Below are 288,358 nucleotides of genomic sequence, written 5' to 3' on the forward strand. Positions count from 1 at the left end.
CGCCTTCGCCGCATCTGCTCCCAACGATAAGACATTCCACTCACACACATCCCAGATGTCCAAGTTCTTTCAAGGACCGCAACTTTCCCCACAGTGATCGAGAACGCCCTTGACCGCGTCTCCCGTATTTCCCGCAACACATCCCTCACACCCCGCCCCCGCCACAAACCGCCCAAAGAGGATCCCCCTCGTTCTCACACACCACCCCACCAACCTCCGGATACAACGCATCATCCTCCGACACTTCTGCCATCTACAATCCGACCCCACCACCCAAGGACATTTTTCCATCCCCACCCCTGTCTGGCTTCCGGAGAGACCACTCTCTCCGTGACTCCCTTGTTCGCTCCACACTGCCCTCCAACCCCACCACACCCGGCACCTTCCCCTGCAACCGCAGGAAATGCTACACTTGCCCCCACCCCTCCTCCCTCACCCCTATCCCAGGCCCCAAGATGACATTCCACATTAAGCAGAGGTTCACCTGCACATCTGCCAATGTGGTATACTGCATCCACTGTACCCGGTGTGGCTTCCTCTACATTGGGGAAATCAAGCGGAGGCTTGGGGACCGCTTTGCAGAACACCTCCGCTCAGTTCGCAACAAACAACTGCACCTCCCAGTCGCAAACCATTTCCACTCCCCCTCCCCTTCTTTAGATGACATGTCCATCATGGGCCTCCTGCAGTGCCACAATGATACCAGCCACCCAAAGGTTGCAGGAACAGCAACTCATATTCCTCCTGGGAACCCTGCAGCCTAATGGTATCAATGTGGACTTGACCATTTTCAAAATCTCCCCTTCCCCCACCGCATCCCAAAACGAGCCCAGTTCGTCCCCTCCCCCCACTGCACCGCACAACCAGCCCAGCTCTTCCCCGCCACCCACTGCATCCCAAAACCAGTCCAACCTGTCTCTGTCTCCCTAATCTGTTCTTCCTCTCACCCATCCCTTCCTCCCACCCCAAGCCGCACCCCCATCTACCTACTAACATCATCCCACCTCCTTGACCTGTCCGTCTTCCCTGGATTGACCTCTCCCCTCCCTACCTCCCAACCTACACTCTCTCCACCTATCTTCTTTTCTCTCCATCTTCGGTCCGCCTCCCCCTCTCTCCCTATTTATTCCAGAACCCTCACCCCATCCCCGTCTCTGATGAAGGGTCTCGGCCCGAAACGTCAGCTTTTGTGCTCCTCAGATGCTGCTGGGCCTGCTGTGTTCATCCAGCCTCACATTTTATTATCTTGGATTCTCCAGCATCTGCAGTTCCCATCATCTCTGACATCAGCTTCCCTGCGTCTCTGATGCTGCTTGTCCTGCTGTGTTCATCCACATCAACACCTTGTTACCCCCCATTCTCCTTTGTTTGTGTTTTCTTGCTCTTCCTCCCTCCCTCTGATTCTCACCCCCTCTCTCACCTCTGCTGGCTCTAATTTCACTCCCTTGTCATGTTCCCTTATTTCCATCTTTCTGTCCCTTCTCTCTCTCTCCGCCCACAAACTCACTCTGGCTTTATTCACAGAGAGTACAAGAGGAAAGGAAACCAAAGCACGCAGTGCCTTCGGCTGAGAGAGAAATGAAGAACTGCCGGAGATTTTCCAAACCCTGACGCAGGGGTTGCCTCTCTCTCTCTCGACAGTCTCTGTGACTGCCCCATCAAACCCCACACCCATTCCCGTCCCATGGTGTCTCTCCACAAACCCACCTCCGGTTGGAAATGCAAACACAAGTTGCTGGAAATGCTCAGCATCTGTGAAGAAAAAGTCCCGAGGTAGCGTTTTGGGTGCGATGACCCTTTCCCTCCGAGCTCCGGCTGGAAATGCTCCAGCCTCTGAGACAGGGTCCCCTTGAGGTCGGAGAGCTGCGGCTCCATCTCGGCTGTTCGCTTGGCATCAGGAGCTCCCCTCAGCCCCAGGAAGGGGTATGATCACCCCCTAACCTTATACTGACAGTGGTTGTGTCCTTCCCTCATCCCCGGGAGCCCCTCCTGCCTTCTCACCTTGTCGCCGGGGTGCTATTTGACTACGGAGGGCTGTGCGATAAAGAACCTACTTCCCACAGCGGCAGGGGGAGGGGGCATCCCATCGCTCCTAAAACACCTCCTCCCATCCAATCTTGTGGCAATGGCTGTTCGGCTGCAGAAAGCGGCGCTGCCCGTGACCCCAAACATCCCTACAACACCCCTCTCCTAATCCGACCCTTTTGCAGTAGCTGTCGGCCACTCAGTCACTGGGCTGCACACTAGTGACTCTCCCCAGGTCCACTCACTTCCAGGACGGCTATCCTCCAACCCCGACCCCATCCCATCCGCCTCCTTCCCTTTACCATGTGGTACGAGAGCTGCAGGCTGGTCGGCTACGGAAACCCGCGCAAGGCTGGATAATAGACACCCTCCCGATGTCCGCAGCCTTCCCCTCACCCGGGGAGGGGAATTCTCACCCCCAAAACATCCATTCCCAACACCTCGCTTTGGGATAGGAGCGGCGCACGATGTGAAACAGGGACCGTGCTCATGTCCCCAATCCTCCCTTCACCCCAAACCACCACCCCGCAGCTTACCTTGCAGTAGGACATAGTTGTAGGCTGCTCAGCTACGGAAGGCGTCGTGGACCCGTGGCCGGATGCTCGGGGAGCGCGGGCTCGGTGCCAGGCAGCTGTGCCCAGGCGCCGGATGAAGAGGCCTTCTCCCACCTTGGATCCCCGCTCCCGACGCAGGGCCGAGCCACTGAGCAGCGAGCGCTCCAGCAGCCCGGGTGCCTGCTCCCAGCCCGGTGGTCATGCTGGAGGCCGCTGGAGAACATGAGGTTGTAGGGGTCCGGGAGCGTGGTGCGATGATCCCCGCTGCCGAACAGCTGGGTCCTCAGAACCCTCCCGGGAAAAGGGATCCAGACAGCGGACTCGTCGCCGAGGGAGTGGGGGGGGGAAAGGCGTGAGTCGGAACAGGAGAGGAAGGGGATTGACTGAGAGGGAGAAAGAGAGTGTGTGTGTGTGTGTGTGTGTGTGTGTGTGTGAGAGAGAGAGAGAGAGAGAGGATTAGAAATGCAGTCTGATTGCGGATGGGTTGGGTTTAAATAGAGATTTTTAAACTTCGTTCAAAAAACTCACAACGCTCCCTGCTGAGCGGGTGGAGAGGCTCGGATAGAGAGGAAGAGAGACACAGGGGGGCGGGGGAGAGGGGACAGAGAGAGGTTCACAGGGAGAGACGGAGAGACAGGGAGACAGGGGAGAGAGAACGGCAGAAGCACACACAGACGGAGCCAGATACAAGACGAGAGATAGAGAGGGGCGCACACAGAGACCAAAGAGACAGAGTGAAAGCGGAGAGAGGAGAGAGACAGAAGTGCACAGCGAGGTGGCAGAGACAAGACGACAGAGAGAGACAGAGACACAGACACAGAGTGAGGCACACACAGAGAGATGAGGAGACAGAGATTGTGTGTGTGGCGGGGGGTGGGTTTGGAGAAAATGGGGGAGAGAGAGAGAGAGACAGAGTCGTCGAGTTGCACAGCAGGGAAACAGACTCTTCAGTCCAACTCCTCCAGGCCGACCAGATACCGTAACTGACTAGTTCTGTTTGCCAGCCTGTAGCCCATATCCCTCCAGCCCCTTCCTATTCATGTGTCCCTGCAGATGACTTCTAAATACTGTGAGTATAACAGCCTCTGTCACTCCTCTGGCAGTTCATGCCACACACAAACTACACTCGGGAGAACACGTTGGCGCCAAATCCATCTCCCATCCTCTGAGAAAAGGAACCGGAAATGACATCACCAACCCAAGGAAACCGGAACACTGAAAGAGAAGGCGGGACCTAACTCCAGCGCTTCCCCGGATGCTCACTGATGATTTTACCTGGAATGGTGCCGAAACGTCTGCAAACTAACCTTCCAGCTCAGTGAGCAATCTTACATCCAGAACCTCAACCCTGAGCTACAAATCTTCTCAAAACTCGATAATGCTTTGCCACTTGATTAACAGATGCATCCGATTTTTTGAAAAAAATAAACGTTTTTTGCTGGATGTATGACTGACTGACCAGTGTTTATTGTCCTTCCTGAACTGAGCCTTGGGAGCTCTGCAGACCAATGGTATCAACGTGGATTTCACAAGCTCCAAAATCTGCCCTCCCACCACTGCATCCCAAAACCAGCCCAGCTCGTCCCCTCATCTGTTCTTCCTCTTACCGATTCCCCTCCTCCCAGCTCAAGCCAAACCCCCATTCCCGACCTCCAAACCTCTTCCCGCCCCCTTGACCTGTCCGTCCTCCCCAGACTGACCTAACCCCTCCCTACCTCCACACACACACTCACCTCCACGGGCTTCATGTCCGCCCCTTTTACTTAAGACCAGAAGACATCGGAGTGGAAGTAGGGCCATTCGGCCCATCAAGTCCACTCCACCATTTAAATCATGGCTCAGGGGCATTTCAACTCCACTTCCCTGAACTCTCCCCGTTGCCCTTGATTCCTCGTGGCCCTTGATTCCTCGTGAGATCAAGAATTTGTCAATCTCTGCCTTGAAGGCATCCAACGTCCTGGCCCCGACTGCACTCCATGGCAATGATTTCCACAAGGCCCGCCACTCTCTGGCTTTACAAATGTCATCTCATTTCCATTTGAAATTTACCCCCTCTAATTTTAAAGCTGTGCCCATGGGTCCTCGTCTCCCGGCCTCACGGAAACAACTTCCTAGCGTCCACCCCTTCCGAGGCAGACATTATGTTGTAAGTTTCTATTAGATCTCCCCTCAACCTTCTAAACTCTGATGAGTACAATCCCAGGATCCTTAGCCGTTCATCGTATGTCCAACCTACCACTCCAGGGATATTCCGTGTGAATCTCCGCTGGACACGCTCCAGGGCTAGTATGTCCTTTCTGAGGTGTGCGGCTCAAAATTGGACACGGTATTCTAAATGGAGCTTAACTAGAGCTTTATAAAGCCTCAGAAGCACATCGCTGCTTTTATATTCCAACCCTCTTGCGATAAAGGACAACATGACATTCACTTTCTTAATTACGGACTCTACCTGCAAGTTAACCTTTAGAGAATCCTGGACCAACACTTCTAGATTCCTTTGTACTTGAGCTTTACGAATTTTCTCACCATTTAGAAAATAGTCCACGCCTGTATTCTTCTTACCAAAGTGCAAAACCCCACATTTACTCACATTGCATTTCATCAGCCATTTCCTGGACCACTCTCCTAAACTGTCTAACTCTTTCTGCCGCCTCTCCACCTCCTCAGTACTACCTGCCTGTCCACCTATCTTCGTATCATCGGAAAACTTCGCCAGAATGACCCCGGTCCCTTCATCCAGATCATCAATACGTAAGGTGAACAGCTGCGGCCCCGACACCGAAACCTGCGACACCAATCGTCACCGGTTGCCATTCCGAAAAACAGCCTTTTATCCCAACTCTCTGCCTTCTATCAGACAGCCAATCCTCAATCCAAGCCAGTAGCTCATCTCAAACACCATGGGCCCTCACCTTGCTCAGCAGCCTTCCGTGAGACACTTATGAAAGGCCTTTTGGAAGTCTAGATAAACAACATTTACTGGGTTTCCCCGGTCTAACATACTTGTTACCTCTTCAAAGAATTCTAACAGGTTTGGCAGGCACGACCTCCCCATACTACATCCATGCTGACTTGTTCTAATCTGACCCTGCACTTCCAGGAATTTCAAAATCTCATCCTTGACAACGATTCAAGAATTTTATCAACTACCGAGGTCAGGTTAATCGGCCTGTAATTTTCCATCTTTTGCCCTGATCCTTTCTTAAACAAGGGGGTTACAACAGCAATTTTCTAATCATCTGGGACTTTTGAAAGATCACATCCAAAGCCTCTGCTATTTCCTCAGCCACCTTCCTCAGAACTCTACAATGTAGCCCATCGGGGCCAGGAGATTTAGCAATTTTTAGACCTTTTAGCTTTTCTAGCACTTTCTCTTTTGTAATGCCTACCATACTCAACTTTGCCCCCTGACTCTCCCTAATTGTTGGCATACTACTCATGTCTTCCACTGTGAAGACTGACACAAAGTACTTATTAAGTCCTTCAGCTACTTCCTTATCTCCCATCACCAGCCTTCCAGCATCAATTTGGAGCGGCCCAGTGTCTACTTTTGCCTCATGTTTGTTTCTTATGTATTGAAAGAAGTTTTCACTGTGATTTCTAATATGACTAGCTAGCCTTCCTTCATATTTGATCCTCTCCTTCCTTATTGCTCGTCTGTCTCCTCTGCACCTATCTTCCCCTCTGTCCATCTTCAATCTGCCTTCCCCCTCTCCCTGAAAATTGATGTTCAGGGAGATCTGGGTGTTAAGGTCCATTGTTCCATGAAGTTGGCAATGCAGGTCAACAGAGTGGTTAAGAAGGCATATGGTGTGCTTTCCTTCATCGGACGGGGTATCGAGTACAAGTGTTGGCAGGTCATTTTGCAGTTGTATAAGACTTTGGTTCGGCCACACTTGGAGTACTCCGTCCAGTTCTGGCCGCCTCATTACCAAAAGAATGTGGATGCTTTGGAGAGGGTGCAGAGGAGGTTAACCAGGATGTTGCCTGGTATGGAGGGTGCTAGCTATGAAGAGAGGTTGAGTAGATTAGGATTATTTTCATGAGAAAGACGGAGATTGAGGGGGGAACCTGATTGAGGGCTACAAAATCATGAGGGATACAGACAAGGTGGATAGCAAGAAGCTTTTTCCCCCAGAGTTATTGACTCAATTACAAGGGGTCATGAGTTCAAACCGAGAGGAGGAAAGTTTCAAGGAGATATGCAAGGGAAGTTCTTTAGGAAGAGGGTGGTGGGTGCCTGGAATGCGTTGCCAGCAGAGCTTGAAGACGCAGACACGATAGGGTCTTTTAAGATGTACCTGGACAGGTACATGGATGGGCAGGGAGCAAAGACCCTGACAAAATAGACGACAGGTTTAGACAGAGGATCTCGATTGGCGTAGGATTCGAGGGCCGAAGGGCCTGTTCCTGTGCTGTAATTTTCTTTGTTCTTGGATCAGATAAGAAGGAAAAGGGAGGTGTATAACAGTTATCAAGGGAATAAATCAACAGAGTCCCTGTAGACACACTGACATCAACCAGGCCAACATCCCCAGCACTGAGGCACTGACCATCCTCGATCAGCCACAATGGGCTGGACACTTCATCTGTATGACTGACACGAGACTCCCCGCATGTTCTAATCCCAGCTTCAAAACAGTAGGCGAGACCCAGATGTGCAGAGGAAGCACTCGGTGATAAACTCAAGGCCTCAACGGTCAAGTGCAACATTCCTGCAGACACCGAGAATCACCGGCCGAAGACGGTCCGATGCCTGAGGAGCACCTGGGAAGGCATCAACACCTCGAGGCTTGATTTGGAAGCAGCGGAAGCCATGCAGCTACATCAACAACGCCCTCACCCCTTCCCACGACCGCCTTCTGCCCCAAGTGCAACAGAGCCTACGGTAGCTGCATCGGTCTGTACAGCCACCCGTAGATTCAGCCTGAGAGTGGGAGATGTCATCCACATCTGCGAGAAACCACCATGATGATGATGTATAGTGTGCAGGGGGATCTTGTCATAGCAATTAAGAGAACAAATAGAGGGCAACAGAACGCTGGTGACCAGGATTAGGATCAGGGAGAATCTCAAAATCTTCTACAAGTGTCTCAGAGCGAAAGAGAAAATCCAGGGAAAACCAGGTCTCATGAGGGATGAAGAGGCAAATGTATGGTTTGAACTGGACAGCAATTGTCAGGTGTTAAACGAGAAATTCACATCACCTTTTACATGTGAGAAGGAGCATTTTGGCACACAATTCCTGAGCAGAATTAACAGAGACTGGGGACATGTAAGGTGATCCGGTGAATTTAAAATCAGAAGAATTACCTGGAGAACAAGTAACATAGTTCCACTTATCAAAATGCATGACAAACATCAAGCAGAGTATTACAGTCTGGTGAGTATCACATCAGTAGATAGGAAAATATTGGAGAATATTCTGAACGGCAGGCTTAATTTCCTTGGAAAGAAGCGGGGTTTGATCAGCAACGGTCAGCATAGCTTTGTCAGAGGGAGGTCATGCCTCACAAACCTAGATGATCCTTTCAAAGAGGTGACGGAGTGTGTAGATGGGAATTGATGCAGTGAAAACAGATTTCAGCAAAGACTTGGACAGGGTCTCACATGGGAGCCTGGCAAAGAAGGTAAAAGCTCGTGGGGTCCAGGAAAATACAGCAAGTTCAATCCAAAGTTATACATTGGTCAAATGGGCAGGTCAGTGGTAGATGGAGTGTTAACACTACTAAGTGCATGGTAATGCAATTTGGAAGAACTGACATGGCAAGGAATCTTTCAATGGATGCCAGGACACCAGGAAGGTCAGAGCAATGGTGTGATCTTGGGGTGCTTGTGCACAGATTGCTGAACATGGCATGGCAGCTTAAAGGGACAGTTAGGAAAGCAAATGGCTGAAGAGCTGTGCAGGAGTTTGGTTAGGCCCCAGCTGAAGGACTGAGTGCAGTTCTGCTCTCGCTTTAAATTGAAGGGTGAAAGAATAGCTTTAAATTGAGGGGTGAAAGATATAGGACAGATGTCAGAGGTGGTTTCTTTACTCAGAGTAGTCAGGGAATGGAACGCTTTGCCTGCAACGGTAGTAGATTCGCCAACTTTCGGTACATTTAAGTCGTCATTGGATAAGCATATGGACGTACATGGAATAGCGTAGGTTAGATGGGCTTCAGATCGGTACGACGGGTCGGCACAACATCGAGGGCCTAACGGCCTGTACTGCGCTGTACTGTTCGATGTTCTAATGGTCTCTTCATTATACAAAACAGGTGATTGCATTTGAGCATGTGTGGAGGACATTCATCAGGATGTTCTGAGGGGATGAAGCATTTTAACTCGATGGAGAGTCTGGATAAGTTTGAGATAACAAGAACTGTCAATGCTGGAGTCTGAGATAACACAGCGTGGAGTTGGAGGAACAGTGCAGGCCAGGCAGCATCACTGTTTTATCTGGATAAGGTTGGCTTGTTTTCTTCCAAAGAGAGAAGGTTGAAGAAGGTCCTGAAAAAATGGTCTGCATTCTAATGGGTCTAGGTGAGGGAAGCAGAACGACCATTCATGGGGTGGGAGGTCGGGGAGCCAGGGGGAAGAGATACATACATTTAAGCTAAAAGGCTCAGAAGGAATTTCAGGAAAGAAAAGACACCCAGAAGGTGCTGGGGGTTTGGAATTCATTGTCTGGGACTTTAGTTGAGGTGGTGGATAATCTTTTCACATTAAAGAAAAAGGGTTGGTACAGCACTTAAAATGAAATAACATTCAAGGCAACAGGCCTATTGCTAAAACATGAGCCGAATGTGAACTTAGTGTGGCTTCAGTGGTTACAGACACAATGGAATGAAGTGCTTGTCCAATTCACACGGATGATCCCTGGAATGGTAGGCTTAACCTATGATGAATGGCTAAGGATCCTGGGATTGTACTCACTACAGTTTAGAAGGTTGAGGGGAGAACTAATAAAAACTTACAAGATAATGTATGGTTTAGAAGAGGTGGACGCTAGGAGGTTGTTTCCGTTAGGAGGGGAGACGAGGACCCGTGGGCACAGCCTTAAAATTCGAGGGGGTCAATTTAAAACTGAAATCAGACGACATTTCTTCAGGCAGAAAGTGGTGGGCTTGTGGAATTCATTGCTGCAGAGTGCAGTGGAGGCCGGGATGTTGGACGCCTTCAAGGCAGAGATCGACAAATTCTTGATCTCAAAAGGAATCAAGGGCTACGCGGAGAGTGCAGGGAAGTGGTGTTGAAATGCCCATCAGCCATGATTTAAATGGCGGAGTGGACTTGATGGGCCGAATGGCCTTACCTCCACTCCTATGTCTCATGGCCTTATGGTCTAATTCTGGAGAATTCTCTTATTCTATGATTCTGGAGCAGGGGACAGTAAGTGGACAGCACAGGACAATTCACCTAACTTCTCCTTTACCAATCTTCTGTCTGCCTCCCCACTTCTCCCTATTTTTTTCAGAATCCCCTTCTCCCCCCACCATTTTTGAAGAAGGGTGTCGACCCGAAACATCAGCTTTCTTGCTTCTCTGATGCTGCTCGGCCCGCTGTGTTCATCCAGTTCTACTCCTTGTTCTCTCAGATTCTCCAGAATTGGCAAGTTCCTACTATCTCTCGAGGAAACTGACTTGTTTTTGCACCCAAACTGTGGTGAGAATGTGGAACGCACCGACTGTGTGGATGGTAGAGGCAGAAACCATGATAACACTTAACAAGTCTTTGATTGGTCATTTGCGATACCAAGGCATACAAGGCTCTGGGTCGAGTGCTGGGAAATGTGATGAGAATAGTTCGGGACTCGCATCTTGTGAGGGCACATACAATTTGCTGAAGGGTCTGTTCCATTGCCATAGCACTCTATTATGCTGTCCCTCAATGATCCTATGACAAGTAAGTGAAGGTTTGCACAAACAGGTACTTTTCAAGGACAATGCCAAAAGGAAAACTGATGCACAGACAAAGTGCATGTAAGAATTTAACCAAGGATTAACACCATTGAAGAGCTGGAATTTGTGCCAATGCACCAAACGTGCAGATGAAAATGCAGTGTCCAGTTTGATTGCAAACTGCAACAACCACCAGTTAGTAACATGATCAATGGAAATATCTGAATGCCTGCTGTTGTGATCTCAAGCATTTACCTGCGTCGAGTGAAACCCACCACCATAGTTCTGTTGCATCGTGAGCCACCTCGCAATCGGTGTTGCATAGTCAATATCATTCCTTGACAATGCTTGAAGCAAGGCATAAGCAGTGGTTTCCACAGTCATCGCAAAAGCCTGTGCTGCTTCAATTGGATACGGCTTCTCGTCCTCCAACAATGGAGGCTTTCCAGGAACCGACATCACAATCTGTCATTTGAGAAAGGGATTAGCTGAGAATAAAGTTTACATCATATAGATTTTTGTTTGCATTTCAACAACACAACAATGGTTTTGCTGGTCAAGATCCAGCATTGTCTCACCACTGATGTCGAGAACATTCTCCATACTTCCCGCTCAGTGATGGGTCCTTTTGTTTGGGAAAAATAGGCACCTTCGAATGCAAATGAATCAAGATGAGCTTTAGTTTCTCATCAGGCTACATGGCAGTTATTACAAGATGTTACGAACAAAAGGTGAAGGAGCAGATGAAACCATTCATAGCATCAGTCTGGATGATCTTCTTGCGCTCATCCTGAGGAGGCATCACAGATCTTAACTTACACGCAATTCAAATTATTTCACGCAATGACAAGACTGAATGTTCTGGATACTGCAAATGCCATAGCACCTGGCAGCATCCCACAAACTGTATTGGAACAATGTGCCCCAAGGTCAGCACACCAACAGTAAATGTTTTCCAGTACATTTTTAAACACTTGCGACACTCACATTTCAGAGAAAGATGACCTATCACGCAATCGGCAGACAAATTGTCCTGACCAATTATGACCTCAATGTATTCTCAATCATCAGCAAAGTAATGAGGCCGACGAGGGGAGAGGCCATTCTAGACTTGGTGCTCGGAAACGAGCCGGGGCAGGTATCAGATCTTGTGGTGGGAGAGCATTTTGGTGATAGTGACCATAACACTCTCTCATTCTACATAGCTATGGAGAAGGAGAGGATTAGGCAGAATGGGAGGATATTTAATTGGGGAAGAGGAAACTATGATGCGATTAGACACGAGTTAGGAAGCATGGACTGGGAGCAGTTGTTCCATGGTAAGGGAACTATAGACATGTGGAGATTGTTTAAGGAACAGTTGTTGGGAGTGATGAGTAAATATGTCCCTCTGAGACAGGCAAGACGGGGTAAGATAAAGGAACCTTGGATGACGAGAGCGGTGGAGCTTCTAGTGAAAAGGAAGAAGGTAGCTTACATAAGGTGGAGGAAGCTAGGGTCAAGTTCAGCTAGAGAGGATTACATGCAGGCAAGGAAGGAGCTCAAAAATGGTCTGAGGAGAGCCAGGAGGGGGCACGAGAAAGGCTTGGCAGAAGGAATCCGGGAAAACACAAAGGCATTTTACACTTACGTGAGGAATAAGAGAATGGTCAAAGAAAGAGTAGGGCCGATCAGGGATAGCATAGGGAACTTGTGTGTGGAGCCTGAGGAGGTAGGGGAAGCCCTAAATGAGTTTTTTGCTTCTGTCTTTACGAAAGAAACGACCTGTGTAGTGAATGAAACCTTTGAAGAGCAGGTGTGCATGCTGGAATGGATAGAGATAGAGGAAGCTGATGTACTGAAAATTTTGTCAAACATTAAGATTGACAAGTCGCCAGGCCCGGATCAGATTTGTCCTCGGCTGCTTTGGGAAGCGAGAAATGCAATTGCTTCGCCACTTGCGAAGATCTTTGCATCCTCGCTCTCCACTGGAGTCGTACCTGAGGACTGGAGAGAGGCAAATGTAATTCCTCTCTTCAAGAAAGGAAATAGGGAAATCCCCGGCAATTATAGACCGGTAAGTCTCACGTCTGTCGTCTGCAAGGTGTTAGAAAGGATTCTGAGGGATAAGATTTATGACCATCTGGAAGAGCATGGCTTGATCAAATACAGTCAACACGGCTTTGTGAGGGGTAGGTCATGCCTTACAAACCTTATCGAGTTTTTTGAGGATGTGACTAGTAAGGTTGATGAGGGTCAAGCTGTGGATGTGGTGTATATGGACTTCAGTAAGGCATTTGATAAGGTTCCCCATGGAAGGCTCATTCAGAAGGTCAGGAGGAATGGGATACAGGGGAACTTAGCTGCTTGGATACAGAATTGGCTGGCCAACAGAAGACAGCGAGTGGTAGTAGAAGGAAAATATTCTGCCTGGAAGTCAGTGGTGAGTGGGGTTCCACAGGGCTCTGTCCTTGGGCCTCTACTGTTTGTAATTTTTATTAATGACTTGGACGAGGGAATTGAAGGATGGGTCAGCAAGTTTGCAGACGACACAAAGGTCGGAGGTGTCGTTGACAGTGTAGAGGGCTGTTGTAGGCTGCAGCGGGACATTGACAGGATGCAGAGATGGGCTGAGAGGTGGCAGATGGAGTTCAACCTGGATAAATGCGAGGTGATGCATTTTGGAAGGTCGAATTTGAAAGCTGAGTACAGGATTAAGGATAGGATTCTTGGCAGCGTGGAGGAACAGAGGGATCTTGGTGTGCAGATACATAGATCCCTTAAAATGGCCACCCAAGTGGACAGGGTTGTTAAGAAAGCATATGGTGTTTTGGCTTTCATTAACAGGGGGATTGAGTTTAAGAGTCGTGAGATCTTGTTGCAGCTCTATAAAACTTTGGTTAGACCGCACTTGGAATACTGCGTCCAGTTCTGGGCGCCCTATTATAGGAAAGATGTGGATGCTTTGGAGAGGGTTCAGAGGAGGTTTACCAGGATGCTGCCTGGACTGGAGGGCTTATCTTATGAAGAGAGGTTGACTGAGCTCGGTCTCTTTTCATTGGAGAAAAGGAGGAGGAGAGGGGACCTAATTGAGGTATACAAGATAATGAGAGGCATAGATAGAGTCGATAGCCAGAGACTATTTCCCAGGGCAGAAATGGCTAGCACGAGGGGTCATAGTTTTAAGCTGGTTGGTGGAAAGTATAGAGGGGATGTCAGAGGCAGGTTCTTTACGCAGAGAGTTGTGAGAGCATGGAATGCGTTGCCAGCAGCAGTTGTGGAAGCAAGGTCATTGGGGTCATTTAAGAGACTGCTGGACATGCATATGGTCACAGAAATTTGAGGGTGCATCCATGAGGATCAATGGTCGGCACAACATTGTGGGCTGAAGGGCCTGTTCTGTGCTGTACTGTTCTATGTTCTATGTTCTATGTTCTAATGCAACATCTGGATGACAGTGCTGTCAAACAGTTGCACACTGAGGCTCAGTTTACTTTTCGTCATGCCACACTTCTCGCAACCTCATTCAGGATTTACCACAAATATGATCAGAGATCCTGAGCTTGAAAAGGAAGGAAACTGCAATCTGTCATTTCCACCCTGGCAACTTCTGATTGAATGTGGTGTTCAGCAGAGGAATAGGAAGTTGAGTCAGTGGCATTCACTGGATACCTGCACTGGTTGAAGTCATGTCTTCACTTGAACCAAAGTGGAGACATGAATGTTCATTGAATATTGTCCAGGTGTCCAGCAGAATTCATGACTTTTCCAACAGTGAAGTCAACGATGAGAAAATACAGTGAGACTTGGACAATTATCAGGCTTGGCCTGACAAAGGATAAGTAACATTTGCACCACACAAGTGCTAAGCAGCAATCAGCTCCAACAAGAGAGAATATGACCATATCACAAAATTCCATGTCCTTACCATCATCCTTACATTTGGTTTAAATGTGCAAGTGTTATCCAAGCCATGCAGGGCGATGGGCCAGGTGTTGGAAATGAGGTTAGAAAAATTCAGTGCTTGTCTTTGACTCTCACAGAATCCGTGAGCTTAAGAATTTATTTCTCCTGTACTGTAGACCACTGAGGTGCTTGGCTATCCACTTCATCAAGGTTAACACTGATCTAAAACTAAACTGGAACGGTTATATAATCAGCAGTAGCCAGGTCCGTTGTACAAACCGCCCTGCTGTGGGACAGGGTCAGGTAAATCCAAGTGAGTGATCGTGGTTGGAGACTCATTCGTTGGGGGCATAGTTTCTGTAGCCACATTTGAGATACCAGGGCTGTGTGTTGCCTCCCTGGTGCCAAGGTCAAGGAAATCTCTGAGTGGTTGCAACAAATTCTTAACGGGGAGGGTGAGCAGCCAGAGGCCATTGTGCACATTGGTACCAATGACGTAGGTAGAAAGAGGGATGTGATCCTGCGGACTGTGTACAAGGAGTTGGCAAAGAGGCTGAAAGGCAGGACCTAGAGGGTAATAATTTATGGGTTGCCACGAGTGCCACATGTTAGTGAGTTAAGTCAGAGAAAGATAGGTGAGATGAATGCATTGGTTAAGGAGCTGGTACTGGGGGCAGGCTTTCAGCTTCATGGATAATTGCGACCGCTTCTTGGGCAAGGGGTGACCTGTGTAAGAGGGATGGGTTGCACCTAAACTGAACGGGAACAAATACCCTCAACAGGGAGGTTTGCTAGTGCTACTTGGGAGGATTTAAAGACTGGCAGGCAGCTGGGAACCAGAGCAGCAGGTCAGCAAGTAGATGAATTGATGGCAGGTACATGCTAGGACCAATAAATCAGAAAAGAATGGCAGCCAGAGACAGGTACATGAACATGGTGGCATGAACAAGCTGAAATATGTTTATTTCAGTGCAAGGAGTATTATAGGTAAGGCAGATGAGCTTAGAGCCTGGATCAGTACATGGGACTCTGATGTTGAGGCCATTACAGAGGCTTGGTTGAGACAGAGACAGGACTGGCTGCTCAATGTTCCAGGGTTTCATTGCTTTAGACAAGATAGAGGGGAAGGTAAAAGAAGGAGGTGCACTCCGAACCTGTGGGAAATGTTACATCTGCACCTCGAAAGGACATTCTGGAGGGCTTGCCCACTGAGGCAATAGAGGGAGCATTGAAAAATAAGATAGACACAATCACTCTGATCAGATTAAACTAATAGCCTGCTCCCCTGTAGCCACTGACACACTGAGGAACAAATATGTAGGCAGCTTTTGAAACGATGCAATAACTCAGAGTTGTCACAGTCAGTGAATTTCACCTCCCCGGTATTGACTGGGACTCCCTAACAACAAGAGTTTAAATGAGGCTGAATTTGTTAAGACTATCCAAGAGAGTTTCTTGACACAGTATGTGGATAGAAGATGGGCCATACTGGACTTTGTCCTGGTCAGGTAACTGGTGAGAAGGGTGGGAAAGCATTTTGGAAATAGTGATCACAACTCCTTCAATTTTAAGATTGCTATGAAGAAGGACAAGTCAGGACCTTGGGGGAGAGTAAATTATATCAGTTTTAGGTAGGAGCTGGGGAGTGTTAATTGGGAGGAGCTGTCACATTTGCCATTTGGGAATTGTTTAAAGGCCTGCTTATGAGTTTAGGATCAGGAAGGAGGAAGGACAAGGATGGCAAGGTAAAAGACCCTTGGATAATTGGGGAGGTTGTGAAGTTCGTCAAAAGGGAAAAACAAAAATATGTCAGGTTTACGAAGCTAAAATCGAACAGGGCCGACATAAAGAAAGCAGAGAAAGAAAGGCTATGAAATGACCTTGGCAAGGAGGGTTGAAGGAAATCCCAAGGCATTCTGTGCATACATCTAAAACAAGGGGATAAATAGCAAGAAGGTACGACCATTCAGGATAAAGGAGAGAACTTGTGTTTGGAAGCAGAGGATGTGGGCAAGATCCTAAATGAGTACTGTGCATCACTATTCACTCAGGCGAAGGGTATGGAGGATAGTGGGATTTGTGTGGAGCATGCGAATATGATAACAGCATTTTGAAATCAAGAAAGAGCATTAAGGTGGATAAGTCCTCAGGACCCAATGGTATCTACTCAAGGTTTTTGAGCGAGGTGAGAGAGGAGATTGTCGGGGCAGTCAGCAATATCTTTGTATCCTTGGTAGCCACTGGAGGGGTACTGGAGGATTAGCAAGTTGCTAAATGTTCTTCTTCTGTTCAAGAAGGGAAATAGGGTCAATCCAGGAAACTCTCGACTAGCGAGTTTCTCATCGTTCATTGGGAAGCTATTGGAGAGAATTCTTAGGGATTGTATTTATCTGTATTTGGAACAGCATGGCCTAATTAGGGACAGTCAGCATGGCTTTGTGCAGGGCAGGTCATGTCTTCCTAACTTGACTGAATTTTTTGAGGAGGTGACGAATGTGATCAATGAAGGTAGAGCAGTGGATATTGTTTTCATGGATTTCAGCAATACTTTCAACAAGGTGCCTCATGGTAGGATCATCCAGAAAATTAAGATGCACCGAGTCCATGGTGGCTTGGATGCTTGGATTCACAACTGGCTTGCCCAGAGAAGACAGAGGCAAGTGGTGGAAAGGTGCTTTTCAGGCTGTAGATCCAGGACGATTGGTGTTCCGCAGGGATCTGTGCTGGGACCTCTGCTGTTTGTGGTCTATACAAAATGACTGAGGTGAAAATATAGATGGATGGGTTAGCAAGTTTGCAGACAATAGAATGATTGGTAGAATCGTGATGAGTGTAGACGTCATAAAAGGATACAGATCAGTTGCAGAAACTGCAAGTGGATTTTAATCCATTAAATGTGAGATGCTCCACTTTGGGAAATCAACTATTACGGAAAAATATACAGTTAATGGCACCCCTCAGTGCAGACCCCCTCAGTGCAGAATTGTTAAGGTGGGAATGCAGGTGCACTCAATCTGTTCATTGAGAACTGTCGACGTGATATCACCTCAATTTCTCTGTTCCCCGCACCAAACCCAACCTACGTCCTGCCCAACTGACTGCCCTCCACGCACTCATATCTCACCCTGACTTTGTTATTAAGCCTGCCGATAAGGTGGTGCTGCTGTGGTCTGGTGAGCTGAAGTCTATCTTGCAGAGGCTGAGCGCCAGCTCTCAGATACCTCCTCCAACTTCTCCTGGATCATGACCGCACCGGGCCATTGTATCTACTACAGTAACTGATCTTGGTCTGTCCGGTGATCTTCCCCCTCTGCTTCCAAGCTGAAAGGCCACAGCTCCCCACAGGTTGCTCCTACGCCCCCTAAAAATCCACAAATGAGACTGTCCTGGCAGACCCATTGTTTCAGCCTGTTCCTGCCCCACAGAACTCATCTCTTCCTACCTTGACTCAATCTTCTGTCCCCTGGTCCAAGCCCTGCCCACGTACATCCAGAAATACTCTGACATCTTACGCAGGTTTAAAAACATCAGTTTGCCGGTTCCAGCTGCGTCCTCTTTACCATGAACATGTAATTCCTTTACACATCCATTCCCCACCGGGAGGTTCTTCGGGCTGTCCTCTTCTACCTGGAGCAAAGAACTGAACATTCCCCTCACACCACCACCCTCCTCCACTTGGTCGACCTCATCCTCACCCTCAACAACTTCTTGTTTAACTCCTCTCATTTTCTTCGGGTAAGAGGAGCAGCTCCGGGCACCTGCATGGGCCCGAGTTATACCTGTCTCTTCACGGGGTACGTGGAACATTCCCACCCACAACACTTTCTCCGATACATCAATGATATCATCCGGCTGCTTCTCTCTCTTGTCTGAAATTGGAAAACTTCATCAACTTCGCCTCCAATTTCCGTCCTGCCCTCACTTTCACCTGCTCTATCTCTGACTCCACCCTTCCCTTCCTCAACATTTCTGCTTCCATTCCTGGGGGTAGGCTTCGCACTAATATCCATTACAAACTCTCTGACTCTCACAGCTACCTGGTCTATATATCCTCACACCCCACTTTCTGTGAAGACTCCAACCTCTTCTTTCACTTCCTCCATCTCCATCGAATATGTTCTCATGAGGCCAACATCAACAAGGGAGCCTGCAAAATGTCCACCTTCTTCCTCAACTGAGGATTCCCCGGCTCCGCAGTCAACAAGGCCCTCAACTGTGTCCAACCCAGCTCCCGCACTTTTGCCCTCACCTTTTCTCTTCCCTCCCAAGACAGCAATAAGCTTCCACTTGATCTTACCTATCAACCCACATGCCCACATCCATACAAACATCAGGCACCATTTCCACCACCACCAGCAGGATGCCGCCACCAGACACATATTCCCCTCCTCTCCCTTATCCGCCTTTACCGGAGGACACGGAGGAAATGCAAGCAGACACGGGGAGAACGTGCAAACTTCGCACAGACGATTGCCCGAGGCTGCAATGCGAACCACTGAGCCACCGTGCTGCCCAGAATCTTGGTGGTGTGGATGAGCAGAGAGATCTCGGTGTCCATGTGTGTAGATCCCTGAAAATTGCCACGCAGATTGATAGGCTTGTTCAAAAGGCGTACGGCGTGTTAGGTTTTATTGGTACAGAGATTGAGTTTCGGAGCCATGAGGTCATGTTGCAGCTGTACAAAACACTGGTGCAGCCGCGCTTGGAGTATTGCGTACAGTTCTGATCGCCACATTATCGGAAGGATTTAGAGGGGGTTTGTTAGGATCTTGTCTGGTGTGGAAGGAAGGTCTTATGAGGAAAAGCTTCGAGACTTGAGGCTGTTTTTGTCAGAAGAAGGTGAAGAGGCAACTTAATGGAGACATACAAGATAATCAGAGGATTAGATAGGGTGGACAGCGACAGCCTTTTTCCTCGATGGTGATGGCGAGCACGAGTGGAGATAGGTTTAAATTGAGGTGAGATAGATATGGGACACATGTCAGAGGGAGGTTCTTTATTCAGAGAGTAGTATGGGTGCGGAATGCCCTGCCTGCAACAGGAGTAGATTGCCAAGTTTAAGGGCATTTAAATGAACATTGCTAAATATATGGATGGTAATGGAATAGTGTCGGTTAGATGGGCTTCAGGTTGGATTCACAGGTCGGCGCAACATCGAGGGCCGAAGGGCCTGTACTGCGCTGTAATGTTCTATGTTCTATGTCATAATACTTCAGTGAATTCTGGTTACCCTGCCGTAGGAAGAATGCTGTTAAACTATACAGAGTGCAAAAATAATTACAAAAGGTCATTGCCGGGACTGGAGGGTTTACGAGGAGTGGTGGATAGGCTCGGACTTTTTCCCTGGCATATCGGAGACGAAGGGGTGACTTTCCAGAGGTGTAAAAAATCATGATGGGCATTGATAAGGGGAATAGCCAAGGTCGGGGAGTCCAAAGCTAGAAGGGAGGAGGTTCAAATGTGAAAGGGGAAAGATTTAAAAGTGACCCGAGAGGCAACTTGTCGCACACAGAGGGTGGTGCGTGAATGCAATGAGCTGCCAACAGACGTGGTAGAGGCAGATAATATTACAGTATTTAAAAGACATTTGGACAGGTACACAATGAGGAAAGGTTTAGACGGATACCAAACGCAGGCAAATGGGACCGGTTAAGTTTGGGACACCTGGTCAGTACAGATGATTGGGGCTGAAGGTCCTGATTCTGTGCTGTATGACTCTATGAATCTATGACTGAAGAGCTAACTAGGTGTGTGGATGAGGGCAATGCATTTGATACAGTCTACTTGGGCATCAGCAAAGCTTTTGACAAGATCCCCCATTTGAAGACTGTTAGAACAGGAAACAGTCCATGGGATCCGAGGACACATGTGCACAGGAAATCATAACTCATGTAATTTGAATGAGTTTTTTAAAGTAGTAATGAAGAGCATTGATTAAGGCAGAAAGATGGACGTATATGGGCTTCAGTAAGGCGTTCAAGAAGGTTCCTCACAGAGGTCCAGTAGGGAAGTTAAATCACACGGAGTACAGGGAGAGCTAGCCATAGAACATAGAACGTAGAACATTACAGCACAGTACAGGCCCTTCGGCCCTCGATCTTGTGCCGACCTGTCATGTCGATCTCAAGCCCATCTAACCTGCACTGTTCCATGTACGTCCATATGCTTGTCCAATGACCACTTAAATGTACCGAAAGTTGGCGAATCTACTACCGTTGCAGGCAAAGCGTTCCAATCCCTTACTACTCTAATGACTTGGACGAGGGGATTGAAGGATGGGTCAGCAACTTTGCAGACGACACAAAGGTCGGAGGTGTCGTTGACAGTGTAGAGGGCTGTTGTAGGCTGCAGCGGGACATTGACAGGATGCAGAGATGGGCTGAGAGGTGGCAGATGGAGTTCAACCTGGATAAATGCGAGGTGATGCATTTTGGAAGGTCGAATTTGAAAACTGAGTACAGGATTAAGGATAGGATTCTTGGCAGCGTGGAGGAACAGAGGGATCTTGGTGTGCAGATACATAGATCCCTTAAAATGGCCACCCAAGTGGACAGGGTTGTTAAGAAAGCATATGGTGTTTTGGCTTTCATTAACAGGGGGATTGAGTTTAAGAGTCGTGAGATCTTGTTGCAGCTCTATAAAACTTTGGTTAGACCGCACTTGGAATACTGCGTCCAGTTCTGGGCGCCCTATTATAGGAAAGATGTGGATGCTTTGGAGAGGGTTCAGAGGAGGTTTACCAGGATGCTGCCTGGACTGGAGGGCTTATCTTATGAAGAGAGGTTGACTGAGCTCGGTCTCTTTTCATTGGAGAAAAGGAGGAGGAGAGGGGACCTAATTGAGGTATACAAGATAATGAGAGGCATAGATAGAGTTGATAGCCAGAGACTATTTCCCAGGGCAGAAATGGCTAGCACGAGGGGTCATAGTTTTAAGCTGGTTGGTGGAAAGTATAGAGGGGATGTCAGAGGCAGGTTCTTTACGCAGAGAGTTGTGAGAGCATGGAATGCGTTGCCAGCAGCAGTTGTGGAAGCAAGGTCATTGGGGTCATTTAAGAGACTGCTGGACATGCATATGGTCACAGAAATTTGAGGGTGCATCCATGAGGATCAATGGTCGGCACAACATTGTGGGCTGAAGGGCCTGTTCTGTGCTGTACTGTTCTATGTTCTATGTTCTACTCTCTGAGTAAAGAAACTACCTCTGACATCTGTCCTATATCTTTCACCCCTCAATTTAAAGCTATGCCCCCTCATGCTCACCGTCACCATCCTAAGAAAAAGGCTCTCCCTATCCACCCTATCTCACCCTCTGATTATTTTATATGTTTCAATTAAGTCACCTCTCAACCTTCTTCTCTCAAATGAAAACACCCTCAAGTCCCTCAGCCATTCCTCGTAAGACCTTCCCTCCATACCAGGCAACATCCTAGTAAATCTCCTCTGCACCCTTTCCAAAGCTTCCACATCCTTCTTATAATGCGGTGACCAGAACTGTATACAATACTCCAAGTGCGGCCGCACCAGAGTTTTGTACAGCTTCACCATAACCTCTCGGTTCCGGAACTCGATCCCTCTATTAATCAAAGCTAAAACACTGTAGGCCTTCTTAACAGCCCTGTCAACCTGGGTGGCAACTTTCAAGGATCTGTGTTCATGGACACCGAGATCTCTCTGCTCATCTATACTACTAAGAATCTTACCATTAGCCCTGTACTTTGCCTTCTGGTTACTCCTGCCGATGTGCATCACCTCACACTTGTCTGCATTAAACTCCATTTGCCACCTCTCAGCCCAGCTCTGCAGCTTATCTATGTCTCTCTGCAACCAATCCTTTGTCACTCTCCACAACTCCACCTATCTTAGTGTCGTCTGCAAATTTACTAACCCATCCTTCTACGCCCTCATCCAGGTCATTTATAAAAATGACAAACAGCAGTGGACCCAACACCCACCCTTGCGGTACACCACCAGTAACTGGTCTCCAGGATGAACGTTTCCCATCAACTACCACACTCTGTCTTCTTTCAGCAGGCCAATTTCCGATCCAAGCTGCTGTATCTCCCACAATTCCATTCCTCTGCATTTTGGACAATAGTCTGTTTTGGGGAACCTTATCGAACGCCTTGCTGAAATCCATATACTCCACATCAACCGGTTTACTCTCATCTACCTGTTTGATCACCTTCTCAAAGAACTCAATAAGGTTTGTGAGGCACGACCTACCCTTCACAAAACTGTGCTGACTATCCCTAATCAATTTATTCTTTTCTAGATGATTGTAAATCCTATCCCTCAGAACCTTTTCCAACACTTTACCAACAACTGAGGTAAGGCTCACTGGCCGATAATTACCAGGGTTGTCTCTACTCCCCTTCTTGAACAGAAGAACCACAATTGCTATCCTCCAGTCATCGGGCACTATTCCTGCAGACAATGATGAGTTAAAGATCAATACCAAAGGCTCGGCAATCTCCTCCCCGGATTCCCCGAGGATAAATCCCATCCGGCCCAGGGGTCATAGCTATCTTCACCCTCTGTAGGATTTCAAATACCTCTTCCTTGTGAACCTCAATCCCACCTAGTCCAGTAGCCTGTATCTCTGTATTCTCCTCGACAACATTGTTGTTTTCTAGAGTGAATACTGTTGAAAAATATTCATTTAGCGCTTCCCCTATCTCATCTGACTCCACACACAACTTACCACTACTATCCTTAATTGGACCTAATCTTACTTTTGTCATTCTTGTATTCCTTAAATACCGACAGAAAAGTTTACGGTTTACCCTGATCCTATCCGCCAACAACTTCTCATGTCTCCTCCTGGCTCTTCTGAGATCTCTCTTTCGGTCTTTCCTGGCTACCTTGTAACCTTCAAGCACCCCAACTGAGCATTCACATCTTATAGTAACAGAAGCCTTCTGCCTCCTCTTGACCAGAGATTCCACTTCCTTCGTAAACCATGGCTTCCGTGCTCTACAGCTTCCTCCCTGCCTGACAGGTACATACTTATCTAGGAAGCACAGGAGCTTTTCATTGAATAAGCTCCACATTTCTACTGGGCCCATCCCCTGCAGTTTCCTTCCCAATCCTATGCTGTCTAAATCTTGCCTAATCTCATCGTAATTGCCTTTCACGCAGATATAACTCTTGCCCAGTGGTGTACACCTATCCCTTTCCATCACTAAAGTAAACATAACAGAATTCTGATCGCTATCACCAAGGTGATCACCAACTTTGAAATCTAACACCTGGCCGGGCTCATGACCCAGTACCAAATCTGATGTGGTCACTGCACTCCAACTCCATGAGTCACTGCATCCCATTTCGCTAAGTCACTGCATCCCATTTCAGTCAGTCACTGCATCCCATTTCCCACAGTGACTGCATCTCCATTCCCCGAGTCACTGCACTTCATTTCCCTTGGTCACTGCATCCCATTTCACTCAGTCACTGCATCCCATTTCTCACGGACGCTGCATCCAATATCCGTCAGGTACTGCATCCCATTTCCAGAGTCACTGCATCCCATTTCCCTCAGTCAGTGAATCCCATTTCCATCAGTCACTGCATCCCATTTCACTCTGTCACTGCATTCAATTTCCATCAGTTGCTGCATTCAATTTCCATCAGTCACTGCATCCCATTTCACTCAGTCACTGCATCCCATTTCAGTCAGTCACTGCATCCCATTTCAGTCAGTCACTGCATCCTATTTCACGCAGTCACTGCAACCCATTTCACGCAGTCACTGCAACCCATTTCACGCAGTCACTGCATCCCATTCAAATGAGACAGTGCATCCATTTCCCTTCGTCACTGCACCCTATTCCCCACAGTCACCGCATACCATTTCCCTCAGTCACCGCTTCCCATGACCCTCACTCACTGCATCCCATTGCCCTCAGTCACTGCATCCCATTACCCTCAGTCACTGCATCCCATTACCCTCAGTCACTGCATCCCATTACCCTCAGTCACTGCATCCCCTTTCCATCAGTCACTGCATCCCCTTTCACTCAGTCACTGCATCCCATTTGACTCAGTCACTGCCTCCTACGTCACTCAGTCACTGCATCCCATTTCACTCAGTCACTCCCTCCCATTTCACTCAGTCACTCCCTCCCATTTCACTCAGTCACTCCCTCCCATTTCACTCAGTCACTCCCTCCCATTTCCCTCAGTCACTGCATCCCATTTCAATCAGCCAATGCATCCCATTTCAATCAGCCACTCCGTCATATTCACTCAGTCATTGCATCCCATTTCACGCAGTCACAGCATCCCATTTGACTCAGTCACGACATCCTATTTAACGGAGACAGTGAATCCTATTCAACTGATACAGTGCATCCATTTCCCTCAGTCACCGCACCCTATTCCCCACAGTCACCGCATTCCATTTCCCTCAGTCATCGCATCCCATTTCCCTCAGTCACCGTGTACCATTTCCCTCAGTCACTGCATCCCATTTCACTCAGTCACTGCATCCCATTACTATCAGTCACTGCATCCCATTACCATCAGTCACTGCATCCCATTTCACTCAGTCACTGCATCGCATTTCACTCAGTCACTGCATCACTTTTCACTCAGTCACTGCATCACTTTTCACTCAGTCACAGCCTCCCACTTCACGCAGTCACAGCCACCCACTTCACTCAGTCACTGCCTCCCAATTCACTCAGTCACTCTGTCCCATTTCTGTCAGTCACGACCTCCAATTTCAGTCAGTCACGACCTCCAATTTCAGTCAGTCACGACCTCCAATTTCAGTCAGTCACTGCATCCTATTTTACTCGGTCACTGCATCCTATTTTACTCGGTCACTGCCTCCCATTTCACTCAGTCACTGCCTCCCATTTCACTCAGTCACTGCATCCCATTTCACTCAGTCACTGCATCCCATTTCACTCAGTCACTGCATCCCATTTCACTCAGTCACTGCCTCCCATTTCACTCAGTCACTGCCTCCCATTTCACTCAGTCACTCCCTCCCATTTCACTCAGTCACTCCCTCCCATTTCCCTCAGTCACTGCATCCCATTTCAATCAGCCAATGCATCCCATTTCAATCAGCCACTCCGTCATATTCACTCAGTCATTGCATCCCATTTCACGCAGTCACAGCATCCCATTTGACTCAGTCACGACATCCTATTTAACGGAGACAGTGAATCCTATTCAACTGATACAGTGCATCCATTTCCCTCAGTCACCGCACCCTATTCCCCACAGTCACCGCATTCCATTCCCCTCAGTCGCCGCATCCCATTTCACTCAGACACCGCATCCCATTTCCGTCAGTCACCGCATCCCATGGCCCTCACTCACAGCATCCAATTTCCATCAGTCACAGCTTCCCATTTCACTCAGTGACTGCATCCCATTTCACTCAGTGACTGCATCCCATTACCCTCAGTGACTGCATCAGATTACCCTCAGTCACTGCATCCCGTTTCACTCAGTCACTGACACCCCCTTCACTCAGTCACTGACTCCCCCTTCACTCAGTCACTGACTCCCCCTTCACTCAGTCACTGACTCCCCCTTCACTCAGTCACTGACTCCCCCTTCACTCAGTCACTGACTCCCACTTCACTCAGTCACTGACTCCCACTTCACTCAGTCACTGACTCCCACTTCACTCAGTCACTGACTCCCACTTCACTCAGTCACTCCCATTTTAGTCAGTCACCGCACCCCATTCCACACAGTCACCGCATTCCATTTCCCTCAGTCATCGCATCCCATTTCCCTCAGTCACCGTGTACCATTTCCCTCAGTCACTGCATCCCATTTCACTATTTCACTGCATCCCATTACTATCAGTCACTGCATCCCATTTCACTCAGTCACTGCATCGCATTTCACTCAGTCACTGCATCACTTTTCACTCAGTCACAGCCTCCCACTTCACGCAGTCACAGCCACCCACTTCACTCAGTCACTGCCTCCCAATTCACTCAGTCACTCTGTCCCATTTCAGTCAGTCACGACCTCCAATTTCAGTCAGTCACTGCATCCTATTTTACTCGGTCACTGCATCCTATTTTACTCGGTCACTGCCTCCCATTTCACTCAGTCACTGCCTCCCATTTCACTCAGTCACTGCATCCCATTTCACTCAGTCACTGCATCCCATTTCACTCAGTCACTGCATCCCATTTCACTCAGTCACTGCCTCCCATTTCACTCAGTCACTGCCTCCCATTTCACTCAGTCACTGCATCCCATTTCACTCAGTCACTGCATCCCATTTCACTCAGTCACTGCCTCCCATTTCACTCAGTCACTGCCTCCCACTTCGTTCAGTCACTCCCTCCCATTTCAGTAAGTCACTGCATCCCATTTCCCTCAGTCACGGCATCCCATTTCCCACATTCACTGCATCTCCTTTCCCTCAGTCACCACATCCCATTTCACTCAGTCACAGCATCCCATTTCACTCAGTCACGGCATCCCATTTCACTCAGTCACGGCATCCCATTTCACTCAGTCACGGCATCCCATTTCACTCAGTCACTGCATCCCATTTCCCATAGTCACTGCATCTCCTTCCGCCATTAACTGCATCGCATTGAACTCAGTCACTGCATCACATTACCCTCAGTCACTCCATCCCATTTCACGCAGTCACTGCAACCCATTTCACGCAGTCACTGCAACCCATTTCCCACAGTCACTGCATCTCCTTTCCCTCAGTCACAGCATCCCATTTCACTCAGTCAGAGCATCCCATTTCACTCAGTCACTGCATCCCATTTAACTGAGACAGTGAATCTCATTGAACTGAGACGCTGCATCCCATTACCCTCAGTCACAGCATTCCATTTCCCACAGTCACTGCATCTAGTTACCCTCAGTAACTGCATCTACTTTCCTTCAGTCACTGCATCTCATTTCCTTCAGTCACTGCATCCCATTTGACTCAGTCACTACATCCTATTTAACTGAGACAGTGAATCCTATTCAACTGAGACAGTGCATCCATTTCCCTATTCACCGCACCCTATTCCCCACTGTCACTGCATACCATTTCCCTCAGTCACCGCTTCCCATGGCCCTCACTCACTGCATCACATGACGCTCAGTCACTGCTTCCCATGAACCTCAGTCACTGCATCACACTACCCTCGGTCACAGCATCCCATTTCCATCAGTCACAGCATCCCATTTCCATCAGTCACAGCATCCCATTTCACTTAGTGACTGCATCCCATTTCACTTAGTGACTGCATCCCATTTCACTCAGTGACTGCATCCCATTTTACTCAGTCACTGCATCCCATTTCACCTAGTCACTTCCTCCGACTTCGCTCAGTCACTGACTCCCATTTCACTCAGTCACTCCCTACCATTTCAGTCAGTCACTCCCTGCCATTTCAGTCAGTCACTCCCTACCATTTCAGTCAGTCACTCCCTACCATTTCAGTCAGTCCCTACCATTTCACTCAGTCACTGCATCCCATTTCCCACATTCACTGCATCTCATTTCCCTCAGTCACTGCATACCATTTCCCCACTGTCACTGTATCACATTTCTGTCAGTCACTGCATCGCATTTCACTCAGTCACTGCATCCCATTTCACACAGTGACTGCACCCATTTCACACAGTGACTGCACCCATTTCACACAGTGACTGCACCCATTTCACACAGTGACTGCACCCATTTCACACAGTGACTGCACCCATTTCACACAGTCACTGCATCTCCTTTTCCTCAGACACTGCATCCCATTTCACTCAGTCACTGCATCCTATTTCCCTCAGTCACTGCGTCACATTTCCGACAGTAACTGCATCACATTTCACTCAGTCTCAGCACCCCATTTCACTCAGTCACTGCGTCACATTTCCGACAGTAACTGCATCACATTTCACTCAGTCTCAGCACCCCATTTCACTCAGTCACTGCCTCCCAATTCATGCAGTCACTCCGTCCCATTTCACTCACTCAGTGCGTACCATTTCCCTCAGTCACTGCATCCCATTTGTATCAGTCGCGACATCCCATTTCCCTCAGTCACTGCATCCCATTACCATCAGTCACTGCATCCCATTACCATCAGTCACTGCATCCCATTACCATCAGTCACTGCATCCCATTACCATCAGTCACTGCATCCCATTACCATCAGTCACTGCATCCCATGACCATCAGTCACTGCATCCCATTACCCTGAGTCACAGCATCCCATTTCACTCAGTGACTGCATCACATTTCACTCAGTGACTGCATCCCATTTCACTCAGTGACTGCCTCCCATTTCCCACAGTCACTGCAACCCATTTCCCACAGTCACCGCAACCCATTTCCCACAGTCACTGCGTCTCCTTTCCATCAGTCACAGCATCCCATTTCCCTCAGTCAGAGCATCCCATTTCACTCAGTCACTGCATCCCATTTAACTGAGACAGTGAATCTCATTGAACTGAGACGCTGCATCCCATTACCCTCAGTCACAGCATTCCATTTCCCACAGTCACTGCATCTCATTTCCCTCAGTCAATACATCTCATTTCCCTCAGTCAATGCATCTCATTTCCCTCAGTCAATGCATCTCATTTCCCTCAGTCAATGCATCTCATTTCCCTCAGTCACTGCATCCCATTTCACTCAGCCACTGCATCCCATTTCACTCAGCCACTGCATCCCATTTCACTCAGCCACTGCATCCCATTTCACTCAGCCACTGCATCCCATTTCACTCAGCCACTGCATCCCATTTCACTCAGCCACTGCATCCCATTTCACTCAGCCACTGCATCCCATTTCACTCAGCCACTGCATCCCATTTCACACAGTCACTGCATCCCATTTCACTGAGCCACTTCATCATATTCACTCAGTCATTGCATCTCATTTAACTGAGACAGTGAATCTCATTGAACTGAGACGGTGCATCCCATCACCCTCAGTCACAGCATTCCATTTGACTCAGTCACTACATGCTATTTAACGGAGACAGTGAATCCTATTCAACTGAGACAGTGCATCCATTTCCCTCAGTCACCGCACCCTATTCCCCTCAGTCACCGCATCCCATTTCACTCAGTCACGGCATCCCATTTCACTCAGTCACGGCATCCCATTTCACTCAGTCACTCCCTCACATTTCAGTCAGTCACTCCCTCACATTTCAGTCAGTCACTCCCTCCCATTTCACTCAGTCACTCCCTCCCATTTCACTCAGTCACTCCCTCCCATTTCACTCAGTCACTCCCTCCCATTTCACTCAGTCACTCGCTCCCATTTCACTCAGTCACTCCCTCTCATTTCAGTCACTGCATCCCATTACCCTCAGTCACTGCATCACATTTCACTCAGCCAATGCATCCCATTTCACTCAGCCAATGCATCCATTTTCACTCAGTCATTGCATCCCATTTCACTCAGTCACAGCATCCCATTTGACTCAGTCACGACATCTTATTTAACAGAGACATTGAATCCTATTCAACTGAGACAGTGCATCCCAGGAACCTCAGTCACCGCACCCTATACCACACAGACAGCGCATCCCATTTCCTACAGTTACCGAATCCCATTTCACTCAGTCACTGCATCACATTTCACTCAGTCTCTGCATCCCATTTCACTCAGTCACTGCATCCCAATTCACTCAGTCACTGCATCCCAATTCACTCAGTCACTGCATCCCAATTCACTCAGTCACTGCATCCCAATTCACTCAGTCACTGCATCCCAATTCACTCAGTCACTGCATCCCAATTCACTCAGTCACTGCATCCCAATTCACTCAGTCACTGCATCCCATTTCACTCAGTCACTGCATCCCATTTCAGTGACTCCCTCCCATTTCTCTCAGTCACTACATTACATTTCACGCAGTCAGTGCATCACATGTCTTTCAGTCTCTGCACCCCATTTCACTCAGTCACTGCATTCCATTTCCCATAGTCACTGGGTCTCCTTTCCTCAGTCACTGCATCCCATTACACTCAGTCACTGCATCCCATTTCACTCAGTCACTGCATCCCATTTCCCACATTCACTGCAACACATTTCCCACAGTCCCTGCATCTCCTTTCGCTCAGTCACCGCACCCTATTCCCCACAGTCACTGCATCCCATGACCCTCACTCACTGCATCCCATGACCCTCAGTCACTGCATCCCATTTCACTCAGTCACGGCATCCCATTTCCCTCTGTCACGGCATCCCATTTCCCTCTGTCACGGCATCCCATTTCCCTCAGTCACTGCCTCCCACTTCACTCAGTCACTGCGTCCCACTTCACTCAGTCACTGCGTCCCACTTCACTCAGTCACTGCGTCCCACTTCACTCAGTCACTGCCTCCCACTTCACTCACCGCACCCTATTCCACACAGACACCGCATCCCATTTCCTACAGTTACCGAATCCCATTTCACTCAGTCACTGCATCCCATTTCACTCAGTCACGGCATCCCATTTCCCTCTGTCACGGCATCCCATTTCCCTCTGTCACGGCATCCCATTTCCCTCTGTCACGGCATCCCACTTCACTCAGTCACTGCCTCCCACTTCACTCACCGCACCCTATTCCACACAGACACCGCATCCCATTTCCTACAGTTACCGAATCCCATTTCACTCAGTCACTGCATCACATTTCACTCAGTCACTGCATCACTTTTCACTCAGTCACTGCATCACTTTTCACTCAGTCACAGCCTCCCACTTCACGCAGTCACAGCCACCCACTTCACTCAGTCACTGCCTCCCAATTCACTCAGTCACTCTGTCCCATTTCAGTCAGTCACGACCTCCAATTTCAGTCAGTCACGACCTCCAATTTCAGTCAGTCACGACCTCCAATTTCAGTCAGTCACTGCATCCTATTTTACTCGGTCACTGCATCCTATTTTACTCGGTCACTGCCTCCCATTTCACTCAGTCACTGCCTCCCATTTCACTCAGTCACTGCATCCCATTTCACTCAGTCACTGCATCCCATTTCACTCAGTCACTGCATCCCATTTCACTCAGTCACTGCCTCCCATTTCACTCAGTCACTCCCTCCCATTTCACTCAGTCACTCCCTCCCATTTCCCTCAGTCACTGCATCCCATTTCAATCAGCCAATGCATCCCATTTCAATCAGCCACTCCGTCATATTCACTCAGTCATTGCATCCCATTTCACGCAGTCACAGCATCCCATTTGACTCAGTCACGACATCCTATTTAACGGAGACAGTGAATCCTATTCAACTGATACAGTGCATCCATTTCCCTCAGTCACCGCACCCTATTCCCCACAGTCACCGCATTCCATTCCCCTCAGTCGCCGCATCCCATTTCACTCAGACACCGCATCCCATTTCCGTCAGTCACCGCATCCCATGGCCCTCACTCACAGCATCCAATTTCCATCAGTCACAGCTTCCCATTTCACTCAGTGACTGCATCCCATTTCACTCAGTGACTGCATCCCATTACCCTCAGTGACTGCATCAGATTACCCTCAGTCACTGCATCCCGTTTCACTCAGTCACTGACACCCCCTTCACTCAGTCACTGACTCCCCCTTCACTCAGTCACTGACTCCCCCTTCACTCAGTCACTGACTCCCCCTTCACTCAGTCACTGACTCCCCCTTCACTCAGTCACTGACTCCCCCTTCACTCAGTCACTGACTCCCCCTTCACTCAGTCACTGACTCCCACTTCACTCAGTCACTGACTCCCACTTCACTCAGTCACTGACTCCCACTTCACTCAGTCACCGCACCCCATTCCACACAGTCACCGCATTCCATTTCCCTCAGTCATCGCATCCCATTTCCCTCAGTCACCGTGTACCATTTCCCTCAGTCACTGCATCCCATTTCACTATTTCACTGCATCCCATTACTATCAGTCACTGCATCCCATTTCACTCAGTCACTGCATCGCATTTCACTCAGTCACTGCATCACTTTTCACTCAGTCACAGCCTCCCACTTCACGCAGTCACAGCCACCCACTTCACTCAGTCACTGCCTCCCAATTCACTCAGTCACTCTGTCCCATTTCAGTCAGTCACGACCTCCAATTTCAGTCAGTCACTGCATCCTATTTTACTCGGTCACTGCATCCTATTTTACTCGGTCACTGCCTCCCATTTCACTCAGTCACTGCCTCCCATTTCACTCAGTCACTGCCTCCCATTTCACTCAGTCACTGCATCCCATTTCACTCAGTCACTGCATCCCATTTCACTCAGTCACTGCATCCCATTTCACTCAGTCACTGCCTCCCATTTCACTCAGTCACTGCCTCCCATTTCACTCAGTCACTGCATCCCATTTCACTCAGTCACTGCATCCCATTTCACTCAGTCACTGCCTCCCATTTCACTCAGTCACTGCCTCCCACTTCGTTCAGTCACTCCCTCCCATTTCAGTAAGTCACTGCATCCCATTTCCCTCAGTCACGGCATCCCATTTCCCACATTCACTGCATCTCCTTTCCCTCAGTCACCACATCCCATTTCACTCAGTCACAGCATCCCATTTCACTCAGTCACGGCATCCCATTTCACTCAGTCACGGCATCCCATTTCACTCAGTCACGGCATCCCATTTCACTCAGTCACTGCATCCCATTTCCCATAGTCACTGCATCTCCTTCCGCCATTAACTGCATCGCATTGAACTCAGTCACTGCATCACATTACCCTCAGTCACTCCATCCCATTTCACGCAGTCACTGCAACCCATTTCACGCAGTCACTGCAACCCATTTCCCACAGTCACTGCATCTCCTTTCCCTCAGTCACAGCATCCCATTTCACTCAGTCAGAGCATCCCATTTCACTCAGTCACTGCATCCCATTTAACTGAGACAGTGAATCTCATTGAACTGAGACGGTGCATCCCATTACCCTCAGTCACAGCATTCCATTTCCCACAGTCACTGCATCTAGTTACCCTCAGTAACTGCATCTACTTTCCTTCAGTCACTGCATCTCATTTCCTTCAGTCACTGCATCCCATTTGACTCAGTCACTACATCCTATTTAACTGAGACAGTGAATCCTATTCAACTGAGACAGTGCATCCATTTCCCTATTCACCGCACCCTATTCCCCACTGTCACTGCATACCATTTCCCTCAGTCACCGCTTCCCATGGCCCTCACTCACTGCATCACATGACGCTCAGTCACTGCTTCCCATGAACCTCAGTCACTGCATCACACTACCCTCGGTCACAGCATCCCATTTCCATCAGTCACAGCATCCCATTTCCATCAGTCACAGCATCCCATTTCACTTAGTGACTGCATCCCATTTCACTTAGTGACTGCATCCCATTTCACTCAGTGACTGCATCCCATTTTACTCAGTCACTGCATCCCATTTCACCTAGTCACTTCCTCCGACTTCGCTCAGTCACTGACTCCCATTTCACTCAGTCACTCCCTACCATTTCAGTCAGTCACTCCCTGCCATTTCAGTCAGTCACTCCCTACCATTTCAGTCAGTCACTCCCTACCATTTCAGTCAGTCCCTACCATTTCACTCAGTCACTGCATCCCATTTCCCACATTCACTGCATCTCATTTCCCTCAGTCACTGCATACCATTTCCCCACTGTCACTGTATCACATTTCTGTCAGTCACTGCATCGCATTTCACTCAGTCACTGCATCCCATTTCACACAGTGACTGCACCCATTTCACACAGTGACTGCACCCATTTCACACAGTGACTGCACCCATTTCACACAGTGACTGCACCCATTTCACACAGTCACTGCATCTCCTTTTCCTCAGACACTGCATCCCATTTCACTCAGTCACTGCATCCTATTTCCCTCAGTCACTGCGTCACATTTCCGACAGTAACTGCATCACATTTCACTCAGTCTCAGCACCCCATTTCACTCAGTCACTGCGTCACATTTCCGACAGTAACTGCATCACATTTCACTCAGTCTCAGCACCCCATTTCACTCAGTCACTGCCTCCCAATTCATGCAGTCACTCCGTCCCATTTCACTCACTCAGTGCGTACCATTTCCCTCAGTCACTGCATCCCATTTGTATCAGTCGCGACATCCCATTTCCCTCAGTCACTGCATCCCATTACCATCAGTCACTGCATCCCATTACCATCAGTCACTGCATCCCATTACCATCAGTCACTGCATCCCATTACCATCAGTCACTGCATCCCATTACCATCAGTCACTGCATCCCATTACCATCAGTCACTGCATCCCATTACCCTGAGTCACAGCATCCCATTTCACTCAGTGACTGCATCACATTTCACTCAGTGACTGCATCCCATTTCACTCAGTGACTGCCTCCCATTTCCCACAGTCACTGCAACCCATTTCCCACAGTCACCGCAACCCATTTCCCACAGTCACTGCGTCTCCTTTCCATCAGTCACAGCATCCCATTTCCCTCAGTCAGAGCATCCCATTTCACTCAGTCACTGCATCCCATTTAACTGAGACAGTGAATCTCATTGAACTGAGACGCTGCATCCCATTACCCTCAGTCACAGCATTCCATTTCCCACAGTCACTGCATCTCATTTCCCTCAGTCAATGCATCTCATTTCCCTCAGTCAATGCATCTCATTTCCCTCAGTCAATGCATCTCATTTCCCTCAGTCACTGCATCCCATTTCACTCAGCCACTGCATCCCATTTCACTCAGCCACTGCATCCCATTTCACTCAGCCACTGCATCCCATTTCACTCAGCCACTGCATCCCATTTCACTCAGCCACTGCATCCCATTTCACTCAGCCACTGCATCCCATTTCACTCAGCCACTGCATCCCATTTCACTCAGCCACTGCATCCCATTTCACACAGTCACTGCATCCCATTTCACTGAGCCACTTCATCATATTCACTCAGTCATTGCATCTCATTTAACTGAGACAGTGAATCTCATTGAACTGAGACGGTGCATCCCATCACCCTCAGTCACAGCATTCCATTTGACTCAGTCACTACATGCTATTTAACGGAGACAGTGAATCCTATTCAACTGAGACAGTGCATCCATTTCCCTCAGTCACCGCACCCTATTCCCCTCAGTCACCGCATCCCATTTCACTCAGTCACGGCATCCCATTTCACTCAGTCACTCCCTCACATTTCAGTCAGTCACTCCCTCACATTTCAGTCAGTCACTCCCTCACATTTCACTCAGTCACTCCCTCACATTTCACTCAGTCACTCCCTCCCATTTCACTCAGTCACTCCCTCCCATTTCACTCAGTCACTCCCTCCCATTTCACTCAGTCACTCCCTCCCATTTCACTCAGTCACTCCCTCCCATTTCACTCAGTCACTCGCTCCCATTTCACTCAGTCACTCCCTCTCATTTCACTCAGTCACTCCCTCTCATTTCAGTCACTGCATCCCATTACCCTCAGTCACTGCATCACATTTCACTCAGCCAATGCATCCCATTTCACTCAGCCAATGCATCCATTTTCACTCAGTCATTGCATCCCATTTCACTCAGTCACAGCATCCCATTTGACTCAGTCACGACATCTTATTTAACAGAGACATTGAATCCTATTCAACTGAGACAGTGCATCCCAGGAACCTCAGTCACCGCACCCTATACCACACAGACAGCGCATCCCATTTCCTACAGTTACCGAATCCCATTTCACTCAGTCACTGCATCACATTTCACTCAGTCTCTGCATCCCATTTCACTCAGTCACTGCATCCCAATTCACTCAGTCACTGCATCCCAATTCACTCAGTCACTGCATCCCAATTCACTCAGTCACTGCATCCCAATTCACTCAGTCACTGCATCCCAATTCACTCAGTCACTGCATCCCAATTCACTCAGTCACTGCATCCCATTTCACTCAGTCACTGCATCCCATTTCAGTGACTCCCTCCCATTTCTCTCAGTCACTACATTACATTTCACGCAGTCAGTGCATCACATGTCTTTCAGTCTCTGCACCCCATTTCACTCAGTCACTGCATTCCATTTCCCATAGTCACTGGGTCTCCTTTCCTCAGTCACTGCATCCCATTACACTCAGTCACTGCATCCCATTTCACTCAGTCACTGCATCCCATTTCCCACATTCACTGCAACACATTTCCCACAGTCCCTGCATCTCCTTTCGCTCAGTCACCGCACCCTATTCCCCACAGTCACTGCATCCCATGACCCTCACTCACTGCATCCCATGACCCTCAGTCACTGCGTCCCACTTCACTCAGTCACTGCGTCCCACTTCACTCAGTCACTGCCTCCCACTTCACTCACCGCACCCTATTCCACACAGACACCGCATCCCATTTCCTACAGTTACCGAATCCCATTTCACTCAGTCACTGCATCCCATTTCACTCAGTCACGGCATCCCATTTCCCTCTGTCACGGCATCCCATTTCCCTCTGTCACGGCATCCCATTTCCCTCTGTCACGGCATCCCACTTCACTCAGTCACTGCCTCCCACTTCACTCACCGCACCCTATTCCACACAGACACCGCATCCCATTTCCTACAGTTACCGAATCCCATTTCACTCAGTCACTGCATCACATTTCACTCAGTCTCTGCATCCCATTTCAGTCAGTCACTCCCTCCCATTTCAGTCAGTCACTCACTCCCATTTCCCTCAGTCACTGCATCCCATTTCAGTCTCTCCCTCCCATTTCCCTCAGTCACTGCATTGCATTTCCCTCAGTCAATGCATCACATTTCAATCAGTTACTGCATCACATTTCACTCAGTCACTGTATCACATTTCCCTCAGTCACTGTATCACATTTCCCTCAGTCAGAGCAGACCACTTCCCTCAGTCACTGCATCCCATTTCCCACATTCACTGCATCTCCTTTCCCTCAGTCACTGTATCCCATTACCCTCAGTCACTCCAACCCATTTCCCATAGTCACAGCATCTCCTTTCCTCATTCACTGCATCCCATTTCACTCAGTCACTGCGTCCCATTTCCCTCAGTCAGTGCAACCCAATTCCGAAAATCACTGCATCTCCTTTCCCTCAGTTACTGCAGCCCATTTCACTCAGTCGCTGCCTCACATTACCCTCAGTCACTGCACCCCATTACACTCAGTCACTGCGTCCTATTTGCCTCAGTCACTGAGTCCTATCCTCAGTCACTGCATTGCATTTCCCTCAGTCACTGCGTCCCAGTTCACTCAGTCAGTGCATGCCATTACCCTCACTCACTGCATCCCATTTCACTCTGTCACTGCATCTCCATTCCCCGAGTTACTACATCTCCTTTCCCACAGTCACTGCACAACATTTCACACAGTCAAGGCACCCCATTTCCATCAGTCACTGCATCGCATCTCACTCAGTCACTGTATCGCATTTCACACAGTCACTGCATCGCATTTCACACAGTCACTGCATCGCATTTCATACAGTCACTGCATCGCATTTCACACAGTCACTGCATCGCATTTCACACAGTCACTGCATCTCCTTTCCCTCAGGCACAGCATCTCATTTCACTCAGTCACTGCATCCCATTTCAGTCAGTCACTGCATCCCATTTCAGTCAGTCACTGCATCCCATTTCACGCAGTCACTGCAACCCATTTCACGCAGTCACTGCAACCCATTTCACGCAGTCACTGCATCCCATTTCATGCAGTCACTGCATCCCATTTAACTGAGACAGTGAATCCCATTCAAATGAGACAGTGCATCCATTTCCCTTAGTCACTGCACCCTATTCCCCACAGTCACCGCATACCATTTCCCTCAGTCACCGCTTCCCATGACCCTCACTCACTGCATCCCATTGCCCTCAGTCACTGCATCCCATTACCCTCAGTCACTGCATCCCCTTTCCATCAGTCACTCCCTCCCATTTCACTCAGTCACTCCCTCCCATTTCACTCAGTCACTCCCTCCCATTTCAGTCACTGCATCCCATTTCCCTCAGTCACTGCATCCCATTTCCCACATTCACTGCATCACATTTCACTCGGTCACTGCATCCCATTACCCTCAGTCACTGCATCCCATTTCAATCAGCCAATGCATCCCATTTCAATCAGCCACTCCGTCATATTCACTCAGTCATTGCATCCCATTTCACGCAGTCACAGCATCCTATTTGACTCAGTCACGACATCCCATTTAACGGAGACAGTGAATCCTATTCAACTGATACAGTGCATCCATTTCCCTCAGTCACCGCACCCTATTCCCCACAGTCACCGCATTCCATTCCCCTCAGTCGCCGCATCCCATTTCACTCAGACACCGCATCCCATTTCCGTCAGTCACCGCATCCCATGGCCCTCACTCACAGCATCCAATTTCCATCAGTCACAGCTTCCCATTTCACTCAGTGACTGCATCCCATTTCACTCAGTGACTGCATCCCATTACCCTCAGTCACTGCATCAGATTACCCTCAGTCACTGCATCCCGTTTCACTCAGTCACTGACACCCCCTTCACTCAGTCACTGACTCCCCCTTCACTCAGTCACTGACTCCCCCTTCACTCAGTCACTGACTCCCCCTTCACTCAGTCACTGACTCCCACTTCACTCAGTCACTGACTCCCACTTCACTCAGTCACTGACTCCCACTTCACTCAGTCACTCCCATTTTAGTCAGTCACCGCACCCCATTCCACACAGTCACCGCATTCCATTTCCCTCAGTCATCGCATCCCATTTCCCTCAGTCACCGTGTACCATTTCCCTCAGTCACCGTGTACCATTTCCCTCAGTCACTGCATCCCATTTCACTCAGTCACTGCATCCCATTTCACTCAGTCACTGCATCCCATTTCACTCAGTCACTGCATCCCATTTCACTCAGTCACTGCATCCCATTTCACTCAGTCACTGCATCCCATTTCACTCAGTCACTGCATCCCATTACTATCAGTCACTGCATCCCATTACCATCAGTCACTGCATCCCATTACCATCAGTCACTGCATCCCATTTCACTCAGTCACTGCATCCCATTACTATCAGTCACTGCATCCCATTACCATCAGTCACTGCATCCCATTACCATCAGTCACTGCATCCCATTACCATCAGTCACTGCATCACATTTCACTCAGTGACTGCATCCCATTTCACTCAGTGACTGCCTCCCATTTCCCACAGTCACTGCAACCCATTTCCCACAGTCACCGCAACCCATTTCCCACAGTCACTGCGTCTCCTTTCCATCAGTCACAGCATCCCATTTCCCTCAGTCAGAGCATCCCATTTCACTCAGTCACTGCATCCCATTTAACTGAGACAGTGAATCTCATTGAACTGAGACGCTGCATCCCATTACCCTCAGTCACAGCATTCCATTTCCCACAGTCACTGCATCTCATTTCCCTCAGTCAATACATCTCATTTCCCTCAGTCAATGCATCTCATTTCCCTCAGTCAATGCATCTCATTTCCCTCAGTCAATGCATCTCATTTCCCTCAGTCACTGCATCCCATTTCACTCAGCCACTGCATCCCATTTCACTCAGCCACTGCATCCCATTTCACTCAGCCACTGCATCCCATTTCACTCAGCCACTGCATCCCATTTCACTCAGCCACTGCATCCCATTTCACTCAGCCACTGCATCCCATTTCACTCAGCCACTGCATCCCATTTCACTCAGCCACTGCATCCCATTTCACACAGTCACTGCATCCCATTTCACTGAGCCACTTCATCATATTCACTCAGTCATTGCATCTCATTTAACTGAGACAGTGAATCTCATTGAACTGAGACGGTGCATCCCATCACCCTCAGTCACAGCATTCCATTTGACTCAGTCACTACATGCTATTTAACGGAGACAGTGAATCCTATTCAACTGAGACAGTGCATCCATTTCCCTCAGTCACCGCACCCTATTCCCCTCAGTCACCGCATCCCATTTCACTCAGTCACGGCATCCCATTTCACTCAGTCACGGCATCCCATTTCACTCAGTCACTCCCTCACATTTCAGTCAGTCACTCCCTCACATTTCAGTCAGTCACTCCCTCACATTTCACTCAGTCACTCCCTCACATTTCACTCAGTCACTCCCTCCCATTTCACTCAGTCACTCCCTCCCATTTCACTCAGTCACTCCCTCCCATTTCACTCAGTCACTCCCTCCCATTTCACTCAGTCACTCGCTCCCATTTCACTCAGTCACTCGCTCCCATTTCACTCAGTCACTCCCTCTCATTTCAGTCACTGCATCCCATTACCCTCAGTCACTGCATCACATTTCACTCAGCCAATGCATCCCATTTCACTCAGCCAATGCATCCATTTTCACTCAGTCATTGCATCCCATTTCACTCAGTCACAGCATCCCATTTGACTCAGTCACGACATCTTATTTAACAGAGACATTGAATCCTATTCAACTGAGACAGTGCATCCCAGGAACCTCAGTCACCGCACCCTATACCACACAGACAGCGCATCCCATTTCCTACAGTTACCGAATCCCATTTCACTCAGTCACTGCATCACATTTCACTCAGTCTCTGCATCCCATTTCACTCAGTCACTGCATCCCAATTCACTCAGTCACTGCATCCCAATTCACTCAGTCACTGCATCCCAATTCACTCAGTCACTGCATCCCAATTCACTCAGTCACTGCATCCCAATTCACTCAGTCACTGCATCCCAATTCACTCAGTCACTGCATCCCATTTCACTCAGTCACTGCATCCCATTTCAGTGACTCCCTCCCATTTCTCTCAGTCACTACATTACATTTCACGCAGTCAGTGCATCACATGTCTTTCAGTCTCTGCACCCCATTTCACTCAGTCACTGCATTCCATTTCCCATAGTCACTGGGTCTCCTTTCCTCAGTCACTGCATCCCATTACACTCAGTCACTGCATCCCATTTCACTCAGTCACTGCATCCCATTTCCCACATTCACTGCAACACATTTCCCACAGTCCCTGCATCTCCTTTCGCTCAGTCACCGCACCCTATTCCCCACAGTCACTGCATCCCATGACCCTCACTCACTGCATCCCATGACCCTCAGTCACTGCATCCCATTTCACTCAGTCACGGCATCCCATTTCCCTCTGTCACGGCATCCCATTTCCCTCTGTCACGGCATCCCATTTCCCTCAGTCACTGCCTCCCACTTCACTCAGTCACTGCGTCCCACTTCACTCAGTCACTGCCTCCCACTTCACTCACCGCACCCTATTCCACACAGACACCGCATCCCATTTCCTACAGTTACCGAATCCCATTTCACTCAGTCACTGCATCCCATTTCACTCAGTCACGGCATCCCATTTCCCTCTGTCACGGCATCCCATTTCCCTCTGTCACGGCATCCCACTTCACTCAGTCACTGCCTCCCACTTCACTCACCGCACCCTATTCCACACAGACACCGCATCCCATTTCCTACAGTTACCGAATCCCATTTCACTCAGTCACTGCATCACATTTCACTCAGTCTCTGCATCCCATTTCAGTCAGTCACTCCCTCCCATTTCAGTCAGTCACTCACTCCCATTTCCCTCAGTCACTGCATCCCATTTCAGTCTCTCCCTCCCATTTCCCTCAGTCACTGCATTGCATTTCCCTCAGTCAATGCATCACATTTCAATCAGTTACTGCATCACATTTCACTCAGTCACTGTATCACATTTCCCTCAGTCACTGTATCACATTTCCCTCAGTCAGAGCAGACCACTTCCCTCAGTCACTGCATCCCATTTCCCACATTCACTGCATCTCCTTTCCCTCAGTCACTGTATCCCATTACCCTCAGTCACTCCAACCCATTTCCCATAGTCACAGCATCTCCTTTCCTCATTCACTGCATCCCATTTCACTCAGTCACTGCGTCCCATTTCCCTCAGTCAGTGCAACCCAATTCCGAAAATCACTGCAACACATTTCCCACAGTCACTGCATCTCCTTTCCCTCAGTTACTGCAGCCCATTTCACTCAGTCGCTGCCTCACATTACCCTCAGTCACTGCACCCCATTACACTCAGTCACTGCGTCCTATTTGCCTCAGTCACTGAGTCCTATCCTCAGTCACTGCATTGCATTTCCCTCAGTCACTGCGTCCCAGTTCACTCAGTCAGTGCATGCCATTACCCTCACTCACTGCATCCCATTTCACTCTGTCACTGCATCTCCATTCCCCGAGTTACTACATCTCCTTTCCCACAGTCACTGCACAACATTTCACACAGTCAAGGCACCCCATTTCCATCAGTCACTGCATCGCATTTCACTCAGTCACTGTATCGCATTTCACACAGTCACTGCATCGCATTTCACACAGTCACTGCATCGCATTTCACACAGTCACTGCATCGCATTTCACACAGTCACTGCATCTCCTTTCCCTCAGGCACAGCATCTCATTTCACTCAGTCACTGCATCCCATTTCAGTCAGTCACTGCATCCCATTTCAGTCAGTCACTGCATCCCATTTCACGCAGTCATTGCAACCCATTTCACGCAGTCACTGCAACCCATTTCACGCAGTCACTGCATCCCATTTCATGCAGTCACTGCATCCCATTTAACTGAGACAGTGAATCCCATTCAAATGAGACAGTGCATCCATTTCCCTTAGTCACTGCACCCTATTCCCCACAGTCACCGCATACCATTTCCCTCAGTCACCGCTTCCCATGACCCTCACTCACTGCATCCCATTGCCCTCAGTCACTGCATCCCATTACCCTCAGTCACTGCATCCCATTACCCTCAGTCACTGCATCCCCTTTCCATCAGTCACTCCCTCCCATTTCACTCAGTCACTCCCTCCCATTTCACTCAGTCACTCCCTCCCATTTCAGTCACTGCATCCCATTTCCCTCAGTCACTGCATCCCATTTCCCACATTCACTGCATCACATTTCACTCGGTCACTGCATCCCATTACCCTCAGTCACTGCATCCCATTTCAATCAGCCAATGCATCCCATTTCAATCAGCCACTCCGTCATATTCACTCAGTCATTGCATCCCATTTCACGCAGTCACAGCATCCTATTTGACTCAGTCACGACATCCCATTTAACGGAGACAGTGAATCCTATTCAACTGATACAGTGCATCCATTTCCCTCAGTCACTGCACCCTATTCCCCACAGTCACCGCATTCCATTCCCCTCAGTCGCCGCATCCCATTTCACTCAGACACCGCATCCCATTTCCGTCAGTCACCGCATCCCATGGCCCTCACTCACAGCATCCAATTTCCATCAGTCACAGCTTCCCATTTCACTCAGTGACTGCATCCCATTTCACTCAGTGACTGCATCCCATTACCCTCAGTCACTGCATCAGATTACCCTCAGTCACTGCATCCCGTTTCACTCAGTCACTGACACCCCCTTCACTCAGTCACTGACTCCCCCTTCACTCAGTCACTGACTCCCCCTTCACTCAGTCACTGACTCCCCCTTCACTCAGTCACTGACTCCCCCTTCACTCAGTCACTGACTCCCACTTCACTCAGTCACTGACTCCCACTTCACTCAGTCACTGACTCCCACTTCACTCAGTCACTGACTCCCACTTCACTCAGTCACTCCCATTTTAGTCAGTCACCGCACCCCATTCCACACAGTCACCGCATTCCATTTCCCTCAGTCATCGCATCCCATTTCCCTCAGTCACCGTGTACCATTTCCCTCAGTCACTGCATCCCATTTCACTCAGTCACTGCATCCCATTTCACTCAGTCACTGCATCCCATTTCACTCAGTCACTGCATCCCATTTCACTCAGTCACTGCATCCCATTTCACTCAGTCACTGCATCCCATTACTATCAGTCACTGCATCCCATTACCATCAGTCACTGCATCCCATTACCATCAGTCACTGCATCCCATTTCACTCAGTCACTGCATCGCATTTCACTCAGTCACTGCATCACTTTTCACTCAGTCACTGCATCACTTTTCACTCAGTCACAGCCTCCCACTTCACGCAGTCACAGCCACCCACTTCACGCAGTCACAGCCACCCACTTCACTCAGTCACTGCCTCCCAATTCACTCAGTCACTCTGTCCCATTTCAGTCAGTCACGACCTCCAATTTCAGTCAGTCACGACCTCCAATTTCAGTCAGTCACGACCTCCAATTTCAGTCAGTCACTGCATCCTATTTTACTCAGTCACTGCCTCCCATTTCACTCAGTCACTGCCTCCCACTTCGTTCAGTCACTCCCTCCCATTTCAGTAAGTCACTGCATCCCATTTCCCTAAGTCACGGCATCCCATTTCCCACATTCACTGCATCTCCTTTCCCTCAGTCACCACATCCCATTTCACTCAGTCACAGCATCCCATTTCACTCAGTCACGGCATCCCATTTCACTCAGTCACGGCATCCCATTTCACTCAGTCACTGCATCCCATTTCACTCAGTCACTGCATCCCATTTCCCATAGTCACTGCATCTCCTTCCGCCATTAACTGCATCGCATTGAACTCAGTCACTGCATCACATTACCCTCAGTCACTCCATCCCATTTCACGCAGTCACTGCAACCCATTTCCCACAGTCACTGCATCTCCTTTCCCTCAGTCACAGCATCCCATTTCACTCAGTCAGAGCATCCCATTTCACTCAGTCACTGCATCCCATTTAACTGAGACAGTGAATCTCATTGAACTGAGACGGTGCATCCCATTACCCTCAGTCACAGCATTCCATTTCCCACAGTCACTGCATCTAGTTACCCTCAGTAACTGCATCTACTTTCCTTCAGTCACTGCATCCCATTTGACTCAGTCACTGCATCCTATTTAACTGAGACAGTGAATCCTATTCAACTGAGACAGTGCATCCATTTCCCTTAGTCACCGCACCCTATTCCCCACTGTCACTGCATACCATTTCCCTCAGTCACCGCTTCCCATGGCCCTCACTCACTGCATCACATGACGCTCAGTCACTGCTTCCCATGAACCTCAGTCACTGCATCACACTACCCTCGGTCACAGCATCCCATTTCCATCAGTCACAGCATCCCATTTCCATCAGTCACAGCATCCCATTTCACTTAGTGACTGCATCCCATTTCACTCAGTGACTGCATCCCATTTTACTCAGTCACTGCATCCCATTTCACCTAGTCACTTCCTCCGACTTCGCTCAGTCACTGACTCCCATTTCACTCAGTCACTCCCTCGCATTTCAGTCAGTCACTCCCTGCCATTTCAGTCAGTCACTCCCTGCCATTTCAGTCAGTCACTCCCTACCATTTCAGTCAGTCACTCCCTACCATTTCAGTCAGTCACTCCCTACCATTTCAGTCAGTCACTCCCTACCATTTCAGTCAGTCCCTACCATTTCACTCAGTCACTGCATCCCATTTCCCACATTCACTGCATCTCATTTCCCTCAGTCACTGCATACCATTTCCCCACTGTCACTGTATCACATTTCTGTCAGTCACTGCATCGCATTTCACTCAGTCACTGCATCCCATTTCACACAGTGACTGCACCCATTTCACAGTGACTGCACCCATTTCACACAGTGACTGCACCCATTACACACAGTGACTGCACCCATTACACACAGTGACTGCACCCATTACACACAGTGACTGCACCCATTTCACTCAGTCACTGCATCCCATTTCACACAGTGACTGCACCCATTTCACACAGTGACTGCACCCATTTCACACAGTGACTGCACCCATTACACACAGTGACTGCACCCATTACACACAGTGACTGCACCCATTTCACTCAGTCACTGCATCCCATTTCACACAGTGACTGCACCCATTTCACACAGTGACTGCACCCATTTCACACAGTGACTGCACCCATTTCACACAGTGACTGCACCCATTTCACTCAGTCACTGCATCTCCTTTTCCTCAGACACTGCATCCCATTTCACTCAGTCACTGCATCCTGTTTCCCTCAGTCACTGCGTCACATTTCCGACAGTAACTGCATCACATTTCACTCAGTCTCAGCACCCCATTTCACTCAGTCACTGCGTCACATTTCCGACAGTAACTGCATCACATTTCACTCAGTCTCAGCACCCCATTTCACTCAGTCACTGCCTCCCAATTCATGCAGTCACTCCGTCCCATTTCACTCACTCAGTGCGTACCATTTCCCTCAGTCACTGCATCCCATTTGTATCAGTTGCGACATCCCATTTCCCTCAGTCACTGCATCCCATTTCACTCAGTCACTGCATCCCATTACCATCAGTCACTGCATCCCATTACCATCAGTCACTGCATCACATTACCCTGAGTCACAGCATCCCATTTCACTCAGTGACTGCATCCCATTTCACTCAGTGACTGCATCCCATTTCCCTCAGTCACTGCAACCCATTTTCCACAGTCACTGCGTCTCCTTTCCATCAGTCACAGCATCCCATTTCCCTCAGTCAGAGCATCCCATTTCACTTAGTCACTGCATCCCATTTAACTGAGACAGTGAATCTCATTGAACTGAGACGCTGCATCCCATTACCCTCAGTCACAGCATTCCATTTCCCACAGTCACTGCATCTCCTTTCCCTCAGTTACTGCATCTCATTTCCCTCAGTCAATGCATCTCATTTCCCTCAGTCACTGCATCCCATTTCACTCAGCCACTGCATCCCATTTCACTCAGCCACTGCATCCCATTTCACTCAGCCACTGCATCCCATTACCCTCAGTCACTGCATCCCCTTTCCATCAGTCACTCCCTCCCATTTCACTCAGTCACTCCCTCCCATTTCACTCAGTCACTCCCTCCCATTTCAGTCACTGCATCCCATTTCCCTCAGTCACTGCATCCCATTTCCCACATTCACTGCATCACATTTCACTCGGTCACTGCATCCCATTACCCTCAGTCACTGCATCCCATTTCAATCAGCCAATGCATCCCATTTCAATCAGCCACTCCGTCATATTCACTCAGTCATTGCATCCCATTTCACGCAGTCACAGCATCCTATTTGACTCAGTCACGACATCCCATTTAACGGAGACAGTGAATCCTATTCAACTGATACAGTGCATCCATTTCCCTCAGTCACTGCACCCTATTCCCCACAGTCACCGCATTCCATTCCCCTCAGTCGCCGCATCCCATTTCACTCAGACACCGCATCCCATTTCCGTCAGTCACCGCATCCCATGGCCCTCACTCACAGCATCCAATTTCCATCAGTCACAGCTTCCCATTTCACTCAGTGACTGCATCCCATTTCACTCAGTGACTGCATCCCATTACCCTCAGTCACTGCATCAGATTACCCTCAGTCACTGCATCCCGTTTCACTCAGTCACTGACACCCCCTTCACTCAGTCACTGACTCCCCCTTCACTCAGTCACTGACTCCCCCTTCACTCAGTCACTGACTCCCCCTTCACTCAGTCACTGACTCCCACTTCACTCAGTCACTGACTCCCACTTCACTCAGTCACTGACTCCCACTTCACTCAGTCACTGACTCCCACTTCACTCAGTCACTGACTCCCACTTCACTCAGTCACTCCCATTTTAGTCAGTCACCGCACCCCATTCCACACAGTCACCGCATTCCATTTCCCTCAGTCACTGCATCCCATTTCACTCAGTCACTGCATCCCATTTCACTCAGTCACTGCATCCCATTTCACTCAGTCACTGCATCCCATTTCACTCAGTCACTGCATCCCATTTCACTCAGTCACTGCATCCCATTACTATCAGTCACTGCATCCCATTACCATCAGTCACTGCATCCCATTACCATCAGTCACTGCATCCCATTTCACTCAGTCACTGCATCGCATTTCACTCAGTCACTGCATCACTTTTCACTCAGTCACTGCATCACTTTTCACTCAGTCACAGCCTCCCACTTCACGCAGTCACAGCCACCCACTTCACGCAGTCACAGCCACCCACTTCACTCAGTCACTGCCTCCCAATTCACTCAGTCACTCTGTCCCATTTCAGTCAGTCACGACCTCCAATTTCAGTCAGTCACGACCTCCAATTTCAGTCAGTCACGACCTCCAATTTCAGTCAGTCACTGCATCCTATTTTACTCAGTCACTGCCTCCCATTTCACTCAGTCACTGCCTCCCACTTCGTTCAGTCACTCCCTCCCATTTCAGTAAGTCACTGCATCCCATTTCCCTAAGTCACGGCATCCCATTTCCCACATTCACTGCATCTCCTTTCCCTCAGTCACCACATCCCATTTCACTCAGTCACAGCATCCCATTTCACTCAGTCACGGCATCCCATTTCACTCAGTCACGGCATCCCATTTCACTCAGTCACTGCATCCCATTTCACTCAGTCACTGCATCCCATTTCCCATAGTCACTGCATCTCCTTCCGCCATTAACTGCATCGCATTGAACTCAGTCACTGCATCACATTACCCTCAGTCACTCCATCCCATTTCACGCAGTCACTGCAACCCATTTCCCACAGTCACTGCATCTCCTTTCCCTCAGTCACAGCATCCCATTTCACTCAGTCAGAGCATCCCATTTCACTCAGTCACTGCATCCCATTTAACTGAGACAGTGAATCTCATTGAACTGAGACGGTGCATCCCATTACCCTCAGTCACAGCATTCCATTTCCCACAGTCACTGCATCTAGCTACCCTCAGTAACTGCATCTACTTTCCTTCAGTCACTGCATCCCATTTGACTCAGACACTGCATCCTATTTAACTGAGACAGTGAATCCTATTCAACTGAGACAGTGCATCCATTTCCCTTAGTCACCGCACCCTATTCCCCACTGTCACTGCATACCATTTCCCTCAGTCACCGCTTCCCATGGCCCTCACTCACTGCATCACATGACGCTCAGTCACTGCTTCCCATGAACCTCAGTCACTGCATCACACTACCCTCGGTCACAGCATCCCATTTCCATCAGTCACAGCATCCCATTTCCATCAGTCACAGCATCCCATTTCACTTAGTGACTGCATCCCATTTCACTCAGTGACTGCATCCCATTTTACTCAGTCACTGCATCCCATTTCACCTAGTCACTTCCTCCGACTTCGCTCAGTCACTGACTCCCATTTCACTCAGTCACTCCCTCGCATTTCAGTCAGTCACTCCCTGCCATTTCAGTCAGTCACTCCCTGCCATTTCAGTCAGTCACTCCCTACCATTTCAGTCAGTCACTCCCTACCATTTCAGTCAGTCACTCCCTACCATTTCAGTCAGTCACTCCCTACCATTTCAGTCAGTCCCTACCATTTCACTCAGTCACTGCATCCCATTTCCCACATTCACTGCATCTCATTTCCCTCAGTCACTGCATACCATTTCCCCACTGTCACTGTATCACATTTCTGTCAGTCACTGCATCGCATTTCACTCAGTCACTGCATCCCATTTCACACAGTGACTGCACCCATTTCACAGTGACTGCACCCATTTCACACAGTGACTGCACCCATTACACACAGTGACTGCACCCATTACACACAGTGACTGCACCCATTACACACAGTGACTGCACCCATTTCACTCAGTCACTGCATCCCATTTCACACAGTGACTGCACCCATTTCACACAGTGACTGCACCCATTTCACACAGTGACTGCACCCATTACACACAGTGACTGCACCCATTACACACAGTGACTGCACCCATTTCACTCAGTCACTGCATCCCATTTCACACAGTGACTGCACCCATTTCACACAGTGACTGCACCCATTTCACACAGTGACTGCACCCATTTCACACAGTGACTGCACCCATTTCACTCAGTCACTGCATCTCCTTTTCCTCAGACACTGCATCCCATTTCACTCAGTCACTGCATCCTGTTTCCCTCAGTCACTGCGTCACATTTCCGACAGTAACTGCATCACATTTCACTCAGTCTCAGCACCCCATTTCACTCAGTCACTGCGTCACATTTCCGACAGTAACTGCATCACATTTCACTCAGTCTCAGCACCCCATTTCACTCAGTCACTGCCTCCCAATTCATGCAGTCACTCCGTCCCATTTCACTCACTCAGTGCGTACCATTTCCCTCAGTCACTGCATCCCATTTGTATCAGTTGCGACATCCCATTTCCCTCAGTCACTGCATCCCATTTCACTCAGTCACTGCATCCCATTACCATCAGTCACTGCATCACATTACCCTGAGTCACAGCATCCCATTTCACTCAGTGACTGCATCCCATTTCACTCAGTGACTGCATCCCATTTCCCTCAGTCACTGCAACCCATTTTCCACAGTCACTGCGTCTCCTTTCCATCAGTCACAGCATCCCATTTCCCTCAGTCAGAGCATCCCATTTCACTTAGTCACTGCATCCCATTTAACTGAGACAGTGAATCTCATTGAACTGAGACGCTGCATCCCATTACCCTCAGTCACAGCATTCCATTTCCCACAGTCACTGCATCTCCTTTCCCTCAGTTACTGCATCTCATTTCCCTCAGTCAATGCATCTCATTTCCCTCAGTCACTGCATCCCATTTCACTCAGCCACTGCATCCCATTTCACTCAGCCACTGCATCCCATTTCACTCAGCCACTGCATCCCATTTCACTCAGCCACTGCATCCCATTTCACTCAGCCACTGCATCCCATTTCACTCAGCCACTGCATCCCATTTCACTCAGCCACTGCATCCCATTTCACTCAGCCACTGCATCCCATTTCACTCAGCCACTGCATCCCATTTCACTCAGCCACTGCATCCCATTTCACTCAGCCACTGCATCCCATTTCACTCAGCCACTGCATCCCATTTCACTCAGCCACTGCATCCCATTTCACACAGTCACTGCATCCCATTTCACTGAGCCACTTCATCATATTCACTCAGTCATTGCATCTCATTTAACTGAGACAGTGAATCTCATTGAACTGAGACGGTGCATCCCATCACCCTCAGTCACAGCATTCCATTTGACTCAGTCACTACATGCTATTTAACGGAGACAGTGAATCCTATTCAACTGAGACAGTGCATCCATTTCCCTCAGTCACCGCACCCTATTCCCCTCAGTCACCGCATCCCATTTCACTCAGTCACGGCATCCCATTTCACTCAGTCACGGCATCCCATTTCACTCAGTCACTCCCTCCCATTTCACTCAGTCACTCCCTCACATTTCAGTCAGTCACTCCCTCACATTTCACTCAGTCACTCCCTCACATTTCACTCAGTCACTCCCTCCCATTTCACTCAGTCACTCCCTCCCATTTCACTCAGTCACTCCCTCCCATTTCACTCAGTCACTCCCTCCCATTTCACTCAGTCACTCCCTCCCATTTCACTCAGTCACTCGCTCCCATTTCACTCAGTCACTCCCTCTCATTTCAGTCACTGCATCCCATTACCCTCAGTCACTGCATCACATTTCACTCAGCCAATGCATCCCATTTCACTCAGCCAATGCATCCATTTTCACTCAGTCATTGCATCCCATTTCACTCAGTCACAGCATCCCATTTGACTCAGTCACGACATCTTATTTAACAGAGACATTGAATCCTATTCAACTGAGACAGTGCATCCCAGGAACCTCAGTCACCGCACCCTATTCCACACAGACAGCGCATCCCATTTCCTACAGTTACCGAATCCCATTTCACTCAGTCACTGCATCACATTTCACTCAGTCTCTGCATCCCATTTCACTCAGTCACTGCATCCCAATTCACTCAGTCACTGCATCCCAATTCACTCAGTCACTGCATCCCAATTCACTCAGTCACTGCATCCCAATTCACTCAGTCACTGCATCCCAATTCACTCAGTCACTGCATCCCAATTCACTCAGTCACTGCATCCCATTTCACTCAGTCACTGCATCCCATTTCAGTGACTCCCTCCCATTTCTCTCAGTCACTACATTACATTTCACGCAGTCAGTGCATCACATGTCTTTCAGTCTCTGCACCCCATTTCACTCAGTCACTGCATTCCATTTCCCATAGTCACTGGGTCTCCTTTCCTCAGTCACTGCATCCCATTACACTCAGTCACTGCATCCCATTTCACTCAGTCACTGCATCCCATTTCCCACATTCACTGCAACACATTTCCCACAGTCCCTGCATCTCCTTTCGCTCAGTCACCGCACCCTATTCCCCACAGTCACTGCATCCCATGACCCTCACTCACTGCATCCCATGACCCTCAGTCACTGCATCCCATTTCACTCAGTCACGGCATCCCATTTCCCTCTGTCACGGCATCCCATTTCCCTCTGTCACGGCATCCCATTTCCCTCAGTCACTGCCTCCCACTTCACTCAGTCACTGCGTCCCACTTCACTCAGTCACTGCCTCCCACTTCACTCACCGCACCCTATTCCACACAGACACCGCATCCCATTTCCTACAGTTACCGAATCCCATTTCACTCAGTCACTGCATCCCATTTCACTCAGTCACGGCATCCCATTTCCCTCTGTCACGGCATCCCATTTCCCTCTGTCACGGCATCCCATTTCCCTCTGTCACGGCATCCCATTTCCCTCTGTCACGGCATCCCACTTCACTCAGTCACTGCCTCCCACTTCACTCACCGCACCCTATTCCACACAGACACCGCATCCCATTTCCTACAGTTACCGAATCCCATTTCACTCAGTCACTGCATCACATTTCACTCAGTCTCTGCATCCCATTTCAGTCAGTCACTCCCTCCCATTTCAGTCAGTCACTCACTCCCATTTCCCTCAGTCACTGCATCCCATTTCAGTCTCTCCCTCCCATTTCCCTCAGTCACTGCATTGCATTTCCCTCAGTCAATGCATCACATTTCAATCAGTTACTGCATCACATTTCACTCAGTCACTGTATCACATTTCCCTCAGTCACTGTATCACATTTCCCTCAGTCAGAGCAGACCACTTCCCTCAGTCACTGCATCCCATTTCCCACATTCACTGCATCTCCTTTCCCTCAGTCACTGTATCCCATTACCCTCAGTCACTCCAACCCATTTCCCATAGTCACAGCATCTCCTTTCCTCATTCACTGCATCCCATTTCACTCAGTCACTGCGTCCCATTTCCCTCAGTCAGTGCAACCCAATTCCGAAAATCACTGCAACACATTTCCCACAGTCACTGCATCTCCTTTCCCTCAGTTACTGCAGCCCATTTCACTCAGTCGCTGCCTCACATTACCCTCAGTCACTGCACCCCATTACACTCAGTCACTGCGTCCTATTTGCCTCAGTCACTGAGTCCTATCCTCAGTCACTGCATTGCATTTCCCTCAGTCACTGCGTCCCAGTTCACTCAGTCAGTGCATGCCATTACCCTCACTCACTGCATCCCATTTCACTCTGTCACTGCATCTCCATTCCCCGAGTTACTACATCTCCTTTCCCACAGTCACTGCACAACATTTCACACAGTCAAGGCACCCCATTTCCATCAGTCACTGCATCGCATTTCACTCAGTCACTGTATCGCATTTCACACAGTCACTGCATCGCATTTCACACAGTCACTGCATCGCATTTCACACAGTCACTGCATCGCATTTCACACAGTCACTGCATCGCATTTCACACAGTCACTGCATCTCCTTTCCCTCAGGCACAGCATCTCATTTCACTCAGTCACTGCATCCCATTTCAGTCAGTCACTGCATCCCATTTCAGTCAGTCACTGCATCCCATTTCACGCAGTCACTGCAACCCATTTCACGCAGTCACTGCAACCCATTTCACGCAGTCACTGCAACCCATTTCACGCAGTCACTGCATCCCATTTCATGCAGTCACTGCATCCCATTTAACTGAGACAGTGAATCCCATTCAAATGAGACAGTGCATCCATTTCCCTTAGTCACTGCACCCTATTCCCCACAGTCACCGCATACCATTTCCCTCAGTCACCGCTTCCCATGACCCTCACTCACTGCATCCCATTGCCCTCAGTCACTGCATCCCATTACCCTCAGTCACTGCATCCCATTACCCTCAGTCACTGCATCCCCTTTCCATCAGTCACTCCCTCCCATTTCACTCAGTCACTCCCTCCCATTTCACTCAGTCACTCCCTCCCATTTCAGTCACTGCATCCCATTTCCCTCAGTCACTGCATCCCATTTCCCACATTCACTGCATCACATTTCACTCGGTCACTGCATCCCATTACCCTCAGTCACTGCATCCCATTTCAATCAGCCAATGCATCCCATTTCAATCAGCCACTCCGTCATATTCACTCAGTCATTGCATCCCATTTCACGCAGTCACAGCATCCTATTTGACTCAGTCACGACATCCCATTTAACGGAGACAGTGAATCCTATTCAACTGATACAGTGCATCCATTTCCCTCAGTCACCGCACCCTATTCCCCACAGTCACCGCATTCCATTCCCCTCAGTCGCCGCATCCCATTTCACTCAGACACCGCATCCCATTTCCGTCATCACCGCATCCCATGGCCCTCACTCACAGCATCCAATTTCCATCAGTCACAGCTTCCCATTTCACTCAGTGACTGCATCCCATTTCACTCAGTGACTGCATCCCATTACCCTCAGTCACTGCATCAGATTACCCTCAGTCACTGCATCCCGTTTCACTCAGTCACTGACACCCCCTTCACTCAGTCACTGACTCCCCCTTCACTCAGTCACTGACTCCCCCTTCACTCAGTCACTGACTCCCCCTTCACTCAGTCACTGACTCCCACTTCACTCAGTCACTGACTCCCACTTCACTCAGTCACTGACTCCCACTTCACTCAGTCACTGACTCCCACTTCACTCAGTCACTGACTCCCACTTCACTCAGTCACTGACTCCCACTTCACTCAGTCACTGACTCCCACTTCACTCAGTCACTCCCATTTTAGTCAGTCACCGCACCCCATTCCACACAGTCACCGCATTCCATTTCCCTCAGTCATCGCATCCCATTTCCCTCAGTCACCGTGTACCATTTCCCTCAGTCACTGCATCCCATTTCACTCAGTCACTGCATCCCATTTCACTCAGTCACTGCATCCCATTTCACTCAGTCACTGCATCCCATTACTATCAGTCACTGCATCCCATTACCATCAGTCACTGCATCCCATTACCATCAGTCACTGCATCCCATTTCACTCAGTCACTGCATCGCATTTCACTCAGTCACTGCATCACTTTTCACTCAGTCACTGCATCACTTTTCACTCAGTCACAGCCTCCCACTTCACGCAGTCACAGCCACCCACTTCACTCAGTCACTGCCTCCCAATTCACTCAGTCACTCTGTCCCATTTCAGTCAGTCACGACCTCCAATTTCAGTCAGTCACGACCTCCAATTTCAGTCAGTCACGACCTCCAATTTCAGTCAGTCACTGCATCCTATTTTACTCAGTCACTGCCTCCCATTTCACTCAGTCACTGCCTCCCACTTCGTTCAGTCACTCCCTCCCATTTCAGTAAGTCACTGCATCCCATTTCCCTAAGTCACGGCATCCCATTTCCCACATTCACTGCATCTCCTTTCCCTCAGTCACCACATCCCATTTCACTCAGTCACAGCATCCCATTTCACTCAGTCACGGCATCCCATTTCACTCAGTCACGGCATCCCATTTCACTCAGTCACTGCATCCCATTTCACTCAGTCACTGCATCCCATTTCCCATAGTCACTGCATCTCCTTCCGCCATTAACTGCATCGCATTGAACTCAGTCACTGCATCACATTACCCTCAGTCACTCCATCCCATTTCACGCAGTCACTGCAACCCATTTCCCACAGTCACTGCATCTCCTTTCCCTCAGTCACAGCATCCCATTTCACTCAGTCAGAGCATCCCATTTCACTCAGTCACTGCATCCCATTTAACTGAGACAGTGAATCTCATTGAACTGAGACGGTGCATCCCATTACCCTCAGTCACAGCATTCCATTTCCCACAGTCACTGCATCTAGTTACCCTCAGTAACTGCATCTACTTTCCTTCAGTCACTGCATCCCATTTGACTCAGTCACTGCATCCTATTTAACTGAGACAGTGAATCCTATTCAACTGAGACAGTGCATCCATTTCCCTTAGTCACCGCACCCTATTCCCCACTGTCACTGCATACCATTTCCCTCAGTCACCGCTTCCCATGGCCCTCACTCACTGCATCACATGACGCTGTCACTGCTTCCCATGAACCTCAGTCACTGCATCACACTACCCTCGGTCACAGCATCCCATTTCCATCAGTCACAGCATCCCATTTCCATCAGTCACAGCATCCCATTTCCATCAGTCACAGCATCCCATTTCACTTAGTGACTGCATCCCATTTCACTCAGTGACTGCATCCCATTTTACTCAGTCACTGCATCCCATTTCACCTAGTCACTTCCTCCGACTTCGCTCAGTCACTGACTCCCATTTCAGTCAGTCACTCCCTGCCATTTCAGTCAGTCACTCCCTGCCATTTCAGTCAGTCACTCCCTGCCATTTCAGTCAGTCACTCCCTACCATTTCAGTCAGTCACTCCCTACCATTTCAGTCAGTCACTCCCTACCATTTCAGTCAGTCACTCCCTACCATTTCAGTCAGTCCCTACCATTTCACTCAGTCACTGCATCCCATTTCCCACATTCACTGCATCTCATTTCCCTCAGTCACTGCATACCATTTCCCCACTGTCACTGTATCACATTTCTGTCAGTCACTGCATCGCATTTCACTCAGTCACTGCATCCCATTTCACACAGTGACTGCACCCATTTCACACAGTGACTGCACCCATTTCACACAGTGACTGCACCCATTACACACAGTGACTGCACCCATTACACACAGTGACTGCACCCATTACACACAGTGACTGCACCCATTTCACTCAGTCACTGCATCCCATTTCACACAGTGACTGCACCCATTTCACACAGTGACTGCACCCATTTCACACAGTGACTGCACCCATTACACACAGTGACTGCACCCATTTCACTCAGTCACTGCATCCCATTTCACACAGTGACTGCACCCATTTCACACAGTGACTGCACCCATTTCACACAGTGACTGCACCCATTTCACACAGTGACTGCACCCATTTCACTCAGTCACTGCATCTCCTTTTCCTCAGACACTGCATCCCATTTCACTCAGTCACTGCATCCTGTTTCCCTCAGTCACTGCGTCACATTTCCGACAGTAACTGCATCACATTTCACTCAGTCTCAGCACCCCATTTCACTCAGTCACTGCGTCACATTTCCGACAGTAACTGCATCACATTTCACTCAGTCTCAGCACCCCATTTCACTCAGTCACTGCCTCCCAATTCATGCAGTCACTCCGTCCCATTTCACTCACTCAGTGCGTACCATTTCCCTCAGTCACTGCATCCCATTTGTATCAGTCGCGACATCCCATTTCCCTCAGTCACTGCATCCCATTTCACTCAGTCACTGCATCCCATTACCATCAGTCACTGCATCCCATTACCATCAGTCACTGCATCACATTACCCTGAGTCACAGCATCCCATTTCACTCAGTGACTGCATCCCATTTCACTCAGTGACTGCATCCCATTTCCCTCAGTCACTGCAACCCATTTTCCACAGTCACTGCGTCTCCTTTCCATCAGTCACAGCATCCCATTTCCCTCAGTCAGAGCATCCCATTTCACTTAGTCACTGCATCCCATTTAACTGAGACAGTGAATCTCATTGAACTGAGACGCTGCATCCCATTACCCTCAGTCACAGCATTCCATTTCCCACAGTCACTGCATCTCCTTTCCCTCAGTTACTGCATCTCATTTCCCTCAGTCAATGCATCTCATTTCCCTCAGTCACTGCATCCCATTTCACTCAGCCACTGCATCCCATTTCACTCAGCCACTGCATCTCATTTCCCTCAGCCACTGCATCTCATTTCCCTCAGTCACTGCATCCCATTTCACTCAGCCACTGCATCCCATTTCACTCAGCCACTGCATCCCATTTCACTCAGCCACTGCATCCCATTTCACTCAGCCACTGCATCCCATTTCACTCAGCCACTGCATCCCATTTCACTCAGCCACTGCATCCCATTTCACTCAGCCACTGCATCCCATTTCACTCAGCCACTGCATCCCATTTCACTCAGCCACTGCATCCCATTTCACTCAGCCACTGCATCCCATTTCACACAGTCACTGCATCCCATTTCACTGAGCCACTTCATCATATTCACTCAGTCATTGCATCTCATTTAACTGAGACAGTGAATCTCATTGAACTGAGACGGTGCATCCCATCACCCTCAGTCACAGCATTCCATTTGACTCAGTCACTACATGCTATTTAACGGAGACAGTGAATCCTATTCAACTGAGACAGTGCATCCATTTCCCTCAGTCACTGCACCCTATTCCCCTCAGTCACCGCATCCCATTTCACTCAGTCACTCCCTCACATTTCACTCAGTCACTCCCTCCCATTTCACTCAGTCACTCCCTCCCATTTCACTCAGTCACTCCCTCCCATTTCACTCAGTCACTCCCTCCCATTTCACTCAGTCACTCCCTCTCATTTCAGTCACTGCATCCATTTACCCTCAGTCACTGCATCACATTTCACTCAGCCAATGCATCCCATTTCACTCAGCCAATGCATCCATTTTCACTCAGTCATTGCATCCCATTTCACTCAGTCACAGCATCCCATTTGACTCAGTCACGACATCTTATTTAACAGAGACATTGAATCCTATTCAACTGAGACAGTGCATCCCAGGAACCTCAGTCTCCGCACCCTATTCCACACAGACAGCGCATCCCATTTCCTACAGTTACCGAATCCCATTTCACTCAGTCACTGCATCCCATTTCACTCAGTCACTGCATCCCATTTCACTCAGTCACTGCATCCCATTTCACTCAGTCACTGCCTCCCATTTCAGTGACTCCCTCCCATTTCTCTCAGTCACTACATCACATTTCACGCAGTCAGTGCATCACATGTCTTTCAGTCTCTGCACCCCATTTCACTCAGTCACTGCATCCCATTTCCCATAGTCACTGGATCTCCTTTCCTCAGTCACGGCATCCCATTTCATGCAGTCACTGCATCCCATTTAACTGAGACAGTGAATCCCATTCAAATGAGACAGTGCATCCATTTCCCTTAGTCACTGCACCCTATTCCCCACAGTCACCGCATACCATTTCCCTCAGTCACCGCTTCCCATGACCCTCACTCACTGCATCCCATTGCCCTCAGTCAATTCATCCCATTACCCTCAGTCACTGGATCCCATTACCCTCAGTCACTGCATCCCATTACCCTCAGTCACTGCATCCCATTACCCTCAGTCACTGCATCCCATTACCCTCAGTCACTGCATCCCCTTTCCATCAGTCACTGCATCCCATTTCACTCAGTCACTGCATCCCATTTGACTCAGTCACTGCCTCCTACGTCACTCAGTCACTCCCTCCCATTTCACTCAGTCACTCCCTCCCATTTCACTCAATCACTCCCTCCCATTTCAGTCACTGCATCCCATTACCCTCAGTCACTGCATCCCATTACCCTCAGTCACTGCATCCCATTTCAATCAGCCAATGCATCCCATTTCAATCAGCCACTCCGTCATATTCACTCAGTCATTGCATCCCATTTCACGCAGTCACTGCCTCCCACTTCACGCAGTCACTGCCTCCCACTTCACTCAGTCACTGCCTCCCACTTCACTCAGTCACTGCCTCCCACTTCACTCAGTCACTGCCTCCCACTTCACTCAGTCACTGCCTCCCACTTCACTCAGTCACTGCCTCCCACTTCACTCAGTCACTGCCTCCCATTTCAGTCAGTCACTCACTCCCATTTCCCTCAGTCACTGCATCCCATTTCAGTCTCTCCCTCCCATTTCCCTCAGTCACTGCATCGCATTTCCCTCAGTCAATGCATCACATTTCAATCAGTTACTACATCACATGTCCCTCAGTCACTGTATCACATTTCCCTCAGTCAGAGCAGACCACTTCCCTCAGTCACTGCATCCCATTTCCCACATTCACTGCATCTCCTTTCCCTCAGTCACTGTATCCCATTACCCTCAGTCACTCCAACCCATTTCCCATAGTCACAGCATCTCCTTTCCTCATTCACTGCATCCCATTTCACTCAGTCACTGCGTCCCATTTCCCTCAGTCAGTGCAACCCAATTCCGAAAATCACTGCAACACATTTCCCACAGTCACTGCATCTCCTTTCCCTCAGTTACTGCAGCCCATTTCACTCAGTCGCTGCCTCACATTACCCTCAGTCACTGCATACCATTACACTCAGTCACTGCACCCCATTTCACTCAGTCACTGCGTCCTATTTGCCTCAGTCACTGAGTCCTATCCTCAGTCACTGCATTGCATTTCCCTCAGTCACTGCGTCCCAGTTCACTCAGTCAGTGCATGCCATTACCCTCACTCACTGCATCCCATTTCCCTCTGTCACTGCATCCCATTTCACTCAGTCACTGCATCCCATTTCACTCAGCCACTGCATCCCATTTCACTCAGCCACTGCATCCCATTTCACTCAGCCACTGCATCCCATTTCACTCAGCCACTGCATCCCATTTCACTCAGCCACTGCATCCCATTTAATGGAGACAGTGAATCCTATTCAACTGAGAGAGTGCATCCATTTCCCTCAGTCACCGCACCCTATTTCCCACAGTCACCGTATTCCATTCCCCTCAGTCACCGCATGCCATTTCGCTCAGTCACCGCATCCCATTGCCCTCAGTCACTGCATCCCATTTTCCACAGTCACTGCATCTCCTATCCCTCATTCACTGCATCTCCTATCCCTCATTCACTGCATCCCATTACCCACAGTCACTGCATCGCGTTACCCTCAGTCACTGTATCACATTACCCTCAGTCACTGTATCACATTACCCTCAGTCACTGTATCACATTACCCTCAGTCACTGCACCCATTTCCCACAGTCACTGCACCCATTTCCCACAGTCACTATATCCCATTTCCCACAGTCACTATATCCCATTTCCCACAGTCACTGCATCCCATTTCCCACAGTCACTGCATCCCATTGCCCTCAGTCACTGCATCCCATTGCCCTCAGTCACTGCATCCCATTGCCCTCAGTCACTGCATCCCATTGCCCTCAGTCACTGCATCCCATTGCCCTCAGTCACTGCAGCCCATTGCCCTCAGTCACTGCAGCCCATTGCCCTCAGTCACTGCAGCCCATTGCCCTCAGTCACTGCAGCCCATTGCCCTCAGTCACTGCAGCCCATTGCCCTCAGTCACTGCAGCCCATTGCCCTCAGTCACTGCAGCCCATTTCAAACAGACACTGCATCTCCTTTCCCGCGGTCACTGCATCTCAGTTCACAAAGCCACTGCATCCCATTGCCCTCAGTCACTGCATCCCATTGCCCTCAGTCACTGCATCCCATTTCACTCAGTCACTGCATCCCATTTAACGGACACAGTGAATCCCATTTAACTCAGACAGTGCATCCATTTCACTCAGTCATTGCATCCCATTACCCTCAGTCACTGCATCCCATTACCCTGTCACTGCATCCCATGAACTGCAGTCACAGGATCCCATTTCAAACAGACACTGCATCTCCTTTCCCTCAGTCACTGCATCCCATTTCACACAGCCACTGCATCCCATTTCGCACAGCCACTGCATCCCATTTCACTCATTCACTGCAGCTCATTTCACTCAGTCACTGCATCCCATTTCACTCAGTCACTGCATCCCATTTCACTCAGTCACTGCATCCCATTTCCCACATTCACTGCAACTCCTTTCCCTCAGTCAGAGCATCCCATTTCAGTCAGTCACTGCATCCCATTTCCCTCAGTCACTGAAACCCATTTCGCACTGTCAATGCATCTCCCTTCCCTCAATCACTGCATCACATTCCACTCAGTCACTGCATCCCATGACCCTCAGTCACTGCATCCCATGAGGCTCAGTCACTGCATCCCATGACGCTCAGTCACAGCATCCCATTTCACTCAGTCACAGCATCCCATTTCACTCAGTCACTGCATGCCATTACCCTCAGTCACTGCATCCCATTACCCTCAGTCACTGCATCCCATTACCCTCAGTCACTGCATCACATTACCCTCAGTCACTGCATCACATTTCACTCAGTCACTGCAACCCATTTCCCATGGTCACTGCATCTCCTTTCCTCAGTCACTGCATCACATTACCCTCAGTCACTGCATCACATTACCCTCAGCCCCAGCATCCCATTTCACTCAGTGCCTGCATGCCATTTCACTCAGTCACTGCATCCCATTTCACTCAGTCACTGCATCCCATTTCACTCAGTCACTCCCTCCCATTACACTCTGTCACTCCCTCCCATTTAGGTCAGTCACTCCCTCCCATTTCAGTCTCTCCTTCCAATTTCAGTCAGTCACTGCATCTCATTTCCCTCAGTCACTGCATCTTATTTCCATCAGTCACTGCATCCCATTTCACTCAGCCACTGCATCCCATTTCACTCAGTCACTGCATCCCGTTTTACACAGCCACTGCATCCCATTTCACACAGCCACTGCATCCCATTTCACACAGCCACTGCATCCCATTGCCCTCAGTCACTGCATCCCATTTCCCACAGTCACTGCATCTCCTATCCCTCATTCACTGCATCCCATTTCCCACAGTCACTGCATCGCGTTACCCTCAGTCACTGTATCACATTACCCTCAGTCACTGCACCCATTTCCCACAGTCACTGCATCCCATTGCCCTCAGTCACTGCAGCCCATTTCAAACAGACACTGCATCTCCTTTCCCGCAGTCACTGCATCTCAGTTCACAAAGCCACTGCATCCCATTGCCCTCAGTCACTGCATCCCATTGCCCTCAGTCACTGCATCCCATTTCACTCAGTCACTGCATCCCTTTTAACGGACACAGTGAATCCCATTTAACTCAGACAGTGCATCCATTTCACTCAGTCATTGCATCTCATTACCCTCAATCACTGCATCCCATTACCCTGTCACTGCATCCCATGAACTTCAGTCACAGGATCCCATTTCAAACAGACACTGCATCTCCTTTCCCTCAGTCACTGCATCCCATTTCACACAGCCACTGCATCCCATTTCGCACAGCCACTGCATCCCATTTCACTCATTCACTGCAGCTCATTTCACTCAGTCACTGCAGCTCATTTCACTCAGTCACTGCAGCTCATTTCACTCAGTCACTGCAGCTCATTTCACTCAGTCACTGCAGCTCATTTCACTCAGTCACTGCAGCTCATTTCACTCAGTCACAGCATCCCATTTCACTCAGTCACAGCATCCCATTTCACTCAGTCACAGCATCCCATTTCACTCAGTGGCTGCAACCCATTACTCTCAGTCACAGCATCCCATTTCACTCATTCACTGCATCGCATTTCACTCATTCACTGCATCCCATATCACTCAGTCACTGCATCCCATTTCCCTCAGTCACTGCAACCCATTTCCCATGGTCATTGCATCTCCTTTCCTCAGTCACTGCATCACATTACCCTCAGTCACTGCATCACATTACCCTCAGCCCCAGCATCCCATTTCACTCAGTGCCTGCATGCCATTTCACTCAGTCACTGCATCCCATTTCACTCAGTCACTCCCTCCCATTACACTCAGTCACTCCCTCCCATTTAGGTCAGTCACTCCCTCCCATTTAGGTCAGTCACTCCCTCCCATTTAGGTCAGTCACTCCCTCCCATTTAGGTCAGTGACTCCTTCCAATTTCAGTCAGTCACTGCATCTCATTTCCCTCAGTCACTGCATCTTATTTCCATCAGTCACTGCATCCCATTTCACTCAGTCACTGCATCCCATTTCACTCAGTCACTGCATCCCATTTCACTCAGTCACTGCATCCCATTTCACTCAGTCACTGCATCCCATTACCCTCAGTCACTGCATCCCATTACCCTCAGTCACTGCATCCCATTGCCCTCAGTCACTGCATCCCATTGCCCTCAGTCACTGCATCCTATTTTACTCGGTCACTGCATCCCCTTTCACTCAGTCACTGCGTCTCATTTCACTCACTCAGTGCGTCCCATTTCACTCAGTCACTACCTCCCATTTCAGACAGTCACTGCATCCCATTTCCCTCAGTCACTGCGTCCCATTTCTCTCAGTCACTGCGTCCCATTTCACGCAGTCACTGCATCCCATTTCACGCAGTCACTGCATCCCATTTCACGCAGTCACTGCATCCCATTTCCCACAGTCACTGCTTCTCCTTTCCCTCAGTCTCAGCATCCCATTTCACTCAGTCACAGCATCCCATTTCACTCAGTCACTGCATCCCATTTAACTGAGACAGTGAATCTCATTTAACTGAGACAGTGAATCTCATTGAACTGAGACGGTGCATCCCATTACCCTCAGTCACAGCATTCCATTTCCCACAGTCACTGCATCTAGTTACCCTCAGTAACTGCATCTACTTTCCTTCAGTCACTGCATCTCATTTCCCTCAGTCACCGCATCCCATTTCACTCAGTCACCGCATCCCATTTCCCTCAGTCACCGCATCCCATTTCCCTCAGTCACCGCATCCCATTTCCCTCAGTCACCGCATCGCATTTCCCTCAGTCACTGCATCGCATTTCCCTCAGTCACTGCATCCCATTTCCCTCAGTCACTGCATCCCATTTCCCTCAGTCACTGCATCCCATTTCCCTCAGCCACTGCATCCCATTTCACTCAGCCACTGCATCCCATTGCCCTCAGTCACTGCATCCCATTTCACTCAGTCACTGCATCCCTTTTAACGGACACAGTGAATCCCATTTAACTCAGACAGTGCATCCATTTCACTCTGTCATTGCATCTCCTTTCCCTCAGTCACTGCATCCCATTTCGCACTGCCACTGCATCCCATTTCACTCATTCACTGCAGCTCATTTCACTCAGTCACTGCAGCTCATTTCACTCAGTCACTGCATCCCATTTCAGTCAGTGACTGCAACCCATTACTCTCAGTCACAGCATCCCATTTCCATCAGTCACTGCATCCCATTTCCCACATTCACTGCATCTCCTTTCCCTCAGTCACTGCATCCCATTTCAGTCAGTCACTGCATCCCATTTCCCTCAGTCACTGAAACGCATTTCGCACTGTCACTGCATCTCCCTTCCCTCAGTCACTGCATCCCATGACCCTCAGTCACTGCATCCCATGACGCTCAGTCACTGCATCCCATTACCCTCAGTCACTGCATCCCATTACCCTCAGTCACTGCATCCCATTACCCTCAGTCACTGCATCCCATTACCCTCAGTCACTGCATCCCATTACCCTCAGTCACTGCATCCCATTACCCTCAGTCACTGCATCCCATTTCAATCAGTCGCTGCATCCCAGTTCACTCAGTCGCTGCATCCCATATCACTCAGTCGCTGCATCCCATATCACTCAGTCACTGCATCACATTTCACGCAGTCACTGCATCACATTTCCCTCAGTCACTGCATCGCACGCCCCTCAGTCACTGCATCGCACGCCCCTCAGTCACTGCATCGCACGCCCCTCAGTCACTGCATCGCACGACCCTCAGTCACTGCATCGCACGCCCCTCAGTCACTGCATCGCACGCCCCTCAGTCACTGCATCGCACGACCCTCAGTCACTGCATCGCACGACCCTCAGTCACTGCATCGCACGACCCTCAGTCACTGCATCGCACGACCCTCAGTCACTGCATCGCACGACCCTCAGTCACTGCATCCCATTTCCCATAGTCACTGCATCTCCTTTTGTCAGTCACTGCATCCCATTTCACTCAGTCACTGCATCCCATGACCCTCAGTTACTGCATCCCATGACCCTCAGTCACTGCATCCCATGACCCTCAGTCACTGCATCCCATGACCCTCAGTCACTGCATCCCATGACCCTCAGTCACTGCATCCCATGACCCTCAGTCACTGCAACCCATTTCCCACGGTCACTGCATCTCCTTTCCTCAGTCACTGCATCGCATTTCCCTCAGTCACTGCATCACATTTCACTCAGTCACTGCATCACATTTCACTCAGTCACTGCATCCCATTTCACTCAGTCACTGCATCCCATTTCACTCAGTCACTGCATCCCATTTAACTGAGACAGTGAATCCTATTCAACTGAGACAGTGCATCCATTTCCCTCAGTCACCGCACCCTATTCCCCTCAGTCACCGCATCCCATTTCACTCAGTCACGGCATCCCATTTCACTCAGTCACTCCCTCACATTTCAGTCAGTCACTCCCTCACATTTCACTCAGTCACTCCCTCACATTTCAGTCTCTCCCCCTCATTTCAGTCACTGCATCCCATTACCCTCAGCCACTGCATCCATTTTCACTCAGCCAATTCATCCCATTTCAGTCAGTCACAGCATCCGATTTGACTCAGTCACGACATCCTATTTAACGGAGACATTGAATCCTATTCAACTGAGACAGTGCATCCCATGACCCTCAGTCACGGCACCCTATTCCACACAGACACCGCATTCCAATTCCCTCAGTCACCGCATCCCATTTCCTACAGTCACCGCATCCCATTTCACTCAGTCACCGCATCCCATTTCACTCAGTCACCGCATCCCATTTCACTCAGTCACCGCTTCACATTTCACTCAGTCACCGCTTCACATTTCACTCAGTCACCGCTTCACATTTCACTCAGTCACCGCTTCACATTTCACTCAGTCACTGCACCCCATTTCACTCAGTCACTGCACCCCATTTCACTCAGTCACTGCCTCCCATTTCAGTCAGTCACTCAGTCCCATTTCAGTGACTCCCTCCCATTTCCCTCAGTCACTGCGTCCCATTTCTCTCAGTCACTACATCACATTTCACGCAGTCAGTGCATCACATGTCTTTCAGTCTCTGCACCCCAGTACACTCAGTCACTGCATCCCAATTTCCCATCGTCACAGCATCTCCTTTCCTCAGTCACTGCATCCCATTTCACTCAGTCACTGCATCCCATTTCACTCAGTCACTGCATCCCATTTCACTCAGTCACTGCATCCCATTTCACTCAGTCACTGCATCCCATTTCACTGAGTCACTGCATCCCATTTCACTGAGTCACTGCATCCCATTACATTCAGTCACTGCATCCCATTTCACTCAGTCACTCCTTCCCATTTCACTCAGTCACTCCCTCCCATTTCACTCAGTCACTCCCTCCCATTTCACTCAGTCACTCCCTCCCATTTCACTCAGTCACTCCCTCCCATTTCACTCAGTCACTCCCTCCCATTTCAGTCAGTCACTGCATCTCATTTCCCTCTGTCACTGCATCTTATTTCCATCAGTCACTGCATCCCATTGCCCTCAGTCACTGCATCCCATTACTCTCAGTCACTGCACCACTTTTCACTCAGTCACAGCCTCCCACTTCACGCAGTCACAGCCACCCACTTCACGCAGTCACTGCCTCCCAATTCACTCAGTCACGCCGTCCCATTTCACTCACTCAGTGCGTCCCATTTCAGTCAGTCACTGCATCCTATTTCCCTCAGTCACTGCGTCCCATTTCTCTCAGTCACTGCGTCCCATTTCACGCAGTCACTTCATCCCATTTCCCTCTGTCACTGCATCCCATTTCAATCAGTCACGGCCTCCCATTTCAATCAGTCACGGCATCCCATTTCCCTCTTTCACTGCATCCCATTTCCCCTCTGTCACTGCATCCCATTTCAGTCAGTCACCCCCTCCCATTTCAGTCAGTCACTCCCTCCCATTTCACTCAGTCACTGCATCGCATTTCCCTCAGTCACTGCATCGCATTTCCCTCAGTCAATGCATCACATTTCCCTCAGTCAATGCATCACATTTCCCTCAGTCAATGCATCACATTACCCTCAGTCAGAGCATACCACTTCCCTCTGTCACTGCATCCCATTTCCCACATTCACTGCATCTCCTTTCCCTCAGTCACTGCATCCCATTATCCTCAGTCACTGCATCACATTTCCCTCAGTCACTGCATCACATTTCGCTGAGGCACTGCATCCCATTTCACTCAGTCACTGCATCCCAGGTCCCATAGTCACTGCATCTCCTTTCCTCAGTCACTGCATCCCATTACATTCAGTCACTGCATTCCATTACACTCAGCCACTGCACCCCATTTCACTCAATCACTGCAACCCATTTCCCAGAGTCACTGCATCCCATTACACTCAGTCACTGCATCCCATTTCATGCAGTCACTGCGTCCCATTTGACTCAGTCTGAGCATCCCATTGAACTGAGACAGTATATCCCATTACCCTCAGTCACTGCATCCCATTACCCTCAGTCACTGCATCTCATTGGCCTCAGTCACTGCATCTCATTTGCCTCAGTCACTGCATCTCATTTGCCTCCGTCACTGCATCTCATTTGCCTCCGTCACTGCATCTCATTTGCCTCCGTCACTGCATCTCATTTGCCTCCGTCACTGCATCTCATTTGCCTCCGTCACTGCATCTCATTTGCCTCCGTCACTGCATCTCATTTGCCTCCGTCACTGCATCTCATTTGCCTCCGTCACTGCATCTCATTTGCCTCCGTCACTGCATCTCATTTGCCTCCGTCACTGCATCTCATTTGCCTCCGTCACTGCATCTCATTTGCCTCCGTCACTGCATCTCATTTGCCTCCGTCACTGCATCTCATTTCCCTCCGTCACTGCATCTCATTTCCCTCCGTCACTGCATCTCATTTCCCTCCGTCACTGCATCTCATTTTACTCAGCCACTGCATCCCATTTGACTCAGTCACAGCATCCCATTTGACTCAGTCACTACGTCCGATTTAACGGAGACAGTGAATCCTATTGAACTGAGACAGTGCGTCCATTTCCCTCAGTCACCGCACCCTATTTCCCACAGTCACCGCATTCCATTCCCCTCAGTCACCGCATCCCATTTCAGTCAGTCACCGCATCCCATTACCCTGTCACTGCATCCCATGAACTTCAGTGAAACGATGCCATTTCAAACAGACACTGCATCTCCTTTCCCTCAGTCAGAGCATCCCATTTCACTCAGTCAGAGCATCCCATTTCACTCAGTCAGAGCATCCCATTTCACTGAGACACTGCATCACATTACCCTCAGTCACAGCATTCCATTTCCCTCAGTCACGGCATCTCATTTCCCTCCGTCACTGCATCTCATTTCCCTCAGTCACTGCATCCCATTGCCATCAGTCACTGCATCCCATTGCCCTCAGTCACTGCATCCCATTGCCCTCAGTCACTGCATCCCATTGCCCTCAGTCACTGCATCCCATTGCCCTCATTCACTGCATCCCATTACCCACAGTCACCGCATCGTGTTACCCTCAGTCACTGTATCACATTACCCTCAGTCACTGCACCCATTTCCCACAGTCACTGCATCCCATTGCCCTCAGTCACTGCAGCCCATTTCAAACAGACACTGCATCTCCTTTCCCGCAGCCACTGCATCTCAGTTCACAAAGCCACTGCATCCCATTGCCCTCAGTCACTGCATCCCATTTCACTCAGTCACTGCATCCCATTTAACGGACACAGTGAATCCCATTTAACCCAGACAGTGCATCCATTTCACTCAGTCATTGCATCCCATTACCCTCACTCACTGCATCCCATTATCCTGTCACTGCATCCCATGAACTTCAGTCACAGGATCCCATTTCAAACAGACACTGCATCTCCTTTCCCTCAGTCACTGCATCCCATTTCGCAAAGCCACTGCATCCCATTTCGCACAGCCACTGCATCCCATTTCACTCATTCACTGCAGCTCATTTCACTCAGTCACTGCAGCTCATTTCACTCAGTCACTGCAGCTCATTACCCTCAGTCACAGCATCCCATTACCCTCAGTCACTGCATCCCATTCATCTCAGTCACTGCATCCCATTTCCCACATTCACTGCATCTCCTTTCCCTCAGTCACTGCATCCCATTTCCCACATTCACTGCATCTCCTTTCCCTCAGTCACTGCATCCCATTTCCCTCAGTCACTGCATCCCATTACCCTCAGTCACTGAGTCCCATTACCCTCAGTCACTGAGTCCCATTACCCTCAGTCACTGCATCACATTTCACCCAGTCACTGCAACCCATTTCCCATAGTCACTGCATCTCCTTTCCTCAGTCACTGCATCCCATTTCACTCAGTCACTGCATCCCATATCACTCAGTCACTGCATCCCATATCACTCAGTCACTGCATCCCATATCACTCAGTCACTGCATCCCATATCACTCAGTCACTGCATCACATTTCATTCAGTCACTGCAACCCATTTCATTCAGTCACTGCAACCCATTTCATTCAGTCACTGCAACCCATTTCCCATGGGCACTGCATCTCCTTTCCTCAGTCACTGCATCACATTACCCTCAGTCACTGCATCACATTACCCTCAGTCACTGCATCACATTACCCTCAGTCCCAGCATCCCATTTCACTCAGTGCCTGCATGCCATTTCACTGAGTCACTGCATGCCATTTCACCGAGTCACTCCTTCCCATCACACTCAGTCACTCCCTCCCATTTCACTCAGTCACTCCCTCCCATTTAGGTCAGTCACTCCCTCCCATTTCACTCAGTCACTCCCTCCCATTTAGGTCACTCCTTCCAATTTCAGTCAGTCACTGCATCTCATTTCCCTCAGTCACTGCATCTCATTTCCCTCAGTCACTGCATCTCATTTCCCTCAGTCAGTGCATCTCATTTCCCTCAGTCAGTGCATCTCATTTCCCTCAGTCAGTGCATCTCATTTCACTCAGCCATTGCATCCCATTTCACTCAGCCACTGCATCCCATTTCACTCAGTCACTACATCCTATTTAACGGAGACAGTGAATCCTATTCAACTGAGACAGTGCATCCATTTCCCTCAGTCACCGCACCCTATTTCCCACAGTCACCGCATTCCATTCCCCTCAGTCACCGCATCCCATTTCAGTCAGTCACCGCATCCCATTTCAGTCAGTCACCGCATCCCATTTCCATCAGTCACTGCATCCCATGATCCTCAGTCACTGCATCCCATGATCCTCAGTCACTGAATCCCATGACTCTCAGTCACTGAATCCCATGACCCTCAGTCACTGAATCCCATTTCACTCAGTCACTGCATCCCATTTCACACAGCCACTGCATCCCATTACCCTCAGTCATGGCATCCCATGAACTTCAGTGAAAGGATGCCATTTCAAACAGACACTGCATCTCCTTTCCCTCAGTCACAGGATCCTATTTCACTCAGTCAGAGCATCCCATTTCACTCAGTCAGAGCATCCCATTTCACTGAGACACTGCATCCCATTACCCTCTGTCACTGCATTCCATTTCCCTCAGTCACTGCATCTCATCTCCCTCCGTCACTGCATCTCATTTCCCTCCGTCACTGCATCCCATTTCACTCAGCCACTGCATCCCATTTCACTCAGCCACCGCATCCCATTTCACTCAGTCACCGCATCCCATGACCTCAGTCACTGAATCCCATGATCCTCAGTCACTGAATCCCATAACCCTCAGTCACTGCATCCCGTTTCACACAGCCACTGCATCCCATTTCACTCAGTCACTGCATCCCATTGCCCTCAGTCACTGAAACCCATTGCCCTCAGTCACTGCATCCCATTTCCCACAGTCACTGCATCCCATTTCCCACAGTCACTGCACCCATTTCCCACAGTCACTGCATCCCATTTCCCACAGTCACTGCATCCCATTTCCCACAGTCACTGCATCCCATTGCCCTCAGTCACTGCATCCCATTGCCCTCAGTCACTCCCTCCCATTTCAAGCAGACACTGCATCTCCTTTCCCGCAGTCACTGCATCTCAGTTCACATAGCCACTGCATCCCATTGCCCTCAGTCATTGCATCCCATTACCCTCAGTCACTGTATCCCATTACCCTGTCACTGCATCCCATGAACTTCAGTCACAGGATCCCATTTCAAACAGACTCTGCATCTCCTTTCCGTCAGTCACTGCATCCCATTTCACACAGCCACTGCATCCCATTTCGCACAGCCACTGCATCCCATTTCACTCATTAACTGCAGCTCATTTCACTCAGTCACTGCATCCCATTCATCTCAGTCACTGCATCCCATTTCCCAGATTCACTGCATCTCCTTTCCCTCAGTCACTGCATCCCATTTCAGTCAGTCACTGCATCCCATTTCCCTCAGTCACTGAAACCCATTACCCTCAGTCACTGAATCCCATTTCACTCAGTCACTGGATCCCATATCACTCAGTCACTGGATCCCATTTCATGCAGTCACTGCGTCCCATTTCACTCAGTCTGAGCATCCCATTTGACTCAGTCAGAGCATCCCATTTGACTCAGTCAGAGCATCCCATTTAACTGAGACAGTAAATCTCATTGAACTGAGACAGTAGATCCCATTACCCTCAGTCACAGCATTCCATTTCCCTCAGTCACTGCATCTCATTTCCCTCAGTCACTGCATCTCATTTCCCTCCGTCACTGCATCTCATTTCCCTCCGTCACTGCATCTCATTTCCCTCCGTCACTGCATCTCATTTCCCTCCGTCACTGCATCTCATTTTACTCAGCCACTGCATCCCATTTCACTCAGTCACAGCATCCCATTTGACTTAGTCACTACATCCGCTTTAACGTAGACAGTGAATCCTATTCAACTGAGACAGTGCGTCCATTTCCCTCAGTCACCGCACCCTATTTCCCACAGTCACCGCATTCCATTCCCCTCAGTCACCGCATCCCATTTCAGTCAGTCACCGCATCCCATTTCAGTCAGTCACCGCATCCCATTTCAGTCAGTCACCGCATCCCATTTCAGTCAGTCACCGCATCCCATTACCCTCAGTCATGGCATCCCATTACCCTGTCACTGCATCCCATGAACTTCAGTGAAAGGATGCCATTTCAAACAGACACTGCATCTCCTTTCCCTCAGTCAGAGCATCCCATTTCACTCAGTCAGAGCATCCCATTTCACTCAGTCAGAGCATCCCATTTCACTGAGACACTGCATCACATTACCCTCAGTCACAGCATTCCATTTCCCTCAGTCACGGCGTCTCATTTCCCTCCGTCACTGCATCTCATTTCCCTCAGTCACGGCATCTCATTTCCCTCAGTCACGGCATCTCATTTCCCTCAGTCACGGCATCTCATTTCCCTCCGTCACGGCATCTCATTGCCCTCAGTCACTGCATCCCATTGCCCTCAGTCACTGCATCCCATTGCCCTCAGTCACTGCATCCCATTTCACTCAGTCACTGCATCCCATTTCCCACAGTCACTGCATCTCCTATCCCTCATTCACTGCATCCCATTACCCACAGTCACTGCATCGTGTTACCCTCAGTCACTGTATCACATTACCCTCAGTCACTGCACACATTTCCCACAGTCACTGCATCCCATTTCCCACAGTCACTGCATCCCATTGCCCTCAGTCACTGCAGCCCATTTCAAACAGACACTGCATCTCCTTTCCCGCAGCCACTGCATCTCAGTTCACAAAGCCACTGCATCCCATTTCACAGAGTCACTGCATCCCATTTAACGGACACAGTGAATCACATTTAACCCAGACAGTGCATCCATTTCACTCAGTCATTGCATCCCATTACCCTCACTCACTGCATCCCATTACCCTGTCACTGCATCCCATGAACTTCAGTCACAGGATCCCATTTCAAACAGACACTGCATCTCCTTTCCCTCAGTCACTGCATCCCATTTCGCACAGCCACTGCATCCCATTTCGCACAGCCACTGCATCCCATTTCGCACAGCCACTGCATCCCATTTCGCACAGCCACTGCATCCCATTTCACTCATTCACTGCAGCTCATTTCACTCAGTCACTGCAGCTCATTTCACTCAGTCACTGCAGCTCATTTCACTCAGTCACTGCAGCTCATTTCACTCAGTCACAGCATCCCATTTCACTCAGTGACTGCAACCCATTACCCTCAGTCACAGCATCCCATTTCCGTCAGTCACTGCATCCCATTCATCTCAGTCACTGCATCCCATTTCCCACATTCACTGCATCTCCTTTCCCTCAGTCACTGCATCCCATTTCCCTCAGTGACTGAAACCCATTTCGCACTGTAACTGCATCTCCCTTCCCTCAGTCACTGCATCGTATTTCACTCAGTCACTGCATCCCATGACCCTCAGTCACTGCATCCCATGACGCTCAGTCACTGCATCCCATTTCACTCAGTCACTGCATCCCATTTCACTCAGTCACTGCATCCCTTTACCCTCAGTCACTGCATCCCATTACCCTTAGTCACTGCATCACATTTCACCCAGTCACTGCAACCCATTTCCCATAGTCACTGCATCTCCTTTCCTCAGTCACTGCATCACATTACCCTCAGTCCCAGCATCCCATTTCACTCAGTCACTGCATCCCATTTCACTCAGTCACTGCATCCCATTTCACTTAGTCACTGTATCGCATGACCCTCAGTCACTGCATCGCACGACCCTCAGTGACTGCATCGCACGACCCTCAGTGACTGCATCGCACGACCCTCAGTGACTGCATTGCACGACCCTCAGTGACTGCATCCCATTTCACTCAGTCACTGCATCCCATTTCCCATGGTCACTGCATCTCCTTACGTCAGTCACAGCATCCAATTTCACTCAGTCACTGCATCCCAGTTCATTCAGTCACTGCATCTCATTTCAGTCAGTCACTCCCTCCCATTTCAGTCAGTCACTCCCTCCCATTTCAGTCAGTCACTCCCTCCCATTTCAGTGAGTCACTGCATCCCATTTCCCTCATTCACTGCAACCCATTTCGCACTGTCACTGCATCACCATTCCCTCAGTCACTGCATCGCATTTCACTCAGTCACTGCATCCCATGACCCTCAGTCACTGCATCCCATGACCCTCAGTCACTGCATCCCATGACCCTCAGTCACTGCATCCCATGACCCTCAGTCACTGCATCCCATGACCCTCAGTCACTGCATCCCATGACCCTCAGTCATTGCATCACGTTACCCTCAGTCACTGCATCACATTACCCTCAGTCACTGCATCACATTACCCTCAGTCACTGCATCACATTACCCTCAGTCACTGCATCACATTACCCTCAGTCACCGCATCCCATTGCCCTCAGTCACCGCATCCCATTACCCTGTCACTGCATCCCATGAACTTCACTCACAGGATCCCATTTCAAACAGACACTGCATCTCCTTTCCCTCAGTCACTGCATCCCATTTCAGTCAGTCACTCCCATTTCAGTGAGTCACTGCATCCCATTTCCATCAGTCACTGCAACCCATTTCGCACTGTCACTGCATCTCCATTCCCTCAGTCACTGCATCTCCATTCCCTCAGTCACTGCATCGCATTTCACTCAGTCACTGCATCGCATTTCACTCAGTCACTGCATCGCATGACCCTCAGTCACTGCATCGCATGACCCTCAGTCACTGCATCGCATGACCCTCAGTCACTGCATCGCATGACCCTCAGTCACTGCATCCCATGACCCTCAGTCACTGCATCCCATGACCCTCAGTCACTGCATCCCATGACCCTCAGTCACTGCATCCCATGACCCTCAGTCACTGCATCACATTTCACTCAGTCACTGCATCCCATGTCCTACATTCACTGCATCTCCTTTCCCGCAGTCACTGCATCGCATTTCACTCAGTCACTGCATCCCATGACCCACAGTCACTGCATCCCATTTCACTCAGTCACTGCATCCCATTTCCCACATTCACTGCATCTCCTTTCCCTCAGTCACTGCATCGCATTTCACTCAGTTACTGCATGCCATGACCCACAGTCACTGCATGCCATGACCCACAGTCACTGCCTGCCATTACGCTCAGTCACTGCATGCCATTACGCTCAGTCACTGCATAGCTTTTCGCTCAGTCACTGCATCCCATGACGCTCAGTCACTGCATCCCATGACGCTCAGTCACTGCATCCCATGACGCTCAGTCACTGCATCCCATGACCCTCAGTCACTGCATCCCATGACCCTCAGTCACTGCATCCCATTACCCTCAGTCACTGCATCCCATTACCCTTAGTCACTGCATTCCAATAATTTCAGTCACAGGATCCCATTTCAAACAGACACTGCATTTCCTTTGCCGCAGTCCCTGCATCCCAGTTCACACAGCCACTGCATCCCATTGCCCTCAGTCAGTGCATCCCATTTCACACAGCCACTGCATCCCCTTTCACACAGCCACTGCATCCCATTTCACTCAGTCAGTGCATCCCATCACCCTCAGTCTCTGCATCCCATTTCACTCAGTCACAGCATCCCACTTCTATCAGTCACTGCATCCCATTTCACTCAGACAATGCATCCCATTACCCTCAGTCACTGCATCCAATTACCCTCAGTCACTGCATCCCATTTCCATCATTCACTGCATCCCACTTCACTCAGTCACTGCATCCCATCTCCCTCAGTCACAGCATCCCACTTCTATCATTCAGGGCGTCTCCTTTCCCTCAGTCACTGCGTCCCATTTCCATCAGTGACAGCATCCCATTTCCCTCAGTCACTGCATCCCATTGCCCTCAGTCACTGCATCCCATTTCCCTCAGTCACTGCATCCCATTTCCATCATTCACTGCATCCCACTTCACTCAGTCACTGCATCCCATTTCTCACAGTCACTGCACCCATTTCAGTCAGTCACTGCATCCCATTTCCATCATTCACTGCATCCCATTTCACTCAGTCACTGCATCCCATCTCCCTCAGTCTCTGCATCCCATTTCACTCAGTCACAGCATCCCACTTCCATCAGTCACTGCATCCCACTTCCATCAGTCACGGCGTCTCTTTTCCCTCAGTCACTGCGTCCCATGTCCATCAGTGACTGCATCCCATTTCCCACAGTCACTGCATCCCATTGCCCTCAGTCACTGCATCCCATTGCCCTCAGTCACTGCATCCCATTGCCCTCAGTCACTGCATCCCATTGCCCTCAGTCACTGCATCCCATTGACCTCAGTCACTGCATCCCATTGACCTCAGTCACTGCATCCCATTTCAAACAGACACTGCATCTCCATTCCCACAGTCACAGCATCTCAATTCACACAGCCACTGCATCCCAGTTCACACAGCCACTGTATCCCATTTCACACGGCCACTGCATCCCATTGCCCTCAGTCACTGCATCCCACTGCCCTCAGTCACTGCATCCCACTGCCCTCAGTCACTGCATCTCATTTCACTCAGTCACTGCATCTCATTTCACTCAGTCACTGCATCTCATTTCACTCAGTCACTGCATCTCATTTCACTCAGTCACTGCATCCCATTTCACTCAGTCACTGCATCCCCTTTCCTCAGTCACTGCATCTACTTTCCTCAGTCACTGCACCCCATTTCACAGAGTCACTGCATCCATTTCCTTCAGTCACTGCATCCCATTTCACTCAGTCACTGCAGCTCATTTCACTCAGTCACTGCAGCTCATTTCACTTAGTCACAGCATCCCATTTCACTCAGTGACTGCAACCCATTACCCTCAGTCACAGCATCCCATTTCCATCAGTCACTGCATCCCATTCATCTCAGTCACTGAATTCCATTGCCCTCAGTCACTGCATCCCATTTCCATCAGTCACTGCATCCCATTCCCCACAGTCACCGCATCCCATTCCCCACAGTCGCAGCATCCCAATTCACTCAGTCACTGCATCCCATTTCCCTCAGTCACTGCATCCCATTTCCCTCAGTCACTGCATCCCATTTCCCTCAGTCACTGCATCTCCTTTCCTCAGTCACTGCATTTACTTTCCTCAGTCACTGCATTTACTTTCCTCAGTCACTGCATCCCATTCCACTCAGTCACTACATCCCATTTAAAAGTCACTGCATCCCATTTCACAGAGTCACTGCATTCCATTTCCTTCAGTCACCTCATCCCATTACCCTCAGTCACTGCATCCCATTTCCCTCAGTCACTGCATCCCATTTCCATCATTCACTGCATCCCACTTCACACAGTCACTGCATCCCATCTGCCACAGTCACTGCATTCCACTTCCATGAGTCACTGCATCCCACTTCCATCATTCACGGCGTCTCCTTTCCCTCAGTCACTGCGTCTCATTTCCATCAGTGACTGCATCCCATTTCTCACAGTCACTGCACCCATTTCAGTCAGTCACTGCATCCCATTTCCATCATTCACTGCATCCCATTTCACTCAGTCACTGCATCCCATCTCCCTCAATCTCTGCATCCCATTTCACTCAGTCACAGCATCCCACTTCCATCAGTCACTGCATCCCACTTCCATCAGTCACGGCGTCTCTTTTCCCTCAGTCACTGCGTCCCATGTCCATCAGTCACTGCATCCCATTTCCATCATTCACTGCATCCCATTTCACTCAGTCACTGCATCCCATCTCCCTCAATCTCTGCATCCCATTTCACTCAGTCACAGCATCCCACTTCCATCAGTCACTGCATCCCACTTCCATCAGTCACGGCGTCTCTTTTCCCTCAGTCACTGCGTCCCATGTCCATCAGTGACTGCATCCCATTTCCCACAGTCACTGCATCCCATTTCCATCAGTCACTGCATCCCATTGCCCTCAGTCACTGCCTCCCACTGACCTCATTCACTGCATCCCATTTCAAACAGACACTGCATCTCCATTCCCAAAGTCACAGCATCTCAATTCACACAGCCACTGCATCCCAGTTCACACAGCCACTGTATCCCATTTCACACAGCCACTGCATCCCATTGCCCTCAGTCACTGCATCCCATTGCCCTCAGTCACTGCATCCCATTGCCCTCAGTCACTGCATCCCATTTCACTCAGTCACTGCATCCCATTTCACGCAGACACTACATCCCATTTCCCTTAGTCAGTGCATCCCATTACCCTCAGTCACTGCATCCCAGTTCACACAATCACTGCCTCCCGTTTCACTGAGTCACGGCATCCCGTTTCACTGAGTCACTGCATCCCGTTTCACTGAGTCACTGAATCGCATTTGTTGTTTTCACTTGAATGCAATGGTCATGAATCTCCTCCAATGGCTGGTCATGTATTTCCAATGCAAAATTTTACCAAGTTTTGATTTTCAATTTTGATTACATGTGTCTCCTCTATTCTATAAGATGCTGCAATAAACTCAAATTTGACAAATCATAATTCAACCACCATTACCTACAGAGTTAATTTCATCAAACAGATCCAATTAGAATTGTCACATTCCCAAATCCTGATTCAAGGTTTTCTCATTATGGGCCACGTGGTTAAGAAAAAAGACACTTAGAATCAGAGAGATGTACAGTCGGGAAACAGATCCTTTGGCCCAATTTGTCTCTGTTGACCAGATATCCTAAGTTAATTTAGTCCCATTTGCCGGCATTTGGCCCATATTCCTCTCAACCCGTCCTATTCATATACCCATCCACATGCCTTTTAAACGTACAAGCCTCCACCACTTCCTCTGGCAGCTCATTCCATACATGCTGTTCGCTCTATCCACGTCCCTCGTAATTGTATAAACTTCTATATGGTCAGCCCTGAACTCCAAAGTTCCAAGAAATAGCTGCCTGTTCAAGCCCACGGTATACCTCCAACCTCCGATGCTCGTAACATCCTTGTAGATCTTCTCTGAACCCTTTCAAGTTTACAACATACAACAAGACGGCACAGAATAGGCCCTTCGGCCCTCAATGGTGCGCCGACAACTTTCCTCTCGCAAGGAGACCAAAATCGATTGCAGTATTCCAAAAGCAGCCGAATCAATGTCCTACATGGCTGCTAAGTGATCTCCCAACTCCTATACTCAATGCACTGACCGATAAAGGTGAGCACACCAAATGTCTCCTTCATATCCTTTCTACCGGTGGCTGTACTTTGATGGAACTACGAAACTGCACTCCAGCGTCTCTTTATTAAGCAACACTCCCCACAACCTTCAGTGTATACGTGCTGCCCTGATTTGCCTTTCCAAAATGTAGCACCTCACATTTATCTAACCTCAACTCCATCTGCCACTCCTCAGTTTATTGGCCCTTGTCAATGTCCCATTGCATTCTGAGGTGACCTTCTTGGCTGGCTACTACACCTTCAATCATTGGGAAACTTACTAACCACACCTTCTATTTTCATATCCAAATCATTGCATCACTTCAACTCCCCCTCCCACTCCCTGGACGACATGTCCATCCTGGGCCTCTTCCAGTGTCACAACCATACCACCCAGAAAGTAGAAGAGCAGCACCTCATATTCCGTCTCGGGAGCTTCCAACTCAAAAGCCTCAATATGGACTTTGCCACCCGCAAAATCTCCCCACCCGCTAGCCTCATCCCAAGACTAGTTCCTCCCCTCATCCCTGCCTCCATGACCTGTCCGCCTTCTCTCCCACCTATCCACTCCTCCCACCTCACTGACCAACTCCCACCACTGCTTGGAATTATTATTCTTTTCACACTTCATCAGCTCGACGTGATTTCTAAAATCTATTTTCCAATTGTTGGAAAAAGTGAGATAAAGTAAAAGAAGTTACATTCTTACCACTCGGGAAATCTCTGAATATTCTTCTGTTGAAAGGCCGCCAAGGAACGATGCAATTCTTGTGTCACAAACGCTGTGAGAGAGACATCTTTTTCGGTTCCACTAACTCCACCCTAAGGAAGACAAACCCACATAACATATCTAACGACTTAAAGCATACTCTATTGTTGCCCAAGGTGGAGAGCTGGATGAACACAGCAGGCCAAGCAGCATCAGAGGAGCAAGAAAGCTTGTGTTTCGGGACGAGACCCTACTTCAGAAAATTGGCGCTGGAGAATCTGAGATGACAAGGTGTAAAGCCGGATGATACTGCTTGGCCTGCTGTGTTCATCCAGCTTTACACCTTCTTATCTCAGATTCTCCAGCATCTGCAGTTCCTACTGCCTCTATTGTTGCCCTTTCACTTTACTGAACTAATATGAGCCAGTAGTTTTGTTTAGGCCCGTGTAATCTGACAGTTATTGGCCTGTACAAAATCCTGAATTAATTTTGATCGACTGACAGGAGAGATGAATTTTATAGAAATTTTTGTTTTCTACCAATTTGCAGAGGGCATTGTGGGCGATTGGAGGACAGTGTTATTATCCTCCAGGTCTGCGGACTGCATCGTTACCAACTTGCCCATTTGCATATACATACAATATTCATTATGTACCAATGAAACATAATAAACCAATACTGCGTACTAAAAACAACCCTCACATATCAATGGAAATTTAATATTTATCACAGAGCTTGAAGGATTGAATTCAATGATACAAAGCAAAAACCAGTGAAGATGAGTGCAGTTGGTCAGCACTTTTGCCTCTAAGTGGAGGTTTGCAGTTTGAGGCCACCCAGGAACAAGCAAGCTCTGTCTAACTCCAAGGGCAGCACGGTGGCTCAGTGGTTAGCACTGCTGACTCACAGCGCCAGGGACCCAGGTTCGATCCCACCGTTGGGCGATCTTCTGTGCGGAGTTTGTACATTCTGCCCATGCCTGCATGGGTTCCTGCTGGGTGCTCTGGTTTCCTCCCACAGTCCAAAGATGTGCACGCTAGGTGTCTGGGCCATGCCAAACTTGCCCATTGTGTTTAGGGATGTGTAGATTAGGTGTGTTAGTCATGGGAAATGTAGGGTTACTGAGGAAAGGGTCGGGGGATGAGTCAGGGTGAGATGCTCTTTGGAGGGTGGCCGTGGACTTGTTGGGTCAAAAGGGGCTTGTTTCCACACTGTAGGGATTCTATGATATGGAAGTATCTTTTGAAGTAGGCATTCATGGGTATGCTGTAACAGAGACCTTGAAATACTGCACAACAAATATTTGGAACTAGACTGTCAATTCAGACATAGCATCAAAAAAGGTCATAGAAGTTGTCACCGATATAAAGCAGGATTGATGAAAATCCAGCAGGAAATGGTGTCAAAAGGCTCAGTATCTTTTATTCATCTCCAGTTATTTTGTCCAAGGCACTGGATGCTGGCAGGATTGAAACATTTAAGAAATGCTTCACAAATCACATATAAGGACCTGCACATCTTTGAACAATGGGAGGAAACTGGCAGAAGCCCCTCGCAGACGCGGGGAGGACGTGTCAATTCCACACAGATAGTTACCCAAGACTGGAATCTCAACTGGCTCCCCAGTGCATGAGCAGCTCTAACCACTGAGCAACTACCTTGCCCAGAAGGGGTTTTATAAGCGCATACTTTATTTCCATTCATAGTTGGGGAAAGACAGATCCAATGCTGTATGTCCAACCAAAATAACCTATTGTAGATATCATGACAACAATCATAAATGATTTTGAATAAGTAAATCAAAAAAATTGAAATAGTTTCCAAGCCTAAATACTCGATATGGTGCATTTAAGATGAATAGCGCAACAACAAAAAGGCTATATTTTATGTGACCATCGGTAACACTTGAAAACTTGCAACAATATAGTCACCAGGAGAGATCTGGACTGGCTTGATGATGCACTCCTTCATACACTGCAATGAAACTCCAAAGATCACAAATTCTCCTTCAATACCGTGTTATAACAGTGACTGCATCAACCTGTGTTTATGGGCCTGACTGGAAGCCCACACAACATGCATAAACAAAAAAATAATCTAAGGTGATAGGTGAAATAAATGTATGTATGCAACGTCTTTGAAAAGCAATCATTTCTAGCGGATGCAAGCCCATAAGGAATCTCGTTTCGCAGATTATATTCATTTGCACTACAGTTCACGCCAGTCAGAATCAGTTTTCGTTTCATGACAGAAAACTAAAATGTCCAAAACAATGAACTTTGTTTGATCAGAAGATTTTAAGTAAGGACTATGTCTTGTGTGAGCTGATGGCATTCGGGGATGGAGAAGGTACACTCACTGCTGGCATCTTGACACCATTGAATGAGCAAGCGTGGACGCAAAGGTTGTAACAGGTAACAATTGGACAGGCAATATCTTTTGAGCTCCTTCCCAGCAGGCCTGTAATACTCTCAAGCTGTGCTAGACCCTCACTTACTCCACCTTACGTACTCTGCCTTTTTCTTTTCGACAAGAAGCACCTCTGTACCAGTCATCCAAGGCTCCTTAATCTTACCCCTTCTTACCTGTCTCAGAGGAACAAATTTATACATCACTCGCAACAACTGCTCCTTGAACAGCTCCACATGTCTGCTGCGCCCTTTCTGTGGAACAATTGCTCCCAATCTGTACTTCCCAACTCCTGTCTGATAGCATCATAGTTTCCTTGACCCCAGTGAAATATCTTCCCCTGGTAACTGCTCCTTTCCCTTTCCATGGCTATGGAAAATGGGAGGCTCTTGCGGTCACTGTCGCCAAAGTGTTCTCCCACCACGAGATCTGACACCTGTCCTGGCTCATCGCCGAGCACCAAATCCAAAATGGCCTCCCGCCTCGTCGGCCTGTCCACATACTGAGTCAGGAAACCCTCCTGAACACACCTGACAAAAACGGCTCCATCCAAACCATCTGCACTAAGGAGGTTTCAATCTATATTGGGAAAGTTGAAGTCACCCATAACAACAACCCTGCTACGTTTGCACTTTTCAACAATCTGCCGGCCAATGAGTTCTTCGATCTCCCAACTGCTATTTGGGGTCCGTAGAAAACCCCCAGTGAAGTGACTGCTGCCTTGCTGTTCCGAACTTCCACCCACACTGACTCAGTCGACAAACCTTCCTTGGCAACCTCAGCCCATACCACCGCAGTAGACGAATCCTCAAAGGTTCTTTCAGCCGCCGTTATACTGTCCTTGACCAACAAAGCCACACCTCCCCCTCTTTTACCACCTTCCCTGACCTTAATCAAAGATCTAAACCCTGGAACCTGCAACATCCATTCCTGACCCTGCTCTATCCATGTCTCCGAAATGGCCACAACATCGAAGTCCCAGGTACCTATCCAAGCTGCAACCTCACCTAACTTATTCCGGATACTCCTGGCATTAAAGTCGTCACACTTCAATCCAGCTTGCTGTCTGCCAGCACACTCCTGTGATAGTGAGGTCCTGACCATATCCTCCCTACGCTCATCCTCCTGTGTACTGGGACTACACCTCAGTTTCCCATCCCCCTTCTGAGCTCGTTTAAATCCACCCGAATGGCACTAGCCAATTTTCCACCCAGGATATTCGTGCCCCTCTGGTTCAAGTGGAGACCGTCCTGTTTGTACAGGTCCCACCTTCCCCAGAATGAGCCCCAATTGTCCATGTACCTGAAGCCCTCCCAACTGCATCATCCCTGCAGCCACGTGTTCAGCTGAAATCTCTCCCTGTTCTTTGCCTCGCTATCACGTGGTACGGGTGACAAACCAGAGATGACCACTCTGCTTGTTCTAGCTCTCGGCTTCCACCCTAGCTCCCTCAAATCCTGCCTGACATCCCTATCCCTCTTTCTACATATGCCGTTGGAGCCTATGTGGACCACGACTTGGGGCTGGTCACCCTCTCCCCTCAGGACCCGAAAGAGACGATCCGAGACATCACAGACCATGGCACCTGGTAGGCAATACACCAATCGTGAGTCTCTTTCGTTCCTGGCAAATCTTCTATCAGTCCCTCTAACTGTTGAGTCCCCAATGACTATCACTCTCTTCCTGTCCCCCCGCCGTCCCTTCTGTGCAAGAGGGACAGACTCGGTGCCAGAGATCTGCACCCTACCGCATGCCCCTGGTAAGTAGTCCCCCGGAACAGTATCCAAAACGGTATACTTGTTTTTCAGGGGAGCAACCACAGGGGATTTCAGGGGAACGACCACAGGGGAAGGTTGGTCAAGCTACACCGGGTAAACGTACATTTTTGGCTGAAGAAACATGTGTTTCAGTGTGAGCTAATGGAAGAAGCCATGGAGTCAAAGCTAAACATTTCGACAATAAGACAACCATTCTTAAAAGCAGCAGAGAGCATGAAAAAGAAATGAGCGGCTTTAATATCCACTTAAAATTTATGTGGAATATCAGATGGAATTTTCTTATTGACTCCATTGTGCAATCATGTCAATCTAAAAATGTGAACTGCATTCATTAATACTAACCAGAAACGGACTTTGTAGTAAATGGTTTGACGATTTTCTGGATCTGGAACATCCCTTTTCCTTCTCCAACGAAGATCGTACCAACCTATGGTACCAAACTGTGAGTCAAACGGACACGACTCGTAATCTTTAAATTCCTCATCAAAACAGTCTCATCGTATGGTTCTGTGCAATAAAAGAGAAAGAATAAACATGTTTCCCACAATTTTGCTGATGTTTACGAACAGAATGCACAAATTCAAAAAGTTTGAGCTGGCATGTCTGCTTCCTCCAGCCTGTTTAAACTGTTCCATTCAATGTGAAATTTGTGATACGTTTTAGCACACAGGTCTATTTGATCTGCGCCACCACCTTCTATTCGTCATACATGCTTTCCCCACCTTCCTGTAATACATTCCTTGAAGTGTTCAATGAGATTTTGATTTTAAATCTTATCGTCATATTCTTTTGATTCTCAAGCATCAATGAATCTGATGTTGCCGCCATTCCATGCAGTGCATAGCACGTCAAACAGGAGTCTTACTCTTGCCATGAGCTCTGAGGTAGTACGGGATCATAACTGTCTCACAGTTCAGAAAGAAATTCTACATATAGGGCTATGTAGAGTCATGCAGTTAATTTTATTTGACATGCTATTTCTTTTCTTCACAAATATGCTGGATTTAAAGTGATCTTCACCCTCATTTAAAATGAATCCAATATCCAACCATCTGTAAAACTAGCATATCCAAATTTTAGTTTGAGTTTAGTGTTTCACAAATATATTACTTTTTTAAAAATTATATTCGAGTCAACATTAACATTTCATTCCCTGACAGCGGGTGAACTTACTTTTAAACTCCCATTTTCCTTCGGTATGAACGGAGAGGTGAGCCTTTTTGCAAGCACCGAAAGTCTCCACCAGTTTACGCTAAAACTTGCGGAACTGTAAGTTTCACAAATATGTTCCTATTAAACACTAATTCCTATTGAAGCAGTATGAAGCTAAATTCATTCAACTGGACAGCAAAAACGGTCAAGATTTTAAAAGCAAGTTACCATTTTGAAGTCACTCTTTGAACTAAATTCCATCTTGGTGTCTGAGAGTCCATAGGTTCCTCACTCTCAACGAACCAGTCAAACTGTCATGCAATTACTGAAACACACAGACAAAAAACATCAATGTTAACGGTCACGAAGATTTTGAGAGTGATTTGGAATTCGTACTCAATACCCACTGGGGAAAATCTGTTCCAATCTGGATAGTACTCACTTATTACCATCCCACCTACCTTCCCCAGCACCTCCTCCCCCTCCACACTAATTGTTTCTGAGCTCCCTTCCACCCTCCATTTCTCAGGAAGGGTCCTGACCCAAAACCTCAACTTTCCTCAGCCTCTGATGCTGCCTGCCCTGCTGTGTTCCTCCAATGTGTTATCTCAGACGCCAACATTGGCAGTTCTTCCTATCTGGATAAATCATTCTCACCTTGTAACAAGTGATTTTAGGAATCACTTAAACACTCAAAGTACTCACAGTCAGTGTCCCATTTCCTTGACCAGTCAATTTGATGTGAATCTTTCTTCCAAGCGGAAGCTATAACAACAATTATATTTGAGAATCAAACTCTTCATTGCATCACCAATATTTCCTTGTCTGTTTGAAACATAAGATAATGAAATAATCATGGACAGATTGGCCAACAGTGTAATTTAATGCGTGTTACAACCATTGAAGTGATCTTTAAAAAGCTGTTGTCATACAACACACCACTTTTTGAGATGCAGTGATGAACAAACTTCCTGAGACGCAAATAATATATGCCGAATTAATTCCAAAGAATACCTTTACAATTAAAAAGAAGCTAAAAATTTCTTTACATTGTCATGCTTGTCAGATTGCTATTAGTCAATGGAAATCGTGCAGAATAATTATTTATTCCCAGATGAAAAGGAAGCGTATACATTTCATTTTCACATCTTATCCAAGAGAGAAAAAAAAACACCTTCATGAATGCATTGTCAAACAAGAAGACTCACAAAAAAAGTCATTTGGCCCATTGAATTTCCTCCATCATTCGGTGAGATCATGGTTGATCTCATTACATTTATCACGACACAACATTTCCACCAAACCCTCCCTATAGCTAATACATTCCGATCCAAGTAACATCCTGGTAAATCTCTGTTTCTGTGCCATGCCTTGTCTTTCTAAATATTTTTTCAGTCATCTACAAATTTAGCCACAGCACATGCACCTCTTTCCTCCAAGTCATGAAAAAACAAGCACAAGAGCTGTGGTTCCTTCAGCGCGACCTCATTTCTTACTGACAAGCCAACCCTGGCATCTCTGTCTATTTGTATCGGAGATAATGGGAACTGCAGATGCTTCAGAATCCAAGATAACAAAGTGTGGAGCTGGATGAACACAGCAGGATGAAGACACAGAAGTAGAAGGGTCTCGGCACGAAACGTCAGCTTTTCGCTCCTGAGATGCTGCTTGGCCTGCTCTGTTCATCCAGCTCCACACTTTCTTATCTCTGTCCATTTGCCTGTTCTTTCTATCGGACATGAATCATTGGCTATTTCGTTCCCAACACTTATCCCCTAACAACCACCTCTCTGTGATACCCAGAGTGATGTATCTGTCAATTTCAATCTGCTCCACAAACTCATTCACTTTGTTTCATACACTCCCTGCAATTCAATACAAGATCTTCAGTCTGGCATTTACAGCCACCCTTCTTATCTGCTGCAGCTGAAGTGAGACTCCTGACCATTTCCATACTTTTTGTCCTATTACTTGCTCTGGCAACTTTGCTGAGCACTTACCAGCTTCTAACTCTTTCCACAATTTTCCATGCAACTGAGCTCACCCGCTCCACACTTTTTATTTTAACACCCTACCCCAAGACCGAGCCCTGTATTTTGCCAGGATACTTGTCCCAAAATGATTCTCATCGAGCCTATAACACCAAGAATGACTCCCTCCTTCCCTGTACCGATGCCAATGTCCCATGAATTCAAACACATTTCTGCCAGGCCACCATTTAAACAATGCATTTGCATCTATAATTATGCTCACACCGTGCCAAATTGCTCAGATAATAATCCAGAGATTATTACCATTCTGGTTCTGCTTTCTCATTCAGCACCTCGGTGCTCATAATCCCTCAGCAGAACCGCTTTCCTCTTTCTTCCATATCAATTGTACCTGTGTGTACCACAATAGCCGGATTTCTACTCCTCCCACTTCAAGTTCCTTTGTAGCCGAGATGGAATATCCTGAACCTGGGCACCAGGCAGGCAACACGACTTTTGAGACTCTCGATCCTAGTCACAACGAACAGTTTTCATTCCCCAAATTACACTACCTCTGATTATAACTACATTTCACTTTTTATCCCCTCCTGAATTCCCCCCTGTACCACAGTGCTATCGTCAGTTTACTCATCTTCCCTATACCCTGCACTCTCATCCACACACGAAGAAAGAATCTCAAAGCTGTTAGATAAGATCAAAGGCCAAGGTTCCTTCTGCACTACATTCTGGATCCTTCCACCTGCCCTGTTCTTTGTCACAGTCTCACGTCTCTGGCCACTGACCGAGTTTCAGCTAGTTAATCGAAGGTGTGTGACTGCCTCCTGAAGCAGAGCAATCCCTGCTAACTCTGCCCCACACGATTTGTTGATTGGTCAAAACTGAGATTCCAGTTCATCAACCCTGAGCTGGAGTATGGGGTCTGACCACTCCGCCTTCATGTAGGTATAAATCATCATCTGGCCTGGCATCTCCATTTCAATTACTTCGATCTTAATTTGATTTGAAAACATTCTGGTCTTTTAGTTTGTAGCCTGTAAATATTTCTCCGGTTTACTTTCAATCTGAAAGCTACCGATAATAGATTCTTAAACCAGAAGCGATCACCAACGAATGAGCCTGATTCACCCTCCGGGTCCCTGATTCTGGCTTCAATTTACTCTGTCTCAAAAAAAAAATGCTTACAAACTATCAGGCAAAAAAAGCAAGCAAATGGCACCTCTTGCACTCTGCACTGACTTACCGCATTGCCACCAAGTTCCCCAAAATATATATTCACTTGGTGCATTTCACTCGAGATGTGATCTCTCCTTCCAGAACGTGCAAAGCATACTGATCCAAAGCAATATACTACCTTCAAAACCTCAGCTCTCAGCTTATTACTTTTGAGTATATTCTCAAATGCTTTCTCCAAGTCCAAACACAACACATTTACTGGTTTTCCTCTATTAATTCTCCTTCCAAAACTTCCTCCAAAAACCCAAACAAATTAGCCAGACACAATTTCTCTTTCAGCAGGCTGTGGTGATTCTGTTTGATTAGATTCTGATTTTCCAAATGTCCTGCTACTATTTTCTTCACAGTTGATTGCCACCTATTTCCAACAATATATGTTAGGCTGGTTCGGTTGTAGTTATCTGCTTTTTGCCTCTCTCCTTTTTAAATAGGGATATCACATCGGCATTTTTCCAGCCCTCAGATGCTTCTCTCGAATCAAAACTTTTTGGGAAATTACAATCAATGCATACACCGACTCTGAAGCTCATTGTTTAGAATCCTAGAAAGTAAACCATCACGGCCAAGAGTCTAATCTGCTTTCACTCCATTAGATTGTCTACTGCTACTTCTCTCATGGTACTGATGGTGTGGTAGTGATGTGTTTAATTCCTCCCTGTATTCTTTACTAATAAGGGGATCCTTGAAGTATCTTCCACTGGAAAGACTACCCTTCTCTCATTGTCGTTGTTCCTTGATTTAAAAATTAACCTGGCCATCTCAGCCGAGCATATAATTAATGGCATTACCTCTAAAACCTTCTCTGCTAAAGTGTTCAATAGATTGCTACAACCTGAAACATGTAATTCTCCCCCTAAATTAATAGGCAACCAATTTGAAAATGTGGCCTCTGGTCGCAAAATCTTTGACAAATAGGAGTAATCTCTACGGATATACACTATCAAGTCTCTTCAGAATCTTAAATGTTGAAAAAATAAGATTTTTTAAAATCTTATAAACGCCAATGAATGTCGTCCCAGCCTGCCCAACATTCTTACGCATGGCAATTCCCTCTGCCATTTCCGAAATCAACCCAGTCAACATGAGGTGTACGGCCTCCGCAGCATTCACTCTGTGGCCGTACATGACTTTAAGTTACCATCCTGCTGCTACTTCTCGACTTCTATTTGCGATGCAGTCCTCTGTCCATCCTAACATACTACTCTTGAACACATGGGCTCTTTTCTTTTGAGACACCTTATGAGCTGTACCTTATCAAATGCTTTGTTGAAATCTCAATGGACTACATCAACTGGTGGTCCTTCATCAGTAATGTTTGTTTCCTTCTCAAAGCACTGTAGCAAGTTTGTCAAGTATTATTTCCCCTTTATAAAAGGATGTTAACTCTGTAGGATGTTATAGCACACTCAGTACCCTGTTATTTCATCTTTCATTGCCGGCATGAACATCTACCCAGGTTGACCTAAATTGGCAATAATTGCTTGCTATTTTATCGAAGTATTTTTCTCATCATGGTGTTATGTTCACAATCTTTCAATCCTCTGAGAATTTCCCCCAATCTAAGGATTTTTGCGACATTATCATCAGTGCATCCCTAGTATCTGTAGCTGCATTGTTCAACATGAGAGGATACAACTCATCATACCCCTTGGATATTTTCTCTACTGATTGGAGTCATGTTTGGAATTCTATGCAGTGACATTCATTTTTAACAGTTTGCGAAATACTACCAGGAACAGAAATTGTGATCCAGCTGCAACTAAGCGATAGCTTTCAGCACAGAAGAAAGTATTTGAATTCATTATGACCCGAATCACTCCTGAAAAGGGCAATACAATTTGCCTCAGTCCATAATGTTCTTTCTCGAACATCCTGAGATGTATTATCTGTATTTCTTCAAATTTACCACAGATTCTGTTTCAATCACCCTTTCAGCAACACGCATGACAACATTTCGGCATTCTTAGTCCCCCTGTAGCCTCCGTTGCACGTGTGCATTGTTAGACGATTATTTGTTTGTGTGCCTGCTTTTTTGCTCAAATGGTTAAAGGTAAGTTGGTGTTCTTTTGTCATCAGAGCTATTGCCTCCTCATTCTCATCTTCCTTGTTTTATCCCTCTGCTGGAATATTTAATTTGTTGACATATCTGAAATATGTTGTTGAATGGATTGGGTTTTGTAACATGGCATTCCCCATAGACCATCTACCAATACTGTTGCTTGTTCAGACAGTTATTATCTTGCAGAGTGGAAAATGCAGTTTGAAAGCAATGGAACATTATTGATGAAGAAGTTGATGCATAAATTGCTGCGATCTTCCAAACTACAAACTCACCCTCAATTCTTTCTCGGTCAGAGCATTATGCCGGCGCAAATGAATCGTGTTCTCAATGGGACTTCCAAAACCATGGAATTGAATTTGCATGTTGATTTCTTCTTCCCTCTTCAGAAATGCAATGTCGTATCGTGATGAAGCTTCCAAGGCAATGATTGTGTCCTTCAATGAAGGGAAAAGTGACTTTTAGATTCATGGAAATATTTCAGTACTTCCACATACATGAAATACAAACATTCTCCCTGCATGCTGACCCAACTCCGCAAGGCTAGGGCATGACCCAGTCTCATTTTATCGTATCTTTCCGATTTTACATGCCACGGGATAATCATTCAGGTGTAACAGAAATGTTGATCATGGAAATTTATCACCGTTTTAATAAATAATGGCAAATTTTCAACATCTTGCAAGTGTATGAAGGCTCAATCTCATGACACCTTGCCTGCTGCACAAAGACATTCTTACACTGCTTTGAGTGTTAGGGCTCAAACAAAACACAATCATTACACAAATGCATCAACACGCTACTTTCAATAGGATCTGGCGCAGGCTTGGAGGGCCGAAGCGCCTGTTCCTGTGCTGTAATTTTCTTTGTTCTTTGACCAGATAAAAAGGAAAAGGGAGGTGTATAACAGTCATCAAGGGAACAAGAGTCCCTGTGGACGCACTAACGTCAACCAGGCCAACATCCCCAGCACTGAGGCACTGACCATCCTCGATCAGCTACAATGGGCTGGACACTTCATCTGTATGACTGACACGAGACTCCCCGCATGTTCTCATCCCAGCTTCAAAACAGCAGGCGAGACCCAGATGTGCAGAGGAAGCACTCGGTGATAAACTCAAGTCCTCAATGGCGAAGTGCGACATTCCTGCAGACACCTGGGAATCGCCGGTCTCAGACGGCCGAAAGCCTGAAGAGCACCTGGGAAGGCATCAAACACTTTGCGGCTTGCCTTTGGAAGCAGCGGAAGCCATGCAGCCACACCAACACCTCCCTCACCCCATCCCACGACTGCCTTCTGCCCCGAGTGCAACAGAGCCCACGGTAGCTGCATCGGTCTGTGCAGCCGGCGATCAATTCAGCCTGAGAGTGGGAGAGTGTCATCCATATCTGCGAGAAACCACCATGATGATGATGATGTATAGTGTGCAGGGGCATCTCGTCACAGCAAATCAGAGAACAAATACAGGGCAACAGAACACTGGTGACCAAGATTAGGATGAGGGAGAATCTCAAAATCTTCTGCAAGTGTCTCAGAGGGAAAGAGAAAACCCAGGGAAAACCAGGTCTCATTAGGGATGAAGAGGCAAATGAACGGTTTGAACTGGAGGGCAATGTCAGGTGTTAAACGAGAATTTCACATCAGCTTTTACATGTGAGAAGGAGCACACAATTCTCGGACAGAATTAACAGAGACTGGGGAGATGTTCGGTGTTTTGGTGAATTTAAAATTGGACAAATCCCAGGTTTGGATGAGGTGTATGCCACGATGCCCAGGGAGATGAGAGAAAAAATTCCACTCGCCCTCATACAGAGCTTTCAAAAGTACCAAAGGACTGGAGAACAGGTAACATAGTTCCACTTATCAAAATGCGTGACAAACATAAAGCAGAGTATTACAGACCGGTGAGTATCACATCAGTAGATAGGAAAATATTGGAGAAAATTCTGAACGGCAGACGTAATTTCCATTTCAAGAAGTGGGGTCTGATCAGCGACCGTCAGCATAGCTTTGTCAGAGGGAGGTCACGCCTCACAAACTTAGATGATTCTTTCAAAGAGGTGACAGAGTGTGCAGATGGGAGTTGATGCAGTGAAAATAGATTTCAGCAAAGACTTGGACAGGGTCCCAAATGGGAGCGTGGCAAAGAAGGTAAAGCTCGGGGGGTCCAGGAAAATACAGCAAGTCGAATCCAAAGTTACAGATTGGTCAAATGGGCAGGTCAACGGTAGATGGAATGTTAACCCTGATCAATAAGGCAATTTGGACAAACTAACAAGGCAAGGAATCATTCAAAGAAATGCCAGGACACTAGGAAGATCAGAGGAATGGTGTGATCTTGGGGTGCTTGTCCACAGATTCCTGAACATGGAATGGCAGCTTAAAGGGACAGTTCAGAAAGCATATGGCTCAAGAGCTGTGCAGGACTTTTGTTAGGCCCCAGCTGAAGTGCTCAGTGCAGTTCTGGTCTCTCCATTATAGAAAGGAGGTGTTTGCATTTGAGCATGTGTGGAGGACATTCATCAGGATGTTCTGAGGGGGTGAAGCATTTTAACTCTTGGGAGAGTCTGGATACGTTTGCGTTAGCAATAACTGCCAATGCTGGAGTCTGAGATCACACAGTGTGGAGCTGGGGGAACACTGCAGGCCAGGCAGCATCACTGTTGCCGATCTCTGATTAAAGGTCTAGGCCTGAAACATCAGCTTTTGTGCTCCCGAGATGCTGCTTGGCCTGTTGTGTTCAGCCAGCTCCACACTGTTCTCTTGGATTCTCCAGCATCTGCAGTTCCCATTGTATCGAGCATCACTGTTTTATCTGGATAAGGTTGGCTTGTTTTCTTTCGAGTAGAGAAGGTTGAAGGAGGTCCTGAAAAAATTGTTTAGATTAATATGGGTATAGGCGAGGTAAAAAGAAGGTCCATAATGGGGTCGGTCGGGGGGCGGTGGTGGTAGAGGAAGAGATACATACATTTAAGCTAAAAGCTCAAGGACAATGCCAAAAGGAAAAGTGATGCACAGGCAAAGTGCATGTAAGAATTTAACCAAGGATTAACACCATTGAAGAGCTGGAATTTGTGCCAATGCACCAAACCTGCAGATGAAAATGCAGTGTCCAGTTTGATTGCAAACTGCAACAACCACCAGTTCGTAACATGATCAATGGAAATATCTGAATGCCTGTTGTTGTGATCTCAAGCATTTACCTGCATCGAGTGAAATCCACCACCATAGTTCTGTTGCATCGTTAGCCACCTCACAATCGGTGTTGCATAGTCAATATCGTTCCTTGACAATGCTTGAAGCAAGGCATAAGCAGTGGTTTCCACAGTCATCGCAGAAGCCTGTGCTGCTTCAATTGGATACGGCTTCTCGTCCTCCAACAATGGAGGCTTTCCGGGAACCAACATAAGAATCTGTCATTTGTTAAAGGGATTAGCTGAGAATAAAGTTTACATCATATAGATTTTTGTTTGCATTTCACCAACACAACAATGGTTTTCTGGTCAAGATCCACCATTGTCTCACCACTGATGTCTATAACATGCTCCATACTTCCCGCTCAGTGATGGGTCCTTTTGTTTGGGAAAAATAGGCACCTTCGAATGCAAATGAATCAAGATGAGCTTGAGTTTCTCATCAGGCTACATGGCAGTTATTACAAGATGTTACGAACAAAAGGTGAAGAGGCAGATCAAACCATTCAGAGCATCAGTCTGGATGATCTTCTTGCCCTCATCCTGAGGAGGCATCACAGATCTTAACTTACTCGCAAATCAAGTTATTTCACGCAATGACAAGACTGAATGTTCGGGATACTGCAAATGCCATGGCACCTGGCAGCATCCGACAAACTGTATTGGAACAATGTGCCCCAAGGTCAGCACACCAACAGTAAATGTTTTCCAGTACATTTTTAAACACTTGCGACACTCACATTTCAGAGAAAGATGACCTATCATGTAATAGTCAGACAAATTGTGCTGACCAATTATGGCCTCAATGTATTCTCAATCATCAGCAAAGTAATGCAACATCTGGATGACAGTGCTGTCAAACAGTTGCACACTAAGGCTCAGTTTACTTTTCGTCAGGCTCACACTTCTCATAACCTCATTCAGGATTTACCACAAATATGATCAGAGATCCTGAGCTTGAAAAGGAAGGAAAGTGCAATCTGTCATTTCCACCCTGGCAACTTCTGATTGAATGTGGTGTGAAGCAGACGAATAGAAAATTGAGTCAGTGGCATTCACTGGATACCTGCACTGGTTGAAGTCATGTCTTCATTTGAACCAAAGTGGAGACATGAATGTTCATTGAATATTGTCCAGGTGTCCAGCAGAATTCATGACTTTTCCAACAGTGAAATCAATGATGAGAAAATACAGTGAGACTTGCACAACGATCAGGCTTGGCCTGATAAACGATAAGTAACATTTGCACCACACAAGTGCTAAGCAGCAATCAGCTGCAACAAGAGAGAATACGACCACATCACAAAATTCCATGTCCTTACCTGAACATCATCCTTACATTTTTGTTTTAAATGTACAAGTGCTATCCAAGCCACGCAAGGCTATGCGCCAGGTGTTGGAAATGAGGTTAGAAAAATTCACTGCTTCTCTTTGACTGTCACAGAATCCGTGAGCTTAAGAATTTAATTAAGTCTATCCAAGAGAGTTTCTTGACACAGTATATGGATAGAAGATGGGCCATGCTGGACTTTGTCCTGGTCAGGTAACTGGTGAGAAGGGTGGGAAAGCATTTTGGAAATAGTGATCACAACTCCTTCAATTTTAAGATTGCTATGAAGAAGGATAAGTCAGGACCTTGGGGGAGAGTAAATTATATCAATTTTAGGTAGGAGCTGGGGAGTGTTAATTGGGGGGAGCTGTCACATTTGCCATATGGGAATTGTTTAAAGGCCTGCTTACGAGTTTAGGATCAGGAAGGAGGAAGGACAAGGATGGCGAGGTAAAGACCCTTGGATAATTGGGGAGGTTGTGAAGTTAGTCAAAAGGGACAAAAACAGAAATATGTCAGGTTTAGGAAACTAAAATCGAACAGGGCCGACATTAGAAAAAGCAGAAAAAGAAAGGGCGATGAAATGACCTTGGCAAGGAGGGTTGAAGGAAATCCCAAGGCATTCTGTGCATACATCAAAAACAAGGGGATAAATAGTGAGAAAGTAGGATCATTCAGGATAAAGGAGGGAACTTGTGTACGGAAGCAGAGGATATGGGCAAGATCCGAAATGAGTACTGTGCATCACTATTCACTCAGGCGAAGGGTGTGGAGGATAGTGGGATTTGTGTGGAGCATGCTCATATGATAACAGCATTTTGAGATCAAGAAAGAGCATTAAGGTGGATAAGTCCTCAGGACCCAATGGTATCTACTCAAGGATTTTGAGAAGGGTGAGAGAGGAGATTGTCGGGGCATTCAGCAATATCTTTGTATCCTTGGTAGCCACTGGAGATGTACTGAGGACGAGCAAGTTGCTAAATGTTCTTCTTCTGTTCAAGAAGGTAAATCGGGTCAATCCAGGAAACTATAGACTAGAGAGTCTCTCATCGTTCATTGGGGAGCTATTGGACAGAATTCTTAGGGATTGTATTTATCTGTATTTGGAACAGCACGGCCCAATTAGGGACAGTCAGCATGGCTTTGTGCCGGGCAGGTCATGTCTTACTAAATTGATTGAATTTTTTGAGGAGGTAACTAATGTGATCATTGAAGATAGAGTGGTGGATATTGTTGACATGGATGTTAGCAAGGCTTAAAACAAGGCGCTTCACCGTAGGATCATCCAGAAGATTAAGATCCATGGGGTCCGTGGTCACTTAGCTGCTTGGATTCACAACTGGCTTGCCCAGAGAAGGCAGAGGGTGGTGGTGGAAACGTGCTTTTTAAGCTGCAGATCCAGGACTATTGTGTTCTGCAGGGATCTGTACTGGGACCTCTGCTGTTGTGGTATATATATAAAATGACTGAGGTGACAAGATAGATGGATGGGTTAGTAAGTTTTTAGACGATAGAATGATTGGTAGAGTGGTAGTTAGGGTAGAAAGTCATAAAAGGATACAGAAGGATACAGATCCATTGCAGAAATGGCAAGTGAATTTTAATCCATTAAGTGTGAAGTGCTCCACTTTGGGAAATTAAATGTTAAGGAAAAATATACAGTTAATGGCAGGACCCTGAGCAGCATTTGTGTACACAGGGATCTTGGGATTCAGTTCATAGCTCCCCGAAAGGGGCCACACAAGTTGATAGAGTGGCAAAGAAGACGCATGGCTTGCTTGCCTTTATTAGTTCGGGAATCGAGCACAAGAATCAGGATGTCATGTTCCAGCTTTAGAACACTTTGGTTCGGCCTTAAGTATTGCACTCTTAAGAATTGTATCCAATTCTGGTCGTCATGTTACAGGAAGGACGTGGAGGTTTTGAATACGGTGCAAAAGAGGTTGCCTGGATTTGAGGGCTTGAGCTAGAAAGGAGAGGCTGGAAAGACTCAGGCTGTTTTCTCTGCAGTGGCAGAGGTTGAGGGAAGACTTGATAGAGGTTTACAAATTTATGACATGCATAGACAGATTCTGACTGTAACCCTTCTCCCAGATTTGAAATGTCTAAAACTGGGGGCATGTATTTAAGGTGAGAGGGGGAAAGTTCAAAGGAGATGTCAGAGACAATTCTTATATACAGAGAGTGGTAGGAGTCTGAAAAGCACTGCCGGGATGGCTGTGGAAGCAGATACAATAGGGCCGTTTAAGACACTTTTATATACGTACATGAATATACAAGGAATGTAGGGATATGAATCAAGGACATTCAGAAGGCTTTAGCTAAATTTGGCATCATGTTTGGCACAACATTGCATGCCAAAGGGCCTGTTCCTCTGCTGAAGTGTTCTTGGATCTATGTTAATCAATGTGACTGGAACCGTAGATCAGAGACAATAGATTCTACAGCAAGTAGACTTCTCAACGTCTGTCCACTGCCGATAAACTCCAAATCCGGGTGCCAATGAAATACTCTTCACTCAGCTGAACGAGTGCGACTCAGACAACACTATCGATAAACAACAGCAATGCAGTCAAATCATCCCATTGATTGATCCCCCTTCTTACGTAAGGATATAGGAAAACAAGTCAGCCATTCAACCCTTCAAACACTTTCTACCATCCAATGAGGTTATAACTTAATTGTGGCCTACCTCCATAATGCCTTTGGTCCATATCCCTCAATACTGTTTTTCCTTTCGGTCGAACTGAAAATTTACAATTAACAATGGATCGACAATGAACTGTTGTTTGAGATGGGGAGTTACAATGAGACAATGCACCAATTCATCAAACTCCTTCCACAGTACCTGATAATTGTGTGAACCCTACCACCCAAAAATATTTAAACAGCAGCTCCAGAATCTGCATGTTCCCTGTCAAAATCAGCAGAATCCTGATCTGGAACTGTATGACTGTTCCTTCATTTCCACTGAGTAAAAGCAATTCATCTCCTGTCCTCAGTAGTTCATTAATATATTCATACCACGTGCATTGCAGCTATTCAACAGGCCGATTCTCCACAACCTTCTCAACAGCAATTCTGGATGGATAGCAAATGCAGCCCAAGAAAGCAACATCAATGACATGCTCGTGAATTTTAAAAATTATAATGACAATATTTGCGGATTATAACAAATCTCCGACTTCATGACGTCTCAAATCCATTCTCACCCTCTCCCCACTGCTTGGATGTGCATTCATGATTGTGATTTACAAAGAACAGCAACTAATTTGAAACAATTCACTTGCAAAAATAGAACAGAAATCTAGTTTTGTGCAAAACCGATGCAAAACAGATAGTAGCGGATAGCGAAGGGGACTGTTGGAGAATGCAGAATATAGACAGATTGGAGAGTTAGGTGGAGAAATGGCAGCTGGAGTTCAATCCGGGCAAATGCGAGGTGATGCATTTTGGAAGATCCAATTCAAGAGCGAACTGTACGGGAAATGGAAAAGCCCTGGGGAAAATTGATGCACAGAGAGATCTGGGTGTTCAGGTCCATTGCACCCAGACGGTGGCAACGCAGGTCAATAGAGTGGTCAAGAAGGCATACGGCACGCTTTCATTCATCAGACGGGGTATCAAGTATAAGAGTTGGCATGTCATGTTGCAGTTTTATCGGACTTTGATTCACATTTGGAATACGGCGTACAGTTCTGGTCGCCACATTACCAATAGGACGTGAATACTTTGGAGATGGTGCAGAGGAGGTTCACCAGGATGTTACCTGGTATGGAGGGCACTAGCAATGAACAGAGGTTGAGTAGATTGGGATTATTTACATGAGAAACACGGAGGTTGAAGGGGGGGACCTGATTGATGTCGACAAAATCATGAGAGGTATAGGCAGGGTGGATAGCAAGAAGCTTTCCATCTCAGAGTGGGGGGATTACTAGACGTCACAATTTCAAGGTGAGAGGGGAAAAGTTTAAGGTATATGAGTGGAAAGTTCTTTATGCAGAGAGTCGTGGGTGCCTGAAACGCGTTGTCAACGCAGGCGTTCGAGGCGGGCACAATAGCGTCATTTAAATGTATCTAGACAGAAACATGAATGGGCAGGGAGCAAAGGGAACAGATCCTTGGAAAACAGGCGACAGGTTTACATAAAGGATCTGGAACGGCGCATGCTTGGAGGGCCAAAGGGCCTGTTCCTGTGCTGTAATTTTCTTTGTTCTTTTCCTCTTTGAAACACTTTGAAGGCTGGCTATCAGCTAGACAACAGCAGCGATCCCTGGGATTGGTCATTAGAAACATGAAGGAGTTTCCAACATCAATTGGACAGAGAGCGTATATGAAGATTCAAGTCACTATTTCATCTACAACTTTCCACTCACACCGGTGAAATGCCCTTTCAGAACTACAGTGCACGTTAGTCCAGAACATGCTGCACTCAAGCCACTTCCATTTTTCCACTTCCTGAACTACAATTTGATCCCTTCATTTCCTGGTTTGTTTGCTTTTATGTTTTTCTAGTCTTGAAGATTTCTACAGTACAAATTTACAGTTGCCCTATTTTAGAAGGATATTTTTAAGCAAGAGTGGGCACAGAAGAAATTTACCAGATTGTTGCTGAGCATGGAAGGTTTCAGTGATAAAGGAGGGTTGGGTCAGCTGGAACTTTTTTCACTGGAGCAAAGGGGATAAAAGGTGACCTGATCGAGGTTTATAAATAGGACAAGGCTGAATGGATATGGGCCACGAAGAGGCAGTTGGGACTAGTTTAGTTTGGGATAATGTTGGACCTAAGGGCCCATTTCCACGCTGTACGACTATGACTCTATAAAATAGGCTGACAAGGTCAAGTAACACATACCGTACCAAAACGAGTTAAAAAAAGCACAGCATCCCCTTCAAATTACATCTCACCACAGGACAAGTTAAGGCCAGGCTACTACATAGAACAAACATCAACACTGCATCTCAAACCTCCACTGGAATTGAATAGTTTTGCATTTATCTTGATAAGTGAAACCACATTCTGTTCTCCAACCCTCTGGTACTTCCCTTGTGAGAAGAATTGAAAAACTGGTCAGGGCCACTGAGATTTTCTTTGAGGTAACAAGGTGTACAGCTGGACGAAAACAGCCGGCCAAGCAGCATCAGAGCAACAGGAAGGCTGACGTTTCAGGCCTAGACACTTCTTCAGAAATGGAGGAGGGAGAGGGGGTTCTGAAATAAATAGGGAGAGAGCGGGAGGCGGATAGAAGTTGGATAAAGGAAAAGATAGGTGGACAGGAGACAGGCAGGTCAAAGAAGCATGGATGGAGTGCAGGTGGGAAGTTAGGGAGCAGACAGGGCAGTCCAGAGAGGACGAACAGGTCAAGGGGGCGGGAAGAGGCTAGTAGGGAGGAGGTGGGGGTGGGGCTTGAGGTGGCAGGATGGAATAGGTGGGTTGGTTTTGGGTTGCGGGAGCAGGAGGGCAGATTTTGAAGCTTGTGAAGTCCACATTGATACCACTGAGCTGCAGGGTTCCCAAGCGGAATATGAGGTGCTGCTCCTGCAATCTTCTGGTGGCACTGCAGGAGACCCAGGATGGACATATAATCTGAGGATTGGGAGGGAGAGTTGAAACGGTTCGCAACTGGTAGGTGCAGTTCTTTCGTGCATTAGTGACTTGCAAAGGTCCCGAAGCCTCCGCTTGGTTTCCCCGATGTAGAGGCGGCTACAATGGGAACAGCGAATACAGTATATCACATTAGCAGATGTGCAGGTGAACATCTGCTTGATGTGGAAATTTCTTCTTGGCGCCTGGGATGGGGGTGAGGGGGGAGGTATCGAGACAGGTGAAGCACTTCCTGCAGTTGCAGGGAAAAGTGCCGCGTGTACGGGGTGCTGGAGGGGAGTGTGGAGCGCATAAGGGAGTCACCTAAGGGTGGCGAGGGAAAAAATGTCTTCGGTGGTAGGGTCAGAGTGCAGATGGCAGAAGTGTCGGCGATGATGCATTGAATCCGAAGGTTGGTGGGGTGGTACGTGAGGGCGAGGAGGACTCTGTTTTGGTTGTTGTTACGGGGAGCGGGTGTGAGGGGTGAGTTGTGGGAAATGTGGGTGACCCGGTCGAGGGTGTTTTCGACCACTGCCGTGGGGTGGGGGGTAGTTGCGGTCCTTGAAAACTAAAACTTCTCTTTCAAATCCTCCCACCTCCTACAGGCCAAGTGGGTGGCCAGGGTATCCACATGGGCCCAAGCTCTGCCTGCCTCTTTGCAGGTTACATGGAACGATCCCTCTTCCGTACCTACACTGGCCCTAAACCCCATCTCTTCCTCCGTTACATTGATCACCGTATCGGCGCCACTAATGTGGTATGCTGCAAAATGTGCTATGTGGTAATCCTTTCACCATGTATATTTCATAATCAAACAACAAACTAAAGGAAGACAACAAAATGTGGGGCTGGATGAACACAGCAGGCCCAGCAGCATCTCAGGAGCACAAAAGCTGACGTTTCGGGCCGAGACCCTTCATCAGAGAGGGGGATGGGGAGAGGGCTCTGGAATACATAGGGAGAGAGGGGGAGGCGGACCGAAGATGGAGAGAAAATAATATAGGTGGAGAGGAGAGTATAGGTGGGGAGGTAGGGAGGTGATATATCAGTCCAGGGAAGACGGACAGGTCAAGGAGGTGGGATGAGGTTCAGAGGCAGAAAATGGAGGTGCGGCTTGAGGTGGGAGGAAGGGATGGGTGAGAGGAAGAACAGGTTAGGGAGGCAGAGACAGGCTGGGCTGGTTGTGTGATGCAGTGGGGGGAGGGGACGAACTGGGCTGGTTTTGGGATGCGGTGGGGGAAGGGGAGATTTTGAAGCTGGTGAAGTCCACATTGATACCATTGGGCTTCAGGGTTCCCAAGCGGAATACGAGTTGCTGTTCCTGCAACCTTCGGGTGGTATCATTGTGGCATTGCAGGAGGCCCAGGATGGACATGTCGTCTGAGGAACGGGAGGGGGAGTTAAAATGGTTCGCGACTGGGAGTTGCAGTTGTTTATTGTGAACCGAGCAGAGGTGTTCTGCAAAGTGGTCCCCAAGCCTCCGCTTGGTTTCCCCAATGTAGAGGAAGCCACACAGGGTACAATGGATACAGTATACCAACTGCACCTCCCAGTCGCGAACCAATTTAACTCCCCCTCCCATTCTTCAGATGACATGTCCATCATGGGCCTCCTGCAGTGCCACAATAATGCCACCCCAAGGTTGTAGTAACAGCAACTCATATTCCGCTTGGGAACCCTGCAGCCCAATGGAATCAACGTGGACTTCACCAGCTTCAAAATCTCCTCTTCCCCCACCGCATCCCAAAACCAGCCCAGCTCATCCCCTCCCCCCACTGCAACCCAAAACCAGTCCAGCCGGTCTCCGCTTCCCTAGCCTGTTCTTGCTCTCACCCATCCCTTCCTCCTACCTCAAGCCGCACCTCCATTTCCTACCTACTACCTCATCCCGCCTCCTTGACCTGTCCGTCTTCCCTGGACTGACCTATCCCCTCCCTACCTCCCCACCTATACTCTCCTCTCCACCTATCTTCTTTTCTCTCCATCTTCGGTCCGCCTCCCCCTCTCCCCCTATTCATTCCCGAACCCTCTCCCCATCCCCCTCTCTGATGAAGGGTCTACACCTGAAACGTCAGTTTTGGTGCTCCCGAGATGCTGCTCGGCCTGCTGTGCTCATCCAGCTTCACACTTTATTATCTTGGATTCTCCAGCATCTGCAGTTCCCATTATCTCCTGGGGGTTACCACTGACTAGAAACTCAACTAGGCTTGGCACACAAATAGATTGGCTACAAGAGCACATCAGAGGCGAGGAATACTGTGGTGAATAATTTACCTCTTGACTCCCTAAAGCCTGTGCATCGTCGACAAGACACAAGTCAGGAATATGATGGAATACACCCTTCTCGCCTGGACAGGTGCAGCTCCAACATTCAAGAAACTTGACACCTTCCAGGACAAAGCAGCATGCTTGATTGGTCCCACATCCTTTCCCACGACTACTGACACTCAGTAGCAGCACTCTGTACTATCTACAAGATGCACTGCAGAAATTCACCAAAGACTCTCAGACAGCACCTTCCAAATCCACTACCAATTCCATCTAGGACAAGCACAGCAAATACATGGGAACACCACCACATGCCTGTTCCCCTCCGAGCCACTCAGCATCCTGACTTGGAAATATATCACTGTTTTTTTTCCACTGTTGCGAGGTCAAAAGACTGGAATTCCCTCCCGAACAGCATGCGGATTGCAGTGGTTCAAGAAGGCAGCTCACCTCCACCTTCCCAAGGGTAACCAGGGACGGGCAATAATGCTGACCCAGATAGTGATGGCCCACGTCCCACAACTGAATAAAAATAAACATAAGAACACACACACAGTAACATGACAACGACTAGAAAATCTGTTTTTTTTTGTTTGCTTTCATGATACTTATTGTGGGAATAAATCCCAGCCAGATTAGCAAGAAGAATGTCCATGATTACATGTGGGATTTTTTGCATCGAGCTGAGAGGGTTAATGTTTCATCTTAATTACAATACCTCAGGCAGTGTAGCACTCTATATGTCGTCCCCTGCTGTGGGATTTGAACCCCTGAACTACCAGGCAATATATCTCATAAATTTCACTTCTGAGGGTAGGAGATAATAACTTGCAGAAACTATCCTGATGTATCAATGGATTTCCCCTGAGACACAGAACCTTTTCATCATGTTTGTGCAGAAATGACCAAGTTTCTGCATTCAAAGGACAAGCAACAGCTAACACTGCTGGAGAGACTCAGAGAGAGAGAGAGAGAGAGAGAGAGAGAGAGCACCAAAAGATGAAAGCGCCATGTGAAGAAATTTCAGTGAGAAATGCAAAAACGTTCCAAATGAAAATTCAAACACAGAAAGCACAATTGCAGTATTATACTGAACGCTGAATTTAATGGAAGTGATGGACATTAGGCGAAGAAAAAAAACAACACTGAACGGTTTGTGTTTTGTATTTTATAGCTGTACTAGCATGATAGATTTTCATACAGCTCCTGGTCCATTATTAATTGGTGGGTTTTCAGTGATGGTAGCTATACCCATATTTAAAGCCCACCTCTAGCTGCCCGCAGTGAATTGTATTGAATTATTTATTGTCACTTGCAGTGAATAATACGGTAAGATACAGTGAAAAGCTCCAACTGTTTCCGCAATACAGTGCCATTATGGATGGTCTGAGAATAAAAAGAGTAAAAAGAAAGTTTTTGTTCCACTGCCTCCAGGATGACTCTGAGCCGGCTCACCAAAGACATCTGCACTGCCAGCCCTCTTGCGCCATCTGTGCCAGGTCCACCAACATAGGTGTCGCCACTCTTCAGGAGCCTTGCCACGGGGCTCACATCACTGTCACCAAGTCCCGTGCTCAACACATAATCGCCCCACATACGGGAATTCCCGACTGCAATCCGTCGCCACCTTGCCAATAACCAGGGGTCCCTGCTCCAGGCCTGCAATCAGCGGTGCCTGCCCGCACTGCCACCTTGATGATGCCAGGAGTTCCCACTCTAGGCCCACCACATCCAGGAGTCCCTGGCTCTGCTGGCGACCACCTCGCCAAGAGCCTCGCTCTGGCTGCCTTCACCCAAGGTGTTCTCTTGCCGGTGCCGCCATCTTGAAGCGTGCACAGCAGCTGCTGGCCCCACGTGAGGACGTCCCTGATGCCATTGCCATGGTTTCTGACTGCCAGGAAGCAGCTACCAGTCTTCACGTGGCCCGTGCTCACTGCAACGTCAATCCGGGTGACTCACACGTCAAAAAGATAATCCAGGAAAAAAAAGCAGAAATAAAAAGAATAAAAAGTGAAAGAAAACAGATGGGAGTGGGTGAGCCCCAGGCAAGAGCCCAGACACAACCCTGCTACTCCCTCCTACAAGCAGTGCAGTGGTTTCAGGCACTTGAAGAGTTTGAGTAACAGGCTGAGGTCCAGTTCCTGTTCCTATCTCAGCCAGAGATAACAAGGTGTAGAGTTGGATGAACACAGCAGGCCAAGCAGCATCATAGGAGCAGGGTAGCTGACGTTTTGGGCCTAGGCCCTTCTTCAGAAATTTATGAAGAAGGGCCTAGGCCCGAAACATCAGGTCTCCTGCTCCTATGATGCTGCTTGGCCTGCAGTGTTCATCCAGCTCTACACCTTGTTCTCTCAGATTCTCCACCATCTGCAGTTCCTACTGCTTATGTCAACCATCTTGTGTGGAAATGTTGTTCACTGCAGAAAATACAACAAATGCAGACTAGCGTGGTGGCTTGCCTGACAGATATCAGGATGCCATTTAGGAGTTTGCGACAAACCAAAAGCTTTTGTCGTCATTTCCTGATGCCAGTCTGTTGTTTCCGGCATGCACTGAGAGACCACTTACTTACTGATTTTCAATCATGAAGGAGCCACGGGTTTCCATGAAAGACACTTGGAACATTGAAGGCAATGCCAGAGGCTCATGTCTTTGGAGTGTTCTGCCAGTCATGTCTAAAATAGACCAGCAGGTGAAGCAAAGTGATAATGGGAACTGCAGATGCTGGAGAATCCAAGATCATAAAATGTGAGGCTGGATGAACACAGCAGGCCCAAGCAGCATCCTGAGATGCTGCTGGGTCTGCTGTGTTCATCCAGCCTCACATTTTATTATTAAGGTGAAGCAAAGGGCAGTTTTCAACCTTAAAAGCTCCAACACGCAGCCACAATCAGCAGCTCTCACTGCACAATGGACGGTTCCTGCTTATTATTTCACGTTTGGAGTGCGCTCTAATGAGTACAGTTCATTTTTAATACACGAATTATTTCAAACATCAATTCAGAATGCGTAAACATTTTTGCATTAATTCAGCTTTAATTGGCCAATTTGCTCTCATAACAAGCATTGTTGCAAAACAATCTGACCCAGATCTGAAAGATTAAAACATCCTGTAAAAGCCAACACATGAGAATTGTTAAGAATGATATTTACTCGTTCACATCACCCATTTGGATCTTTGCAGCTCTTAAAAAGGTGAATCCTGCTCTCTGTGTTTAAATAGGGTTCCAGTGGATGCTTCTGTTGCTGGTCATGAATGCCTCTGTTGGCATTGCAGAGATTTGACTGCTCTGCGCTAACCCTCTACTAATTTTGCATTTATGGGCCTTATATCATACTAATGTACCTATCACAGCAACTTTATTCAGAACTGCAGATCATCCAGCTTGTTTAAATCTGAGCAAGGTGAAGAACTTTGAATATGGGAAAAGAAAAGCATACTTTGTGTATCATTGTCAGCTGTTTATCTCTAGCATTAGAAAGTTAGGCAGTTCTGAACAGTTTGATTAGAAAAGTAGGTCAATCATAATTTCTATTTAAAAAATGGACCGAAAGAGTGGGCACTGCAGGGGATAGGGTGCTTTATTTCCCCATGAGAAGAAAGAAAGCAAAAAGGGGAAAAAATCTCGGCAGTTATGATTCCATTATTTCCCACTCCCAGACTTAGAGTTCCACTACCTTGAATCAGTATTCAACAACCTTTTGTCATCCAACCATCCTGAGAGACTAATTGGAACAGTCTTAAAGAAAAACTGCATTAGTGCAATGCTTTTCACAAGTTCAGGGCATCTCAAAGCAATCAAAGCCAATGAAATACTTTCTGAATTGTAGTCACCACTGTAAAGTAGAAAACAGCAAACTACTGCAAGCAACAATGTAACCATGTTTTGGCCATGAAAACACAAATTTTGATTGTATTATGATAACTGTTGAGCTCAATGACATTCAAAAAGAAAGCCAGAATTCCATTTAATAGTTAAAAACAGTAACACTACTGAAACTTATATTTTAAAACCTGTACTGCAACAGATGACCAAAACACCATTGATTAAGCATTATTATGAAAGACAACTTAGATTTTGAACTACAAAAAGGATCATTTGCCTTTTAAACTTACCCACACATTGCACATTCCATGCACATTGTAAACCATATGCAGTAGCTCCAACCCTACAATGGATTTGTATTTCCATATTTTACATTCTAGCAGCTTCAAGTGGCCCTCTCCAGGTACTTCCCTCAATTTTTATAGTTTCCTAATCCACCAGGAGTAGTAAAGTCTATCTCAATGGATTTTCTTCCCCGACCATGTCGAGACAAATCTCCTGCAATCTTTATATCTCTATGCCTATGAAATGCATCTCTTCAACTAGAGTTGGTCTCATACCACAGCCAGTTCACAAAGTCAAGTGATAATGGGAACTGCAGATGTTGGAGAATCCAAGATCATAAAATGTGAGACTGGATGAACACAGCAGGCCCAGCAGCATCTCAGGAGCACAAAAGCTGACGCTTTGGGCCTAGACCCTTCATCAGAGAGGGGGATGGGGTGAGGGTTCTGGAATAAATAGGGAGAGAGGGGGAGGCACACCGAAGATGGAGAGAAAAGAAAATAAGTGGAGAGGAGAGTATAGGTGGGGAGGTAGGGAGGGGATAGGTCAGTCCAGGGAAGACAGACAGGTCAAGGAAGTGGGATGAGGTAAGTAGGTAGGAGATGGAGGTGTGGCTTGGGGTGGGAGGAAGGGATGGGTGTGGTGCAGTCGGTGGAGGGGACGAACTGGGCCCAGTTCGTCCCCTCCCCCCACTGCACCACACAACCAGCCCAGCTCTTCCCCTTCACCCACTGCATCCCAAAAGTTTAGGGAGGCAGAGACGGGCTGGACTGGTTTTGGGATGCAGTGGGTGGAGGGGAAGAGCTGGGCTGGTTGTGTCGTGCAGTGGGGGGAGGGGACGAACTGAACTGGTTTTGGGATGCGGTGGGGAACTAAAAAAAAATTATACAGGTTTTAATCAAACAGAGACACAAAAAAGGAGTGGGTTGGAGGTGACGTTGGTGGTAGGAAAGAGCTCAGAGGGGCAAAATCAAATGATGTTACAAAGGGGGAATTGGGCAGGTCTGACTCTACGTTGTGGATAAGTGATTGGAAGCTCATCTCAGAGTCACATATGACACCACCGAGTGCGCAAACAGGCTCCAGCCTCTGACAGATGCCAGGAAAAGGAATCTGTGGCCAGGAAGCGTAGTTTGTTTTGGGTTTGAAGATAATGGTTTGCATTACAGAATAGAATCACGACAAAAGGGAGATGAAAAATCGAGCACAATATCGGATTCCTCATATAACGAAAATCTCATAACAATGACGTGATTGCAAGCTTTCAGGATCTCTGCCATATATTCATTAAGTGGTCATGGAAAACAATGTTGCATTGTTTGGATACAAGTGCATTTTTACAGTAGAAACATTAGAAAAAAAATTATACTGCAATATAGACAGATTAGAGAGAAGTTAAAAATAGTCTTCTGAACTTAAGTTGATGAAAGCTCCGTTAAGCCGATGGTTATGGATCTGTGCCGTTCTTTGCATTAAATCTGTCAGTGCTGGAATTTCACAGAATCTCAAACAGGGCTTTGGGTCAGCTTGGATTGAGGTGAAGTCCAAGACAAATATACAGCTATTATCACAATTCTCCAGCACAAAATAGCCACAAAACATGTGGAAGCAAACAAGACCCCATTTTCTGTTGTCAAAATTGGTTCTACACCAACAGAATATACAGATGCAAAGACGGCATTCTGAAAAGATTCAACACTGACCAGTGGGCCGTCTAAAAACTGGATTGAGGCCATTGGCTATTGTGTGTGAACAGTCCTTCCACCTCTCAGGAAGAAACTTGTGAAAACGGCAAAGGAAATGAGAATGCTTCTTGGCCTGTAGCAATGTAGAACCAATGAGATAAAGGAGAAAAATTGGGTTTCTGATATACAGCGGAAGGGGCAGTATGGTGACTCAGTGGTTAGGCCTCAAGTGCCAGAGACCCAGGTTCGCAGATGAGTGTCTGTGTGCAGTTTGCACGTTCTCCCTCTGTCTGTGTAGGTTTCCTCCAGGTGTTTTGGTTTTCTCCACAGTTCAAACAAGTGCAGGTTAGGTGGATTGGCCATGCTAAATTGTCCATAGTGCCCAGGGATGCGCAAGCTGGGTGGGTTAACCATGGGAAATGCAGGGTTACGGTGATAGGGGGTTGGGTTTGGGTGGGATACTCTTTGGAAGGTCAGTGTGAGCTCAATGGGTCGCATGGTCTGCTTCCATTCTGTGGGCATTCTACGAACTGAATTATCAGTGAGGAGGACCTGATCTTCAAACTTTACATGAGATAAATCAAAACATCTTCTAGCCACACTCTGATAAATGAGCACATATCAGAAATCAGCTTTTAGCATACAAGAGCAGCTACAGCTAAATGCATTGTTACTGTTGATTACTGGCTTTAGATATGTAGAAGTAGTACATCCAACAGATTTTCATGTAGGCAGTGTGGTATTCTGCAAAGCTGCATTTGGTCAGTTGATGAGGACACTACTTCTACAACCTCCTCTTAAACAAGCAGATCTCTGATCTCCTACAACTCAGGCCTTGTGTGCAAGCCTTACTCCTTTGACCCATTGCTGGTCAAGCATTTAGCCATTTCCAACCTGAGGTTTGGAATTCATTCCAGAGACCTCTTTATCCCCGTCTCCTCCTATAAGATACTTCTCAAACACTTTCTTTCACTCAGTATGGCTCCCTGTTTGATTCTGCTCCTCTGACATGCCTTGGGGCTTGGTAGCTATGGCAAAGGCACTATACAAATGCAACTTTGATTACAGATGGCAAGTGAATGTGAAGTGTACAGAATCTGTTAGTTCGTGCCAGTTTTAGCAGCTCTGCTGATAGGTTCCTAAAGATTAGCCCTTAGGATCATCCAGACACTTGACTGCATTTACTTAATCCTGGAAAGCATCATTTTGGTCCACTTATCAATAACATTCACACTCGGAGAGAAACAAAAAATGTTGCCAAACCAGAAGTTTGTTGATTTAACAAAACAGAAATAAATCAAGAGTTAAAGAAAAATCTGCTCTCATAAAGACAGATCAGAATATCTGTTTATTTGACAATCATCCAGGACTCTAAGGGCACAGATCTTCACCTCGTCATTGAGCTAGCTAGGAAAACACATTGCATTGAACGGAACTAATTACAATGGGAAACAAAAACACTTGTCAATAGAAGGGTGACAACTGATAGTCCGCATGTGACATTGCTGTGTTGCTGTTGCCAGGTCTATTTAAGTCACCGTAAACCTTTAGGCTCCTTGTGTCTTAGAAACAGCAGCAGCTTTCCTGAATAAAATACTACAAAGTCATTAGATTTCTGACAGCCTGGAACAGTAGAGTAGCAAGGCCAGATTTGAAACAATAGCTGGTTGAAAATAGGCCACATAAGAATCTATGCATGAGGTTTTTCTGTACTTGGGATGAAAATCTAATGTCTCATTTAGTTAAAGAACAAAGCAAAACAAAGGTCATTTTAAAAAATTTAAAAATGCAATCAAAGTTCAACAATGAAGAGAAGGAACACTTGCACTCAAACAGGGAAGTTGGTGCTTAATCGTACAAATTGATTGCTTTGGTTTTGTGTGAATTATAATTGCACTTTTACTTCACACTTAATTTTCAACCTTTTGACTGAGGCGGTCAGTCATACACAGGAAAGTTGAGTTGTGTGTGCACGTGCTCCGTTTTATCTGTCCAGAAAATAAGAACAGGAGGCCATTCAGTCCTTGAACTTCTTCCACTGTTCAATTCCATCATGACTGTTCTCTGATTTAACTCCAAAAGCCCAACTTGCTTCAATAAGACTCTTATAAAATCTCAATCACCTTCCAAACTGGTGATCACTACTATTTAGATAAACAAGGAGAACTGACTCATGGGAGCACCACCTTAAAATCACTCACTATACGTACTTGGAACTATATCGCTGCTTCTTTGCTGCTGAGTCAGATCCTTCAAACTCCCTCCCTGACAACACTGTGATGTCCTACACCACATCAAAAGCAGACGTTCAAGAAGGCAGTTCATGACCTTTTTCTCAAGCGCAGATAGGGATGAACAATAAATATGCATTCCAAACTCAAACAGACAAAAAGGATTGATCTCCCACCTCGATAGGTTTTGAGGGGAAGAGCTTTCCAATGCTTTCAGCAACCTTTGTTCAAGAAGTACGTCTGGAACAGCCTAGCTCTGATTTCAAGGTTACACGCTCCTTGAGCTGCAATAGGATGAAACTGACATTGAGGGTCCTGAGCTCGCTGGGCCTGACATCAGTGAGTTCCAGCTGGTTTCAGAGCTCCATGTGTAGAAATTGCATTGTAAATGCATGTTTTGCAATGAGTTCGGAAACCACCCCATCTATCAGCATCACTGAGAGCACTTTCACTGCACAAACTGCCAGCAATTCAGCAAGGCAGCCCCTTTCGCAAGTTCAATAAACAATGATCAGCAAATGTCGACTTTGTCACCAACATCCCATGAGTTATTTTTTTACAAAAACACATTGCAAAACATTGAAATTTCTTTTACCAAGATAAAGATCTTTTACCGCATGACTGTCAACCGGAATTGCCACTGAACATATTCTTGCACTATAATCACACAAGATGTCCAAGTACTGGACTGTTTTCCTCTATTTCCAAAATTTGTTTAATTAAGAAATTGAAGTATTTAAAGAAACACCATTTTCAACGTCCCTGGATTTTTCTCTCACAATCTTCAATCCTCAAGGAATTCCAGAGAAATCCGAGAAGGTTGGAAATCCTACTCTAAGCCATGTTGATTACAGTTCAGCCACATGAAGACCCACAGCAGAAATTTGCAATCCTGAGTAGACATCATCCTCAAATGCAGGGATAGCTGATGATGGTGACTAACAATGGTGGGCTTACAATGGAAGTTAGACAAGTACATGAATAAAAAAGGAGCAGAAGGACGTGCTGATAAAGTGAAGATGAGCAAGGTATGAGGACTCATACGAAGTATAAATAGCAGCTTACCCTAGTTGAGCAGAATGGCCTGTTTCTGTGCTGTAAATTCAACATAATTCTACACAGGAGTCAGGAAATATATCCTGTACGATCAAACATTGAGAAGGCCATGATGAGACTGAGCTGGCAAAAACCAATTCTATCATACTCCCATATTAAAAAAACCTGAAGAGTTCTGAGGAATGGTCACTGGACCCGAAACATTAACTCTGTTTTGCCCTTTGCAGATGCTGCCAGACCTGCTGAGCTTTTCCAGCATCTTTGTTTTTGTTCTATCATACCCTTTCTGGATAGAAACACAAAAAAATAGGAATAGGAGTAGGCCATTCAGCCCTTTGAGCCAGCTCTGCCATGATGATCGTGCTGGTCATCCAACTCAAGTACCCTGTTCCCTCTTTTAACTATACTGTCTCATCCCTTTCACTGCAGGAACTATGCTTGTCTCCTTCTTGAAAATATTCAATGTATTGGCCCCAGCTGATTTCTTTGGCAGTGAATTCCACAGGCTCACCACTCTCTGCGTGAAGGAATCTCTCCTCATCTAAGTCCTAAATGGCCTACCCATATCTTTACATTATCATTCCTGGTTCTGAACTCCCCACTCCTCAGAAATATCCTTTCTTGGGTTTACTCTGCCTATCCCAGTTAGAATTTTACAGGTGTTTCGGATGCACCCCTTCCCCCCACCCACCCCCAATCTGCTGAACAGCACTGAATACAGTTCAAATTGATCTTGACTCTCTTCATACAACAATCCTGTCATCCCAGGAATCAGTCAATTTCAACCTCAACATTGGATTGAATATTTCATGGTATTATTTCAAGAAATTCAGTAGCAGTGCCCAAGTATGAATACAGTGTAGGTCAATATTTTTTTCTCAGCTTTGCTTAACAATTCCAGATTATCAGAGGGTATTTGGGATGTTTTTGTCTGCACAATGATATTGGGGCTACAAGAGTTCAAGTGTGGGGCAGGCTGCAAAAACTTGGCTTAATTCCCAAATTTAGAAGATTAGGGAGTTTACAAATTGATCTGCTTAAAATGATTTGATGAGGTATATGAAGAGAAACTATTTTTTTCTGGTCATACAGTCTGAAATAAGGGAATATAATGTTAAACTTAGAGCTAGGCTGTTCAGGCTGATGTCAGAAAGCATTTCTTCACCCACTGCAGAGTTGAATCCTGAAATTGGGACCTCACCCCCACCAACTCAAACCCCCTCAAAAAGCTGTTAAATGTGAGGATCAACTGAAAATCTCAAATCTGAATTTATTTATTTAGGTAAGGGTAGTAAGGAATACAGAATCAAGTTAGGAAATCTATTTTTTAAAAATTCATTCACGGGACCTGGGAATCTCTGGCTACATTAACATTGATTGTTCATCGATAATCACCTTGGACTACCAGCGAAGGTAGTGAGAAGCATTTTTTGAATCACTGCATGTTCTGAAATGTAGAAACACCACATGAAAGGAATTTCCAGGATTTTGCCCCAGTTGACAGTGAAGGAATAATGATAAATATTTCTGAGTCAGGATCATGTGTGACTCGGAGGGGAACCTGCAGGTGGTGGTGATCCTATGTATCTACTGGCCCAATCCTTCGAGCTGGGAGAGGTCGCAGATTTGGAAGGTACTGTCAAAGGAGCTATAGAGAGTATTTCACTGCTTTTTCCACATGGTAGCTGTCACTGTCCATCCTGTGGTTGGAGGGCATGACTGTTGAAGTTGGTGGATGGGGTACCAATCAAGTGGGTTGTTTTAGCTGGGCTGGAGTCACACTGCTCAAGTATTGTCGGGGTTATACTAATCAAGACAGTGGCCCCAGTTTGCTGTTAGCTGTTTGGATGTGCTGGGAAAGCAGGGCTTAGAGCTGATTTGTTTCTGGGCTGACCTTAGCTCTGTCTATCACTGAATGGCATGCAAGTAGTCCCATGTTGTGGCTTCACCAGGTTGACACCTCATTTTTAGGTATGTCTGGCATTGCTTCTAGCATGTCCTCCTGCCCTTTTCACGGAAGAAGGGTTGTTGCCCTAGTTTGATGGTAAGGGTAGAGTGGGGGATATGTTTGGATGTGATTATGTAAGAGTAAAATTCCGCTGCTGTTGATGCCCCTTCTGAATGCCCAGTCTTAAGCTGATGCCCTTTTGGAATGCCCAGTCTTGAGCTGCTAGATGTGTTTGAAGCCTGTCCCATTTACCATGGTGTTAGTGCCACATGACAAAATGGAGGGTACACTCAAAGCCAAAACAAGACTGTCTCCGCAAAGACTGTGTAGTGGTCTCTCTCACCAATACAATCAGGGACAGACACCTCTTCGTGAGAACAAGATCAAATAGATTTTTCCCTCTTGTTGGTTCTTTCAGCACCTGCCACAGATCCAGTCAAGCAGGCTCGTCCTTTCAGACTTGACCAATTCGATCAGTAGGGTACTTAATGAAACAGTCCAGAGCAGAGTTAGTAGTGAAGTCCCTCACCCAGAGAGCCCTGTGTGCCTTTAACACCCTCGATGCCACCTCCAAGTGATGTTCAACATGGAGCAGCTGTGGCTTTGAGTGTACCCTCCATTTTGTCATGTGGCACTAACACCATGGTAGATGGGACAGGCTTCAAACACATCTAGCAGCTCAAGACTGGGCATTCCAAAAGGCCATCAGCTTAAGACTGGGCATTCAGAAGGGGCATCAACAGCAGCGGAATTTTACTCTTAACATAATCACATCCAGACATATCCCCCACTCTACCCTTACCATCAAACGAGGGCAACAACCCTTCTTCCGTGAAAAGGGCAGGAGGACATGCTAGAAGCAATGCCAGACATACCTAAAAATGAGGTGTAGGTAGTAATCAGTGGGATGTTTCCTTCCTCATGTTTGATTTGACGCCATCAGACTTCATATGGGCTAGAATCAAAACCAGGGACTCGCAGGGTAATTGCTTCTTGGCTGTAGTTTCTGTGCTACCATCTCTGTCAGGTCTGTCCTGTTGGACCGGGCACACCGAGGGTGGTAATGGTGGTGTCTGGGTTATTGTCTGTCCGGTATGACTCAGTGAGCATGAGAATGACAGGTTGTCGATTGCCTCGTTTGTGGAACAGCTCTCCCTATTTTGGTGCAGATTTTAAGAAGGAAGGCTTTGCAGCGTCAGGGGGTGTTAGGTTTACCATTGGTTTGACGCTGACCAGTCAATCTACTTTAGTCCCTTTGTATGGGCTTTGTAGTAGTTTGACTGGCTTGCCGAGCCATTTCAGGGGGCAGTCAAGAGTGAACCATATTGCAATGGGTCTGGAGTCACATGTAAGCCAGTCCAGGTAAAGACAGCAGATGTCGTATCCTAAAGGACACTGGCAAACCAGCTGAATTTTCATGACAATTAGCAATAATTTGATTGCTGCCATTAGTCTCTTTTTTATCTCCAGATTTTATTGAATTAAAATTTCACCATCTGCTGCCTTGGGATTTAAGGCCAATCAACCTTAATCTAACTGCATAATAGCACCAGCTTTAGAATGATGTGTCTTCTAGATATGATATGGTCTGAGTGCTGTCCTATATGTTAGCTCACATAACATATACCACAAAGACTGGGTACTCCTTGAGACAGATGTCTTGAAGTTCATTAACAACACTAACTATTTACACTGCTATAGCATCCCGTACTCATAGTCTGGTTTCAGTGCTTATTGATGTTACTACAAATTACATGCACGTAGCTGACTGAACATGCCAGACTGACCTAATTGTCTGAGAGCTTGACTGAAGGTGAGGTGGGTATCTTTATGCAAGAGTGTTACACATGATGTCAAGTAACTGTTTTAAAGGTACACTGCCTGTCTGCGCTGGAATCTCTGTAATAACAAACAGAAAAGCTGATTGGCCTACACCAGTTCATATGTCAGACAAGGAAAGGCAGCAAGTTAGCCATGATTTGAAGTTTTTTAGTCAATATGCATCTAACAGTGCAGTGTAGGCACAGCCATTATACAAAAGCAGTGTTGCACTCCAGTATCCCACAAAGTCTTTAACAGGCTGGTAGAGCTTATAGGCACCACTGCAAAGTATTTAATTTCCATCAGATGGTGTCCTTTCAAGTGCAAGAATTTGTTTGCAGACCATCAGTCAAACCTGGCTGTTAAAATTATCCCCATTACTACAAAACACCAATTCTGCAACACTCTTTAAAAGAACTACTGAGGTGGGAGATCAGCATTTATTCATAGTGATAATGGGAACTGCAGATGCTGGAGAATCCAAGATAATAAAATGTGAGGCTGGATGAACACAGCAGGCCAAGCAGCATCTCAGGAGCACAAAAGCTGACGTTTCGGGCCTAGACCCTTCATCAGAGAGCATTTATTCATACATCTGTTTAAGGTCACGAGTGAGCCGAGTCGAAAAACATCAGGCTCCAAGGTTGGGTACACTTAATTCTATGTTTCTTCCCAAATCTGTCCTCCCCGCTACGTCTGCAAAACTATAATTATTCTTGGCATTTAAAAGCCGGAAGAAAAGAGTGGTGTTTAGAAAGGTGGGGGGACGGGGGGAGAAAGAGGGAGAGCTGCACATCTTATTTGTCATGAAAGGAGAAGCTTCAATTTGTAATTAGATTAAGTGACTGTAGTCGCAAATATGACCATTCTTATCAACAACTCCTCAAGTCAATTAGCTGTAGAGAGCTCTTTTCCAATCGAGTGCTGGGGAGAAAGAGAGTGATAAAAAGCTGCTTCATTAAAAAAAGAGACAGAATTTTAATAGCCTGCCAGAGAAGAGTGGACTCACCTCTTAAAGGAACAATGGCAAACATGGACATGGACAGATGATTTTTTTTCAGGCAACTTTGGTTCATGGGAGTTGTCACGTATTAGAGTGTCATCCCAAACCCCGCAGTAGGTACATTTTTGTTTATTTAAAAATATAATGCTGCTTTATTTGAAATGAAATGTCTGTGTGGATTTCCTCCAGGTGCTCCAATTTCCTTCCACAAGATGTGCAGGTTAGGTGGACTGGCCATTCTACATTGCCCATAGTGTCCAGGGGTGTGTGGGCTAGCCATGGGAAATGCAGGGTATTAGGGATAGGATGAATTGGGTGGGATGCTCTTTGGAAAGTCGGTGCAGATTCACTAGGCAGAATCTTGTAGGGATTCTATGATTCTAGGAAATTCCAACAAAAGTGAAGTTGTGGTTGATCTGAAGTCAAGGACAATGATGTTGTTGTCATCAAATATGGCTGCAAGAGAAGTCACCCTTTAAAATGAAATAGCCTTTCTGCCAGCATGAAGCTTATTTCTGAATAGAACAATTAAAACTAATAGCAAACTTGCATAAGTGTTGCTTAAGAATGTATTTCTTCAGGAGGGAAGTTTCAAATTGACAGTGTACTTGGCAACATTTCCCAGAAATTATTATGTTTTCTATATGCCAGGATGTCTCAGCTGAGAAAAGGAAAGGCTTTCCAGACCTTGCATCTTGTACCAATATCAAGCACTCCTAGGTCAGGTAGAATATGGCTTGATAGTAGGGAATTGGTCCCGTACTGAAAATGTATGACATTATCCATCACATGAACTATTGTTTTAGAGATTCTAAGACTGCCAATGCCGTGCCAAGTAATTCCAAATCAGAATTACAGCAGCAATGGTTTACTTTATGTGGACCAATGAATAATCTAATTGCATATATTTGGTGGTTTTCACCACTGTTCTTTTTCAACTAGCATCCTATCCTCCCCATCTGAAATAAGCATCAACCAAATGCACCAAAATGGACCACATCAGCTGAATAGTTAGTTTCTATGCTGTAAAAATCTATGTAAATGTTAAATCACTCCATTCCCTATTTGTGGGATCTTTCTGTGCATGGGTAGCCACCAGCTTTGTCTACGAATTGTCATTGTACTGTAAGATGATCTACTGTAAGAGTTACTTTGAAAGATTTCTGAGGGCTAGGCATGTTTTTTTTCCTTCGAAACTGGCTGGCTCTATGGAAGACATTGGAACATGTTCATTGGCTTCCATCATTGTAAAAGATTTCTGACTTCCCGTTGCTCACTGAGGACAACTAGTGGCAGAAACTCAGTGCTGCAGCTTTAGCGCAGCACTCCATGTGATCTTTCCCAAAATGATCTGAAATGTTGAGGCTACAGGTTCTGAGGTAGGAATGATATTCACAAAGTTCTGACCATGTTCTATCAACTGTGTGCCTATTCTAACAGTTTCCTGTTCTCACAGGCCACCCAACAACTCACAACTTCCCCCAATGACCCCGCACCCATACATGCCTCACAGAGGGGATGCAAGATGTTTTAGGCCTCAAAATGGGTCACAGTGGCAAGATGTTTAAGGAGCACTGGCTCATTGGATCCTAACTCAGTTCCCAGTGTGTACACCAGCCACAGACTCCAGTTTTAGACAAATGTGGCTATCTGTTTGACATACTATTAATATGGCACAGTGGCTCAGTGGTTCGCACTGCTGCCTCACAGCACCAGGGACCCAGTTCAATTCTAACCTCTGGCAAATGTCTGTGTGGAGTTTGCACATTCTGCCCTTGGCCTGCGTGGGCTTCCTCTAGGTGCCCCAGCTTCCTCCCACAGTCCAAAGATGTGCAGGTCGGGTGGATTGGCCATGGTAAATTAAGACCGTAAGACCATAAGACATAGGAGTGGAAGTAAGGCCATTTGACCCATCAAGTCCACTCCGCCATTTAAATCATGGCGGATGGGCATTTCACCTCCACTTCCCTGCACTTTCCCCGTAGCCCTTGATTCCTTCTGAGATCAAGAATTTGTTGATCTCTGCCTTGAAGGCATCCAACGTCCCGGCCTCCACTGCACTCCGTGGCAATGAATTCCACAAGCCCACCACTCTCTGGCTGAAGAAATGTCGTCTCATTTCAGTGGGGGGGTGGGGTTCATGAATGGAAGGAGCTGCCAACAGATGTGGTCGAGGCAGATAAAATTGCTGTATTTAAAAGACATTTGGACAGGTACACAATTAGGAAAGGTTTAGACGGATACCAAACACAGGCAAATGGGACCGGTTAAGTTTGGGACACCTGATCAGTACAGATGATTGGGACTGAAGGTCCTGATTCTGTGCTGTATGACTCTATGAATCTATGACTGAAGAGCTAACTAGGTGTGTGCATGAGGGCAATGCATTTGATACAGTCTACTTGGGCATCAGCAAAGCTTTTGACAAGATCCCCCATTTGAAGACTGTTAGAACAGGAAACAGTCCATGGGATCCGAGGACACATGTGCACAGAAAATCATAACTCATGTAATTTGATTGAGTTTTTTAAAGTAGTAATCAAGAGCATTGATTAAGGCAGAAAGATGGATGCATACGGGCTTCAGTAAGGCGTTCAAGAAGGTTCCTCACGGTAGTCCAAGAGGGAAGTTAAATCACACGGAGCACAGGGAGAGCTAGCCATAGAACATAGAACATTACAGCACAGTACAGGCCCTTCGGCCCTCGATCTTGTGCCGACCTGTCATGCCGATCTCAAGCCCATCTACCTGCAGTCTTCCATGTATGCCCATATGCTTATCCAATGGCGACTTAAATGTACCTAAAGTTGGCAAATCTACGACCGTTGCAGGCAAAGCGTTCCATTCCCTTACTACTCTCTGAGTAAACAAACTACCTCTGACATCTGTCCTATATCTTTCACCCCTCAATTTAAAGCTATGCCCCCTCGTGTTCGCCGTCACCATCCGAGGAAAAAGGCTCTCCCTATCCACCCTATCTAACCTTCTGATTATTTTATATGTCTCAATTAAGTCACCTCTCAACCTTCTTCTCTCTAATGAAAACAGCCTCAAGTCCCTCAGCCATTCATTCTAAGACCTTCCCTCTATACCAGGCAACATCCTAGTAAATCTCCTCTGCACCCTTTTCAAAGCTTCCACATCTTTCTTATAATGCGGTGACCAGAACTGTACACAATACTCCAAGTGCGGCCGCACCAGAGTTTTGTACAGCTTCACCATAACCTCTTGGTTCCGGAACTCGATCCCTCTATTAATCAAAGCTAAAACACTGTATGCCTTCTGAACAGCCCTGTCACCCTGGGTGGCAACTTTCAAGGATCTGTGTTCATGGACACCAAGATCTCTCTGCTCATCTATACTACTAAGCATCTTACCATTAGCCCTGTACTTTGCCTTCTGGTTACTCCTACCAAAGTGCATCACCTCACACTTGTCTGCATTAAACTCCATTTGCCACCTCTCAGACCAGCTCTGCAGCTTATCTATGTCCCTCTGCAACCAATCCTTTGTCACTATCCACAAGTCCACCGATCTTAGTGTCATCTGCAAATTTACTAACCCATCCTTCTACGCCCTCATCCAGGTCATTTATAAAAATGACAAACAGCAGTGGACCCAACACCCACCCTTGCGGTACACCACCAGTAACTGGTCTCCAGGATGAACGTTTCCCATCAACTTCCACGCTCTGTCTTCTTTCAGCAAGCTAATTTCCGATCCAAACTGCTATATCTCCCACAATTCCATTCCTCTGCATTTTGTACAATAGTCTGTTATGGGGAACCTTATCGAATGCCTTGCTGAAATCCATATACACCACATCAACCGGTTTACTCTCATCCACCTGTTTGGTCACCTTCTCAAAGAACTCAGTAAGGTTTGTGAAGCACGACCTTCCCTTCACAAAACAATGCTGACTATCCCGAATCAATTTATTCTTTTCTAGATGATTGTAAATCCTATCCCATATAACCTTTTTCAACACTTTACCGACAAGTGAGGGAAGGCTCACTGGCCGATAATTACCAGGGTTGTCTCTACTCCCCTTCTTGAACAGGGGAACCACAATTGCTATCCTCCAGTCATCTGGCACTATTCCTGTAGACAATGATGAGTTAAAGATCAATGCCAAAGGCTCGGCAATCTCCTCCCTGGATTCTCAGAGGATCCGAGGATAAATCCCATCCGGCCCAGGGGTCATAGCTATCTTCACCCTCTGGAGGATTTCAAAAACCTCTTCCTTGTGAACCTCAATCCCACTTAGTCCAGTAGCCTGTTTGTCTGTATTCTCCTCGACAACATTGTGGTTTTCCAGAGTGAATACTGTTGAAAAATAATCATTTAGCGCTTCCCCTATCTCATCTGACTCCACACACAACTTACCACTACTATCCTTGATTGGGCCTCATCTTACTTTTGTCATTCTTTTATTCCTTAAATACCGATAGAAAGCCTGAGGGGATACCCTGATCCTATCCACCAACAACTTCTCATGTCTCCTCCTGGATCTTCTGAGCTCTCTCTTTCGGTCTTTCCTGGCTACCTTGTAACCCTCAATCACCCTAACTGAGCCTTCACATCTGAAAGTAACAGAAGCCGCCTTCTTCCTCTTGACCAGAGATTCCACTTCCTTCATAAACCACGGCTCCCGCACCCTACAGCTTACTGCCTGCCTGACAGGTACATACTTATCTAGGACACACAAGAGCTTTTCCTTGAATAAGCTTCACATTTCTATTGTGCCCATCCACTGCAGTTTCCTTCTCCATCCTATGCTCCCTAAATCTTGCATAATCTCTTCGTAATTGCCTTTCCGCCAGCTATAACTCTTGCCCAGTGGTGTACACCTATCCCTTTCCATCACTGAAGTAAACATCACAGAATTGTGATCGCTATCACCAAGGTGATCAACGACTTTGAAATCTAACACCTGGCCAGGATCATCACACAGTACTGATGTGGTCACTGCACCCCAATTCCATCAGTCAATACATCCCATTTCACTCAGTCACTGCATCCCACTTCCCTCAGTCACTGCATCCCATTTCACTCAGTCACTGTATCCCATGTCCCTCTGTCACTGCATCCCATTTCACTCAGTCACTGTATCCCGTTTCTCACTGAGGCTGCATTCAATTTCCGTCAATCACTGCATCCCATTTCCGTCAGTCAAGGCATCCCAATTCCCATAGTCACTGCATCCCATTTCCCTCAGTCACTGCATCCCATGTCCCTCAGTCACTGCATCCCATTTCACACAATCACTGCATCTCCTTCACCACAGTCACTGCGTCCAATTTCCATCAGTCACTGTTTCCTATATCTCGCAGACGCTGCATTCAATTTCCCACACTCACTGTATCCCATTTTCCATCGTCACAGCATCTCCTTTCCCTCAGTCTCTGCATCGCATTTCACTCAGTGATTGCATCCCATTGCCCTCAGTCACTGCATACCATTTCCGTCAGTCACTGCATCCCATTTCACTCAGTCACTGCATCCCAGGTCCCTCGGTCACTGCACCCCAAGCCCGCTCGGGCACTGCATCCCTATTAACACACTCACTCCTTCCCAGTACCTCAGTCACTGCATCACATTTACATCAGACACTGCATCTCATTTCACTCAGTCACTGCAGCTCATGTCACTCTGTCACTGCATCCAATTTCCATCAGTCACTGCATCCAATTTCCATCAGTCACTGCATCTCATTTCACTCATTCACTTCATCCCATTTCACGCAGTCACTGCATCCCATTTCACTCAGTGACTGCATCCCATTTCACTCAGTGACTGCATCCCATTTCACTCAGTGACTGAATCAAATTTCACTCAGTCACTGCATCCCATTTCACTCAGTCACTGGATCCCATTTCAAGCAGTCACTGCATCCCCTTTCACGCTGTCACTGCATCCCCTTTCACGCTGTCACTGCATCCCCTTTCACTCAGTCACTGGATCCCATTTCAAGCAGTCACTGCATCCCCTTTCACGCTGTCACTGCATCCCCTTTCACTCAGTCACGGAGTCCCATTTCCCTCAGTCACTGGATCCCATTTCAAGGAGTCACTGCATCCCATTTCACGCTGTCACTGCGTCCCATTTCACTCAGTCACTGCATCCCATTTCCATCAGTCACTGCATCGCATTTCACTCAGTCACTGCATCCCATTTCACTCAGTCACTGCATCCCATTTCACTCAGTCACTGCATCCCATTTCACTCAGTCACTGCATCCCATTTCACTCAGTCACTGCATCCCATTTCACTCAGTCACTGCATTTCCTTTCCCCGAGACACTGCATCCCATTTACATTAGACACTGCATCCCATTTCCATCAGACAATGCATCCCATTTCACTCAGTCACTACATTCAATTTCCTACAGTCACTGCATCCTATTTCCATCAGTCAGTGCATCACATTTCTGTCAATCACTGGATCCCATTTCATTCAGTGATGCGTCCCATTTCACTCAGTGACTGCAACACATTTCACTCAGAGACTGCATCCCATTTCACTCAGTCACTGCATCCCATTTCTCTCAGTCACTGCATCACATTTCTCTCAGTCACTGCATCACATTTCTCTCAGTCACTGCATCACATTTCTCTCAGTCACTGCATCACATTTCACTCAGTCACTGCATCACATTTCACTCAGTCACTGCATCCAATTTCACTCAGTCACTGCATCCAATTTCACTCAGTCACTGCATCCAATTTCACTCAGTCACTGCATCTCCTTCACCATAGTCACTGCATTCCTTTTCCATCAGTCACTGTTTCCCGTATCTCACAGGCGCTGCATTCAATTTCCTACACTCACTGCATCCCATTTCCCATAGTCACAGCATCTCATTTCACTCAGGCACTGTATCCCATTTCCCTCACTCACTGCACCCCAAGTCCGCTCGGGCACTGCATCCCCATGAACTCAGTCACTCCTTCCCAGTACCTCAGTCACTGCATCCCATTTCCATCAGGTACTGCATCACATTTCCCTCAGTCACTGCATCTCATTTCACTCAGGCACTGTATCCCATTTCCCTCACTCACTGCACCCCAAGTCCGCTCGGGCACTGCATCCCCATGAACTCAGTCACTCCTTCCCAGTACCTCAGTCACTGCATCCCATTTCCATCAGGTACTGCATCACATTTCCATCAGACACTGCAGCTCAAGTCACTCTGTCACTGCATCCCATTTCACGCAGTCACTGCATCCCATTTCACGCAGTCACTGCATCCCATTTCACGCAGTCACTGCATCCCATTTCACGCAGTCACTGCATCACATTTCACGCAGTCACTGCATCACATTTCACGCAGTCACTGCATCACATTTCACTCAGTCACTGCATCCCATTTCACTCAATCACTGCATCCAATTTCCATCAGTCACTGTTTCCCATATCTCACAGACGCTGCATTCAATTTCCCACCCTCACTGCATCCCATTTCCCATCGTCACAGCATCACCTTTCCCTCATTCTTTGCATTGCAATTCCCACAGTCACTGCATCCCATTTCCATCAGTCACTGTATCCCATTTCCATCAGTCATTGCAACCCATTTTCCTCAGTCACTGCATCCCATTTCACACAATCAGTGCATCCCATTTTATTCAGTGACTGCATCACATTTCACTCAGTCACTGCATCCCATTTCCCTCAGTCACTGCATCCCATTTGCATCCGTCACTGCATCCCATTTCACGCAGTCACTGCATCACATTTCACTCAGTCACTGCATCCCATTTCCCTCAGTCACTGCATCCCATTTCCCTCAGTCACTGCATCCCATTTGCATCCGTCACTGCATCAGAGTTCACGCAGTCACTGCATCACATTTCACTCAGTCACTGCATCCCATTTCCCTCAGTCACTGCATCCCATTTCCCTCAGTCACTGCATCCCATTTCACGCAGTCACTGCATCCCATTTCACGCAGTCACTGCATCAGAGTTCACTCTGTCACTGCATCACATTTCACGCAGTCACTGCATCCCATTTCACTCAATCACTGCATCCCATTTCACTCAATCACTGCATCCCATTTCACTCAATCACTGCATCACATTTCACGCAGTCACTGCATCCCATTTCACTCAATCACTGCTTCCCATTTCACTCAATCACTGCTTCCCATTTCACGCAGTCACTGCATCCCATTTCACGCAGTCACTGCATCCCATTGCACTCAGCCACTGCATCCCATTGCACTCAGCCACTGCATCCCATTGCACTCAGCCACTGCATCCCATTGCACTCAGCCACTGCATCCCATTGCACTCAGCCACTGCATCTCATTTCCGTCAGTTACTGCATCATATTTCCATCAAACAAGGCATCTCATTTCACTCAGTCACTGCATCGCATTTCACTCAATCAGTGCTTCCCATTTCACTTAGTCACTGCATCTCATTTCACTTAGTCACTGCATCCCATTTCACTCAGTGATGCATCCCATTTCACTCAGTCACTGCATCCCATTTCACTCAGTCACTGCATCCCATTTCACTCAGTCACTGCATCACATTTCTCTCAGTCACTGCATCACATTTCTCTCAGTCACTGCTCCCATTTCACTCAGTCACTGCATCTCCCTCACCATAGTCACTGCATTCCAATTCCATTAGTCACTGTTTCCCGTATCTCAAAGGCACTGCATTCAATTTCCCACACTCACTGCATCCCATTTCCCATAGTCACAGCATCTCCTTTCCCTGAGTCTCTGCATCGCATTTCACTCAGTCAATGCTTCCCATGTCCCTCAGTCACTGCATCCCATGTCCCTCACTCACTGCCTCCCATTTCCCTCAGTCACTGCATCACATTTCACTCAGTCACTGCATCGCAATTCACTCAGTCACTGCATCGCAATTCACTCAGTCACTGCATCGCAATTCACTCAGTCACTGCATCGCAATTCACTCATTGATTGCATCCCATTTCCCTCAGTCACTGCATCTCATTTCACTCGGTCAATGTATCCCATTTGCATCAGTCACTGCATCCCATTTCACTCAGTCACTGCATCCCCTTCACCACAGTCACTGCATCCCATTTCCATCAGTCACTGTTTCCCGTATCTCACAGACAGTGCATTCAATGCTTCTCATTTCACTCAGACACTGCAGCTCATGTCGCTCTGCCACTGCATCTAATTTCCATCAGTCAGTGCATCTCATTTCACTCAGTCAGTGCATCTCATTTCACTCAGTCAGTGCATCGCATTTAACTCAGTCACTCCTTCCCAGTACCTCAGTCACTGCATCACATTTCAATCAGACACTGCATCTCATTTCACTCAGTCAGTGCACCTCATGTCACTCTGTCACTGCATCCAATTTCCATCAGTCACTGCATCCCATTTCACTCAGTGATGCATCCCATTTCACTCAGTGACTGCATCCCAATTCACTCAGTGACTGAATCACATTTCACTCAGTCACTGCATCGCATTTCACGCAGTCACTGCATCTCCTTCAACTCAGTTACTGCATCCCATTTCCGTCAGTCACTGTTTCCCGTATCTCACAGACGCTGCATTCAATTTCACACACTCAGTGCATCCCATTTCCCATAATGACAGGATCTCCTTGCCCTCAGTGTCATCAACTCATTTCACTCAGTGATTGCTTCCTTCTTCCCACAAATACTGCACGCCATTTCCCTCAGTCACTGCATCCCATTTCCGTCAGTCACTGCATCTCATGTCACTCGGTCAGTGCATCTTATTTCCCTCAGTCACTACATCCGATTTCACTCAGTCACTGCATCCCATTTCGCTCAGTCACTGCATCCCATTTCGCTCAGTCACTGCATCCCATTTCGCTCAGTCACTGCATCCCATTTCCCTCAGTCAATGTATCCCATTTGCATCAGTCACTGCATCCCATTTGCATCAGTCACTGCATCCCATTTGCATCAGTCACTGCATCCCATTTCACACAATCACTGCATCCCATTTCACACAATCACTGCATCCCATTTCACTCAGACACTGCATCTCATTTCCTTCAGTCACTGCATCCCATTTCCCTCAGTCACTGCATCCCATTTCCATCAGTCACTGCATCACATTTCCGTCAATCACTGCATCCCATGCCCGTCAGTCAAGGCATCCCATTTCCGTGTGTCACTGCATTCCAATTCACTCAGTCACTGCATCGCATTTCCCACAGTCACTGCATCCCATTTCCATCAGTCATTGCAACCCATTTTCCCTCAGTCACTGCATCCCATTTCACTCAGTCACTGCATCCAATTTCCATCAGTCACTGCATCCCATTTCACTCAGTGATGCATCCCATTTCACTCAGTGACTGCATCCCAATTCACTCAGTGACTGAATCACATTTCACTCAGTCACTGCATCGCATTTCACGCAGTCACTGCATCTCCTTCAACTCAGTTACTGCATCCCATTTCCGTCAGTCACTGTTTCCGGTATCTCACAGACGCTGCATTCAATTTCACACACTCAGTGCATCCCATTTCCCATAATGACAGGATCTCCTTGCCCTCAGTGTCATCAACTCATTTCACTCAGTGATTGCTTCCTTCTTCCCACAAATACTGCACGCCATTTCCCTCAGTCACTGCATCCCATTTCCGTCAGTCACTGCATCTCATGTCACTCGGTCAGTGGATCTTATTTCCCTCAGTCACTACATCCGATTTCACTCAGTCACTGCATCCCATTTCGCTCAGTCACTGCATCCCATTTCGCTCAGTCACTGCATCCCATTTCGCTCAGTCACTGCATCCCATTTCGCTCAGTCACTGCATCCCATTTCCCTCAGTCAATGTATCCCATTTGCATCAGTCACTGCATCCCATTTGCATCAGTCACTGCATCCCATTTGCATCAGTCACTGCATCCCATTTCACACAATCACTGCATCCCATTTCACACAATCACTGCATCCCATTTCACTCAGACACTGCATCTCATTTCCTTCAGTCACTGCATCCCATTTCCCTCAGTCACTGTGTCCCATTTCCATCAGTCACTGCATCACATTTCCGTCAATCACTGCATCCCATGCCCGTCAGTCAAGGCATCCCATTTCCGTGTGTCACTGCATTCCAATTCACTCAGTCACTGCATCGCATTTCCCACAGTCACTGCATCCCATTTCCATCAGTCATTGCAACCCATTTTCCCTCAGTCACTGCATCCCATTTCACTCAGTCACTGCGTCCCATTTCCCTCAGTGACGCATCCCATTTCACTCAGCGACTCCATCCCATTTCACTCAGTGACTAAATCACATTTCACTCAGTCACTGCATCCGATTTCACTCAGTCACTGCATCCCATGTCAAGCAGTCACTGCATCACATTTCACTCAGTCACTGCATCCCATTTCACTCAGTCACTGCATCACATTTCCATCAGTCACTGTTTCCCGTATCTCACAGACGATGCATTCAATTTCCCACACTCACTGCATCCCATTTCCCATAGTCACAGAATCTCCTTTCCTTCAGTCTCTGCATCGCATTTCACTCCGTGATTGCATCCTCCTTGCTACAAATACTGCATCCCATGTCCCTCAGTCACTGCATCCCATTTCCCTCAGTCACTGCATCGCATTTCCCTCAGTGACTGCATCCCATTTCCCTCAGTGACTGCATCCCATTTCACACAATCACTGCATCCCATTTCACTCAGACACTGCATCTCATTTCCCTCAGTCACTGCATCACATTTCCATCAGTCACTGCATCACATTTCCGTCAATCACTGCATCCCATTTCCGTCAGTCAAGGCATCCCATTTCCGTGTGTCACTGCATCCCAATTCACTCAGTCACTGCATCGCATTTCCCACAGTCACTGCATCTCATTTCCCTCAGTCACTGCATCTCATTTCTTTCAGTCACTGCAACCCATTTCCCTCAGTCAATGTATCCCATTTGCATCAGTCACTGCATCCCATTTCACACAATCACTGCATCCCATTTCACTCAGACACTGCATCTCATTTCCTTCAGTCACTGCGTCCCATTAACCTCAGTCACTGCGTCCCATTTCCATCAGTCACTGCATCACATTTCCGTCAATCACTGCATCCCATTCCCGTCAGTCAAGGCATCCCATTTCCGTGTGTCACTGCATTCCAATTCACTCAGTCACTGCATCACATTGCCCACAGTCACTGCATCCCATTTCCATCAGTCACTATATCCCATTTCCATCAGTCATTGCAACCCATTTTCCCTCAGTCACTGCATCCCATTTCACTCAGTCACTGCATCCCATTTCCCTCAGTGATGCATCCCATTTCACTCAGCGACTGCATCCCATTTCACTCAGTGACTAAATCACATTTCACTCAGTCACTGCATCCGATTTCACTCAATCACTGCATCACATGTCCATCAGTCACTGTTTCCCGTATCTCACAGATGATGCATTCAGTTTCCCACACTCACTGCATCCCATTTCCCATAGTCACAGCATCTCCTTTCCCTCAGTCTCTGCATCGCATTTCACTCCGTGATTGCATCCTCCTTCCTACAAATACTGCATCCCATGTCCCTCAGTCACTGCATCCCATTTCCCTGAGTCACTGCATCCCATTTCACTCAGCCACTGCATCCTATTTCACTCAGTGACTGCATCACATTACACTCAGTGACTGAATCACAGTTCACTCAGTGACTGAATCACAGTTCACTCAGTGAGTGCATCATATTTCACTCAGTGACGGAATCACATTTCACTCAGTGACGGAATCACATTTCACTGAGTCACTGCGTCCCATTTCACGCAGCCACTGCATCACATTTCACGCAGTCACTGCATCGCATTTCACGCAGTCACTGCATCGCATTTCACGCAGTCACTGCATCGCATTTCACGCAGTCACTGCATCGCATTTCACGCAGTCACTGCATCCCATTTCACTCAGTCACTGCATCGCATTTCACTCAGTCACTGCATCACATTTCACTCAGTCACTGCATCCCATTTCACTCAGTCAGTGCATCTCATTTCACTCAGTCACTGCATCCCATTTCCCTCAATCACTTCATCTCATTTCACTCAGGCACTGTATCCCATTTCCCTCACTCACTGCACCCCAAGTCCGCTCAGGCACTGCATCCCCATGAACTCAGTCACTCCTTCCCAGTACCTCAGTCACTGCATCCCATTTCCCTCAGGTACTGCATCACATTTCCATCAGATACTGCAGCTCATGTCACTCTGTCACTGCATCCCTTTTCCCTCAGCCACTGCATCCCATTTCCCACAGTCACTGCATCCCATTTCCATCAGTCACTATATCCCATTTCCATCACTCATTGCAACCCATTTTCCCTCAGTCACTGCATCCCATTTCACTCAGTCACTGCATCCCATTTCCCTCAGTCACTGCATCTCATTTCCCTCAGTCACTGCATCTCATTTCCCTCAGTCACTGCATCTCATTTCACTCAGTCACTGCATCCCATTTCACTCAGTCACTGCATCCCATTTCACTCAGTCACTGCATCCCCTTCACCACAGTCACTGCATCCCATTTCCATCAGTCACTGTTTCCCGTATCTCACAGACAGTGCATTCAATGCTTCTCATTTTACTCAGTCTCTGCAGCGCATGTCGCTCTGTCACTGCATCCAATTTCCATCAGTCAGTGCATCTCATATCACTCAGTCAGTGCATCTCATATCACTCAGTCAGTGCATCGCATTTCACTCAGTCACTGCATCGCATTTCACTCAGTCACTCCGACACAGTACCTCAGTCACTGCATCCCATTTCCCTCAGTCACTGCATCACATTTCAATCAGACACTGCATATCATTTCACTCAGTCACTGCACCTCATGTCACTCTGTCACTGCATCCAATTTCCATCAGTCACTGCATCCCATTTCACTCAGTGATGCATCCCATTTCCCACAGTCACTGCCTCCCATTTCCATCAGTCACTGCATCACATTTCCGTCAATCACTGCATCCCATTCCCGTCAGTCAAGGCATCCCATTTCCTTGTGTCACTGCATTCCAATTCACTCAGTCACTGCATCGCATTTCCCACAGTCACTGCATCCCATTTCCATCAGTCACTATATCCCATTTCCATCAGTCATTGCAACCCATTTTCCCTCAGTCACTGCATCCCATTTCCCTCAGTGATGCATCCCATTTCACTCAGCGACTGCATCCCATTTCACTCAGTGACTAAATCACATTTCACTCAGTCACTGCATCCGATTTCACTCAGTCACTGCATCCCATTTCAAGCAGTCACTGCATCCCATTTCACTCAATCACTGCATCACATTTCCATCAGTCACTGTTTCCCGTATCTCACAGATGATGCATTCAATTTCCCACACTCACTGCATCCCATTTCCCATAGTCACAGCATCTCCTTTCCCTCAGTCTCTGCATCGCATTTCACTCCGTGATTGCATCCTCCTTCCTACAAATACTACATCCCATGTCCCTCAGTCACTGCATCCCATTTCCCTCAGTCACTGCATCGCATTTCACTCAGTCACTGCATCGCATTTCACTCAATCACAGCATCCCATTTCCCTCAGTCACTGCATCCCATTTCACACAATCACTGCATCCTATTTCACTCAGCCACTGCATCCTATTTCACTCAGTGACTGCATCACATTACCCTCAGTGACTGTATCACAGTTCACTCAGTGACTGAATCACAGTACACTCAGTGAGTGCATCATATTTCACTCAGTGACGGAATCACATTTCACTCAGTGACTGAATCACATTTCACTGAGTCACTGCGTCCCATTTCACGCAGCCACTGCGTCCCATTTCACGCAGCCACTGCATCCCATTTCACGCAGTCACTGCATCGCATTTCACGCAGTCACTGCATCCCATTTCACGCAGTCACTGCATCCCATTTCACGCAGTCACTGCATCCCATTTCACGCAGTCACTGCATCCCATTTCACTCAGTCACTGCATCCCATTTCACTCAGTCACTGCATCACATTTCACTCAGTCACTGCATCACATTTCACTCAGTCACTGCATCCCATTTCACTCAGTCACTGCATCCCATTCCACTCAGTCACTGCATACCATTTCACTCAGTCACTGCATACCATTTCACTCAGTCACTGCATCCCATTTCCCTCAATCACTTCATCTCATTTCACTCAGGCACTGTATCCCATTTCCCTCACTCACTGCACCCCAAGTCCGCTCAGGCAGTGCATCCCCATGAACTCAGTCACTCCTTCCCAGTACCTCAGTCACTGCATCCCATTTCCCTCAGGTACTGCATCACATTTCCATCAGATACTGCAGCTCATGTCACTCTGTCACTGCATCCCTTTTCCCTCAGTCACTGCATCCCATTTCCCACAGTCACTGCATCCCATTTCCATCAGTCACTATATCCCATTTCCATCACTCATTGCAACCCATTTTCCCTCAGTCACTGCATCCCATTTCCCTCAGTCACTGCATCCCATTTCCCTCAGTCACTGCATCCCATTTCCCTCAGTCACTGCATCCCATTTCCCTCAGTCACTGCATCCCATTTCCCTCAGTCACTGCATCCCATTTCCCTCAGTCACTGCATCCCATTTCCCTCAGTCACTGCATCTCATTTCCCTCAGTCACTGCATCTCATTTCCCTCAGTCACTGCATCTCATTTCCCTCAGTCACTGCATCGCATTTCACTCAATCACTGCATCCCATTTCCCTCAGTCACTGCATCCCATTTCACACAATCACTGCATCCTATTTCACTCAGCCACTGCATCCTATTTCACTCAGTGACTGCATCACATTACCCTCAGTGACTGTATCACAGTTCACTCAGTGACTGAATCACAGTACACTCAGTGAGTGCATCATATTTCACTCAGTGACGGAATCACATTTCACTCAGTGACTGAATCACATTTCACTGAGTCACTGCGTCCCATTTCACGCAGTCACTGCATCGCATTTCACGCAGTCACTGCATCGCATTTCACGCAGTCACTGCATCCCATTTCACGCAGTCACTGCATCCCATTTCACGCAGTCACTGCATCCCATTTCACGCAGTCACTGCATCCCATTTCACGCAGTCACTGCATCCCATTTCACTCAGTCACTGCATCACATTTCACTCAGTCACTGCATCACATTTCACTCAGTCACTGCATCCCATTCCACTCAGTCACTGCATCCCATTCCACTCAGTCACTGCATCCCATTCCACTCAGTCACTGCATACCATTTCACTCAGTCACTGCATACCATTTCACTCAGTCACTGCATCCCATTTCCCTCAATCACTTCATCTCATTTCACTCAGGCACTGTATCCCATTTCCCTCACTCACTGCACCCCAAGTCCGCTCAGGCACTGCATCCCCATGAACTCAGTCACTCCTTCCCAGTACCTCAGTCACTGCATCCCATTTCCCTCAGGTACTGCATCACATTTCCATCAGATACTGCAGCTCATGTCACTCTGTCACTGCATCCCTTTTCCCTCAGTCACTGCATCCCATTTCCCACAGTCACTGCATCCCATTTCCATCAGTCACTATATCCCATTTCCATCACTCATTGCAACCCATTTTCACTCAGTCACTGCATCCCATTTCGCTCAGTCACTGCATCCCATTTCCCTCAGTCACTGCATCCCATTTCCCTCAGTCACTGCATCCCATTTCCCTCAGTCACTGCATCCCATTTCCCTCAGTCACTGCATCTCATTTCCCTCAGTCACTGCATCTCATTTCCCTCAGTCACTGCCTCTCATTTCCCTCAGTCACTGCATCCCATTTCACTCAGTCACTGCATCCCATTTCACTCAGTCACTGCATCCCATTTCACTCAGTCGCTGCATCCCCTTCACCACAGTCACTGCATCCCATTTCCATCAGTCACTGTTTCCCGTATCTCACAGACAGTGCATTCAATGCTTCTCATTTTACTCAGTCTCTGCAGCGCATGTCGCTCTGTCACTGCATCCAATTTCCATCAGTCAGTGCATCTCATATCACTCAGTCACTGCATCGCATTTCACTCAGTCACTGCATCGCATTTCACTCAGTCACTCCGACACAGTACCTCGGTCACTGCATCCCATTTCCCGCAGTCACTGCATCACATTTCAATCAGACACTGCATATCATTTCACTCAGTCACTGCACCTCATGTCACTCTGTCACTGCATCCAATTTTCATCAGTCACTGCATCCCATTTCACTCAGTGATGCATCTCCTTCAACACAGTTACTGCATCCCATTTCCCTCAGTCACTGCATCCCATTTCCCTCAGTCACTGCATCCCATTTCCCTCAGTCACTGCATCTCATTTCTTTCAGTCACTGCAACCCATTTCCCTCAGTCAATGTATCCCATTTGCATCAGTCACTGCATCCCATTTGCATCAGTCACTGCATCCCATTTCACACAATCACTGCATCCCATTTCACTCAGACACTGCATCTCATTTTCTTCAGTCACTGCATCCCATTTCCCTCAGTCACTGCGTCCCATTTCCATTAGTCACTGCATCACATTTCCGTCAATCACTGCATCCCATTCCCGTCAGTCAAGGCATCCCATTTCCGTGTGTCATTGCATTCCAATTCACTCAGTCACTGCATCGCATTTCCCACAGTCACTGCATCCCATTTCCATCAGTCACTATATCCCATTTCCATCAGTCATTGCAACCCATTTTTCCTCAGTCACTGCATCCGATTTCACTCAGTCACTGCATCCCATTTCAAGCAGTCACTGCATCCCATTTCACTCAATCACTGCATCACATTTCCATCAGTCACTGTTTCCCGTATCTCACAGACGATGCATTCAATTTCCCACACTCACTGCATCCCATTTCCCATAGTCACAGCATCTCCTTTCCCTCAGTCTCTGCATCGCATTTCACTCCGTGATTGCAACCTCCTTCCTACAAATACTGCATCCCATGTCCCTCAGTCACTGCATCCCATTTCCCTCAGTCACTGCATCGCATTTCACGCAGTCACTGCATCCCATTCCAGTCAGTCACTGCATCCCATTTCACTCAGTCAGTGCGTCACATTTCACTCAGTCAGTGCGTCACATTTCACTCAGGCACTGTATCCCATTTCCCTAAGTCACTGCACCCCAAGCCCGCTCGGGCACTGCATCCCTATTAACTCAGTCACTCCTTCCCAGTACCTCCGTCACTGCATCCCATTTCACTCAGTCACTGCTTCCATTTCCATCAGTCACTGCATCCCATTTCACGCAGTCACTGCATCCCATTACCCTCAGTCTCAGCATCCCATTACCCACAGACACTGGATTTCATTTCCGTAAGTCACTGCATCGCATTTCACTCAGCCACTGCATCCCAGTTCACACAGTCACCGTATCCCAGTTCACACAGCCCCTACATCCCATTTCAAACAGTCACTGCATCTCATTTCACACATTCAATGCTTCACATTCCACTCAGTCACTGCTTCCCATTTCCCACAATCAGTGCATCTCCTTTCCTCAGTCACTCAATCCCATTTCACTCAGTTACTGCAGGCCATTTCTCTCAGTCACTGCATCCCATTACCATCTGTCACTACATCCCATTACCCTCAGTCACTGCATCACAGTACGCTCAGTCACAGCATCCCATTTCCCTCAGACACTGCATCCCATTTCCCTCAGACACTGCATCCCATTTCCATCAGTCACTGCATCCCATTTCCATCAGTCACTGCATCCCATTACCCTCAGTCACTGCATCCCATTACCCTCAGTCACTGCATCCCATTTCCCATAGTCACTGCATCTCCTTTCCTCAGTCAAAGTATCCCATCTCACTCAGTCACTGCATCCCATTTCCCACAGTCACTGCATCCCATTTCCAACAGTGACTGCATCCCATTGCCAACAGTCACTGCAATCCATTTCCAACAGTCACTGCATCCCATTTCCAAGAGTCAGTGCATCCCATTTCACTCAGCCACTGCATCCCATTTCCCACAGTCACTGCATCCCATTTCCAACAGTGACTGCATCCCATTGCCAACAGTCACTGCAATCCATTTCCAACAGTCACTGCATCCCATTTCCAAGAGTCAGTGCATCCCATTTCTCTCAGCCACTGTATCCCATTTCCCTCAGTCACTGTACTCCAAGCCCGCTCGGGCACTGCCTCCCCATTAACTCAGTCACTCCTTCCCAGGACCTCAGTCACTGCATCCCATGTCCCATAAAAGCTGCATCCCATTTCCATCAGGCACTGCAGGTCATGTCACTCTGTCACTGCATTCAATTTCCATCAGTCACTGCATCTCATTTCACTTATTAACTGCATCCCATTTCAATCAGACACTGCATCCCATTTCACTCAGTCACTGCATCCCATTCCACTCAGTCACTGCATCCCATTTCCCTAAGTCACTGCACCGCAAGCCCGCTCAGGCACGGCATCCCTATTAATTCAGTCACTCCTTCCCAGTACCTGAGTCACTGCATCACATTTCACTCAGCCACTGCATCCCAGTTAACACAGTCACCGCATCCCAGTTCACACAGCCACTGCATCCCATTTCAAACAGTCACTGCATCTCATTTCACTCATTCAATGCTTCACATTCCACTCAGTCACCGCTTCCCATTTCCCACAGTCACTGCATCTCCTTTCCTCAGTCACTGCATCCCATTTCACTCAGTCACTGCAGGCCATTTCCCTCAGTCACTGCATCCCATTACCATCAGTCACTGCATCCCATTACCCTCAGTCACTGCATCACAGTACGCTCAGTCACTGCATCACAGTACGCTCAGTCACAGCATCCCATTTCCCTCAGACACTGCATCCCATTTCCATCAGTCACTGCATACCATTTCCATCAGTCACTGCATCTCATTTCACTCAGTCACTGCATTCCATTTCCCTGAGTCACTGCATCCCATTTCCCTCAGTCACTGCATCCCACTTCCCTCAATCACTGCATCCCACTTCCCTCAGTCAGTGCATCCCATTTCACTCAGTCACTGCATCCCATTTCACTCAGTCACTGCAACCTATTTCACTCAGTCACTGCATCCCATTTCGTTCAGTCACTGCGTCCCATTTCCGTCAGTCACTCCATCCCATTTCCCTCAGTCGCAGCATCCCATTTCCCACAGACACTGCATTTCCTTTCCTTAAGTCACTGCATCCCATTTCACTCAGTCACTGCACCCCAAGCCCGCTCGGGCACTGCATCCCGATTAATTCAGTCACTCCTTCCCAGTACCTCAGTCACTGCATCGCATTTCACTCAGTCACTGCATCCCTTTTCACTCAGTCACTGCATCCGTTTCCATCAGTCACTGCATCACTTTACCCTCAGTCGCAGCATCCCATTTCCCACAGACACTGCATTTCCTTTCCCTAAGTCTCAGCATCTCATTTCCACCAGTCACTGCATCCCATTTCACTCCCCACTGCAACCCATTTCACTCAGCCACTGCATCCCATTTCACTCATCCACTGCATCCCAGTTCACATTGTCACCGCATCCCAGTTCACACAGTCACCACCTCCCAGTTCACACAGTCACCACATCCCAGTTCACACAGTCACCACATCCCAGTTCACACAGTCACCGCATCCCAGTTCACACAGTCACCGCATCCCAGTTCCGTCAGTCACTGCATCCCATTTCCATCAGTCACTGTATCCGATTTCAATCAGTCACTGCGCGCATTTCACTCAGTCGCTGCATCCCATTCCACTCAGTCACTGCATCCCATTTCACTCAGTCAGTGCATCACATTTCACTCAGGCACTGTATCCCATTTCCCTAAGTCACTGCACCCCAAGCCCGCTCGGGCACTGCATCCCTATTAATTCAGTCACTCCTTCCCAGTACCCGAGTCACTGTATCGCATTTCACTCAGCCACTGCATCCCAGTTCACACAGTCACCGCATCCCAGTTCACACAGTCACCGCATCCCAGTTCACACAGCCACCGCATCCCATTTCAAACAGTTACTGCATCTCATTTCACTCATTCAATGCTTCACATTCCATTCAGTCACCGCTTCCCATTTCCCACAGTCACTGCATCTCCTTTCCTCAGTCACTGCATCCCATTACCATCAGTCACTACATCCCATTAGCCTCAGTCACTGCATCACTGTACGCTCAGTCACAGCATCCCATTTCCCTCAGACACTGCATTCCATTACCCTCAGTCACTGCATCCCATTTCACTCAGTCACTGCATTCCATTTGCCATAGTCACTGCATCTCCTTTCCTCAGTCACAGTATCCCATTTCACTCAGTCACTGCATCCATTTCCCTCAGTCACTACATCCCATTACCCTGAGTCACAGTATGCCATTTCCCACAGTCACTGCATCTCCTTTCCCTTAGTCACTGCATCTCATTTTCACCAGTCACTGCATCCCATTTCACTCCCCACTGCATCCCATTTCACTCAGCCACTGCATCCCATTTCACTCAGCCACTGCATCCCATTTCACTCAGCCACTGCATCCCAGTTCACATAGTCACCGCATCCCAGTTCACACAGTCACCACATCCCAGTTCACAAAGTCACCGCATACCAGTTCCGTCAGTCACTGCATCCCAGTTCCATCAGTCACTGTATCCGATTTCTATCAGTCACTGCGCGCATTTCACTCAGTCACTGCATCCCATTTCGCGCAGTCACTGCATCCCATTCCAGTCAGTCACTGCATCCCATTTCACTCAGTCAGTGCGTCACATTTCACTCAGGCACTGTATCCCATTTCCCTAAGTCACTGCACCCCAAGCCCGCTCGGGCACTGCATCCCTATTAACTCAGTCACTCCTTCCCAGTACCTCCGTCACTGAATCCCATTTCACTCAGTCACTGCTTCCATTTCCATCAGTCACTGCATCCCATTACCCTCAGTCACTGCATCCCATTCCACTCAGTCACTGCATCACATTTCCCTCAGTCACTGCATCACATTTCCACCAGTCACTGCATCCCATTTTATTCCCCACTGGATCTCATTTCACGCAGTCACTGCATCGCATTTCACTCAGTCACAGCATCACATTCCACTCAATCACTGCATCCCATTTCACTCAGTCAGTGCGTCACATTTCACTCAGGCACTGTATCCCATTTCCCTAAGTCACTGCACCCCAAGCCCGCTCGGGCCCTGCATCCCTATTAATTCAGTCACTCCTTCCCAGTACCCGAGTCACTGTATCGCATTTCACTCAGCCACTGCATCCCAGTTCACACAGTCACCGCATCCCAGTTCACACAGCCACTGCATCCCATTTCAAACAGTTACTGAATCTCATTTCACTCATTCAATGCTTCACATTCCATTCAGTCACCGCTTCCCATTTCCCACAGTCACTGCATCTCCTTTCCTCTGTCATTGCATCCCATTTCACTCAGTCACTGCAGGCCATTTCCCTCAGTCACTGCATCCCATTACCATCAGTCACTACATCCCATTACCCTCAGTCACTGCATCACTGTACGCTCAGTCACAGCATCCCATTTCCCTCAGACACTGCATCCCATTTCCATCAGTCACTGCATCCCATTACCCTCAGTCACTGCATCCCATTTCACTCAGTCACTGCATTCCATTTGCCATAGTCACTGCATCTCCTTTCCTCACTCACAGTATCCCATTTCCCTCAGTCACTGCATCCCATTTCCAACAGTGACTGCATCCCATTGCCAACAGTCACTGCCATCCATTTCCAACAGTCACCACATCCCATTTCCCACAGTCACTGCATCCCATTTCCAACAGTGACTGCATCCCATTGCCAAAAGTCACTGCAATCCATTTCCAAAAGTCACTGCATCCCATTTCCAAGAGTCAGTGTATCCCATTTCACTCAGCCACTGCATTCCATTTCCCTCAGTCACTGCATCCCAAATCACTCAATCACTGCAGGCCATTTCACTCATTGACTGCATCCCATTTCACTCATTGACTGCATCCCGTTTCCCTCAGTCACTCCATCCCATTACCGTCCGTCACTCCATCCAATTACTGTCAGTCACCGCATCCCATTTCGATCAGTCACTGCATTCCATTTCCACCAGTTACTGCATCCCATTTCACTCAGCCTCTGCATCCCATTTCACTAAGACAGTGCATCCCATTTCTCTCAGCCACTGAATCCTATTTCCCTCAGTCACTGTACTCCAAGCCCGCTCGGGCACTGCATCCCTATTAACTCAGTCACTCCTTCCCAGGACGTCAGTCACTGCATCCCATGTCCCACAGTAACTGCATCCCATTTCCATCAGGCACTGCAGCTCACGTCACTCTGTCACTGCATTCAATTTCCATCAGTCACTGCATCTCATTTCACTCATTAACTGCATCCCGTTTCAATCAGATACTGCATCCCATTTCACTCAGACACTGCATCCCATTTCACTCAGACACTGCATCCCATCTCACTCAGACACTGCATCCCATCTCACTCAGACACTGCATCCCATCTCACTCAGACACTGCAACCCATCTCACTCAGTCACTGCATCCCATTTCCATCAGTCACTGGTTCCCGTATCTCATAGACGCTGCATTCAATTTCCGACACTCACTGTATCCCATTTCCCACTGCATCTCATTTCAATCAGTGATTGCATCCCACTTCCCACATATACTGCATCCCATTTCGCTCAGTCACTGCATCTCATTTCACTTGGTCACTGCATCCCATTTCCCTCAGTCACTGCTTCCCATTTCCCTCAGTCACTGCATCTCATTTCCGTCAAACAATGCATCTCATTTCACTCAGTCACTGCTTCCCATTTCACTCAGTCAGTGCATCGCATTTCACTCAGTCACAACATCGCATTTCACTCAGTCACTGCATCCCATTTCACTCAGTCACTGCATCCCAATTCCCGCAGTCACTGCAACCCATGTCCGTGAGTCACTGCATCCCATTTCACTCAGTCACTGCATCCCATTTCACTCAGTCACTGCATCCCATTTCACTCAGTCACTGCATCCCATTTCACTCAGTCACTGCATCCCATTTCACTCAGTCACTGCATCCCATTTCACTCAGTCACTGCACCCCATTTCACTCAGTCACTGCACCACATTTCACTCAGTCACTGGATCTCCTTCACCATAGTCACTGCATTCCATTTCCATCAGTCACTGTTTCCCGTATCTCACAGGCGCTGCATTCAATTTCCCACACTCACTGCATCCCATTTCCCAGAATCACAGAGTCTCCTTTCCCTCAGTCTCTGCATCGCATTTCAGTCAGTCAATGCATCCCATGTCCCTCAGTCACTGCATCCCATGTCCCTCAGTCACTGCATCCCATGTCCCTCAGTCACTGCATCCCATTTCGCTCAGGCACTATATCCCATTTCCCTCACTCACTGCACCCCAAGTCCGCTAGGGCATTGCACCCCCATGAACTCAGTCACTCCTTCCCATTACCTCAGTCACTGACTCCCATTTCCCTCAGGTACTGCATCACATTTCCATCAGATACTGCAGCTCATGTCACTCTGTCACTGCATCCCATTTCACTCAGTCACTGCATCCCATTTCACTCAGTCACTGCATCTCCTTCGCCACTGTCACAGCATCCCATTTCAAGCAGTCACTGTATCACATTTCACTCAGTCACTGCATCGTATTTTACTCAGTCACTGCATCCCATTTCACTCAATGACTGCATCTCCTTCTCCACAGTCACTGCGTCCAATTTCCATCAGTCACTGTTTCCCGTATCTCACAGACGCTGCATTCAATTTCCCACACTCACTGCATCCCATTTCCCACAGTCACAGCATCTCCTTTCCCTCAGTCTCTGCATCGCATTTCACTCAGCCGATGCATCCCATGTCCCTCAGTCACTGCATCCCATGTCCCTCAGTCACTGCATCCCATGTCCCTCAGTCACTGCATCCCATGTCCCTCAGTCACCGCATCTCATTTCACTCAGTCACCGCATCCCATTTCACGCAGTCACTGCATCCCATTTCACTGAGTCACTGCATCCCATTTCCCTCAGTCACTGCATCCCATGTCCCTCAGTCACTGCATCTCATTTCACTCAGTCAAAGCATCCCATTTCCCTCATTCACTGTATCCCATTTCCATCAGTCACTGCATCCCATTTCACTCAGTCACTGCATCCTATTTCCGTGAGCCACTGCATCCCATTTCACTCAGTGACTGCATCACAGTTCACTCAGTGACTGAATCACAGTTGACTCAGTGACTGAATCACAGTTGACTCAGTGACTGAATCACAGTTGACTCAGTGACTGAATCACAGTTGACTCAGTGACTGAATCACAGTTGACTCAGTGACTGAATCACAGTTGACTCAGTGACTGAATCACAGTACACTGAGTGAGTGCATCATATTTCACTCAGTGATTGAATCACATTTCACTGAGTCACTGCATCCCATTTCACGCAGCCACTGCATCGCATTTCACTCAGTCAAAGCATCCCATTTCCCTCATTCACTGTATCCCATTTCCCTCAGTTACTGCATTCCATTTCACGAGGTCAATGTATCTCATTTCACTGAGTCACTGCATCCCATTTCCATCAGTCACTGCATCCCATTTCACTCAGTCACTGCATCCTATTTCCCTGAGCCACTGCATCCCATTTCACTCAGTGACTGCATCACAGTTCACTCAGTGACTGAATCACAGTTGGCTCAGTGACTGAATCACAGTACACTGAGTGAGTGCATCATATTTCACTCAGTGACGGAACCACATTTCACTCAGTGAGTGAATCACATTTCACTGAGTCACTGCATCCCATTTCACGCAGCCACTGCATCGCATTTCACGCAGTCATTGCATCCCATTTCACTCAGTCACTGCATCCCATTTCACTCAGTCACTGCATCCCATTTCACTCAGTCACTGCATCCATTTTCCCATCGACACAGCATCTCCTTTCCCACAGTCTCTGTATCTCATTTCAATCAGTGATTGCATCCTACTTCCCAAAAATCGTGCATCCCATTTCGCTCAGTCACTGCATCCCATGTCCCTCAGTCACTGCATCCCATGTCCCTCAGTCACTGCATCCCATTTCCCTCAATCACTGCATCCCATTTCCCTCAGTCACTGCATCTCATTTCCGTCAGTTACTGCATCATATTTCCATCAAACAATGCATCTCATTTCACTCAGTCACTGCAGCTCACGTCACTCTGTCACTGCATCCAATTTCCATCAGTCCGTGCATCTCATTTCACTCATTCACTGCATCCCATTTCACTCAGTCACTGCATCCATTTCATTCAGTCACTGCATCCCATTACCCTCAGTCACAGCATCCCATTTCCCACAGACACTGCATTACCTTTCCCTTAGTCATTGCATCTCATTTCCACCAGTCACTGCATCTCATTTCACTCAGCCACTGCATCCCATTTCACTCAGCCACTGCATCCCATTTCACTCAGCCACTGCATCGCATTTCACTCAGCCACTGCATCGCATTTCACTCAGTCACTGCAGCTCATGTCACTCAGTCACTGCAGCTCATGTCACTCAGTCACTGCAGCTCATGTCACTCTGTCACTGCATCCAATTTCCATCAGTCAGTGCATCTCATTTCACTCAGTGACAGCATCACAGTTCACTGAGTCACTGCATCACAGTTCACCCACTGACTGAATCACAGTTCACTCAGTGAGCGCATCACAGTTCACTCAGTGAGCGCATCACATTTCACTCAGTGACGGAATCACATTTCACTGTGACTGAATCACATTTCACTCAGTCACTGCGTCCCATTTCCCTCAGTCACTGCATCCCAGTTCCCTCAGTCACTGCATCCCATGTCCCTCAGTCACTGCATCCCATGTCCCTCAGTCACTGCATCCCATTTCCCTCAATCACTGCATCCCATTTCCCTCAGTCACTGCATCTCATTTCCGTCAGTTACTGCATCATATTTCCATCAAACAATGCATCTCATTTCACTCAGTCACTGCAGCTCACGTCACTCTGTCACTGCATCCAATTTCCATCAGTCCGTGCATCTCATTTCACTCATTCACTGCATCCCATTTCACTCAGTCACTGCATCCATTTCATTCAGTCACTGCATCCCATTACCCTCAGTCACAGCATCCCATTTCCCACAGACACTGCATTACCTTTCCCTTAGTCATTGCATCTCATTTCCACCAGTCACTGCATCTCATTTCACTCAGCCACTGCATCCCATTTCACTCAGCCACTGCATCCCATTTCACTCAGCCACTGCATCGCATTTCACTCAGCCACTGCATCGCATTTCACTCAGTCACTGCAGCTCATGTCACTCAGTCACTGCAGCTCATGTCACTCAGTCACTGCAGCTCATGTCACTCTGTCACTGCATCCAATTTCCATCAGTCAGTGCATCTCATTTCACTCAGTGACAGCATCACAGTTCACTGAGTCACTGCATCACAGTTCACCCACTGACTGAATCACAGTTCACTCAGTGAGCGCATCACAGTTCACTCAGTGAGCGCATCACAGTTCACTCAGTGAGCGCATCACATTTCACTCAGTGACGGAATCACATTTCACTGTGACTGAATCACATTTCACTCAGTCACTGCGTCCCATTTCCCTCAGTCACTGCATCCCAGTTCCCTCAGTCACTGCATCCCAGTTCCCTCAGTCACTGCATCCCAGTTCCCTCAGTCACTGCATCCCAGTTCCCTCAGTCACTGCGTCCCAGTTCCCTCAGTCACTGCGTCCCAGTTCCCTCAGTCACTGCGTCCCAGTTCCCTCAGTCACTGCGTCCCAGTTCCCTCAGTCACTGCGTCCCAGTTCCCTCAGTCACTGCGTCCCAGTTCCCTCAGTCACTGCGTCCCAGTTCCCTCAGTCACTGCGTCCCAGTTCCCTCAGTCACTGCGTCCCAGTTCCCTCAGTCACTGCGTCCCAGTTCCCTCAGTCACTGCGTCCCAGTTCCCTCAGTCACTGCATCCCAGTTCCCTCAGTCACTGCATCCCAGTTCCCTCAGTCACTGCATCCCATTCCACTCAGTCACTGCATCCCATTTCCCTCAGTCACTGCATCCCAGTTCCCTCAGTCACTGCGTCCCAGTTCCCTCAGTCACTGCATCCCAGTTCCCTCAGTCACTGCATCCCATTCCACTCAGTCACTGCATCCCATTCCACTCAGTCACTGCATCTCCTTCAACACAGTCAGTGCATCCCATTTCCATCAGTTACTGTTTCCCTTATCTCACAGACGCTGCATTCAATTTCCCACATTCACTGCATCCCATTGCACATAGTCACAGCATCTCCTTGCCCTCAGTCTCAGCATCTCATTTCACTCAGTGATTGCATCCTTCTTCCCACAAATACTGCATCCCATTTCCCTCAGTCACTGCATCCCATTTCACTCGGTCAGTGCATCCCATTTCACTCAGTCACTGCATCACATTTCACTCAGTCACTGCATCACATTTCACTCAGTCACTGCATCACATCGACTCAATCACTGCATCTCCTTCACCACAGTCACTGCATCACATTTCCATCAGTCACTGCATCCCATTTCCCTCAGTCACTGCATCACATTTCCATCAGACACTGCAGCTCATGTCACTCTGTCACTGCATCCAATTTCCATCGGTCACTGCATCCCATTGCACTCAGTGATGCATCCAATTTCAAGCAGTCACTGCATCACATTTCACTCAGTCACTGCATCCCATTTCACGCAGCCACTGCATCACATTTCACTCAGTCACTGCATCACATTTCACTCAGTCACTGCATCACATTTCACTCAGTCACTGCATCACATTTCACTCAGTCACTGCATCACATTTCACTCAGTCACTGCATCACATTTCACTCAGTCACTGCATCCCATTTCACTCAGTCACTGCATCCCATTTCACTCAGTCACTGCATCCCATTTCACTCAGTCACTGCATCTCCTTCACCACAGTCACTGCATCACATTTCCATCAGTCACTGTTTCCCGTATCTCACAGACGATGCATTCAATTTCCCACACTCACTGCATTCAATTTCCCACACTCACTGCATCCCATTTCCCTCAGTCACTGCATCCCATGTCCCTCAGTCACTGCATCCCATGTCCCTCAGTCACTGCATCTCATTTCACTCAGTCAAAGCATCCCATTTCCCTCATTCACTGTATCCCATTTCCCTAAGTTACTGCATTCCATTTCACGAGGTCAATGTATCTCATTTCACTGAGTCACTGCATCCCATTTCCATCAGTCACTGCATCCCATTTCACTCAGTCACTGCATCCTATTTCCCTGAGCCACTGCATCCCATTTCACTCAGTAACTGCATCACAGTTCACTCAGTGACAGAATCACAGTTGACTCAGTGACTGAATCACATTTCACTGAGTCACTGCATCCCATTTCACGCAGCCACTGCATCGCATTTCGCTCAGTCACTGCATCCCATGTCCCTCAGTCACTGCATCCCATGTCCCTCAGTCACTGCATCCCATTTCCCTCAGTCACTGCATCCCATTTCCCTCAGTTACTGCATCATATTTCCATCAAACAATGCATCTCATTTCACTCAGTCACTGCAGCTCACGTCACTCTGTCACTGCATCCAATTTCCATCAGTCCGTGCATCTCATTTCACTCATTCACTGCATCGCATTTCACTCAGTCACTGCATCCATTTCCATCAGTCACTGCATCCCATTACCCTCAGTCACTGCATCCCATTACCCTCAGTCGCAGCATCCCATTTACCACAGACACTGCATTTCCTTTCCCTTAGTCATTGCATCTCATTTCCACCAGTCACTGCATCCCATTTCACTCGGTCAGTGCCTCCCATTTCACTCAGTCACTGCATCACATTTCACTCAGTCACTGCATCACATTTCACTCAGTCACTGCATCCCATCGACTCAATCACTGCATCTCCTTCGCCACAGTCACTGCATCACATTTCCATCAGTCACTGTTTCCCGTATCTCACAGACGATGAATTCAATTTCCCTCAGTCACTGCATCCCATTTCCCTCAGTCACTGCATCCCATTTCCCTCAGTCACTGCATCCCATTTCCCTCAGTCACTGCATCACATTTCCCTCAGTCACTGCATCACATTTCCATCAGACACTGCAGCTCATGTCACTCTGTCACTGCATCCAATTTCCATCGGTCACTGCATCCCACTGCACTCAGTGATGCATCCAATTTCAAGCAGTCACTGCATCACATTTCACTCAGTCACTGCATCACATTTCACTCAGTCACTGCATCACATTTCAAACAGTCACTGCATCACATTTCAAACAGTCACTGCATCACATTTCAAACAGTCACTGCATCACATTTCAAACAGTCACTGCATCCCATTTCACGCAGCCACTGCATCACATTTCACTCAGTCACTGCATCACATTTCCCTCAGTCACTGCATCACATTTCACTCAGTCACTGCATCACATTTCCCTCAGTCACTGCATCACATTTCCCTCAGTCACTGCATCACATTTCCATCAGACACTGCAGCTCATGTCACTCTGTCACTGCATCCAATTTCCATCAGTCAGTGCATCTCATTTCACTCAGTGACAGCATCACAGTTCACTGAGTCACTGCATCACAGTTCACCCACTGACTGAATCACAGTTCACTCAGTGAGCGCATCACATTTCACTCAGTGAGGGAATCACATTTCACTGTGACTGAATCACATTTCACTCAGTGACTGAATCACATTTCACTCAGTCACTGCGTCCCATTTCCCTCAGTCACTGCGTCCCATTTCCCTCAGTCACTGCGTCCCATTTCCCTCAGTCACTGCGTCCCATTTCCCTCAGTCACTGCGTCCCATTTCCCTCAGTCACTGCGTCCCATTTCCCTCAGTCACTGCGTCCCAGTTCCCTCAGTCACTGCGTCCCAGTTCCCTCAGTCACTGCGTCCCAGTTCCCTCAGTCACTGCGTCCCAGTTCCCTCAGTCACTGCGTCCCAGTTCCCTCAGTCACTGCGTCCCATTTCCCTCAGTCACTGCATCCCATTTCCCTCAGTCACTGCATCCCATTTCCCTCAGTCACTGCATCCCATTTCCCTCAGTCACTGCATCCCATTTCCCTCAGTCACTGCATCACATTTCCATCAGACACTGCAGCTCATGTCACTCTGTCACTGCATCCAATTTCCCTCAGTCACTGCATCCCATTTCCCTCAGTCACTGCATCACATTTCCATCAGACACTGCAGCTCATGTCACTCTGTCACTGCATCCCATTTCCATCAGTCACTGTTTCCCTTATCTCACAGATGCTGCATTCAATTTCCCACATTCACTGCATCCCATTGCACATAGTCACAGCATCTCCTTGCCCTCAGTCTCAGCATCTCATTTCACTCAGTGATTGCATCCTTCTTCCCACAAATACTGCATCCCATTTCCCTCAGTCACTGCATCCCATTTCACTCGGTAAGTGCATCCCATTTCACTCAGTCGCAGCATCACATTTCACTCAGTCACTGCATCACATTTCACTCAGTCACTGCATCACATTTCACTCAGTCACTGCATCACATTTCACTCAGTCACTGCATCCCATCTACTCAATCACTGCATCTCCTTCGCCACAGTCACTGCATCACATTTCCATCAGTCACTGTTTCCCGTATCTCACAGACAATGAATTCAATTTCCCTCAGTCACTGCATCCCATTTCCCTCAGTCACTGCATCCCATTTCCCTCAGTCACTGCATCCCATTTCCCTCAGTCACTGCATCCCATTTCCCTCAGTCACTGCATCACATTTCCATCAGACACTGCAGCTCATGTCACTCTGTCACTGCATCCAATTTCCATCGGTCACTGCATCCCATTGCACTCAGTGATGCATCCAATTTCAAGCAGTCACTGCATCACATTTCACTCAGTCACTGCATCCCATTTCACGCAGCCACTGCATCACATTTCACTCAGTCACTGCATCACATTTCACTCAGTCACTGCATCACATTTCACTCAGTCACTGCATCACATTTCACTCAGTCACTGCATCACATTTCACTCAGTCACTGCATCACATTTCACTCAGTCACTGCATCCCATTTCACTCAGTCACTGCATCCCATTTCACTCAGTCACTGCATCCCATTTCACTCAGTCACTGCATCCCATTTCACTCAGTCACTGCATCTCCTTCACCACAGTCACTGCATCACATTTCCATCAGTCACTGTTTCCCGTATCTCACAGACGATGCATTCAATTTCCCACACTCACTGCATTCAATTTCCCACACTCACTGCATCCCATTTCCCTCAGTCACTGCATCCCATGTCCCTCAGTCACTGCATCCCATGTCCCTCAGTCACTGCATCCCATGTCCCTCAGTCACTGCATCCCATGTCCCTCAGTCACTGCATCCCATGTCCCTCAGTCACTGCATCCCATGTCCCTCAGTCACTGCATCTCATTTCCGTCAGTTACTGCATATTTCCATCAAACAATGCATCTCATTTCACTCAGTCACTGCAGATCACGTCACTCTGTCACTGCATCCAATTTCCATCAGTCACTGCATCCAATTTCCATCAGTCACTGCATCCATTTCCATCAGTCACTGCATCCCATTACCCCCAGTCGCAGCATCCCATTTCCCACAGACACTGCATTTCCTTTCCCTTAGTCATTGCATCTCATTTCCACCAGTCACTGCATCCCATTTCACGCCCCACTGCATCCCATTTCACTCAGCCACTGCATCCCATTTCACTCAGCCACTGCATCGCATTTCCCTCAGTCACTGCATCCCAGTTCCCTCGGTCATTGCATTCCATTCCACTCAGTCACTGCAGCTCATGTCACTCAGTCACTGCAGCTCATGTCACTCAGTCACTGCAGCTCATGTCACTCAGTCACTGCAGCTCATGTCACTCTGGCACTGCATCCAATTTCCATCAGTCACTGCATCTCATTTCACTCATTAACTGCATCCCATTTCACTCAGACACTGCATCCCATTTCACTCAGACACTGCATCCCATCTCACTCAGTCACTTCATCCCATTTCCGTAAGTCACTGCATCCCATTTCCGTAAGTCACTGCATCCCATTTCCCACAGTCACTGCATCCCATTTCCCTCAGTCACGGCATTCCATTTCCCTCAGTCGCTGGATCCCATTTCTCTCAGTCACTGCATCCCGTTTCTCACTGATGCGGCATTCAATTTCCGTCAGACACTGCATCCCATTTCCATCAGTCACTGCATCTCCTTTCCATCAGTCACTGCGTCCCATTTCACACAGTCACTGCATCCCATTTCCCAGTCACTGCATCCCATTTCATTCAGTCACTGCATCCCATTACCCTCAGTCACGGCATCTCATTACCTTCAGTCGCAGGATCCCATTTCCAACAGACACTGCATTCCATTTCCGTCAGTCACTGCATCCCATTTCCGTCAGTCACTGCATCCCATTTCCCTCAGTCACTGCATCCCATTTCACTCAGTCACTGCATCCCATTTCACTCAGTCACTGCATCTCCTTTCCATCAGTCACTGCATCTCCTTTCCATCAGTCACTGCGTCCCATTTCACTTCGTCACTGCGTCCCATTTCCATCAATCACTGCATCCCATTTCCCAGTCACTGGTTCCCATTGTCCTCAGTCACTGGTTCCCATTGTCCTCAGTCACTGCATCCCATTGTCCTCAGTCACTGCATCCCATTGTCCTCAGTCACTGCATCCCATTGTCCTCAGTCACTGCATCCCATTGTCCTCAGTCACTGCATGCCACCTCACTCAGTCACTGCATGCCACCTCACTCAGTCACTGCATGCCACCTCACTCAGTCACTGCATGCCACCTCACTCAGTCACTGCATCCCATTTCACTCAGTCACTGCATCCCATTTCACTCAGTCAGTGCTTCCCATTTCACTCAATCACTGCATCTCCTTCACCACAGTCACTGCATCCCATTTCCAACAGTCATTGTTTCCCGTATCTCACAGACGCTGCATTCAATTTCCCACACTCACTGCATCCCATTTCCCACAGTCACAGCATCTCCTTTCCCTCAGTCTCTGCATCGCATTTCACTCAGCCGATGCATCCCATGTCCCTCAGTCACTGCATCCCATGTCCCTCAGTCACTGCATCCCATGTCCCTCAGTCACCGCATCCCATGTCCCTCAGTCACCGCATCCCATGTCCCTCAGTCACCGCATCCCATGTCCCTCAGTCACCGCATCCCATGTCCCTCAGTCACCGCAACCCATTTCACGCAGTCACTGCATCCCACGTCCCTCATTCACTGCATCCCACGTCCCTCAGTCACTGCATCCCATTTCACTTAGTCACTGCATCCCATTTCCCTCAGTCACTGCATCCCATTTCCCTCAGTCACTGCATCCCATTTCCCTCAGTCACTGCATCCCATGTCCCTCAGTCACTGCATCCCATGTCCTTCAGTCACTGCGTCTCATTTCACTCAGTCAAAGCATCCCATTTCCCTCATTCACTGTATCCCATTTCCCTCAGTTACTGCATTCCATTTCACTCAGTCAATGTATCTCATTTCACTGAGTCACTGCATCCCATTTCCATCAGTCACTGCATCCCATTTCACTCAGTCACTGCATCCTATTTCCGTGAGCCACTGCATCCCAGTTCACTCAGTGACTGCATCACAGTTCACTCAGTGACTGAATCACAGTTGACTCAGTGACTGAATCACAGTTGACTCAGTGACTGAATCACAGTTGACTCAGTGACTGAATCACAGTTGACTCAGTGACTGAATCACAGTTGACTCAGTGACTGAATCACAGTTGACTCAGTGACTGAATCTCAGTACACTGAGTGAGTGCATCATATTTCACTCAGTGACGGAATCACATTTCACTCAGTGACTGAATCACATTTCACTGAGTCACTGCATCCCATTTTACGCAGCTACTGCATCGCATTTCACGCAGTCATTGCATCCCATTTCACTCAGTCACTGCATCCATTTTCCCATCGTCACAGCATCTCATTTCCCACAGTCTCTGTATCTCATTTCAATCAGTTATTGCATCCTACTTCCCAAAAATCGTGCATCCCATTTCGCTCAGTCACTGCATCCCATGTCCCTCAGTCACTGCATCCCATGTCCCTCAGTCACTGCATCCCATGTCCCTCAGTCACTGCATCCCATGTCCCTCAGTCACTGCATCCCATGTCCCTCAGTCACTGCATCCCATTTCACTCAGTCACTGCATCCCATTTCACAGAGTCACTGCATCCCATTTCACAGAGTCACTGCGTCCCATTTTCATCAATCACTGCATCCCATTTCCCAGTCACGGCATCCCATTTCTCTCAGTCACTGCATCCCATTGTCCTCAGTCACTGCATCCCACCTCACTCAGTCACTGCATCCCATTTCACTCAGTCACTGCATCCCATTAACTTCAGTCACAGGATCCCATTTCAAACAGACACTGCATCCCATTTCCGTCAGTCACTGCATCCCATTTCCCTCAGTCACTGCATACCATTTCCATCAGTCACTGCATCCCGTTCACTCAGTCGCGGCATCTCATTTCCCTCAGTCACTGCATCCCATGTCCCTCAGTCACCGCATCCCATTTCCCTCAGTCACCGCATCCCATTTCCCTCAGTCACCGCATCTCATTTCACTCAGTCACCGCAACCCATTTCACGCAGTCACTGCATCCCACGTCCCTCATTCACTGCATCCCACGTCCCTCATTCACTGCATCCCACGTCCCTCAGTCACTGCATTCCCATTTCACTTCGTCACTGCATCCCATTTCCCTCAGTCACTGCATCCCATGTCCCTCAGTCACTGCATCCCATGTCCTTCAGTCACTGCATCCCATGTCCTTCAGTCACTGCATCCCATGTCCTTCAGTCACTGCATCCCATGTCCTTCAGTCACTGCATCTCATTTCACTCAGTCAAAGCATCCCATTTCCCTCATTCACTGTATCCCATTTCCCTCAGTTACTGCATTCCATTTCACTCAGTCAATGTATCTCATTTCACTGAGTCACTGCATCCCATTTCCATCAGTCACTGCATCCCATTTCACTCAGTCACTGCATCCTATTTCCCTGAGCCACTGCATCCCATTTCACTCAGTGACTGCATCACAGTTCACTCAGTGACTGAATCACAGTTGACTCAGTGACTGAATCACAGTTGACTCAGTGACTGAATCACAGTTGACTCAGTGACTGAATCACAGTTGACTCAGTGACTGAATCACAGTTGACTCAGTGACTGAATCACAGTTGACTCAGTGACTGAATCACAGTTGACTCAGTGACTGAATCACAGTTGACTCAGTGACTGAATCACAGTTGACTCAGTGACTGAATCACAGTTGACTCAGTGACTGAATCACAGTTGACTCAGTGACTGAATCACAGTTGACTCAGTGACTGAATCACAGTAGACTCAGTGACTGAATCACAGTAGACTCAGTGACTGAATCACAGTACACTGAGTGAGTGCATCATATTTCACTGAGTCACTGCATCCCATTTCACTGAGTCACTGCATCCCATTTCACTGAGTCACTGCATCCCATTTCACTCAGTCACTGCATCCCATTACCCTCAGTCACGGCATCTCATTACCTTCAGTCGCAGGATCCCATTTCCAACAGACACTGCATTCCATTTCCGTCAGTCACTGCCTCCCATTTCCCTCAGTCTCGGCATCTCATTTCCCTCAGTCACTGCATCCCATTTCCCTCAGTCACTGCATCCCATTTCCTCAGTCACTGCATCCCATTTCACTCAGTCACTGCATCCCATTTCACTCAGTCACTGCATCCCATTTCACTCAGTCACTGCATCTCCTTTCCATCAGTCACTGCGTCCCATTTCACTTCGTCACTGCGTCCCATTTCCATCAATCACTGCATCCCATTTCCCAGTCACGGCATCCCATTTCTCTCAGTCACTGGTTCCCATTGTCCTCAGTCACTGCATCCCATTGTCCTCAGTCACTGCATCCCACCTCACTCAGTCACTGCATGCCACCTCACTCAGTCACTGCATGCCACCTCACTCAGTCACTGCATGCCACCTCACTCAGTCACTGCATGCCACCTCACTCAGTCACTGCATGCCACCTCACTCAGTCACTGCATGCCACCTCACTCAGTCACTGCATGCCACCTCACTCAGTCACTGCATCCCATTTCACTCAGTCACTGCATCCCATTAACTTCAGTCACAGGATCCCATTTCAAACAGACACTGCATCCCATTTCCGTCAGTCACTGCATCCCATTTCCCTCAGTCACTGCATACCATTTCCATCAGTCACTGCATCCCATTTCCCTCAGTCTCGGCATCTCATTTCCCTCAGTCACTGCATCCCATTTCCCTCAGTCACTGCATCCCATTTCACTCAGTCACTGCAACACATTTCACTCAGTCACTGCAACACATTTCACTCACTGACTGCATCCCATTTCACTCAGTGACTGAATCACATTTCACTCAGTCAGTGCTTCCCATTTCACTCAATCACTGCATCTCCTTCACCACAGTCACTGCATCCCATTTCCAACAGTCATTGTTTCCCGTATCTCACAGACGCTGCATTCAATTTCCCACACTCACTGCATCCCATTTCCCACAGTCACAGCATCTCCTTTCCCTCAGTCTCTGCATCGCATTTCACTCAGCCGATGCATCCCATGTCCCTCAGTCACTGCATCCCATGTCCCAGAGTCACTGCATCCCATGTCCCTCAGTCACTGCATCCCATTTGCCTCAGTCACCGCATCTCATTTCACTCAGTCACCGCATCCCATTTCACACAGTCACTGCATCCCACGTCCCTCATTCACTGCATCCCACGTCCCTCAGTCACTGCATCCCACGTCCCTCAGTCACTGCATCCCACGTCCCTCAGTCACTGCATCCCACGTCCCTCAGTCACTGCATCCCACGTCCCTCAGTCACTGCATCCCACGTCCCTCAGTCACTGCATCCCATTTCACTAAGTCACTGCATCCCATTTCCCTCAGTCACTGCATCCCATGTCCCTCAGTCACTGCATCCCATGTCCCTCAGTCACTGCATCCCATGTCCCTCAGTCACTGCGTCTCATTTCACTCAGTCAAAGCATCCCATTTCCCTCATTCACTGTATCCCATTTCCCTCAGTTACTGCATTCCATTTCACTCAGTCAATGTATCTCATTTCACTGAGTCACTGCATCCCATTTCCATCAGTCACTGCATCCCATTTCACTCAGTCACTGCATCCTATTTCCGTGAGCCACTGCATCCCAGTTCACTCAGTGACTGCATCACAGTTCACTCAGTGACTGAATCACAGTTGACTCAGTGACTGAATCACAGTTGACTCAGTGACTGAATCACAGTTGACTCAGTGACTGAATCACAGTTGACTCAGTGACTGAATCACAGTTGACTCAGTGACTGAATCACAGTACACTGAGTGAGTGCATCATATTTCACTCAGTGACGGAATCACATTTCACTCAGTGACTGAATCACATTTCACTGAGTCACTGCATCCCATTTTACGCAGCCACTGCATCGCATTTCACGCAGTCATTGCATCCCATTTCACTCAGTCACTGCATCCATTTTCCCATCGTCACAGCATCTCATTTCCCACAGTCTCTGTATCTCATTTCAATCAGTTATTGCATCCTACTTCCCAAAAATCGTGCATCCCATTTCGCTCAGTCACTGCATCCCATGTCCCTCAGTCACTGCATCCCATGTCCCTCAGTCACTGCATCCCATGTCCCTCAGTCACTGCATCCCATGTCCCTCAGTCACTGCATCCCATGTCCCTCAGTCACTGCATCCCATTTCACTCAGTCACTGCATCCCATTTCACAGAGTCACTGCATCCCATTTCACAGAGTCACTGCGTCCCATTTTCATCAATCACTGCATCCCATTTCCCAGTCACGGCATCCCATTTCTCTCAGTCACTGCATCCCATTGTCCTCAGTCACTGCATCCCACCTCACTCAGTCACTGCATCCCATTTCACTCAGTCACTGCATCCCATTTCACTCAGTCACTGCATCCCATTAACTTCAGTCACAGGATCCCATTTCAAACAGACACTGCATCCCATTTCCGTCAGTCACTGCATCCCATTTCCCTCAGTCACTGCATACCATTTCCATCAGTCACTGCATCCCGTTCACTCAGTCGCGGCATCTCATTTCCCTCAGTCACTGCATCCCATGTCCCTCAGTCACCGCATCCCATTTCCCTCAGTCACCGCATCCCATTTCCCTCAGTCACCGCATCTCATTTCACTCAGTCACCGCAACCCATTTCACGCAGTCACTGCATCCCACGTCCCTCATTCACTGCATCCCACGTCCCTCATTCACTGCATCCCACGTCCCTCAGTCACTGCATTCCCATTTCACTTCGTCACTGCATCCCATTTCCCTCAGTCACTGCATCCCATGTCCCTCAGTCACTGCATCCCATGTCCTTCAGTCACTGCATCCCATGTCCTTCAGTCACTGCATCCCATGTCCTTCAGTCACTGCATCCCATGTCCTTCAGTCACTGCATCCCATGTCCTTCAGTCACTGCATCCCATGTCCTTCAGTCACTGCATCTCATTTCACTCAGTCAAAGCATCCCATTTCCCTCATTCACTGTATCCCATTTCCCTCAGTTACTGCATTCCATTTCACTCAGTCAATGTATCTCATTTCACTGAGTCACTGCATCCCATTTCCATCAGTCACTGCATCCCATTTCACTCAGTCACTGCATCCTATTTCCCTGAGCCACTGCATCCCATTTCACTCAGTGACTGCATCACAGTTCACTCAGTGACTGAATCACAGTTGACTCAGTGACTGAATCACAGTTGACTCAGTGACTGAATCACAGTTGACTCAGTGACTGAATCACAGTTGACTCAGTGACTGAATCACAGTTGACTCAGTGACTGAATCACAGTTGACTCAGTGACTGAATCACAGTTGACTCAGTGACTGAATCACAGTTGACTCAGTGACTGAATCACAGTACACTGAGTGAGTGCATCATATTTCACTGAGTCACTGCATCCCATTTCACTGAGTCACTGCATCCCATTTCACTCAGTCACTGCATCCCATTTCACTCAGTCACTGCATCCCATTTCACTCAGTCACTGCATCCCATTTCACTCAGTCACTGCATCCCATTTCACTCAGTCACTGCATCCCATTTCACTCAGTCACTGCATCCCATTTCACTCAGTGACTGAATCACATTTCACTCAGTCACTGCATCCCATTACCCTCAGTCACGGCATCTCATTACCTTCAGTCGCAGGATCCCATTTCCAACAGACACTGCATTCCATTTCCGTCAGTCACTGCCTCCCATTTCCCTCAGTCTCGGCATCTCATTTCCCTCAGTCACTGCATCCCATTTCCCTCAGTCACTGCATCCCATTTCCTCAGTCACTGCATCCCATTTCACTCAGTCACTGCATCCCATTTCACTCAGTCACTGCATCCCATTTCACTCAGTCACTGCATCTCCTTTCCATCAGTCACTGCGTCCCATTTCACTTCGTCACTGCGTCCCATTTCCATCAATCACTGCATCCCATTTCCCAGTCACGGCATCCCATTTCTCTCAGTCACTGGTTCCCATTGTCCTCAGTCACTGCATCCCATTGTCCTCAGTCACTGCATGCCACCTCACTCAGTCACTGCATGCCACCTCACTCAGTCACTGCATGCCACCTCACTCAGTCACTGCATGCCACCTCACTCAGTCACTGCATGCCACCTCACTCAGTCACTGCATGCCACCTCACTCAGTCACTGCATGCCACCTCACTCAGTCACTGCATCCCATTTCACTCAGTCACTGCATCCCATTAACTTCAGTCACAGGATCCCATTTCAAACAGACACTGCATCCCATTTCCGTCAGTCACTGCATCCCATTTCCCTCAGTCACTGCATACCATTTCCATCAGTCACTGCATCCCATTTCCATCAGTCACTGCATCCCATTTCCCTCAGTCTCGGCATCTCATTTCCCTCAGTCACTGCATCCCATTTCCCTCAGTCACTGCATCCCATTTCACTCAGTCACTGCAACACATTTCACTCAGTCACTGCAACACATTTCACTCACTGACTGCATCCCATTTCACTCAGTGACTGAATCACATTTCACTCAGTCAGTGCTTCCCATTTCACTCAATCACTGCATCTCCTTCACCACAGTCACTGCATCCCATTTCCAACAGTCATTGTTTCCCGTATCTCACAGACGCTGCATTCAATTTCCCACACTCACTGCATCCCATTTCCCACAGTCACAGCATCTCCTTTCCCTCAGTCTCTGCATCGCATTTCACTCAGCCGATGCATCCCATGTCCCTCAGTCACTGCATCCCATGTCCCAGAGTCACTGCATCCCATGTCCCTCAGTCACTGCATCCCATTTGCATCAGTCACCGCATCTCATTTCACTCAGTCACCGCATCCCATTTCACACAGTCACTGCATCCCACGTCCCTCATTCACTGCATCCCACGTCCCTCAGTCACTGCATCCCACGTCCCTCAGTCACTGCATCCCACGTCCCTCAGTCACTGCATCCCACGTCCCTCAGTCACTGCATCCCACGTCCCTCAGTCACTGCATCCCATTTCACTAAGTCACTGCATCCCATTTCCCTCAGTCACTGCATCCCATGTCCCTCAGTCACTGCATCCCATGTCCCTCAGTCACTGCATCCCATGTCCCTCAGTCACTGCGTCTCATTTCACTCAGTCAAAGCATCCCATTTCCCTCATTCACTGTATCCCATTTCCCTCAGTTACTGCATTCCATTTCACTCAGTCAATGTATCTCATTTCACTGAGTCACTGCATCCCATTTCCATCAGTCACTGCATCCCATTTCACTCAGTCACTGCATCCTATTTCCGTGAGCCACTGCATCCCAGTTCACTCAGTGACTGCATCACAGTTCACTCAGTGACTGAATCACAGTTGACTCAGTGACTGAATCACAGTTGACTCAGTGACTGAATCACAGTTGACTCAGTGACTGAATCACAGTTGACTCAGTGACTGAATCACAGTTGACTCAGTGACTGAATCACAGTTGACTCAGTGACTGAATCACAGTTGACTCAGTGACTGAATCTCAGTACACTGAGTGAGTGCATCATATTTCACTCAGTGACGGAATCACATTTCACTCAGTGACTGAATCACATTTCACTGAGTCACTGCATCCCATTTTACGCAGCCACTGCATCGCATTTCACGCAGTCATTGCATCCCATTTCACTCAGTCACTGCATCCATTTTCCCATCGTCACAGCATCTCATTTCCCACAGTCTCTGTATCTCATTTCAATCAGTTATTGCATCCTACTTCCCAAAAATCGTGCATCCCATTTCGCTCAGTCACTGCATCCCATGTCCCTCAGTCACTGCATCCCATGTCCCTCAGTCACTGCATCCCATGTCCCTCAGTCACTGCATCCCATGTCCCTCAGTCACTGCATCCCATGTCCCTCAGTCACTGCATCCCATTTCACTCAGTCACTGCATCCCATTTCACTCAGTCACTGCATCCCATTTCACAGAGTCACTGCGTCCCATTTTCATCAATCACTGCATCCCATTTCCCAGTCACGGCATCCCATTTCTCTCAGTCACTGCATCCCATTGTCCTCAGTCACTGCATCCCACCTCACTCAGTCACTGCATCCCATTTCACTCAGTCACTGCATCCCATTAACTTCAGTCACAGGATCCCATTTCAAACAGACACTGCATCCCATTTCCGTCAGTCACTGCATCCCATTTCCCTCAGTCACTGCATACCATTTCCATCAGTCACTGCATCCCGTTCACTCAGTCGCGGCATCTCATTTCCCTCAGTCACTGCATCCCATGTCCCTCAGTCACCGCATCCCATTTCCCTCAGTCACCGCATCCCATTTCCCTCAGTCACCGCATCTCATTTCACTCAGTCACCGCAACCCATTTCACGCAGTCACTGCATCCCACGTCCCTCATTCACTGCATCCCACGTCCCTCATTCACTGCATCCCACGTCCCTCAGTCACTGCATTCCCATTTCACTTCGTCACTGCATCCCATTTCCCTCAGTCACTGCATCCCATGTCCCTCAGTCACTGCATCCCATGTCCTTCAGTCACTGCATCCCATGTCCTTCAGTCACTGCATCCCATGTCCTTCAGTCACTGCATCCCATATCCTTCAGTCACTGCATCTCATTTCACTCAGTCAAAGCATCCCATTTCCCTCATTCACTGTATCCCATTTCCCTCAGTTACTGCATTCCATTTCACTCAGTCAATGTATCTCATTTCACTGAGTCACTGCATCCCATTTCCATCAGTCACTGCATCCCATTTCACTCAGTCACTGCATCCTATTTCCCTGAGCCACTGCATCCCATTTCACTCAGTGACTGCATCACAGTTCACTCAGTGACTGAATCACAGTTGACTCAGTGACTGAATCACAGTTGACTCAGTGACTGAATCACAGTTGACTCAGTGACTGAATCACAGTTGACTCAGTGACTGAATCACAGTTGACTCAGTGACTGAATCACAGTTGACTCAGTGACTGAATCACAGTTGACTCAGTGACTGAATCACAGTTGACTCAGTGACTGAATCACAGTACACTGAGTGAGTGCATCATATTTCACTGAGTCACTGCATCCCATTTCACTGAGTCACTGCATCCCATTTCACTCAGTCACTGCATCCCATTTCACTCAGTCACTGCATCCCATTTCACTCAGTCACTGCATCCCATTTCACTCAGTCACTGCATCCCATTTCACTCAGTCACTGCATCCCATTTCACTCAGTCACTGCATCCCATTTCACTCAGTCACTGCATCCCATTTCACTCAGTGACTGAATCACATTTCACTCAGTCACTGCATCCCATTACCCTCAGTCACGGCATCTCATTACCTTCAGTCGCAGGATCCCATTTCCAACAGACACTGCATTCCATTTCCGTCAGTCACTGCCTCCCATTTCCCTCAGTCTCGGCATCTCATTTCCCTCAGTCACTGCATCCCATTTCCCTCAGTCACTGCATCCCATTTCCTCAGTCACTGCATCCCATTTCACTCAGTCACTGCATCCCATTTCACTCAGTCACTGCATCCCATTTCACTCAGTCACTGCATCTCCTTTCCATCAGTCACTGCGTCCCATTTCACTTCGTCACTGCGTCCCATTTCCATCAATCACTGCATCCCATTTCCCAGTCACGGCATCCCATTTCTCTCAGTCACTGGTTCCCATTGTCCTCAGTCACTGCATCCCATTGTCCTCAGTCACTGCATCCCACCTCACTCAGTCACTGCATGCCACCTCACTCAGTCACTGCATGCCACCTCACTCAGTCACTGCATGCCACCTCACTCAGTCACTGCATGCCACCTCACTCAGTCACTGCATGCCACCTCACTCAGTCACTGCATGCCACCTCACTCAGTCACTGCATCCCATTTCACTCAGTCACTGCATCCCATTAACTTCAGTCACAGGATCCCATTTCAAACAGACACTGCATCCCATTTCCGTCAGTCACTGCATCCCATTTCCCTCAGTCACTGCATACCATTTCCATCAGTCACTGCATCCCATTTCCATCAGTCACTGCATCCCATTTCCCTCAGTCTCGGCATCTCATTTCCCTCAGTCACTGCATCCCATTTCCCTCAGTCACTGCATCCCATTTCACTCAGTCACTGCAACACATTTCACTCAGTCACTGCAACACATTTCACTCACTGACTGCATCCCATTTCACTCAGTGACTGAATCACATTTCACTCAGTCAGTGCTTCCCATTTCACTCAATCACTGCATCTCCTTCACCACAGTCACTGCATCCCATTTCCAACAGTCATTGTTTCCCGTATCTCACAGACGCTGCATTCAATTTCCCACACTCACTGCATCCCATTTCCCACAGTCACAGCATCTCCTTTCCCTCAGTCTCTGCATCGCATTTCACTCAGCCGATGCATCCCATGTCCCTCAGTCACTGCATCCCATGTCCCAGAGTCACTGCATCCCATGTCCCTCAGTCACTGCATCCCATTTGCCTCAGTCACCGCATCTCATTTCACTCAGTCACCGCATCCCATTTCACACAGTCACTGCATCCCACGTCCCTCATTCACTGCATCCCACGTCCCTCAGTCACTGCATCCCACGTCCCTCAGTCACTGCATCCCACGTCCCTCAGTCACTGCATCCCACGTCCCTCAGTCACTGCATCCCATTTCACTAAGTCACTGCATCCCATTTCCCTCAGTCACTGCATCCCATGTCCCTCAGTCACTGCATCCCATGTCCCTCAGTCACTGCATCCCATGTCCCTCAGTCACTGCATCTCATTTCACTCAGTCAAAGCATCCCATTTCCCTCATTCACTGTATCCCATTTCCCTCAGTTACTGCATTCCATTTCACTCAGTCAATGTATCTCATTTCACTGAGTCACTGCATCCCATTTCCATCAGTCACTGCATCCCATTTCACTCAGTCACTGCATCCTATTTCCCTGAGCCACTGCATCCCATTTCACTCAGTGACTGCATCACAGTTGACTCAGTGACTGCATCACAGCTGACTCAGTGACTGCATCACAGTTGACTCAGTGACTGAATCACAGTTGACTCAGTGAGTGCATCATATTTCACTCAGTGACGGAATCACATTTCACTGAGTCACTGCATCCCATTTCACGCAGCCACTGCATCGCATTTTACGCAGTCATTGCATCCCATTTCACTCAGTCACTGCATCCATTTTCCCATCGTCACAGCATCTCCTTTCCCACAGTCTCTGTATCTCATTTCAATCAGTTATTGCATCCTACTTCCCAAAAATCGTGCATCCCATTTCGCTCAGTCACTGCATCCCATGTCCCTCAGTCACTGCATCCCATGTCCCTCAGTCACTGCATCTCATTTCCGTCAGTTACTGCATATTTCCATCAAACAATGCTTCTCATTTCACTCAGTCACTGCAGATCACGTCACTCTGTCACTGCATCCATTTCCCTCAGTCACTGCATCCCATTTCCCTCAGTCACTGCATCCCATTACCCTCAGTCGCAGCATCCCATTTCCCACAGACACTGCATTTCCTTTCCCTTAGTCATTGCATCTCAATTCCACCAGTCACTGCATCCCATTTCACGCCCCACTGCATCCAATTTCACTCAGCCACTGCATCCCATTTCACTCAGCCACTGCATCCCAGTTCCCTCAGTCACTGCATCCCATTTCACTCAGCCACTGCATCCCATTTCACTCAGCCACTGCATCCCAGTTCCCTCAGCCACTGCATCCCATTTCACTCAGCCACTGCATCCCATTTCACTCAGCCACTGCATCCCATTTCACTCAGCCACTGCATCCCATTTCACTCAGCCACTGCATCCCATTTCACTCAGCCACTGCATCCCATTTCACTCAGTCACTGCAGCTCATGTCACTCAGTCACTGCAGCTCATGTCACTCAGTCACTGCATCCAATTTCCATCAGTCAGTGCATCTCATTTCACTCAGTGACAGCATCACAGTTCACTGAGTCACTGCATCACAGTTCACCCACTGACTGAATCACAGTTCACTCAGTGAGTGCATCACATTTCACTCAGTGACGGAATCACATTTCACTCACTGACTGAATCACATTTCACTCAGTGAGTGAATCACATTTCATTCAGTCACTGCGTCCCATTTCCCTCAGTCACTGCATCCCAGTTCCCTCAGTCACTGCATCCCAGTTCCCTCAGTCACTGCATCCCAGTTCCCTCAGCCACTGCATCCCAGTTCCCTCAGCCACTGCATCCCAGTTCACGCCCCACTGCATCCCATTTCACTCAGCCACTGCATCCCAATTCACTCAGCCACTGCATCCCATTTCACTCAGTCACTGCGTCCCATTTCCCTCAGTCACTGCATCCCATTTCCCTCAGTCACTGCATCCCATTTCCCTCAGTCACTGCATCCCAGTTCCCTCGGTCATTGCATCCCAGTTCCCTCGGTCATTGCATCCCATTCCACTCAGTCACTGCATCTCCTTCAACACAGTCAGTGCATCCCATTTCCATCAGTCACTGTTTCCCTGATCTCACAGACGCTGCATTCAATTTCCCACATTCACTGCATCCCTTTGCACATAGTCACAGCATCTCCTTGCCCTCAGTCTCAGCATCTCATTTCACTCAGTGATTGCATCCTTCTTCCCACAAATACTGCATCCCATTTCCCTCAGTCACTGCATCCCATTTCACTCGGTCAGTGCATCCCATTTCACTCAGTCACTGCATCACATTTCACTCATTCACTGCAGCTCATGTCACTCTGTCACTGCATCCAATTTCCATCGGTCACTGCATCCCATTGCACCCAGTGATGCATCCAATTTCAAGCAGTCACTGCATCACATTTCACTCAGTCACTGCATCCCATTTCACGCAGCCACTGCATCACATTTCACTCAGTCACTGCAACACATTTCACTCAGTCACTGCAACCCATCTACTCAATCACTGCATCTCCTTCACCACAGTCACTGCATCACATTTCCATCAGTCACTGTTTCCCGCATCTCACAGACGATGAATTCAATTTCCCTCAGTCACTGCATCCCATTTCCCTCAGTCACTGCATCCCATTTCCCTCAGTCACTGCATCCCATTTCCATCAGACACTGCAGCTCATGTCACTCTGTCACTGCATCCAATTTCCATCGGTCACTGCATCCCATTGCACTCAGTGATGCATCCAATTTCAAGCAGTCACTGCATCCCATTTCACACAGCCACTGCATCCCATTTCACACAGCCACTGCATCCCATTTCACTCAATGCTTCACTTTGCACTCAGTCAGGGCATCCCATTTCCATCTGTCACTGCGTCCCATTTCCTCAGTCACTGCATCTTCTTTCCACAGTCACGGCAATCCAATTTCACTCAGTCACTGCATCCCATTGCCCTCAGTCACTGCATCCCATTTCACTCAGTCACTGCATCCCATTTCACTCAGTCACTGCATCCCATTTCACTCAGTCACTGCATCCCATTACCTTCAGTCACAGGATCCCATTTCCAACAGACACTGCATCCCATTTCCGTCAGTCACTGCATTCCATTTCCCTCAGTCACTGCATTCCATTTCCATCAGTCACTGCATCCAAGTTCACTCAGTCTCGGCATCTCATTTCCCTCAGTCACTGCATTCCATTTCCCTCAGTCACTGCATACCATTTCCATCAGTCACTGCATACCATTTCCATCAGTCACTGCATACCATTTCCATCAGTCACTGCATACCATTTCCATCAGTCACTGCATACCATTTCCATCAGTCACTGCATCCCAGTTCACTCAGTCACTGCATCTCCTTTCCGTCAGCCACTGCATCCCACTTCACTCAGTCACTGCATCCCATTTCACTCAGTCACTGCATCCCATGAACCTCAGTCGCAGGATCCCATTTCACACAGACACTGCATCCCATTTCCGTCAGTCACTGCATCCCATTGCCCTCAGTCACTTCATACCATTTCCCTCAGTCACTTCATACCATTTCACTCAGTCAATGTATCTCTTTTCACTCAGTCACTGCATCCCATTTCCATCAGTCACTGCATCCCATTTCACTCAGTCACTGCACCCCAAGCCCCCTCGGGCACTGCATCCCTATTAACTCAGTCACTCCTTCCCAGTACCTCAGTCACTGCATCCCATGTACCACAGTAACTGCTTCACATTTCTATCTGGCACTGCAGCGCATGTCACTCTGTCAGTGCATCCAATTTCCATCAGTCACTGCATCTCATTTCACTCATTAACTGTATCCCATTTCACTCAGACACTGCATCCCATTTCCCACAGTCACTGCATCCCATCTCACTCAGTCACTGCATCTCCTTTCCCCAAGTCACGGCGTCTCATTTCCATCAGTCACTGCTTCCCATTTCACTCAGTCACTGCATCCCATTTCCCTCAGTCACGGCATTCCATTTCCCTCAGTCGCTGGATCCCATTTCTCTCAGTCACTGCATCCCGTTTCTCACTGATGCGGCATTCAATTTCCGTCAGACACTGCATCCCATTTCCATCAGTCACTGCATCTCCTTTCCATCAGTCACTGCGGCCCATTTCACTCAGTCACTGCGTCCCATTTCACACAGTCACTGCATCCCATTTCCCAGTCACTGCATCCCATTTCACTCAGTCACTGCATCCCATTACCCTCAGTCACGGCATCTCATTACCTTCAGTCGCAGGATCCCATTTCCAACAGACACTGCATTCCATTTCCATCAGTCACTGCCTCCCATTTCCCTCAGTCACTGCATACCATTTCCATCAGTCACTGCATCCCAGTTCACTCAGTCACGGCATCTCATTTCCCTCAGTCACTGCATCCCATTTCCCTCAGTCACTGCATCCCATTTCCTCAGTCACTGCATCCCATTTCCTCAGTCACTGCATCCCAGTTCACTCAGTCACGGCATCTCATTTCCCTCAGTCACTGCATCCCATTTCCCTCAGTCACTGCATCCCATTTCCTCAGTCACTGCATCCCATTTCCTCAGTCACGGCATCCCATTTCCACAGTCACGGCAATCCCATTTCACTCAGTCACTGCATCCCATTTCACAGAGTCACTGCATCTCCTTTCCATCAGTCACTGCGTCCCATTTCACTTCGTCACTGCGTCCCATTTACATCAATCACTGCATCCCATTTCCCAGTCACGGCATCCCATTTCTCTCAGTCACTGCATCCCATTGTCCTCAGTCACTGCAACCCACCTCACTCAGTCACTGCATGCCACCTCACTCAGTCACTGCATCCCATTTCACTCAGTCACTGCATCCCATTAACTTCAGTCACAGGATCCCATTTCAAACAGACACTGCATCCCATTTCCGTCAGTCACTGCATCCCATTACCCTCAGTCACTGCATACCATTTCCATCAGTCACTGCATCCCGTTCACTCAGTCGCGGCATCTCATTTCCCTCAGTCACTGCATCCCATTTCCCTCAGTCACTGCATCCCATTTCACTCAGTCACTGCATCCCATTTCACTCAGTCACTGCATCCCATTTCACTCAGTCACTGCAACACATTTCACTCAGTCACTGCATCCCATTTCACTCAGTGACTGAATCACATTTCACTCAGTCAGTGCTTCCCATTTCACTCAATCACTGCATCTCCTTCACCACAGTCACTGCATCCCATTTCCAACAGTCATTGTTTCCCGTATCTCACAGACGCTGCATTCAATTTCCCACACTCACTGCATCCCATTTCCCACAGTCACAGCATCTCCTTTCCCTCAGTCTCTGCATCGCATATCACTCAGCCGATGCATCCCATGTCCCTCAGTCACTGCATCCCATGTCCCTCAGTCACTGCATCCCATTTCACGCAGTCACTGCATCCCATGTCCCTCAGTCACTGCATCCCACGTCCCTCATTCACTGCATCCCACGTCCCTCAGTCACTGCATCCCATTTCACTTAGTCACTGCATCCCATTTCCCTCAGTCACTGCATCCCATGTCCCTCAGTCACTGCATCCCATGTCCCTCAGTCACTGCATCTCATTTCACTCAGTCAAAGCATCCCATTTCCCTCATTCACTGTATCCCATTTCCCTCAGTTACTGCATTCCATTTCACTCAGTCAATGTATCTCATTTCACTGAGTCACTGCATCCCATTTCCATCAGTCACTGCATCCCATTTCACTCAGTCACTGCATCCTATTTCCCTGAGCCACTGCATCCCATTTCACTCAGTGACTGCATCACAGTTGACTCAGTGACTGAATCACAGTACACTGAGTGAGTGCATCATATTTCACTCAGTGACGGAATCACATTTCACTGAGTCACTGCATCCCATTTCACGCAGCCAATGCATCGCATTTCACGCAGTCATTGCATCCCATTTCACTCAGTCACTGCATCCATTTTCCCATCGTCACAGCATCTCCTTTCCCACAGTCTCTGTATCTCATTTCAATCAGTTATTGCATCCTACTTCCCAAAAATCGTGCATCCCATTTCGCTCAGTCACTGCATCCCATGTCCCTCAGTCACTGCATCCCATGTCACTCAGTCACTGCATCCCATGTCACTCAGTCACTGCATCCCATGTCCCTCAGTCACTGCATCCCATGTCACTCAGTCACTGCATCCCATGTCACTCAGTCACTGCATCCCATGTCACTCAGTCACTGCATCCCATTTCACAGAGTCACTGCATCTCCTTTCCATCAGTCACTGCGTCCCATTTCACTTCGTCACTGCGTCCCATTTCCATCAATCACTGCATCCCATTTCCCAGTCACTGCATCCCATTTCTCTCAGTCACTGCATCCCATTTCTCTCAGTCACTGCATCCCACCTCACTCAGTCACTGCATCCCACCTCACTCAGTCACTGCATCCCACCTCACTCAGTCACTGCATCCCACCTCACTCAGTCACTGCATCCCACCTCACTCAGTCACTGCATCCCACCTCACTCAGTCACTGCATCCCACCTCACTCAGTCACTGCATCCCACCTCACTCAGTCACTGCATCCCACCTCACTCAGTCACTGCATCCCACCTCACTCAGTCACTGCATCCCACCTCACTCAGTCACTGCATCCCACCTCACTCAGTCACTGCATCCCACCTCACTCAGTCACTGCATCCCACCTCACTCAGTCACTGCATCCCACCTCACTCAGTCACTGCATCCCACCTCACTCAGTCACTGCATCCCACCTCACTCAGTCACTGCATCCCATTAACTTCAGTCACTGCATCCCATTAACTTCAGTCACTGCATCCCATTAACTTCAGTCACTGCATCCCATTTCAAACAGACACTGCATCCCATTTCCGTCAGTCACTGCATCCCGTTCACTCAGTCGCGGCATCTCAGTTCCCTCAGTCACTGCATCCCATTTCCCTCAGTGACTGCATCCCATTTCCCTCAGTCACTGCATCCCATTTCACTCAGTGACTGCATCCCATTTCACTCAGTGACTGCAACACATTTCACTCAGTGACTGCAACACATTTCACTCAGTCACTGCAACACATTTCACTCAATCACTGCATCTCCTTCACCACAGTCACTGCATCCCATTTCACTCAGTGACTGCATCCCATTTCACTCACTGACTGCATCCCATTTCACTCACTGACTGCATCCCATTTCACTCAGTGACTGAATCACATTTCACTCAGTCAGTGCTTCCCATTTCACTCAATCACTGCATCTCCTTCACCACAGTCACTGCATCCCATTTCCAACAGTCATTGTTTCCCGTATCTCACAGACGCTGCATTCAATTTCCCACACTCACTGCATCCCATTTCCCACAGTCATAGCATCTCCTTTCCCTCAGTCTCTGCATCGCATTTCACTCAGCCGATGCATCCCATGTCCCTCAGTCACTGCATCCCATGTCCCAGAGTCACTGCATCCCATTCCCTCAGTCACTGCATCCCATTTGCCTCAGTCACCGCATCTCATTTCCCTCAGTCACCGCATCCCATTTCCCTCAGTCACCGCATCCCATTTCCCTCAGTCACTGCGTCCCATTTCCCTCAGTCACTGCATCCCAGTTCCCTCGGTCATTGCATCCCATTCCACTCAGTCACTGCATCTCCTTCAACACAGTCAGTGAATCCCATTTCCATCAGTCACTGTTTCCCTTATCTCACAGACGCTGCATTCAATTTCCCACATTCACTGCATCCCTTTGCACATAGTCACAGCATCTCCTTGCCCTCAGTCTCAGCATCTCATTTCACTCAGTGATTGCATCCTTCTTCCCACAAATACTGCATCCCATTTACCTCAGTCACTGCATCCCATTTCACTCGGTCAGTTCATCCCATTTCACTCAGTCACTGCATCACATTTCACTCAGTCACTGCATCCCATTTCACGCAGCCACTGCATCACATTTCACTCAGTCACTGCAACCCATCTACTCAATCACTGCATCTCCTTCACCACAGTCACTGCATCACATTTCCATCAGTCACTGTTTCCCGCATCTCACAGACGATGAATTCAATTTCCCTCAGTCACTGCATCCCATTTCCCTCAGTCACTGCATCCCATTTCCCTCAGTCACTGCATCCCATTTCCATCAGACACTGCATCCCATTTCCATCAGACACTGCATCCCATTTCCATCAGACACTGCATCCCATTTCCATCAGACACTGCATCCCATTTCCATCAGACACTGCAGCTCATGTCACTCTGTCACTGCATCCCATTGCACTCAGTGATGCATCCAATTTCAAGCAGTCACTGCATCACATTTCACTCAGTCACTGCATCACATTTCACTCAGTCACTGCATCACATTTCACTCAGTCACTGCATCACATTTCACTCAGTCACTGCATCACATTTCACTCAGTCACTGCATCACATTTCACTCAGTCACTGCATCACATTTCACTCAGTCACTGCATCACATTTCACTCAGTCACTGCATCACATTTCACTCAGTCACTGCATCCCATTTACTCCATCACTGCATCTCCTTCACCACAGTCACTGCATCACATTTCCATCAGTCACTGTTTCCCGTATCTCACAGACGATGCATTCAATTTCATACACTCACTGCATCCCATTTCCCTCAGTGACTGCATCCCATTTCCCTCAGTCTTTGCATCCAATTTCCATCAGTCACTGCATCCCATTTCACCTAGTCCCTGCATCCCATTGCACTCAGTGATGCATCCCATTGCACTCAGTGACTGCATCGCATTTCACTCAGTCACTGCAACCCATTTCACGCAATCACTGCATCCCATTTCCCTCAGTCACTGCATCCCAATTCCCTCAGGTCACTGCATCCCATGTCCGTGTGTCACTGCATCCCATGTCCCTAAGTCACTGCATCCCACGTCCCTCAGTCACTGCATCCCACGTCCCTCAGCCACTGCATCCCATTTCACCCAGTCAGTGCGTCCCTTTTCGGTCAGGCACTGTATCCCATTTCCCTCAGTCACTGCACCCCAAGCCCGCTCGGGCACTGATTCCCTATTAACTCAGAAACTCCTTCCCAGTCCCTCTGTACCTGCAGTTCATGTCACTCTGTCATTGCATCCCATTTCCCTCAGTCACGGCATCCAATGTCCCTCAGTCACGGCATCCAATGTCCCTCAGTCACGGCATCCAATGTCCCTCAGTCACGGCATCCAATGTCCCTCAGTCACGGCATCCAATGTCCCTCAGTCACGGCATCCAATGTCCCTCAGTCACGGCATCCAATGTCCCTCAGTCACGGCATCCCACGTCCCTCCGTCACTGCATCCCACGTCCCTCAGTCACTGCATCCCACGTCCCTCAGTCACTGCATCCCACGTCCCTCAGTCACTGCATCCCATTTCACTCAGTCACTGCATCCCATTTCACTCAGTCACTGCATCCCATTTCACTCAGTCACTGCATCTCATTTCACTCAGCCACTGCACCCCATTTCACTCAGTGACTGCATCACAGTACACTCAGTTACTGAATCACAGTACACTCAGTCACTGCATCACAGTACACTCAGTTACTGAATCACAGTACACTCAGTCACTGCATCACAGTACACTCAGTTACTGAATCACAGTACACTCAGTGAGTGCAACATATTTCACTCAGTGACGGAATCACATTTCACTCAGTCACTGCGTCCCATTTCACGCAGTCATTGGATCCCATTTCACGCAGTCATTGGATCCCATTTCACGCAGTCACTGCATCGCATTTCACGCAGTCACTGCATCGCATTTCACGCAGTCACTGCATCGCATTTCACGCAGTCACTGCATCGCATTTCACGCAGTCACTGCATCACATTTCACGCAGTCACTGCATCACATTTCACGCAGTCACTGCATCACAATTGACTCCATCACTGCAGCTCCTTCACCACAGTCACAGCATCCCATTTCCATCAGTCACTGGTTCCCATATCTCACAGACACTGCATTCAATTTCCGACACTCACTGTATCCCATTTCCCATAGACTCAGCGTCTCCTTTCCCACTGTCTCTGCATCTCATTTCAATCAGTGATTGCATTCTACTTCCCAAAAATACTGCATCCCATTTCGCTCAGTCACTGCATCTCATTTCACTCGGTCACTGCATCCCACGTCCCTCAGTCACTGCATCCCATTTCACCCAGTCAGTGCGTCCCTTTTCGGTCAGGCACTGTATCCCATTTCCCTCAGTCACTGCACCCCAAGCCCGCTCGGGCACTGATTCCCTATTAACTCAGAAACTCCTTCCCAGTCCCTCTGTACCTGCAGTTCATGTCACTCTGTCATTGCATCCCATTTCCCTCAGTCACGGCATCCAATGTCCCTCAGTCACGGCATCCAATGTCCCTCAGTCACGGCATCCCACGTCCCTCAGTCACGGCATCCCACGTCCCTCAGTCACTGCATCCCACGTCCCTCAGTCACTGCATCCCACGTCCCTCCGTCACTGCATCCCACGTCCCTCCGTCACTGCATCCCACGTCCCTCAGTCACTGCATCCCATGTCCCTCAGTCACTGCATCCCATGTCCCTCAGTCACTGCATCCCATGTCCCTCAGTCACTGCATCCCATTTCACTCAGTCACTGCATCCCATTTCACTCAGTCACTGCATCTCATTTCACTCACCCACTGCATCCCATTTCACTCAGCCACTGCATCACAGTACACTCAGTTACTGAATCACAGTACACTCAGTTACTGAATCACAGTACACTCAGTGAGTGCAACATATTTCACTCAGTGACGGAATCACATTTCACTCAGTCACTGCGTCCCATTTCACGCAGTCATTGGATCCCATTTCACGCAGTCACTGCATCGCATTTCACGCAGTCACTGCATCGCATTTCACGCAGTCACTGCATCGCATTTCACGCAGTCACTGCATCCCATTTCACGCAGTCACTGCATCCCATTTCACGCAGTCACTGCATCCCATTTCACGCAGTCACTGCATCCCATTTCACGCAGTCACTGCATCCCATTTCACGGAGTCACTGCATCCCATTTCACGCAGTCACTGCATCCCATTTCACGCAGTCACTGCATCACATTTCACGCAGTCACTGCATCACATTTCACGCAGTCACTGCATCACATTTCACGCAGTCACTGCATCACAATTGACTCCATCACTGCAGCTCCTTCACCACAGTCACAGCATCCCATTTCCATCAGTCACTGGTTCCCATATCTCACAGACACTGCATTCAATTTCCGACACTCACTGTATCCCATTTCCCATAGACTCAGCGTCTCCTTTCCCACTGTCTCTGCATCTCATTTCAATCAGTGATTGCATTCTACTTCCCAAAAATACTGCATCCCATTTCGCTCAGTCACTGCATCTCATTTCACTCGGTCACTGCATCCCATTTCCCTCAGTCACTGCATCCCATTTCCCACATTCACTGCATCTCCTTTCCCTCAGTCAATGCTTCACATTCCAGTGAGTCACTGCATCCCATTCCACAGTGTCACAGCATCCCATTTCACTCAGTGACTGCAACCCATTACCCTCATTCACTGCATCCCATGTCCCTCAGTCACTGCATCTCATTTCACTCAGTCAAAGCATCCCGTTTCCCTCATTCACTGTATCCCATTTCCCTCAGTCACTGCATTCCATTTCACTCAGTCAATGTATCTCATTTCACTGAGTCACTGCATCCCATTTCCATCAGTCACTGCATCCCATTTCCATCAGTCACTGCATCCTATTTCCCTGAGCGACTGCATCACAGTTGACTCAGTGACTGAATCACAGTTGACTCAGTGACTGAATCACAGTTGACTCAGTGACTGAATCACAGTTGACTCAGTGACTGAATCACAGTTGACTCAGTGACTGAATCACAGTTGACTCAGTGACTGAATCACAGTTGACTCAGTGACTGAATCACAGTTGACTCAGTGACTGAATCACAGTTGACTCAGTGACTGAATCACAGTTGACTCAGTGACTGAATCACAGTTGACTCAGTGACTGAATCACAGTTGACTCAGTGACTGAATCACAGTTGACTCAGTGACTGAATCACAGTTGACTCAGTGACTGAATCACAGTTGACTCAGTGACTGAATCACAGTTGACTCAGTGACTGAATCACAGTTGACTCAGTGACTGAATCACAGTTGACTCAGTGACTGAATCACAGTTGACTCAGTGACTGAATCACAGTTGACTCAGTGACTGAATCACAGTTGACTCAGTGACTGAATCACAGTTGACTCAGTGACTGAATCACAGTTGACTCAGTGACTGAATCACAGTTGACTCAGTGACTGAATCACAGTACACTGAGTGAGTGCATCATATTTCACTCAGTGACGGAATCACATTTCACTGAGTCACTGCATCCCATTTCACGCTGCCACTGCATCGCATTTCACGCAGTCATTGCATCCCATTTCACTCAGTCACTGCATCCATTTTCCCATCGTCACAGCATCTCCTTTCCCACAGTCTCTGTATCTCATTTCAATCAGTTATTGCATCCTACGTCCCAAAAATCGTGCATCCCATTTCGCTCAGTCACTGCATCCCATTTCCCTCAGTCACTGCATCTCATTTCCGTCAGTTACTGCATCATATTTCCATCAAACAATGCATCTCATTTCACTCAGTCACTGCAGCTCACGTCACTCTGTCACTGCATCCAATTTCCATCAGTCCGTGCATCTCATTTCACTCATTCACTGCATCGCATTTCACTCAGTCACTGCATCCCATTTCACTCAGTCACTGCATCCCATTTCACTCAGTCACTGCATCCCATTTCACTCAGTCACTGCATCCCATTTCACTCAGTCACTGCATCCATTTCCATCAGTCACTGCATCCAATTATCCTCAGTCACTGCATCCCATTACCCTCAGCCGCAGCATCCCATTTCCCACAGACACTGCATTTCCTTTCCCTTAGTCATTGCATCTCATTTCCACCAGTCATTGCATCTCATTTCCACCAGTCACTGCATCTCATTTCCACCAGCCACTGCATCCCATTTCACTCAGCCACTGCATCCCATTTCACTCAGCCACTGCATCCCATTTCACTCAGCCACTGCATCCCATTTCACTCAGCCACTGCATCCCATTTCACTCAGCCACTGCATCCCATTTCACTCAGCCACTGCATCCCATTTCACTCAGCCACTGCATCCCATTTCACTCAGCCACTGCATCCCATTTCACTCAGCCACTGCATCCCATTTCACTCAGCCACTGCATCCCATTTCACTCAGCCACTGCATCCCATTTCACTCAGCCACTGCATCCCATTTCACTCAGCCACTGCATCCCATTTCACTCAGCCACTGCATCCCATTTCACTCAGCCACTGCATCCCATTTCACTCAGCCACTGCATCGCATTTCACTCAGTCACTGCAGCTCATGTCACTCTGTCACTGCATCCAATTTCCATCAGTCAGTGCATCTCATTTCACTCAGTGACAGCATCACAGTTCAGTGAGTCACTGCATCACAGTTCACCCACTGACTGAATCACAGTTCACTCAGTGAGTGCATCACAGTTCACTCAGTGAGTGCATCACATTTCACTCAGTGACGGAATCACATTTCACTCAGTGACGGAATCACATTTCACTCAGTGACGGAATCACATTTCACTCAGTGACGGAATCACATTTCACTCAGTGACGGAATCACATTTCACTCAGTGACGGAATCACATTTCACTCAGTGACGGAATCACATTTCACTCAGTCACTGCGTCCCATTTCCCTCAGTCACTGCGTCCCATTTCCCTCAGTCACTGCGTCCCATTTCCCTCAGTCACTGCGTCCCATTTCCCTCAGTCACTGCATCCCAGTTCCCTCAGTCACTGCATCCCACTTCACTCAGTCACTGCATCCCATTCCACTCAGTCACTGCATCTCCTTCAACACAGTCAGTGCATCCCATTTCCATCAGTCACTGTTTCCCTTATCTCACAGACGCTGCATTCAATTTCCCACATTCACTGCATCCCATTGCACATAGTCACAGCATCTCCTTGCCCTCAGTCTCAGCATCTCATTTCACTCAGTGATTGCATCCTTCTTCCCACAAATACTGCATCCCATTTCCCTCAGTCACTGCATCCCATTTCACTCGGTAAGTGCATCCCATTTCACTCAGTCGCAGCATCACATTTCACTCATTCACTGCATCGCATTTCACTCAGTCACTGCATCCCATTTCACTCAGTCACTGCATCCCATTTCACTCAGTCACTGCATCCCATTTCACTCAGTCACTGCATCCCATTTCACTCAGTCACTGCATCCATTTCCATCAGTCACTGCATCCAATTATCCTCAGTCACTGCATCCCATTACCCTCAGCCGCAGCATCCCATTTCCCACAGACACTGCATTTCCTTTCCCTTAGTCATTGCATCTCATTTCCACCAGTCATTGCATCTCATTTCCACCAGTCACTGCATCTCATTTCCACCAGCCACTGCATCCCATTTCACTCAGCCACTGCATCCCATTTCACTCAGCCACTGCATCCCATTTCACTCAGCCACTGCATCCCATTTCACTCAGCCACTGCATCCCATTTCACTCAGCCACTGCATCCCATTTCACTCAGCCACTGCATCCCATTTCACTCAGCCACTGCATCCCATTTCACTCAGCCACTGCATCCCATTTCACTCAGCCACTGCATCCCATTTCACTCAGCCACTGCATCCCATTTCACTCAGCCACTGCATCCCATTTCACTCAGCCACTGCATCCCATTTCACTCAGCCACTGCATCCCATTTCACTCAGCCACTGCATCCCATTTCACTCAGCCACTGCATCCCATTTCACTCAGCCACTGCATCGCATTTCACTCAGTCACTGCAGCTCATGTCACTCTGTCACTGCATCCAATTTCCATCAGTCAGTGCATCTCATTTCACTCAGTGACAGCATCACAGTTCAGTGAGTCACTGCATCACAGTTCACCCACTGACTGAATCACAGTTCACTCAGTGAGTGCATCACAGTTCACTCAGTGAGTGCATCACATTTCACTCAGTGACGGAATCACATTTCACTCAGTGACGGAATCACATTTCACTCAGTGACGGAATCACATTTCACTCAGTGACGGAATCACATTTCACTCAGTGACGGAATCACATTTCACTCAGTGACGGAATCACATTTCACTCAGTGACGGAATCACATTTCACTCAGTCACTGCGTCCCATTTCCCTCAGTCACTGCGTCCCATTTCCCTCAGTCACTGCGTCCCATTTCCCTCAGTCACTGCGTCCCATTTCCCTCAGTCACTGCATCCCAGTTCCCTCAGTCACTGCATCCCACTTCACTCAGTCACTGCATCCCATTCCACTCAGTCACTGCATCTCCTTCAACACAGTCAGTGCATCCCATTTCCATCAGTCACTGTTTCCCTTATCTCACAGACGCTGCATTCAATTTCCCACATTCACTGCATCCCATTGCACATAGTCACAGCATCTCCTTGCCCTCAGTCTCAGCATCTCATTTCACTCAGTGATTGCATCCTTCTTCCCACAAATACTGCATCCCATTTCCCTCAGTCACTGCATCCCATTTCACTCGGTAAGTGCATCCCATTTCACTCAGTCGCAGCATCACATTTCACTCAGTCACTGCATCACATTTCACTCAGTCACTGCATCACATCTACTCAATCACTGCATCTCCTTCGCCACAGTCACTGCATCACATTTCCATCAGTCAATGTTTCCCGTATCTCACAGACGATGAATTCAATTTCCCTCAGTCACTGCATCCCATTTCCCTCAGTCACTGCATCCCATTTCCCTCAGTCACTGCATCCCATTTCCATCAGACACTGCAGCTCATGTCACTCTGTCACTGCATCCAATTTCCATCGGTCACTGCATCCCATTGCACTCAGTGATGCATCCAATTTCAAGCAGTCACTGCATCACATTTCACTCAGTCACTGCATCACATTTCAGTCACTGCATCACATTTCACTCAGTCACTGCATCACATTTCAAACAGTCACTGCATCACATTTCACTCAGTCACTGCATCCCATTTCACGCAGCCACTGCATCACATTTCACTCAGTCACTGCATCCCATTTCACTCAGTCACTGCATCCCATTTACTCAATCACTGCATCTCCTTCACCACAGTCACTGCATCCCATTTCCCTCAGTGACTGCATCCCATTTCCCTCAGTCTTTGCATCCAATTTCCATCAGTCACTGCATCCCATTTCACCTAGTCCCTGCATCCCATTGCACTCAGTGATGCATCCCATTGCACTCAGTGACTGCACCGCATTTCACTCAGTCACTGCAACCCATTTCACGCAATCACTGCATCCCATTTCCCTCAGTCACTGCATCCCAATTCCCTCAGGTCACTGCATCCCATGTCCGTGTGTCACTGCATCCCATGTCCCTAAGTCACTGCATCCCATGTCCCCCAGTCACTGCATCCCATTTCACCCAGTCACTGCATCCCATTTCACCCAGTCACTGCATCTCATTTCACTCAGTCACTGCATCTCATTTCACTCAGCCACTGTATCCCATTTCCCTCAGTCACTGCGCCCCAAGCCCGCTCGGGCACTGATTCCCTATTAACTCAGAAACTCCTTCCCAGTCCCTCTGTCACAGCAGCTCATGTCACTCTGTCACTGCATCCCATTTCCCTCAGTCACGGCATCCAATGTCCCTCAGTCACTGCATCCCACGTCCCTCCGTCACTGCATCCCATGTCCCTCAGTCACTGCATCCCATTTCACTCAGTCACTGCATCCCATTTCACTCAGTTACTGCATCTCATTTCACTCAGTCACTGCATCTCATTTCACTCAGTCACTGCATCTCATTTCACTCAGCCACTGCATCCCATTTCACTCAGTCACTGCATCACATTTCACTCAGCCACTGCATCCCATTTCACTCAGTCACTGCATCACATTTCACTCAGTCACTGCGTCCCATTTCACGCAGTCATTGCATCCCATTTCACGCAGTCACTGCATCGCATTTCACGCAGTCATTCCATCCCATTTCACGCAGTCACTGCATCCCATTTCACGCAGTCACTGCATCCCATTTCACGCAGTCACTGCATCCCATTTCACGCAGTCACTGCATCCCATTTCACGCAGTCACTGCATCCCATTTCACTCAGTCACTGCATCACATTTCACTCAGTCACTGCATCCCAATTGACTCCATCAATGCAGCTCCTTCAACACAGTCACAGCATCCCATTTCCATCAGTCACTGGTTCCCATATCTCACAGACACTGCATTCAATTTCCGACACTCACTGTATCCCATTTCCCATAGACACAGCGTCTCCTTTCCCACAGTCTCTCCATCTCATTTCACTCAGTGATTGCATCCTACTTCCCAAAAATACTGCATCCCATTTCGCTCAGTCACTGCATCCCATTTCACTCAGTGACTGCAACCCATTACCCTCAGTCACTGCATCACATTTCCATCAGTCACTGCATCCCATTCATCTCAGTCACTGAATCCCATTTCCATCAGTCACTGCATCCCATTCCCCACAGTCACTGAATCCCATTTCCCTCATTCACTGCATCCCATTTCCATGAGTCACTGCATCCCATTTCCCGCAGTCACTGCATCCCATTCCCCGCAGTCACTGCATCCCATTCACTTGAGTCGCTGCATCCCATTTCAAACAGACACTGCATCTCCTTTCCCTCAGTCACTGCATCCCTATTCACACAGCCACTGCATCCCATTTCACACAGCCACTGCATCCCATTGCCCTCAGTCACTGCATCCCATTGCCCTCAGTCACTGCATCCCATTGCCCTCAGTCACTGCATCCCATTGCCCTCAGTCACTGCATCCCATTGCCCTCAGTCACTGCATCCCATTGCCCTCAGTCACTGCATCCCATTGCCCTCAGTCACTGCATCCCATTGCCCTCAGTCACTGCATCCCATTGCCCTCAGTCACTGCATCCCATTGCCCTCAGTCACTGCATCCCATTGCCCTCAGTCACTGCATCCCATTGCCCTCAGTCACTGCATCCCATTGCCCTCAGTCACTGCATCCCATTGCCCTCAGTCACTGCATCCCATTGCCCTCAGTCACTGCATCCCATTGCCCTCAGTCACTGCATCCCATTGCCCTCAGTCACTGCATCCCATTGCCCTCAGTCACTGCATCCCATTGCCCTCAGTCACTGCATCCCATTGCCCTCAGTCACTGCATCCCATTGCCCTCAGTCACTGCATCCCATTGCCCTCAGTCACTGCATCCCATTGCCCTCAGTCACTGCATCCCATTGTCCTCAGTCACTGCATCCATTTTCACTCAGTCACTGTATCCCATTACCCTCAGTCACTGCATCCCATTACCTTCAGTCGCAGGATCCCATTTCCAACAGACACTGCATCCCATTTCCGTCAGTCACTGCATTCCATTTCCCTCAGTCACTGCATACCATTTCCATCAGTCACTGCATCCCAGTTCACTCAGTCTCGGCATCTCATTTCCCTCAGTCACTGCATCCCATTTCCCTCAGTCACTGCATCCCATTTCCCTCAGTCACTGCATCCCATTTCCCTCAGTCACTGCATCCCATTTCCCTCAGTCACTGCATCCCATTTCCCTCAGTCACTGCATCCCATGTCCGTGTGTCACAAGATCCGATGTCCCTCAGTCACTGCATCCCATTTCACTCAGTCAGTGCATCGCTTTTCGGTCAGGCACTGTATCCCACTTCCCTCAGTCACTGCAACCCAAGCCCGCTCGGGCACTGATTCCCTATTAACTCAGTCACTCCTTCCCAGTCCCTCAGTCACTGCATCCCATGTCCCTCAGTCACTGCATCCCATGTCCCTCAGTCACTGCATCCCATTTCACTCAGTCAGTGCATCGCTTTTCGGTCAGGCACTGTATCCCACTTCCCTCAGTCACTGCAACCCAAGCCCGCTCGGGCACTGATTCCCTATTAACTCAGTCACTCCTTCCCAGTCCCTCAGTCACTGCATCCCATGTCCCTCAGTCACTGCATCCCATGTCCCTCAGTCACTGCATCCCATGTCCCTCAGTCACTGCATCCCATGTCCCTCAGTCACTGCATCTCATTTCACAAAGTCACTGCATCCCATTCCACTCAGCCACTGCATCACAGTGACTGAATCACAGTTCACTCAGTGACTGAATCACAGTTCACTCAGTCACTGCATCCCATTGTCCTCAGTCACTGCATCCCATTTCCATCAGTCACTGCATCCCATTTCCCACAGTCACTGCATCGCCGTTCCTCAATCACTGCATGCCATTTCACTCAGTCTCTGCATCCCATTTCACCTCAGTCACTGCATCCCATTACCATCAGTCACTACATCCCATTACCATCAGTCACTCCATCCCATTACCCTCAGTTACTCCATCCCATTACCCTCAGTCACTCCATCCCAGTACGCTCAGTCACAGCATCCCATTTCCCTCAGACACTGCATCCCATTTCCCTCAGACACTGCATCTGATTTCCATCAGTCACTGCATCCCATTTCCCTCAGTCATTGCATCCAATTTCCCTCAGTCATTGCATCCAATTTCCCACATTCACTGCATCTCCTCTCCCTCATTCACTGCATCCCATTAACCACAGTCACTGCATCGCGTTACCCTCAGTCACTGCATCACATTACCCTCAGTCAGAGCATCCCATTTCCCACATTCACTGCATCTCCTTTCCCTCAGTCAATGCGTCAAATTCCACTGAGTCACTGCATCCCATTCCACAGTGTCACAGCATCCCATTTCACTCAGTGACTGCAACCCATTACCCTCAGTCACTGCATCCCATTTCCAACAGTCACTGCGTCCCATTCATCTCAGTCACTGAATCCCATTTCCCTCATTCACTGCATCCCAGTTCACTCAGTCTCGGCATCCCATTTCCCTCAGTCACTGCAACCCATTTCCCTCAGTCACTGCAACCCATTTCCCTCAGTCACTGCATCCCAGTTCACTCAGTCTCGGCATCTCATTTCCCTCAGTCACTGCATCCCATTTCCCTCAGTCACTGCAACCCATTTCCCTCAGTCACTGCAACCCATTTCCCTCAGTCACTGCATCCCATTTCCCTCAGTCACTGCATCCCATTTCCCTCAGTCACTGCATCTCCTTTCCACAGTCACGGCAATCCCATTTCACTCAGTCACTGCATCCCATTTCACAGAGTCACTGCATCTCCTTTCCATCAGTCACTGCGTCCCATTTCACTTAGTCACTGCGTCCCATTTCCATCAATCACTGCATCCCATTTCCCAGTCACTGCATCCCATTACCATCAGTCACTACATCCCATTACCCTCAGTCACTGCATCACAGTACGCTCAGTCACTGCATCACAGTACGCTCAGTCACTGCATCCCATTTCCCTCAGACACTGCATCCCATTCCCATCAGTCACTGCATCCCATTTCCATCAGTCACTGCATCCCATTTCACTCAGTCACTGCAACCCATTTGACACAGTCACTGCAGCCCACTTCACGCAGTCACTGCATCCCATTTAAGAGTCACTGCATCCCAAAACCGTCAGTCACAGCATCCCATTTCTCTCAGTCACAGCATGCCATTTCCCACAGTCACTGCATCTCCTTTCCCTCAGTCACTGCATCCCATTAACCTCAGTCACAGCATCCCATTAACCTCAGTCACTGCATCCCATTTCACTCAGTCACTGCATTCCATCTCCCACAGTCACTGCATCCCATTCGCCACAGTCACCGCATCCCATTCGCCACAGTCACCGCATCCCATTCGCCACAGTCACCGCATCCCATTTCCCAAATACACGGAATCACCTTTCCCTCAGTCACTGCCTCCCATTACCCTCAGTCACAGCATCCCATTTCACTCAGTCACAGCATCCCATCTCCATGAGTCACTGCATCCCAGTTCACACATTCACTGCAGCCCATTTCACTCAGTCACTGCATCCCATTTCACTCAGACACTGCAACCCATTTCCCACAGTCACTGGATCCCATTTCCCTCAGTCACTGCATCCCATTAGACATAGTCATAGCATCCCAGTTTACTCAGTCACTGCAACCCAGTTCAATCAGTCTCGGCATCCCATTCCCCTCAGTCACTGCATTCCATTACCCTCAGACACAGCATGCCATTTCCCACAGTCACTGCATCTCCTTTCAATCAGTCAACGCATCCCATTTCCATCAGTCAACGCATCCCATTTCCATCAGTCAACGCATCCCATTTCCATCAGTCACTGTATCCTATTTCCCTCAGTCACTACAACCCATTTCCCGCAGTCACTACAACCCATTTCCCGCAGTCACTGCATCCTATTTCACTCAGTCACTGCATCCCAGTTCACACAGTCACTGCATCCCAGTTCACACAGTCACTGCATCCAATTTCACTGAGTCACTGAATCCCATTTCACTGAGTCACTGAATCGCATTTTTTGTTCTCACTTGAATGCAATGGTCATGAATCTCCTCCAATGGCTGGTCATGTATTTCCAATGCAAAATTTTACCAAGTTTTGATTTTCAATTTTGATTACATGTGTTTCCTCTATTCTATAAGATGCTGCAATAAACTCAAATTTGACGAATCATAATTCAACCACCATTACCTACAGAGTTAATTTCATCAAACAGATCCAATTAGAATTGTCATATTCCCAAATCCTGATTCAAGCTTTTCTAATTATGGGCCACGTGGTTAAGAAAAAAGACACTCAGAATCAGAGAGATGTACAGTCGGGAAACAGATCCTTTGGCCCAATTTGTCGATGTTGACCAGATATCCTCAATTAATTTAGTCCCATTTGCCAGCATTTGGCCCATATTCCTCTCAACCCATCTTATTCATATACCCATCCACATGCCTTTTAAACGTACAAGCCTCCACCACTTCCTCTGGCAGCTCACTCCATACATGCACCACTATGAAAAAAATCCGGTCCATTTTAAATCTTCCCTCTCTCATTTTTAACCTATTCCCTCCAGTTTTGGATTCCAGCAACCCGGGGAAAAGATCTTGGCTGTTTGCTCTATCCACGTCCCTCGTAATTGTATAAACTTCTATATGGTCAGCCCTGAACTCCAAAGTTCCAAGAAATAGCTGCCTCTTCAAGCCCACGGTATACCTCCAACCTCTGATGCTCATAACATCCTTGTAGATCTTCTTTGAACCCTTTCAAGTTTACAACATACAACAACACAGCGCAGAACAGGCCCTTCGGCCCTCAATGTTGCACCGACATCCTTCCTCTCGCAAGGAGACCAAAATCGATTGCAGTATTCCAAAAGCAGCCGAACCAACGTCCTATATGGCTGCTAAGTGATCTCCCAACTCCTATACTCAATGCACTGACTGATAAAGGCGAGCACACCAAATGTCTCCTTCATATCCTTTCTACCGGTGGCTGTACTTTGATGGAACTATGAAACTGCACTCCAGTGTCTCTTTATTAAGCAACACTCCCCACAACCTTGAGTGTAAACGTGCTGCCCTGATTTGCCTTTCCAAAATGTAGCACCTCACATTTGTCGAACCTCAACACCATCTGCCATTCCTCAGTTTATTGGCCCTTGTCAATGTCCCATTGTATTCTGAGGTGACCTTTTTGGCTGGCTACTACATCTTCAATCATTGGGAAACTTACTAACCACACCTTCTATTTTCATGTCCAAATCATTGCATCACTTCAACTCCCCCTCCCACTCCCTGAATGACATGTCCATCCTGGGCCTCTTCCAGTGTCACAACCAAACCACCCAGAAACTGGAGGAGCAGCACCTCATATTCTGCCTCGGGAACTTCCAACTCAATAGCCTCAATGTGGACTTGGCCACCCTCAAAATCTCCCCACCCACCAGCCTCATCCCAAGACTAGTTCCTCCCCTCATCCCCGCCTCCATGACCTGTCCGCCTTCTCTCCCACCTATCCACTCCTCCCACCTCACTGACCAACTCCCACCACTGCTTGGAATTATTCTTCTTTTCACACTTCATCAGCTCGACGTTATTTCGAAAATCTATTTTCCAATTGTTGGAAAAAGCGAGATAAAGAGAAGTAAAAGAAGTTACATTCTTACCACTCGGGAAATCTCTGAATATTCTTCTGTTGAAAGGCCGCCAAGGAACGATGCAATTCTTTTGTCACAAACGCTGTGAGGGAGACATCTTTTTCGGTTCCACTAACTCCACCCTAAGGAAGACAAACCCATCTAGTGACTTAAAGCATACTCTATTGTTGCCCAAGGTGGAGAGCTGGATGAACACATCAGGTCAAGCAGCATCAGAGAAGCAAGAAAGCTGATGTTTCGGGACGAGACCCCACTTCAGAAAATTGGCGCTGGAGAATCTGAGATAACAAGTTGTAGAGCCGAATGATACTGCTTGGCCTGCTGTGTTCATCCAGCTTTACACCTTCTTATCTCAGATTCTCCAGCATCTGCAGTTCCTACTACCTCTATTGTTGCCCTTTCACTTTACTGAACTAATATGAGCCAGTAGTTTTGTTTAGGCTCGTGTAATCTTACGGTTATTGGCCTGTACAAAATCATGAATTAATTTTGATCGACTGACGGGAGGAGAGATGAATCTTATAGAAATTTTTGTTTTCTACCAATTTGCAGAGGGCATCGTGGGCGATTGAAGGACAGTGTTATTATCCTCCAGGTCTGTGGACTGCATCGTTACCAACTTTCCCATTTGCATATACATAAAATATTCATTATGTACCAATGAAACATAATAAACCAACACTGCGGACTAAAAACAACGCTCACATATCAATGGAAATTTAAATATTTATCATAGAGTTTGAAGGATTGAATTCAATGATACAAAGCAAAAACCAGTGAAGATGAGTGCAGTTGGTCAGCACTTTTGCCACTAAGTGGAGGTTGGCAGTTTGAGGCCACCCAGGAACAAGCAAGCTCTGTCTAACTCCAAGGGCAGCACGGTGGCTCAGTGGTTAGCACTGCTGACTCACAGCGCCAGGGACCCAGGTTCGATCCCACCGTTGGACGATTTTCTGTGCGGAGTTTGTACATTCTGCCCATGCCTGCATGGGTTCCTGCTGGGTGCTCTGGTTGCCTCCCACAGTCCAAAGATGTGCAGGCTCAGTGTATGGGCCATGCCAAACTTGCCCATTGTGTTTAGGGATGTGTAGATTAGGTGTGTTAGTCATGGGAAATGTAGGGTTACTGAGGAAAGGGTCGGGGGATGAGTCAGGGTGAGACGCTCTTTGGAGGGTGGCCGTGGACTTCTTGGGTCAAAAGGGGCTTGTTTCCACACCGTAGGGATTCTATGATATGGAAGTATCTTTTGAAGTGGACATTCGTGGGTATACTATAACAGAGACCTTGAAATACTGCACAACAAATATTTGGAACTAGACTGTCAATTCAGACATAGCATCAAAAAAGGTCATGGAAGTTGTCACCGATATAAAGCAGGAGTGATGAAAATCCAGCAGGAAATGGTGTCAAAAGGCACTGTATCTTTTATTCATCTCCAGTTATTTTGTCCAAGGCACTGGATGCTGGCAGGATTGAAACATTTAAGAAACGCTTCACAAATCACATATAAGGACCTGCACATCTTTGAACAATGGGAGGAAACTGCAGCACCTGGCGGAAGCCCCTCGCAGACGCGGGGAGGACGTGTCAATTCCACACAGATAGTTACCCAAGACTGGAATCTCAATTGGCTCCCCAGTGCATGAGCAGCTCTAACCACTGAGCAACTACCTTGCCCAGAAGGGGTTTTATAAGCGCATACATTATTTCCATTAAGACAGATCCAATCCTCTATGTCCAATCAAAATAACATATTGTAGATATCATGACAACAATCATAAATGATTTTGAACAAGTAAATCAAAAAACTTGAAATAGTTTCCAAGCCTAAATACTAGATATGGTGCAGTTAAGATGAAAAGTGCAACAACAAAAAGGCCATATTTTATGTGACGATCGGTAACACTTGAAAACTTGCAACAATTTGTCGCCAGTAGTGCTCTGAAGTGGCTTGATGGTGCACTCCTTCATACACTGGAATGAAACTCCAAAGATCACAAATTCTCCTTCAATACCGTGTTGTAACAGTGACTGCATCAACCTGTGTTTATGGGCCTGACTGGAAACCCACACAACATGCATAAACAAAAAAATAATCTAAGGTGATAGGAGAAAAAAATGTATGTATGCAACGTCTTTGAAAAGCAATTATTTGTAGCGGCTGCAAGCCCATAAGGAATCTCGTTTCACAGATTATATTCATTTGCACTGCAGGTCATGCCAGTCAGAATCAGTTTTCGTTTCATGACAGATAACTAAAATGTCCATTACAATGAACTTTGGTTGATCAGAAGATTTTAAGTAAGGACTATGTCTTGTGTGAGCTGACGGCATTAGGGGATGGAGAAGGTACATGCACTGCTGGCATCTTGACACCATTGAATGAGCAAGCGTGGACGCAAAGGTTGTAACAGGTAACAATTGTACAGGCAATATCTTTTGAGCTCCTTCCGAGCAGGCCTGTAATACTCTAAAGCTGTGCTAGACCCTCACTTCCTCCACCTTCCGTACGCTGCCTTTTCTTTTTGACAAGCAGCACCTCTGGACCCGTCATCCAAGGCTCCTTAATCTTACCCCTTCTTACCTGTCTCAGAGGAACAAATTTATACATCACTCGCAACAACTGCTCCTTGAACAGCCTCCACATGTCTGCTGCGCCCTTTCTGTGGAACAATTGCTCCCAATCTGTACTTCCCAACTCCTGTCTGATAGCATCATAGTTTCCTTGACCCCAGTGAAATATCTTCCCCTGGTAACTGCTCCTTTCCCTTTCCATGGCTATGGAAAATGGGAGGCTCTTGCGGTCACTGTCGCCAAAGTGTTCTCCCACCACGAGATCTGACACCTGTCCTGGCTCATCGCCGAGCACCAAATCCAAAATGGCCTCCCGCCTCGTCGGCCTGTCCACATACTGAGTCAGGAAACCCTCCTGAACACACCTGACAAAAACGGCTCCATCCAAACCATCTGCACTAAGGAGGTTTCAATCTATATTGGGAAAGTTGAAGTCACCCATAACAACAACCCTGCTACGTTTGCACTTTTCAACAATCTGCCGGCCAATGAGTTCTTCGATCTCCCAACTGCTATTTGGGGTCCGTAGAAAACCCCCAGTGAAGTGACTGCTGCCTTGCTGTTCCGAACTTCCACCCACACTGACTCAGTCGACAAACCTTCCTTGGCAACCTCAGCCCATACCACCGCAGTAGACGAATCCTCAAAGGTTCTTTCAGCCGCCGTTATACTGTCCTTGACCAACAAAGCCACACCTCCCCGTCTTTTACCACCTTCCCAGACCTTAATGAAAGATCTAAACCCGAGAACCTGCAACATCCATTCCTGACCCTGCTCTATCCATGCCTCCGAAATGGCCACAACATCGAAGTCCCAGGTACCTATCCAAGCTGCAAGCTCACCTACATTCTTCCGGATACTCCCGGCATTAAAGTCGTCACACTTCAATCCAGCTTGCTGTCTGCCAGCACACTTCTGTGACAGTGAGGTCCTGACCATGTCCTCCCTATGCTCATCCTCCTGTGTACTAGGACTACACCTCAGTTTCCCATCCCCCTTCTGAGCTTGTTTAAATCCAACCGAATGGCACTAGCCAATTTCCCACCCAGGATATTCGTGACATCACAGACCCTGGCACCTGGTAGGCAACACACCAATCGTGAGTCTCTTTCGTTCCCGGCAAATCTTCTATCAGTCCCTCTAACTATTCAGTCCCCAATGACTATCACTCTCTTCCTATCCCCGCTTCCGTTCTGTGCAAGAGGGACAGACTCTGTGCCAGAGACCTGCACCCTACTGCATACCCCTGCTAAGTCATCCCCCGGAACAATATCCAAAATGGTATAGTTGTTTTTCAGGGGAGCTACTGCAGGGGATTTCAGGGGAACGACCACAGGGGAAGGTTAGTCAAGCTACACCGGGTAAACGTGCATTTTTGGCTGAAGAAACATGTGTTTCAATGTGAGCTAATGGAAGAAGCCATGGAGTCAAAGCTAAACATTTCGACAAGAAGACAACCATTCTTAAAAGCAGCATACAGCGTGAAAAAGAAATGAGCTGCTTTAATATCCACTTAAAATTTATGTGGAATATCAGATGGAATTTTCTGATTGACTCCATTGTGCAATCATGTCGAGCTAAAAATGTTAACTGGATTAATTAATACTAACCAGAAACGGACTTTGTAGTAAATGGTTTGACGATTTTCTGTATCTGGAACATCCCTTTTCCTTCTCGAACGAAGATCGTACCAACCTATGGTACCAAACGGTGAATCAAACGGATGGGACACATAATCTTTAAATTCCTCATCAAAACAGACTAATCGTATGGTTCTGTGCAATAAAAGAGAAAGAATAAACATGTTTCCCACAATTTTGCTGATGTTTACGAACAGAATGTTCAAATTCAAAAAGTTTGGGCTGGCATGTCTGCTTCCTCCAGCCTGTTTAAACTGTTCCATTCAATGTGAAATTTGTGATAAGTTTTAGCACACAGGTCTATGTGATCTGCGCCACCACCTTCTCTAAGTCATACATGTTTTCCCCCTCTTCCTGTAATACATTCCTTGAAGTGTTCAATGAGATTTTGATTTTAAATCTTATCGTCATATTCTTTTGATTCTCAAGCATCAATGAATCTGATGTTGCCGCCATTCCATGCAGTGCACAGCACGTCAAACAGGAGTCTTACTCTTGCCATGAGCACTGAGGTAGTATGGGGTCACAACTGTCTCATAGTTCAGAATGAAATTCTACATACAGGGCTATGAAGAGTCATGCAGTTAATTTTATTTGACATGCTATTTCTTTTCTTCACAAATATGCTGGATTTAAAGTGATCTTCACCCTCATTTAAAATGAATTCAATATCCAACCATCTGTAAAACTAGCATATCCAAATTTTAATTTGAGTTCAGTGTTACACAAAGAAATGACTTTTTTAAAAATTATGTTCGAGTCAACATTAACATTTCATTCCCTGACAGCGGGTGAACTTACTTTTAAACTCCAATTTTCCTTCGGTATTAATGGAGAGATGAGCCTTTTTGCAAGCACCGAAAGGCTGCACCAGTTTATGCTAAAACTTACGGAACTGTAGGTTTCACAAATATGTTCCTATTAAACACTAATTCCGATTGAAGCAGTATGAGCTAAATTCATTCAACTGGACAGCAAAAACGGTCAAGATTTTAAAAGCAAGCAACTATTTTGAAGTCACTCTTCGAACTAAATTCCATCTTGGTGTGTGAGAGTCCATAGGTTCCTCACTCTCAACGAACCATTCAACTGTCATGCAATTACTGAAACACACAGACAAAAAACATCAATGTTAACAGTCACTAAGATTTTGAGAGTGATTTGGAATTCGTACTCAATAGCCCCTGGGGAAAATCTGTTCCAATCTGGATAGTACTCACTTATTACCATCCCACCTCCCTTCTCCAGCACCTCCTCCCCCTCCACACTAATTGTTTCTGAGCTCCCTTCCACCCTCCATTTCTCAGGAAGGGTCCTGACCCAAAACCTCAACTTTCTTGAGCCTCTGATGCTGCCTGCCCTGCTGTGTTCCTCCAGCTCCACAATGTGTTATCTCAGACACCAACATTGGCAGGTCTTACTATCTGGATAACTCATTCTCACCTTGTCACAAGTGATTGATACTCATTATCTTTTCAGATGACGCATGTACATGTATATACATAAATATACATATTGCACTTTTATGCCTGAACCACTAACCGAGAGGATATTTTAAAAGAGTCTCTTCATATCTGCATGAAAGAGAAATCAACAAGGTCATAACTTTCATTTTAGGAATAACTCGAACATTCAAAGTACTCACAGTCAGTGTCCCATTTCCTTGACCAGTCAATTTGATGTGAATCTTTCTTCCAAGTGGAAACTATAACAGCAATTATATTTGAGACTCAAACACTTCATTGCATCACCAATATTTCCTTGTCTGTTTAAAGCATAAGATAATGAAATAATCATGGACAGATTGGCCAACAGTGTAATTTAATGTGTGTTATGGCAACTCAAAATCACAACCATTGAAGTGATCTTTAAAAAGCTGTTGTCATACAACAGAGCACTTTTGGAGATGCAGTGATGAACATACTTCCTGAGATGCAAATAATATATGCCAAATTAATTCCAAAGAATACCTTTACAATTAAAAAGAAACTAAAAATCTCGTTACATTGCGAAGCTTGTCAGATTGCTATTAGTCAATGGAAATCGTTCAGAACAATTGTTTATTCCCAGATGAAAAGGAAGTGTATACATTTCATGACAACAAAATGTGAGGCTGGATGAACACAGCAGGCCAAGCAGCATCTCAGGAGCACTTTTGTCCTCCTGAGATGCTGCTTGGCCTGCTGTGTTCATCCAGCCTCACATTTTGTTGTCTTGGATTCTCCAGCATCTGCAGTTCCCATTATCTCGTATACATTTCATTTTCACATCTTATCCAAGAGAGAAAAAAAAACACCTTCATGAATGCATTGTCAAACAAGAAGACTCACAAAAAAAGTCATTTGGCCCATTGAATATTCCTCCATCATTCGGTGAGATCATGGTTGATCTCATTACATTTATCATGACACAGCATTTCCACCAAACCCTCCTTATAGCTAATACATTCCGATCCAAGTAACATCCTGGTAAATCTCTGTTTCTGGGCCATGCCTTGTCTTTCTAAATATTTTTTCAGTCATCTACAAATTTAGCCACAGCACATGCACCTCTTTCCTCCAAGTCATGAATAAACAAGCACAAGAGCTGTGGTTCCTTCAGCGCGACCTCATTTCTGACTGACAAGCCAACCCTGGCATCTCTGTCCATTTGTATCGGAGATAATGGGAACTGCAGATGCTTCAGAATCCAAGATAACAAAGTGTGGATCTGGATGAACACAGCAGGATGAACACACAGAAGTAGAAGGGTCTCGGCACAAAACGTCAGCTTTTACGCTCCTGAGATGCTGCTTGGCCTGCTGTGCTCATCCAGCTCCACACTTTGTTATCTCTGTTCATTTGCCTGTTCTTTCTATCGGACATGAATCATTGGCTATTTCGTTCCCAACACTTATCCCCTAACAACCACCTCTCTGTGATACCCAGAGTGATGTATCTGTCAATTTCAATCTGCACCACAAACTCATTCACTTTGTTTCATACACTCCCTGCAATTCAATACAAGATCTTAGGTCTGGCATTTACAGCCACCCTTCTTATCTGCTGCAGCTGAAGTGAGACTCCTGACCATTTCCATACTTTTTGTCCTATTACTTGCTCTGGAAACTTTGCTGAGCACTTACCAGCTTCTAACTTTTTCCACAATTTTCCATGCAACTGAGCTCACCCACTCCACACTTTTTATTTTAACGCCCTAGCCCCAGACCCAGCTCTGTATTTTGCGAGGATACTTGTCCCAATATGATTCTCGTCGAGCCTATAACAACAGAACGACTCCCTCCTTCCCCATACCGATGCCAATGTCCCATGAATTCAAACACATTTCTGCCATGCCACCATTTGAACAATGTACATCTATAATTATGTTCACACCGTGCCAAATTGCTCAGATAATAATCCAGAGATTATTACCATTCTGGTTCTGCTTTCTCACCTCAGCACCTCGGTGCTCATAATCCCTCAGGAGAACCTCTTTCCTCTTTCTTCCATATCAATGGTACCTGTGTGGACCACAAAAGCTGGATTTCTACTCCTCCCACTTCAAGTTCCTTTGTAGCCGAGATGGAAGATCCTGAACCTGGGCACCAGGCAGGCAACACTACTTTCGAGACTCTCGATCCTGGTCACAACGAACAGTGTTCATTCCCCTAACTATACTACCTCTGATTATAACCACATTTCACGTTTTATCCCCTCCTGAGTGTCCCACCTGTACCACAGTGCTATTGTCAGTTTACTCATCTTCCCTTTCCCCTGCACTCTCATCCACACACGAAGAAAGAATCTCAAACCTGTTAGATAAGATCAAAGGCCAAGGTTCCTTCTGCACTACATCCTGGATCCTTCCACCTGCCCTGTTCTTTGTCATTGGCCACTGACCGAGTTTCAGCTAGTTAATCTAAGGTGTGTGACTGCCTCCTGAAGCACAGCATTCCCTGGTAACTCTGCCCCACATGATTTGTTGATTGGTCAAAACTGAGATTCCAGTTCATCAACCGTAAGCTGGAGTCTGGGGCCTGACCACTCCCCCGTCATATCGGTACAAATCATCATCTGGCCTGGCATCTCCATTTCCATTACTTCGATCTTAATTTGATTTGAAAACATTCTGGTCTTTTAGTTTGTAGCCTGTAAATATTTCTCCGATTTACTTTCAATCTGAAAGCTACCGATAATAGATTCTTAAACCAGAAGCGATCACCAACCAATGAACCTGGTTCACCCTCTCGGTCCCTGATTCTGGCTTCAATTCACCGTCTCAAAAAAAAAATGCTTATGAACTATCAGGCAAAAAAAGCAAGCAAATGGCACCTCTTACACTCTGCACTGACTTCCCGCATTGCCACCAAGTTCCCCAAAATATATATTCACTTGGTGCATTTCACTCGAGATGTGATCTCTTCTTCCAGAACGTGCAAAGCATACTGATCCATAGCAATATACTGCCTTCAAAACCTCAGCTCTTAGCTTATTACTTTTGAGTACATTCTCAATGCTTTCTCCAAGTCCAAACACAACACATTTACTGGTTTTCCTCTATTAATTCTCCTCCCAAAAGTTGCTCCAAAAACCCAAACAAATTAGCCAGACATAATTTCTCTTTCATCAGGCTATGGTGATTCTGTTTGATTAGATTCTGATTTTCCAAATGTCCTGCTATTATTTTCTTCATAGTTGATTGCCACACATTTCCAACAATAGATGTTAGACTGGTTTGGTTGTAGTTATCTTCTTTTTGCCTCTCTCCTTTCTAAATAGGGACGTCACATCAGCATTTTTCCAGCCCTCAGATGCTTCTCGAGAATCTGAACCTTTTTGGGAAATTACAGTCAATGCATATACCGACTCTGAAGCTCATTGTTTAGAATCTTAGAAAGTAAACCATCACGGCAAAGAGTCTAATCTGCTTTCACTCCATTAGATTGTCTACTGCTACTTCTCTCATGGTAGTGATGGTGTGGTAGTGATGTGTTTAATTCCTCCCTGTATTCTTCAGTAATAAGGGGATCCTTGAAGTATCTTCCACTGTAAAGGCTACCCTTTTCTCATTGTCGTTGTTCCTGGATTTAAAAATTAACCTGGCCATCTCAGCCGAGCATATAATTCATGGCATTACCTCTAAAACCTTCTCTGCTAAAGTGTTCAATAGATTGCTACAGCCTGAAAGAAGTAATTCTTCCCCTAAATTAATAGGCAACCAATTTGAAAATGTGGCCTCTGGTCGTAAAATCTTTCACAATATTAAGGGAGTGCTGCACTGTCACTGGAGGCCCCAAACCCCACCTCTTCCTCCGGTACATTGATGACTGTATCGGCGCCGCCTCTTGCTCCCCAGAGGAGCTCGAACAGTTCATGCACTTCACCAACACCTTCCATCCCAACCTTCAGTTCATCTGGGCCATCTCCAGCACATCCCTCACCTTCCTGGACCTCTCAGTCTCCATCTCAGGCAACCAGCTTGTAACTGATGTCCATTTCAAGCCCACCGACTCCCACAGCTGCCTAGAATACACCTCCTCCCATCCTCCATCCCCTATTCCCAATTCCTCCGCCTCCGCCGCTTCTGCTCCCACGATAAGACGTTCCACTCCCGCACATCCCAGATGTCCAAGTTCTTCAAGGACCGCAACTTGCCCCCCACAGTGATCAAGAATGCCCTTGACCGCATCTCCCATATTTCCCGCAACACATCCCTCACACCCCGCCCCCGCCACAACCGCCCCAAGAGGATCCCCCTCGTTCTCACACACCACCCCAACAACCTCCGGATACAACGCATCATCCTCTGACACTTCCGCCATCTACAATCCGACCCCACCACCCAAGACATTTTTCCATCCCCACCCCTGTCTGCTTTCCGGAGAGACCACTCTCTCCGTGACTCCCTTGTTCGCTACACACTGCCCTCCAACCCCACCACACCCAACACTTTCCCCTGCAACCGCAGGAAATGCTACACTTGCCCCCACACCACCTCCCTCACCCCTATCCCAGGCCCCAAGATGACATTCCACATTAAGCAGAGGTTCATCTGCACATCTGCCAATGTGGTATACTGCATCCACTGTACCCGGTGTGGTTTCCTCTACATTGGGGAAACCAAGCGGAGGCTTGGGGACTGCTTTGCAGAACACCTCCGCTCAGTTCGCAACAAACAACTGCACCTCCCAGTCGCAAACCATTTCCACTCCCCCTCCCATTCTTTAGATGACATGGCCATCATGGGCCTCCTGCAGTGCCACAATGATGCCACCCAAAGGTTGCAGGAACAGCAACTCATATTCCGCCTGGGAACCCTGCAGCATAATGGTATCAACGTGGACTTCACCAGTTTCAAAATCTCTCCCACCGCATCCCTAAACCAGCCCAATTCGTCCCCTCCCCCGACTGCACCACACAACCAGCCCAGCTCTTCCCCTTCACCCACTGCATCCCAAAACCAGTCCAACCTTTCTCTGCCTCCCTAACCTGTTCTTCCTCTCACCCATCCCTTCCTCCCACCCCTGGCCGCACCCCCATCTACCTACTAACCTCATCCCACCTACTTGACCTGTCCGTCTTCCCTGGACTGACCTATCCCCTCCCTACCTCCCAACCTATACTCTCTCCACCTATCTTCTTTTCTCTCCATCTTCGGTCCGCCTCCCCCTCTCTCCCTATTTATTCAAGAACCCTCACCCCATCCCCGTCTCTGATGAAGGGTCTAGGCCCGAAACTTCAGCTTTTGTGCTCCTGAGATGCTGCTGGGCCTGCTGTGTTCATCCAGCCTCACATTTTGTCATCTTGGATTCTCCAGCATCTGCAGTTCCCATTATCTATGGTGATTCTGTTTGATTAGATTCTGATTTTCCAAATGTCCTGCTATTATTTTCTTCATAGTTGATTGCCACATATTTCCAACAATAGATGTTAGACTGGTTTGGTTGTAGTTATCTTCTTTTTGCCTCTCTCCTTTCTAAATAGGGATGTCACATTGGCAGTTTTCCAGCCCTCAGACGCTTCTCTGGAATCTGAACCTTTTTGGGAAATTACAATCAACGCATACACCGACTCTGAAGCTCATTGTTTAGAATCTTAGAAAGTAAACCATCACGGCAAAGAGTCCAATCTGCTTTCACTCCATTAGATTGTCTACTGCTACTTCTCTCATGGTACTGATGGTGTGGTAGTGATGTGTTTAATTCCTCCCTGTATTCTTTCGTAATAAGGGGATCCTTGAAGTATCTTCCACTGTAAAGACTACCCTTATCTCATTATCACTGATAATGGGAACTGCAGATGCTGGAGAATCCAAGATAACAAAGTGTGAAGCTGGATGAACACAGCAGGCCAAGCAGCATTTCAGGAGCACAAAAGCTGACGTTTCAGGCCTCGACCCTTTTCTCATTATCATTGTTTCTTGATTTAAAAATTAACCTGGCCGTTACAGCCTAGCATATGATTAATGGCATTACCTCGAAAATCTTCTTGGCTAAAGTGTTCAATAAATTGCTACAACCTGAAAAAAGTAATTCTTCCCTGAATTAATGGGCAACCAATTTGAAAATGTGGCCTCTGGTCATAAAATCTTTCACAAATGGGAGTAATCTCTACGGATATACACTATCAAGCCTCCTAAGAATCTTACATGTTGAAAAAATAAGATTTTTTTCAATCTTATAAACGCCAATGAACGTAGTCCCTGCCTGCCCAACTTTCATAAGCATAGCAATCCCCTCTGCCATTTCTGAAATCAACCCAGTCAACATGAGGTGTTCGGCCTCCGCAGCATTCGCTCTGTGGCCGTACATGACTTGTAAGTTACCATCCTGCTGCTACGTCTCTACTTCTATTTACGATGCAGTCCTCTGTCCATCCTAACATACTACCCTTGAACACATGGGCTCTTTTCTTTTGAGACACCTTATGAGCTGTACCTTATCAAATGCTTTTTTGAAATCTCAATGTACTACATCAACTGGTGGTCCTTCATCAGTAATGTTTGTTTCCTTCTCAAAGCACTGTAGCAAGTTTGTCAAGTATTATTTCCCCTTTATAAAAGGATATTAACTCTGTAGGATGTTATAGCACACTCAGTACCCTGTTATTTCATCTTTCATTGCAGGCATGAACATCTACCCAGGTTGACCTAAATTGGCAATACTTGCTTACTATTTTGTCCAAGTATCTTTGTAATAATGGTGTTATGTTCACAATCTTTCAATCCTCTGAGAATTTTCCACAATCTAAGGATTCTTGGAACAGTATCATCAGTGCCTCCATTGTATCTGTAGCTGCATTGTTCAACATGAGAGGATACAACTCATCACACCCCTTGGATATTTTCTCTACTGATTGGAGTCATGTTTGGAACTCTGTGCAGTGACATTCACTTTTAACAGTTTGCTAAATACTACCAGGAACGGAAATTGTCATCCAGCTGCAACTAAACTAAAGCTTTCAGCACAGAAGGAAGTCTTTCAATTCATTATGAACCTAATAACTCCTGAAAAGGGCAATACAATTTGCCTCAGTCCATAAATCTTCTTCCTCCAACATCCTGAGATGCATCATCTGTATTTCTTCAAATTTACCACAGATTCTGTTTCAATCATCCTTTCAGCAATACGCATGACAACAATTCGGCATTCTTAGTCCCCCTGTAGCCTCCGTTGCACACGTACATTCTTAGATGATTATTTATTTGTGTGCCTGCTTTTTTGCTCGAATGGATAAAGGTAAATTTCTGTTCTTTTGTCATCAGAGCTATTGCCTCCTCATTCTCATCTTCCTTGTTTTATCCTGTGCTGGAATATTTAATTGGTTGACTTATCTGAAATATGTTGTTGAATGGATCGGGTTTTGTAACATTGCATTCCCCATAGACCATCTACCGATGCTGTTGCTTGTTCTAACAGTTATTATCTTGCAGAGAGGAAAATGCAGTTTGAAAGCAATGGAACATTATCGATGAAGAAGTTGATGCATAAATTGCTGCGATCTTCCAAACTACAAACTCACCTTCAATTCTTTCTCGGTCAGAGCATTATGCCGGCGCAAATGAATCGTGTTCTCAATGGGACTTCCAAAACCATGGAATTGAATTTGCACATTGATTTCTTCTTCCCTCTTCAGAAATGCAAAGTAGTATCGTGATGAAGCTTCCAAGGCGATGATTGTGTCCTTCAATGAACGGAAAAGTGACTTTTAGATTCATGGAAATATTTCACTACTTCTATAGACATGAAAGGCAAACATTCTCCCTGCATATGACCCAGTCTCATTTTATCGTATCTTTCTGATTTTACATGCCACGGGATAATCATGGCAGTGTAACAGAAATGTTGATCATGGAAATTTATCACTGTTTTCATAAATAATGGCAAATTTTCAACATCTTGCAATTGTATGAAGGCTCAGTCTCATCACACCTCGCCTGCTGCACAAAGACATTCTTACACTGCTTTGAATGTTAGGGCTCAAACAAAACACAATCATGACACAAATGCATCAACACCCCACTTTCAACAGGATCTGATATCCTTGCCAGGCACTGGAGGGGTGGCGGAGACTGGAGAGTAGATAAAGTTGTTCCTCTGTTCAAGCAGGAAAACAGGGACTTTCCAGGAAACTACAGACTGGTGAGTGTCTCATGTCTCAAAGGTATGGGCTAATAAGGGACAGCCAGCATGGCATTATGCGGGGCAGGTTATGTCTTACCAAGTCAGTTGAAGTTTTCAAGGAGGTGACAAGGGTGATCAATTCGGGTAGAACAGTTGATAACATATACATGGATTTTACGAAGGTTTTCAACAAGGTCCCTCATGGTATGCTCATCCAGAAGATTAAGATCCATGAGATCCATGGTGACTTGGCCTGCCCATATAAGGCAGACAGTAGCGGTGGAAGGCTAACAAAGATAACACAGTATAGGGCTGGAGGAACACAGCCGGCCAGGCAGCATCAACAATGTCAGCTTTCCTGTTCCTCTGATGCTGCCTGACCTGCTGCGTTCCTGCAGCTCCACACTTGGTTATCTCTGATTCCAGCATCTACAGTTCTTGCCGTCTCAGTGGTGGAAAGCTGTTTTTCTGGCTGCAGCTCAGTGACGAGTGGTGTTCCGCATCGATGTGACTTCTGCTGTTTGTGATATGTGTAAATGACTTGGTTGCAAATGTAGATGGGGGATTAGTAAGTTTGCAGACGATATAAGGACCAGTGGACTTGTGGACAGCATGGAAGGTTGTCAAAGGACACAGCAAGATACAGACCAATTGCAAACTCGAGCGGAGAAATGGCCAATGGAATTTAATCTGGGCAGGCATGAGGTGTTACATTTTAGGAGACCAAGTGTTAAGGAAAGGGATACACAGTTAATGGCAGGACGCCAAACAGCAGTGATGTCCAGAGGGATCTTGGGGTCCTAGACCATAACTCCCTGACAGTAGCCACACAAGTAGATAGGGTGGTCAAGAAGGCATATCGCATGCTTGCCTTTATTCATAGGGGTACTCAGTGCAAGAGTCAGGATGTCACACTGCAGCTTTACAAGACTTTGGTGAGACCACACAGAGTATTGCATTCAATTCTGGCCGCCACATTACACAAAGGACGTGCAGGGTTTGGACAGGGTGCAGAAGAGATTTACCAGCATGCTGACTGGAATAGAGGGTATGAACGAGAGGGAGGAGCTGGAAAAACTCTTCGTTTTCTCTGGAGCAGTAGAAGCTGAGGGCAGGCTTGATATAAGTCTATAAAATTAGGACATCCATAAATACAGCTAACGGTCAGAAAATTTCTCCCCCGGAGTTGAAGTGTCCACTATTAGGGGGCATGCATTTAAGCTGAGATGGGGGGGGAGGTTCAAAAGAGATGTGAGGGGCAAATAATTCACACTGAGCATGTTAAAAGTGTGGAATACATTGCCCGGGGTGGTAGTGGATGCAGATACGATGAAAGCATTTGAAAGGGTCTTTTAGTTAAGTGCACGAATATGCAAGGAATGGAGGACTATGGATCAAGGACAGGCAGAAGGGATTATTTCATTTGTTGTCATGTTTGGCCCAACATGGTGGGCCAAAGGGCACATTCCTTTTGCTGTAGTGTTCCAAGTTTTATGCTCACCTGTGTCATGATTGCAAAAAGTAGGATTGGCAAGAATTTTTGAGAAGCGTTTGTGAACATTATTTCATGTAAGGACAAACGGGATAAGGATGAGGTGACACAGCACAATCAGATCTTGGAGCCCATGATGAATCATAGGGACCTCACAAGCACCAATGATCAGAGGGATCTCAGGATCTTGATGTGTATGCCTGTTGATCCCACAATGTAATGGACCAGGTCGTTGAAGTGGTTTGGAAGGCAGATTGGATACTTGTCTTTATTAGACTTAATATTAAGTGGTAGAGTTTCAGAATAGGCAGGGTACGTACAACAAAGGTGCTATGATGTTGTGGCCATAACAGAGACATGGGTTTCTCATGGGCTGGAATGGTTGCTGGATATTCCAGGGTTTAGAACATTTAAAAAGAATAGGGAGGGGGCAAAAAGAGGAGGGGGTGTAGCACTACTAATCAGAGAGGGTATCACAGCTACAGAAGCTTCCATTGTCGAGGAAGATCTGCCTACTGAGTCAGTATGGGTGGAAATTAGGAACAGCAAGGGAGTAGTCACCTCGTTAGGGGTTTACTACAGGCCCCCCAATAGCAGCAGGGAGATTGTAGAAAGCATAGGTCGACAGATTTTGGAAAAGTGTGGACGCAGTAGGGTTGTTGTAATGGGTGACTTTAACTTTCCTAATATTGATTGGAACCTCCTTCGAGCAGAAGATTTGAATGGAGCTGTTTTTCTAAGGTGTGTTCAGGAGGGTTTCCTAACGCAGTACGTTGACAGGCCGACGAGGGGAGAGGCCATTCTAGACTTGGTGCTCGGAAACGAGCCGGGGCAGGTATCAGATCTTGTGGTGGGAGAGCATTTTGGTGATAGTGACCATAACACTCTCTCGTTCTACATAGCTATGGAGAAGGAGAGGATTAGGCAGAATGGGAGGATATTTAATTGGGGAAGAGGAAACTATGATGCGATTAGACACGAGTTAGGAAGCATGGACTGGGAGCAGTTGTTCCATGGTAAGGGAACTATAGACATGTGGAGATGGTTTAAGGAACAGTTGTTGGGAGTGATGAGTAAATATGTCCCTCTGAGACAGGCAAGACGGGGTAAGATAAAGGAACCTTGGATGACGAGAGCGGTGGAGCTTCTAGTGAAAAGGAAGAAGGTAGCTTACATAAGGTGGAGGAAGCTAGGGTCAAGTTCAGCTAGAGAGGATTACATGCAGGCAAGGAAGGAGCTCAAAAATGGTCTGAGGAGAGCCAGGAGGGGGCACGAGAAAGGCTTGGCAGAAGGAATCCGGGAAAACACAAAGGCATTTTACACTTACGTGAGGAATAAGAGAATGGTCAAAGAAAGAGTAGGGCCGATCAGGGATAGCATAGGGAACTTGTGTGTGGAGCCTGAGGAGGTAGGGGAAGCCCTAAATGAGTTTTTTGCTTCTGTCTTTACGAAAGAAACGACCTGTGTAGTGAATGAAACCTTTGAAGAGCAGGTGTGCATGCTGGAACGGATAGAGATAGAGGAAGCTGATGTACTGAAAATTTTGTCAAACATTAAGATTGACAAGTCGCCAGGCCCGGATCAGATTTGTCCTCGGCTGCTTTGGGAAGCGAGAAATGCAATTGCTTCGCCACTTGCGAAGATCTTTGCATCCTCGCTCTCCACTGGAGTCGTACCTGAGGACTGGAGAGAGGCAAATGTAATTCCTCTCTTCAAGAAAGGAAATAGGGAAATCCCCGGCAATTATAGACCGGTAAGTCTCACGTCTGTCGTCTGCAAGGTGTTAGAAAGGATTCTGAGGGATAAGATTTATGACCATCTGGAAGAGCATGGCTTGATCAAATACAGTCAACACGGCTTTGTGAGGGGTAGGTCATGCCTTCCAAACCTTATCGAGTTTTTTGAGGATGTGACTAGTAAGGTTGATGAGGGTCAAGCTGTGGATGTGGTGTATATGGACTTCAGTAAGGCATTTGATAAGGTTCCCCATGGAAGGCTCATTCAGAAGGTCAGGAGGAATGGGATACAGGGGAACTTAGCTGCTTGGATACAGAATTGGCTGGCCAACAGAAGACAGCGAGTGGTAGTAGAAGGAAAATATTCTGCCTGGAAGTCAGTGGTGAGTGGGGTTCCACAGGGCTCTGTCCTTGGGCCTCTACTGTTTGTAATTTTTATTCATGACTTGGACGAGGGAATTGAAGGATGGGTCAGCAAGTTTGCAGACGACACAAAGGTCGGAGGTGTCGTTGACAGTGTAGAGGGCTGTTGTAGGCTGCAGCGGGACATTGACAGGATGCAGAGATGGGCTGAGAGGTGGCAGATGGAGTTCAACCTGGATAAATGCGAGGTGATGCATTTTGGAAGGTCGAATTTGAAAGCTGAGTACAGGATTAAGGATAGGATTCTTGGCAGCGTGGAGGAACAGAGCGATCTTGGTGTGCAGATACATAGATCCCTTAAAATGGCCACCCAAGTGGACAGGGTTGTTAAGAAAGCATATGGTGTTTTGGCTTTCATTTACAGGGGGATTGAGTTTAAGAGTCGTGAGATCTTGTTGCAGCTCTATAAAACTTTGGTTAGACCGCACTTGGAATACTGCGTCCAGTTCTGGGCGCCCTATTATAGGAAAGATGTGGATGCTTTGGAGAGGGTTCAGAGGAGGTTTACCAGGATGCTGCCTGGACTGGAGGGCTTATCTTATGAAGAGAGGTTGACTGAGCTCGGTCTCTTTTCATTGGAGAAAAGGAGGAGGAGAGGGGACCTAATTGAGGTATACAAGATAATGAGAGGCATAGATAGAGTCGATAGCCAGAGACTATTTCCCAGGGCAGAAATGGCTAGCACGAGGGGTCATAGTTTTAAGCTGGTTGGTGGAAAGTATAGAGGGGATGTCAGAGGCAGGTTCTTTACGCAGAGAGTTGTGAGAGCATGGAATGCGTTGCCAGCAGCAGTTGTGGAAGCAAGGTCATTGGGGTCATTTAAGAGACTGCTGGACATGCATATGGTCACAGAAATTTGAGGGTGCATCCATGAGGATCAATGGTCGGCACAACATTGTGGGCTGAAGGGCCTGTTCTGTGCTGTACTGTTCTATGTTCTATGTTCTAACACTGTTGGGCCGATCCAACATTAAGTCAACGATGAGAAAATACAGTGAGACTTCGACAATGATCAGGCTTGGCCTGATAAAGGATAAGTTACATTTGCACCATACAAGTGCTAAGCAGCAATCAGCTCCAACAAGAGAGAATATGACCATATCAAAAAAATTCCATGTCCTTACACTCACATCATCGTTACATTTATTTTTTTTTTAAATGTGCAAGTGCAATCCAAGCCATGCAAGGCTACGGGCCAGGTGTTGGAAATGAGGTCAGAACAATTCAGTGCTTGTCCTTGACTGTCACAGAATCTGTCAGCTTAAGAATGTATTTCTCCTGTATTGTAGACTACTGAGGTGCTTGGCTATCCACTAAACCAAGGTTAACACTGATCTAAAACTAAACTGGGTCAGTTATATAATCAGCAGTAGCCAGATCCATAGTACAAACCACCCTGCTGTGGGACAGAGTAAGGCAAATCCAAGTGAGCGAGTGTGGTTGGAGACCCATTCGTTGGGGGCATAGATTCTGTTGCCACATTTGAGACACCAGGGCCGCCTGTTGCTTCCCTGGTGCAAGGTCAAGGACATCTCTGAGTGGTTGCAACAAATTCTTAAGGGGGAGGGTGAGCAGCCAGAGGCCACGGGGCACGTTGGTACCAATGACATGGGCAGAAAGAGGGATGACATCCTGCGGACTATGTGCAAGGAGTTAGCAAAGAGGCTGAAAGGCAGGACCGAGAGGGTAATAATTTATGGGTTGCCATGAGTGCCAGATCTTCGTGAGCTAAGTCATAGAAAGATAGGTGAGATGAATGCATGGTTAAGGAGCTGGCACAGGGGGCAGGGTTTCCGGTTCATGGATAATTGGGACCATTTCTGAGCAAGGGGTGACCTGTCTAAGAGGGATGGGAGGCAAGACGCTGTGAGCGGGACAGGACGGAGGGGGCAAGTCGCTGTGAGCGGGTTACGACGGAGGGAACAAGTGCCTGTGAGCAGGTCAGGAAGGAGGGGCAAGTAGCTGTGAGCAGGTCAGGGCTGCGGGGGCCAGTCCCTGTCAGCGGGACAGGACTGCGGGGGCCAGTCCCTGTGAGCGGGTCAGGGCAGCGGGGGCCAGTCCCTGTCAGCAGGACAGGGCTGCGGGGGGACAAGTCGCAGTGAGCGGGTCAGGGCTGCGGGGGGCAGTGTCGCCGTGAGCGGGTCAGGGCTGCGGGGGGCCGGTCCCCCTGAGCGGGTCAGGGCTGCGGGGGGCCGGTTCCCCTGAGCAGGACAGGGCTGCGGGGGGCCGGTCGCCGTGAGCAGGACAGGGCTGCCGGGGGCAGTGTCGCAGTGAGCGGGTCAGGGCTGCAGGGGCTGGCCCTCTCAGCGGGTGTGGGTTGCGGGGGGCCAGTCCCTGTGAGCGGGAAAGGGCTGCGGGGGCCAGTCGGTGTGAGCGGGTCAGGGCTGCGGGGGGCAGGTCCCTGTCAGCGGGACAGGACGGCAGGGGGCAAGGCGCAGTGATCGGGTCAGGGCTTTGAGGGGCAGTCCCTGTAAGCTGGTCAGGGCTGCGGGGTCCAGTCCCTGTCACCGGGTCAGGACTGCAGGGGGCAAGTCGCAGTGAGCGGGTCAGGGCTGCGGGGGCAAGTCCCTGTCAGTGGGACAGGGCTGCGGGGGCAAGTCCCTGTCAGCGGGACAGGACTGTGGGGTGCAAGTCGCAGTGAGCGGGTCAGGGCGGCGGGGGCAAGTCCCTGTGAGCTGGTCAGGGCTGCGGGGGCCAGTCCCTGTCAGCGGGACAGGACTGCGGGGGGCCTGTCGCAGTGAGCGGGACAGGGCTGCGGGGGGCAAGTCGCCGTGAGCGAGTCAGGTCTGCGGGGGCCAGTCGGTGTGAGCGGGTCAGGGCTGCGGGGGCATGTCCCTGTCAGCGGGACAGGACTGCAGGGGGCAAGTCGCAGTGAGAGGGTCAGGACTGCGGGCGGCAAGCCGCAGTCAGCCGGTCAGGGCTGTGTGGGGCCAGTCCCTGTGAGCGGGTCAGGGCTGCGGGGGACAGTCCCTGTGAGCGGGTCAGGGCTGCGGGGGGCCGGTCCCACTGAGCGGGTCAGGGCTGCGGGGGGCCGGTAGCAGTGAGCGGGACAGGGCTGCGGGGGGCCGGTAGCAGTGAGCGGGACAGGGCTGCGGGGGGCAGTGTCGATGTGAGCGGGTCAGGGCTGCGGGGGCAGGCCCTCTTAGCGGGTCAGGGTTGCGGGGGAACAGTCCCTGTGAGCGGGAAAGGGCTGCGGGGTCCAGTCCCTGTCACCGGGTCAGGGCTGCAAGGGGCGAGTCGCAGTGAGCGGGTCAGGGCAGCGGGGCGCAAGTCGCACTAAGCGGGTCAGGGCAGCGGGGTGCAAGTCGCAGTAAGCGGGTCAGGGCTGCGGGGGCAAGTCGCAGTAAGCGGGTGAGGGCTGGGGGGGCAAGTCCCCGTCAGCGGGACAGGACTGTGGGGTGCAAGTCGGAGTAAGCGGGTCAGGGCTACGGGGGCAAGTCCCTGTCAGCGGGACAGGACTGCGGGGGGCTAGTCGCAGTGCGCGGGTGAGGGCTGCGGGGGCCAGTCCCTCTGAGCGGGTCAGGACTGCGGGGGGCAAGTCGCCGTGAGCGGGTCAGGGCTGCGGGGGGCAAGTCGCCGTGAGCGGGTCAGGGCTGCGGGGGGCCGGTCCCTGTGAGCGGGTCCGGGCTGCGGGGGGCAAGTCGCCGTGAGCGGGTCAGGGTTGCGGGCGGCAAGTCGCAGTGAGCGGGTCAGGGCTGCGGGCGGCAAGTCGCCGTGAGCGGGTCAGGGCTGCGGGCGGCAAGTCGCCGTGAGCGGGTCAGGGCTGCGGGCGGCAAGTCGCCGTGAACGGGTCAGGGCTGCGGGCGGCAAGTCGCCGTGAACGGGTCAGGGCTGCGGGCGGCAAGTCGCCGTGAGCGGGTCAGGGCTGCGGGCGGCAAGTCGCCGTGAGCGGGTCAGGGCTGCGGGCGGCAAGTCGCCGTGAGCGGGTCAGGGCTGCGGGCGGCAAGTCGCCGTGAGCGGGTCAGGGCTGCGGGCGGCAAGTCGCCGTGAGCGGGTCAGGGCTGCGGGCGGCAAGTCGCCGTGAGCGGGTCAGGGCTGCGGGCGGCAAGTCGCAGTAAGCGGGTCAGGGCTGCGGGGGCCAGTCCCCCTGAGTGGGTCAGGGCTGCGGGGGGCAAGTCGCCGTGAGCGGGTCAGGGCTGCGGGCGGCAAGTCGCAGTGAGCGGGTCAGGGCTGCGGGCGGCAAGTCGCAGTGAGCGGGTCAGGGCTGCGGGGGGCAAGTCGCCGTGAGCGGGTCAGGGCTGCGGGCGGCAAGTCGCCGTGAGCGGGTCAGGGCTGCGGGCGGCAAGTCGCCGTGAGCGGGTCAGGGCTGCGGGCGGCAAGTCGCCGTGAGCGGGTCAGGGCTGCGGGCGGCAAGTCGCCGTGAGCGGGTCAGGGCTGCGGGCGGCAAGTCGCCGTGAACGGGTCAGGGCTGCGGGCGGCAAGTCGCCGTGAACGGGTCAGGGCTGCGGGCGGCAAGTCGCCGTGAGCGGGTCAGGGCTGCGGGCGGCAAGTCGCCGTGAGCGGGTCAGGGCTGCGGGCGGCAAGTCGCCGTGAGCGGGTCAGGGCTGCGGGCGGCAAGTCGCCGTGAGCGGGTCAGGGCTGCGGGCGGCAAGTCGCCGTGAGCGGGTCAGGGCTGCGGGCGGCAAGTCGCCGTGAGCGGGTCAGGGCTGCGGGCGGCAAGTCGCAGTAAGCGGGTCAGGGCTGCGGGGGCCAGTCCCCCTGAGTGGGTCAGGGCTGCGGGGGGCAAGTCGCCGTGAGCGGGTCAGGGCTGCGGGCGGCAAGTCGCAGTGAGCGGGTCAGGGCTGCGGGCGGCAAGTCGCAGTGAGCGGGTCAGGGCTGCGGGGGGCAAGTCGCCGTGAGCGGGTCAGGGCTGCGGGCGGCAAGTCGCCGTGAGCGGGTCAGGGCTGCGGGCGGCAAGTCGCCGTGAGCGGGTCAGGGCTGCGGGCGGCAAGTCGCCGTGAGCGGGTCAGGGCTGCGGGCGGCAAGTCGCCGTGAGCGGGTCAGGGCTGCGGGCGGCAAGTCGCCGTGAGCGGGTCAGGGCTGCGGGCGGCAAGTCGCCGTGAGCGGGTCAGGGCTGCGGGGGGCAAGTCGCCGTGAGCGGGTCAGGGCTGCGGGCGGCAAGTCGCCGTGAGCGGGTCAGGGCTGCGGGCGGCAAGTCGCCGTGAGCGGGTCAGGGCTGCGGGCGGCAAGTCGCCGTGAGCGGGTCAGGGCTGCGGGCGGCAAGTCGCCGTGAGCGGGTCAGGGCTGCGGGCGGCAAGTCGCCGTGAGCGGGTCAGGGCTGCGGGCGGCAAGTCGCCGTGAGCGGGTCAGGGCTGCGGGGGGCCGGTCCCTGTGAGCGGGTCAGGGCTGCGGGGGCCAGTCCCTCTGAGCGGGTCAGGACTGCGGGGGGCAAGTCGCCGTGAGCGGGTCAGGGCTGCGGGGGCCAGTCCCCCTGAGCGGGTCAGGGCTGCGGGGGGCAAGTCGCCGTGAGCGGGTCAGGGCTGCGGGCGGCAAGTCGCAGTGAGCGGGTCAGGGCTGCGGGGGGCAAGTCGCCGTGAGCGGGTCAGGGCTGCGGGCGGCAAGTCGCCGTGAGCGGGTCAGGGCTGCGGGCGGCAAGTCGCCGTGAGCGGGTCAGGGCTGCGGGCGGCAAGTCGCCGTGAGCGGGTCAGGGCAGCGGGCGGCAAGTCGCCGTGAGCGGGTCAGGGCTGCGGGCGGCAAGTCGCCGTGAGCGGGTCAGGGCTGCGGGCGGCAAGTCGCCGTGAGCGGGTCAGGGCTGCGGGCGGCAAGTCGCCGTGAGCGGGTCAGGGCTGCGGGCGGCAAGTCGCCGTGAGCGGGTCAGGGCTGCGGGCGGCAAGTCGCCGTGAGCGGGTCAGGGCTGCGGGGGGCCGGTCCCTGTGAGCGGGTCAGGGCTGCGGGGGCCAGTCCCTCTGAGCGGGTCAGGACTGCGGGGGGCAAGTCGCCGTGAGCGGGTCAGGGCTGCGGGGGCCAGTCCATCTGAGCGGGTCAGGGCTGCGGGGGGCAAGTCGCCGTGAGCGGGTCAGGGCTGCGGGCGGCAAGTCGCAGTGAGCGGGTCAGGGCTGCGGGGGGCAAGTCGCCGTGAGCGGGTCAGGGCTGCGGGCAGCAAGTCGCCGTGAGCGGGTCAGGGCTGCGGGCAGCAAGTCGCCGTGAGCGGGTCAGGGCTGCGGGGGGCCGGTCCCTGTGAGCGGGTCAGGGCTGCGGGGGCCAGTCCCTCTGAGCGGGTCAGGACTGCGGGGGGCAAGTCGCCGTGAGCGGGTCAGGGCTGCGGGCACCAAGTCGCAGTGAGCGGGTCAGGGCTGCAGGGGGCAAGTCGCAGTGAGCGGGTCAGGGCTGCGGGCGGCAAGTCGCAGTGAGCGGGTCAGGGCTGCGGGCGGCAAGTCGCCGTGAGCGGGTCAGGGCTGCGGGCGGCAAGTCGCCGTGAGCGGGTCAGGGCTGCGGGGGGCCGGTGCCTGTGAGCGGGTCAGGGCTGCGGGGGGCTAGTCGCAGTGCGCGGGTGAGGGCTGCGGGGGCCAGTCCCTCTGAGCGGGTCAGGGCTGCGGGGGGCAAGTCGCCGTGAGCGGGTCAGGGCTGCGGGGGGCAAGTCGCCGTGAGCGGGTCAGGGCTGCGGGGGGCCGGTGCCTGTGAGCGGGTCAGGGCTGCGGGGGGCTAGTCGCAGTGCGCGGGTGAGGGCTGCGGGGGCCAGTCCCTCTGAGCGGGTCAGGGCTGCGGGGGGCAAGTCGCCGTGAGCGGGTCAGGGCTGCGGGGGGCAAGTCGCAGTGAGCGGGTCAGGGCTGCGGGGGGCAAGTCGCAGTGAGCGGGTCAGGGCTGCGGGCGGCAAGTCGCAGTGAGCGGGTCAGGGCTGCGGGCGGCAAGTCGCAGTGAGCGGGTCAGGGCTGCGGGCGGCAAGTCGCAGTGAGCGGGTCAGGGCTGCGGGCGGCAAGTCGCAGTGAGCGGGTCAGGGCTGCGGGCGGCAAGTCGCAGTGAGCGGGTCAGGGCTGCGGGCGGCAAGTCGCCGTGAGCGGGTCAGGGCTGCGGGCGGCAAGTCGCAGTGAGCGGGTCAGGGCTGCGGGCGGCAAGTCGCAGTGAGCGGGTCAGGGCTGCGGGCGGCAAGTCGCAGTGAGCGGGTCAGGGCTGCGGGCGGCAAGTCGCAGTGAGCGGGTCAGGGCTGCGGGCGGCAAGTCGCAGTGAGCGGGTCAGGGCTGCGGGCGGCAAGTCGCCGTGAGCGGGTCAGGGCTGCGGGCGGCAAGTCGCCGTGAGCGGGTCAGGGCTGCGGGCGGCAAGTCGCCGTGAGCGGGTCAGGGCTGCGGGCGGCAAGTCGCCGTGAGCGGGTCAGGGCTGCGGGCGGCAAGTCGCCGTGAGCGGGTCAGGGCTGCGGGGGGCAAGTCGCCGTGAGCGGGTCAGGGCTGCGGGCGGCAAGTCGCCGTGAGCGGGTCAGGGCTGCGGGCGGCAAGTCGCCGTGAGCGGGTCAGGGCTGCGGGCGGCAAGTCGCCGTGAGCGGGTCAGGGCTGCGGGCGGCAAGTCGCCGTGAGCGGGTCAGGGCTGCGGGCGGCAAGTCGCCGTGAGCGGGTCAGGGCTGCGGGCGGCAAGTCGCCGTGAGCGGGTCAGGGCTGCGGGCGGCAAGTCGCCGTGAGCGGGTCAGGGCTGCGGGCGGCAAGTCGCCGTGAGCGGGTCAGGGCTGCGGGCGGCAAGTCGCCGTGAGCGGGTCAGGGCTGCGGGCGGCAAGTCGCCGTGAGCGGGTCAGGGCTGCGGGCGGCAAGTCGCCGTGAGCGGGTCAGGGCTGCGGGCGGCAAGTCGCCGTGAGCGGGTCAGGGCTGCGGGCGGCAAGTCGCCGTGAGCGGGTCAGGGCTGCGGGCGGCAAGTCGCCGTGAGCGGGTCAGGGCTGCGGGCGGCAAGTCGCCGTGAGCGGGTGAGGGCTGCGGGCGGCAAGTCGCCGTGAGCGGGTCAGGGCTGCGGGCGGCAAGTCGCCGTGAGCGGGTCAGGGCTGCGGGCGGCAAGTCGCCGTGAGCGGGTCAGGGCTGCGGGGGGCAAGTCGCCGTGAGCGGGTCAGGGCTGCGGGCGGCAAGTCGCCGTGAGCGGGTCAGGGCTGCGGGCGGCAAGTCGCCGTGAGCGGGTCAGGGCTGCGGGCGGCAAGTCGCCGTGAGCGGGTCAGGGCTGCGGGGGCCAGTCCCTCTGAGCGGGTCAGGACTGCGGGGGGCAAGTCGCCGTGAGCGGGTCAGGGCTGCGGGGGCCAGTCCCTCTGAGCGGGTCAGGGCTGCGGGGGGCAAGTCGCCGTGAGCGGGTCAGGGCTGCGGGCGGCAAGTCGCAGTGAGCGGGTCAGGGCTGCGGGGGGCAAGTCGCCGTGAGCGGGTCAGGGCTGCGGGCGGCAAGTCGCCGTGAGCGGGTCAGGGCTGCGGGCGGCAAGTCGCCGTGAGCGGGTCAGGGCTGCGGGCGGCAAGTCGCCGTGAGCGGGTCAGGGCTGCGGGCGGCAAGTCGCCGTGAGCGGGTCAGGGCTGCGGGCGGCAAGTCGCCGTGAGCGGGTCAGGGCTGCGGGCGGCAAGTCGCCGTGAGCGGGTCAGGGCTGCGGGCGGCAAGTCGCCGTGAGCGGGTCAGGGCTGCGGGCGGCAAGTCGCCGTGAGCGGGTCAGGGCTGCGGGCGGCAAGTCGCCGTGAGCGGGTCAGGGCTGCGGGCGGCAAGTCGCCGTGAGCGGGTCAGGGCTGCGGGGGGCCGGTCCCTGTGAGCGGGTCAGGGGAGCGGGGGCCAGTCCCTCTGAGCGGGTCAGGACTGCGGGGGGCAAGTCGCCGTGAGCGGGTCAGGGCTGCGGGGGCCAGTCCCTCTGAGCGGGTCAGGGCTGCGGGGGGCAAGTCGCCGTGAGCGGGTCAGGGCTGCGGGCGGCAAGTCGCAGTGAGCGGGTCAGGGCTGCGGGGGGCAAGTCGCCGTGAGCGGGTCAGGGCTGCGGGCAGCAAGTCGCTGTGAGCGGGTCAGGGCTGCGGGCAGCAAGTCGCCGTGAGCGGGTCAGGGCTGCGGGGGGCCGGTCCCTGTGAGCGGGTCAGGGCTGCGGGGGCCAGTCCCTCTGAGCGGGTCAGGACTGCGGGGGGCAAGTCGCCGTGAGTGGGTCAGGGCTGCGGGCACCAAGTCGCAGTGAGCGGGTCAGGGCTGCAGGGGGCAAGTCGCAGTGAGCGGGTCAGGGCTGCGGGCGGCAAGTCGCAGTGAGCGGGTCAGGGCTGCGGGCGGCAAGTCGCCGTGAGCGGGTCAGGGCTGCGGGCGGCAGGTCGCCGTGAGCGGGTCAGGGCTGCGGGGGGCCGGTGCCTGTGAGCGGGTCAGGGCTGCGGGGGGCTAGTCGCAGTGCGCGGGTGAGGGCTGCGGGGGCCAGTCCCTCTGAGCGGGTCAGGGCTGCGGGGGGCAAGTCGCCGTGAGCGGGTCAGGGCTGCGGGGGGCAAGTCGCAGTGAGCGGGTCAGGGCTGCGGGGGGCAAGTCGCAGTGAGCGGGTCAGGGCTGCGGGCGGCAAGTCGCAGTGAGCGGGTCAGGGCTGCGGGCGGCAAGTCGCAGTGAGCGGGTCAGGGCTGCGGGCGGCAAGTCGCAGTGAGCGGGTCAGGGCTGCGGGCGGCAAGTCGCAGTGAGCGGGTCAGGGCTGCGGGCGGCAAGTCGCAGTGAGCGGGTCAGGGCTGCGGGCGGCAAGTCGCAGTGAGCGGGTCAGGGCTGCGGGCGGCAAGTCGCAGTGAGCGGGTCAGGGCTGCGGGCGGCAAGTCGCAGTGAGCGGGTCAGGGCTGCGGGCGGCAAGTCGCAGTGAGCGGGTCAGGGCTGCGGGCGGCAAGTCGCAGTGAGCGGGTCAGGGCTGCGGGCGGCAAGTCGCAGTGAGCGGGTCAGGGCTGCGGGCGGCAAGTCGCAGTGAGCGGGTCAGGGCTGCGGGCGGCAAGTCGCAGTGAGCGGGTCAGGGCTGCGGGCGGCAAGTCGCAGTGAGCGGGTCAGGGCTGCGGGCGGCAAGTCGCCGTGGGCGGGTCAGGGCTGCGGGGGGCCGGTCCCTGTGAGCGGGTCAGGGCTGCGGGGGGCTAGTCGCAGTGCGCGGGTGAGGGCTGCGGGGGCCAGTCCCTCTGAGCGGGTCAGGGCTGCGGGGGGCAAGTCGCCGTGAGCGGGTCAGGGCTGCGGGGGGCAAGTCGCAGTGAGCGGGTCAGGGCTGCGGGCAGCAAGTCGCAGTGAGCGGGTCAGGGCTGCGGGGGGCCGGTCCCTGTGAGCGGGTCAGGGCTGCGGGGGCCGGTCCCTCTGAGCGGGTCAGGACTGCGGGGGGCAAGTCGCCGTGAGAGAGTCAGGGCTGCGGGGGGCAAGTCGCAGTGAGCGGGTCAGGGCTGCGGGGGCCAGTCCCTCTGAGCGGGTCAGGGCTGCGGGGGCCAGTCCCTCTGAGCGGGTCAGGGCTGCGGGGGCCAGTCCCTCTGAGCGGGTCAGGGCTGCGGGGGCCAGTCCCTCTGAGCGGGTCAGGACTGCGGGGGGCAAGTCGCCGTGAGCGGGTCAGGGCTGCGGGGGCCAGTCCCTCTGAGCGGGTCAGGGCTGCGGGGGGCCAGTCCCTGTGAGCGGGTCAGGGCTGCAGGGGGCCAGTCCCTCTGAGCGGGTCAGGGCTGCGGGGGCCAGTCCCTCTGAGCGGGTCAGGGCTGCGGGGGGCCAGTCGCCGTGAGCGGGTCAGGGCTGCGGGCGGCAAGTCGCCGTGAGCGGGTCAGGGCTGCGGGCGGCAAGTCGCCGTGAGCGGGTCAGGGCTGCGGGCGGCAAGTCGCCGTGAGCGGGTCAGGGCTGCGGGCGGCAAGTCGCCGTGAGCGGGTCAGGGCTGCGGGCGGCAAGTCGCCGTGAGCGGGTCAGGGCTGCGGGGGGCAAGTCGCCGTGAGCGGGTCAGGGCTGCGGGGGCCAATCCCTCTGAGCGGGTCAGGGCTGCGGGGGCCAGTCCCTCTGAGCGGGTCAGGGCTGCGGGGGGCAGGTCGCCGTGAGCGGGTCAGGGCTGCGGGAGGCAGGTCCCCGTGAGCGGGTCAGGACTGCGGGGGGCAAGTCGCCGTGAGCGGGTCAGGGCTGCGGGGGCCAGTCCCTCTGAGCGGGTCAGGGCTGCGGGGGCCAGTCCCTCTGAGCGGGTCAGGGCTGCGGGGGGCAAGTCGCCGTGAGCGGGTCAGGGCTGCGGGGGGCAAGTCGCAGTGAGCGGGTCAGGGCTGCGGGCGGCAAGTCGCAGTGAGCGGGTCAGGGCTGCGGGCGGCAAGTCGCAGTGAGCGGGTCAGGGCTGCGGCGGCAAGTCGCAGTGAGCGGGTCAGGGCTGCGGGGGGCAAGTCGCCGTGAGCGGGTCAGGGCTGCGGGGGGCAAGTCGCCGTGAGAGGGTCAGGGCTGCGGGGGGCAAGTCGCCGTGAGCGGGTCAGGGCTGCGGGGGGCAAGTCGCCGTGAGCGGGTCAGGGCTGCGGGCGGCAGGTCCCTGTGAGCGGGTCAGGGCTGCGGGGGGCCGGTCCCTGTGAGCGGGTCAGGGCTGCGGGGGGCCGGTCCCTGTGAGCGGGTCAGGGCTGCGGGGGCCAGTCCCTCTGAGCGGGTCAGGACTGCGGGGGGCAAGTCGCCGTGAGCGGGTCAGGGCTGCGGGGGCCAGTCCCTCTGAGCGGGTCAGGGCTGCGGGGGGCAAGTCGCCGTGAGCGGGTCAGGGCTGCGGGGGGCAAGTCGCCGTGAGCGGGTCAGGGCTGCGGGGGGCAAGTCCCTCTGAGCGGGTCAGGGCTGCGGGGGCCGGTCCCTCTGAGCGGGTCAGGGCTGCGGGGGCCGGTCCCTCTGAGCGGGTCAGGGCTGCGGGGGCCGGTCCCTGTGAGCGGGTCAGGGCTGCGGGGGCCGGTCCCTCTGAGCGGGTCAGGACTGCGGGGGGCAAGTCGCCGTGAGCGGGTCAGGGCTGCGGGGGCCAGTCCCTATGAGCGGTTCAGGGCTGCGGGGGCCAGTCCCTCTGAGCGGGTCAGGGCTGCGGGGGGCAAGTCGCCGTGAGCGGGTCAGGGCTGCGGGGGGCAGGTCGCCGTGAGCGGGTCAGGGCTGCGGGAGGCAGGTCCCCGTGAGCGGGTCAGGACTGCGGGGGGCAAGTCGCCGTGAGCGGGTCAGGGCTGCGGGGGCCAGTCCCTCTGAGCGGGTCAGGGCTGCGGGGGCCAGTCCCTCTGAGCGGGTCAGGGCTGCGGGGGGCAAGTCGCAGTGAGCGGGTCAGGGCTGCGGGGGGCAAGTCGCAGTGAGCGGGTCAGGGCTGCGGGCGGCAAGTCGCAGTGAGCGGGTCAGGGCTGCGGGGGGCAAGTCGCCGTGAGCGGGTCAGGGCTGCGGGGGGCAGGTCGCCGTGAGCGGGTCAGGGCTGCGGGAGGCAGGTCCCCGTGAGCGGGTCAGGACTGCGGGGGGCAAGTCGCCGTGAGCGGGTCAGGGCTGCGGGGGCCAGTCCCTCTGAGCGGGTCAGGGCTGCGGGGGCCAGTCCCTCTGAGCGGGTCAGGGCTGCGGGGGGCAAGTCGCCGTGAGCGGGTCAGGGCTGCGGGGGGCAAGTCGCCGTGAGCGGGTCAGGGCTGCGGGGGCCAGTCCCTCTGAGCGGGTCAGGGCTGCGGGGGCCAGTCCCTCTGAGCGGGTCAGGGCTGCGGGGGGCAAGTCGCCGTGAGCGGGTCAGGGCTGCGGGGGGCAGGTCGCCGTGAGCGGGTCAGGGCTGCGGGAGGCAGGTCCCCGTGAGCGGGTCAGGACTGCGGGGGGCAAGTCGCCGTGAGCGGGTCAGGGCTGCGGGGGCCAGTCCCTCTGAGCGGGTCAGGGCTGCGGGGGCCAGTCCCTCTGAGCGGGTCAGGGCTGCGGGGGGCAAGTCGCAGTGAGCGGGTCAGGGCTGCGGGGGGCAAGTCGCAGTGAGCGGGTCAGGGCTGCGGGCGGCAAGTCGCAGTGAGCGGGTCAGGGCTGCGGGGGGCAAGTCGCCGTGAGCGGGTCAGGGCTGCGGGGGGCAGGTCGCCGTGAGCGGGTCAGGGCTGCGGGAGGCAGGTCCCCGTGAGCGGGTCAGGACTGCGGGGGGCAAGTCGCCGTGAGCGGGTCAGGGCTGCGGGGGCCAGTCCCTCTGAGCGGGTCAGGGCTGCGGGGGCCAGTCCCTCTGAGCGGGTCAGGGCTGCGGGGGGCAAGTCGCCGTGAGCGGGTCAGGGCTGCGGGGGGCAAGTCGCAGTGAGCGGGTCAGGGCTGCGGGCGGCAAGTCGCAGTGAGCGGGTCAGGGCTGCGGGCGGCAAGTCGCAGTGAGCGGGTCAGGGCTGCGGGCGGCAAGTCGCAGTGAGCGGGTCAGGGCTGCGGGGGGCAAGTCGCCGTGAGCGGGTCAGGGCTGCGGGGGGCAAGTCGCCGTGAGCGGGTCAGGGCTGCGGGGGGCAAGTCGCCGTGAGCGGGTCAGGGCTGCGGGGGGCAAGTCGCCGTGAGCGGGTCAGGGCTGCGGGGGGCAAGTCGCCGTGAGCGGGTCAGGGCTGCGGGGGGCAAGTCGCCGTGAGCGGGTCAGGGCTGCGGGCGGCAGGTCCCTGTGAGCGGGTCAGGGCTGCGGGGGGCCGGTCCCTGTGAGCGGGTCAGGGCTGCGGGGGGCCGGTCCCTGTGAGCGGGTCAGGGCTGCGGGGGCCAGACCCTCTGAGCGGGTCAGGACTGCGGGGGGCAAGTCGCCGTGAGCGGGTCAGGGCTGCGGGGGCCAGTCCCTCTGAGCGGGTCAGGGCTGCGGGGGGCAAGTCGCCGTGAGCGGGTCAGGGCTGCGGGGGGCAAGTCGCCGTGAGCGGGTCAGGGCTGCGGGGGGCAAGTCCCTCTGAGCGGGTCAGGGCTGCGGGGGCCGGTCCCTCTGAGCGGGTCAGGGCTGCGGGGGCCGGTCCCTCTGAGCGGGTCAGGGCTGCGGGGGCCGGTCCCTCTGAGCGGGTCAGGGCTGCGGGGGCCGGTCCCTGTGAGCGGGTCAGGGCTGCGGGGGCCGGTCCCTCTGAGCGGGTCAGGACTGCGGGGGGCAAGTCGCCGTGAGCGGGTCAGGGCTGCGGGGGCCAGTCCCTCTGAGCGGGTCAGGGCTGCGGGGGCCAGTCCCTCTGAGCGGGTCAGGGCTGCGGGGGGCAAGTCGCCGTGAGCGGGTCAGGGCTGCGGGGGGCAGGTCGCCGTGAGCGGGTCAGGGCTGCGGGAGGCAGGTCCCCGTGAGCGGGTCAGGACTGCGGGGGGCAAGTCGCCGTGAGCGGGTCAGGGCTGCGGGGGCCAGTCCCTCTGAGCGGGTCAGGGCTGCGGGGGCCAGTCCCTCTGAGCGGGTCAGGGCTGCGGGGGGCAAGTCGCAGTGAGCGGGTCAGGGCTGCGGGGGGCAAGTCGCAGTGAGCGGGTCAGGGCTGCGGGCGGCAAGTCGCAGTGAGCGGGTCAGGGCTGCGGGGGGCAAGTCGCCGTGAGCGGGTCAGGGCTGCGGGGGGCAGGTCGCCGTGAGCGGGTCAGGGCTGCGGGAGGCAGGTCCCCGTGAGCGGGTCAGGACTGCGGGGGGCAAGTCGCCGTGAGCGGGTCAGGGCTGCGGGGGCCAGTCCCTCTGAGCGGGTCAGGGCTGCGGGGGCCAGTCCCTCTGAGCGGGTCAGGGCTGCGGGGGGCAAGTCGCCGTGAGCGGGTCAGGGCTGCGGGGGGCAAGTCGCAGTGAGCGGGTCAGGGCTGCGGGCGGCAAGTCGCAGTGAGCGGGTCAGGGCTGCGGGCGGCAAGTCGCAGTGAGCGGGTCAGGGCTGCGGGGGGCAAGTCGCCGTGAGCGGGTCAGGGCTGCGGGGGGCAAGTCGCCGTGAGCGGGTCAGGGCTGCGGGGGGCAAGTCGCCGTGAGCGGGTCAGGGCTGCGGGGGGCAGGTCGCCGTGAGCGGGTCAGGGCTGCGGGGGGCAGGTCGCCGTGAGCGGGTCAGGGCTGCGGGGGGCCGGTCCCCGTGAGCGGGTCAGGGCTGCGGGGGGCCGGTCCCCGTGAGCGGGTCAGGGCTGCGGGCGGCAAGTCGCCGTGAGCGGGTCAGGGCTGCGGGCGGCAAGTCGCCGTGAGCGGGTCAGGGCTGCGGGCGGCAAGTCGCCGTGAGCGGGTCAGGGCTGCGGGCGGCAAGTCGCCGTGAGCGGGTCAGGGCTGCGGGCGGAAAGTCGCCGTGAGCGGGTCAGGGCTGCGGGCGGAAAGTCGCCGTGAGCGGGTCAGGGCTGCGGGCGGCAAGTCGCCGTGAGCGGGTCAGGGCTGCGGGCGGCAAGTCGCCGTGAGCGGGTCAGGGCTGCGGGCGGCAAGTCGCCGTGAGCGGGTCAGGGCTGCGGGCGGCAAGTCGCCGTGAGCGGGTCAGGGCTGCGGGCGGCAAGTCGCCGTGAGCGGGTCAGGGCTGCGGGCGGCAAGTCGCCGTGAGCGGGTCAGGGCTGCGGGCGGCAAGTCGCCGTGAGCGGGTCAGGGCTGCGGGCGGCAAGTCGCCGTGAGCGGGTCAGGGCTGCGGGCGGCAAGTCGCCGTGAGCGGGTCAGGGCTGCGGGCGGCAAGTCGCCGTGAGCGGGTCAGGGCTGCGGGCGGCAAGTCGCCGTCAGCGGGTCAGGGCTGCGGGCGGCAAGTCGCCGTCAGCGGGTCAGGGCTGCGGGCGGCAAGTCGCCGTCAGCGGGTCAGGGCTGCGGGCGGCAAGTCGCCGTCAGCGGGTCAGGGCTGCGGGCGGCAAGTCGCCGTCAGCGGGTCAGGGCTGCGGGGGGCCGGTCCCTGTGAGCGGGTCAGGGCTGCGGGGGCCAGTCCCTCTGAGCGGGTCAGGACTGCGGGGGGCAAGTCGCCGTGAGCGGGTCAGGGCTGCGGGGGCCAGTCCCTCTGAGCGGGTCAGGGCTGCGGGGGCCAGTCCCACTGAGCGGGTCAGGGCTGCGGGGGGCAAGTCGCCGTGAGCGGGTCAGGGCTGCGGGGGGCAAGTCGCCGTGAGCGGGTCAGGGCTGCGGGGGGCAAGTCACAGTGAGCGGGTCAGGGCTGCGGGCGGCAAGTCGCAGTGAGCGGGTCAGGGCTGCGGGCGGCAAGTCGCAGTGAGCGGGTCAGGGCTGCGGGCGGCAAGTCGCAGTGAGCGGGTCAGGGCTGCGGGCGGCAAGTCGCAGTGAGCGGGTCAGGGCTGCGGGCGGCAAGTCGCAGTGAGCGGGTCAGGGCTGCGGGCGGCAAGTCGCAGTGAGCGGGTCAGGGCTGCGGGCGGCAAGTCGCAGTGAGCGGGTCAGGGCTGCGGGCGGCAAGTCGCAGTGAGCGGGTCAGGGCTGCGGGCGGCAAGTCGCAGTGAGCGGGTCAGGGCTGCGGGCGGCAAGTCGCAGTGAGCGGGTCAGGGCTGCGGGCGGCAAGTCGCAGTGAGCGGGTCAGGGCTGCGGGCGGCAAGTCGCAGTGAGCGGGTCAGGGCTGCGGGCGGCAAGTCGCAGTGAGCGGGTCAGGGCTGCGGGGGCCGGTCCCTCTGAGCGGGTCAGGACTGCGGGGGGCCGGTCCCTCTGAGCGGGTCAGGGCTGCGGGGGCCGGTCCCTCTGAGCGGGTCAGGGCTGCGGGGGCCGGTCCCTCTGAGCGGGTCAGGGCTGCGGGGGCCGGTCCCTGTGAGCGGGTCAGGGCTGCGGGGGCCGGTCCCTGTGAGCGGGTCAGGGCTGCGGGGGGCAAGTCGCTGTGAGCGGGTCAGGGCTGCGGGGGCCAGTCCCTCTGAGCGGGTCAGGGCTGCGGGGGCCAGTCCCTCTGAGCGGGTCAGGGCTGCGTGGGGCAAGACGCCGTGAGCGGGTCAGGGCTGCGGGGGGCAAGTCGCCGTGAGCGGGTCAGGGCTGCGGGGGGCAAGTCGCCGTGAGCGGGTCAGGGCTGCGGGGGGCAAGTCGCCGTGAGCGGGTCAGGGCTGCGGGGGGCAAGTCGCCGTGAGCGGGTCAGGGCTGCGGGGGGCAAGTCGCCGTGAGCGGGTCAGGGCTGCGGGGGGCAAGTCGCCGTGAGCGGGTCAGGGCTGCGGGGGGCAAGTCGCCGTGAGCGGGTCAGGGCTGCCGGGGGCAAGTCGCCGTGAGCGGGTCAGGGCTGCGGGGGGCAAGTCGCAGTGAGCGGGTCAGGGCTGCGGGGGGCAAGTCGCCGTGAGCGGGTCAGGGCTGCGGGGGGCAAGTCGCAGTGAGCGGGTCAGGGCTGCGGGGGGCAAGTCGCAGTGAGCGGGTCAGGGCTGCGGGGGGCAAGTCGCCGTGAGCGGGTCAGGGCTGCGGGCGGCAAGTCGCCGTGAGCGGGTCAGGGCTGCGGGGGGCAAGTCGCCGTGAGCGGGTCAGGGCTGCGGGCGGCAAGTCGCCGTGAGCGGGTCAGGGCTGCGGGCGGCAAGTCGCCGTGAGCGGGTCAGGGCTGCGGGCGGCAAGTCGCAGTGAGCGGGTCAGGGCTGCGGGCGGCAAGTCGCAGTGAGCGGGTCAGGGCTGCGGGGGGCAAGTCGCAGTGAGCGGGTCAGGGCTGCGGGGGGCAAGTCGCAGTGAGCGGGTCAGGGCTGCGGGGGGCAAGTCGCAGTGAGCGGGTCAGGGCTGCGGGGGGCAAGTCGCAGTGAGCGGGTCAGGGCTGCGGGGGGCAAGTCGCAGTGAGCGGGTCAGGGCTGCGGGGGGCAAGTCGCAGTGAGCGGGTCAGGGCTGCGGGGGGCAAGTCGCAGTGAGCGGGTCAGGGCTGCGGGGGGCAAGTCGCCGTGAGCGGGTCAGGGCTGCGGGGGCCAGTCCCTCTGAGCGGGTCAGGGCTGCGGGGGCCAGTCCCTCTGAGCGGGTCAGGGCTGCGGGGGCCAGTCCCTCTGAGCGGGTCAGGGCTGCGGGGGGCAAGTCGCCGTGAGCGGGTCAGGGCTGCGGGGGGCAAGTCGCCGTGAGCGGGTCAGGGCTGCGGGGGGCAAGTCGCAGTGAGCGGGTCAGGGCTGCGGGCGGCAAGTCGCAGTGAGCGGGTCAGGGCTGCGGGGGGCAAGTCGCCGTGAGCGGGTCAGGGCTGCGGGGGGCAAGTCGCCGTGAGCGGGTCAGGGCTGCGGGGGGCAAGTCGCAGTGAGCGGGTCAGGGCTGCGGGGGGCAAGTCGCAGTGAGCGGGTCAGGGCTGCGGGGGGCAAGTCGCAGTGAGCGGGTCAGGGCTGCGGGGGGCAAGTCGCCGTGAGCGGGTCAGGGCTGCGGGCGGCAAGTCGCCGTGAGCGGGTCAGGGCTGCGGGCGGCAAGTCGCAGTGAGCGGGTCAGGGCTGCGGGGGGCAAGTCGCAGTGAGCGGGTCAGGGCTGCGGGCGGCAAGTCGCCGTGAGCGGGTCAGGGCTGCGGGCGGCAAGTCGCCGTGAGCGGGTCAGGGCTACGGGCGGCAAGTCGCCGTGAGCGGGTCAGGGCTGCGGGGGGCCGGTCCCCGTGAGCGGGTCAGGGCTGCGGGGGGCCGGTCCCCGTGAGCGGGTCAGGGCTGCGGGGGGCCGGTCCCCGTGAGCGGGTCAGGACTGCGGGGGGCAAGTCGCCGTGAGCGGGTCAGGGCTGCGGGCGGCAAGTCGCCGTGAGCGGGTCAGGGCTGCGGGGGGCAAGTCGCCGTGAGCGGGTCAGGGCTGCGGGCGGCAAGTCGCCGTGAGCGGGTCAGGGCTGCGGGCGGCAAGTCGCCGTGAGCGGGTCAGGGCTGCGGGGGGCCGGTACATGTGAGCGGGTCAGGGCTGCGGGGACCAGTCCCTCTGAGCGGGTCAGGGCTGCGGGGGGCAAGTCGCCGTGAGCGGGTCAGGGCTGCGGGGGGCAAGTCGCAGTGAGCGGGTCAGGGCTGCGGGGGGCAAGTCGCAGTGAGCGGGTCAGGGCTGCGGGGGGCAAGTCGCAGTGAGCGGGTCAGGGCTGCGGGGGGCAAGTCGCAGTGAGCGGGTCAGGGCTGCGGGCGGCAAGTCGCAGTGAGCGGGTCAGGGCTGCGGGCGGCAAGTCGCAGTGAGCGGGTCAGGGCTGCGGGCGGCAAGTCGCAGTGAGCGGGTCAGGGCTGCGGGGGGCAAGTCGCAGTGAGCGGGTCAGGGCTGCGGGGGGCAAGTCGCAGTGAGCGGGTCAGGGCTGCGGGGGGCAAGTCGCAGTGAGCGGGTCAGGGCTGCGGGGGGCAAGTCGCAGTGAGCGGGTCAGGGCTGCGGGGGGCAAGTCGCAGTGAGCGGGTCAGGGCTGCGGGGGGCAAGTCGCAGTGAGCGGGTCAGGGCTGCGGGGGGCAAGTCGCAGTGAGCGGGTCAGGGCTGCGGGGGGCAAGTCGCAGTGAGCGGGTCAGGGCTGCGGGGGGCAAGTCGCAGTGAGCGGGTCAGGGCTGCGGGGGGCCGGTCCCTGTGAGCGGGTCAGGGCTGCGGGGGGCCAGTCGCAGTGCGCGGGTGAGGGCTGCGGGGGCCAGTCCCTCTGAGCGGGTCAGGACTGCGGGGGGCAAGTCGCCGTGAGCGGGTCAGGGCTGCAGGGGGCCGGTCCCCGTGAGCGGGTCAGGGCTGCGGGGGCCGGTCCCTCTGAGCGGGTCAGGACTGCGGGGGGCAAGTCGCCGTGAGAGGGTCAGGGCTGCGGGGGGCAAGTCGCAGTGAGCAGGTCAGGGCTGCGGGGGCCAGTCCCTCTGAGCGGGTCAGGGCTGCGGGGGCCAGTCCCTCTGAGCGGGTCAGGGCTGCGGGGGGCAAGTCGCCGTGAGCGGGTCAGGGCTGCGGGGGGCAAGTCGCCGTGAGCGGGTCAGGGCTGCGGGGGGCAAGTCGCAGTGAGCGGGTCAGGGCTGCGGGGGGCAAGTCGCAGTGAGCGGGTCAGGGCTGCGGGGGGCAAGTCGCAGTGAGCGGGTCAGGGCTGCGGGGGGCAAGTCGCAGTGAGCGGGTCAGGGCTGCGGGGGGCAAGTCGCAGTGAGCGGGTCAGGGCTGCGGGGGGCAAGTCGCAGTGAGCGGGTCAGGGCTGCGGGGGGCAAGTCGCAGTGAGCGGGTCAGGGCTGCGGGGGGCAAGTCGCAGTGAGCGGGTCAGGGCTGCGGGGGGCAAGTCGCAGTGAGCGGGTCAGGGCTGCGGGGGGCAAGTCGCCGTGAGCGGGTCAGGGCTGCGGGCGGCAAGTCGCCGTGAGCGGGTCAGGGCTGCGGGCGGCAAGTCGGCGTGAGCGGGTCAGGGCTGCGGGCGGCAAGTCGCCGTGAGCGGGTCAGGGCTGCGGGCGGCAAGTCGCCGTGAGCGGGTCAGGGCTGCGGGCGGCAAGTCGCCGTGAGCGGGTCAGGGCTGCGGGGGGCCAGTCCCCCTGAGCGGGTCAGGGCTGCGGGGGGCAAGTCGCCGTGAGCGGGTCAGGGCTGCGGGGGCCAGTCCCTCTGAGCGGGTCAGGGCTTCGGGGGGCAAGTCGCCGTGAGCGGGTCAGTGCTGCGGGGGGCAAGTCGCAGTGAGCGGGTCAGGGCTGCGGGCGGCAAGTCGCAGTGAGCGGGTCAGGGCTGCGGGCGGCAAGTCGCAGTGAGCGGGTGAGGGCTGCGGGCGGCAAGTCGCAGTGAGCGGGTCAGGGCTGCGGGCGGGAAGTCGCAGTGAGCGGGTCAGGGCTGCGGGCGGCAAGTCGCAGTGAGCGGGTCAGGGCTGCGGGCGGCAAGTCGCAGTGAGCGGGTCAGGGCTGCGGGCGGCAAGTCGCAGTGAGCGGATCAGGGCTGCGGGCGGCAAGTCGCAGTGAGCGGGTCAGGGCTGCGGGCGGCAAGTCGCAGTGAGCGGGTCAGGGCTGCGGGCGGCAAGTCGCAGTGAGCGGGTCAGGGCTGCGGGCGGCAAGTCGCAGTGAGCGGGTCAGGGCTGCGGGCGGCAAGTCGCAGTGAGCGGGTCAGGGCTGCGGGCGGCAAGTCGCAGTGAGCGGGTCAGGGCTGCGGGCGGCAAGTCGCAGTGAGCGGGTCAGGGCTGCGGGCGGCAAGTCGCAGTGAGCGGGTCAGGGCTGCGGGCGGCAAGTCGCAGTGAGCGGGTCAGGGCTGCGGGCGGCAAGTCGCAGTGAGCGAGTCAGGGCTGCGGGCGGCAAGTCGCAGTGAGCGGGTCAGGGCTGCGGGCGGCAAGTCGCAGTGAGCGGGTCAGGGCTGCGGGCGGCAAGTCGCAGTGAGCGGGTCAGGGCTGCGGGCGGCAAGTCGCAGTGAGCGGGTCAGGGCTGCGGGCGGCAAGTCGCAGTGAGCGGGTCAGGGCTGCGGGCGGCAAGTCGCCGTGAGCGGGTCAGGGCTGCGGGCGGCAAGTCGCCGTGAGCGGGTCAGGGCTGCGGGCGGCAAGTCGCCGTGAGCGGGTCAGGGCTGCGGGCGGCAAGTCGCAGTGAGCGGGTCAGGGCTGCGGGCGGCAAGTCGCAGTGAGCGGGTCAGGGCTGCGGGCGGCAAGTCGCAGTGAGCGGGTCAGGGCTGCGGGCGGCAAGTCGCAGTGAGCGGGTCAGGGCTGCGGGCGGCAAGTCGCAGTGAGCGGGTCAGGGCTGCGGGCGGCAAGTCGCAGTGAGCGGGTCAGGGCTGCGGGCGGCAAGTCGCAGTGAGCGGGTCAGGGCTGCGGGCGGCAAGTCGCAGTGAGCGGGTCAGGGCTGCGGGCGGCAAGTCGCAGGGAGCGGGTCAGGGCTGCGGGCGGCAAGTCGCAGTGAGCGGGTCAGGGCTGCGGGCGGCAAGTCGCAGTGAGCGGGTCAGGGCTGCGGGCGGCAAGTCGCAGTGAGCGGGTCAGGGCTGCGGGCGGCAAGTCGCAGTGAGCGGGTCAGGGCTGCGGGGGGCAAGTCGCCGTGAGCGGGTCAGGGCTGCGGGGGGCAAGTCGCCGTGAGCGGGTCAGGGCTGCGGGCGGCAAGTCGCCGTGAGCGGGTCAGGGCTGCGGGCGGCAAGTCGCCGTGAGCGGGTCAGGGCTGCGGGCGGCAAGTCGCCGTGAGCGGGTCAGGGCTGCGGGGGGCCGGTCCCTGTGAGCGGGTCAGGGCTGCGGGGGCCGGTCCCTCTGAGCGGGTCAGGGCTGCGGGGGGCAAGTCGCCGTGAGCGGGTCAGGGCTGCGGGGGCCAGTCCCTCTGAGCGGGTCAGGGCTGCGGGGGGCAAGTCGCCGTGAGCGGGTCAGGGCTGCGGGGGGCACGTCGCAGTGAGCGGGTCAGGGCTGCGGGCGGCAAGTCGCAGTGAGCGGGTCAGGGCTGCGGGCGGCAAGTCGCAGTGAGCGGGTCAGGGCTGCGGGGGGCAAGTCGCAGTGAGCGGGTCAGGGCTGCGGGGGGCAAGTCGCCGTGAGCGGGTCAGGGCTGCGGGCGGCAAGTCGCAGTGAGCGGGTCAGGGCTGCGGGGGGCAAGTCGCAGTGAGCGGGTCAGGGCTGCGGGGGGCAAGTCGCCGTGAGCGGGTCAGGGCTGCGGGGGGCAAGTCGCCGTGAGCGGGTCAGGGCTGCGGGCGGCAAGTCGCCGTGAGCGGGTCAGGGCTGCGGGCGGCAAGTCGCCGTGAGCGGGTCAGGGCTGCGGGCGGCAAGTCGCCGTGAGCGGGTCAGGGCTGCGGGCGGCAAGTCGCCGTGAGCGGGTCAGGGCTGCGGGCGGCAAGTCGCCGTGAGCGGGTCAGGGCTGCGGGCGGCAAGTCGCCGTGAGCGGGTCAGGGCTGCGGGCGGCAAGTCGCAGTGAGCGGGTCAGGGCTGCGGGCGGCAAGTCGCAGTGAGCGGGTCAGGGCTGCGGGCGGCAAGTCGCAGTGAGCGGGTCAGGGCTGCGGGCGGCAAGTCGCAGTGAGCGGGTCAGGGCTGCGGGCGGCAAGTCGCAGTGAGCGGGTCAGGGCTGCGGGCGGCAAGTCGCAGTGAGCGGGTGAGGGCTGCGGGCGGCAAGTCGCAGTGAGCGGGTCAGGGCTGCGGGCGGCAAGTCGCAGTGAGCGGGTGAGGGCTGCGGGCGGCAAGTCGCAGTGAGCGGGTCAGGGCTGCGGGCGGCAAGTCGCAGTGAGCGGGTCAGGGCTGCGGGCGGCAAGTCGCAGTGAGCGGGTCAGGGCTGCGGGCGGCAAGTCGCAGTGAGCGGGTCAGGGCTGCGGGCGGCAAGTCGCAGTGAGCGGATCAGGGCTGCGGGCGGCAAGTCGCAGTGAGCGGGTCAGGGCTGCGGGGGGCAAGTCGCAGTGAGCGGGTCAGGGCTGCGGGGGGCAAGTCGCAGTGAGCGGGTCAGGGCTGCGGGGGGCAAGTCGCAGTGAGCGGGTCAGGGCTGCGGGGGGCAAGTCGCAGTGAGCGGGTCAGGGCTGCGGGGGGCAAGTCGCAGTGAGCGGGTCAGGGCTGCGGGGGGCAAGTCGCAGTGAGCGGGTCAGGGCTGCGGGGGGCAAGTCGCAGTGAGCGGGTCAGGGCTGCGGGGGGCCGGTCCCTGTGAGCGGGTCAGGGCTGCGGGGGGCCAGTCGCAGTGCGCGGGTGAGGGCTGCGGGGGCCAGTCCCTCTGAGCGGGTCAGGACTGCGGGGGGCAAGTCGCCGTGAGCGGGTCAGGGCTGCAGGGGGCCGGTCCCCGTGAGCGGGTCAGGGCTGCGGGGGCCGGTCCCTCTGAGCGGGTCAGGACTGCGGGGGGCAAGTCGCCGTGAGAGGGTCAGGGCTGCGGGGGGCAAGTCGCAGTGAGCAGGTCAGGGCTGCGGGGGCCAGTCCCTCTGAGCGGGTCAGGGCTGCGGGGGCCAGTCCCTCTGAGCGGGTCAGGGCTGCGGGGGGCAAGTCGCCGTGAGCGGGTCAGGGCTGCGGGGGGCAAGTCGCCGTGAGCGGGTCAGGGCTGCGGGGGGCAAGTCGCAGTGAGCGGGTCAGGGCTGCGGGGGGCAAGTCGCAGTGAGCGGGTCAGGGCTGCGGGGGGCAAGTCGCAGTGAGCGGGTCAGGGCTGCGGGGGGCAAGTCGCAGTGAGCGGGTCAGGGCTGCGGGGGGCAAGTCGCAGTGAGCGGGTCAGGGCTGCGGGGGGCAAGTCGCAGTGAGCGGGTCAGGGCTGCGGGGGGCAAGTCGCAGTGAGCGGGTCAGGGCTGCGGGGGGCAAGTCGCAGTGAGCGGGTCAGGGCTGCGGGGGGCAAGTCGCAGTGAGCGGGTCAGGGCTGCGGGGGGCAAGTCGCAGTGAGCGGGTCAGGGCTGCGGGGGGCAAGTCGCCGTGAGCGGGTCAGGGCTGCGGGCGGCAAGTCGCCGTGAGCGGGTCAGGGCTGCGGGCGGCAAGTCGGCGTGAGCGGGTCAGGGCTGCGGGCGGCAAGTCGCCGTGAGCGGGTCAGGGCTGCGGGCGGCAAGTCGCCGTGAGCGGGTCAGGGCTGCGGGCGGCAAGTCGCCGTGAGCGGGTCAGGGCTGCGGGGGGCCAGTCCCCCTGAGCGGGTCAGGGCTGCGGGGGGCAAGTCGCCGTGAGCGGGTCAGGGCTGCGGGGGCCAGTCCCTCTGAGCGGGTCAGGGCTTCGGGGGGCAAGTCGCCGTGAGCGGGTCAGTGCTGCGGGGGGCAAGTCGCAGTGAGCGGGTCAGGGCTGCGGGGGGCAAGTCGCAGTGAGCGGGTCAGGGCTGCGGGCGGCAAGTCGCAGTGAGCGGGTGAGGGCTGCGGGCGGCAAGTCGCAGTGAGCGGGTCAGGGCTGCGGGCGGCAAGTCGCAGTGAGCGGGTCAGGGCTGCGGGCGGCAAGTCGCAGTGAGCGGGTCAGGGCTGCGGGCGGCAAGTCGCAGTGAGCGGGTCAGGGCTGCGGGCGGCAAGTCGCAGTGAGCGGATCAGGGCTGCGGGCGGCAAGTCGCAGTGAGCGGGTCAGGGCTGCGGGCGGCAAGTCGCAGTGAGCGGGTCAGGGCTGCGGGCGGCAAGTCGCAGTGAGCGGGTCAGGGCTGCGGGCGGCAAGTCGCAGTGAGCGGGTCAGGGCTGCGGGCGGCAAGTCGCAGTGAGCGGGTCAGGGCTGCGGGCGGCAAGTCGCAGTGAGCGGGTCAGGGCTGCGGGCGGCAAGTCGCAGTGAGCGGGTCAGGGCTGCGGGCGGCAAGTCGCAGTGAGCGAGTCAGGGCTGCGGGCGGCAAGTCGCAGTGAGCGGGTCAGGGCTGCGGGCGGCAAGTCGCAGTGAGCGGGTCAGGGCTGCGGGCGGCAAGTCGCAGTGAGCGGGTCAGGGCTGCGGGCGGCAAGTCGCAGTGAGCGGGTCAGGGCTGCGGGCGGCAAGTCGCAGTGAGCGGGTCAGGGCTGCGGGCGGCAAGTCGCCGTGAGCGGGTCAGGGCTGCGGGCGGCAAGTCGCCGTGAGCGGGTCAGGGCTGCGGGCGGCAAGTCGCCGTGAGCGGGTCAGGGCTGCGGGCGGCAAGTCGCCGTGAGCGGGTCAGGGCTGCGGGCGGCAAGTCGCAGTGAGCGGGTCAGGGCTGCGGGCGGCAAGTCGCAGTGAGCGGGTCAGGGCTGCGGGCGGCAAGTCGCAGTGAGCGGGTCAGGGCTGCGGGCGGCAAGTCGCAGTGAGCGGGTCAGGGCTGCGGGCGGCAAGTCGCAGGGAGCGGGTCAGGGCTGCGGGCGGCAAGTCGCAGTGAGCGGGTCAGGGCTGCGGGCGGCAAGTCGCAGTGAGCGGGTCAGGGCTGCGGGCGGCAAGTCGCAGTGAGCGGGTCAGGGCTGCGGGCGGCAAGTCGCAGTGAGCGGGTCAGGGCTGCGGGGGGCAAGTCGCCGTGAGCGGGTCAGGGCTGCGGGCGGCAAGTCGCCGTGAGCGGGTCAGGGCTGCGGGCGGCAAGTCGCCGTGAGCGGGTCAGGGCTGCGGGCGGCAAGTCGCCGTGAGCGGGTCAGGGCTGCGGGCGGCAAGTCGCCGTGAGCGGGTCAGGGCTGCGGGGGGCCGGTCCCTGTGAGCGGGTCAGGGCTGCGGGGGCCGGTCCCTCTGAGCGGGTCAGGGCTGCGGGGGGCAAGTCGCCGTGAGCGGGACAGGGCTGCGGGGGCCAGTCCCTCTGAGCGGGTCAGGGCTGCGGGGGGCAAGTCGCCGTGAGCGGGTCAGGGCTGCGGGGGGCACGTCGCAGTGAGCGGGTCAGGGCTGCGGGCGGCAAGTCGCAGTGAGCGGGTCAGGGCTGCGGGCGGCAAGTCGCAGTGAGCGGGTCAGGGCTGCGGGGGGCAAGTCGCAGTGAGCGGGTCAGGGCTGCGGGGGGCAAGTCGCCGTGAGCGGGTCAGGGCTGCGGGCGGCAAGTCGCAGTGAGCGGGTCAGGGCTGCGGGGGGCAAGTCGCAGTGAGCGGGTCAGGGCTGCGGGGGGCAAGTCGCCGTGAGCGGGTCAGGGCTGCGGGGGGCAAGTCGCCGTGAGCGGGTCAGGGCTGCGGGCGGCAAGTCGCCGTGAGCGGGTCAGGGCTGCGGGCGGCAAGTCGCCGTGAGCGGGTCAGGGCTGCGGGCGGCAAGTCGCCGTGAGCGGGTCAGGGCTGCGGGCGGCAAGTCGCCGTGAGCGGGTCAGGGCTGCGGGCGGCAAGTCGCCGTGAGCGGGTCAGGGCTGCGGGCGGCAAGTCGCCGTGAGCGGGTCAGGGCTGCGGGCGGCAAGTCGCCGTGAGCGGGTCAGGGCTGCGGGCGGCAAGTCGCCGTGAGCGGGTCAGGGCTGCGGGCGGCAAGTCGCCGTGAGCGGGTCAGGGCTGCGGGCGGCAAGTCGCCGTGAGCGGGTCAGGGCTGCGGGCGGCAAGTCGCCGTGAGCGGGTCAGGGCTGCGGGCGGCAAGTCGCCGTGAGCGGGTCAGGGCTGCGGGCGGCAAGTCGCCGTGAGCGGGTCAGGGCTGCGGGCGGCAAGTCGCCGTGAGCGGGTCAGGGCTGCGGGCGGCAAGTCGCCGTGAGCGGGTCAGGGCTGCGGGCGGCAAGTCGCCGTGAGCGGGTCAGGGCTGCGGGCGGCAAGTCGCCGTGAGCGGGTCAGGGCTGCGGGCGGCAAGTCGCCGTGAGCGGGTCAGGGCTGCGGGCGGCAAGTCGCCGTGAGCGGGTCAGGGCTGCGGGCGGCAAGTCGCCGTGAGCGGGTCAGGGCTGCGGGCGGCAAGTCGCCGTGAGCGGGTCAGGGCTGCGGGCGGCAAGTCGCCGTGAGCGGGTCAGGGCTGCGGGCGGCAAGTCGCCGTGAGCGGATCAGGGCTGCGGGGGGCCGGTCCCTGTGAGCGGGTCAGGGCTGCGGGGGCCAGTCCCTCTGAGCGGGTCAGGGCTGCGGGGGGCAAGTCGCCGTGAGCGGGTCAGGGCTGCAGGGGCCAGTCCCTCTGAGCGGGTCAGGGCTGCGGGGGGCAAGTCGCCGTGAGCGGGTCAGGGCTGCGGGGGGCACGTCGCAGTGAGCGGGTCAGGGCTGCGGGCGGCAAGTCGCAGTGAGCGGGTCAGGGCTGCGGGCGGCAAGTCGCAGTGAGCGGGTCAGGGCTGCGGGGGGCAAGTCGCAGTGAGCGGGTCAGGGCTGCGGGGGGCAAGTCGCCGTGAGCGGGTCAGGGCTGCGGGCGGCAAGTCGCAGTGAGCGGGTCAGGGCTGCGGGCGGCAAGTCGCAGTGAGCGGGTCAGGGCTGCGGGGGGCAAGTCGCAGTGAGCGGGTCAGGGCTGCGGGGGGCAAGTCGCCGTGAGCGGGTCAGGGCTGCGGGCGGCAAGTCGCAGTGAGCGGGTCAGGGCTGCGGGGGGCAAGTCGCAGTGAGCGGGTCAGGGCTGCGGGGGGCAAGTCGCCGTGAGCGGGTCAGGGCTGCGGGGGGCAAGTCGCCGTGAGCGGGTCAGGGCTGCGGGCGGCAAGTCGCCGTGAGCGGGTCAGGGCTGCGGGCGGCAAGTCGCCGTGAGCGGGTCAGGGCTGCGGGCGGCAAGTCGCCGTGAGCGGGTCAGGGCTGCGGGCGGCAAGTCGCCGTGAGCGGGTCAGGGCTGCGGGCGGCAAGTCGCCGTGAGCGGGTCAGGGCTGCGGGCGGCAAGTCGCCGTGAGCGGGTCAGGGCTGCGGGCGGCAAGTCGCCGTGAGCGGGTCAGGGCTGCGGGCGGCAAGTCGCCGTGAGCGGGTCAGGGCTGCGGGCGGCAAGTCGCCGTGAGCGGGTCAGGGCTGCGGGCGGCAAGTCGCCGTGAGCGGGTCAGGGCTGCGGGCGGCAAGTCGCCGTGAGCGGGTCAGGGCTGCGGGCGGCAAGTCGCCGTGAGCGGGTCAGGGCTGCGGGCGGCAAGTCGCCGTGAGCGGGTCAGGGCTGCGGGCGGCAAGTCGCCGTGAGCGGGTCAGGGCTGCGGGCGGCAAGTCGCCGTGAGCGGATCAGGGCTGCGGGGGGCCGGTCCCTGTGAGCGGGTCAGGGCTGCGGGGGCCAGTCCCTCTGAGCGGGTCAGGGCTGCGGGGGGCAAGTCGCCGTGAGCGGGTCAGGGCTGCAGGGGCCAGTCCCTCTGAGCGGGTCAGGGCTGCGGGGGGCAAGTCGCCGTGAGCGGGTCAGGGCTGCGGGGGGCACGTCGCAGTGAGCGGGTCAGGGCTGCGGGCGGCAAGTCGCAGTGAGCGGGTCAGGGCTGCGGGCGGCAAGTCGCAGTGAGCGGGTCAGGGCTGCGGGGGGCAAGTCGCAGTGAGCGGGTCAGGGCTGCGGGGGGCAAGTCGCCGTGAGCGGGTCAGGGCTGCGGGCGGCAAGTCGCAGTGAGCGGGTCAGGGCTGCGGGGGGCAAGTCGCAGTGAGCGGGTCAGGGCAGCGGGGGGCAAGTCGCAGTGAGCGGGTCAGGGTGGGAGGGGGACAGGTCGCCGTGAGCGGGTCAGGGCTGCGGGCGGCAGGTCGCCGTGAGCGGGTCAGGGCTGCGGGGGGCCGGTCCCTGTGAGCGGGTCAGGGCTGCGGGCGGCAAGTCGCAGTGAGCGGGTCAGGGCTGCGGGGGGCAAGTCGCCGTGAGCGGGTCAGGGCTGCGGGGGGCAAGTCGCCGTGAGCGGGTCAGGGCTGCGGGGGGCAAGTCGCCGTGAGCGGGTCAGGGCTGCGGGCGGCAAGTCGCCGTGAGCGGGTCAGGGCTGCGGGCGGCAAGTCGCCGTGAGCGGGTCAGGGCTGCGGGCGGCAAGTCGCCGTGAGCGGGTCAGGGCTGCGGGCGGCAAGTCGCCGTGAGCGGGTCAGGGCTGCGGGCGGCAAGTCGCCGTGAGCGGGTCAGGGCTGCGGGCGGCAAGTCGCCGTGAGCGGGTCAGGGCTGCGGGCGGCAAGTCGCCGTGAGCGGGTCAGGGCTGCGGGCGGCAAGTCGCCGTGAGCGGGTCAGGGCTGCGGGCGGCAAGTCGCCGTGAGCGGGTCAGGGCTGCGGGGGGCCGGTCCCTCTGAGCGGGTCAGGGCTGCGGGGGCCAGTCCCTCTGAGCGGGTCAGGACTGCGGGGGGCAAGTCGCCGTGAGCGGGTCAGGGCTGCGGGGGCCAGTCCCTCTGAGCGGGTCAGGGCTGCGGGGGCCAGTCCCTCTGAGCGGGTCAGGGCAGCGGGGGCCAGTCCCTCTGAGCGGGTCAGGACTGCGGGGGGCAAGTCGCCGTGAGCGGGTCAGGGCTGCGGGGGCCAGTCCCTCTGAGCGGGTCAGGGCTGCGGGGGCCAGTCCCTCTGAGCGGGTCAGGGCAGCGGGGGCCAGTCCCTCTGAGCGGGTCAGGGCTGCGGGGGGCAAGTCGCCGTGAGCGGGTCAGGGCTGCGGGGGGCAAATCCCTCTGAGCGGGTCAGGGCTGCGGGGGGCAAGTCGCCGTGAGCGGGTCAGGGCTGCGGGGGGCAAGTCGCCGTGAGCGGGTCAGGGCTGCGGGCGGCAAGTCGCAGTGAGCGGGTCAGGGCTGCGGGCGGCAAGTCGCAGTGAGCGGGTCAGGGCTGCGGGCGGCAAGTCGCAGTGAGCGGGTCAGGGCTGCGGGCGGCAAGTCGCAGTGAGCGGGTCAGGGCTGCGGGGGGCAAGTCGCCGTGAGCGGGTCAGGGCTGCGGGGGGCAAGTCGCCGTGAGCGGGTCAGGGCTGCGGGGGGCAAGTCGCCGTGAGCGGGTCAGGGCTGCGGGCGGCAAGTCGCCGTGAGCGGGTCAGGGCTGCGGGCGGCAAGTCGCCGTGAGCGGGTCAGGGCTGCGGGAGGCAAGTCGCCGTGAGCGGGTCAGGGCTGCGGGCGGCAAGTCGCCGTGAGCGGGTCAGGGCTGCGGGCGGCAAGTCGCCGTGAGCGGGTCAGGGCTGCGGGCGGCAAGTCGCCGTGAGCGGGTCAGGGCTGCGGGCGGCAAGTCGCCGTGAGCGGGTCAGGGCTGCGGGCGGCAAGTCGCCGTGAGCGGGTCAGGGCTGCGGGCGGCAAGTCGCCGTGAGCGGGTCAGGGCTGCGGGCGGCAAGTCGCCGTGAGCGGGTCAGGGCTGCGGGCGGCAAGTCGCCGTGAGCGGGTCAGGGCTGCGGGCGGCAAGTCGCCGTGAGCGGGTCAGGGCTGCGGGCGGCAAGTCGCCGTGAGCGGGTCAGGGCTGCGGGCGGCAAGTCGCCGTGAGCGGGTCAGGGCTGCGGGCGGCAAGTCGCCGTGAGCGGGTCAGGGCTGCGGGCGGCAAGTCGCCGTGAGCGCGTCAGGGCTGCGGGCGGCAAGTCGCCGTGAGCGGGTCAGGGCTGCGGGGGGCCGGTCCCTCTGAGCGGGTCAGGGCTGCGGGGGCCAGTCCCTCTGAGCGGGTCAGGACTGCGGGGGGCAAGTCGCCGTGAGCGGGTCAGGGCTGCGGGGGCCAGTCCCCCTGAGCGGGAGAGGGCTGCGGGGGCCAGTCCCTCTGAGCGGGGTCAGGGCAGCGGGGGCCAGTCCCTCTGAGCGGGTCAGGGCTGCGGGGGGCAAGTCGCCGTGAGCGGGTCAGGGCTGCGGGGGGCAAATCCCTCTGAGCGGGTCAGGGCTGCGGGGGGCAAGTCGCCGTGAGCGGGTCAGGGCTGCGGGGGGCAAGTCGCCGTGAGCGGGGTCAGGGCTGCGGGCGGCAAGTCGCAGTGAGCGGGTCAGGGCTGCGGGCGGCAAGTCGCAGTGAGCGGGTCAGGGCTGCGGGCGGCAAGTCGCAGTGAGCGGGTCAGGGCTGCGGGCGGCAAGTCGCAGTGAGCGGGTCAGGGCTGCGGGCGGCAAGTCGCAGTGAGCGGGTCAGGGCTGCGGGCGGCAAGTCGCAGTGAGCGGGTCAGGGCTGCGGGCGGCAAGTCGCAGTGAGCGGGTCAGGGCTGCGGGCGGCAAGTCGCAGTGAGCGGGTCAGGGCTGCGGGGGGCCGGTCCCTGTGAGCGGGTCAGGGCTGCGGGGCCCAGTCCCTCTGAGCGGGTCAGGGCTGCGGGCGGCAAGTCGCCCTGAGCGGGTCAGGGCTGCGGGCGGCAAGTCGCCGTGAGCGGGTCAGGGCTGCGGGGGGCAAGTCGCCGTGAGCGGGTCAGGGCTGCGGGGGGCAAGTCGCCGTGAGCGGGTCAGGGCTGCGGGGGGCAAGTCGCCGTGAGCGGGTCAGGGCTGCGGGGGGCAAGTCGCCGTGAGCGGGTCAGGGCTGCGGGGGGCAAGTCGCCGTGAGCGGGTCAGGGCTGCGGGGGGCAAGTCGCCGTGAGCGGGTCAGGGCTGCGGGCGGCAAGTCGCCGTGAGCGAGTCAGGGCTGCGGGCGGCAAGTCGCCGTGAGCGGGTCAGGGCTGCGGGGGGCAAGTCGCCGTGAGCGGGTCAGGGCTGCGGGGGGCAAGTCGCCGTGAGCGGGTCAGGGCTGCGGGGGGCAAGTCGCCGTGAGCGGGTCAGGGCTGCGGGCGGCAGGTCCCTGTGAGCGGGTCAGGGCTGCGGGGGGCCGGTCCCTGTGAGCGGGTCAGGGCTGCGGGGGCCAGTCCCTCTGAGCGGGTCAGGACTGCGGGGGGCAAGTCGCCGTGAGCGGGTCAGGGCTGCGGGGGCCAGTCCCTCCGAGCGGGTCAGGGCTGCGGGCGGCAAGTCGCAGTGAGCGGGTCAGGGCTGCGGGCGGCAAGTCGCAGTGAGCGGGTCAGGGCTGCGGGCGGCAAGTCGCCGTGAGCGGGTCAGGGCTGCGGGCGGCAAGTCGCCGTGAGCGGGTCAGGGCTGCGGGCGGCAAGTCGCCGTGAGCGGGTCAGGGCTGCGGGCGGCAAGTCGCCGTGAGCGGGTCAGGGCTGCGGGCGGCAAGTCGCCGTGAGCGGGTCAGGGCTGCGGGCGGCAAGTCGCCGTGAGCGGGTCAGGGCTGCGGGCGGCAAGTCGCCGTGAGCGGGTCAGGGCTGCGGGGGGCCGGTACATGTGAGCGGGTCAGGGCTGCGGGGGCCAGTCCCTCTGAGCGGGTCAGGACTGAGGGGGGCAGGTCGCCGTGAGCGGGTCAGGGCTGCGGGGGCCAGTCCCTCTGAGCGGGTCAGGGCTGCGGGGGGCAAGTCGCCGTGAGCGGGTCAGGGCTGCGGGGGGCAAGTCGCCGTGAGCGGGTCAGGGCTGCGGGGGGCAAGTCGCCGTGAGCGGGTCAGGGCTGCGGGGGGCAAGTCGCCGTGAGCGGGTCAGGGCTGCGGGCGGCAAGTCGCCGTGAGCGGGTCAGGGCTGCGGGCGGCAAGTCGCCGTGAGCGGGTCAGGGCTGCGGGGGCCAGTCCCTCTGAGCGGTTCAGGACTGCGGGGGGCAAGTCGCCGTGAGCGGGTCAGGGCTGCGGGGGCCAGTCCCTCTGAGCGGGTCAGGGCTGCGGGGGCCAGTCCCTCTGAGCGGGTCAGGGCTGCGGGGGGCAATTCACCGTGAGCGGGTCAGGGCTGCGGGGGGCAAGTCGCAGTGAGCGGGTCAGGGCTGCGGGGGGCAAGTCGCCGTGAGCGGGTCAGGGCTGCGGGCGGCAGGTCCCCGTGAGCGGGTCAGGGCTGCGGGGGGCCGGTCCCTGTGAGCGGGTCAGGGCTGCGGGGGGCCGGTCCCTGTGAGCGGGTCAGGGCTGCGGGGGGCAAGTCGCCGTGAGCGGGTCAGGGCTGCGGGGGCCAGTCCCTCTGAGCGGGTCAGGGCTGCGGGGGCCAGTCCCTCTGAGCGGGTCAGGACTGCGGGGGGCAAGTCGCCGTGAGCGGGTCAGGGCTGCGGGGGCCAGTCCCTCTGAGCGGGTCAGGGCTGCGGGGGCCAGTCCCTATGAGCGGGTCAGGGCTGCGGGGGCCAGTCCCTCTGAGCGGGTCAGGGCTGCGGGGGCCAGTCCCTCTGAGCGGGTCAGGGCTGCGGGGGCCAGTCCCTCTGAGCGGGTCAGGGCTGCGGGGGCCAGTCCCTCTGAGCGGGTCAGGGCTGCGGGGGCCAGTCCCTCTGAGCGGGTCAGGGCTGCGGGGGCCAGTCCCTCTGAGCGGGTCAGGGCTGCGGGGGCCAGTCCCTCTGAGCGGGTCAGGGCTGCGGGGGCCAGTCCCTCTGAGCGGGTCAGGGCTGCGGGGGCCAGTCCCTCTGAGCGGGTCAGGGCTGCGGGGGGGCATGTCCCTCTGAGCGGGTCAGGGCTGCGGGGGGCAAGTCCCTCTGAGCGGGTCAGGGCTGCGGGGGGCAAGTCGCCGTGAGCGGGTCAGGGCTGCGGGGGGCAAGTCGCAGTGAGCGGGTCAGGGCTGCGGGCGGCAAGTCGCAGTGAGCGGGTCAGGGCTGCGGGCGGCAAGTCGCAGTGAGCGGGTCAGGGCTGCGGGCGGCAAGTCGCAGTGAGCGGGTCAGGGCTGCGGGCGGCAGGTCGCAGTGAGCGGGTCAGGGCTGCGGGCGGCAGGTCGCAGTGAGCGGGTCAGGGCTGCGGGGGGCCGGTCCCTGTGAGCGGGTCAGGGCTGCGGGGGCCGGTCCCTCTGAGCGGGTCAGGGCTGCGGGGGCCAGTCCCTCTGAGCGGGTCAGGGCTGCGGGGGGCAAGTCGCCGTGAGCGGGTCAGGGCTGCGGGGGGCAAGTCGCCGTGAGCGGGTCAGGGCTGCGGGCGGCAAGTCGCAGTGAGCGGGTCAGGGCTGCGGGCGGCAAGTCGCAGTGAGCGGGTCAGGGCTGCGGGCGGCAAGTCGCAGTGAGCGGGTCAGGGCTGCGGGGGGCCGGTCCCTGTGAGCGGGTCAGGGCTGCGGGGGGCCGGTCCCTGTGAGCGGGTCAGGGCTGCGGGGGGCAAGTCGCCGTGAGCGGGTCAGGGCTGCGGGGGGCAAGTCGCCGTGAGCGGGTCAGGGCTGCGGGGGGCAAGTCGCCGTGAGCGGGTCAGGGCTGCGGGCGGCAAGTCGCAGTGAGCGGGTCAGGGCTGCGGGCGGCAAGTCGCAGTGAGCGGGTCAGGGCTGCGGGCGGCAAGTCGCAGTGAGCGGGTCAGGGCTGCGGGCGGCAAGTCGCAGTGAGCGGGTCAGGGCTGCGGGCGGCAAGTCGCAGTGAGCGGGTCAGGGCTGCGGGCGGCAAGTCGCAGTGAGCGGGTCAGGGCTGCGGGGGGCCGGTCCCTGTGAGCGGGTCAGGGCTGCGGGGGCCAGTCCCTCTGAGCGGGTCAGGACTGCGGGGGCCAGTCCCTCTGAGCGGGTCAGGGCTGCGGGGGGCAAGTCGCCGTGAGCGGGTCAGGGCTGCGGGGGGCAAGTCGCCGTGAGCGGGTCAGGGCTGCGGGCGGCAAGTCGCCGTGAGCGGGTCAGGGCTGCGGGGGGCAAGTCGCCGTGAGCGGGTCAGGGCTGCGGGGGGCAAGTCGCCGTGAGCGGGTCAGGGCTGCGGGCGGCAAGTCGCAGTGAGCGGGTCAGGGCTGCGGGCGGCAAGTCGCAGTGAGCGGGTCAGGGCTGCGGGCGGCAAGTCGCAGTGAGCGGGTCAGGGCTGCGGGGGGCCGGTCCCTGTGAGCGGGTCAGGGCTGCGGGGGGCCGGTCCCTGTGAGCGGGTCAGGGCTGCGGGGGGCAAGTCGCCGTGAGCGGGTCAGGGCTGCGGGGGGCAAGTCGCCGTGAGCGGGTCAGGGCTGCGGGGGGGAAGTCGCCGTGAGCGGGTCAGGGCTGCGGGGGGCAAGTCGCCGTGAGCGGGTCAGGGCTGCGGGGGGCAAGTCGCCGTGAGCGGGTCAGGGCTGCGGGCGGCAAGTCGCAGTGAGCGGGTCAGGGCTGCGGGCGGCAAGTCGCAGTGAGCGGGTCAGGGCTGCGGGCGGCAAGTCGCAGTGAGCGGGTCAGGGCTGCGGGGGGCCGGTCCCTGTGAGCGGGTCAGGGCTGCGGGGGGCCGGTCCCTGTGAGCGGGTCAGGGCTGCGGGGCCCAGTCCCTCTGAGCGGGTCAGGACTGCGGGGGGCAAGTCGCCGTGAGCGGGTCAGGGCTGCGGGCGGCAAGTCGCAGTGAGCGGGTCAGGGCTGCGGGCGGCAAGTCGCAGTGAGCGGGTCAGGGCTGCGGGCGGCAAGTCGCAGTGAGCGGGTCAGGGCTGCGGGCGGCAAGTCGCAGTGAGCGGGTCAGGGCTGCGGGCGGCAAGTCGCAGTGAGCGGGTCAGGGCTGCGGGCGGCAAGTCGCAGTGAGCGGGTCAGGGCTGCGGGGGGCCGGTCCCTGTGAGCGGGTCAGGGCTGCGGGGGCCAGTCCCTCTGAGCGGGTCAGGACTGCGGGGGCCAGTCCCTCTGAGCGGGTCAGGGCTGCGGGGGGCAAGTCGCCGTGAGCGGGTCAGGGCTGCGGGCGGCAAGTCGCCGTGAGCGGGTCAGGGCTGCGGGGGGCAAGTCGCCGTGAGCGGGACAGGGCTGCGGGGGCCAGTCCCTCTGAGCGGGTCAGGGCTGCGGGGGCCAGTCCCTATGAGCGGGTCAGGGCTGCGGGGGCCAGTCCCTCTGAGCGGGTCAGGGCTGCGGGGGCCAGTCCCTCTGAGCGGGTCAGGGCTGCGGGGGCCAGTCCCTCTGAGCGGGTCAGGGCTGCGGGGGCCAGTCCCTCTGAGCGGGTCAGGGCTGCGGGGGCCAGTCCCTCTGAGCGGGTCAGGGCTGCGGGGGCCAGTCCCTCTGAGCGGGTCAGGGCTGCGGGGGCCAGTCCCTCTGAGCGGGTCAGGGCTGCGGGGGGCATGTCCCTCTGAGCGGGTCAGGGCTGCGGGGGGCAAGTCCCTCTGAGCGGGTCAGGGCTGCGGGGGGCAAGTCGCCGTGAGCGGGTCAGGGCTGCGGGGGGCAAGTCGCAGTGAGCGGGTCAGGGCTGCGGGCGGCAAGTCGCAGTGAGCGGGTCAGGGCTGCGGGCGGCAAGTCGCTGTGAGCGGGTCAGGGCTGCGGGCGGCAAGTCGCAGTGAGCGGGTCAGGGCTGCGGGCGGCAAGTCGCAGTGAGCGGGTCAGGGCTGCGGGCGGCAGGTCGCAGTGAGCGGGTCAGGGCTGCGGGCGGCAGGTCGCAGTGAGCGGGTCAGGGCTGCGGGGGGCCGGTCCCTGTGAGCGGGTCAGGGCTGCGGGGGCCGGTCCCTCTGAGCGGGTCAGGGCTGCGGGGGCCAGTCCCTCTGAGCGGGTCAGGGCTGCGGGGGGCAAGTCGCCGTGAGCGGGTCAGGGCTGCGGGCGGCAAGTCGCAGTGAGCGGGTCAGGGCTGCGGGCGGCAAGTCGCAGTGAGCGGGTCAGGGCTGCGGGCGGCAAGTCGCAGTGAGCGGGTCAGGGCTGCGGGGGGCCGGTCCCTGTGAGCGGGTCAGGGCTGCGGGGGGCCGGTCCCTGTGAGCGGGTCAGGGCTGCGGGGGGCAAGTCGCCGTGAGCGGGTCAGGGCTGCGGGGGGCAAGTCGCCGTGAGCGGGTCAGGGCTGCGGGGGGCAAGTCGCCGTGAGCGGGTCAGGGCTGCGGGGGGCAAGTCGCCGTGAGCGGGTCAGGGCTGCGGGCGGCAAGTCGCAGTGAGCGGGTCAGGGCTGCGGGCGGCAAGTCGCAGTGAGCGGGTCAGGGCTGCGGGCGGCAAGTCGCAGTGAGCGGGTCAGGGCTGCGGGCGGCAAGTCGCAGTGAGCGGGTCAGGGCTGCGGGCGGCAAGTCGCAGTGAGCGGGTCAGGGCTGCGGGCGGCAAGTCGCAGTGAGCGGGTCAGGGCTGCGGGGGGCCGGTCCCTGTGAGCGGGTCAGGGCTGCGGGGGCCAGTCCCTCTGAGCGGGTCAGGACTGCGGGGGCCAGTCCCTCTGAGCGGGTCAGGGCTGCGGGGGGCAAGTCGCCGTGAGCGGGTCAGGGCTGCAGGGGGCAAGTCGCCGTGAGCGGGTCAGGGCTGCGGGCGGCAAGTCGCCGTGAGCGGGTCAGGGCTGCGGGGGGCAAGTCGCCGTGAGCGGGTCAGGGCTGCGGGGGGCAAGTCGCCGTGAGCGGGTCAGGGCTGCGGGCGGCAAGTCGCAGTGAGCGGGTCAGGGCTGCGGGCGGCAAGTCGCAGTGAGCGGGTCAGGGCTGCGGGCGGCAAGTCGCAGTGAGCGGGTCAGGGCTGCGGGGGGCCGGTCCCTGTGAGCGGGTCAGGGCTGCGGGGGGCCGGTCCCTGTGAGCGGGTCAGGGCTGCGGGGGGCAAGTCGCCGTGAGCGGGTCAGGGCTGCGGGGGGCAAGTCGCCGTGAGCGGGTCAGGGCTGCGGGGGGGAAGTCGCCGTGAGCGGGTCAGGGCTGCGGGGGGCAAGTCGCCGTGAGCGGGTCAGGGCTGCGGGGGGCAAGTCGCCGTGAGCGGGTCAGGGCTGCGGGCGGCAAGTCGCAGTGAGCGGGTCAGGGCTGCGGGCGGCAAGTCGCAGTGAGCGGGTCAGGGCTGCGGGGGGCCGGTCCCTGTGAGCGGGTCAGGGCTGCGGGGGGCCGGTCCCTGTGAGCGGGTCAGGGCTGCGGGGCCCAGTCCCTCTGAGCGGGTCAGGACTGCGGGGGGCAAGTCGCCGTGAGCGGGTCAGGGCTGCGGGCGGCAAGTCGCAGTGAGCGGGTCAGGGCTGCGGGCGGCAAGTCGCAGTGAGCGGGTCAGGGCTGCGGGCGGCAAGTCGCAGTGAGCGGGTCAGGGCTGCGGGCGGCAAGTCGCAGTGAGCGGGTCAGGGCTGCGGGCGGCAAGTCGCAGTGAGCGGGTCAGGGCTGCGGGGGGCCGGTCCCTGTGAGCGGGTCAGGGCTGCGGGGGCCAGTCCCTCTGAGCGGGTCAGGACTGCGGGGGCCAGTCCCTCTGAGCGGGTCAGGGCTGCGGGGGGCAAGTCGCCGTGAGCGGGTCAGGGCTGCGGGCGGCAAGTCGCCGTGAGCGGGTCAGGGCTGCGGGGGGCAAGTCGCCGTGAGCGGGACAGGGCTGCGGGGGGCAAGTCGCCGTGAGCGGGTCAGGGCTGCGGGCGGCAAGTCGCAGTGAGCGGGTCAGGGCTGCGGGCGGCAAGTCGCAGTGAGCGGGTCAGGGCTGCGGGGGGCCGGTCCCTGTGAGCGGGTCAGGGCTGCGGGGGGCAAGTCGCCGTGAGCGGGTCAGGGCTGCGGGGGGCAAGTCGCCGTGAGCGGGTCAGGGCTGCGGGGGGGAAGTCGCCGTGAGCGGGTCAGGGCTGCGGGGGGGAAGTCGCCGTGAGCGGGTCAGGGCTGCGGGGGGGAAGTCGCCGTGAGCGGGTCAGGGCTGCGGGGGGCAAGTCGCCGTGAGCGGGTCAGGGCTGCGGGCGGCAAGTCGCAGTGAGCGGGTCAGGGCTGCGGGCGGCAAGTCGCAGTGAGCGGGTCAGGGCTGCGGGCGGCAAGTCGCAGTGAGCGGGTCAGGGCTGCGGGCGGCAAGTCGCAGTGAGCGGGTCAGGGCTGCGGGCGGCAAGTCGCAGTGAGCGGGTCAGGGCTGCGGGCGGCAAGTCGCAGTGAGCGGGTCAGGGCTGCGGGGGGCCGGTCCCTGTGAGCGGGTCAGGGCTGCGGGGGCCAGTCCCTCTGAGCGGGTCAGGACTGCGGGGGCCAGTCCCTCTGAGCGGGTCAGGGCTGCGGGGGGCAAGTCGCCGTGAGCGGGTCAGGGCTGCGGGCGGCAAGTCGCCGTGAGCGGGTCAGGGCTGCGGGGGGCAAGTCGCCGTGAGCGGGTCAGGGCTGCGGGGGGGAAGTCGCCGTGAGCGGGTCAGGGCTGCGGGGGGCAAGTCGCCGTGAGCGGGTCAGGGCTGCGGGCGGCAAGTCGCAGTGAGCGGGTGAGGGCTGCGGGCGGCAAGTCGCAGTGAGCGGGTCAAGGCTGCGGGCGGCAAGTCGCAGTGAGCGGGTCAGGGCTGCGGGGGGCCGGTCCCTGTGAGCGGGTCAGGGCTGCGGGGGGCCGGTCCCTGTGAGCGGGTCAGGGCTGCGGGGCCCAGTCCCTCTGAGCGGGTCAGGACTGCGGGGGGCAAGTCGCCGTGAGCGGGTCAGGGCTGCGGGCGGCAAGTCGCAGTGAGCGGGTCAGGGCTGCGGGCGGCAAGTCGCAGTGAGCGGGTCAGGGCTGCGGGCGGCAAGTCGCAGTGAGCGGGTCAGGGCTGCGGGCGGCAAGTCGCAGTGAGCGGGTCAGGGCTGCGGGCGGCAAGTCGCAGTGAGCGGGTCAGGGCTGCGGGGGGCCGGTCCCTGTGAGCGGGTCAGGGCTGCGGGGGCCAGTCCCTCTGAGCGGGTCAGGGCTGCGGGGGCCAGTCCCTCTGAGCGGGTCAGGGCTGCGGGGGGCAAGTCGCCGTGAGCGGGTCAGGGCTGCGGGCGGCAAGTCGCCGTGAGCGGGTCAGGGCTGCGGGGGGCAAGTCGCCGTGAGCGGGTCAGGGCTGCGGGGGGCAAGTCGCCGTGAGCGGGTCAGGGCTGCGGGGGGGCAAGTCCGCCGTGAGCGGGTCAGGGCTGCGGGGGGCAAGTCGCCGTGAGCGGGTCAGGGCTGCGGGGGGCAAGTCGCAGTGAGCGGGTCAGGGCTGCGGGGGCCAGTCCCTCTGAGCGGGTCAGGGCTGCGGGGGGCAAGTCGCCGTGAGCGGGTCAGGGCTGCGGGGGGCAAGTCGCCGTGAGCGGGGTCAGGGCTGCGGGGGGCAAGTCGCCGTGAGCGGGTCAGGGCTGCGGGCGGCAAGTCGCCGTGAGCGGGTCAGGGCTGCGGGCGGGCAAGTCGCAGTGAGCGGGTCAGGGCTGCGGGGGCCAGTCCCCCTGAGCGGGTCAGGTTCTGCGGGGGGGCAAGTCGCCGTGAGCGGGTCAGGGCTGCGGGGGGCAAGTCGCCGTGAGCGGGTCAGGGCTGCGGGGGGCAAGTCGCCGTGAGCGGGTCAGGGCTGCGGGGGGCAAGTCGCAGTGAGCGGGTCAGGGCTGCGGGGGGCAAGTCGCAGTGAGCGGGTCAGGGCTGCGGGGGGCAAGTCGCCGTGAGCGGGTCAGGGCTGCGGGGGGCAAGTCGCCGTGAGCGGCGTCAGGGCTGCGGGGGGCAAGTCGCCGTGAGCGGGGTCAGGGCTGCGGGCGGCAAGTCGCAGTGAGCGGGTCAGGGCTGCGGGGGCCAGTCCCCCTGAGCGGGTCAGGTCCTGCAGGGGAGCAAGTCGCCGTGAGCGGGTCAGGGCTGCGGGGGGCAAGTCGCCGTGAGCGGGTCAGGGCTGCGGGGGGCAAGTCGCCGTGAGCGGGTCAGGGCTGCGGGCGGAAAGTCGCAGTGAGCGGGTCAGGCTGGGGCGGCAAGTCGCAGTGAGCGGGTCAGGGCTGCGGGCGGCAAGTCGCAGTGAGCGGGTCAGGGCTGCGGGCGGCAAGTCGCAGTGAGCGGGTCAGGGCTGCGGGCGGCAAGTCGCAGTGAGCGGGTCAGGGCTGCGGGCGGCAAGTCGCAGTGAGCGGGTCAGGGCTGCGGGCGGCAAGTCGCAGTGAGCGGGTCAGGGCTGCGGGCGGCAAGTCGCAGTGAGCGGGTCAGGGCTGCGGGCGGCAAGTCGCAGTGAGCGGGTCAGGGCTGCGGGCGGCAAGTCGCAGTGAGCGGGTCAGGGCTGCGGGCGGCAAGTCGCAGTGAGCGGGTCAGGGCTGCGGGCGGCAAGTCGCAGTGAGCGGGTCAGGGCTGCGGGCGGCAAGTCGCAGTGAGCGGGTCAGGGCTGCGGGGCGGCAAGTCGCAAGTGAGCGGGTCAGGGCTGCGGGCGGCAAGTCGCCGTGAGCGGGTCAGGGCTGCGGGCGGCAAGTCGCCGTTGAGCGGGTCAGGGCTGCGGGCGGCAAGTCGCCGTGAGCGGGTCAGGGCTGCGGGCGGCAAGTCGCCGTGAGCGGGTCAGGGCTGCGGGCGGCAAGTCGCCGTGAGCGGGTCAGGGCTGCGGGCGGCAAGTCGCCGTGAGCGGGTCAGGGCTGCGGGCGGCAAGTCGCCGTGAGCGGGTCAGGGCTGCGGGCGGCAAGTCGCCGTGAGCGGGTCAGGGCTGCGGGCGGCAAGTCGCCGTTGAGCGGGTCAGGGCTGCGGGCGGCAAGTCGCCGTGAGCGGGTCAGGGCTGCGGGCGGCAAGTCGCCCGTGAGCGGGTCAGGGCTTGCGGGCGGCAAGTCGCCGTGAGCGGGTCAGGGCTGCGGGCGGCAAGTCGCCGTGAGCGGGTCAGGGCTGCGGGCGGCAAGTCGCCGTGAGCGGGTCAGGGCTGCGGGCGGCAAGTCGCCGTGAGCGGGTCAGGGCTGCGGGCGGCAAGTCGCCGTGAGCGGGTCAGGGCTGCGGGCGGCAAGTCGCCGTGAGCGGGTCAGGGCTGCGGGCGGCAAGTCGCCGGTGAGCGGGGTCAGGGCTGCGGGCGGCAAGTCGCCGTGAGCGGGTCAGGGCTGCGGGCGGCAAGTCGCCGTGAGCGGGTCAGGGCTGCGGGCGGCAAGTCGCCGTGAGCGGGGTCAGGGCTGCGGGCGGCAAGTCGCCGTGAGCGGGTCAGGGCTGCGGGCGGCAAGTCGCCGTGAGCGGGTCAGGGCTGCGGGCGGCAAGTCGCCGTGAGCGGGTCAGGGCTGCGGGCGGCAAGTCGCCGTGAGCGGGTCAGGGCTGCGGGCGGCAAGTCGCCGTGAGCGGGGTCAGGGCTTGCGGGGCGGCAAGTCGCCGTGAGCGGGTCAGGGCTGCGGGCGGCAAGTCGCCGTGAGCGGGTCAGGGCTTGCGGGCGGCAAGTCGCCGTGAGCGGGTCAGGGCTTGCGGGCGGCAAGTCGCAGTGAGCGGGTCAGGGGCTGCGGCGCGGCAAGGTCGCCGTGAGCGGGTCAGGGCTGCGGGCGGCAAGTCGCCGTGAGCGGGTCAGGGGCTGCGGGCGGCAAGTCGCCGTGAGCGGGTCAGGGCTGCGGGCGGCAAGTCGCCGTGAGCGGGTCAGGGCTGCGGGGCGGCAAGTCGCCGTGAGCGGGTCAGGGCTGCGGGCCGGCAAGTCGCCGTGAGCGGGTCAGGGCTGCGGGCGGCAAGTCGCCGTGAGCGGGGTCAGGGCTGACGGGCGGCAAGTCGCCGTGAGCGGGTCAGGGCTGCGGGGCGGCAAGTCGCCGTGAGCGGGTCAGGGCTGCGGGCGGCAAGTCGCCGTGAGCGGGTCAGGGCTGCGGGCGGCAAGTCGCCGTGAGCGGGTCAGGGCTGCGGGGCGGCAAGTCGCCGTGAGCGGGTCAGGGCTGCGGGCGGCAAGTCGCCGTGAGCGGGTCAGGGCTGCGGGCGGCAAGTCGCCGTGAGCGGGTCAGGGCTGCGGGCGGCAAGTCGCCGTGAGCGGGTCAGGGCTGCGGGCGGCAAGTCGCCGTGAGCGGGTCAGGGCTGCGGGCGGCAAGTCGCCGTTGAGCGGGTCAGGGCTGCGGGCGGCAAGTCGCCGTGAGCGGGTCAGGGCTGCGGGCGGCAAGTCGCCGTGAGCGGGTCAGGGCTGCGGGCGGCAAGTCGCCGTGAGCGGGTCAGGGCTGCGGGCGGCAAGTCGCCGTGAGCGGGTCAGGGCTGCGGGCGGCAAGTCGCCGTGAGCGGGTCAGGGCTGCGGGCGGCAAGTCGCCGTGAGCGGGTCAGGGCTGCGGGCGGCAAGTCGCCGTGAGCGGGTCAGGGCTGCGGGCGGCAAGTCGCAGTGAGCGGGTCAGGGCTGCGGGGCGGCAAGTCGCAGTGAGCGGGTCAGGGCTGCGGGCGGCAAGTCGCAGTGAGCGGGTCAGGGCTGCGGGCGGCAAGTCGCAGTGAGCGGGTCAGGGCTGCGGGCGGCAAGTCGCAGTGAGCGGGTCAGGGCTTGCGGGGCGGGCAAGTCGCAGTGAGCGGGTCAGGGCTGCGGGCGGCAAGTCGCAGTGAGCGGGTCAGGGCTGCTGCGGGCGGCAAGTCGCAGTGAGCGGGTCAGGGCTGCGGGCCGGCAAGTCGCAGTGAGCGGGTCAGGGCTTGCGGGCGGCAAGTCGCAGTGAGCGGGTCAGGGCTGCGGGCGGCAAGTCGCAGTGAGCGGGTCAGGGCTGCGGGCGGCAAGTCGCAGTGAGCGGGTCAGGGCTGCGGGCGGCAAGTCGCAGTGAGCGGGTCAGGGCTGCGGGCGGCTAGTCGCAGTGAGCGGGTCAGGGCTGCGGGCGGCAAGAGTCGCAGTGAGCGGGTCAGGGCTGCGGGCGGCAAGTCGCAGTGAGCGGGTCAGGGCTGCGGGCGGCAAGTCGCCGTGAGCGGAGTCAGGCTGCGGGCGGCAAGTCGCCGTGAGCGGGTCAGGGCTGCGGGCGGCAAGTCGCAGTGAGCGGGTCAGGGCTGCGGGCGGCAAGTCGCAGTGAGCGGGTCAGGGCTGCGGGCGGCAAGTCGCAGTGAGCGGGTCAGGGCTGCGGGCGGGCAAGTCGCAGTGAGCGGGTCAGGGCTGCGGGCGGCAAGTCGCAGTGAGCGGGTCAGGGCTGCGGGCGGCAAGTCGCAGTGAGCGGGTCAGGGCTGCGGGGGGCAAGTCGCAGTGAGCGGGTCAGGGCTGCGGGGGGCAAGTCGCAGTGAGCGGGTCAGGGCTGCGGGGGCAAGTCGCAGTGAGCGGGTCAGGGCTGCGGGGGGCAAGTCGCAGTGAGCGGGGTCAGGGCAGCGGGGGGCAAGTCGCAGTGAGCGGGTCAGGGCTGCGGGGCGGCAAGTCGCAGTGGAGCGGGGTCAGGGCTGCGGGGCGGCAAGTCGCAGTGAGCGGGTCAGGGCTGCGGGCGGCAAGTCGCAGTGAGCGGGTCAGGGCTGCGGGCGGCAAGTCGCAGTGAGCGGGTCAGGGCTGCGGGCGGCAAGTCGCAGTGAGCGGGTCAGGGCTGCGGGCGGCAAGTCGCAGTGAGCGGGTCAGGGCTGCGGGCGGCAAGTCGCAGTGAGCGGGTCAGGGCTGCGGGCGGCAAGTCGCAGTGAGCGGGTCAGGGGCTGCGGGGGGCAAGTCGCAGTGAGCGGGGTCAGGGCTGCGGGGGGCAAGTCGCCGTGAGCGGGTCAGGGCTGCGGGCGGCAAGTCGCCGTGAGCGGGTCAGGGCTGCGGGCGGCAAGTCGCCCGTGAGCGGGTCAGGGCTGCGGGGCGGCAAGTCGCCGTGAGCGGGTCAGGGCTGCGGGGGGGCCGGTCCCTGTGAGCGGGTCAGGGCTGCGGGGGCCGGTCCCTCTGAGCGGGTCAGGACTGCGGGGGGCAAGTCGCCGTGAGCGGGTCAGGGCTGCGGGGGCCAGTCCCTCTGAGCGGGTCAGGGCTGCGGGGGCCAGTCCTCTGAGCGGGTCAGGGCTGCGGGCAGCAAGTCGCCGTGAGCGGGTCAGGGCTGCGGGGGCCAGTCCCTCTGAGCGGTTCAGGACTGCGGGGGGCAAGTCGCCGAGAGCGGGTCAGGGCTGCGGGGGCCAGTCCCTCTGAGCGGGTCAGGGCTGCGGGGGCCAGTCCCTCTGAGCGGGTCAGGGCTGCGGGGGGCAAGTCGCCGTGAGCGGGTCAGGGCTGCGGGGGGCAAGTCGCAGTGAGCGGGTCAGGGCTGCGGGGGCAAGTCCCTCTGAGCGGGTCAGGGCTGCGGGGGGCAAGTCGCCGTGAGCGGGTCAGGGCTGCGGGCGGCAAGTCGCCGTGAGCGGGTCAGGGCTGCGGGCGGCAAGTCGCCGTGAGCGGGTCAGGGCGCTGCGGGCGGGCAAGTCGCCGTGAGCGGGTCAGGGCTGCGGGCGGCAAGTCGCCGTGAGCGGGTCAGGGGCTGCGGGCGGCAAGTCGCCGTGAGCGGGTCAGGGCTGCGGGCGGCAAGTCGCCGTGAGCGGGTCAGGGCTGCGGGCGGCAAGTCGCCGTGAGCGGGTCAGGGCTGCGGGCGGCGGCAAGTCGCCGTGAGCGGGTCAGGGCTGCGGGCAGCAAGTCGCCGTGAGCGGGTCAGGACTGCGGGGGCCAGTCCCTCTGAGCGGTTCAGGACTGCGGGGGGCAAGTCGCCGTGAGCGGGTCAGGGCTACGGGGGCCAGTCCCTCTGAGCGGGTCAGGGCTGCGGGGGCCAGTCCCTCTGAGCGGGTCAGGGCTGCAGGGGGCAAGTCGCCGTGAGCGGGTCAGGGCTGCGGGGGGCAAGTCGCCGTGAGCGGGTCAGGGCTGCGGGGGGCCAGTCCCTCTGAGCGGGTCAGGGCTGCGGGGAGCAAGTCGCCGTGAGCGGGTCAGGGCTGCGGGGGCCAGTCCGCCGTGAGCGGGTCAGGGCTGCGGGGGCCAGTCCCCTCTGAGCGGGTCAGGGCTGCGGGGGGCCAGTCCCTCTGAGCGGGTCAGGGCTGTCGGGGGGCAAGTCGCCGTCAGAGCGGGTCAGGGCTGCGGGGGGCAAGTCGCAGTGAGCGGGTCAGGGGCCTGCGGGCGGCAAGTCGCCGTGAGCGGGTCAGGGCTGCGGGCGGCAAGTCGCCGTGAGCGGGTCAGGGCTGCGGGCGGCAAGTCGCCGTGAGAGCGGGAGGGCTGCGGGCGGCAAGTCGCAGTGAGCGGGTCAGGGCTGCGGGCGGCAAGTCGCAGTGAGCGGGTCAGGGCTGCGGGCGGCAAGTCGCAGTGAGCGGGTCAGGGCTGCGGGCGGCAAGTCGCAGTGAGCGGGTCAGGGCTGCGGGCGGCAAGTCGCAGTGAGCGGGTCAGGGCTGCGGGCGGCAAGTCGCAGTGAGCGGGTCAGGGCTGCGGGCGGCAAGTCGCAGTGAGCGGGTCAGGGCTGCGGGCGGCAAGTCGCAGTGAGCGGGTCAGGGCTGCGGGCGGCAAGTCGCCGTGAGCGGGTCAGGGCTGCGGGCGGCAAGTCGCCGTGAGCGGGTCAGGGCTGCGGGCGGCAAGTCGCCGTGAGCGGGTCAGGGCTGCGGGCGGCAAGTCGCCGTGAGCGGGTCAGGGCTGCGGGCGGCAAGTCGCCGTGAGCGGGTCAGGGCTGCGGGCGGCAAGTCGCCGTGAGCGGGTCAGGGCTGCGGGCGGCAAGTCGCCGTGAGCGGGTCAGGGCTGCGGGCGGCAAGTCGCCGTGAGCGGGTCAGGGCTGCGGGCGGCAAGTCGCCGTGAGCGGGTCAGGGCTGCGGGCGGCAAGTCGCCGTGAGCGGGTCAGGGCTGCGGGCGGCAAGTCGCCGTGAGCGGGTCAGGGCTGCGGGCGGCAAGTCGCCGTGAGCGGGTCAGGGCTGCGGGCGGCAAGTCGCCGTGAGCGGGTCAGGGCTGCGGGCGGCAAGTCGCCGTGAGCGGGTCAGGGCTGCGGGCGGCAAGTCGCCGTGAGCGGGTCAGGGCTGCGGGCGGCAAGTCGCCGTGAGCGGGTCAGGGCTGCGGGCGGCAAGTCGCCGTGAGCGGGTCAGGGCTGCGGGCGGCAAGTCGCCGTGAGCGGGTCAGGGCTGCGGGCGGCAAGTCGCCGTGAGCGGGTCAGGGCTGCGGGCGGCAAGTCGCCGTGAGCGGGTCAGGGCTGCGGGCGGCAAGTCGCCGTGAGCGGGTCAGGGCTGCGGGCGGCAAGTCGCCGTGAGCGGGTCAGGGCTGCGGGCGGCAAGTCGCCGTGAGCGGGTCAGGGCTGCGGGCGGCAAGTCGCCGTGAGCGGGTCAGGGCTGCGGGCGGCAAGTCGCCGTGAGCGGGTCAGGGCTGCGGGCGGCAAGTCGCCGTGAGCGGGTCAGGGCTGCGGGCGGCAAGTCGCCGTGAGCGGGTCAGGGCTGCGGGCGGCAAGTCGCCGTGAGCGGGTCAGGGCTGCGGGCGGCAAGTCGCCGTGAGCGGGTCAGGGCTGCGGGCGGCAAGTCGCCGTGAGCGGGTCAGGGCTGCGGGCGGCAAGTCGCCGTGAGCGGGTCAGGGCTGCGGGCGGCAAGTCGCCGTGAGCGGGTCAGGGCTGCGGGCGGCAAGTCGCCGTGAGCGGGTCAGGGCTGCGGGCGGCAAGTCGCCGTGAGCGGGTCAGGGCTGCGGGCGGCAAGTCGCCGTGAGCGGGTCAGGGCTGCGGGCGGCAAGTCGCCGTGAGCGGGTCAGGGCTGCGGGCGGCAAGTCGCCGTGAGCGGGTCAGGGCTGCGGGCGGCAAGTCGCCGTGAGCGGGTCAGGGCTGCGGGCGGCAAGTCGCCGTGAGCGGGTCAGGGCTGCGGGCGGCAAGTCGCCGTGAGCGGGTCAGGGCTGCGGGCGGCAAGTCGCCGTGAGCGGGTCAGGGCTGCGGGCGGCAAGTCGCCGTGAGCGGGTCAGGGCTGCGGGCGGCAAGTCGCCGTGAGCGGGTCAGGGCTGCGGGCGGCAAGTCGCCGTGAGCGGGTCAGGGCTGCGGGCGGCAAGTCGCCGTGAGCGGGTCAGGGCTGCGGGCGGCAAGTCGCCGTGAGCGGGTCAGGGCTGCGGGCGGCAAGTCGCCGTGAGCGGGTCAGGGCTGCGGGCGGCAAGTCGCCGTGAGCGGGTCAGGGCTGCGGGCGGCAAGTCGCCGTGAGCGGGTCAGGGCTGCGGGCGGCAAGTCGCCGTGAGCGGGTCAGGGCTGCGGGCGGCAAGTCGCCGTGAGCGGGTCAGGGCTGCGGGCGGCAAGTCGCCGTGAGCGGGTCAGGGCTGCGGGCGGCAAGTCGCCGTGAGCGGGTCAGGGCTGCGGGCGGCAAGTCGCCGTGAGCGGGTCAGGGCTGCGGGCGGCAAGTCGCAGTGAGCGGGTCAGGGCTGCGGGCGGCAAGTCGCAGTGAGCGGGTCAGGGCTGCGGGCGGCAAGTCGCAGTGAGCGGGTCAGGGCTGCGGGCGGCAAGTCGCAGTGAGCGGGTCAGGGCTGCGGGCGGCAAGTCGCAGTGAGCGGGTCAGGGCTGCGGGCGGCAAGTCGCAGTGAGCGGGTCAGGGCTGCGGGCGGCAAGTCGCAGTGAGCGGGTCAGGGCTGCGGGCGGCAAGTCGCAGTGAGCGGGTCAGGGCTGCGGGCGGCAAGTCGCAGTGAGCGGGTCAGGGCTGCGGGCGGCAAGTCGCAGTGAGCGGGTCAGGGCTGCGGGCGGCAAGTCGCAGTGAGCGGGTCAGGGCTGCGGGCGGCAAGTCGCAGTGAGCGGGTCAGGGCTGCGGGCGGCAAGTCGCAGTGAGCGGGTCAGGGCTGCGGGCGGCTAGTCGCAGTGAGCGGGTCAGGGCTGCGGGCGGCAAGTCGCAGTGAGCGGGTCAGGGCTGCGGGCGGCAAGTCGCAGTGAGCGGGTCAGGGCTGCGGGCGGCAAGTCGCCGTGAGCGGGTCAGGGCTGCGGGCGGCAAGTCGCCGTGAGCGGGTCAGGGCTGCGGGCGGCAAGTCGCAGTGAGCGGGTCAGGGCTGCGGGCGGCAAGTCGCAGTGAGCGGGTCAGGGCTGCGGGCGGCAAGTCGCAGTGAGCGGGTCAGGGCTGCGGGCGGCAAGTCGCAGTGAGCGGGTCAGGGCTGCGGGCGGCAAGTCGCAGTGAGCGGGTCAGGGCTGCGGGCGGCAAGTCGCAGTGAGCGGGTCAGGGCTGCGGGGGGCAAGTCGCAGTGAGCGGGTCAGGGCTGCGGGGGGCAAGTCGCAGTGAGCGGGTCAGGGCTGCGGGGGGCAAGTCGCAGTGAGCGGGTCAGGGCTGCGGGGGGCAAGTCGCAGTGAGCGGGTCAGGGCAGCGGGGGGCAAGTCGCAGTGAGCGGGTCAGGGCTGCGGGCGGCAAGTCGCAGTGAGCGGGTCAGGGCTGCGGGCGGCAAGTCGCAGTGAGCGGGTCAGGGCTGCGGGCGGCAAGTCGCAGTGAGCGGGTCAGGGCTGCGGGCGGCAAGTCGCAGTGAGCGGGTCAGGGCTGCGGGCGGCAAGTCGCAGTGAGCGGGTCAGGGCTGCGGGCGGCAAGTCGCAGTGAGCGGGTCAGGGCTGCGGGCGGCAAGTCGCAGTGAGCGGGTCAGGGCTGCGGGCGGCAAGTCGCAGTGAGCGGGTCAGGGCTGCGGGGGGCAAGTCGCAGTGAGCGGGTCAGGGCTGCGGGGGGCAAGTCGCCGTGAGCGGGTCAGGGCTGCGGGCGGCAAGTCGCCGTGAGCGGGTCAGGGCTGCGGGCGGCAAGTCGCCGTGAGCGGGTCAGGGCTGCGGGCGGCAAGTCGCCGTGAGCGGGTCAGGGCTGCGGGGGGCCGGTCCCTGTGAGCGGGTCAGGGCTGCGGGGGCCGGTCCCTCTGAGCGGGTCAGGACTGCGGGGGGCAAGTCGCCGTGAGCGGGTCAGGGCTGCGGGGGCCAGTCCCTCTGAGCGGGTCAGGGCTGCGGGGGCCAGTCCCTCTGAGCGGGTCAGGGCTGCGGGCAGCAAGTCGCCGTGAGCGGGTCAGGGCTGCGGGGGCCAGTCCCTCTGAGCGGTTCAGGACTGCGGGGGGCAAGTCGCCGAGAGCGGGTCAGGGCTGCGGGGGCCAGTCCCTCTGAGCGGGTCAGGGCTGCGGGGGCCAGTCCCTCTGAGCGGGTCAGGGCTGCGGGGGGCAAGTCGCCGTGAGCGGGTCAGGGCTGCGGGGGGCAAGTCGCAGTGAGCGGGTCAGGGCTGCGGGGGGCAAGTCCCTCTGAGCGGGTCAGGGCTGCGGGGGGCAAGTCGCCGTGAGCGGGTCAGGGCTGCGGGCGGCAAGTCGCCGTGAGCGGGTCAGGGCTGCGGGCGGCAAGTCGCCGTGAGCGGGTCAGGGCTGCGGGCGGCAAGTCGCCGTGAGCGGGTCAGGGCTGCGGGCGGCAAGTCGCCGTGAGCGGGTCAGGGCTGCGGGCGGCAAGTCGCCGTGAGCGGGTCAGGGCTGCGGGCGGCAAGTCGCCGTGAGCGGGTCAGGGCTGCGGGCGGCAAGTCGCCGTGAGCGGGTCAGGGCTGCGGGCGGCAAGTCGCCGTGAGCGGGTCAGGGCTGCGGGCAGCAAGTCGCCGTGAGCGGGTCAGGACTGCGGGGGCCAGTCCCTCTGAGCGGTTCAGGACTGCGGGGGGCAAGTCGCCGTGAGCGGGTCAGGGCTACGGGGGCCAGTCCCTCTGAGCGGGTCAGGGCTGCGGGGGCCAGTCCCTCTGAGCGGGTCAGGGCTGCAGGGGGCAAGTCGCCGTGAGCGGGTCAGGGCTGCGGGGGGCAAGTCGCCGTGAGCGGGTCAGGGCTGCGGGGGCCAGTCCCTCTGAGCGGGTCAGGGCTGCGGGGAGCAAGTCGCCGTGAGCGGGTCAGGGCTGCGGGGGCCAGTCGCCGTGAGCGGGTCAGGGCTGCGGGGGCCAGTCCCCCTGAGCGGGTCAGGGCTGCGGGGGCCAGTCCCTCTGAGCGGGTCAGGGCTGCGGGGGGCAAGTCGCCGTCAGCGGGTCAGGGCTGCGGGGGGCAAGTCGCAGTGAGCGGGTCAGGGCTGCGGGGGGCAAGTCGCAGTGAGCGGGTCAGGGCTGCGGGCGGCAAGTCGCCGTGAGCGGGTCAGGGCTGCGGGCGGCAAGTCGCCGTGAGCGGGTCAGGGCTGCGGGCGGCAAGTCGCCGTGAGCGGGTCAGGGCTGCGGGCGGCAAGTCGCCGTGAGCGGGTCAGGGCTGCGGGCGGCAAGTCGCCGTGAGCGGGTCAGGGCTGCGGGCGGCAAGTCGCCGTGAGCGGGTCAGGGCTGCGGGCGGCAAGTCGCCGTGAGCGGGTCAGGGCTGCGGGCGGCAAGTCGCCGTGAGCGGGTCAGGGCTGCGGGCGGCAAGTCGCCGTGAGCGGGTCAGGGCTGCGGGCGGCAAGTCGCCGTGAGCGGGTCAGGGCTGCGGGCGGCAAGTCGCCGTGAGCGGGTCAGGGCTGCGGGCGGCAAGTCGCCGTGAGCGGGTCAGGGCTGCGGGCGGCAAGTCGCCGTGAGCGGGTCAGGGCTGCGGGCGGCAAGTCGCCGTGAGCGGGTCAGGGCTGCGGGGGCCAGTCCCTCTGAGCGGTTCAGGACTGCGGGGGGCAAGTCGCCGAGAGCGGGTCAGGGCTGCGGGGGCCAGTCCCTCTGAGCGGGTCAGGGCTGCGGGGGCCAGTCCCTCTGAGCGGGTCAGGGCTGCGGGGGGCAAGTCGCCGTGAGCGGGTCAGGGCTGCGGGGGGCAAGTCGCAGTGAGCGGGTCAGGGCTGCGGGGGGCAAGTCCCTCTGAGCGGGTCAGGGCTGCGGGGGGCAAGTCGCCGTGAGCGGGTCAGGGCTGCGGGCGGCAAGTCGCCGTGAGCGGGTCAGGGCTGCGGGCGGCAAGTCGCCGTGAGCGGGTCAGGGCTGCGGGCGGCAAGTCGCCGTGAGCGGGTCAGGGCTGCGGGCGGCAAGTCGCCGTGAGCGGGTCAGGGCTGCGGGCGGCAAGTCGCCGTGAGCGGGTCAGGGCTGCGGGCGGCAAGTCGCCGTGAGCGGGTCAGGGCTGCGGGCGGCAAGTCGCCGTGAGCGGGTCAGGGCTGCGGGCGGCAAGTCGCCGTGAGCGGGTCAGGACTGCGGGGGCCAGTCCCTCTGAGCGGTTCAGGACTGCGGGGGGCAAGTCGCCGTGAGCGGGTCAGGGCTACGGGGGCCAGTCCCTCTGAGCGGGTCAGGGCTGCGGGGGCCAGTCCCTCTGAGCGGGTCAGGGCTGCGGGGGGCAAGTCGCCGTGAGCGGGTCAGGGCTGCGGGGGGCAAGTCGCAGTGAGCGGGTCAGGGCTGCGGGGGGCAAGTCGCAGTGAGCGGGTCAGGGCTGCGGGGGGCAAGTCGCAGTGAGCGGGTCAGGGCTGCGGGGGGCAAGTCGCCGTGAGCGGGTCAGGGCTGCGGGGGGCAAGTCGCCGTGAGCGGGTCAGGGCTGCGGGGGGCCGGTCCCTGTGAGCGGGTCAGGGCTGCGGGGGGCAGTCCCTCTGAGCGGTTCAGGACTGCGGGGGGCAAGTCGCCGTGAGCGGGTCAGGGCTGCGGGGGCCAGTCCCTCTGAGCGGGTCAGGGCTGCGGGGGCCAGTCCCTCTGAGCGGGTCAGGGCTGCAGGGGGCAAGTCGCCGTGAGCGGGTCAGGGCTGCGGGGGGCAAGTCGCCGTGAGCGGGTCAGGGCTGCGGGGGGCCGGTCCCTGTGAGCGGGTCAGGGCTGCGGGGGCCAGTCCCTCTGAGCGGGTCAGGGCTGCGGGGGGCAAGTCGCCGTGAGCGGGTCAGGGCTGCGGGGGCCAGTCGCCGTGAGCGGGTCAGGGCTGCGGGGGCCAGTCCCACTGAGCGGGTCAGGGCTGCGGGGGCCAGTCCCTCTGAGCGGGTCAGGGCTGCGGGGGGCAAGTCGCCGTCAGCGGGTCAGGGCTGCGGGGGGCAAGTCGCAGTGAGCGGGTCAGGGCTGCGGGGGGCAAGTCGCAGTGAGCGGGTCAGGGCTGCGGGCGGCAAGTCGCCGTGAGCGGGTCAGGGCTGCGGGCGGCAAGTCGCCGTGAGCGGGTCAGGGCTGCGGGCGGCAAGTCGCCGTGAGCGGGTCAGGGCTGCGGGCGGCAAGTCGCCGTGAGCGGGTCAGGGCTGCGGGCGGCAAGTCGCCGTGAGCGGGTCAGGGCTGCGGGCGGCAAGTCGCCGTGAGCGGGTCAGGGCTGCGGGCGGCAAGTCGCCGTGAGCGGGTCAGGGCTGCGGGCGGCAAGTCGCCGTGAGCGGGTCAGGGCTGCGGGCGGCAAGTCGCCGTGAGCGGGTCAGGGCTGCGGGCGGCAAGTCGCCGTGAGCGGGTCAGGGCTGCGGGCGGCAAGTCGCCGTGAGCGGGTCAGGGCTGCGGGCGGCAAGTCGCCGTGAGCGGGTCAGGGCTGCGGGCGGCAAGTCGCCGTGAGCGGGTCAGGGCTGCGGGCGGCAAGTCGCCGTGAGCGGGTCAGGGCTGCGGGGGGCAAGTCACTCTGAGCGGGTCAGGGCTGCGGGGGGCAAGTCGCCATGAGCGGGTCAGGGCTGCGGGGGGCAAGTCGCAGTGAGCGGGTCAGGGCTGCGGGGGGCAAGTCGCAGTGAGCGGGTCAGGGCTGCGGGGGGCAAGTCGCAGTGAGCGGGTCAGGGCTGCGGGGGGCAAGTCGCAGTGAGCGGGTCAGGGCTGCGGGGGGAAGTCGCAGTGAGCGGGTCAGGGCTGCGGGGGGCAAGTCGCAGTGAGCGGGTCAGGGCTGCGGGGGCCAGTCCCTCTGAGCGGGTCAGGACTGCGGGGGGCAAGTCGCTGTGAGCGGGTCAGGGCCGCGGGGGCCGGTCCCTCTGAGCGGGTCAGGACTGCGGGGGGCAAGTCGCCGTGAGCGGGTCAGGGCTGCGGGGGGCAAGTCGCCGTGGGCTGCGGGCGGCAAGTCGCAGTGAGCGGGTCAGGGCTGCGGGCGGCAAGTCGCAGTGAGCGGGTCAGGGCTGCGGGGGGCAAGTCGCAGTGAGCGGGTCAGGGCTGCGGGGGGCAAGTCGCAGTGAGCGGGTCAGGACTGCGGGGGGCAAGTCGCAGTGAGCGGGTCAGGGCTGCGGGGGGCAAGTCGCAGTGAGCGGGTCAGGGCTGCGGGCGGCAAGTCGCAGTGAGCGGGTCAGGGCTGCGGGCGGCAAGTCGCAGTGAGCGGGTCAGGGCTGCGGGCGGCAAGTCGCCGTGAGCGGGTCAGGGCTGCGGGCGGCAAGTCGCCGTGAGCGGGTCAGGGCTGCGGGCGGCAAGTCGCCGTGAGCGGGTCAGGGCTGCGGGGGGCAAGTCGCCGTGAGCGGGTCAGGGCTGCGGGGGGCATGTCGCCGTGAGCGGGTCAGGGCTGCGGGGGGCCGGTCCCTCTGAGCGGGTCAGGACTGCGGGGGGCAAGTCGCTGTGAGCGGGTCAGGGCTGCGGGGGCCAGTCCCTCTGAGCGGGTCAGGGCTGCGGGGGCCAGTCCCTCTGAGCGGGTCAGGGCTGCGGGGGGCCGGTCCCTGTGAGCGGGTCAGGGCTGCGGGGGGCGGTCCCTCTGAGCGGGTCAGGGCTGCGGGCGGCAAGTCGCCGTGAGCGGGTCAGGGCTGCGGGCGGCAAGTCGCCGTGAGCGGGTCAGGGCTGCGGGCGGCAAGTCGCCGTGAGCGGGTCAGGGCTGCGGGCGGCAAGTCGCCGTGAGCGGGTCAGGGCTGCGGGGGCCAGTCCCTCTGAGCGGGTGAGGACTGCGGGGGGCAAGTCGCTGTGAGCGGGTCAGGGCTGCGGGGGCCAGTCCCTCTGAGCGGGTCAGTGCTGCGGGGGCCAGTCCCTCTGAGCGGGTCAGGGCTGCGGGGGGCAAGTCGCCGTGAGCGGATAAGGGCTGCGGGCGGCAAGTCGCAGTGAGCGGGTCAGGGCTGCGGGCGGCAAGTCGCAGTGAGCGGGTCAGGGCTGCGGGCGGCAAGTCGCAGTGAGCGGGTCAGGGCTGCGGGCGGCAAGTCGCAGTGAGCGGGTCAGGGCTGCGGGCGGCAAGTCGCAGTGAGCGGGTCAGGGCTGCGGGCGGCAAGTCGCCGTGAGCGGGTCAGGGCTGCGGGGGGCAAGTCCCTCTGAGCGGGTCAGGGCTGCGGGGGGCAAGTCGCCATGAGCGGGTCAGGGCTGCGGGGGGCAAGTCGCAGTGAGCGGGTCAGGGCTGCGGGGGCCAGTCCCTCTGAGCGGGTCAGGGCTGCGGGGGGCAAGTCGCCGTGAGCGGGTCAGGGCTGCGGGGGGCAAGTCGCCGTGAGCGGGTCAGGGCTGCGGGGGGCAAGTCGCCGTGAGCGGGTCAGGGCTGCGGGGGGCAAGTCGCCGTGAGCGGGTCAGGGCTGCGGGGGGCAAGTCGCCGTGAGCGGGTCAGGGCTGCGGGGGGCAAGTCGCCGTGAGCGGGTCAGGGCTGCGGGGGGCAAGTCGCCGTGAGCGGGTCAGGGCTGCGGGGGGCAAGTCGCCGTGAGCGGGTCAGGGCTGCGGGGGGCAAGTCGCCGTGAGCGGGTCAGGGCTGCGGGGGCCGGTCCCTCTGAGCGGGTCAGGGCTGCGGGGGCCGGTCCCTCTGAGCGGGTCAGGGCTGCGGGGGCCGGTCCGTCTGAGCAGGTCAGGACTGCGGGGGGCAGGTCGCCGTGAGCGGGTCAGGGCTGCGGGGGCCAGTCCCTCTGAGCGGGTCAGGGCTGCGGGGGGCAAGTCGCCGTGAGCGGGTCAGGGCTGCGGGCGGCAAGTCGCAGTGAGCGGGTCAGGGCTGCGGGGGGCAAGTCGCCGTTAGCGGGTCAGGGCTGCGGGGGGCAAGTCGCCGTGAGCGGGTCAGGGCTGCGGGGGGCAAGTCGCCGTGAGCGGGTCAGGGCTGCGGGCGGCAAGTCGCAGTGAGCGGGTCAGGGCTGCGGGCGGCAAGTCGCAGTGAGCGGGTCAGGGCTGCGGGGGGCAAGTCGCAGTGAGCGGGTCAGGGCTGCGGGGGGCAAGTCGCAGTGAGCGGGTCAGGGCTGCGGGGGGCAAGTCGCAGTGAGCGGGTCAGGGCTGCGGGGGGCAAGTCGCAGTGAGCGGGTCAGGGCTGCGGGCGGCAAGTCGCAGTCAGCGGGTCAGGGCTGCGGGCGGCAAGTCGCAGTGAGCGGGTCAGGGCTGCGGGCGGCAAGTCGCCGTGAGCGGGTCAGGGCTGCGGGGGGCAAGTCGCCGTGAGCGGGTCAGGGCTGCGGGGGGCAAGTCGCCGTGAGCGGGTCAGGGCTGCGGGGGGCAAGTCGCCGTGAGCGGGTCAGGGCTGCGGGGGGCAAGTCGCCGTGAGCGGGTCAGGGCTCCGGGGGCCGGTCCCTCTGAGCGGGTCAGGGCTGCGGGGGCCGGTCCCTCTGAGCGGGTCAGGGCTGCGGGGGCCGGTCCGTCTGAGCGGGTCAGGACTGCGGGGGGCAGGTCGCCGTGAGCGGGTCAGGGCTGCGGGGGCCAGTCCCTCTGAGCGGGTCAGGGCTGCGGGGGGCAAGTCGCCGTGAGCGGGTCAGGGCTGCGGGCGGCAAGTCGCAGTGAGCGGGTCAGGGCTGCGGGGGGCAAGTCGCCGTGAGCGGGTCAGGGCTGCGGGGGGCAAGTCGCCGTGAGCGGGTCAGGGCTGCGGGGGGCAAGTCGCCGTGAGCGGGTCAGGGCTGCGGGCGGCAAGTCGCAGTGAGCGGGTCAGGGCTGCGGGGGGCAAGTCGCAGTGAGCGGGTCAGGGCTGCGGGGGGCAAGTCGCAGTGAGCGGGTCAGGGCTGCGGGGGGCAAGTCGCAGTGAGCGGGTCAGGGCTGCGGGGGCAAGTCGCAGTGAGCGGGTCAGGGCTGCGGGCGGCAAGTCGCAGTGAGCGGGTCAGGGCTGCGGGCGGCAAGTCGCAGTGAGCGGGTCAGGGCTGCGGGCGGCAAGTCGCCGTGAGCGGGTCAGGGCTGCGGGGGGCAAGTCGCCGTGAGCGGGTCAGGGCTGCGGGGGGCAAGTCGCCGTGAGCGGGTCAGGGCTGCGGGGGGCAAGTCGCCGTGAGCGGGTCAGGGCTGCGGGGGGCAAGTCGCCGTGAGCGGGTCAGGGCTGCGGGGGGCAAGTCGCCGTGAGCGGGTCAGGGCTGCGGGGGGCAAGTCGCCGTGAGCGGGTCAGGGCTGCGGGGGGCAAGTCGCCGTGAGCGGGTCAGGGCTGCGGGGGGCAAGTCGCCGTGAGCGGGTCAGGGCTGCGGGGGGCAAGTCGCCGTGAGCGGGTCAGGGCTGCGGGGGGCAAGTCGCCGTGAGCGGGTCAGGGCTGCGGGGGGCAAGTCGCCGTGAGCGGGTCAGGGCTGCGGGGGGCAAGTCGCCGTGAGCGGGTCAGGGCTGCGGGGGGCAAGTCGCCGTGAGCGGGTCAGGGCTGCGGGGGGCAAGTCGCCGTGAGCGGGTCAGGGCTGCGGGGGGCAAGTCGCCGTGAGCGGGTCAGGGCTGCGGGGGGCAAGTCGCCGTGAGCGGGTCAGGGCTGCGGGGGGCAAGTCGCCGTGAGCGGGTCAGGGCTGCGGGGGGCAAGTCGCCGTGAGCGGGTCAGGGCTGCGGGGGGCAAGTCGCCGTGAGCGGGTCAGGGCTGCGGGGGGCAAGTCGCCGTGGGCTGCGGGCGGCAAGTCGCAGTGAGCGGGTCAGGGCTGCGGGCGGCAAGTCGCAGTGAGCGGGTCAGGGCTGCGGGGGGCAAGTCGCAGTGAGCGGGTCAGGGCTGCAGGGGGCAAGTCGCAGTGAGCGGGTCAGGACTGCGGGGGGCAAGTCGCAGTGAGCGGGTCAGGGCTGCGGGGGGCAAGTCGCAGTGAGCGGGTCAGGGCTGCGGGCGGCAAGTCGCAGTGAGCGGGTCAGGGCTGCGGGCGGCAAGTCGCAGTGAGCGGGTCAGGGCTGCGGGCGGCAAGTCGCCGTGAGCGGGTCAGGGCTGCGGGCGGCAAGTCGCCGTGAGCGGGTCAGGGCTGCGGGCGGCAAGTCGCCGTGAGCGGGTCAGGGCTGCGGGGGGCAAGTCGCCGTGAGCGGGTCAGGGCTGCGGGGGGCATGTCGCCGTGAGCGGGTCAGGGCTGCGGGGGGCCGGTCCCTCTGAGCGGGTCAGGACTGCGGGGGGCAAGTCGCTGTGAGCGGGTCAGGGCTGCGGGGGCCAGTCCCTCTGAGCGGGTCAGGGCTGCGGGGGCCAGTCCCTCTGAGCGGGTCAGGGCTGCGGGGGGCCGGTCCCTGTGAGCGGGTCAGGGCTGCGGGGGGCGGTCCCTCTGAGCGGGTCAGGGCTGCGGGCGGCAAGTCGCCGTGAGCGGGTCAGGGCTGCGGGCGGCAAGTCGCCGTGAGCGGGTCAGGGCTGCGGGCGGCAAGTCGCCGTGAGCGGGTCAGGGCTGCGGGCGGCAAGTCGCCGTGAGCGGGTCAGGGCTGCGGGGGCCAGTCCCTCTGAGCGGGTGAGGACTGCGGGGGGCAAGTCGCTGTGAGCGGGTCAGGGCTGCGGGGGCCAGTCCCTCTGAGCGGGTCAGGGCTGCGGGGGCCAGTCCCTCTGAGCGGGTCAGGGCTGCGGGGGGCAAGTCGCCGTGAGCGGGTCAGGGCTGCGGGCGGCAAGTCGCAGTGAGCGGGTCAGGGCTGCGGGGCGGCAAGTCGCAGTGAGCGGGTCAGGGCTGCGGGCGGCAAGTCGCAGTGAGCGGGTCAGGGCTGCGGGCGGCAAGTCGCAGTGAGCGGGTCAGGGCTGCGGGCGGCAAGTCGCAGTGAGCGGGTCAGGGCTGCGGGCGGCAAGTCGCAGTGAGCGGGTCAGGGCTGCGGGCGGCAAGTCGCAGTGAGCGGGTCAGGGCTGCGGGCGGCAAGTCGCAGTGAGCGGGTCAGGGCTGCGGGCGGCAAGTCGCAGTGAGCGGGTCAGGGCTGCGGGCGGCAAGTCGCAGTGAGCGGGTCAGGGCTGCGGGCGGCAAGTCGCAGTGAGCGGGTCAGGGCTGCGGGCGGCAAGTCGCCGTGAGCGGGTCAGGGCTGCGGGGGGCAAGTCGCCGTGAGCGGGTCAGGGCTGCGGGGGGCAAGTCGCCGTGAGCGGGTCAGGGCTGCGGGCGGCAAGTCGCCGTGAGCGGGTCAGGGCTGCGGGGGGCAAGTCGCCGTGAGCGGGTCAGGGCTGCGGGGGGCAAGTCGCCGTGAGCGGGTCAGGGCTGCGGGGGGCAAGTCGCCGTGAGCGGGTCAGGGCTGCGGGGGGCAAGTCGCCGTGAGCGGGTCAGGGCTGCGGGGGGCAAGTCGCCGTGAGCGGGTCAGGGCTGCGGGGGGCAAGTCGCCGTGAGCGGGTCAGGGCTGCGGGGGGCAAGTCGCCGTGAGCGGGTCAGGGCTGCGGGGGGCAAGTCGCCGTGAGCGGGTCAGGGCTGCGGGGGGCAAGTCGCCGTGAGCGGGTCAGGGCTGCGGGGGGCAAGTCGCCGTGAGCGGGTCAGGGCTGCGGGGGGCAAGTCGCAGTGGGCTGCGGGCGGCAAGTCGCAGTGAGCGGGTCATGGCTGCGGGCGGCAAGTCGCAGTGAGCGGGTCAGGGCTGCGGGGGGCAAGTCGCAGTGAGCGGGTCAGGGCTGCGGGGGCCAGTCCCTCTGAGCGGGTCAGGACTGCGGGGGGCAAGTCGCAGTGAGCGGGTCAGGGCTGCGGGGGCCAGTCCCTCTGAGCGGGTCAGGGCTGCGGGGGCCAGTCCCTCTGAGCGGGTCAGGGCTGCGGGGGGCAAGTCGCCGTGAGCGGGTCAGGGCTGCGGGGGGCAAGTCGCCGTGAGCGGGTCAGGGCTGCGGGGGGCAAGTCGCCGTGAGCGGGTCAGGGCTGCGGGCGGCAAGTCGCGCTGAGCGGGTCAGGGCTGCGGGCGGCAAGTCGCGGTGAGCGGGTCAGGGCTGCGGGCTGCAAGTCGCGGTGAGCGGGTCAGGGCTGCGGGCGGCAAGTCGGAGTGAGCGGGTCAGGGCTGCGGGGGGCAAGTCGCCGTGAGCGGGTCAGGGCTGCGGGGGGCAAGTCGCAGTGAGCGGGTCAGGGCTGCGGGCGGCAAGTCGCAGTGAGCGGGTCAGGGCTGCGGGCGGCAAGTCGCAGTGAGCGGGTCAGGGCTGCGGGCGGCAAGTCGCAGTGAGCGGGTCAGGGCTGCGGGCGGCAAGTCGCAGTGAGCGGGTCAGGGCTGCGGGGGGCAAGTCGCCGTGAGCGGGTCAGGGCTGCGGGGGGCAAGTCGCCGTGAGCGGGTCAGGGCTGCGGGGGGCAAGGCGCCGTGAGCGGGTCAGGGCTGCGGGGGGCAAGTCGCCGTGAGCGGGTCAGGGCTGCGGGGGGCAAGTCGCCGTGAGCGGGTCAGGGCTGCGGGGGGCAAGTCGCAGTGAGCGGGTCAGGGCTGCGGGCGGCAAGTCGCAGTGAGCGGGTCAGGGCTGCGGGCGGCAAGTCGCAGTGAGCGGGTCAGGGCTGCGGGCGGCAAGTCGCAGTGAGCGGGTCAGGGCTGCGGGCGGCAAGTCGCAGTGAGCGGGTCAGGGCTGCGGGCGGCAAGTCGCAGTGAGCGGGTCAGGGCTGCGGGCGGCAAGTCGCAGTGAGCGGGTCAGGGCTGCGGGGGGCCGGTCCCTGTGAGCGGGTCAGGGCTGCGGGGGCCAGTCCCTCTGAGCGGGTCAGGGCTGCGGGCGGCAAGTCGCTGTGAGCGGGTCAGGGCTGCGGGGGCCAGTCCCTCTGAGCGGGTCAGGGCTGCGGGGGCCAGTCCCTCTGAGCGGGTCAGGGCTGCGGGGGGCAAGTCGCCGTGAGCGGGTCAGGGCTGCGGGGGGCAAGTCGCCGTGAGCGGGTCAGGGCTGCGGGGGGCAAGTCGCCGTGAGCGGGTCAGGGCTGCGGGGGGCAAGTCGCCGTGAGCGGGTCAGGGCTGCGGGGGGCAAGTCGCCGTGAGCGGGTCAGGGCTGCGGGGGGCAAGTCGCCGTGAGCGGGTCAGGGCTGCGGGGGGCAAGTCGCCGTGAGCGGGTCAGGGCTGCGGGGGGCAAGTCGCCGTGAGCGGGTCAGGGCTGCGGGGGGCAAGTCGCCGTGAGCGGGTCAGGGCTGCGGGGGGCAAGTCGCCGTGAGCGGGTCAGGGGCTGCGGGGGGCAAGTCGCCGTGAGCGGGTCAGGGCTGCGGGGGGCAAGTCGCCGTGAGCGGGTCAGGGCTGCGGGGGGCAAGTCGCCGTGAGCGGGTCAGGGCTGCGGGGGCAAGTCGCCGTGAGCGGGTCAGGGCTGCGGGGGGCAAGTCGCCGTGAGCGGGTCAGGGGCTGCGGGGGGCAAGTCGCCGTGAGCGGGTCAGGGCTGCGGGGGGCAAGTCGCCGTGAGCGGGTCAGGGCTGCGGGGGGCAAGTCGCCGTGAGCGGGTCAGGGGCTGCGGGGGGCAAGTCGCCGTGAGCGGTTCAGGGCTGCGGGGGGCAAGTCGCCGTGAGCGGGTCAGGGCTGCGGGGGGCAAGTCGCCGTGAGCGGGTCAGGGCTGCGGGGGGCAAGTCGCCGTGAGCGGGTCAGGGCTGCGGGGGGCAAGTCGCCGTGAGCGGGTCAGGGCTGCGGGGGGCAAGTCGCCGTGAGCGGGTCAGGGCTGCGGGGGGCAAGTCGCCGTGAGCGGGTCAGGGCTGCGGGGGGCAAGTCGCCGTGAGCGGGTCAGGGCTGCGGGGGGCAAGTCGCAGTGAGCGGGTCAGGGCTGCGGGGCGGCAAGTCGCCGTGAGCGGGTCAGGGCTGCGGGGGGCAAGTCGCCGTGAGCGGGTCAGGGCTGCGGGGGGCAAGTCGCCGTGAGCGGGTCAGGGCTGCGGGGGGCAAGTCGCCGTGAGCGGGTCAGGGCTGCGGGCGGCAAGTCGCAGTGAGCGGGTCAGGGCTGCGGGCGGCAAGTCGCAGTGAGCGGGTCAGGGCTGCGGGCGGCAAGTCGCAGTGAGCGGGTCAGGGCTGCGGGGGGCAAGTCGCAGTGAGCGGGTCAGGGCTGCGGGGGGCAAGTCGCAGTGAGCGGGTCAGGGCTGCGGGGGGCAAGTCGCAGTGAGCGGGTCAGGGCTGCGGGGGGCAAGTCGCCGTGAGCGGGTCAGGGCTGCGGGGGGCAAGTCGCCGTGAGCGGGTCAGGGCTGCGGGGGGGCAAGTCGCCGTGAGCGGGTCAGGGCTGCGGGGGGCAAGTCGCAGTGAGCGGGTCAGGGCTGCGGGCGGCAAGTCGCAGTGAGCGGGTCAGGGCTGCGGGCGGCAAGTCGCAGTGAGCGGGTCAGGGCTGCGGGCGGCAAGTCGCCGTGAGCGGGTCAGGGCTGCGGGGGGCAAGTCGCAGTGAGCGGGTCAGGGCTGCGGGGGGCAAGTCGCAGTGAGCGGGTCAGGGCTGCGGGGGGCAAGTCGCAGTGAGCGGGTCAGGGCTGCGGGGGGCAAGTCGCAGTGAGCGGGTCAGGGCTGCGGGGGCCGGTCCCTCCGAGCGGGTCAGGACTGCGGGGGGCAAGTCGCTGTGAGCGGGTCAGGGCTGCGGGGGCCAGTCCCTCTGAGCGGGTCAGGGCTGCGGGGGCAAGTCGCCGTGAGCGGGTCAGGGCTGCGGGGGGCAAGTCGCCGTGAGCGGGTCAGGGCTGCGGGCGGCAAGTCGCAGTGAGCGGGTCAGGGCTGCGGGCGGCAAGTCGCAGTGAGCGGGTCAGGGCTGCGGGCGGCAAGTCGCAGTGAGCGGGTCAGGGCTGCGGGGGGCAAGTCGCAGTGAGCGGGTCAGGGCTGCGGGCGGCAAGTCGCAGTGAGCGGGTCAGGGCTGCGGGGGGCAAGTCGCAGTGAGCGGGTCAGGGCTGCGGGGGGCAAGTCGCAGTGAGCGGGTCAGGGCTGCGGGGGGAAGTCGCAGTGAGCGGGTCAGGGCTGCGGGCGGCAAGTCGCAGTGAGCGGGTCAGGGCTGCGGGGGGCAAGTCGCAGTGAGCGGGTCAGGGCTGCGGGGGGCAAGTCGCAGTGAGCGGGTCAGGGCTGCGGGGGGCAAGTCGCCGTGAGCGGGTCAGGGCTGCGGGGGCCAGTCCCTCTGAGCGGGTCAGGACTGCGGGGGGCAAGTCGCTGTGAGCGGGTCAGGGCTGCGGGGGCCAGTCCCTCTGAGCGGGTCAGGGCTGCGGGGGCCAGTCCCTCTGAGCGGGTTCAGGGCTGCGGGGGGCAAGTCGCCGTGAGCGGGTCAGGGCTGCGGGGGGCAAGTCGCCGTGAGCGGGTCAGGGCTGCGGGGGGCAAGTCGCCGTGAGCGGGTCAGGGCTGCGGGGGGCAAGTCGCCGTGAGCGGGTCAGGGCTGCGGGGGGCAAGTCGCCGTGAGCGGGTCAGGGCTGCGGGGGGCAAGTCGCCGTGAGCGGGTCAGGGCTGCGGGGGGCAAGTCGCCGTGAGCGGGTCAGGGCTGCGGGGGGCAAGTCGCCGTGAGCGGGTCAGGGCTGCGGGGGGCAAGTCGCCGTGAGCGGGTCAGGGCTGCGGGGGGCAAGTCGCCGTGAGCGGGTCAGGGCTGCGGGGGGCAAGTCGCCGTGAGCGGGTCAGGGCTGCGGGGTGCAAGTCGCAGTGAGCGGGTCAGGACTGCGGGGGGCAAGTCGCCGTGAGCGGGTCAGGGCTGCGGGGGGCAAGTCGCCGTGAGCGGGTCAGGGCTGCGGGGGGCCGGTCCCCGTGAGCGGGTCAGGGCTGCGGGGGCCAGTCCCTCTGAGCGGGTCAGGACTGCGGGGGGCAAGTCGCTGTGAGCGGGTCAGGGCTGCGGGGGCCAGTCCCTCTGAGCGGGTCAGGGCTGCGGGGGCCAGTCCCTCTGAGCGGGTCAGGGCTGCGGGGGGCAAGTCGCCGTGAGCGGGTCAGCGCTGCGGGGGGCAAGTCGCCGTGAGCGGGTCAGCGCTGCGGGGGGCAAGTCGCAGTGAGCGGGTCAGGGCTGCGGGCGGCAAGTCGCCGTGAGCGGGTCAGGGCTGCGGGGGGCAAGTCGCCGTGAGCGGGTCAGGGCTGCGGGGGGCAAGTCGCCGTGAGCGGGTCAGGGCTGCGGGGGGCAAGTCGCCGTGAGCGGGTCAGGGCTGCGGGGGGCAAGTCGCCGTGAGCGGGTCAGGGCTGCTGGGGGCAAGTCGCCGTGAGCGGGTCAGGGCTGCGGGGGGCAAGTCGCCGTGAGCGGGTCAGGGCTGCGGGGGGCAAGTCGCCGTGAGCGGGTCAGGGCTGCGGGGGGCAAGTCGCCGTGAGCGGGTCAGGGCTGCGGGGGGCAAGTCGCCGTGAGCGGGTCAGGGCTGCGGGGTGCAAGTCGCAGTGAGCGGGTCAGGACTGCGGGGGGCAAGTCGCCGTGAGCGGGTCAGGGCTGCGGGGGGCAAGTCGCCGTGAGCGGGTCAGGGCTGCGGGGGGCAAGTCGCCGTGAGCGGGTCAGGGCTGCGGGGGGCCGGTCCCTGTGAGCGGGTCAGGGCTGCGGGGGCCAGTCCCTCTGAGCGGGTCAGGACTGCGGGGGGCAAGTCGCTGTGAGCGGGTCAGGGCTGCGGGGGCCAGTCCCTCTGAGCGGGTCAGGGCTGCGGGGGCCAGTCCCTCTGAGCGGGTCAGGGCTGCGGGGGGCAAGTCGCCGTGAGCGGGTCAGCGCTGCGGGGGGCAAGTCGCCGTGAGCGGGTCAGCGCTGCGGGGGGCAAGTCGCAGTGAGCGGGTCAGGGCTGCGGGCGGCAAGTCGCAGTCAGCGGGTCAGGGCTGCGGGGGGCAAGTCGCCGTGAGCGGGTCAGGGCTGCGGGCGGCTAGTCGCAGTGAGCGGGTCAGGGCTGCGGGCGGCTAGTCGCAGTGAGCGGGTCAGGGCTGCGGGCGGCTAGTCGCAGTGAGCGGGTCAGGGCTGCGGGCGGCTAGTCGCAGTGAGCGGGTCAGGGCTGCGGGCGGCAAGTCGCAGTGAGCGGGTCAGGGCTGCGGGGGGCAAGTCGCTGTGAGCGGGTCAGGGCTGCGGGGGGCAAGTCGCAGTGAGCGGGTCAGGGCTGCGGGCGGCAAGTCGCAGTGAGCGGGTCAGGGCTGCGGGCGGCAAGTCGCAGTGAGCGGGTCAGGGCTGCGGGGGGCAAGTCGCAGTGAGCGGGTCAGGGCTGCGGGGGGCAAGTCGCAGTGAGCGGGTCAGGGCTGCGGGGGGCAAGTCGCAGTGAGCGGGTCAGGGCTGCGGGGGGCAAGTCGCAGTGAGCGGGTCAGGGCTGCGGGGGGCAAGTCGCAGTGAGCGGGTCAGGGCTGCGGGGGGCAAGTCGCAGTGAGCGGGTCAGGGCTGCGGGGGGCAAGTCGCAGTGAGCGGGTCAGGGCTGCGGGGGGCAAGTCGCAGTGAGCGGGTCAGGGCTGCGGGGGGCAAGTCGCAGTGAGCGGGTCAGGGCTGCGGGGGGCAAGTCGCAGTGAGCGGGTCAGGGCTGCGGGGGGCAAGTCGCAGTGAGCGGGTCAGGGCTGCGGGCGGCAAGTCGCAGTGAGCGGGTCAGGGCTGCGGGGGGCCGGTCCCTGTGAGCGGGTCAGGGCTGCGGGGGCCAGTCCCTCTGAGCGGGTCAGGGCTGCGGGGGGCAAGTCGCAGTGAGCGGGTCAGGGCTGCGGGGGGCAAGTCGCAGTGAGCGGGTCAGGGCTGCGGGGGGCAAGTCGCAGTGAGCGGGTCAGGGCTGCGGGGGGCAAGTCGCAGTGAGCGGGTCAGGGCTGCGGGGGGCAAGTCGCAGTGAGCGGGTCAGGGCTGCGGGGGGCAAGTCGCAGTGAGCGGGTCAGGGCTGCGGGGGGCAAGTCGCAGTGAGCGGGTCAGGGCTGCGGGGGGCAAGTCGCAGTGAGCGGGTCAGGGCTGCGGGGGGCAAGTCGCAGTGAGCGGGTCAGGGCTGCGGGGGGCAAGTCGCAGTGAGCGGTTCAGGGCTGCGGGGGGCAAGTCGCAGTGAGCGGGTCAGGGCTGCGGGGGGCAAGTCGCAGTGAGCGGGTCAGGGCTGCGGGGGGCAAGTCGCAGTGAGCGGGTCAGGGCTGCGGGGGGCAAGTCGCAGTGAGCGGGTCAGGGCTGCGGGGGGCAAGTCGCAGTGAGCGGGTCAGGGCTGCGGGGGGCAAGTCGCAGTGAGCGGGTCAGGGCTGCGGGGGGCAAGTCGCAGTGAGCGGGTCAGGGCTGCGGGGGCCAGTCCCTCTGAGCGGGTCAGGACTGCGGGGGGCAAGTCGCTGTGAGCGGGTCAGGGCTGCGGGGGCCAGTCCCTCTGAGCGGGTCAGGGCTGCGGGGGCCAGTCCCTCTGAGCGGGTCAGGGCTGCGGGGGGCAAGTCGCCGTGAGCGGGTCAGGGCTGCGGGGGGCAAGTCGCAGTGAGCGGGTCAGGGCTGCGGGCGGCAAGTCGCAGTGAGCGGGTCAGGGCTGCGGGGGGCAAGTCGCCGTGAGCGGGTCAGGGCTGCGGGGGGCAAGTCGCCGTGAGCGGGTCAGGGCTGCGGGGGGCAAGTCGCCGTGAGCGGGTCAGGGCTGCGGGGGGCAAGTCGCCGTGAGCGGGTCAGGGCTGCGGGGGGCAAGTCGCCGTGAGCGGGTCAGGGCTGCGGGCGGCTAGTCGCAGTGAGCGGGTCAGGGCTGCGGGCGGCTAGTCGCAGTGAGCGGGTCAGGGCTGCGGGCGGCTAGTCGCAGTGAGCGGGTCAGGGCTGCGGGCGGCAAGGCGCAGTGAGCGGGTCAGGGCTGCGGGGGCCAGTCCCTCTGAGCGGGTCAGGGCTGCGGGGGCCAGTCCCTCTGAGCGGGTCAGGACTGCGGGGGGCAAGTCGCTGTAAGCGGGTCAGGGCTGCGGGGGCCAGTCCCTCTGAGCGGGTCAGGGCTGCGGGGGCCAGTCCCTCTGAGCGGGTCAGGGCTGCGGGGGGCAAGTCGCCGTGAGCGGGTCAGCGCTGCGGGGGGCAAGTCGCAGTGAGCGGGTCAGGGCTGCGGGCGGCAAGTCGCAGTGAGCGGGTCAGGGCTGCGGGGGGCAAGTCGCCGTGAGCGGGTCAGGGCTGCGGGGGGCAAGTCGCCGTGAGCGGGTCAGGGCTGCGGGGGGCAAGTCGCCGTGAGCGGGTCAGGGCTGCGGGGGGCAAGTCGCCGTGAGCGGGTCAGGGCTGCGGGGGGCAAGTCGCCGTGAGCGGGTCAGGGCTGCGGGCGGCTAGTCGCAGTGAGCGGGTCAGGGCTGCGGGCGGCAAGTCGCAGTGAGCGGGTCAGGGCTGCGGGCGGCTAGTCGCAGTGAGCGGGTCAGGGCTGCGGGCGGCAAGGCGCAGTGAGCGGGTCAGGGCTGCGGGGGCCAGTCCCTCTGAGCGGGTCAGGGCTGCGGGGGGCAAGTCGCAGTGAGCGGGTCAGGGCTGCGGGGGCCAGTCCCTCTGAGCGGGTCAGGGCTGCGGGGGGCAAGTCGCAGTGAGCGGGTCAGGGCTGCGGGGGCCAGTCCCTCTGAGCGGGTAAGGGCTGCGGGGGGCAAGTCGCAGTGAGCGGGTCAGGGCTGCGGGGGCCAGTCCCTCTGAGCGGGTCAGGGCTGCGGGGGGCAAGTCGCAGCGAGCGGGTCAGGGCAGCGGGCGGCAGGTCGCAGCGAGCGGGTCAGGGCTGCGGGCGGCAGGTCGCAGTGAGCGGGTCAGGGCTGCGGGCGGCAGGTCGCAGTGAGCGGGTCAGGGCTGCGGGCGGCAGGTCGCAGTGAGCGGGTCAGGGCTGCGGGCGGCAGGTCGCAGTGAGCGGGTCAGGGCTGCGGGCGGCAGGTCGCAGTGAGCGGGTCAGGGCTGCGGGCGGCAGGTCGCAGTGAGCGGGTCAGGGCTGCGGGCGGCAGGTCGCAGTGAGCGGGTCAGGGCTGCGGGCGGCAGGTCGCAGTGAGCGGGTCAGGGCTGCGGGCGGCAGGTCGCAGTGAGCGGGTCAGGGCTGCGGGCGGCAGGTCGCAGTGAGCGGGTCAGGGCTGCGGGCGGCAGGTCGCAGTGAGCGGGTCAGGGCTGCGGGCGGCAGGTCGCAGTGAGCGGGTCAGGGCTGCGGGGGGCAGGTCGCAGTGAGCGGGTCAGGGCTGCGGGGGGCAAGTCGCAGTGAGCGGGTCAGGGCTGCGGGGGGCAAGTCGCAGTGAGCGGGTCAGGGCTGCGGGGGGCAAGTCGCAGTGAGCGGGTCAGGGCTGCGGGGGGCAAGTCGCAGTGAGCGGGTCAGGGCTGCGGGGGGCAAGTCGCAGTGAGCGGGTCAGGGCTGCGGGGGGCAAGTCGCAGTGAGCGGGTCAGGGCTGCGGGGGGCAAGTCGCAGTGAGCGGGTCAGGGCTGCGGGGGGCAAGTCGCAGTGAGCGGGTCAGGGCTGCGGGGGGCAAGTCGCAGTGAGCGGGTCAGGGCTGCGGGCGGCAAGTCGCAGTGAGCGGGTCAGGGCTGCGGGGGGCCGGTCCCTGTGAGCGGGTCAGGGCTGCGGGGGCCAGTCCCTCTGAGCGGGTCAGGGCTGCGGGGGGCAAGTCGCAGTGAGCGGGTCAGGGCTGCGGGGGGCAAGTCGCAGTGAGCGGGTCAGGGCTGCGGGGGGCAAGTCGCAGTGAGCGGGTCAGGGCTGCGGGGGGCAAGTCGCAGTGAGCGGGTCAGGGCTGCGGGGGGCAAGTCGCAGTGAGCGGGTCAGGGCTGCGGGGGGCAAGTCGCAGTGAGCGGGTCAGGGCTGCGGGGGGCAAGTCGCAGTGAGCGGGTCAGGGCTGCGGGGGGCAAGTCGCAGTGAGCGGTTCAGGGCTGCGGGGGGCAAGTCGCAGTGAGCGGGTCAGGGCTGCGGGGGGCAAGTCGCAGTGAGCGGGTCAGGGCTGCGGGGGGCAAGTCGCAGTGAGCGGGTCAGGGCTGCGGGGGGCAAGTCGCAGTGAGCGGGTCAGGGCTGCGGGGGGCAAGTCGCAGTGAGCGGGTCAGGGCTGCGGGGGGCAAGTCGCAGTGAGCGGGTCAGGGCTGCGGGGGGCAAGTCGCAGTGAGCGGGTCAGGGCTGCGGGGGGCAAGTCGCAGTGAGCGGGTCAGGGCTGCGGGGGCCAGTCCCTCTGAGCGGGTCAGGACTGCGGGGGGCAAGTCGCTGTGAGCGGGTCAGGGCTGCGGGGGCCAGTCCCTCTGAGCGGGTCAGGGCTGCGGGGGCCAGTCCCTCTGAGCGGGTCAGGGCTGCGGGGGGCAAGTCGCCGTGAGCGGGTCAGGGCTGCGGGGGGCAAGTCGCAGTGAGCGGGTCAGGGCTGCGGGCGGCAAGTCGCAGTGAGCGGGTCAGGGCTGCGGGGGGCAAGTCGCCGTGAGCGGGTCAGGGCTGCGGGGGGCAAGTCGCCGTGAGCGGGTCAGGGCTGCGGGGGGCAAGTCGCCGTGAGCGGGTCAGGGCTGCGGGGGGCAAGTCGCCGTGAGCGGGTCAGGGCTGCGGGGGGCAAGTCGCCGTGAGCGGGTCAGGGCTGCGGGCGGCTAGTCGCAGTGAGCGGGTCAGGGCTGCGGGCGGCTAGTCGCAGTGAGCGGGTCAGGGCTGCGGGCGGCTAGTCGCAGTGAGCGGGTCAGGGCTGCGGGCGGCAAGGCGCAGTGAGCGGGTCAGGGCTGCGGGGGCCAGTCCCTCTGAGCGGGTCAGGGCTGCGGGGGCCAGTCCCTCTGAGCGGGTCAGGACTGCGGGGGGCAAGTCGCTGTAAGCGGGTCAGGGCTGCGGGGGCCAGTCCCTCTGAGCGGGTCAGGGCTGCGGGGGCCAGTCCCTCTGAGCGGGTCAGGGCTGCGGGGGGCAAGTCGCCGTGAGCGGGTCAGCGCTGCGGGGGGCAAGTCGCAGTGAGCGGGTCAGGGCTGCGGGCGGCAAGTCGCAGTGAGCGGGTCAGGGCTGCGGGGGGCAAGTCGCCGTGAGCGGGTCAGGGCTGCGGGGGGCAAGTCGCCGTGAGCGGGTCAGGGCTGCGGGGGGCAAGTCGCCGTGAGCGGGTCAGGGCTGCGGGGGGCAAGTCGCCGTGAGCGGGTCAGGGCTGCGGGGGGCAAGTCGCCGTGAGCGGGTCAGGGCTGCGGGCGGCTAGTCGCAGTGAGCGGGTCAGGGCTGCGGGCGGCAAGTCGCAGTGAGCGGGTCAGGGCTGCGGGCGGCTAGTCGCAGTGAGCGGGTCAGGGCTGCGGGCGGCAAGGCGCAGTGAGCGGGTCAGGGCTGCGGGGGCCAGTCCCTCTGAGCGGGTCAGGGCTGCGGGGGGCAAGTCGCAGTGAGCGGGTCAGGGCTGCGGGGGCCAGTCCCTCTGAGCGGGTCAGGGCTGCGGGGGGCAAGTCGCAGTGAGCGGGTCAGGGCTGCGGGGGCCAGTCCCTCTGAGCGGGTCAGGGCTGCGGGGGGCAAGTCGCAGTGAGCGGGTCAGGGCTGCGGGGGGCCAGTCCCTCTGAGCGGGTCAGGGCTGCGGGCGGCAGGTCGCAGTGAGCGGGTCAGGGCTGCGGGCGGCAGGTCGCAGTGAGCGGGTCAGGGCTGCGGGCGGCAGGTCGCAGTGAGCGGGTCAGGGCTGCGGGCGGCAAGTCGCAGTGAGCGGGTCAGGGCTGCGGGCGGCAGGTCGCAGTGAGCGGGTCAGGGCTGCGGGCGGCAGGTCGCAGTGAGCGGGTCAGGGCTGCGGGCGGCAGGTCGCAGTGAGCGGGTCAGGGCTGCGGGCGGCAGGTCGCAGTGAGCGGGTCAGGGCTGCGGGCGGCAGGTCGCAGTGAGCGGGTCAGGGCTGCGGGGGGCAGGTCGCAGTGAGCGGGTCAGGGCTGCGGGGGGCAGGTCGCAGTGAGCGGGTCAGGGCTGCGGGGGGCAGGTCGCCGTGAGCGGGTCAGGGCTGCGGGGGGCAGGTCGCCGTGAGCGGGTCAGGGCTGCGGGGGGCAGGTCGCCGTGAGCGGGTCAGGGCTGCGGGCGGCAGGTCGCAGTGAGCGGGTCAGGGCTGCGGGCGGCAGGTCGCAGTGAGCGGGTCAGGGCTGCGGGGGGCAGGTCGCAGTGAGCGGGTCAGGGCTGCGGGGGGCAGGTCGCAGTGAGCGGGTCAGGGCTGCGGGGGGCAGGTCGCCGTGAGCGGGTCAGGGCTGCGGGGGGCAGGTCGCCGTGAGCGGGTCAGGGCTGCGGGGGGCAGGTCGCCGTGAGCGGGTCAGGGCTGCGGGGGGCAGGTCGCCGTGAGCGGGTCAGGGCTGCGGGCGGCAGGTCCCCGTGAGCGTGTCAGGGCTGCGGGCGGCAGGTCCCCGTGAGCGGGTCAGGGCTGCGGGGGGCAAGTCGCCGTGAGCGGGTCAGGGCTGCGGGGGGCATGTCGCCGTGAGCGGGTCAGGGCTGCGGGCGGCAGGTCCCCGTGAGCGGGTCAGGGCTGCGGGCGGCAGGTCCCCGTGAGCGGGTCAGGGCTGCGGGGGCCGGTCCCCGTGAGCGGGTCAGGGCTGCGGGGGCCGGTCCCCGTGAGCGGGTCAGGGCTGCGGGGGGCAAGTCGCAGTGAGCGGGTCAGGGCTGCGGGGGCCAGTCCCTCTGAGCGGGTCAGGACTGCGGGGGGCAGGTCGCAGTGAGCGGGTCAGGGCTGCGGGGGGCAGGTCGCAGTGAGCGGGTCGGGGCTGCGGGGGGCAGGTCGCAGTGAGCGGGTCAGGGCTGCGGGGGGCAGGTCGCATTCAGCGGGTCAGGGCTGCGGGGGGCAGGTCGCAGTGAGCGGGTCAGGGCTGCGGGGGGCAGGTCGCAGTGAGCGGGTCAGGGCTGCGGGCGGCAGGTCCCCGTGAGCGGGTCAGGGCTGCGGGCGGCAGGTCCCCGTGAGCGGGTCAGGGCTGCGGGCGGCAGGTCGCCGTGAGCGGGTCAGGGCTGCGGGCGGAAGGTCGCCGTGAGCGGGTCAGGGCTGCGGGCGGCAGGTCGCCGTGAGCGGGTCAGGGCTGCGGGGGGCAGGTCGCCGTGAGCGGGTCAGGGCTGCGGGCGGCAGGTCCCCGTGAGCGGGTCAGGGCTGCGGGCGGCAGGTCCCCGTGAGCGGGTCAGGGCTGCGGGCGGCAGGTCCCCGTGAGCGGGTCAGGGCTGCGGGCGGCAGGTCCCCGTGAGCGGGTCAGGGCTGCGGGCGGCAGGTCCCCGTGAGCGGGTCAGGGCTGCGGGCGGCAGGTCCCCGTGAGCGGGTCAGGGCTGCGGGCGGCAGGTCCCCGTGAGCGGGTCAGGGCTGCGGGCGGCAGGTCCCCGTGAGCGGGTCAGGGCTGCGGGCGGCAGGTCCCCGTGAGCGGGTCAGGGCTGCGGGCGGCAGGTCCCCGTGAGCGGGTCAGGGCTGCGGGCGGCAGGTCCCCGTGAGCGGGTCAGGGCTGCGGGCGGCAGGTCCCCGTGAGCGGGTCAGGGCTGCGGGCGGCAGGTCCCCGTGAGCGGGTCAGGGCTGCGGGCGGCAGGTCCCCGTGAGCGGGTCAGGGCTGCGGGCGGCAGGTCCCCGTGAGCGGGTCAGGGCTGCGGGCGGCAGGTCCCCGTGAGCGGGTCAGGGCTGCGGGCGGCAGGTCCCCGTGAGCGGGTCAGGGCTGCGGGCGGCAGGTCCCCGTGAGCGGGTCAGGGCTGCGGGCGGCAGGTCCCCGTGAGCGGGTCAGGGCTGCGGGCGGCAGGTCCCCGTGAGCGGGTCAGGGCTGCGGGCGGCAGGTCCCCGTGAGCGGGTCAGGGCTGCGGGCGGCAGGTCCCCGTGAGCGGGTCAGGGCTGCGGGCGGCAGGTCCCCGTGAGCGGGTCAGGGCTGCGGGCGGCAGGTCCCCGTGAGCGGGTCAGGGCTGCGGGCGGCAGGTCCCCTGTTATCGGGTCAGGGCTGCGGGCGGCAGGTCCCCGTGAGCGGGTCAGGGCTGCGGGCGGCAGGTCCCCGTGAGCGGGTCAGGGCTGCGGGCGGCAGGTCCCCGTGAGCGGGTCAGGGCTGCGGGCGGCAGGTCCCAGTGAGCGGGTCAGGGCTGCGGGCGGCAGGTCCCCGTGAGCGGGTCAGGGCTGCGGGCGGCAGGTCCCCGTGAGCGGGTCAGGGCTGCGGGCGGCAGGTCCCCGTGAGCGGGTCAGGGCTGCGGGCGGCAGGTCCCAGTGAGCGGGTCAGGGCTGCGGGCGGCAAGTCGCAGTGAGCGGGTCAGGACTGCGGGGGGAAGTCGCAGTGAGCGGGTCAGGGCTGCGGGGGGAAGTCGCAGTGAGCGGGTCAGGGCTGCGGGGGCCAGTCCCTCTGAGCGGGTCAGGGCTGCGGGGGCCAGTCCCTCTGAGCGGGTCAGGGCTGCGGGGGCCAGTCCCTCTGAGCGGGTCAGGGCTGCGGGGGGCAAGTCGCAGTGAGCGGGTCAGGGCTGCGGGGGGCAAGTCGCACTGAGCGGGTCAGGGCTGCGGGGGGCAAGTCGCAGTGAGCGGGTCAGGGCTGCGGGCGGCAAGTCGCAGTGAGCGGGTCAGGGCTGCGGGCGGCAAGTCGCAGTGAGCGGGTCAGGGCTGCGGGCGGCAAGTCGCAGTGAGCGGGTCAGGGCTGCGGGCGGCAAGTCGCAGTGAGCGGGTCAGGGCTGCGGGCGGCAAGTCGCAGTGAGCGGGTCAGGGCTGCGGGCGGCAAGTCGCAGTGAGCGGGTCAGGGCTGCGGGCGGCAAGTCGCAGTGAGCGGGTCAGGGCTGCGGGGGGCAAGTCGCAGTGAGCGGGTCAGGGCTGCGGGGGGCAAGTCGCAGTGAGCGGGTCAGGGCTGCGGGGGCCAGTCCCTCTGAGCGGGTCAGGGCTGCGGGGGGCAAGTCGCAGTGAGCGGGTCAGGGCTGCGGGGGGAAAGTCGCAGTGAGCGGGTCAGGGCTGCGGGCGGCAAGTCGCAGTGAGCGGGTCAGGGCTGCGGGCGGCAAGTCGCAGTGAGCGGGTCAGGGCTGCGGGCGGCAAGTCGCAGTGAGCGGGTCAGGGCTGCGGGGGGCAAGTCGCAGTGAGCGGGTCAGGGCTGCGGGGGGCAGGTCGCAGTGAGCGGGTCAGGGCTGCGGGCGGCAGGTCGCAGTGAGCGGGTCAGGGCTGCGGGCGGCAAGTCGCAGTGAGCGGGTCAGGGCTGCGGGCGGCAGGTCCCCGTGAGCGGGTCAGGGCTGCGGGCGGCAGGTCCCCGTGAGCGGGTCAGGGCTGCGGGCGGCAGGTCCCCTGTTATCGGGTCAGGGCTGCGGGCGGCAGGTCCCCGTGAGCGGGTCAGGGCTGCGGGCGGCAGGTCCCCGTGAGCGGGTCAGGGCTGCGGGCGGCAGGTCCCCGTGAGCGGGTCAGGGCTGCGGGCGGCAGGTCCCAGTGAGCGGGTCAGGGCTGCGGGCGGCAGGTCCCCGTGAGCGGGTCAGGGCTGCGGGCGGCAGGTCCCCGTGAGCGGGTCAGGGCTGCGGGCGGCAGGTCCCCGTGAGCGGGTCAGGGCTGCGGGCGGCAGGTCCCCGTGAGCGGGTCAGGGCTGCGGGCGGCAGGTCCCCGTGAGCGGGTCAGGGCTGCGGGCGGCAGGTCCCAGTGAGCGGGTCAGGGCTGCGGGCGGCAAGTCGCAGTGAGCGGGTCAGGACTCCGGGGGGAAGTCGCAGTGAGCGGGTCAGGGCTGCGGGGGGAAGTCGCAGTGAGCGGGTCAGGGCTGCGGGGGCCAGTCCCTCTGAGCGGGTCAGGGCTGCGGGGGCCAGTCCCTCTGAGCGGGTCAGGGCTGCGGGGGGCAAGTCGCAGTGAGCGGGTCAGGGCTGCGGGGGGCAAGTCGCAGTGAGCGGGTCAGGGCTGCGGGGGGCAAGTCGCAGTGAGCGGGTCAGGGCTGCGGGCGGCAAGTCGCAGTGAGCGGGTCAGGGCTGCGGGCGGCAAGTCGCAGTGAGCGGGTCAGGGCTGCGGGCGGCAAGTCGCAGTGAGCGGGTCAGGGCTGCGGGCGGCAAGTCGCAGTGAGCGGGTCAGGGCTGCGGGCGGCAAGTCGCAGTGAGCGGGTCAGGGCTGCGGGCGGCAAGTCGCAGTGAGCGGGTCAGGGCTGCGGGGGGCAAGTCGCCGTGAGCGGGTCAGGGCTGCGGGGGGCAAGTCGCCGTGAGCGGGTCAGGGCTGCGGGGGGCAAGTCGCCGTGAGCGGGTCAGGGCTCCGGGGGCCGGTCCCTCTGAGCGGGTCAGGGCTGCGGGGGCCGGTCCCTCTGAGCGGGTCAGGGCTGCGGGGGCCGGTCCGTCTGAGCGGGTCAGGACTGCGGGGGGCAGGTCGCCGTGAGCGGGTCAGGGCTGCGGGGGCCAGTCCCTCTGAGCGGGTCAGGGCTGCGGGGGGCAAGTCGCCGTGAGCGGGTCAGGGCTGCGGGCGGCAAGTCGCAGTGAGCGGGTCAGGGCTGCGGGGGGCAAGTCGCCGTGAGCGGGTCAGGGCTGCGGGGGGCAAGTCGCCGTGAGCGGGTCAGGGCTGCGGGGGGCAAGTCGCCGTGAGCGGGTCAGGGCTGCGGGCGGCAAGTCGCAGTGAGCGGGTCAGGGCTGCGGGCGGCAAGTCGCAGTGAGCGGGTCAGGGCTGCGGGGGGCAAGTCGCAGTGAGCGGGTCAGGGCTGCGGGGGGCAAGTCGCAGTGAGCGGGTCAGGGCTGCGGGGGGCAAGTCGCAGTGAGCGGGTCAGGGCTGCGGGGGGCAAGTCGCAGTGAGCGGGTCAGGGCTGCGGGCGGCAAGTCGCAGTGAGCGGGTCAGGGCTGCGGGCGGCAAGTCGCAGTGAGCGGGTCAGGGCTGCGGGCGGCAAGTCGCCGTGAGCGGGTCAGGGCTGCGGGGGGCAAGTCGCCGTGAGCGGGTCAGGGCTGCGGGGGGCAAGTCGCCGTGAGCGGGTCAGGGCTGCGGGGGGCAAGTCGCCGTGAGCGGGTCAGGGCTGCGGGGGACAAGTCGCCGTGAGCGGGTCAGGGCTGCGGGGGGCAAGTCGCCGTGAGCGGGTCAGGGCTGCGGGGGGCAAGTCGCCGTGAGCGGGTCAGGGCTGCGGGGGGCAAGTCGCCGTGAGCGGGTCAGGGCTGCGGGGGGCAAGTCGCCGTGAGCGGGTCAGGGCTGCGGGGGGCAAGTCGCCGTGAGCGGGTCAGGGCTGCGGGGGGCAAGTCGCCGTGAGCGGGTCAGGGCTGCGGGGGGCAAGTCGCCGTGAGCGGGTCAGGGCTGCGGGGGGCAAGTCGCCGTGAGCGGGTCAGGGCTGCGGGGGGCAAGTCGCCGTGAGCGGGTCAGGGCTGCGGGGGGCAAGTCGCCGTGAGCGGGTCAGGGCTGCGGGGGGCAAGTCGCCGTGAGCGGGTCAGGGCTGCGGGGGGCAAGTCGCCGTGAGCGGGTCAGGGCTGCGGGGGGCAAGTCGCCGTGAGCGGGTCAGGGCTGCGGGGGGCAAGTCGCCGTGAGCGGGTCAGGGCTGCGGGGGGCAAGTCGCCGTGAGCGGGTCAGGGCTGCGGGGGGCAAGTCGCCGTGAGCGGGTCAGGGCTGCGGGGGGCAAGTCGCCGTGAGCGGGTCAGGGCTGCGGGGGGCAAGTCGCCGTGAGCGGGTCAGGGCTGCGGGGGGCAAGTCGCCGTGAGCGGGTCAGGGCTGCGGGGGGCAAGTCGCCGTGAGCGGGTCAGGGCTGCGGGGGGCAAGTCGCCGTGGGCTGCGGGCGGCAAGTCGCCGTGGGCTGCGGGCGGCAAGTCGCAGTGAGCGGGTCAGGGCTGCGGGCGGCAAGTCGCAGTGAGCGGGTCAGGGCTGCGGGGGGCAAGTCGCAGTGAGCGGGTCAGGGCTGCAGGGGGCAAGTCGCAGTGAGCGGGTCAGGACTGCGGGGGGCAAGTCGCAGTGAGCGGGTCAGGGCTGCGGGGGGCAAGTCGCAGTGAGCGGGTCAGGGCTGCGGGCGGCAAGTCGCAGTGAGCGGGTCAGGGCTGCGGGCGGCAAGTCGCAGTGAGCGGGTCAGGGCTGCGGGCGGCAAGTCGCCGTGAGCGGGTCAGGGCTGCGGGCGGCAAGTCGCCGTGAGCGGGTCAGGGCTGCGGGCGGCAAGTCGCCGTGAGCGGGTCAGGGCTGCGGGGGGCAAGTCGCCGTGAGCGGGTCAGGGCTGCGGGGGGCATGTCGCCGTGAGCGGGTCAGGGCTGCGGGGGGCCGGTCCCTCTGAGCGGGTCAGGACTGCGGGGGGCAAGTCGCTGTGAGCGGGTCAGGGCTGCGGGGGCCAGTCCCTCTGAGCGGGTCAGGGCTGCGGGGGCCAGTCCCTCTGAGCGGGTCAGGGCTGCGGGGGGCCGGTCCCTGTGAGCGGGTCAGGGCTGCGGGGGGCGGTCCCTCTGAGCGGGTCAGGGCTGCGGGCGGCAAGTCGCCGTGAGCGGGTCAGGGCTGCGGGCGGCAAGTCGCCGTGAGCGGGTCAGGGCTGCGGGCGGCAAGTCGCCGTGAGCGGGTCAGGGCTGCGGGCGGCAAGTCGCCGTGAGCGGGTCAGGGCTGCGGGGGCCAGTCCCTCTGAGCGGGTGAGGACTGCGGGGGGCAAGTCGCTGTGAGCGGGTCAGGGCTGCGGGGGCCAGTCCCTCTGAGCGGGTCAGGGCTGCGGGGGCCAGTCCCTCTGAGCGGGTCAGGGCTGCGGGGGGCAAGTCGCCGTGAGCGGATAAGGGCTGCGGGCGGCAAGTCGCAGTGAGCGGGTCAGGGCTGCGGGCGGCAAGTCGCAGTGAGCGGGTCAGGGCTGCGGGCGGCAAGTCGCAGTGAGCGGGTCAGGGCTGCGGGCGGCAAGTCGCAGTGAGCGGGTCAGGGCTGCGGGCGGCAAGTCGCAGTGAGCGGGTCAGGGCTGCGGGCGGCAAGTCACAGTGAGCGGGTCAGGGCTGCGGGCGGCAAGTCACAGTGAGCGGGTCAGGGCTGCGGGCGGCAAGTCGCCGTGAGCGGGTCAGGGCTGCGGGGGGCAAGTCCCTCTGAGCGGGTCAGGGCTGCGGGGGGCAAGTCGCCATGAGCGGGTCAGGGCTGCGGGGGGCAAGTCGCAGTGAGCGGGTCAGGGCTGCGGGGGCCAGTCCCTCTGAGCGGGTCAGGGCTGCGGGGGGCAAGTCGCCGTGAGCGGGTCAGGGCTGCGGGGGGCAAGTCGCCGTGAGCGGGTCAGGGCTGCGGGGGGCAAGTCGCCGTGAGCGGGTCAGGGCTGCGGGGGGCAAGTCGCCGTGAGCGGGTCAGGGCTGCGGGGGGCAAGTCGCCGTGAGCGGGTCAGGGCTGCGGGGGGCAAGTCGCCGTGAGCGGGTCAGGGCTGCGGGGGGCAAGTCGCCGTGAGCGGGTCAGGGCTGCGGGGGGCAAGTCGCCGTGAGCGGGTCAGGGCTGCGGGGGGCAAGTCGCCGTGAGCGGGTCAGGGCTGCGGGGGGCAAGTCGCCGTGAGCGGGTCAGGGCTGCGGGGGCCGGTCCCTCTGAGCGGGTCAGGGCTGCGGGGGCCGGTCCCTCTGAGCGGGTCAGGGCTGCGGGGGCCGGTCCGTCTGAGCGGGTCAGGACTGCGGGGGGCAGGTCGCCGTGAGCGGGTCAGGGCTGCGGGGGCCAGTCCCTCTGAGCGGGTCAGGGCTGCGGGGGGCAAGTCGCCGTGAGCGGGTCAGGGCTGCGGGCGGCAAGTCGCAGTGAGCGGGTCAGGGCTGCGGGGGGCAAGTCGCCGTTAGCGGGTCAGGGCTGCGGGGGGCAAGTCGCCGTGAGCGGGTCAGGGCTGCGGGGGGCAAGTCGCCGTGAGCGGGTCAGGGCTGCGGGCGGCAAGTCGCAGTGAGCGGGTCAGGGCTGCGGGCGGCAAGTCGCAGTGAGCGGGTCAGGGCTGCGGGGGGCAAGTCGCAGTGAGCGGGTCAGGGCTGCGGGGGGCAAGTCGCAGTGAGCGGGTCAGGGCTGCGGGGGGCAAGTCGCAGTGAGCGGGTCAGGGCTGCGGGGGGCAAGTCGCAGTGAGCGGGTCAGGGCTGCGGGCGGCAAGTCGCAGTCAGCGGGTCAGGGCTGCGGGCGGCAAGTCGCAGTGAGCGGGTCAGGGCTGCGGGCGGCAAGTCGCCGTGAGCGGGTCAGGGCTGCGGGGGGCAAGTCGCCGTGAGCGGGTCAGGGCTGCGGGGGGCAAGTCGCCGTGAGCGGGTCAGGGCTGCGGGGGGCAAGTCGCCGTGAGCGGGTCAGGGCTGCGGGGGGCAAGTCGCCGTGAGCGGGTCAGGGCTGCGGGGGGCAAGTCGCCGTGAGCGGGTCAGGGCTGCGGGGGGCAAGTCGCCGTGAGCGGGTCAGGGCTGCGGGGGGCAAGTCGCCGTGAGCGGGTCAGGGCTGCGGGGGGCAAGTCGCCGTGAGCGGGTCAGGGCTGCGGGGGGCAAGTCGCCGTGAGCGGGTCAGGGCTGCGGGGGGCAAGTCGCCGTGAGCGGGTCAGGGCTGCGGGGGGCAAGTCGCCGTGAGCGGGTCAGGGCTGCGGGGGGCAAGTCGCCGTGAGCGGGTCAGGGCTGCGGGGGGCAAGTCGCCGTGAGCGGGTCAGGGCTGCGGGGGGCAAGTCGCCGTGAGCGGGTCAGGGCTGCGGGGGGCAAGTCGCCGTGAGCGGGTCAGGGCTGCGGGGGGCAAGTCGCCGTGAGCGGGTCAGGGCTGCGGGGGGCAAGTCGCCGTGAGCGGGTCAGGGCTGCGGGGGGCAAGTCGCCGTGAGCGGGTCAGGGCTGCGGGGGGCAAGTCGCCGTGAGCGGGTCAGGGCTGCGGGGGGCAAGTCGCCGTGAGCGGGTCAGGGCTGCGGGGGGCAAGTCGCCGTGAGCGGGTCAGGCCTGCGGGGGGCAAGTCGCCGTGAGCGGGTCAGGCCTGCGGGGGGCAAGTCGCCGTGAGCGGGTCAGGGCTGCGGGGGGCAAGTCGCCGTGAGCGGGTCAGGGCTGCGGGGGGCAAGTCGCCGTGAGCGGGTCAGGGCTGCGGGGGGCAAGTCGCCGTGAGCGGGTCAGGGCTGCGGGGGGCAAGTCGCCGTGAGCGGGTCAGGGCTGCGGGGGGCAAGTCGCCGTGAGCGGGTCAGGGCTGCGGGGGGCAAGTCGCCGTGAGCGGGTCAGGGCTGCGGGGGGCAAGTCGCCGTGAGCGGGTCAGGGCTGCGGGGGGCAAGTCGCCGTGAGCGGGTCAGGGCTGCGGGGGGCAAGTCGCCGTGAGCGGGTCAGGGCTGCGGGGGGCAAGTCGCCGTGAGCGGGTCAGGGCTGCGGGGGGCAAGTCGCCGTGAGCGGGTCAGGGCTGCGGGGGGCAAGTCGCCGTGGGCTGCGGGCGGCAAGTCGCCGTGGGCTGCGGGCGGCAAGTCGCAGTGAGCGGGTCAGGGCTGCGGGCGGCAAGTCGCAGTGAGCGGGTCAGGGCTGCGGGGGGCAAGTCGCAGTGAGCGGGTCAGGGCTGCAGGGGGCAAGTCGCAGTGAGCGGGTCAGGACTGCGGGGGGCAAGTCGCAGTGAGCGGGTCAGGGCTGCGGGGGGCAAGTCGCAGTGAGCGGGTCAGGGCTGCGGGCGGCAAGTCGCAGTGAGCGGGTCAGGGCTGCGGGCGGCAAGTCGCAGTGAGCGGGTCAGGGCTGCGGGCGGCAAGTCGCCGTGAGCGGGTCAGGGCTGCGGGCGGCAAGTCGCCGTGAGCGGGTCAGGGCTGCGGGCGGCAAGTCGCCGTGAGCGGGTCAGGGCTGCGGGGGGCAAGTCGCCGTGAGCGGGTCAGGGCTGCGGGGGGCATGTCGCCGTGAGCGGGTCAGGGCTGCGGGGGGCCGGTCCCTCTGAGCGGGTCAGGACTGCGGGGGGCAAGTCGCTGTGAGCGGGTCAGGGCTGCGGGGGCCAGTCCCTCTGAGCGGGTCAGGGCTGCGGGGGCCGGTCCCTCTGAGCGGGTCAGGGCTGCGGGGGGCCGGTCCCTGTGAGCGGGTCAGGGCTGCGGGGGGCGGTCCCTCTGAGCGGGTCAGGGCTGCGGGCGGCAAGTCGCCGTGAGCGGGTCAGGGCTGCGGGCGGCAAGTCGCCGTGAGCGGGTCAGGGCTGCGGGCGGCAAGTCGCCGTGAGCGGGTCAGGGCTGCGGGCGGCAAGTCGCCGTGAGCGGGTCAGGGCTGCGGGGGCCAGTCCCTCTGAGCGGGTGAGGACTGCGGGGGGCAAGTCGCTGTGAGCGGGTCAGGGCTGCGGGGGCCAGTCCCTCTGAGCGGGTCAGGGCTGCGGGGGCCAGTCCCTCTGAGCGGGTCAGGGCTGCGGGGGGCAAGTCGCCGTGAGCGGATAAGGGCTGCGGGCGGCAAGTCGCAGTGAGCGGGTCAGGGCTGCGGGCGGCAAGTCGCAGTGAGCGGGTCAGGGCTGCGGGCGGCAAGTCGCAGTGAGCGGGTCAGGGCTGCGGGCGGCAAGTCGCAGTGAGCGGGTCAGGGCTGCGGGCGGCAAGTCACAGTGAGCGGGTCAGGGCTGCGGGCGGCAAGTCGCCGTGAGCGGGTCAGGGCTGCGGGGGGCAAGTCCCTCTGAGCGGGTCAGGGCTGCGGGGGGCAAGTCGCCATGAGCGGGTCAGGGCTGCGGGGGGCAAGTCGCAGTGAGCGGGTCAGGGCTGCGGGGGCCAGTCCCTCTGAGCGGGTCAGGGCTGCGGGGGGCAAGTCGCCGTGAGCGGGTCAGGGCTGCGGGGGGCAAGTCGCCGTGAGCGGGTCAGGGCTGCGGGGGGCAAGTCGCCGTGAGCGGGTCAGGGCTGCGGGGGGCAAGTCGCCGTGAGCGGGTCAGGGCTGCGGGGGGCAAGTCGCCGTGAGCGGGTCAGGGCTGCGGGGGGCAAGTCGCCGTGAGCGGGTCAGGGCTGCGGGGGGCAAGTCGCCGTGAGCGGGTCAGGGCTGCGGGGGGCAAGTCGCCGTGAGCGGGTCAGGGCTGCGGGGGGCAAGTCGCCGTGAGCGGGTCAGGGCTGCGGGGGGCAAGTCGCCGTGAGCGGGTCAGGGCTGCGGGGGCCGGTCCCTCTGAGCGGGTCAGGGCTGCGGGGGCCGGTCCCTCTGAGCGGGTCAGGGCTGCGGGGGCCGGTCCGTCTGAGCGGGTCAGGACTGCGGGGGGCAGGTCGCCGTGAGCGGGTCAGGGCTGCGGGGGCCAGTCCCTCTGAGCGGGTCAGGGCTGCGGGGGGCAAGTCGCCGTGAGCGGGTCAGGGCTGCGGGCGGCAAGTCGCAGTGAGCGGGTCAGGGCTGCGGGGGGCAAGTCGCCGTTAGCGGGTCAGGGCTGCGGGGGGCAAGTCGCCGTGAGCGGGTCAGGGCTGCGGGGGGCAAGTCGCCGTGAGCGGGTCAGGGCTGCGGGCGGCAAGTCGCAGTGAGCGGGTCAGGGCTGCGGGCGGCAAGTCGCAGTGAGCGGGTCAGGGCTGCGGGGGGCAAGTCGCAGTGAGCGGGTCAGGGCTGCGGGGGGCAAGTCGCAGTGAGCGGGTCAGGGCTGCGGGGGGCAAGTCGCAGTGAGCGGGTCAGGGCTGCGGGGGGCAAGTCGCAGTGAGCGGGTCAGGGCTGCGGGCGGCAAGTCGCAGTCAGCGGGTCAGGGCTGCGGGCGGCAAGTCGCAGTGAGCGGGTCAGGGCTGCGGGCGGCAAGTCGCCGTGAGCGGGTCAGGGCTGCGGGGGGCAAGTCGCCGTGAGCGGGTCAGGGCTGCGGGGGGCAAGTCGCCGTGAGCGGGTCAGGGCTGCGGGGGGCAAGTCGCCGTGAGCGGGTCAGGGCTGCGGGGGGCAAGTCGCCGTGAGCGGGTCAGGGCTGCGGGGGGCAAGTCGCCGTGAGCGGGTCAGGGCTGCGGGGGGCAAGTCGCCGTGAGCGGGTCAGGGCTGCGGGGGGCAAGTCGCCGTGAGCGGGTCAGGGCTGCGGGGGGCAAGTCGCCGTGAGCGGGTCAGGGCTGCGGGGGGCAAGTCGCCGTGAGCGGGTCAGGGCTGCGGGGGGCAAGTCGCCGTGAGCGGGTCAGGGCTGCGGGGGGCAAGTCGCCGTGAGCGGGTCAGGGCTGCGGGGGGCAAGTCGCCGTGAGCGGGTCAGGGCTGCGGGGGGCAAGTCGCCGTGAGCGGGTCAGGGCTGCGGGGGGCAAGTCGCCGTGAGCGGGTCAGGGCTGCGGGGGGCAAGTCGCCGTGAGCGGGTCAGGGCTGCGGGGGGCAAGTCGCCGTGAGCGGGTCAGGGCTGCGGGGGGCAAGTCGCCGTGAGCGGGTCAGGGCTGCGGGGGGCAAGTCGCCGTGAGCGGGTCAGGGCTGCGGGGGGCAAGTCGCCGTGAGCGGGTCAGGGCTGCGGGGGGCAAGTCGCCGTGAGCGGGTCAGGGCTGCGGGGGGCAAGTCGCCGTGAGCGGGTCAGGCCTGCGGGGGGCAAGTCGCCGTGAGCGGGTCAGGCCTGCGGGGGGCAAGTCGCCGTGAGCGGGTCAGGGCTGCGGGGGGCAAGTCGCCGTGAGCGGGTCAGGGCTGCGGGGGGCAAGTCGCCGTGAGCGGGTCAGGGCTGCGGGGGGCAAGTCGCCGTGAGCGGGTCAGGGCTGCGGGGGGCAAGTCGCCGTGAGCGGGTCAGGGCTGCGGGGGGCAAGTCGCCGTGAGCGGGTCAGGGCTGCGGGGGGCAAGTCGCCGTGAGCGGGTCAGGGCTGCGGGGGGCAAGTCGCCGTGAGCGGGTCAGGGCTGCGGGGGGCAAGTCGCCGTGAGCGGGTCAGGGCTGCGGGGGGCAAGTCGCCGTGAGCGGGTCAGGGCTGCGGGGGGCAAGTCGCCGTGAGCGGGTCAGGGCTGCGGGGGGCAAGTCGCCGTGGGCTGCGGGCGGCAAGTCGCCGTGGGCTGCGGGCGGCAAGTCGCAGTGAGCGGGTCAGGGCTGCGGGCGGCAAGTCGCAGTGAGCGGGTCAGGGCTGCGGGGGGCAAGTCGCAGTGAGCGGGTCAGGGCTGCAGGGGGCAAGTCGCAGTGAGCGGGTCAGGACTGCGGGGGGCAAGTCGCAGTGAGCGGGTCAGGGCTGCGGGGGGCAAGTCGCAGTGAGCGGGTCAGGGCTGCGGGCGGCAAGTCGCAGTGAGCGGGTCAGGGCTGCGGGCGGCAAGTCGCAGTGAGCGGGTCAGGGCTGCGGGCGGCAAGTCGCCGTGAGCGGGTCAGGGCTGCGGGCGGCAAGTCGCCGTGAGCGGGTCAGGGCTGCGGGCGGCAAGTCGCCGTGAGCGGGTCAGGGCTGCGGGGGGCAAGTCGCCGTGAGCGGGTCAGGGCTGCGGGGGGCATGTCGCCGTGAGCGGGTCAGGGCTGCGGGGGGCCGGTCCCTCTGAGCGGGTCAGGACTGCGGGGGGCAAGTCGCTGTGAGCGGGTCAGGGCTGCGGGGGCCAGTCCCTCTGAGCGGGTCAGGGCTGCGGGGGCCGGTCCCTCTGAGCGGGTCAGGGCTGCGGGGGGCCGGTCCCTGTGAGCGGGTCAGGGCTGCGGGGGGCGGTCCCTCTGAGCGGGTCAGGGCTGCGGGCGGCAAGTCGCCGTGAGCGGGTCAGGGCTGCGGGCGGCAAGTCGCCGTGAGCGGGTCAGGGCTGCGGGCGGCAAGTCGCCGTGAGCGGGTCAGGGCTGCGGGCGGCAAGTCGCCGTGAGCGGGTCAGGGCTGCGGGGGCCAGTCCCTCTGAGCGGGTGAGGACTGCGGGGGGCAAGTCGCTGTGAGCGGGTCAGGGCTGCGGGGGCCAGTCCCTCTGAGCGGGTCAGGGCTGCGGGGGCCAGTCCCTCTGAGCGGGTCAGGGCTGCGGGGGGCAAGTCGCCGTGAGCGGATAAGGGCTGCGGGCGGCAAGTCGCAGTGAGCGGGTCAGGGCTGCGGGCGGCAAGTCGCAGTGAGCGGGTCAGGGCTGCGGGCGGCAAGTCGCAGTGAGCGGGTCAGGGCTGCGGGCGGCAAGTCGCAGTGAGCGGGTCAGGGCTGCGGGCGGCAAGTCGCAGTGAGCGGGTCAGGGCTGCGGGCGGCAAGTCACAGTGAGCGGGTCAGGGCTGCGGGCGGCAAGTCGCCGTGAGCGGGTCAGGGCTGCGGGGGGCAAGTCCCTCTGAGCGGGTCAGGGCTGCGGGGGGCAAGTCGCCATGAGCGGGTCAGGGCTGCGGGGGGCAAGTCGCAGTGAGCGGGTCAGGGCTGCGGGGGCCAGTCCCTCTGAGCGGGTCAGGGCTGCGGGGGGCAAGTCGCCGTGAGCGGGTCAGGGCTGCGGGGGGCAAGTCGCCGTGAGCGGGTCAGGGCTGCGGGGGGCAAGTCGCCGTGAGCGGGTCAGGGCTGCGGGGGGCAAGTCGCCGTGAGCGGGTCAGGGCTGCGGGGGGCAAGTCGCCGTGAGCGGGTCAGGGCTGCGGGGGGCAAGTCGCCGTGAGCGGGTCAGGGCTGCGGGGGGCAAGTCGCCGTGAGCGGGTCAGGGCTGCGGGGGGCAAGTCGCCGTGAGCGGGTCAGGGCTGCGGGGGGCAAGTCGCCGTGAGCGGGTCAGGGCTGCGGGGGGCAAGTCGCCGTGAGCGGGTCAGGGCTGCGGGGGGCAAGTCGCCGTGAGCGGGTCAGGGCTGCGGGGGGCAAGTCGCCGTGAGCGGGTCAGGGCTGCGGGGGCCGGTCCCTCTGAGCGGGTCAGGGCTGCGGGGGCCGGTCCCTCTGAGCGGGTCAGGGCTGCGGGGGCCGGTCCGTCTGAGCAGGTCAGGACTGCGGGGGGCAGGTCGCCGTGAGCGGGTCAGGGCTGCGGGGGCCAGTCCCTCTGAGCGGGTCAGGGCTGCGGGGGGCAAGTCGCCGTGAGCGGGTCAGGGCTGCGGGCGGCAAGTCGCAGTGAGCGGGTCAGGGCTGCGGGGGGCAAGTCGCCGTTAGCGGGTCAGGGCTGCGGGGGGCAAGTCGCCGTGAGCGGGTCAGGGCTGCGGGGGGCAAGTCGCCGTGAGCGGGTCAGGGCTGCGGGCGGCAAGTCGCAGTGAGCGGGTCAGGGCTGCGGGCGGCAAGTCGCAGTGAGCGGGTCAGGGCTGCGGGGGGCAAGTCGCAGTGAGCGGGTCAGGGCTGCGGGGGGCAAGTCGCAGTGAGCGGGTCAGGGCTGCGGGGGGCAAGTCGCAGTGAGCGGGTCAGGGCTGCGGGGGGCAAGTCGCAGTGAGCGGGTCAGGGCTGCGGGCGGCAAGTCGCAGTCAGCGGGTCAGGGCTGCGGGCGGCAAGTCGCAGTGAGCGGGTCAGGGCTGCGGGCGGCAAGTCGCCGTGAGCGGGTCAGGGCTGCGGGGGGCAAGTCGCCGTGAGCGGGTCAGGGCTGCGGGGGGCAAGTCGCCGTGAGCGGGTCAGGGCTGCGGGGGGCAAGTCGCCGTGAGCGGGTCAGGGCTGCGGGGGGCAAGTCGCCGTGAGCGGGTCAGGGCTGCGGGGGGCAAGTCGCCGTGAGCGGGTCAGGGCTGCGGGGGGCAAGTCGCCGTGAGCGGGTCAGGGCTGCGGGGGGCAAGTCGCCGTGAGCGGGTCAGGGCTGCGGGGGGCAAGTCGCCGTGAGCGGGTCAGGGCTGCGGGGGGCAAGTCGCCGTGAGCGGGTCAGGGCTGCGGGGGGCAAGTCGCCGTGAGCGGGTCAGGGCTGCGGGGGGCAAGTCGCCGTGAGCGGGTCAGGGCTGCGGGGGGCAAGTCGCCGTGAGCGGGTCAGGGCTGCGGGGGGCAAGTCGCCGTGAGCGGGTCAGGGCTGCGGGGGGCAAGTCGCCGTGAGCGGGTCAGGGCTGCGGGGGGCAAGTCGCCGTGAGCGGGTCAGGGCTGCGGGGGGCAAGTCGCCGTGAGCGGGTCAGGGCTGCGGGGGGCAAGTCGCCGTGAGCGGGTCAGGGCTGCGGGGGGCAAGTCGCCGTGAGCGGGTCAGGGCTGCGGGGGGCAAGTCGCCGTGAGCGGGTCAGGGCTGCGGGGGGCAAGTCGCCGTGAGCGGGTCAGGCCTGCGGGGGGCAAGTCGCCGTGAGCGGGTCAGGGCTGCGGGGGGCAAGTCGCCGTGAGCGGGTCAGGGCTGCGGGGGGCAAGTCGCCGTGAGCGGGTCAGGGCTGCGGGGGGCAAGTCGCCGTGAGCGGGTCAGGGCTGCGGGGGGCAAGTCGCCG

At 55.6% G+C, this 288,358-nt stretch overlaps 1 long non-coding RNA gene across 3 annotated transcripts; it reads right to left on the reverse strand.

Annotated features, from left to right (window-relative positions):
• Window positions 1-10,799: 10,799 nt before the first annotated feature.
• Window positions 10,800-199,376, reverse strand: LOC132208033 (uncharacterized). 3 transcript variants are annotated; one of them, XR_009444144.1, is made up of 10 exons: window positions 199,247-199,376; window positions 190,215-190,379; window positions 186,040-186,152; window positions 94,747-94,956; window positions 91,818-91,979; window positions 86,488-86,584; window positions 86,281-86,374; window positions 85,450-85,614; window positions 80,921-81,033; window positions 10,800-10,930 (listed from the first exon to the last, which is right to left on the reverse strand). It is a non-coding gene; the product is annotated as an uncharacterized LOC132208033 (long non-coding RNA). The 3 variants fall into 3 exon arrangements; XR_009444145.1 differs by lacking the exon at window positions 199,247-199,376 and adding an exon at window positions 191,890-191,931; XR_009444146.1 differs by lacking the exon at window positions 80,921-81,033.
• Window positions 199,377-288,358: the final 88,982 nt, after the last annotated feature.

The sequence above is a fragment of the Stegostoma tigrinum genome, unplaced genomic scaffold, assembly GCF_030684315.1.
Source record: "Stegostoma tigrinum isolate sSteTig4 unplaced genomic scaffold, sSteTig4.hap1 scaffold_255, whole genome shotgun sequence".
NCBI lineage: Eukaryota > Metazoa > Chordata > Chondrichthyes > Orectolobiformes > Stegostomatidae > Stegostoma > Stegostoma tigrinum.